We start from the raw sequence: 227,158 nt of genomic DNA, 5'->3' as shown, positions 1-227,158 counted from the left end.
GGTTCTTGATCTTTTGCTGAAATCTACACCTAAAACTGATTCTCCTTGCCTAGGCCTATCATACAGGCCAATTTCCCTCCTATCTCTGCCCCAGGCACCTCATCTAAACAGTCTGTTGTCATACAAGTTCCCAGTCCAATATAGATCAAACAGCATGAATATCATTTTCTCATGATTTCTGGGCTCTGTTAACATTACATAAAGATCCAAATATATCATTTTCCAGATTCCAAAGACAAATTTTATTTTTATCACTAGATGCTATGATACTGAATCCTACAAGAAGTCGTCTACCAATGTATTTTTTTCCGTAGCAAACTACCAATAGACTTATACATAGAAAGAATTGATAGTTTTAGAACTGATACAAAACCTAAAGCCCATCTACTCTAAAATATTTTATAAATTAGGACATTAAGCTTAGGGCAATTAAAAAGATTTGTAAAAGATCATAAAATGAGTTATTACCAAGCCAGAACTACTAGAATACACAGTAGTCCCAGATCTGTGCTTAATCCAGCTTTGTAAAATAACTAAAGAAATCAAATAAAAAATCGGCAAAATACTCAGTTATATTTATTCAATAACTATACATCCCATATTCTACAAGGTCATGTATATACATGCATACATTTATGCATATGTAGCTACATATGTATATTTATAGTGTATATTCTCAATGTAACATGCACATCAAATAAACCATATTTCCACCCAAGAATTGTTTTTTTTTTTTTTTGAGACTGAGTCTCACTCTGTTGTTGCCTGGGCTAGGGTGCCATGGCATCAGCCTAGCTCACAGCAACCTAAAAACCCCTGGGCTCAAGCAATCCTTCTGCCTCAGTCTCCCAAGTAGCTGGGACTACAGGCATGCATCACCATGCCCAGTTTATTTTTTCTAGATATATATTTTTAGTTGTCCAGCTAGTTTCTTTCTATTTTTAGTAGAGACAGGGTCTCACTCTTGCTCAGGCTGGTTTCAAACTCCTGACCTTGAGCAATCCTCTCGCCTCAGGCCTCTCAGAGTGCTAGGATTACAGGCGTGAGCCACCGTGCCCAGCCCCACCCAAGAGGTTTTTAGGGTTTTTTTAAGAGATCATTAACAGTTTCAAACATTGTTTCCAAGATAGCACTTAAAAAGCAGCACAAAAAATGACTAAAATTAAAAAAAAAAAACCACTTTGGATTTGTCAAGATAGTATTCAAATTAAAGATACAGTTCCTTCCCCATGGTGACAAAGAATATGGCAAGAATTACCTTGCCAGCAACTTAAAAGAGGTAAAATATTCCCCCTTATATCCAAGAACAAAATAAAATTGCAAGGCCATTAACTAAAAAATTAGAATATAGAACATTTTTCATTCTTCATGAACCAATAATAGTTAGCTTGCAGACCTCTCCCTACTACTTATTAGCTGTAACACCTTTACTTAACCTCTTTAGGCCTAAATGTCCTCATCTACAAAAAGCAGATAACAATCACACATACCTCATAGGATCATGGTGAAAATTTGAGTTAATATCATACAGTACTGGGAACAGTGCTCAACCTATCAAAAGCACTGTGCTAGCTATTATTTTTATTATGCTCATCACCACTACAATTATTATTTTGACAGCAAAATCAACCAGACCAAATATACCTGGTAAAGGGAGAAGGTTGATATTACATTTCTGAGCAATTTTCATCATTACATTTTCTTCTTCTCCCCGGCAACAGTAGGTCACTGTCAGTCCCAAAGTACCTAAAACAGAAGGAATATTAAGTAGTAAATCATTTTCACATAAATGACATTCCAAGTCCACCTGTCACATTATAGATTCCTCCCCTTAAAGAAAGCACTCAAGCTTTTAATTTTTTTTTTTACCAAAACGGCCAGCTCTGCCAATCCGATGCATATATGTCTCCCAGTCCAATGGTACATCCAGATTTACAACCAGATTCACCTTCTCAGCATCAATCCCACGGGAAGTCTTGAATTGAAGAAGATAGCAATTATTTGTTTGCATTAACTATAGCATGGCTACCACTATACCTTATATATTTTTTTTTTTTTTGAGACAGAGTTTCACTCTGCTGCCCGGGCTATAGAGTGCCGTGGTGTCAGCCTAGCTCACAGCAACCTCAAACTCCTGGGCTCAAGCAATCCTCCTGCCTCAGCCACCCGAGTAGCTGGAACTATAGGCATGTGCCACCATGCCCGGCTAGTTTTTCTATATATTTTTAGTTGTCTGGCTCATTTCTTTCTATTTTTAGTAGAGACAGAGTCTCACTTTTGCTCAGGCTGGTTTCGAACTCCTGACCTTGAGCGATCTACCCACCTCGGACTCCTAGAGTGCTAGGATTACAGGCGTGAGCCACGGTGCTTGGCCTATACATTATATTCTTCTAGTATAGCCAAAAGCCAAATTAAGAACAGGAGGATATTTATGAGCAGAGGAAAAGGAAATTCATTCCTAATGACTGACTGATTTTAAGAACAAAGATCAAAATATTAAAGACATTTTAAGAAAGCATTTTCCCCAGCACCAAAAAGATAATTATCTTCTGGTATTCTTGTTAGATACACCCACATAATAGATGAAATCTGTACATATGATAATAGAACATATGTCAAGATGGATTAGTCACCCAAACTGAACAGGAAATTTACCAAATCTGTGGAAATGAGGACTCTACAATGAAACTGCTTTAGTTTAGCCATAGCATCAAGACGCTGATTCTGATTCATGTTGCCTGAAAAGACCCAAAAAGAAAGTCATAAAAACAACTAAGCTAATACATATTTATCAAATCCACAAAAAGCAAAAATCATAACTCCCAGTCTTAACACTTTAAATACACCATCTAGAATTAATTCTATCCTTCTGTGCAAATCTGGGTTAAGATCTAAAGTGGGGATCTTTTAAAATATGGTTTAGGTAATGAACTTAAAATTCAAAAATCATTTTTAAATGGTGACCAGGCTATGCCTATAGATATAACATTCTATCTGCAAAGTTACATATGAAATACAACAAGCCATTCTTAGGAAAATAAAATTGCTTTAATCAACTGTTTATAAATTTGGTGTTGAAGTATGATCTACAGTCAAAATACTGGTTCATTAGAAAACAGTCTCCCCCCAGTATCTCATGATATATCATGACTAAACAAGCTCAAGCTGACAGGTTAAAAACTGAGACACAAAGAAAACTCCAAACTCCAAAAAGGATCTCACTGATCAAAAAAATTCCTATAAGTCTTTCATTCTTATTAGGCCAGTTATAATAATTTAACTTTGTGGCAAGAACTGAATCACTTTTGCCTTCCACAAGACATTCAGTCATTTGAGTTAGTTATTTTCAGTCATTTCAGTTAGTAATTCTTAGCATTTTAACAATGATTACGTAAAGAAACAAAATATTTTTCTCTTAGGACAACAAAGACAAACTTTGTTTTATAGAATTAAGTTCTTTGTGGATATAACTCAAAAAGATTCTAATAAAATTGTCTTTGCACACTAGTTTTCTAATTTTTTACTATATACCAAGTTACTCCTTAAAAATACAAGAATATTGCTCATATTCCAATGAAAAGTAAGCCTGAAATTTCCTTTACTCTGAAGATTCAGTATAACCTCACACTCATAAGACAACTCATGAAGTATTATTTCTGTCTCCTGACTTTGGAGGCTTCAAGTCAGCACACTAAACAAAGATTAAAGGAAGAGATGAAGTTACCTGAAATGCACTCAGCAGGAAAGCCTTTAGAAGAAAGGAGATCAGCCAAATGTTGTGCTCTATGAAAAATAACATAAAAGGTTATAATTTTACAATATTTCCCCATGCCTATTCTTTTATTTCACAAATTCCCCAGATGACCTTTTAAGTTACATTACCTGCTGTGCAAATTAGAAAAGACTAAAGCTTGATTAAATGGAATTCTGCTGAAGAGTTCCTGTAAATGCTGAGCCTTTTCCTCAAAAATCTTATGGGCCAAAGGGTATGAATTGACAATTTTGTAATATTGCTTCAAACCTACAAAGAAGTCAAGAGTTGTCAGTTAAACCTATCTGCTATCGCCTAATGGCAACTACAAAACAGCAATGGACAAGTAGGCAAGGGAAAGTTCCAGAAAATCACACACACACACACACAAAACCCAAGTATCCAAAATCTGTACACACCTATTAGACTTGGATCACTGGAATTCAGCCTTACAAAAGTGGGATCTCTCATGTACTTTGTCAAAGCATTAGCCAAAAATTCAGGATAAGTGGCTGATACTGCCAACATCTGTTTACTGGCAGGCAAAGAAGAATAAATCCAACTGCAAAATAGAAGAAAAATATATGGAAATTATTTGGACAGTAATCACCACCTGGAAAAGCTAAAGATAGGTACTTTGGGGCATCATTTTTATAGTTAAGTTAGTTATTTATTTTTCTTACTTAATTTGCTCCTGGAAGCTGCCTTCTTCTAAAAGCTTATCTGCTTCATCAAGAATAAAGAGACGTATACTGCCTGGGTTCAAGTAGTCAAGTTCTATAAGTTGTTTAATTCTGCCTAAATTCCAGAAAAAAAACACATTGAAATATTTATGACACATTTGTGCAAACCTCAGCCAATGTTGTTACTCTACTTATTCACAGGGTGTACTGCTCAATTTCTTGACTCAACTTTTGTTATGTATTCACACACTAAACCACAAATTAGAAATCTTGAGTTCTGATCTTGGTTAAACCCATTATTTTTCTCTCATGTTTCATCACCAGTAAGTATGAAAAATAAACACCATTCCTATCAAAAGACATGAGTGCTAAGGCACTAAATGCTAGATTCTAGGTAATTCACAACTCAAAGATTAATAGAAAACCCAAAGAATAATCCCAACCTATGACTAAGAAAGACTTCCCGAAAATCATCTCATTTCTCCTCTTCTCAGAAGCCTATCTCCTGTACATTCTCAAACATCCTTATGATTGGAGATTTCATAAATTCCACTGGTAATCCTGCCATGTGCCTATATCTCATTGGTTTAATGCTCTCCATTTCTAATCAAAATAATTATCAGTTATCAAAAACTTCTACTTATCCTCATTATTATATTAAAAGCATTAAGTTATTTAAAAGCTCCAGTTACCAACAGCCTTTGTTATCTTACCAGGAGATCCAACAGCAATATGACACTTTTTAAGTCTGGTTTTGTCTTGTGATAACGGCGTTCCTCCAATAAAGACATGACACTCTAAGCCTTCCATTTTGATTCCAATAGCTGTAATAACAGAATGTATCTGTACGGCAATCTCTCTTGTAGGAGCCAAGATCAAAATCTAAAAAATGTAAAATATACTTTTAGTGGGTCAAAGGAATAAATATATGATTGGTACATTCATTATATAATGCACTGTATTTCATTTAAAATGATGAGCTTTTATTGAAAAGGGAAAATACAGTTGTTCCTCAGTAGACTGGTTCCAAGACACCCACAGATAACAAAATCAGCAGATGCTCAAGTCCCTTACATAAAATGGCATATTTACATATAACCTATGCGCATCCTCCCATATATTTTTAGTTATAATATCTAATATAATGTAAATACTATGTAAACAGCTATATTTTTTATTTTTTTATTGTTTCATTGTTTTTCCCCCCCTAATATTTTCTATCCAGTTAGTTGAATCCTTGGATGCGGAACCTGCAGATACAGAGGGATGACTATATTCCATTCATTCATTTATTCATTCAACAAATGCTAAGAACCTACTATGTGCTAGGCAACACACTAGTTCCTAGGGAATCAATTGTTAAGAGTACAGTCTTAGGCCGGGCGCTGTGGCTCACGCCTGTAATCCTAGCTCTTGGGAGGCCGAGGCGGGCGGATTGCTCAAGGTCAGGAGTTCAAAACCAGCCTGAGCAAGAGCGAGACCCAGTCTCTACTATAAATAGAAAGAAATCAATTGGCCAACTGATATATATATAAAAAAAATTAGCCGGGCATGGTGGCACATGCCTGTAGTCCCAGCTACCAGGGAGGCTGAGGCAGAAGGATCGCTCGAGCCCAGGAGTTTGAGGTTGCTGTGAGCTAGGCTGACGCCACGGCACTCACTCTAGCCTGGGCAACAAAGCGAGACTCTGTCTCAAAAAAAAAAAAAAAAAAAAAAAAAAAGAGTACAGTCTTTGCCCTCATGGCACCTTCATTCTTAGATAAGAATATACACAAAAAAACAAAAACAAATGGCAGGTAATGAAAAGTATGATTAAAAAAACAAACAAACAAGGAAAGAAGAAAGGAGTCATTCTAAATGAGGTGATCAAGAAAGTCCCTCTAAGGAGGTAACATTTGAGCACACACCTACATGCATAGCATAGGGTAGAGCTAGCTATGCAACACCTGGAAAGGCATTTTTAAGAAGAGGAAACAGCAAATGCAAAGGCTTTAAGATGGTAACGTTCTTAGTGTATTTGAGGAGCAGCAAGAAGACCATGTGGCTGGACAGAATTAGAGGGAAAGTAAAGGAGATCAGAGATCTACCTACAGGGTCTAGATCACAAAAGGCCTTGAGAACCAGGTAAAAACTTTATAATATAACTAAATATAACTACTAGAGAAGAAGGTAAAGATATATATTCTCAACTACAAAAAGAAAACGGCTTAAAAAAAAAAAGACTAGGAGAAAATATGCCAAAACTGTTAATAGCATTTTCTCTCTAGTTAAGTGAGATTATAGATTGTTTTTTTTCTTTTTTTTTTTTTTCTTGAGAGACAGAGTCTCATTCTGTTGCCCAGGCTACAGTGCTGTGGCGTCAGCTTAGCTCACAGCAACCTCAAACTCCTGGGCTCAAGCAATCCTCCTGCCTCAGCCTCCCGAGTAGCTGGGAATACAGGCATGTGCCACCATGCCTGACTAATTTTTTCTATATATTTTTAGTTGTCCAATTAATTTCTATTTTTAGTAGAGACGGGGTCTTGCTCTTGCTCACGCTGGTTTCAAACTCCCGACCTTGAGCGATCCGCCCACCTCCTCCCACCTCCTCGGCCTCCCAGAGTGCTAGAATTATAGGTGTGAGCCGCCTCGCCCAACCCATAGATTGTTTTCTGATACTTCCTCTCTTCAATTTTTCGGACTTTTCCTAATTTTGAAAAATGAGTATTACTTTGATACATACGCAAAAGATAATGTGGATAACTCTGACATACAAAGATCTTAAATAAAAAATATGAATTTTTCCAGGGTTTTCGCATTTGATGTGCTGCCAAATTGTCAGAAGCCAAAAACTCAAATACATCTTAATCTAGCCCAGGTCCTTCAGAATTAAGAGGATTTCTTATGTGCACCATCACTCAGAATTTGGTAGATATTAGAACTCAAAACTTTCCAGATGATGAATATTGGTATCCCAGGTTAAAAACCACTGTTGGGCCGGGCGCGGTGGCTCACGCCTGTAATCCTAGCACTCTGGGAGGCCGAGGCGGGCGGATTGCTCAAGGTCAGGAGTTCGAAACCAGCCTGAGCAAGAGCGAGACCCCGTCTCTACTATAAACAGAAAGAAATTAATTGGCCAACTAATATATATAGAAAAAATTAGCCGGGCATGGTGGTGCATGCCTGTAGTCCCAGCTACTCGGGAGGCTGAGACAGAAGGATCGCTTGAGCCCAGGAGTTTGAGGTTGCTGTGAGCTAGGCTGACGCCATTGCACTCACTCTAGCCTGGGTAACAAAGTGAGACTCTGTCTCAAAAAAAAAAAAAAAAAAAAAAAAACCACTGTTGAAGATTCATCATCAGTTAGTTATACATGTGACTGAGAACTTCAAATAAAGTCTGCCATAACTACTAAATCATGAATTAGAATCCTATCTAATTCATCTTTGAATCCCCGGATGTCTGGCATATTGTTTATATGCAATATGGACTCAAAACAGATCTTTGTTGAAGAAATGATCCCCAAACCCAAATCTCCTGCTAATTTGGATAAGGCAATCTTAGAAATATTCCAAGACAACCTAAAAGACAGAAGATAAATATATCACAGAGCTTTAACACATTGACTTCTACATTAGAAAAAACTTTTTTTCCTTGGGGCCACGGTGTTTTATTACACAAATAAAATAAAAACTTTAAAAACAAAACGATCCCTTCTAATTTGTTATTTTTTAATTATTTTCTTTTTTTTTCAATAAAAATGGAACATGAAAACTTGAAAATTAGTAATATAAAAAGAAATGTGGGCCGGGCACGGTGGCTCACACTTATAATCCTAGCACTCTGGGAGGCTGAGACAGCAGGATCACTCAAGGTCAGGAGTTCAAAACTACCCTGAGCAAGAGCGAGACCCCGTCTCTACTAAAAATAGAAAGAAATTAATTGGCCAACAAAAAAGATATAGAAAAAATTAGCTGGGCATGGTGGCACATGCCTATAGTTACAGCTACTTGGGAGGCTGAGGCAGAAGGATTGCTTGAGCCCAGGAGTTTGAGGTTGCTGTAAGCTAGGCTGACGCCACAGCACTCACTCTAGCCTGGGCAACAAAGTGAGACTCTGTCTCAAAAAAAAAAAAAAAGAATTCGTCTGTATTCTCAAATAATGACAAAACTGACACACATCATAGTCTTATTCTATTTAAAGTAATAATAGAAAATTCCAAACACTAATAATGTATCGTTGGTCACTATCCACACCACCACCACTCAAATACCTCAACATCTATCTTTGCTTTTACACTTTTCATGATTTAACTCAATCACTCTCCAAATTCACTTCCACCTCTGATATCTCATCTGACCTGTGGTAAAATCCACATAACACATCTTCCTTTGGGTCCTCTGGTCCTAACTCACCTGGGTACTTAAATTTTCAAGAACAAGAGAGTCCAAAGCAATGGTGGAGAATACACAGGTTTTCCCAGTGCCAGATTTAGCCTGAACGATTAAATCTGCAAAAGAAAAAAAAAAATCACCAGCCAGTAATGGCTTAAATACCAAGAAGGAATCAGAAAACTAAAAGGGTCTCCAGAGGCACCTTCAGTTTTAGCTGATTATCAAAAACGCACGAGGCCATATCCAATAACATGCCTGGTCCCCGAACCGCTACCGTTTATCTTCTCAAACTTAGAACCACTTGTCAGTGCTGGGAAGGGCCCTAACTATCTCCAAGTTCAATAGTGCGCCTTAGCTTTACAAATGAATTACGAAGGAGTGCAGGGCCTTGCCCCAGGGCGCCAAGCCCAGCCGAGGCGGCCGACGCCGGGCTCTTCCCCAGCTACCACGCGGACCAGGCCGCCGCCGCCCCTCAGCCCCTTCCCTTGGGTCCTCCCGACCACTCCGGGGTCCCAGCCTTCACCGAGCCCGCAGCGCCCCAGTGGGATGGCCTTGAGCTGCACGGGCGAGGGCCTCTCGAAGCCGGCCGCCTTCAGCCCCTCAAGCACCGGCCGCGAGAGAAGCAGCGACTCGAAGTCTGCCGGCTCCGCCAGTAATACGTCCCCTGTGCGGGTCCGCGGGCCGCTAACGTCGTGAGCCGTCCGCAGGCTCCGCACCGGCCCAGGGGTTGGCTCTGGGGCCGAGACCTGCGCGGCCACACCTTCCGCCGGCATAGAAGTCTCCACCGCCGCTAAGGCCGCCGGGGGTTCAAACGCCGCCGCCATGGCAGCCGCGCCGTCAGGTCTCGCGGTACTTGAGAAGAGGCGGGGAGCCTGGGAGCGAGAAGAGGAAAAACTTTATTGATAGTCTTCTGCGAAGACACGAACACGCCTGGCCTGGAAGTGGAGGGGAGGGACGGAAGTCCCTCCGGAGAGAGAATCCGGAACACTAACAACAGCAAAAAAAAAATGTGGCCTGAGGAAGGTAGGAAGAGGGAGGAGAGGAAAGGTGAGGCTACCGGTGTGTCGCTGCCTGCGGCCTACAGAGGGCGCCGCGGGCCCACGGTGGGGGCGCCGCCCCACCTTCCGGCCCTCTTCAGAGAAGGTCGCCCAGCCCTGCCTGGAGCGCCGGGCCGCCGCCCTCACGACGCTCTCTTTGTGATGCGTCCAGTGCGTCACTCCCGCCTCCGCGCTCGGGCGCAGAGTTCGCGGGCAGTCCGGCTGCGCGGTCACCTCTTCCGGAGCAGTTCTCGGTCCGCACCCCGACTCGGTGCCTCCTCTGTGCTCGCAGAGAGCGCCCGGGGCATAGCAAGACCTGCGGAAGTACCATGTTGGCTGGTGTTTGTCTGTCTGCAGGATGGCTCTGTTCATCTCCGTGTCCCCAGCCCCTAGCACAGTACCCCCTGGCATACGGTGATCTCTGATAAAAGTAAATTGAGTTGGAACTTGGACCTGGACTGACAGCTGTCAAGTTCACATCTCTGTCTTAGATCTCTCTCTACCTCCTCTACATCTCCACTAATAGGTGGAGGTGCCTAATAGGCATCTTAAACTTAACATGACTTCTGTGTGTTGATCCTCCCATCATCATTTCAGGGTAGTCCACTAAGCAGTCTTTACACTTTTCTTTACAGGAGATTTCAAAGAGGTCTTTCTTAAACACCCTAAGACAGCTCCCCCATCCTGTCCGCTCCCTGGCCTTTCCCATCACTTTCTATCCATTTGTTCTGCCTTATTTTCCTTTATGATACTTAAAACTACCTGAAATTATATGTGTCTGTCATCTGTCTCCCCTAGTCTATGAGGACATGGACCTATCCTGTCTTGTTCTCTGCTGTATCACTAGCAGAAAAAAACAGAATCTAACACGTAGGAAATGCTCAATAATTATGAAATGAATGAGCTCCTATAACAAAGTCTTAGTCATAATGCCAAATTTAAATATTCTTTTCTGGAACCCACCCTTGTTCCTAATTCCAACCTAAAAATATTCTGCGTCCAATCCCAACTTTGTCCTCAGATTAGAATCCTGGTCATTGATTGTCCCCTACACCATTTACACACACGTACATGCAGTGATGGTCCAGATTCCATACGATGTAGGAGGGGCTTTGGCATCATAATCTCATGAGAAGGTAGTCCTAAAGATGCATTTTGCTTAGACATTTACAAAACACTGAGAAAATGCCAAGCGTCCATATGAAGGAAAAGAGACTGATGGGAGAGTGGGATGGAACTAAATAAAGGTCCCAGGCTTCTTCTTAGTAGCCCCACCTTGTTCACCCACCTAATCCCCAGACCACAAACCTGGAAATTATTCTTGGCTCCACGTTCTATCCTTCCCCCCTTTCTAACAATTTACTGAACGCAGATAATTTTGCTTCCAAATATTTCATCCATTCCTCTTCTTCAGTCTCCATAGCATCTGCCCTATTTTAGGTCCCTTCGTCATCCTAACTATTTTGAAAACCTGAATGATCTCCCTGCCCAGAGTTTCTTCTCTATCCCAGCTATGCACCCTGTTGGTGCTGCAGTGATCTATAAGTGGATATCTTAGGTTGTTTGGGTCTAGCTTCAGATCCTGTTCCTTTTGACATCCTTTTTATTCAGTACCCCAGGGTCCTACTTCACACTATAAATAATTCTACTCTAGCTCTTATCATGTTTTATTTACTTGTTTATGTGTCTGCCTCACATTAAATAAACTATGAGCTTCTGAAGGACAGGAATTTTGTCATCCTAGGCTCTCCAGCCCAGCACCAGGCACTTGGTGGAGCTAATAAATATTGAATGGCTGATATCTTCCTCAAAAATCTCGTACTGGGTCTCCTTGCACACAACAGTGGTTGTTGTAGCATTCACACCAGACACTGCTAAGGAACCTGCCACTCACCCCAAGAAAACCAAAAAAATTACTTTTCCAGAAAAGAACATTTATAGCTTTATAGGCATTCTATCATTGCATTTGTTGTTTGTGATGTTTTACAGAAAAAAATATTGGGGTAATATTATTGGAACTAAATCGTATTGCTCTGGCTAAGAATACAAATCAATAAAATTTTTTTCTCACTAGTTAAAAATTGTAACAATGTTGTTGACATAATTTTTAGTGCTGTAAAGATAAAACACAAAGGCAACAGATGATTTAATAAATAGGTAAGGTGTGAGAGTAACACATACAGAAATTGGCTGGATTGTGTCTGCCTCCCAGCCTTCCCCAGGATAAATCACAATGGGAGCCCTGCTTCTTTGGCAGAGCAGCCCACCTACCTCCAAAAAGACCAAACTACACCAACTTATTAATGAATGCTCCATGGCTTATAACACCTCAGTGCCTTTGTTTATGCTGTTCCATCTACCAGGAGCTGGAGGAGGGATAGAGTCTTGTGAACAGAAGAGGTGAGACTGAGACTTTGACTCACAATGCATGTTGAGATTCAAATGTTCCTGTCCAGTCATTTTGCACTGGGGGTTTCTGAGCCCAAAGGGAAGGAAAACAATGTAAATGAAGGCATGAGATTAAGGTAGTCCACCTTGAGTATGAGGATCAGTGGGATGTGGAAAGAAGAGAAGAAAACTAAGCTTTTATAGCCACTCTCCTTATTCGGTCCTCAAAGCAACAAAAGGTAGGCAATATTATTTGCATTCAATCTACAAATATATCTTTATTCATTCTTTCAACAAAAATCTTCTGAACACCTACTATAAATCAGCCAAATGCTACAAATGCTAGAGATACAAAGATGGAACAAAATAAACAGAGCCTCTGTACTCAAGGAGAAAAATGCACACCAACATGTGGCCTCATTCACTGTAAAGTATGAGGTGCTACTGAAGTCAAGGAGGCCAGCTAACACAGATGTGGGGTGCCAGGAAAGGCTTAGCAGTCAGGATTAGGTTTGATTGCAAATATGATCCCAAAATAGAAGTTTACTTCCCCAAGATAGAAGTTCATTTTGCCTTTGTGGAGAATTTGGGTAGAACTGATATAACACTCTGGTCCACAAAGTTCCCAGGTATCCAGGCTTCTATTTTGTTCCCCAAATGGTTGCTTTAGCTTCAGCCATCATGTCTGCATTCTAGCCAGTGAGAAGAAGGAACACTCAAAATAGAAAGTAGAAGACTGGCATGGTGGCCCACACCTGTAATCCCAGCACTGTGGGAGACCAAGACAGAGGGATCCCTTGAACCCACGAGTTCAAGACCAGCCTGGGAAACATAGTGATACCTCATCTCTGCAACAAATGTTTTAAAAATTAGCCATCCACGGTGGTATGCACCTGTAGTCCCAGCTACTCGGGAGGCTGAGACAGGAGGATCACTTAAGCCCAAGAGTTCAAGGCTGCAGTGAGCTAGGATCACACCACTGCACTCCAGTCTGGGTGGCAGAGCAAAACTGTGTCTCAAAAAAAGAAGAAAGCGAGACCCCGTCTCTACTATAAATAGAAAGAAATTAATTGGCCAACTGATATATATATAAAAAAAAAAAATTAGCCGGGCATGGTGGCGCATGCCTGTAGTCCCAGCTACCCGGGAGGCTGAGGCAGAAGGATCACTCGAGCCCAGGAGTTTGAGGTTGCTGTGAGCTAGGCTGACGCCACGGCACTCACTCTAGCCTGGGCAACAAAGCGAGACTCTGTCTCAAAAAAAAAAAAAAAAAAAAAAAGAAGAAGGAGAATGAAGAAGAAGAAGGAGGAGGAGGAGAAGTAAAGGTCATCATGCCAACACCAACACTCCTTTTAAGAAATGTTCTCTTGTTCTCTAAAGCTGATACACTCCTAGCTGGCATTTCATTGGCCAGAACTTAGCCATCCAATCATACCTACCTGCAAGGAAATCTGGAAAATGTAGTTATTTTTCTGGACAATCGCAAGCTAGCTAAACACTGATTGGAGAAAAGATCTATTACTATAAAAGAAGGGGGAAAGGACATTGGAGGCAACTAACGGTTTCTGCCACATCTTCTCAAGTTAGAGCTACGCTAAGATCTGAAGAATGAATAGAAGTCAGCCTGTGACAGGGGAGGAGGAGATGAGGAAAACCATAGCACATTCTAAGAGATTGGAAATGGGAGAGTGAGCTTCGATGAGGCAGGAGAGGTGAGCTATAGGCCAGGTTAGTGTCTGGACTTTATCCTAAAAGCTTTCTGTGTCTCAGATGCTAAAGAAGATGCTGCCCTCAAGCAACTCCTCAGAGGAAGAATAATCTGTCCAAAGTCACAGAGCTCATAAATGGGATTGGAACTCAGATCTATTTGACAGCAAAGCCCAGGCTCTTTCTATCCCCTGTCCTAAAAGAGTTGACAGCCCAGCTGGGGAAATGATCAAGCATGAAATATGCAAGTAGCACAAGCTGGTATAAAATCATATGCAGTACTGACATTTTTCAGGGCCTTAGTTGTTCAAAGTGTGGCTGTCACGTGGGAGAGAGTGAGAACTTCTGAGAAATCGAAGAAAAACAGCTTTTGGTATTCAGAGAGCAATAGCTTTCTTCTCTGTGCCCTCTTCATCCCCACCATGAATCAAAGTGGCTTAAAGTGTGTATGGAATTATGAGAAAAACTGCACATCCAAGATCATTCGTTACCTAATCCCCAGATTCCAGCGCTTCTGCCAAGATAGCAGCACCAGGAGACAACGCTCAAGTCCTATGAAGCAGTGGGGGCCAATATTCTGAGCTTATCCTGAAGAATGAATAAGGAGTTCATCAGGCAGTGTGGGTGGATGGAAAGCTCACCAGACAGACCAGTCTCAGAAAGATATTCTGGGCAAAGGGAACAGTTTGTGTAGAGGCGGGAAAGCATGAAAGCCCATAGTAGTTTAGGAAAGTAAAGTCCTTCAGTGTGAGCGGAAGCAAGTAAGGCAGCAATTACCAAAAAATGAGGATGCAGAGATATATTGGCCCCACATTATGGAGCACCTTGTTGCCACCATAAGGAATATAAAATGAGCATATTATGCTCTTCCAAGTGGGGGTAGTGTTATAAAGAGAAATACAGCTGGCAATGTACATTGGAGCTAGATTTTTAAAAACTGAGAAGTTTGAAACTTAACTTCCAGACCTTGGAGCGCCACCTAAGTTTGGGACCTAATTTGAGGCAGGTAATGACAAGACCCACTTTATACACTGTTTCTTATACCTAATAGCTCCTGGGACTTTAGGTGTCTGTACAGTGCTTTCCAAGCACCAGTGCTACACCTATATACCTGCTGTTTATCCAGCAAACCATGATTGAGCATGTGCATCTGAGTCCCTTTCCCTAGACTGGGGTATTTTCATTGTTATATTCCTCAGTGCATCTGCTCAGTGGACTAGCACCATCCATAAATTCAAATTGTATCAAGTTTATTAAGAAACAACACCTGCCCTTCTGGATAGAATGTATTGTTTCACGACCCTGTTCAACCCTAGTTGGCTACTTCCCAACATGGAGAATAACCATTTTACAAGTGTCCCCTGGCTTATGGGGTTACCATATCTTCAGTACTTTTTCAGACAGGAATTAGGAGAGAGGGAGAAGTAGCAAAACCTGAGCCCCTGCACTCTGCATAGCCATCACCTCCTGCCATGGGGATTTGTCTGGCTGGCTTTTGGAAAAGAACCCTGGTGATCCTCCCTCATGCTCCAGACCAGACTCCCCTCTGTCCAGGGCCCACATTGATTAATTGCCCCATTTAATGCCACTGCCTCAGTATTTAGGGAGGAAGGCAGCACATTTGCTCTTCTCGGGCACGTTTGCTCTTCTTCTTGTGAGAAAGGGGCCCAATTCATTCTTGTCCAGGCAGCATAATAAATAACCTGCCCCTTTTGGCAGGGAGTTTATTAGAGACTGATGGGACACTTAACAATAACTGGGGGCCTGTGATTTATTAGGTAGAGAGGTTCATGGCGTATCTGAAGACTGGGAACGTGGAATTTAATTGATAAAGCGGCTGTCAGCTGCAATGAGATGCACTCAATAGAATATGCATTTGAGGGATTCTCTTTGGAGCTGTCAGGAAGGGTTTTTGCTAATCATATTCAGCTCCGGTGGATAGTGGTGTCTGCTGGATATCTGAGTGAGAGACAAATGGCAGGAGAGGACTCTGAAAGGGGCCCAGGGAGGGGTGCACCTGTCAGTTGGCTGGCCCAATGGAAGAATGTGACACAAATGAGAAAATGGGAAAAGGATTTCCCTCACCCTAAGTGAGGGCTCCCATTCAAGAGGCCTTTGTCTCTCTTCTGTGGGCTGCTCAAGAGAGTAAGAGGTGCTGAGCACCCACTTCCTGGAAAGAGAGGGAAATGAAAGGGTTAAATGACAAGAAAGGAGATTTGTTCTGAAATTCAGAATTCCCTAAACCCTCAGGTTTTTGCCCCAGAGACCCCCTTTCCTTTTCCTTCAGCCACCGACATTCATACACACACACACACACACACACACCACAGTTACCTGATGCCCACACATCGACCTCTGAACTCCTGACTCAGGTGGCAGCTCCTCCTGTCACTGCTTCTGTGCCAAGAACAGAGCCCCAGGATCTCAGATGGACGGGGCCTCACTCCTTCTTGTTGTTGTTGTTACTGTCTCTTTGCTCCGGAGCCCCCAGACTCCAAATTGAGAACCTGGAAGTACATGCCAGTGATCTGGTGTGTATAGAACATGCAGCTACATAACCCCCTTCACCATCCTCCACCCTAGTTTCCTGACAATAAGGAAGATTGGTTTTATCTCTTAGGGCCATCAGTGATGGCACAGCTCTGTCCTCAGGCAGCCTGGAGCCTTTGCAAGGCATCTGTACTCACATTTTCTATTCCCCCACCCTTCGGGCTTTGTGCAGCCTTAAACAAGGCCATGTAAGGCTCGGAGAGGGGCTTTCTCAGGCCAGAGCCTGTTTTCCCTCCTTTGATCCTCCCGCATCTATTCTTAGGCCCCAGGAGATTGGTCTGCCTTCTCATTCCCTCCAGGGAGAGAAAGGGAGGGGGAGGCAATAGCCAGGGAAGAAGAAGTAATTGTCACTGTCTAATCTGAGCTTCGATGGTGACACTCAGGGACCTCTGAGCAGGGTGGATACAGCAACTGGTTTGATTAAATCAAACCTCTCCCGAAACCTTGTTAAATTAAACTGACAGGCCCCAGCAGATGAGGGAGGGCAGCAAGATCATCGCCTCGGGTGGGGGTGGGGGAGGGGTGCTGGTAAGAAGATCAGACGGAAGCAGAGCATCAGCCTGCCCTTTTTCTTATTTGCTGACTGTAGATAGGAGATGAGATTTATGGATGCGAGATGCTTAAGTGCCTGGCTGAGCACAGGCTGTGGAAACTGACGCAGAGGCAGACTGTTGCCTCCCAGTAGGCTTGGCAGATTCCCTTGGCAGGCAGGCCTCACATTTAGAACAGGGCTCTCAACAATTCAAAGGGCCTTTGCATTCTTTACCTTCACAATAGGCAGGTAGCAGTGGAATTGTTTGTCCCACTTTACAGTTAGAGAAACCAAGGCATTGAGATTACAGGGCCAATCTAGAGTGGGTCCAAGAACCTAGGTTTCCTGCCCCCTAGTCCTGGCATACACTGCCTCCAACGTTATGCCATATGGCAGAGTTTCCTAGGATTTAGTCCCTGGAGCACCATCTTTTCTTCCACCCACTAGAAATGTAAACCGCACAGCCTGCTTCATGGGCCATCAGGAAAATGCCAATTCCCAACTGGCCTAGAGCGGGCTGCCTGCAAAACACATGGCGAGCTTCCAAGGGTCCCAGGGCCATTCTAATTTCCTCATATCACTCTCCCCCATGCCCGAGCCCTTCCAAGTCATTTCCACTCTACCTAATTACAGTTCAGGGGAGGGGTAGAGGTGGGAGAGATATTGTTAGCAATACCAGCAAACAGCAATTGTAGAAGGATAACACCGATACCCTGCTGGCTTCCTCACCTGTCACCCAGTTCCTCACCTGCCAAAGCTAATTTTCCACTCACCAGTGGGTGAGAGCTCATTTCAGAGTGTCTGAGCCACACACACACTCACACATGTATATGGATACACAGTACCTTCATGGATAGAGTGATGCCTCACCCAGGACGCCCTTGTTCTCGCTTCACATGCACTCCAGTGGTGTGTGTATTGACACATCCACCCCTTTCCAATCTCTTTTTCAGTAGGGAGGACCCTGAGATGGGGACGCTGTTGTAAAGGTGGTACGCTGGTGACCAAAGCACAGCTGTTGGGCCCTGCCTCCTCCCAACCTCATTGTATCTCAGGCTGCATAGCAGCCAATGATCAGACGCTGGACAGAGGGAGCCAAGGACAGGGGAAGGAGAAGAGAGGAGGACAACTGTATGAGGAAGCTGGATGAGAGAGATGGCACACAGTGGTAAAATTTGCTTGAAGACAAACTGGAAACACCACCAGGGAGAGTACAGATGTGCCACACCAGGCATGGTATCATCGTGCCCTTTCTTTCTCTATGGTTACCATGTGGGTTTGGATCACTGCTCATGACCTGAAAAAGGTAGACAGACAGATAGGTCAGAGATGCTTAGACAAATATCACCAGTCTCCTGAACTCATCTTTGCTGTTATGATTGGCCACACCCAAACCCAACATCTCTAATCTATCTATCTGAAATCATTCAACAGGTTTCCTCTAAGTCAAGGAGTTGGATTCCTCTAGAAACACTGCCAAAGTGAGTTGGAGGGGAAGGAGGTTTTGCCTGGGGCAGTGGTCCCAGGGCCTGGATTCCTGTGTGGATTCTGCCCTTCCCAACCTGGGTGACCTAAGGCGAGTCACTTAACATGTCTGTGCTACAATTTTCTGACTTGTAAAATCACATGCTCAGGCAGCAAATGCAGACTATTAGAGTTTGTAAAACTTTAGAGATCACAGAGGAGAAAACTGAGGCCCAGAGAAGTTAAATTCTTGTCCAAAGCCACATGGTAAGGGAGTGGAATGCCTGAGAGGATTCGGGTTCTGGAGCCAGGGCCAGTTGAGGCAAGTTACTGTCTCCTCATCTTCCCGTTCTCATCTGCAGAATGGAGGAATAGCACTTACCTCCCAGGGTTTGTGAAGAATAGATGAATGCCTGACACAAGGAAAGCCTTCAATATATGTTAGGTTAGGACTATTCTTAGTAATAGAACAGAGGTTCAAGCCCACGTATCTCCTCTTCCCGTCTTTCCATAAGGCCACAATGCCCTGATTAACTATAAAGTCCTTTTTAGCTCCCAAATTCTATGATTCTATGTCAGAAAGATTAAAATGTAAGTTATTTCCAAAACCCTACAGGCAGAGACACAAAGGACTATTTGGGGGATTCATTATTCACTCTCTATTGCCTCAGTCACTTTCTGTGGATGATGATTCATGGAGAATAATCACAGCAAAGAAAACCTGTCCAGTGCCAGGGAGGAGGGAGGGCAATGAAACCCAAACTCCTTTGCATGTTCAGCTCCTATTCTCCAATATGTATCTTCATTTGTTAAGTGGTGACAGTGTTTCTTGGCCTCATTGCCTTTCCTTGCTGGGAATTTGAATTTGTCTCTTGGTATAGACTATTGCTAGTGGTAGTCACTGCCCACTCTGGCACCACCCCCAAAAACCCCAGGGAGAGGGTCCTGCCTCTCTCTGGCCAAGCAAAAGCCCTCATGGAAACAGCTGTCACCCTGGCTCCTCTCAGGGTCTCCAGGCTGAAATCTCCACTGTACTCCAAGGTGACATCTGACCAGGGATAGGGGAGTTCTCTGGCCCCTGCAAAACAACAAAGCAGGCTTAAGAGCCATGCTGGTGAGAGCAAATGTTCAGTTAGCCAAACCTGAGATGTGACCTCTTTTTCTCCTCACCCCGTGGCCTCAGGAGGAGAAGCAGGTAGCTTTTCTTTCCTTCTTGCTAACAAGTCTCTCCCTGGCAGGTTTCCAACCCCCCCTAGTCCTTGCTTACAGCTAGTGGAGATGGCCAAGTAGTATGTAATAAAATGAGCCTTTGCTCTCAGTTACAGGCCATAGTAAGGTTACAGGGAAGCCTCTAGGGAGTCAGACATTGCAGAATGTCTCCAAAAAGATCCTGGGAACAGCCACTTTCCTTCTTGGTATAGTTCACATCTACCAGCATTAGTTTGCACAAAAACCATGAGTATTTCCCTTAGTTGTGCCCTGGCATTCTTCAGGTATTCTTTGCAGTTGAAAAATATTTGCTTTTCCAGTAAATGTTTGCAAAATGGAAATATTTGCTTCCCAAGTAGCAATGAGACCTTTGCTTAGGCACCATAAGCGCCAAGCCCATAGCTGCAAATAATTCCATATAGTGATGAGTATCAACCCACAGACTAACTTGTTCATCATTTGAACTAATCTGATTTTGCACTTAAAATTCTCACTGAATTATTCAGGAGAGAACTCCTGGGAGCACTCATATATGAAGTTTACTCAAAATACCATACTGCTATTTCTTCCTCCAGCACCTTCTTTCTGTCCCCATCCAAAAAGTTTTAGCAACTGCATAACTGATAGTCTGATCTTGAAGCCCAGTGACTTTGCAAAGAAGTTAAGGTTGTGATAGTGGTGGTCTAAGTTAGCACTATGAATAAAAATGATGGCAATTCTGTGGATGTGGAGCTATCAGAACTCACTGCCTCAATAGCTTTCATCATTTAAATAATATACCTCCTGATTTCTGCAGAGTAAAATAGTAGAAAAATTGCTTTCTTGGAAACTGGGAGACCCTGTGCCGTTACTATACAGACCAACCTCTTTGGACATCAGTTGTTCCATCTATAAATGGGGAGGATGACACTCTGTTTGAAGACACCCAAATCTTACAGAGCTTTTTTTAAGAGATAGAGTCTTGCTCTGTCACCCAGGCTGAAGTGCAGTTATACAACCGTAGCTCACTGCAACCTCAGATTCCTGGGCTAAAGTGATCTTTCTACCTCAGCCTCCCAAGCAGCTGGGGCTACAGGCACCCACCACCACACGAGGCTAAATCATGGAGCTGTTGATTCCTCTACCCAATTAGAAGTAATTGGCTTTTCTTTAAAATCCAAAATTAATGTTTCTTTTGGAACCAAGAGGCATTCCCAACACATGGACCCCTTCATCCTCTCTGCAGTCCCTCCTGGTGTTAGGATTATAAGGGGCAGATGAGGCCAGTCCTTTGTCTAAGGTGGACAGATGTCACAAAAGCTAGGAGTTAATTCTTTCAAGAATAGCTGGGCCTCAGTCCAGTCCCCCCGCCCCCCACCATCCCAACGTGTTCACACACAGACACGTACACAGTCTCTGCTCAGCACCTCTGGGCCAGCAGTCAGGCAAGTCCTCTCCCTAGAGAGAAGCAGTTCCGCAGTGATATCGGAACACATTCCAACAGCACATATTTATCTCTAGGGTCAGCCTTTCCTGTTGATGCTCAGGAGGCATCAGGGGAGGGGGGAAGAGGATTGGGATAATGGTTGTTGGCAGCCACAGGGGACAAAGAATGAGGGCAATAGGGATATGGACCTCACCCTTAGGAGAGTGGTGTTATGATGAGGTTTCCAGACTGCGTGCGGCCCCGTATTTCTTTCCTCACATCAGGATGAGCTCTCTAGCTCTTCTCTTATTAGTGGAGATGTGAAGTTGGACACTGCCTTTTCCAGAGCTGGCTAGGACCTGGTGGGTGGGGATCTCCAGGTGGGGGCCAAAGACCTGGAGCCAGGAGAATGGCAGTGTTTCCATTGTTCAGTGTAGGATCTGAGCTCTCTTGGGACATAACTGGTTCTACTTCTTCCTTTGAGCTCATCCAACTGTGCCAAGACCTTCAGGCTCTGGCAATGGGACAAAGAGGGCCACCCCTCTGACTAGGCTAGGCAATCAAATCCCAAGAGTTTAACACCGTTGGACACAGTTTCCAAGAGCCACACCCTCTCCTTCAGGAAAAGTGCCTGCCACCAGCCTGGCCAATGCCCAGGTAGCTTCTGAAGACTTCATCCCCACTCTCAACAGCTTTGAGAAAGTATGTTCACAGCCAATCTCAAGACTTTTGATTTCTTTATTATTTATTTTCAAATGAGATAATCTCATCCTCCCTCCAGGCTGAGTTCAGGAGGTGGGAGGGAGGAGGCTGATCCATCTGATTCCTTTTTACCAAAAATGAATCATGTCCCCCAACCCCCATCCTCGGCCCAGGAATATTTACCCATATTTATATAACCATGGCAACAGGTTTTATTCTGTATCACTTAAACTCTTTTAAAAAAAAAGAAAAGAAAAAGACAACTCTTTCCCCATTTCTGTCTCTTCCTCTGCCCAGATGAGAGCCACCTCTTCAGAAACAGGGTGAGGGAGAGACCCTCACACACTCCTGGCCTTCTTGGGGGCAAGGGACAAGTAAGTTGCAATGGCCCAGTACCATGAAAGGACTTCAGAGTTAGACAGTAATTGTCCTCCAATGTCCTGTGGGAACTACACAGTAATAGCACCTCTCACTTGTCTGGGACCTCTCTTTTGAGCTTTGCACTGAGATTATGGTTATCGATTTTTTTTTCTTGCCTTTACTTTAAAAATGGATGGAATGTGAGCTGGCTTTGCTAACAATATATTCTTCATCTGTAAGATGGGGTAAACATTCTCCTGGGCCTGACTACTCCACAGATCATTGTCAGAAAAGAGTTTTGTAAAGAATATAAAGTGTTGGGAGGAGGGGGAAAAGGCATTTATTGAAAACTTAAAATCTGTACCCCCATAATATGCTGAAATAATTTATTAAAAAAGAATATAAAGTGTTAGACTCACATAAACTCACATGAACCATAAACAAGGGAAACAGGTCCAATAAAAGAAAAGCATTTGTGTGAGGTCATACTTGGTTGTCACCAGTATAGAAGACCTTAACACTCAGTGCTAGGTTCTTGCCAAGAGATCAGCCTGCTTCTTTTGGAGTAGTAACCATAGCTAGCTCCTGACTTTCACGTGGATTCCAGCCCATGAGGTCTCAGAGATGGAGAAAACTAGGGCTTAAACTTGACCCTAAAGACTATTTCAACCACAGATCCACAAACGTTTGGTCACAGTTTCTTACTGCCTGGCACTGTTTAGGCAGAGAGCTAACAGCGAGCAAAGCAAGGCCCTACAGACTGGGAACCCTTTTGTGGTGTTTCTCACCACTATGTAAGGGGCCTTCCGTGGACGGTCAGTGGTCGGGTCATTCTGTCCATACTAGAATATTCAACTCCAGAACTCGTTCAGCTGGGCTGGAAAGCGCGCATCCGTCTTAAGAGTGGCTCCCACTCTGAAAACCCCGCGAGTCCCAAGGAAAGGGGTCTTTCGGAAAATTTACTCTCGAAACTGTAAAGTCGGGGGCGATGCTGCTCAGACGGGCGGGGCCCCACTCCGCAGGGCTTGGCGAGAGGCTGGCCGGGTTCTGTCCCACCCGCGCCTCCCTTTTCTTTATCCATACTCTCCCGCTGCCCCAGCTTCGCCCGAACGGGACTCAGGGCCAGGCTGAAAGGTGTGGGCAAGGTCTGTGGTGATTGAGGACTTGGGGTTAAATGGAGAGTAGAGGCCGTTCAACTGGAATCTGCAAACCTTTTCCTTCTACTAAAGATTCTCCTCTCCCCTCTTGGCTGACACAGATCGGAATGACCGCAGCGTTTTCCCTTCTCGCCTTCTCTCTCGTCCTTATACTTTTTGTCCCCGCAGAAACCCCAATTCCTGCCTGGGGCAAATTTTCCCACGTTAGTTACCTTAAAAACTACACGTTGCTAATTGCTCTAATTACTCTCTGGGCCCGCGACACCGCCCGCGGCGGGCCCAGCCCAGGGGCGCGGCGTCTCCGCGCGCGGTGGCAACTGCAGCCGGAGGGCGCGGAGGCCGGCGCGGCGGGGCCCGGGCGCGGCTGGGAGGAGCTCCCCGCCCGGCCTGCGGCCCCTCCCGAGTCCGTCGGCCGCGACTCCATCCCTCAGGGCTGGCTGGAGTCCGCACAGCTCCGCGCCCGGGCCGTGCCTGTCGAATAAAATCCGAGCGTCTTCCAGTCCCCTCTCCCTTCCCCAACCTGAAAGCTCTGCGCCGAAGGCCAGAGCGCCAGTTAGGACAACTGAAGCCCGAGTCCTGCGGGGAGAAAGCTCCCTCCCCACCCCCGCCCACGCCATTGAAAGCATCCCCATCCCATTACCCCGTTTTATGTGTTCATAAACAACCACCATCTGAAGTTATCGCGTTGATGGTCACTTTCCCTGACTGTCTCCCCTCCCCTCCTCCCTTGTGAGTTGTTGAGAGCCCCTGCCTGTCTTGTCCAGGACCCCCGGACCCACAGCCTCGCCCGAGCGCACAGCCCCTCCGCTGCTTTGTGTTAAGTACGTGGACGGAACGCGCGGCTGCTCCGCTCCGCAGGTGAGGTGAGGGCTGGGAGGACCCTCCTCTAGGAGATGAGGTGGAGCCGCACTCCCAGAGTCCTCTTCGGAAAGAACAGAGCTCCTAAGGGACTTCTGGGGAGGTTGGCGGGTGTTCCTTTCCTCATCAGAGTTCGGGGAAAGTGACAGACACTATGCCTCTTGCTGAGACCGCTGCCTAGTCCCTACCGCCAAAACTAAGCGCGCCCTTTATAAGCGAACATGGGGTCCTGTGGTGTGTTGCCTGGAGTCGTGGTGCCTCCCGCCGCGCAGGCCAGGACCAGGGGTCTCCCAGCCAGCCCCGGCGCGGCTGCAGCCGGGCTCTGTGCAAACAGAGCGGCGAGGTCCGCCCGCAGCAGCCCAGCCCGGCCCCCCGGGCCGCTCTGCCCATTGGCTGAAGACATCCCCCCTCTGAATTGTGATTGGCGGGCCCGCTTTTTCCCCCGCCCCCAGCAGCGACCACGCTCCGCAAGCAGCCGGGGAAGCCGCTCTGAGCCGGGCTCCGAGCAAAGGCTTGGCGCTGCGAGCCGCGCTGAGAGCCCGCGGAGCGCGCAGTTCTCAGTGGGGACAGGGTTCCCACCCGGGACTCTCTTGTAGAGCTGAGCCTGGCAAATGGGCGCATGAAGAAGGAGAGCAGGGAAATGGACTGCTATTTGCGCCGCCTCAAACAGGAGCTGGTAAGAGCGCAGCTGGCGCCCGGGGCGGGGAGGGGTGCTTCTCCCCGACGGTTCCTGGCCCCCGCCCAGACGCGTGGAGCCGGGACTTGTGCGGGAGGAGGAAAGCCTGAGAGGAGGGAAGAGGACGCGGACCAGCAAGCAGAGGGCAGGGCCTGTCCTTATTAGGGGCCACGAGAAAACTTCGAGCAAAGATTTGTGGGGAGACCAGACCAAGTGACAGAGAGACAGAGAGCCAGACACCAAGCTGAAATGTGACACAGAAACCGAGGTAGAAAAGAGGGAACATCCAGAGGCTGACAGACACACAGACGGAGCGAGACTCCGGCGCCGCTGACACCCAGGCCTAGGGAGCCGGGTGCGGGGGCTGCGCTGGGCATCCTGGTGCGCGCGGGCAGGCGCGACGCGGGAGGAGGCTGCGCGGGCCGGGTCTCCGCCCGGGGCAGGAGGTCAGCCGGACCGCTCGCTCGAGGGGAGCTGCTGGCGCCCTGGGCCCCCAGCCTTGCCGGGCTTGGCAGAGCTGGCGCGGCTGCGGGGGCAGGCTTGGCCGGCTGTCTGCCCGGGCTTGTCTGCCAGCAGGGAGGGGGCTGGCAGCTGTAATGACGGGGGAGGGCCCTGCGCGGGAGGAGGGGTGCTGCCTGGCAGATCGCGAGCGGGAGCTGCGGAGGCCCAGCCAGATGTCAGGTCTAAGCTTGGGGAGTGCACAGGGAGCGTGCGGAGGCCCTGGGGTGCAGAGGCTGAGAGAAGTAGCTCAGTCTGGGAGGAAAAAGAAACAACAAACAAACAAAAAGCTGAAGTGAGAGGAGTGGTGTCTGCTAAAGCTATGTTAGGGAGGCCCAGGTTGAGTCTCACTGACTTCATATACCACCCGCCCCCCCCATCCCTGCCACCTGCCGCCTTTCTTATTCCTTCACCCACCAGAATTCAGGCAGTTATAATGCTCATGCACCTCATTCTCTGCTCTGCCCATTTCCCCTTCAACCAGTCTCACTCTGTCTTTGCCTCCCTCTTTGACTTTTTGTCTCTTTTAGTTTGTCCGTCTTGAACTTGACTATTCTCAGTCTCACATTTTCTCCTGTCCTCTTCTTACTTTTCAGACCCAGGGGCACCCAGGCGCACAACCGCAGTCCTGGATCCAGAAAGTGCCAGGTCATGGCTTTTCAGATCCCCTGACAGCCTTTCCCACTCGTGCCTGCAAGGCCACACTCCTGCTTTAGGGGGGACTTGGCCCTGCTAGGGGCCAGCTTGCCGGGCAGGGTGGGCGGAGCTTGAAGTGGCAGGTGTGCTCACTGATGCTTCCTGACAAAGTCGCCCTGCCACTCTTCCCTGTCATCCCACTCTAGGGCCTGCCTTCTCAGATCAGTGATCATTTCTTTAGTCCCTTCTGTGGCTCTTTTTGTGGTGACACTCAGAGGCAAAAGTTACTCAGATAAATACTTCTTCAGTGAAAGACAGAAATATCCATTGCTGCTTTTCTGAACTTATAAATGCCCCTTTCTATACTAGTTTTCACATACTTCTCAGGTCAGTTTGGATGGCTGGCCCCTGCCCACACATAAATAATTCTCATTTTTCCCATTCATGTGTCCAATACCAGAAAGAAAGGTCAAGATATTCACAGATAATGTCTGGGATCCAAGGCCCATGCTGAGAAAGTATCTAATAGAATCCTCCCCTTTGTGCTTGGAATTGGGGACCACACCACCCACCTCAGGATCTGCCTTAATAGAGGGTTTGTGGGTGTTCCTGGCATGGGCTCGAATTTTAAAATCCTACTGATTTGCATTTTTTGCAGCACTCTAGGTGGGAGGTGGTGAGGGAGGAAGACAGAGTCTGCGGATGCCAGGAGAATAAAAAAGGCAAATAAGAATCTTCACTAAGTTGAGCTCCAGATCTTGATTTGCACCCTCTCCTGCCAAGCACTTAAGCCCCCTGTGCCTGGGAGGAGGAAGGGGAGAGGCTGAAGGCCCCAAGCTCCCCATTAGCTTTCATTTGGCCCTTTGTCTGAGCAGCTTCAGCCTTTGACTCTCTTGGAGAGGAAGCCAAATGCCTGGCCTGGGTCCCAGAATGACACTCAGATGGGAGAGCTCTGCACCCCCACACCCATGGTGCCCCGCCCCTCCCCAGTGCCAGCCTGCTCAGAGATGAGACAGAGCAGAGGGACAGGCAGAGCTAGTAGAGTTTCACACATACTCTGTCACCTTGGCTCAATGCTTAGGTAGCTGGGCCAAATCACAGTGCCTCAGTATCCCCAATGGCAGCAAAGGAGGAAGTAGAGCTGAGTTAGCCCACAGTCAGCCCTTTAGCTGCCTTTCTCTAAAGACTGTAGGGATTGAATTCAGTGCAGCTTGGTTGTGGCTGAGATAGGAAAGTATTGGCTTGTTTATAGTCCAGGTCTGTAGTGGGGTTCGAAAGGCATACAGTTGGTTTATATTGTGAGCTGGGGGTGAGGGGTTTGCACTGCAGATGGTTCGTCCCAGGCAGGATCTCCCTTGCCACCCAGGAGAATTCCGTGTTGCCTGGCTCTGCCCTAAGTTGATGTGTACCCAGGAATGGCCTCATGTAATACTGGTCAAGTTCTACATTTATTTATTTCACTAAATTACCTTCATGTTGCTTTCAAGAAGCAAATGTCCTACAGACACTGTGGGAAAAGGAAACATTAGTAGGTTGTGAAATTCTTTGTTGAAGGTGTTTTGTGCTCCCCTTCTGCATCCTGGCCCTATCATTGGCCCAGAAAAATCTAGACAAGAAGAATCTATTCTGAAAACCAAAGTAGCAGAATTTCCCAATTCCCTGAAACAGAAAATTTGCATTATAACAAGTAAGTACTAGGAGAAGGCTGAGAGCTTGGGGATCCTGGCTCAATTAGGTTGATATCTAGAGCGCTGGCCCTTTCCTCCTGTCTGCAAGGGGAAGGGGATCGGGTTTCAGGGATGAAATGTGGCAGGAGAAGTAGCAGCAGCTGACACACTTCTTCATTAGGATGAGAAGGTCAGGGCTGCAACAGCCCAGCAGGGAACACATCTCTTTCCCCACTCCAACGGGCAAAGAGGGGCCCTGCCTGAATACAGGGCCTTGGGACCAGCTGTTCCTTGCACATGGCTCCCTTGTGGGCTTCCAACAAATGGGGTAGACAGAGGCACACAGAGGAAGCAGATGTAAGATGCTCACAGGGCATTCTTTGTGAGTTCAGGTCAGTGTAAAACAAATGCAATGCATACAGGCTGAGTGATCAGGGCTCATGAACTACAGCCAGGCTGAGAAGGCTTCCTGGAGGAGGGGAGGTTGGAGGAGGTCATCTCTGGGAATGTCCATCCTAGGTGAGGCATGAGGAAGCAGCAGAGGACTTCCATCAGGCTGGGGAAGGTCCTCCGAGGAAAACCTGGTATTCCCAGAAGGCATTTCTCTAGCCTCTGGTGGCCATAAGTTCAGAAGGTTGTGGCATTGGGTAAGGACCAGGACCTAAAGGCAAAATAAGAAGAAACGTAGGACATAGAGGAGATCCAGTAGGAGTAGCTTTCAGCTCTTGGGGCAAAAGGGTAAATTACCTGAGGCCGAAAAAAGGCTTTTGCAAAGAATCTCACAATGCAGTCTTCCTTGATGTTTAACGCTAGGGGCAAGGGGCCTTTGGGCCTAGACGGACAATGTGGTCAGTGGGAAGTGTTTGGAGCATAAGATTTGGGGTCAGGCCAACTTGAACTCAAATCCTATCTCTGTATAACCCTAACATATTAGCCTCTCTGTGTCTTGGTTTCCTCATCTCTAAAATCAGGTTTAAAAATACCTACTTTATACAGCTACTGTGAAGACTAAATGACAATACCAGTGCCTTCCCAACTCTATGCCCTTCATACATAACACAGCACCTGACGTGTTGTAGGTACTTGGTAAACTCTTGATAATGGATTAATTAGACTGGTTTGCATAAGTCATTCATTCACAGAGCATGTTCATTGAGTTCATACTATGTTTAAGGTATTTACCAGGCACTAGTGCTACAGTTACAAATATATACAGACACAGATCCTGCCTTCAGGGATCTCACAATTTAACAGAAGAGATAATAACATTGATTGGTGTTAGCATTGATATGCCAGACATATAATGTATTATGCCATTTAATTGTCAAAGCAACACGAAGAAGTTGTACTTTCATTATTCTCATTTTATAAATGAGAAAAATCAAGGCAGGTTAAGTGACTTGGCCAAGGTCACAGAGCTGCTAGGTAGAGGAGCTAAGTTTCAGACCAGCCAATCTGGCTGCAGAGCTTATGCTCTTAAACCAGTACATGTATGCAAACCTCTAGTACAGAAATAGAGGATTGTGCTGTTTAGGAGGCACAGGTTCAGTGCTCTGAGAAGGGAGAAATAACCTCCAACTGGGAGATCAGGGAAAGCTTCGTGTCATGGAAGGGGTAGCATTTGAGCTAGACTTTGAGGGATAAATAGGGACAGAGGAAAAACAGCATTCTAGGCAGGCAGAATGAAACAACATGAGCACAGAGGCTGAAGGAGTGAGATGTCTGCAGACCAACTTGAGTTTGGCTAGAGCATAGGTTATGTGCAGAGAAAATGTGGGTAACAGGGCTAAAAGAATTGTTGAGTGCAGACTAAGGGGGGCCTTGAATGTTATGCTAAAGACTCTGACTTTTTCTATGTTCATTGGAGAGAGGCACAGAGATGTGCCCTGGGATCTAGGAGGTGGTATGGGGTGCAGGTGGGGTGAGGGAGGAAACTGAGGCAGAAGGATGAGTTAGAAGGTTATAACAAGAGTCTAGGCAAGAGATTATGGAGGCTTGCAGCAGAAAGAAGGTCCCTTGGCTACCCAAGGAATTTGATTGACTGCGTAGAGGGGAGCTAAAGCTGGCCGGAGGGAGGAGGGCTTGCTGAGGCTAAGAGGCCAGCTCCCCGAGGAGGCAACGTTGGGCCCCCTCTCCATCTGCTGTCTGCCTCTTCTTGCCTGAGCATGTGACCCCAGTGGATGGCTGCGTTGGGAAAGTGGGCTCATCCATTTCACATCCTGCAGTCCTCCTTTCTTTACCCTCTTCCCTCCTACCGCTCTTGGCATGGTTTTCACTTTACCTTCCTGTTGCGAGTTCCAGCCAAGAGTGCGGGGCTGTGAGGTCCCTATTCACTGAGCTGGAGAATGGGCCACTTGGCAAAAGCGAGGCTTTTCCCGTTTCCGGCCCTGAGCCTCCTCCTAGCTTCCCCAGGACTGAAAGGAACAGTGTGGCATCCTGTGAGTGATTGGGGGGGGGGGGGACGTGAGGCAGGGCACGCTGCCAGGTCCACGGGCAAAGCCGGAGCCTGTGTCAAAAGATGCTGGCTGAGCTGGGAGAGGGCGTGAGATGGATGGATGGAGGGCGCAGCTGTGGGATCAGCCAGGGGCATGGGGAGGCTTGGGACGGGAGCCGAGGATGCTGGCGTCACACTTGCCATCCCCACTCCTCCCGCACCACGAAGGGCCCAGCCAGTGCGGAGGAGGAGGAGGGTGCTGTCCGTGGCCCGCTGACCCCGCATTGCCCCCTCGAGGGCTCAGGGCTGGAGGTCCAGGATGGCTGGATCTGGCTTCCCAGCCACGTCTTCCCTGTCAGCCCCAGGCATCCTTCTTCAGATGATTCAGTGAAGAGAAGCCTTCGGTGGAAAGGGAGTAAGGGAAGGACTTCGTGCTCTTCCTCTCCATGTGGTGGCAGTTGCCCTTTGCACTTCCTGCTGACTGTCCTGGTTTCTTCCCACAGCAGTCGGATGGGGCTGAGAGGTCAGGGATTATGACGACATGGAGTAAGACAGCCAGCCCGGGGGGGGGCCCAGTCCTCTCACCAATAGGCCTCGGGACCTCAGGCGATAGATCAGTGCTCCTACCCTCGGAGCTCGGGATGATGTCGCGCAATCCTCAGATGGAAACTTTTAGTTTAATGTACACATATGTATTTATAGTCACCATCTGTCTATGGCAAGCGGTAAACACTTCATACAAGCTCCATTATAAATACATTTATTTACATAGACAGTAGATTTAAATAAAGTATTAAATAGGAGACTGGGCCATATGTAGACTCGGTGAAAATCATGAAGGAGGCTGGGACTGCAGGCCAGGTCCCCAGACTAGTGTGGGGCTCCTCACAGACACCGGGAGGGCACCTGCAGCCACATGGCTCCAATACAGCAGGGACACCGGGCTGGTCTCCACCCTAGCCCCAGAGGCGAAAAGTTTGACGTGCAGAAAATGTTCGGAATGAAATCTTGGGAGGCCCAGGGGACGGGACGCTGTGGGTGGAGATGGGCTGTGGGGTGGGGTGGAGGCAACAGGGGGGATGGCAAGACCTTTCCCAGCCTTTCTCAGAAGGGACTGCTCCGACCTTCCCTGGGATATGCTTGTTAAGGGCTTCCCCTCTGAGGGTGGAGCGGGTTAGCTGCGCGTGTGAGACCCGCGGTGGGGAAGAGGGAGGGGGCTGTTAGATCCATCCCTGATCAAACTCGTCAGGACCCAGTAGACCTTCTTGTGAATTCTCCCGCTGACTCCCAGGAGCAAGTTGGGTATGGTTTGGTCCCTGTTCTGAGGAAGATCCTGAGACTCTGAGACATTAGGAGGCCAGAGAGGAACTCAGCGCTCTACTGCCTAGAAACTAGGATTTCCAGTTGTTAATTTCTAGTTGTTCATTTCAGGATTTTTCTCTCTCTGAGATGGTCCTGTCCTTTGCTCCACAGCCCGCACTGCTCTTTCCCCTCCTTTCCCTCTTTAGTTCCTGAGGCAAGGGAGGTCCTGGGATCTAAGAAGGTCCCACGCTCTAGACAAGAGAGCAGCTTGGCCTCTGGCTCTTCCTCCTCGGGTGACATCACCCCCTTGGGGTCAGTTGGGAAAGACTGTCCTGCTGCTCCCCTCTCAGCCAACACCCAGCTGATGCTCCTGCTTCCCCCTCTCCTGGCCTCCCGGTTTCCCACGACTCGGCTTCCTTCTTCCGATCTCATCCCCCTGGCAGCTGCCTTCTCGCCCTTCAGCGTCAGCACCCTGTCTGGCTGGGCCAACTGAGCTCGTGTGGGAGTGGGGGGTGGTGGATTCAGGGCCATCCCTCTCTTTCCACTCCCCTTCCCCTTCATGGACAGGGGTGGGGGAAGGGGCAGGACAAGAGATGCATTTCTCCTTGATTAGACCAGACATGATGAATGGAATCCTCTCATTACTATGTGCTAAGTTTCACCAAGAAAGAAATGTTCTGGAAGTACACAGGAAGTCTTAAATTAACAGCCAAAATTCTCCAAATGCTTCCTTTGTGCCACGCAGAGATACACATTACCTCACCTTATGTGTATCTAGCTGTATGAGGCAGGAACTATTATTATTCCCATTTTAAAGAATGGAGAAATTGAAAAACGGAGACTTTAAATAATGGGCCCAGGTCACACAGCTACTATGTGGCAGTGCTGAGATTTGAACTCTGTTCCATTTGTCTCCAGAACTGAAGTTCTTAAGCAATACAGAATATTATTTTCCATATGGGAGCAGTTTCAGCCCTTGTTTACTTAAATGGGGCCTCTGTTTTATGGGCAGCCCTGAATTCATGCATACCACACACATTCATTCTCACTGGAAAACTGTACAAAATGTCAGCATTATTTCTTACGGATTTTTCCATACTGGAAGAGATTGAATGGGGTCATTTCATTCCTCCCAATGCCTCTGACCTGGGCTGTGTTTAGCCTTCTGGGAGGAAGCCTGCCAGCTCAGACTCCTTGCCTCTTGGTGACATGAAACCTTGGGGAACGCCCTGCACCTTCCTCCCTGTGTGGTGAGTTACTGTGTGAAGGTAGCAAGCTGGGGAAGGATGCTGGGGTTGTCAGTGGTACTCAGTATATGTTTTGTGGGTATGTACCAAGTGCAAGTGCTAGCAAGGTTCTGGGGTGACATAACAATGTGCAGATCTCAGTCCCTGCCCTTAAGCGGTAGATGCTCAATGTTAATGTCAAGAGTGACTGAGCATTTAACCCCTGGAGGACATGAGCAAGTGCATGAGTAGCACACTACGGGGAAGGGCATATTAAGTATTACAGAAGAGGTTTTAGCAGGAGCATGGTGGGTACATCTAAGGGAGAAGGGCTGTGTCTGGAGTTCAAAGTTAGAATTCTGTCATGGAGGGTCTTGACTGCAGGATCAAATAGAGTCTGGGTGAAGGAGAGTCACAAGTTGAGATGATAGGTGGTGTGTGCTGGGGAGACTGATCAGCCCTCATGTGTCTGGTGGCTCGGAAGCCTTCTAGGAAGCTTCTGCACCGTTGCAGGGGATGGATGGGAAGATGCAAGGCATTTGAGGGAGGAGGAATCTCACACAGTACAGATTAAGTTGGATAGGAGCGGGGGTGGTTGAATGGAGAAGCCAAAAATGACTCTGAGGTTCCAGGTAAGGATGACAAGGAAAGTGGCACTGGGGGAGGGGAGTAAAATAGGGAAGTCAGAGGGAGAAGCAGCTTGCTAGGAAGGAACCAAGTTTGGTTTGGGGCTTAGAGTCTCCTCTGACTCTGCTCTGGGTCTTACCGGCTGCAGCTGGGTGATTCTGAAAGGAAGGGGTCAGGAGGGTAGAAGCAAAGAGGCCAGAGCGAGGGGCCGTCACCAACATGTGCAGCCACCCCACAGGCTCTGTGTCCCTTGCTGCTGCTGCTGCTGCCACTCAAATGGTGTATACTTGCCTGAGCAGTCTGGCAACCCCCAGGGCTGTGAGGGCCTAGAACCACCACTTCTCGCCCTGTCTTGAGGAAAGTGCACAACGTGTGGCCAGTCCCCACACCTCAGCAAAGGCCTCCTTGCCCACAGGACAGTCAGTCCACCACTGTCCTTTAGTGCTGCTGGCTCCTGGGGAGTCTGGCCCAGATCCCCCATCCCTGCCAGGGCCAGGGTTGGCAGGGGAGGTTTCCATCTAGAAGCCTGAGAGGTCAGCTGCCAGCCGAGCCCTGCAGAGCCTCCTCCATGCCTGCCCTTCCGATCCCTCTACCCCTCCACCCTCTGGGCTTAGCTCTGTGCATTAAGACAAGCCTGGGAGGTAAGATGACCCCGTGGTTCTCTGGAGGGCTTAAGAAACAGATGGTCCCCGCACATGAGGTTTGCTGTTGGTAACTTGATCAGGATCTGGGCAGGGAGCTGGCGGGACCAAGGCAGCTTGGGCCCGGGGACTGGGAATATTGTGAATGTTATCAGACACAGCCTCCCCTCCCCGGCCTCCAAATTCGGCTCTCACCCAAGTCAATCTCTCAACCCCTTCCAGCTGGCACATGGGATCCAGGCCTTAGACACTCACAAAGGGGCTGGGAGAACTGGCCCCCAGGATCCCCATTCTGACTTGGCCAGGCAGCACAGCAATTGGGCTGAGAAGGCAGGAAGAGTGCTGGAGCCAAGTCTGAGAGCAGCTGAGAGAGGACAGGTGTTTGGGAGGGAGAGACAGGCTGGGAAGAGCTGGGCAAGGGTTTTCAGAAAATAGGAGTTCCCTGGCCTTGTCTCCCTCCTGACCAGTCAGATGTGAACAGCAATTAAAGGAAACCCCATGCCTACCCTTTCTCTTTGGGAATCTGAGCTCCTCCTCATCTCCTAATGCCCTTTCAACCCTTCTCCACTGCCCAATAGAGATGCAGTCCCCAACCCCCAGGCTGCTTGGGTCAGTGGCCTGCTAGGAACTGGGCCACACAGCTGGAGGTGAGCAGGGGACAGCCAAGCAAAGCTTCATCTGTATTTACAACCACTCCCTATCGCATAAGTGCCCTGCATAACCTCTGCCTCCTGTCAGATCAGCAGGGGCATCAGATTCTCCTAGGAGTACAAACCCTACTGTAAACCACGCATGCGAGGGATCTAGGTTGCACACGCCCCTTATATGAATCTAATGCCTGATGATATGAGGTAGCGATGTTAGTGCTGGGGAATGGCTGCAAATACAGATTATCATTAGCAGAGAGGTTTGCACTTGAATCATCCTGAAACCACCCCTACCTCTCCCGGTCCATGGAAAAATTGTCTTCCATGAAACCAGTCCCTGGTCAAAAAGGTTGGGGATCACTGCTATAGAGGACAGAGCAGCCTTAAAACCCAGAGCTACTTCCCAGCCATCTGGAGGCAGCACAGCTTGAACAACCCTTATCTGAAATGCTTGGGACCAAGCATTTGGAGCAAGTGTTTTGGATTTCAGATGTTTTTGGATTTTGGAGTATTTGCATATATGCAATGAGATGTCTTAAGGTATAGGACCCAAGTTCAAACATGAAATTTGTTGGGGTGGGCATGGTGGCTCATGCCTGTAATCCCAGCTCTTTGGGAGGCCAAGGCAGGAGGATCACTTGAGGCCAGAAGTTCGAGACCAGCGTGGGCAACATAGACTCCATCTCTACAGAAAAATAGAAAAATTATCTGGCTGTAGTGGCACATGCCTGTAGTCCCAGCTACTCAGGAGGCTAAGGAAGGTGGATCACTTGAGCCCAGGAGTTTGAGGTTGGAGTGAGCTATGATGATACCATTGCACTCTACCCTGGGCAACAGAGCTAGAGTGTCTCTAAAAAAACCACCATGTCAGTGCTCCAAAAGTTTTTGATTTTGGAGCATTTCAAAGTTTGGATTTCCAGATTAGGGATGCTCAACCTGTATTTGGTAGTTAGGACTACAACCTTTGGAGTGAGACAGTCTTGTGTTTGAGTTCTCTGAGATGTGTGACCTTAGGTAATTTACTTTACCCTTACCACAGTTTACTCATTACTTAAAATAATTATAGCAACCTCATTTAATAAAGATTAAATAAGATGAAGTGCATAGAGTCCTCAGCACAATTCCTGCTACATAGTAAATGCTCACAAATTGTTATTGCCACCATCATCATTTCAGGGAGGCTCAGAGAAGAAGAGGGTTCAGACACAAAAAAGGACAAGGATGGTCCCTACAACTTCGTGTGCCTTCAGGATGACCTCAGCTCTACCTCTTACTGTCTAACTTTGGGCAAGTTACTTATGTGCCTAAATGCCCTCATCCATAAAATGGGAACAACAATAGTCACTACCTACCGGTAGGGTAGTTGGAGAGATTAAATATATATATATAGCTTATATGTATAGCTTAGGACAGTGCCTACCTTAGCTAGTTATTTGCCATTAGTATTATTTCCTTTATCCAGCACTGATTTGCACTGTAGTAGTCTGTTGAGAGGTTAGTGGCAAGCTGGATGGCCCTGGAAGCGTGGGTTTGGTGGGGATCTGGGTTCAGGGCTGTGAGCGTCAGCCCTCCCTGTTGCCCTCCATGGGTCACTGGCCCTGTGCTTCCTCTCTCCCCTGCAGATGTCAATGAAAGAGGTGGGCGATGGCTTACAGGATCAGATGAACTGCATGATGGGTGCGCTGCAAGAACTGAAGCTCCTACAGGTGCAGACAGCATTGGAACAGCTGGAGATCTCTGGAGGGGGGCCTGTGCCAGGCTGCCCTGAAAGTCCTGGGACACAGCCCGACCGCCCTCGATGGGAGGGCGGCAGAAGTCCTGCTAGGCCCGTGGTCAGCCCTCCTTCCAGTCAGCCTTCTCTTGGCAGCAGCAAGCTTCCGGCCCATAGGAGAGTCTGTGGGAGGGAGTTAGCCCCCCTGCCCAGGACACAGCTGCTGCACCAGAGCTGTGTCCAGCAGGGGTCGGAGCAGGTGGAACCAGATGACTGGACGGCCACATTGATGTCCCGGGGCCGGAATCGACAGCCTCTGGTATTAGGGGACAACGTTTTTGCGGACCTGGTGGGAAACTGGCTAGACCTGCCAGAACTGGAGAAAGGTGGGGAGAAAGGTGAGACTGGGGGGGCGGGCGAGCCCAAAGGAGAGAAAGGCCAGCCCCGGGAGCTGAGCCGCAGGTTTGCCCTCACAGCAAACATCTTTAGGAAGTTCTTGCGTAGCGTGCGGCCTGACCGGGACCGGCTGCTGAAGGAGAAACCAGGCTGGGTGACACCTGTGGTCCCTGAGCCCCGATCAGGACGCTCCCAGAAGGTCAAGAAGCGGAGCCATTCCAAGGGCTCTGGACATTTCCGATTCCCAGGCAGTGGGGAGCACAGACGAGGGGAAAATCCCTCCACAAATTGCCCCAAGGCCCTGGAGCCCTCACCCTCTGGCTTTGATATTAACACAGCTGTTTGGGTCTGAATCCTAGAGACAGAAAGTTGACTGACCTGAAAGGGCCAGGCCCCTGGAGAGGAGGGAGGGCAGGCAGGATGGCTTTCAAGAGCTCAAGTCCAAGTTCATTTTCCCTAGAAGGGAGGGAGAAGCCAGAGTTCTCAGCACAGGGCTGAAAGGAATGTGGTTGGGAGAGGCTGTCTCAGGGGCTGGCTGGTGGGGTGGGGAGGTAAGAGTTCCTGGAGAGAGAGAGAGAGAGAGAGAGAGAATGAATGTGTGTGTGTGTGTTGCTCACTTTGGGGCTGGAGGTGAGAGTAGGGGAGGGCAGAAGGAGAAGACCATGAAATCCCTCTGACATTCCTCCACTGCCCCCCAACACCTCAGTTGAACATTCTGTCTGGAAAAGAGCACCAGAGCCCCAGGTTCCCCAGAAAGGCCCCCAGTAAAGACCTGTCTCTGTGGCCCTAACCTTATAACTGTCTGCTTCCCCAGCAAGGCATTGCTCCAGGCACAGGGACTGAACTCCAGCCCTCCTGCGAGTTGGAGCAGCAGGGAGGCAAAACCGCACCTTTTTTTTTTTAAGTTGCCTTTGAGGTTTCAGCCCAGACCTGGACCCTGAGCGCAGAGCTGAATGAGTGCAGTGTGTAAGGAGCAGCCGGGGAAGCCCCTGGCATTCCTCACCTCCCCCCAAATGCACAGGGGAGGAAGGATATCGGTGTGGCACTGTGCACTTTTGAGAAAGCCTTTTCAGAAACATGGTCTCATGTTTCTAATGAGTGGGCACCCAGGGCGGGCGTTAGCCCATGTTCCATGTAAGGAAACAAGCCCAGATCTGCTGCCTGTCCAGGAACACCGTTGGCAGGAGGAGGTGGAACGGGGCAGGCCGGACTGCAGAGTGGAAGCCGAGCCCTGCAGTTACCTATGCTCCTCCCCCGCAGTCCTTGGAGCCCCCTCCCCAAGGCCCTGTCTCCTGCACTGAATTCCCACCCGGGGCAGGTTAACATGGAAATTCACCGGTGAGGAGACGACCAGCGCAGAAGGAATACCCACTCCTGTGTACACCCCTAGCTCCCTTCCGCGGCCCCTCCCCGCTAGGCGCTGCCCTTGGCCTCAGGTTCCCCCCTCGCCCCGCAGTCGGCCTGGGCGGAGGGGCGGAGCGGGGGGCGGCAGTTCAGCCCCAGCTTTTCTAAAGCCGCTCTGGGCACGTGGCTCGAGGAGAGCCGCCGGCGGATCTGGGCCAGCCCCGGCCCGCGCTGCGCGAGCCGCCGTCCCCGCTCCGGCAGGGAACGCCCACTGGCTGGGAAAAGACAAAGCGGGTCCCTGTGTGGCTGAGCCTGCGCGGGAGGACACGCCCTCTCCCCTCTGCCCTCCCGGCCGGGCGCCCTCCGGCATGACTGGGTGTGACAGCTGCAATTAGAGGCAAGACGCCTTCCTGCCCTCTAAGCGTTGATAGCAAATTGGAGAAGAGAAAAATAACAAGAAAGGCTCTTCCGCCTGCTTCCTGGGCCCCCAGCGGCGGAGAGGGAGGGAGTGGGCTTAGAGCTCGAGTTGGAGGTGCGCAGCGACCATTTGAGGGTGGTTAGGGTCACCCTCAAATCCACACACAGTCAAGTGGTAGGTGTTGAGTTTTTGGTGGGGAAAGCGCTCATTTTTGTTGTTTTGTGCACTTGCTATTTGCCAGGTAGTGTGCACATCTCTCTAATTTAGAACAACTCTAGAAGGCACTGTTCTCCAGATACCTCAGTGGAAATTCTTAGCACTCACCTAAACTGGCCACATGGGGCTGGCTTGCAAATGAAAGAACCAAGATTTGAACCAGGGGGTTATCTGACTCGCCAACTCCTGTCCTTTCCTCTCTACCTACCTACTGAGCTAGCTCTTTCTAGAAGAGCCAGCCCTTGCCAATCCCTCCTGTCTCTCCAGAGAACTCTGACATTTGGTCTTGGGTGAAGGGATGTTTGTTGGCTGTGGCTGCCTTTGGTTGTGGTGGTGGTGGTAATGGCGTGTGTGTGTGTGTGTGTGTGTGTGTGTGTGTGTGTGGACAATGTGCATGTGAAGATTCCACCTACTCACTGATTTGTAAGGAAGGAAATGTGTGCTGCTGGGTGGTGGAGAAGCCATGCAGACAATTATTCAAGATGACACCAGCTCCAAGTCTGGAATAATTCTATAGGAAACCAAGCCAAGAAGCCCATTCATCTGCACTCATCTATTTTGTGGACTGGTCAAAGCAGCTCAGATTGATGGAACAAAACTTTTATGAATACCTCCCGATGCTAAGGAACAGAGCAATGAAAGGGACCCAGTTGCTGACCTCCAGAGGATCCAGGAAAACAAAGAAGCAGATTTTTAACCATTGGTTAACCAGAAGAGATTCAAGGGACTAAAAACTCATTTTAACTTGGGCCAGAACAAAACAATTAGGAAGTGACGTTTGCTGCCAACGTAATTCACAGGTGCCAGGCATCTTCACTTTTGTGTTCTTAATTCCTTCTCATGACACCCTAAAAGTGGTTGCTGTTACTCTTATTAATATTTTACATGGATAGGCTCAAAGAAGTTAAGCAACTCATTCAAGGTCACAGAATGGCAGAGTTGGGATTGAAACAGTTCCAAATGACTTCCAGCCTTGTGCTTTTCATACTACCCCACAAATTGTCCATACCCACTCCAATGCCAAATCAAGAGGAACAACAAAAACCCTGTCCTCCCATATTATCCATGTCCCTACACAGACAAATGGCATGTGACTGTCAGATGGAGGAATTTTGCCAGGGTCTTGAGAGGGCTGATGTGGCCCCACCCACTATGTCATGCTTTGCTAATGAAAGGTTATGGTAATTCATTTCCCCTCCCCGCCAATCTTTACTTCCCTCCCCTCTGGACTCAATGGGAATGCCTGTGGGTAGGAGATAGTGGAAGTAAGCAGAAAGAAACTGACAGCTTAATTCTGCCTCTGGGACTCCTGTTATGGTTAATTAGGACATGTAGAGAAGCTGAAAGCCCATTTGCTGCCCTGCCTGGCATGCAGCCCCACCCCACACCTGGCCCACTTCCCTGGCAGGTACTGGGGCCACCTAACTGGCCCAGGCATCTGCTGAGGGCTCCAACTGCTTCTTTGTGGCCAGAGTGTGTCTGTAGATGATCCCCAACTATAGCAGGAACCCGTCCCTGCTGGGCATGGCTGATGAGGCCTGCCTGGTCTCCCTCCTTCCTTTCTCTTTCCAACCTTTCAGACCCAGTCCTTTACCAGGACTGGGATCTCTCTTTTCCCCCTCCTTCAGGCACCCCTCTGCACCCCATCCCTCAGGGTGATCTCTGAACCCAAACTTGCCCTGAGGAATAGAGACCTGGCTCTGCCCCCACCTCACCTTCCCCCAGGGCCTTGTGAGGGACAGTCTCCTGCATCTTTCCCAGGTCACACCAACCTTTCCTGCATGGCCTGGACAAGAGCGAGAGCACATAGCCTGTCTCTTGGGGAGCAGGGGCCTGTCTGCCTTCTCCAGAGCAGCCGTCAGTCCATCTCAGGTGACTTCCCCACCCAGCACAGTTAAGGCACTTCCGCCAGCCCATGGTGTGAGCACTACATCTGTAGTCAAGCAGACAGGATTGGAGACCCATTTCCGTCACTGTGTAAGCTTCGGCATGTTGCTTGACCTTTCTGAGCCTCACTTTTCTTATCTGTGAAATGCGGATAATGCGGGGCTGCTGTGGGGTTAAAGGACATCATGTACCTAGGGGTCAGGCACACTGCCTGGATCACAGCAGAAGCTCAGCAGACACCGGACTAGCACCCCTGCAGTGCAGGCGCTAACTATGTGACCTGAGGCAAAAGTACTAAAAAAAAGTGTTTTCTCTGAGCCTTGGTCTCTTCTGTTAACACATTTATACTGACCCTTATTACCTCACAGAGCTGTAGGGAGGATGAGAGCAGACAATAGGTATGAACACGTCTTTGTACATTATAAAAATATCACCCAGATGGGCTGTGACTTGCTGCGTGGCGAACTTGCCTGTTCCGGGAGGGATGATATATGCGTGCTGTGGGGGAGGAAGGCAGCCACACGGCTGAGCTGCAGGCTGAGCTGCAGAATCGGTGCTTGAGGCCTCTTTGCCTGAGGACCTGCTCTAGGGAGCACTCCCACCCCTGCACCCTAGCTCTCCCTCACAGTCAGCCCTAAGCACCCTCCAATTCCTGGCAAGGGGCAGAGTTGAAGGAATCAGGTCCTGCTGGTTTGAGAAGAATTAGGCCTCTGGTCTGCTCTGTGCTCCTTAAGGCCTTAGTCGCTGGAGTCTGGGCCAGGCTCCGCACCTGTCCCTTCCTCCTGCCTCCCGCCATCCTCAGGGCTCATGGCCCAAAGGTGCCGGGGCTATGCCCCTAAAATCCATTCCCTCCTGATGGGGTGGGGCATCTGTGAAGCCCCTCTCATATGAGAGGTGGTCTTGGGGCTCAGCCTGGTGCTGCCAGAGGAGGGGTGACATGCTAGAGAGGTGTAGGGTAAGACGCTTCAACTGCAGTCATCCCCTTAGTACTATTACTAGGATGCCCCTGCCTGCCTTTTGCCTCCTCTACCCAACCCTTAAAACAGCACAGTGAAATCCTCCTTCCCAAATGGCCTCAGAGGACTTACTTCCCAGCCCTCTGCCCTTCCGTCAGTGCTGACACGGCACCCTGCCCGCCACCTCTGAGCGCTAGACACACACCCCTAGGTCTGGAGCACACACACCCCACAGGATCGCAGGTAGCCTTGCCAATGCCCCTGAAACAAAGGCCACATTCTTAGTCTTGTCCCCCACTGGGGTCCTCCTTTCTGCCCGTGCCCCCACCTCCCAATGCTCCCAGAGAGTCCTTCTGTGTTCCTGGTCAGAGAGGGTGCTGAGGAGCAGCAGTGTGTCCCTAAACACAGTTTGGGGCAAGACTAATCTGACCAGGGGACAATCACAGTCACTTTATACTTTCCCCTGCATCCTGGCCAGGCCTTGGGGAGAGGAGAGGGCAGGATCATCAACTCTACTCTATACCAGGACTTGACTCTATACCAGGTTCCAGGCCACAGCTGCCCTCAGTCCCTGGCTTCTGCTCACACACTCTATTCACCCTCTATATGGCCCTCTGGGCATATCCCTAAACATGGCTGCGCCTTTCCAGGGACGTGTAGGAACCCCTGCCAAAAGCCACCTCCCCCATGCTGTACACCTCTGCCCTCTCGGGTTCCTACCTCGCCTCCCCCCACCATGACCTGGCTCTGGGCTGACCGCCTTGCCCCTCTTTGAGTCCTTTCCACTCTGAATGTGACGACTCCTAGTTTCCTTCAGTTGGCCAGGGAGAGGCGGCTCAGGCGCCCCATCTGAGGCTGCTAGCAGGTGTTGGTTTGCAGGGGAAGCTGTCCTCATCCAAGGGAAGAATCTGGCTTTGTTTTCTTGTTCCCAGCTCTGCACATTGCTTTTGCCCAGCCTGTCCCTCAGCCCCCTTCCTCACCTCCTCTTCCCGCCTGGAGGCTGTAGCTTGCAGCTTCAAGGAAATGCTGCCTGGGGTCCCAAGGACACAGAGGAGCCAGTGCAGGATCTGTCTGTGAGCCTGGTGACTTCATTGTCACTCTCTTCCTGCCTTCCCCAGGCTCTAAAGGCCCAGCCCTGCCCAACTAGACCCCAAACTGATTTGCTCAGCCTCATTTCTGGGTACTTCTCACTACCCACTTTATCCTCCAAGATGAGTGACTTTGAGTGCTCCAAGCTTGAGTTTTTTTTTTTTTTTCCATGCCACTAGGTCTTTGCATGTGCTGTTTCCAGGGGAATCTGGTTCCCCCGCTGCCTCAGGCTAACTTGCTTGTCCTTCACCAGGTGGTTTTAAAGGGCATCTCCTCTATGAAGCCCTTCTCAGAGGCCTTATCTGTGCCTCTACCCAAAACCACAGTACTTATTCTGCAAGTCACTTCAGTGCATGGTTACCTTCCCTTTCACATTGTGAGGGTGGCAACTATTCTCGTTACTCATTTCCGTATCTCTAGCACAGAGCAGAGGGCTCCCCCGATGTGACCTCCTCTCCTCAGAGTGAGCCCAGGGCTGAACCAGCCTCCTGCTTCTCCTGCTTTAGGTAGGACCAGCAGTCAAGGCCTCCTGGGTCAAGGCCCACTTTGCACTATACTCCTCAGCCCATCCCTCACAAGAGAGGGAGCTGTGGCCAAAGTCACTTTCAAGAGAGCAGGGAAAACTCTCCGTCCCCAGAGCCCCCACCCAGCTGTTATGCCGTCTCCTTTGTCCCCGGTCTGGCCTGTTGCTTTTGCTTCTTCTCCACCCTCCTTCCCAGGCCAGTTCTATTTCAGTGCAGGCCATCTAGGGAGCCTTCATTCTCACCACTCCCACCCGGTTCCCTGTCCCCATTGTCATGCTGTCATTGGGCCGCCCAGAGCTCAGGCCCTTCAGATGATCCCAGCCACTTCTTTCCCATGCCTGCACAGTCCAAAGTGGATCTCAACTTCCATTCCAGAGGAAATCTTTATCCCAGCCTCCAATGTTTTTCCTTTTCTTGCTCAATCCCTTTCTACTCACTTTCCTGACCTGGCTCATCTCCTTGTCCTTTTTGGCAACATCTGGCTCTGGACTTACCCTACTCTGGGATTTTTTCTAACTTGCTATGCTGGTGGCTCTACTGGGGACATTGAGTCTGCTAGATTCTTCTCCCCTCATTGTGACTACAGAGGGAGGGGCAGGGCAGGGCAGGGCAATGGGGAAGGAAGTTGAAAGTTGGGTATTCAGCACCCTCCCTACCTCTAGCCCCACCACTGGCCACACTCCAGACATTGTCTCCCTAGCAGGGGCTGAACCACCAGTAAGGCAGCATGTGGATAGTCATCTGTGTGGACATGGCAGGAAAGGGGGTGGGGGTGGGGTATCAGGCATTAAAAAAACAAATAAAAGCAAGAGGTTCTTCCCAGTGGGGTAAGTATAGCAAGCGAAATCCCTGCAGACTTGGCTCTCTGAGCAGCGGTGTCGAAGGGAGTGTCATCATCCCAGACATACTCCATGTCTTAGCCCAGAGCCTCCACTTGCACTCACACACCACTGGCCCGGGAAGTTACCTGTTACCACAGCCAGCACTGGGCCAGACAGATTTCAGCGGGTGTCAGAGTCCCTGATCTGAGGTTGTATCTGTTAAGTCAATTCAAATCCCAGAAAATAAGGGGTTAGACTTTGCATCGATGACTCCAAGGCTCTAAAGAATTCCAAAGCTTCTGGCCTGGGCCTCAGGACCTTGCTGGGAGTGTAGGGATGAAATACCTTTTAGCTTCTCCATTAAATGTATCCCCTCCCCAAGGAAGACAGCCAGGGCCCAGTGCCTAGTCCCACTAATCCAAGTTCAAGACTGTATGCTTAGCATCCCCTTGATCCTAGTGGCCCCTTGATCCTTCTAACTCCCCAATCTGTGCAACTGGAGAGACAGACATTAGTGACGCTAAGGGCAAGGTTGACAGGGGCTACAAAAGTGTGGCTCACGTCCTTCCTTTCACCCACAAGAGGGTTTGACAATGGGATCTTGATAGAAAGCACCTAGCAGGGGTGGTAAGGGAAAGAGCCCTCTCGCTAAGCCTTTGCAATACAATATGGTAGATTTCTAGGAAGGGCCGAAGGGGCTGCTGTCTCACGCTGTGAAGAGCAGAATGGAAAACCTGGAGGTTGAGAGGAGGGAACTAGTATATTTGCATGCTCAGTAGGTGCCAGGCACTCTGCTTAAGTCTGAGGGGAACAGAATCATATCAGGTGAAGCAGAGGAATCCAGAGCAAGAAGAGATTTTTCTCTTCCGTCCTAACATCTTTGAGTGCCAAAGTATTAATGCTGGCTCCTTTCTAAACTGAACATCTCTCTGGGAGTGATTACAACCATGGGCCCCAGAGATCATTTTCATTAGAGAAAGGAGGAAATGAAGTGAGAAATAAAGAGTGGGAGGACCATTTGAATCCACGGGGCGTAACCCTTATAATACTGTGCTTTTCATCCTAATCAGTTATGAAATTTCTCCATCCTTCCCTCACCAAGCCTCACCTGGATGATTGTTATGTCCTAGCTAGTCACCTAATTCAGTCCAGTAGCTGCACTGTTAACTTCTTGTTCCAAGGCTGGCCATGACATGGCCCCAGGACACTCCTTTAGCCCCTTCCTTCCACATTATTCAACACCAAATGACTCTTGGTAACTTCCTGATCATTTGTGCTTTCTGTACTTGCTTTTCCCTGACATCTGCCTATAATACTCTTCCTCTCTCACATGTTGAAAATCTCACCCTTTCTTAAAGGCCTAGTTCAAACTCTCCTCCTCTGAGCCATTTCAAATCTCCCATAACAGAAAGTATCTGTCCCTTCTATCTCACACTACTTTGCTTAAAACTTCTTTATGGGGCTTTTTTTTTTTATTAGTTCTTTATGAACTACCAGTTCCTGTAACTATATGCCACCCATGCTCCTATACGGGCAGCTTCTGTAGACTACGTTGGACCCATTTAGCGTACTCAGTTTTCCTCCCATTAGCACACAAACATCCACTGTTTCACCCATCTTAATAGGGCAGTCGATGCTCAATGTCTCCAATGTCTTTCTTCCCACTTTTCCCTACATCCAGACACCATCCCCCACCTTCCAGTGATAGTCCATCAAGTCACCAGTGACCTCCATGTTTTCCTCTTCATCTCCCAACCTCACGATGGAGTCCCTCAGGGACCTCTTTTCTATCCACACTCAACCTTAGTGATCCTACCTAGCTTCATGTTTTAATATATTAAATGTAAATCTCCTGTCTAGGCCTCTTCGCCTAAATTTGACTCATATCCAACTGCCTACTGTAAATCTATAGAATCTAACATACTTCTTACATTTAGTATGTTCAGAATTGAACTCCTCCCCATTCCCCTTTTAACCTGCTCTGTCACTATCTTGATTACTGGCTGAAAACCTTGACTCCTATCATACTCTACATGTATCAGTAAATCCTACTGGCTCTTTCAATATATATCTACAAAGTAGCCACTTCATGGCTACCACTGCAGTCCAAAACACAATTTCTCACTTGATTCAGTCCCGTAACTGGTCTTTCTGCTTCAGTCCTGTTTACTGTGGTTGAGTCTGATCATGTTATATCCTTTGCTGAAGTCCTTTCCATGGACCCCACACAGAATAAACACTGAAGTTCCCCATTACCCAATCCCATCACCTCTCTGTTATCTACTACTATGCTCCCTCTGCTACAGCCATATCGACCTCCCTGTGAGTGTTCTAACATGCCAGGCACAAGTCCATCTTACGGCATGTGCACAGACGATTTCCACTGCATGGAAGGCTCTTCTTTCCCCCGGGCAAGTGCATGAGCTGCTCACTTCAAATACTTCCTCAAATATCAACTCCAATGAGACATAAACCTTTAATCTATCACCACCACATTCCCTCTGCCCAGAACTCCTGCTGCTCCACACTGCTTAACTCTTCATATCTCTCTCTCTCTCTCTCACACACACACACATATTTTTACCATTTTCTAAAGATAAAAACAATACAAGGATTGCTCAAGGTCAGGAGTTCAAAACCAGCCTGAGTAAGAGCGAGACCCCGTCTCTACTATAAAAAGAAAGAAATTAATTGGCTAACTGATATATATATATATATATATATATATATATATATATATATATATATATATATATATATAAAATTAGCCGGGCATGGTGGCGCATGCCTGTAGTCCCAGCTACTCGGGAGGCTGAGGCGGAAGGATCGCTCGAGCCCAGGAGATTGAGATTGCTGTGAGCTAGCCTGATGCCACGGCACTCACTCTAGCCTGGACAACAAGCGAGACTCTGTCTCAAAAAAAAAAAAAAAAAAAAAACAATACAAGGGAAGGATCTTGGTTTGTATTGTCCATTGTTGTACACCAGCATGCAGATCAGCAGCTGGCATACAGCAAAAGCACAATAATTATTTGTTGATAGGCTTGTAAGAACCATGTCCTGTTCTGCTTTATATGTCCTATGACATTTAGCACAAAAACTTAAACATGGTGAATCTTTAAAAAAACTCATTGAAAACAATAGCTTGAAATAAGAGTCACACCACTGTTTAGAATGGGAAGGTTTATTAAGGTTTTTCCTCAAGAGGAACAGCCAATCTCTTGCTTCTTGAGAGAAGCAATTAGTGGGAAATGTATGTCACACCTTGGGCCCAGAACCACAGGAGGCCGCTTAACAAGCCCAAAGACCTTGCATCCCCCAATTCTCTTTTAAAACTCAGTTAATGTCTGCAAAACAGAATCTTTGTAGCCTTTCCAGAAAACTAGGTACCCAAAGCCTCCAGCTGTTCTCAACAAGAATATTTAAGCTAGACAGGGCAATAAATGGATTGCACATTCAACAATCTCAAGATGAAATTGCAGTAAGAAAAATCCATGATTAATGTAATGTCTGAACTACATTTTCAAGCATAACTTACATTTTTTACATTTTTGGGAACATACATGCTAAAAGCTGGGTGGTCAGACTGCCTCAAAGCTGACATTCATTTCTCTCCCCGTAAGATGGCTCTTTCCAGATCCTGGACAAGCATCCAAACCACTCTGCCCCTTTAAGTTTGAAACTGATTCAAGAGAGGCTATTTTAACACATATTTAGCACCTTAATTAAGCAAACTCAAACTAGAGAAAAGGTTATTTTCCTCCTCCAAATACCTGACAATTTCTTCACACTTTGGTTTCAACAAACATACAATTTGTAAGAGTATATTTTATGTTTTCTAACATTCTACTGTGAGTGCTTACAAAGGAAAATACCAAGGTATTCCTTATTTCTTTCTGTCCTAAAACAAAACTAAGGCACATGAACTGACAAATATATGTGTACCTATAAGGATAAGGGAGCAATATATTTTAAATTGGCCATGTCCAGAAAATGGTTTATTACTACTCATATGTAGAGAAAAAGAGTTCCAAATCTATTTTAATAAAGTTGGTAATAAAATAAAGATCAGTATTTTCCCTAAGAATTAACTTTTCCAAGTACATTATAGCTTCAAAGAAGTGGATTTTTTCACTGAGGAGTAAAAGGTGGCCATTTATGATGGCAGATCAAGGTGCCAAACACAGATTTGTCCACAGTTGTAGGGAGAAGAGAGTTACATACCAACAACCATATTTCTCCAAACATTCTTAAGAGAACTACCATGTGGCCACATTTCAGTACATTAAAGTGTTATTTATATCTTTGATGAATTTTTTGTATATCTACCCTGCCCTATTAGAGCGTAAACTCTGGAGGGACAGCCTCTATAACTCTTTGAGAAGTATGCAGTGTCTATAGAATAGGTGGCTTGAATACAGACTTCAATACTTGTAGAAGTATTAACTGATACTGAAGCTCCCTCTGGTGGAGTATAAGATCATATTTAGATTATATATTTATTGTTAATTTCTAAAACTAGATTGTTTGGGGGAATTACCAAGCCATTAAAGTCATTTGTGTTTTAGTTGAAAAAAACAAAACTATCAACTGTGGCATCAAGCCTCTTTAAATTACATGTCACTCATATAACCAAAGCCATTATACTTTAGCCATGAATACTAATATGGTATAGGTCAGTTCCTAGATATTTATCAGTTCCTAGATATTTGTCAGTTCCTAGATATTAACTGAGATTCATATAATATCCTAGAGACTTTAGATTTTTCAGCTATAAAAATACATATGATTTTCAGGCACCCTGCCCTCTGGAACCAAGATTAAGGAATTCACCTCCGGATAATATAAAAACACACCTATATTCTCATTTTCTAACAGGATACCTTTCCATCTTGCTCAGCAACCACAGATTTCCTTCAGATAGCAATGCACATCTTGGATTTCAGCTGGTTCTGCTCTGCATACCACTGTGTGCCAAAGGGTATTTTTTTTTTGATGGTTCCACCTTTAACCCAAGTGGACTGTATAAGATGTGACAAAAGAATCTAATAACAGTCATCTTTCTCCATCACATTCTAAAATAGAAGACACTGAGTTTATGCTACTAGTCAAGCACACTGAAACCTGGAGTTAGTCTTATTAATGTTCTACTTAATCTGGTAAATAACTACACAATCTATGTAACAAGGTCACATTTAGAAAATTTTACTGGTGAGATGTATTCTACAGTTTTAAGTCCAAGGAAATGTTTGTGAGGATGTTTTAAAGCAGAATGACTTTTAGAGGACTTTAAATAAAATATGCCACCCTGACCTGGACAAACTGGCCCTGATGCTTCACTTATTTTTAAAATTTGCTATATTTTTGGCCCCTCAATCCCATGCATATGCATAACTAGATCAGCAGAAGGGAAGTGTTAGGTAACTAAGTTTATTAGAAACTCAAAAAAATACAATTTCCAATTTTTCAAAACAATAACAATTTCCCAGGTTGGTTAGATAGAGCTTACATTTGATTTTTAAATTTCAATTTAGTAACTGACAGGCTGACCATGCTCCCGGAAAATTTCAGCAAGGCATGAATACTTCTTCATAACCTAGTTGCAATGAGATAGTATCTAGATCCCTGAGCAATGATTTAGACTTTCTAGGACTGGTCTGCTCCTTAATATTTGGGGACAAGGCACAGGATTTCCTAAGCTTGTTTTTTGTTTGCTTGTTTTATTTTTCCTTTTCTAGCACTTAACTGGATGACAAGCTTTTTGCTCTAACTCTCTTTACAGAATCTATATAAGTAAAATATCACCCTGGGTCCATGTCCTAATTAAGCCCTATCTTTTATAAAAATGGAAATAACTGGGAAGAAAAAGAAAAGCACCACTATATAGGAAGCTAAAATTTTAACTTAGCAATCCTTTCAATATTACTACCACCATACTATGTCATAAATAGTTAAAGCAAAAGTAATTAACACATTCCTTTTATGTGTTTTAACTTTCACTCACTTCTCTCAGAAATTCTTCAATCTCTTATAAAAGTTTGAAATTTTTCACATTTAACACTTCAACGGTGGGCTCATACCCAACAAATTAACAATGGCAAAATAATTCCCTTGATGAAATTACAAGCTGTGGAAGATTTGAAATAGTAAAAGTTAAACCCTGATACAGTATTAAACTTATGTTTTTACATATAAAAATAATACACAGTGGGATATTTTATTCAGTAAGATACAATCTTTAAGATCAAGAGAGAATATACAAAACTATTCTATGTAGTCTGATGTATTTTACTGTATAGTAGGAATAAATATATCTAGAACAGAAAGTGCTGAGGTCTGTTCCTAGAGAAATCACCAGTTTACTTAGTATAGTTTAAAGCCAAGTGTTCTGCAGATACCAGGCAGAAAGGAGCTACTGTTGCATTTAAAACAACGTGGTCATTATAAAACAAAGGCCTTAATTCTACAAACAATAACAAAAACACACAAACCAAATGAAAATGTACTAAAATTTAATCATCCATAAAAGCTGTAATTTAATCTGACAGTAAAACACAAGAAGCAATATTAGAGTTGGTTTAGTATATTATATATTTCAGCTTTGAAAGCCATAGAAATCAGTTATCCCAGTTTTTTTTCCTATAAAAGACCCATTTTTCCAAAGCATTATGCACAAACAATTTTAATTAGAATATAATGACAGATGATATTTCATAATTTTTAAATATAAAATGAAGTCAATGACTCAAAAAAGTTATCTGCTGCAATGAGTTTGAGGGGAAATTTCATAATCTATATCATTACAGATATAAAGTATAATGGTTCAACTTTTTTTAGTGCTTGACAGGGAAGAATCATGATAAAAAGGTCAATATGAAATCATTTGATTATAGTAGCAATATCTAACATTTGAAATGCATCCATGCTCTTTTGTATAATCATATTAGAGTCAAGTATATTTATTTTCACATCTGTTATAACTGCTATTGCAAAGGAGAAATACTATTGTCTTATTTTCCAAGAGATATACACAGAGCAATTTTTTTTCTCCAGGGAACTTGTGCAAACCAATATAAGATCTAAATTCTTCACATAATATATAAAACAGAAGAAGCCTCTTCAGATTTATTTTTTGAAGTCTGGAATGCTGGCACTTTCCAATTAGGCAACAGTTCTTCATTCCTGAAATCTAGAACATTGAATAGATATGGATATACATATATATACGGTTAATCTCTTATGTCAGAAGATGGTGGCAAACAAAAAGACATTCAATAATATAGAAAGAAACAATGATTTTGGCTGATCATCACTAGAGAACTAAATTATAACAAACAGCTATGGTAACAGGGCTATTTTAAATTCCCTTTAAAAATATTTAAAAAATAATCAAAGATATAAGACTGAGTTCACAGGAGGGAAGTCTATAATTGATTAGCTTAGCTATTCCTCAGTTTTCTTTTCTTTCTTTCTTTCTTTTTTTTTTTTGAGACAGAGTCTCACTCTGTTGCCTGGGCTAGAGTGCCGTGGTGTTAGCCTAGCTCACAGCAACCTCAAACTCCTGGGCTCAAGCAATCCTTCTGCCTCAGCCTTTTGAGTAACTGGGACTACAGGCATGCACCACCATGCCCAGCTAATTTTTTCTATATCTTTTTAGTTGGCCAATTAATTTCTTTCTATTTTTAGTAGAGAGGGGGGGAGTCTCCCTTTTGCTCAGGCTGGTTTTGAACTTCTGATCTTGAGCGATCTTCCTGCCTTGGCCTCCCAGAGTGCTAGGATTCCAGGCGTGAGCCACCGCGTCCAGCCCACAGTTAGTCTTAATGTCAACAGAAGAGAATTAGGTTAAATGAAGAATTACTGATGATGAATTTCTCTCAGAGATCTTTAAATATGGGATATATAAAAAAGAGATTAACATGTTTCAATGCGATTTTGCCTAAAGGCTACAGACTAGATCAGTTGCCCTGAAGGTTCATATACTCCTACTTTAGTGTTTGTAATTACTATTTAAATCTACCCTGTATCTCAGCACTTTTAAAAGTACAGGAACATGGCATTTCTAGTCTATAATCACAATAAAATGCACTGCAAAGTAGTCTGATTGCCAAGTCATCTATTATTTGGTATTATCAAACATCCAGAGATCTCAGGTGACTTATTAAGTATATTGTAAGCTGAATTACATATCAGGGTCTAAGAATTTATGTAACCAGGATGAAAGTCTTATTTTCTAGATCAAGGTCAAGATTTATCTCCTCTAAGGTAAAACTCATAATACACTGTCACACTGTTGGGTATGTATGAATGAAATTTTAAAATCACAATAGGCCAGGAGGTGGCACCTTTTTCTTTAAACAAAAGCCAAGAGAATAGGAAATTAAACTAGGGCCAGCCAAGGTAATGGTGTCAATGAGGCAGTCAACTATAAGAGTTCTCATTTTCCCTTCCTTTCCACCCTTACCTAAACACACACAAACACCAGTAGTCTTAACAATAATCACTTTCAGGGAACTGATGATTCAAAGTTATTAAACCAAGATTTCGCTAAAGGCCTAAAGTAGTGGTTCCCAACCTTTTCGGTACCAGGGACTGGATGGGATTAGAGGTGGGGGATATCACAGCTCAGGTGGCAATGCAGCCCTGTTCCTGACAGGCCTCACATGGATTGGTACTGGTCTGAGGCCTGGGGGTTGGGGACAGCAGGCCTAAAGCAACCGTTTGGTCAGAAGCTGTCTTTCCTAAATCTTACTATCAGAGACAATCCCGATACTCTTTTCTTCTTTCTGCCCACTTTTCCTTTAAAAAAGGGGGTATAATTACTCAGTTGTTACCCTGAAGGGATATTCATTCATATCTCTAAGGAAGCACAGATTAATTTAGAGCTCCGGAAGAAATAATCTACTAAACGGACCCAAGAGACTTAAATAAGAGTTAGTGTAATCATCTCTCAAGTGGGAACAGTTTACTTTCCTTTAACTGGACTGAGTTTAGTAATATTCATATAATTAACATCAAATTATGTCATAAATCCACTCCATAAAAATATTCTTTTATGGTATTATTTATGGAGTTGATGAAATGGAAACTGTTCAGGGGATTTGAATACATAATTAAAGAAAAACAAATAAATAGTCCCCATAGGGCCTGGTCTTTCACTTGATAGACAGCTTAAATGCTGCCACTAATTTCTCTCTAATGGGGCCACTTAATGAAAACTTAAGTGGTACTTAAAGTCAACTACTATTTAATACTTAGAAGGCTACAGATGAAATGTTTCTATGAAAGAAGTTGACCCATACCTGAGAAGAAACAACTACCAAACCTACAATGATATACAACTACACATCGACACCAATGGCTCAAATTAAAGGCTACCAATACCAATTTTGAGGGGGATATGGAACTCATATACAACCACTATGAAAACCTTTTTAGCTGTATCTACTAAAGTTGTCCATTTGTATAGTATAGATATGGCCATTCTATTCCTAGACATATATTCAACAGAAATGCATGCACACGTGCGCAAAGACATATATGAGAATGTGCACAGAATTATTCATACTAATTACCCAAAAGAACCCAAATGTCTACCAATAGAAGAATATATAAATATATTGCTAGTGTAGTCATACAATAAAAATGAACTACTGCTACATGCAACATGCATAATTCTCAAAAAATATTTTTGAGTGAAAGAAGTAAAATAATACTTCATGTTTTTGTTTATGTAAAGTTCAAAGACAGGCAACACTAATGTATGGTGTTAGAAATCAGGCCAGAGGTTACACTGAGGAGTGACTACTGTTGATACATATCAGAGTGTTCACTTTGAGATAATTCATCAAATGTGTCCTTATGTCTTTCTGCTTCAGAAGGACCACTGTTTCACTTCAACTCAGGATGAATTTGGGAGTCATCTAGGAAGGCATTCTGTTCATTCAGCCAGTATTATTTGAATATCCATTCTTTAGAAGGCACTGGGGCCTCAGTGGAGAGCAAAGCAGATTTGGTTCTTGCCCTCAAAGCTTTGAATCTCATGGGAAGAGGGCAAGTTATCCAATAGATAAATGTATCTACAAGTTATATATCACATTTATAAGTTATAGATACTTAGAAAGACTGCAATAGGTAAAATGGGAAGTGGTTAAAGTTTGGAAAAACTCAAAATAAGAGGACGAGAAAGGTATTTGTTCGGCCTTTACCATCTTACCTGGCTCAGAGCTGCTGCTGACTATGGGCCTAGAGCAGCAGACATGATTTCTTTTTAGGCTTCTTCTTTTCCACTGGTGTTTTTCTATTTATCTGTCTGACCAGGTCATAAAATATCTAAGTAAAAACAAGAAAAAAGTACTTATTCAACCAACTTTTGAGAACCTGTTCCACAAAACAACACTGTTAAATATCATTTTGCTCTTAGCTCTGGATTTTGCTGCTTTGTTTTACAGTCAGGTTTCTTAGAAGCCCCAACTGACTTTCTCAGTCAGGATAAAGGACTTACCTATTCATAATGAAGAAAATACACTTGCTCTTAGACATTCAATATCAAATTAAGAAAAAAAAATTGGTAGTGAAAACTTCAAATTTATAGAAAAACTGCAAAAAATAGCACCAAGAATTTCTGTGTATTCTTCCCAGATTCACCATTTAGTAACATTTTGCTACTTTTACTTTATCATTTTTTCCTCTCCTTGCACACCCACACACTCACACTCTATTTTCTTAACCCTCTGAGAGTAGTCTGCATACTACAAATGCCTTAATACGTGAGTGTGTATTTCCTAAAAACAAGCATATTCTGTTGTAGAACATTACAGTTATCACATTAAAGACAATTAAGCATTGATACATTACTTTGTATTATCTACAGCAGTGGTATTATCTACCTTTGTGGCACCAAGGACCAGTTTCACGGAAGACAGGGGGGAGTGATGGTGGGGTGGGGTGGGGTAAGCTCAGGTGGTAATGCCAGCGATGGGGAGTGGCTGTGAATACAGATGAAGCTTATGAGGCTTAGCTTGCTGTTTCGCTGGTCACCTCCTGCTATGCACCCTTTCCCCTCCAGTTTCTAAGTTTCATGGAAGACAGTTTTTTCACAAATGGGAACAGGGAGGTGGGATGCAGAGCTCTGTGGCCTAGTCCATAACAGGCCATGGACCAGTACCAGTCTGCAGTTCAGGGGTTGGGGACTGCTGATGTACAGTACAAATTCCAATTTTGTCAGTTACCCCAATATTGTTATTATAAGTCACTTTTCCCCACCAGGGACAAGTTCCATCTAGGATCATACATTGCATTTTATTTCCTGTCACTTTAGTCTTTGTAAATCTGGAGCAGTTCCTTGGCCTTTGTCTTTAAGGACATTGTCATTTCTGAAAAATAATGGCTAGCAATATTATAGAATTTCCATTTGGTTTGTCTAATGTTGTGTCATGACTGGATTAAGGTTATACATTTTTTGCTAAAATAGGACAAAATAGACACTGTCTCTCTCTCCAGGTATCACATGCAGAAGAACATGATTTTTTTTTTTTTTTTGAGACAGAGTCTCGCTTTGTTGTCCAGGCTAGAATGAGTGCCGTGGCATCAGCTTAGCTCACAGCAACCTCAAACTCCTGGGCTCAGGCAATACTGCTGCCTCAGCCTCCCGAGTAGCTGGGACTATAAGCATGCGCCACCATGCTCAGCTAATTTTTTCTATATATATTAGTTGGCCAATTAATTTCTTTCTATTTATAGTAGAGACTGGGTCTCGCTCTTGCTCAGGCTGGTTTCGAACTCCTGACCTCGAGCAATCCGCCCGCCTAAGCCTCCCAGAGTGCTAGGATTACAGGCGTGAGCCACTGCGTCTGGCCAGAACATGATTTTTGTTTGCCCCCTTTTTGGTGATGTTAATTTTGGTTAAAGTAAAAAATAGAAAAAGTCTGCTGATCCTTAAGATTTGAAGTGACAAATAATATCTGTTAATAAATTTTTTTGAATTCATTTTTGGATAAAAAGTTCAAAGTATCAAAGAAAAAAACAATAATTGCCTAAAGCAGATTATTTTATTTTAATAATTCTGATCTGTTTATAAACAGTGTCACAGTGACAGGTATGCTAAAGTGTTGAAACATGAAATAGATCAGCTGAATATGGTTCTTTGCTATGAAATGTAAACACTCATTTACTAATAACCTGGGATAAAAACAAGTATCACAGAAGCCCCTTACTGTTATTCATCTGGAATAAATAATGCTTTGCAAAAGTGGGTAAGAAATGTACTGGCTTTACAGAGCATTATAGGGACAATTGGCAAAATATGAATTTACACATGGATTGTGTCAATGTTAATTTTTCTGATTCTAATAATTGTGCTGTGGATGTGTAAAGAATGTCTTTGATATGAGGATACATATACTAAAATAGGGGTAAAGAAATGTCTTCTGAAAATGTGGCAAAATGTTAATAACTGGTGAATCTAGATGAAGGGTAAACAGAAATTTTTTACTGTTAATTTTAAAAGTAAAAGATTTTAAAATTATTAGTCTACATTTATTTTAAGATAGATGATAAACAATTATATTTCTGTAAGATGATAAACAATTATGTATTTACTTTTTTAAATGGTCCAAAGATTATAAGACTAAATTAACTGTAACAAAAAGAAAAAAAATACTGAATGATGTTATATATTCAAAACCTATAAAAGTGATTGATTATATTCTTTTCTTTCTGCCTCCTCCTCCACACTCCCATCTTCTTCAAACCATTTAACTTCCTATTATCTTATTTCTAAGAAAAGTCTGAAAACAATTTATAAACAAAATGGTAGTTTCTGTTTCATAACTCCAAAGTCCAAGATGTTTCACAACTCTGAAGCCTTTAGGAACTCAATGTGCATAAGCCACGAATGAGCTCTCATTAGTTCCCTAGGCTCAATGCACAAGTTATAATATGGAAAATAATAAAAATGTAAACTAAAACAGTAAGTTGATCAAAATTTCATGTAGTTTCTATTTCAGTTTCTTCATGCTAGCCAGCTTCCCGTTTCTGGTACTATACAGAAAGGTAACTGGTTTTTGCAGTATTATTCTAAATTATTTCTTTGGAAAACATTGCCTACCTCACAGCAGCAGATGGTTCAGTGATGAGGGCAAGTTCGAACTATAATATTTGGTTAGAAATGCTGAAAGTCCCCAGCCTAGGTTCTTCCTCATCTCTCTGAACTATAGAAAAATCTAAAGGGAACACAGAATAGAGTTTCTCAATCCCTCTCCCATTCCTAAATTGGGATGTCTTGATTCCAATTACTATTCCAGCCTCAGCAAAGAACAAATTAACCCTTAACACTGATGTGATTCTATTTATTTTTTTTTTATTTTTTTTTGAGACAGAGTCTCACTTTGTTGCCCAGGCTAGAGTGAGTGCCATGGCATCAGCCTAGCTCACAGCAACCTCAATCTCCTGGACTCAAGCAATCCTCCTGCCTCAGCCTCCCCAGTAGCTGGGACTACAGGCATGTGCCACCATGCCCGGCTAATTTTTCTTTCTATATATATTAATTTCTATTTATAGTAGAGACGGGGGTCTCGCTCTTGCTCAGGCTGGTTTCAAACTCCTGACCTCAAGCAATCCGCCTGTCTCGGCCTCCCAGAGTGTTTGGATTACAGGCGTGAGCCACTGCACCCAGCCTGATGTGATTCTAGTATAGCTATATGCTACTTTTAGAACATAGCAAAAGTAGTGTGAATAAGAGTTTAAATATATATATATCAGAGAATTAGAGGTCTTTCTAGTTAAACAGTATGTCCTTATTTGTTTTCAAATTTGAGGCTAAGAACTGATTCTTGTAAAAGTATCCCTCTATCTTCGGGCACTCAAAAATCACAAAAACATTTCCAAAACATAAGTGATCTGAGGAACAATTAATTATAAAAGGAATCCAGTAGCTGGATATCAAGCTATAAAAAGAGAAATATTAAAAGAAAATCAAATTATTATACTCAAGAATTTTGAGTATGAAGTTTGTGTATTTTCTAAAAAAGTAAAGATTCTTAAGGTGGCTAATGCATTTCATTTTGTTTTATTGTTTTTCCAGTTTTGTTTTATAAACCCTCATTGTCAAGGGTTGACTTTAACAAGACTTCTATGAAAAAGTAACTCTGCAGCACTGGAAACTGCAACCTAGAGAAGGTTTAGTAGTACACAGGTTCCCCCAAACACGTAATGCTCTGTCCTCTGGCTCTCAAAGGAAGAGATCCTATGTACCGGACCCTGGCCCAATGTAGCCCCAGAGGAGCCTGACGGAACTTGGTGGGTGGGTACCAGTGAGGGTAAGGACGGGGACAGAAAGAAATTAGATCCCTAAGGTCAACTACCTTGCAGACGGTGATTTCACACCATTGTTCCACTAGCCAAGCACATTCGCCAATCCTAATATGTTCTTTGTCAAAATCACTTTTTTAATAGTTGTTGAAGATCTCAGCAGGACTTGTTCCCTCACTTGGATGTAAACTTCTTTACAGCAGGAATATTGTCTGTCTGGTTACCAGGTGCTTAACATGGTGCCAGACAAGAGTACTCAATAAGTATTTGCCGAATAAATTAAATTTATAAATTTCTTGTTTTTATGTACTTGTCATGGTCTCATTTAAAAAAGTAAGCTTTGAGGCCAGGCGCAGTGGCTCACGCCTGTAATCCTAGCACTCTGGGAGGCTGAGGCAGGTGGATTGCTCGAGGTCAGGAGTCCAAAACCAGCCTGAGCAAGAGTGAGACCCTGTCTCTACTATAAATAGAAATTAATTGGCCAACTAATATATATATATAATTAGCCGGGCATGGTGGCACATGCCTGTAGTCCCAGCTACTCGGGAGGCTGAGGCAGAAGGATTACTTGAGCCCAGGAGTTTGAGGTTGCTGTGAGCTAGGCTGATGCCACGGCACTCACTACTATAACCTGGGCAACAAGTGAGACTCTGTCTCAAAAAAAAAAAAAAAAAAAAAAAAAAAAGTAAGCTTTGGTATTCTTTTATTTTTTATTCTCAGGATCAATTTATGGCATTCTTGATTATTTGTAAAATACAGGATTTGTAGCAAGATTCATTTTTTTCTGCCAGGTGTTTATTAATCAAGGAAGAATGACCTACAGACACAGGCCAGAGAGGAACAGTAAGCAAAAACACAGGACTCTGATAATCTAACCCATTCTTACTCTCATCTATGTTTAAAGTGATCAGAATTCTGACTGATTACCTGCAATGCTACAAATGGCAAGTACATAGGCAAGAGTATAGGAAAAGGAAGGAAAGAAGCTCCTTCTGTTTTGTTTTTTTAAAAGGCTTATGGTAGGCCGGGTGCAGTGGCTCACGCCTGTAATCCTAGCTCTCTGGGAGGCCGAGGCGGGCGGATTGCTTGAGGTTAGGAGTTTGAAACCAGCCTGAGCAAGAGCGAGACCCAGTCTCTACTATAAATAGAAAGAAATTAATTGGCCAACTAATATATATAGAAAAAAAAATTAGCCAGGCATGGTGGTGCATGCCTGTAGTCCCAGCTACTCAGGAGGCTGAGGCAGGAGGATTGCTTGAGCCCAGGAGTTTGAGGTTGCTGTGAGCTAGGCTGACGCCATGGCACTCACTCTAGCCCGGCCAACAAAGTGAGACTCTGTCTCAAAAAAAAAAAAAAAGTAAAAGGCTTATGGTAAAGTTAACAAAAGGGAACCTTTTAAGGTTTTGACTGGTGGGGATAGTTGGGAATTGCACTAATATTTTAGGGGCCCAGTATATTACTGGTCCTTTATACCTGGGCATGCAGCTTACTTGCTAAGTATTCCTGTCCAAAGCTATGTTTTCAAGATAGTGGAGTGCTTAACTCAGGGACAAAATTAAAAAAAAAAAAAAAAAGAAAAAAGAAAAGAAAGCAAGCGTCTTGTGCACCCATGGTATTAAGCCTAAAAGACTGTGTGGATTCCACATGCATGTCCATACTCACACAGATTACTCACGTTGAGTATGAAGTTTGTATGTTTTCCAAAAAAGTAAAGATTCTTAAGATGGCTAATGCATTTCATTTTATTGTTTTTCTATTTTCATTTTATAAATCCTCACATCAAGGGTTGACTTTAACAAAACTGCTATAAAAAAGTAGCTCTGCTGCACTGCAAACTGCAACCCAGAAAAGGTTTAGTAGCACACAGGTTCCTACAAACATGTAATACATTGTGCTCTGGCTCCCAAAGGAAGAAATCCTATGTACATAACAGTTTATTATAATAACTACTTCAATTTTTGTATTTTCCTACTTGACTTTACAATCTGTTTATAACACATCTAGATAGATAACTGTCATGATACAAAGGTGATATAACAGTTTTCACACACCACTTTAAGTCGTATCACTTAGCAAGCTTAGCAAGACTTTATACATATTCTTTAATTTTAACTTCATCTTTGACAATAGAGTCAATTTAAGTGTCCTCATTAAAGCCATCAAAGTAACCTTATGTAAGCTAAGATATGGTTTCTATAAATTAGTGTTTTCTATCAAGTGATAGAATCAAGAGTGCTTAAAAAATTTTTAAGAAAAAATTCTGGTTGTTAACTTAAAGAAAAGGAAACTAGGAAGGCATTTGTCTGTGCTACCCAGCAGCTGCAGGTTACCTCATTAACGTTGATCTTTGACTTTGCAGAAGATTCTAAAAAGGCACAGTTACACCACTGTCTTGCTAAATTCTGGCCCTGTTCTTTGCCAACTACTCGCTCATCTTCCAGGTCACATTTATTGCCAACCAAAATCATTGGAACCTGTGGAAAGGAAAAAACATAAAATGAGCATTCTCATTACTTAGCCTCTTTTTATGAATAAGCAATTACCTGCCACCAGCTAAAATGTATTAGGTTAGGACTGTAAGCTTTACCAAGTGCTAACAAAAAGTGTATGCATGTGTGTTGAGGGGAAGGTAGAAGGAGAGGGAAGAGATTTAAAAAATATGGAAGAGATCCTACTATTAATACATACATATGTTAAATTATTTTATGAATATAATCCTCAAATTCTCATGTGGACTACTATTAATAACTGAATTTCAATCAGAAAAATATGAAGGAAAAGGAACCTCTTGCAATACAGAAAATAAACTCATTGGACCTAACTGGTTTAAGTGCTTCATCTCACAGTAGTGGCAAAAGTAGTGGCAAGACCAACATTGTAATAGGTTCTACTTCTATATTTGACATCTACATCTGAAGACCTATTTAGGTGAGATGTTAAGGAGGATCAAACAAGGAGGATAAAAATAAAGCCACAAAGCAGCTACGTCTTCCCCTTTTCTCCATACCATAGTTACTTGGCTACATCCATCCAAAGCTCCCTACTTCCAGTAAAACAGGTAGCTAACTGTATTAATTTCCTTAGTTAAAAGGTATCCAGAGAACAAAGTCACTTATTTGAGGTGACAGACACTATAAAAAAGAATGAATTTAAGAGACATGGTGGACCTAAAATAAGCAATTATCGTGAGTTAGATTAAACATACTAGGCATTCACAACTCCATCTTTTCTAGCTAATTACATGGGATGAAAGAATTAAAATTATCAGAGCTCAATAATTTGCACATAATTGCCTATGAAAACAGAACTCTCTTGGATAAATTAGTCATGGGAAGGAAGAAAATTATTCATTATGTTGCAGTTGGTCATGAGTCATATGGTATAAAATCCCTTCTGCCTACAATATTACTCAAGGTTAAGGTTCTGAACAGATTTATATGCTCCCATTAATAATTAGAAAGAATACACAAAAACAGAAAGGTACAACTAAAATTTTATATTCTAATTTATATAACTGAAAGGAACTCTCTATAGTTCAAAACTGAGATAAATGTATACAATATACATTTTGTTTTGCAAAAAGAAAAAAAAACAACAAAAACAATGTTATTCAGCCAATGAGATAAGATTCTAAAAGAAAATTTTAAAAAATCCAGTTAATTAAAATCTTTAACATAATTCAAAGAAAAAATACATATAAGTAAAAAATAAAAATATATTATATCAATAGAATTTTACAAATAGGAACATACCTTTATGGCTCTTAATAATGTTCTTTGAATACTGTTTCTGATATAACTACCACCTTTCAGAGCTGGCATCCCACTTTTTCTATGAAGTATTCTCTGACTCCTTTTCTCTAATTGCATTTTTTAGTCACATGGCACAATAAACACTTTATCACATGTCCTCATTTTATAAACATCTCAGCATATAATTTGTAGGTTAATTTTGAAAGTTAAATTTTTTTTTTTGTTTACAAGGGCTCTTTTAGGGATGTGGTAGATATCTTTCAAATACTCTTCTGATAGTGAAAAAAGATACCTTTTTGTATGGCCACAGAGAGATGGCAGCATGTCTTATAGAGAGAAAAATACTTACATCTTCTGTGTCCTTAACCCGTAAAATCTGTTCCCTCAGGTCCTGTAAGTCGTTAAATGTGGATTGAGCTGTAATAGAATATACTAGTGCAAACCCTTGGCCATTCTTCATATACAAATCCCTCATCGCTGTAAATTGCTCCTATAATTAAAAAATATGCAATTATAAACATGTAAATTTCTTGAATGTATACTGGAACAATTTAAAACAATAATCACAAGTGAGCTACTACTTTTTTATTACATGTTGTCATGACAGAAAACATAAGACATACTACATAGTTTCTAGCAACTATGAGGTAACTAGAAAAAATGATAATGAACTGTAGAATTAGAAGGAATTCCTAACCATCTTAATTGCGTTTGTGTAATTTAGCAGAACTGCACATAATTCTTTTTTTATATACACATCCTAATTAGTCTTGATCCTAATTAATTTTATTTGCAAACTAATGACACAACCACTGCCCAAGTGAAAACAATCTGAAGTATAAACCCAACACTGAACTATAAAATTATTTCTATTTTAATTTTAGGCCCATTTCCTCTTATTTGGTCATTTGGTCCATTTCCTCTATAGTCATTACTATAGAACTACAGATATTAATATAAGAAAAAACTTATTTAAAAATGTTTTGGAATTTTATATATAGTATAAAGAAAGCACACATGGTAGAAAATTAAAAATGTATATATGTTGAGTCTTTGCTTTGGATCTTTGCATCTTTGGGTGCACAAACATAATATAAGGCCTAAATCCACAAGGTTTCTTAAGTTTTTGGTGCCTTGGGTTACTGGCTCTCCATAATCACACTACCTCTATTTGTCTATTACATCCAGTGCCAGCTGCTCCATTTTGGCTGATGCACTCCTTTTGTATTCCAGGGAGTCAGCTATGCTACCACTCAGTCATTTCCCTAGCTTTAAATCCTAGTCTTTTGGTGTGCTACAGGAATATAGCTGAGCTTTCTATGCTGCTGCCAGTGCATTTTCTGGGAAAGAAGTAAAAACTGGAGGTTTCTGAGAGCTTTCATTTATAAACTTTGTATATTCCAGGATAGCATCATTATGGTAACCAGTTATATTTTGCCACTGTTCAAATGCTTAATTATATAATAAATGAATTCACTTGCAAATATAATTTTAGTGTTACAAATACTAGCAATATAATTCCCATCTTTTTTTTTTTTTTGAGACAGAGTATTACTCTACTGCCCGGGCTAGAGTACTGTGGCATCAGCCTAGCTCACAGCAACCTCAAACTCCTAGGCTCAAGTGATCCTTCTGCCTCAGCCTCCTGAGTAGCTGGGACTACAGGCATGCACGACCATGCCCAGCTAATTTTTTCTCTATATATTTTTAGTTGTCCTGCTAATTTCTTTCTATTTTTAGTACAGACGGGGTCTTGCTCTTGCTCAGGCTGGTCTAGAACTCCTGAGCTCAAATGATCCTCCTGCCTCAGCCTCCCAGAGTGCTAAGAATACAGGCGTGAGCTACCGCGCCTGGCCATATTATCCCCATCATGTTCTCTTGAGATCATAGTCTCTGCTTCTTATTAAATAAAAAAAATAAACATATTAGGCAACCTGAGTTTTAAAAATCCAATTCAAGAATAGCCCTTACAGAACTGCCATGGCTGGTCACCTATGGAGAATGCCAACCTCCTTCTTAAGGACATTCTGCAAGATTTATCCATTCGACAAATATCAACTGAGGACCCTCTATGTGTCAGACATTGGTGAAGCACTAGGAATATACTGGTGAACATGAGAGGCAAAAATCTCTGCCCTGGAGGAGTATACATGGAGACAAACAAAATGAAAGTATGCCAGATGGTAATAAATGTTACAGAGAAAAACAAAGCAGGGGGGATAGGGAATTTCTTTTAAGGGTAGGAATAGAAAGTTATATTTTAAAAGACTGTGGTCAGGGAAGATCTCATAGGTAATACCTGAGTAAGGATCTGAAGGAGGTGAGGGAGTAACTTCTATGGTCATATGGAGAAAGACTATCCCAGACAGTGGGAACAGCAAGTACAAAGGTGCAGAGGGGAAACATGTCTAAAGTATATGAGAAGCCATAAAGAGGCCACATTCACTGAAACAGTGTTAACTAGTGAGTGAGTACAGGAAGTGGGGCCAGAGAAGAGCATGATTATCATTTGGACCTTAAAGGCAAATGTAATAAAGACATGGGCTTTTACTCTGAGCTGAATGCATAATTTAAGATGAGGAAGACATGACATGACTTATATTTAAATGGAATTACTGTGGTTATTGTATTGAGAACAGTCTGAAGGAGGTCAAGAACAGAAGCAGGGGACCAGTTTCAAAATTACTGAAATAATCCAGTGAAAGATGTCAGAGATAATTATTATTTAGATTATTATTATTTAACAATTATTTAGATCAAGACAATGTCCTAAGATTCTAGTGATGGTATTAAGTTTTGAAGGTAAACCCATAGGATTTGCTGAGAGTCTGGACACACAGAATTTAACAAAAGAGAGAGTCAAAGATGACTCCAAGGTTTTAAGCATAACCAACTAAAAGGGTACTATTTACTGAGATGGGAAAGACTCTGAACAGACCTGGTCATGGAAGGGACATCAGGAGTTCAGTCTGGACATGTTATGTTTGAGGTGCTTACTAGATACATAAACAAGATGAGATATTGAACAGGCAGTTAGATATATAGAGTCTGAAGTTGAGAAAAGAACTCAGGGATGGAGTTATAAATTTAGTATATATCAGCATACAGATTGTATTTAAAACTATCCTACTAAAAAAGAACTCCAAAGAAGTGTTGTTAGAAAAGAGAAGTCCAAGTATTAAACCCTGAGGTTATCCAACATTAAGAGGCTGGGGAGATAAAGAGGAATTAGGAAAGGTGACTTAGAAGTAACCAATGAAACAGGGCAAAAACCAGGCAAGTGTTGTTTCCTGGATTGAATAAAGGTTTTACAGTTCAGAATAGTGATTAAATCAAAAGTTGCTGAAAAATCAAGAGAGTTGAGGACATACACAAGGGAATGATTATGAATGACAGATTGTAGACTTGAAGCTATGTGCAGAAGAGGCAGAAAATATGAGGGATAATAAAAAGATGTTACAATAAACGAACTGAGACAGATAAACACGTGGTGAGTGGAGACTGAGATACTTGGAAATGAGATTAGGGAGGTAATACAGTGGAGACCAAGGAACTGACAGGCCAGGTATCACCTATGATATCCATATAGATTCTATTTGGATAGTAAAATCACCAAGAATTTTGACTGAAGCAGTGTTGGAGAGAATGAACAAAAACCTTTAAGAAGTAAGGCGTGATCTGGGACAAGATTAATGAGCATCAGCTACTTTCCAAGTTTTATGCAAGGCACTGGGGACACAGTCAAGCAAACAGGCAGTTGTAACACCATTTGCTGAGTGCTAGGATGGGACATACACATGATTTTGGAGAGCACAAAGGAAAGATCTTGGCAGTAGAGAAGAACTTCCTTATAATCTGGACGGGGGAAGAAGAAAGAATGCCTTCACACTATAGAGGTGGTGAAAAGAAATAGAACATATTTTTTTTAGCTATTGGGGTTTCTCAAAACAAAGGGAAATTTCATTGATTCAGAAGCTAGGAAAATTCAGGGTTGGGATAGTAAGATGGAGAGATATCTTGATTCAGCTGATACAAGAAATATGTAGTTCCAGTGATCCAAAGCTTCTCATTGGAATCAAGATTTATTTTCCCACCAAAAAAAAGTAGAAAAATATAGTGTAATTAGTACTATATTGGTATAATTGCTCCAGTCTGCTTACATGCTTGTTTTGAACTATGTCAAACTTTCTCATCATTTACAAAATTATAGTGAAAAAATTTGTGCTGAATTTATTCAACTTCTAATATTTAAGAATACCATCCATTTTAAAGTTGGGAATTGCCTAACGCATAAAGTCTATGTGTATAAAGAAAAAAAAGGAAAAGTAAAGCAAAAATTGCTTAATGTATATATATTTTGCATGGGAGTATAGGTATAAATCATCAGTTATTAATAAAACAAAATTAAAAAGGGAGGCTGGGTGTGGTGGTATGTGCCTGTAGTCCCAGCTACTTGAGAGGCTGAAGTAGGAGGATCGCTTGAGCCCAGGAGTATGAGACCATCCTGGAAAACAAAGCAAGACTCTGTCTCCCCAAAAAACTAAGAAAGAAATTATAAAGGTGATGGTATTAATGAATAAAAGCAAATATACAGATTCCATGCTATGTAACAGACACTGTGCTAAGTGGTTTATAATCATTATTTCATTTGATCATTGTAAGTACCCTATGATGTACTGCCATTATATTCAATTAAAGATGGGAAAAATGAGGCTCAAAATAATCTTAAAGATTTTGCCTTCCTCAGAAAGCATGTGTCTAGCCTGGTGTGGTGGCTCACGCCTGTTATCCTAGCACTCTGGGAGGCAGAGGCAGGCGGATTGCTCTAGGTCGGGAGTTCAAAACCAGCCTGAGTGAGACCCGTCTCTACTAAAAATAGAAAGAAATCAATTGACCAACTAAAAATACATATACCAAAAATTAGCCAGGCATGGTGGCGTATGCCTGTAGTCCCAGCTACTCGGGAGGCTGAGGCAGAAGGATTGCTTGAGCCCAGGAGTGGAGTTGGAGGTTACTGTGAGCTAGGCTGACGCCACGGCACTCTAGCCCGGGCAACAGAGTGAGACTCTGTCTCAAAAAACAAAACAAAACAGAGTCTCCCGCCAACAGCCTCTCCTGCCCAGCTGCAGCCTCAGACCCGGACCCGGCGCCACCATGCCCAAGTGCCCCAAGTGCGACAAGGAGGTGTACTTCGCTGAGCGGGTGACCTCTCTGGGCAAGGACTGGCATCGGCCCTGCCTGAAGTGTGAGAAATGTGGGAAGACGCTCACCTCCGGGGGTCACGCCGAGCATGAAGGCAAGCCCTATTGCAACTTTGCTACTCTGCCATGTTCGGGCCCAAAGGCTTCGGGCGGGGTGGAGCTGAGAGTCACACTTTCAAGTAAACCCAGGTTGTGGAGCCCCTGTCCCCACCTGCTGGGCCACCGTTCAGGCCGATGCTGATGCCGGGCCTCCCCCCAGACACCCAGGGCCCCCTTGTGCCCCTCATGCCTTCAATAAACGTGACCATGCGGAAGAAAAAAAAAAAACAACAAAAAGAAAACATGTGTCTATTCCCAGCCCCCTTGAAGATGTCAACGTCAAAATGCTACTGAAAGGAAAAATAACCTTTATAAAAATGAATGACTGTGTTGCCAAGAGACAAAAATCTTATTTAAACCCACAGAAATACCTATATTAACTAAAATTCTAGATTTAAAATAACTTTTTTTTTAAAGAACCGATAGCATAATCCTTACCTCAATACAGGGAGAAGAAACCCAACACCAGATTTTGCACATGAACTCAATATACAATTTGACTATGATAACTGAGCATTAAATATATCACAGTGTATTTCACACATATAGAATTTTTTTTTAAGAGACGAAGTGTGAAACACATACAGAAAATTTAAGACTTACATTCAGAGAATTTGTTCTTAACCAGAATGATTACTTTTACTCAGAAGAATTATTCACATGACAAAACCTGCTCACAAATTAAATTCTATCAAAAAAAGATAAAACATCCTTACTGTCCCTGCTGTATCCAGGATTTCGAGCATACACTGTTGGCAATCTACTTCGACTTGCTGTGGGGGTGAAAAAAGAAAAAATAAAGTAACGTCAAAATGTCATTCTGTTTTCCTCCCACCTCTTCACTCAACGTACCTATTAGTAACCACAAAGCCTTTCTCCAGCAGTTTGCTGTACTGGCTAGGAGTAAACTTGGTACCACAATAAAGAACAGGGGTCTCAAGCAGTCTATTAATACTATAGAAGCCAGGATGGTTAATGCTGAGTTTAGAGATCTTCTGACTACTGTAATGATTTTTATTTGTTCTTACTAAAAGGCAAAAGGTCATCTTTTGGAATTTAAGAAAAACTGTAATAAACAAGTATACTCATAGTTCTAATAGGAAAAAAAGTATATAAATATGTATATTTATATTATCTTCAGAGAAAACAAGGCACAAAAATATTAAGTGGCTCAAAATGTACACAAGAAGATTTTAGGGTAAAGAAAATTTTGCCACTTTACCACATTCAAACTGTTAAAATTTTACTAAAATATGCACAAAATGTAATATACAGGAAAATCTGAATTTAAGACATAAGGAAACATAGAAATGCTAAAATGCTAAAAATAAATAGCACTGAACTTATACAATCCTTACACAATCAACAGTACATAAGTCTTTAAGAAAAGCTCTGTGTAAAAGGTGAAATTTTATACATTGAATTTCATTTGCCCACTGTCTTATAAAAGAAGAGAAGGTTGGCCTGAAGAAAGTATCATCTATCAACCGTGTGGAAAACTTTTAATAAAGAAGGGACTAAGAAGCCGGGCGCGGTGGCTCACGCCTGTAATCCTAGCACTCTGGGAGGCTGAGGCGGGTGGATTGCTCGAGGTCAGGAGTTCAAAACCAGCCTGAGCAAGACCCCGTCTCTACTAAAAATAGAAAGAAATTAATTGGACAACCAAAAATATATATACAAAAAATTAGCCGGGCATGGTGGCACATGCCTGTAGTCCCAGCTACTTGGGAGGCTGAGACAGGAGGATCGCCTGAGCCCAGGAGTTTGAGGTTGCTGTGAGCTAGGCTGACGCCATGGCACTCACTCTAGCCTGGGCAACAAAGTGAGACTCTGTCTCAAAAAAAAAAAAAAAAAAAAAAAAGAAGGGACTAAGAAAAGCATTCTAGGCACAGATCTATGCAGTTAAAGGTTTAACTAGCAACTTATTTTTGGGAAATTTCAATAAAGCAATATTGTCTTCTAAAAATAAATGTGTTGATCTAAGGACTATTTTAAACTCTGCTTCTGCGTCAGATCAGAGATTGAGGAGCATCACTAGTGTTGCTATAAACTCATCACCCCATCACTATGGGACAAGTGTGGTAACCTGCAAAATCTGTAATGGTGTGTTCAATGAATATGAATTACATCTATACTTTCTCCGTGTCTCTTGAGCACAGTATTGTGTCCAATTTGAAGACAGTGAAATTGCTTTGCCAGTACTGCTTGATAAACTAAATTAATTCAACTAAAGTTAAAACACTTAAAGATAAATTCTAAAAAACATCTAAAAAAGCAATTTGTTCCTATTAAAGGCAGGTTTAATTTTTATTATTATTATTTTTTTGGCATGTCATTGGCTACTAGTCTTTTATAGCACTGTGTTTTTCCTCCTAATATACTAGAAAATAAAATCATAAAAATTTTCCACAGGCCAGGCGCAGTGGCTCATGCCTGTAATCCTAGCACTCTGGGAGGACGAGGCAGGCAGATTGCTTGAGGTCAGGAGTTCGAAACCAGCCTGAGCAAGAGCGAGACCCCGTCTCTATTATAAATAGAAAGAAATTAATTGGCCAACTAATATATATAGAAAAAAATTAGCTGGGCATGGTGGCACAGGCCTGTAGTCCCAGCTACTCGGGAGGCTGAGGCAGGAGGATCGCTTGAGCCCAGGAGTTTGAGGCTGCTGTGAGCTAGGCTGATGCCATGGCACTCACTCAAGCCTGGGCAATAAAGTGAGACTCTGTTTCAAAAAAATAAATAAATAAATGAAATAATAATAAAAAAATAAAAATTTTCCATAATCTAGTCTTACAATTAAACAGGATATTATTTATTTTTTTTTTTTTGAGACAGAGTCTCACTTTGTTGCCCAGGCTAGAGTGAGTGCCGTGGCGTCAGCTTGGCTCACAGCAACCTCAATCTCCGGGGCTCAGCGATCCTACTGCCTCAGCCTCCCGAGTAGTTGGGACTACAGGCATGCACCACCATGCCCGGCTAATTTTTTGTATATATATTTTTAGTTGGTCAATTAATTTATTTCTATTTTTGGTAGAGACGGGGTCTCGCTCAGGCTGGTTTTGAACTCCTGACCTTGAGCAATCCGCCCGCCTCGGCCTCCCAAAGTGCTAGGATTACAGGCGTGAGCCACCACGCCCGGCCTAGGATATTATTTTTTGTCAAGACTAATTATCTAATTTTTTCCCTTTTAAATAGACTTTATTTATTAAGGCAGTTTTAGGTTTACATTAAAATTGAGGGGAAGGTACAGAGTCAGAGACTCCCTGTTCCCACATGCACAATGTCCTCCCACTGTTAACATTTTGTACCAGAGTGGTACATTTGTTAGAACTAATGAACCTACAATGACATATCATTATCACTGAAGTCCATAGTTTACATCAGGGTTTGCTTTGGGTATTATACATTCAATGGGTTTTGACAAATGTATGGTATGTCTCCCATTATAGTATCACACAGGATCTAATTCTAAATTTTTGTAGTTTAAATGTGAAGTATCTTTAGTTATTATATAACTAAACGAAGTCAAAACTTTCAGTCACTGGGTAACTTCAAGCATAGAGGTTATCTTAATTTTTGTTAACAAACAGTTGAGAATATGCCTATACTGTTAACATAAATAGTACATTTTATGTAATTTATGTAAAAATATGTATATTAAATTTTAATGTAATTTTTTCTATATTAAAAAATTCCCCACCAGGAAAATATATACATTAAAGAAGAAATTACTAGTCAATAACAGAACATGAAACTCTGATACCTAAGCAGTATTCTATAAGAAACATTTTATCAAAGTGAAACTTTAAAAAATAGATGCAAAACATTCATATCATTTCTCAAAACTATTTTTAAAAAACAATTCCATGGATGATCAAGTTTTAAAGACATAAGGAACTACTTGTAAGCATGTGTATGCAAGTTTCACATTTTACCTTTCTGTAGGAATCTTCTATCGTTGGGTCATATTTTTCAACAAAAATTCCCTGAACAAACTGAACTGTCTGGAGTGAGGAAAAAAAAAAAAACAAGAGAAAAGATAAGAACTTAAAAGAAAAATCAAACTTCCATGAAAGTTATTTAACCTTACAAAGTTACAAAGAGTAAATAAAATTATGTGAAAATTCTGGGCAAACACACAAATGTAAAGTATCATTATTATTTTTCAAATATAAGTATAAATCCATAACTAAAAGTACACTTATTATGAAAGGATGTGGGCACGTTAAAAATTGTCATCAATATTGCTGCTAACAGCCAGACTCGGCAGTGTATGCCTACAGTCCCAGTTACCAGGAGGCTAAAGTAGGAGGATCACTTGAGCCCAGGAGTTTGAGGCTATAGTGAGCTATGATCTTGTCATTGCACTCCAGCCTGGGCAACAGAACCAAAAAAGTACTGCTGGTACTATACTGTTAAACAGTTACTTTATTATGTTTTAAAATACAGGGGCGAGGCTAGGCATGGTGCCTTACACCTGTAATCCCAGCACTTTGGGAGACCAACGTCGGAGGATCATTTGAGGCCAAGAGTTCAAGACCAGATTGGGCAACATAGTGGGACTTAGTCTCTACAAAAAATTTAAAAAACAGCCAGGTGTGATGATATATTCTTATAGCTGTACATTTTAAAAAAGTCTTTCTAACTGTGAGGTAAAAGAGAAGAAGGAATTTAAATTTATCGAATGCCTATTATGTCCTACACATTGAACTAGTCACTTTTAATTTATAATCACATTCACATTTCACATTCATCCCAGAAATAGCTATTTTTCCCATCTGCCACCTGAGATTCAGACACACATCTTCCTTATTCTAAAGCCTTACTCTTTCCATTGGAAAACATTGCCTACTCATCTTTTTCAGATATTCTACTTTTATTTCTAGGATATCTATCAGTACATACTAGAAACTACATATTTGTCATTCAGAAAAATGAAAAGAAGTACAGAGATAATTGTAAGATATTTCTTAGACAGCTTTAGAACAGGGTCTGTTCTAATGTTCTATTGCCTAAAACCAAGAATAAGAATGTGGACTGAGGTCATTTACACTTAAATTGCTCAGAGGAATACTTTATACACTATTTTAGCTTAAGCTAAACAGATTAACTTGAATATAGTAAACTCAAAATTTCTTTCTCCTACTAAGCTCCTATTATTTGAAGGAGGTTCAGGCTTTAATCATGCCAAAATTTTTAATCATCACTTTTATAAGGATTCAATTACCCCATTGTCTAAGAATGACACATAATTTCAATATAAAAAGCAGTCTAATATGGCTTCCTAATATGCTTTAGACTAGAGCAGAGGTTCTCAAAATGAAGTCCGGGGCAGAGGCTCCCTGAGGTCAAACTATTAATAACACTAAAATGTACCCTCCTTCTCTCATAAGTTTACAGTGGAGTTTTCCAAAGGGTATATATATTTTTTTAATAAAATTTTTTTATTATACTTATTTTAATATATATTTTTTTACACTTAGATTTGCACTCACCAAAAGGTATAGAACATGTACTATTGCAAGACATTGGATGCAAAAGCAGGCATGCTTCTATAAACCAGACATTAGTAAGACTTGCGAAAATGCAAAACAATCACATGATTCTCACTTTTCATACAAAAAGTAATCTTTCAATCCTCCTCTGAATCCTAAACTAACTCTCAATTCTCAGGGACATCTCCTTCACTCATATAGATTATAATTTTATTCCTTTGGTTTCTATACTGGATCCCCTCCTCTCTTCCTCTCCTTTATCATTATTTTCCTCTCCACTGGATTACTGCCTCCAGCATACAAACATGCTCTACTATCTCCAATCCTAAAACAAAACCCCAAACCCCTGTAACTCCATGATCCCTTCAGCTTCTGCACCCTCTTTTCTGTTCCCTCCCATAATCAGTCTTCCTAAACTGTCTATATTTCATTTCCTCAGCAATTATTTACTCTTCACTCTCTTCTCCCTGATATGGTTATTGCACCATTACCTGACTGAAGCTGCTTCTTTAATCACTTCCAACTACCTCCATGTTCCCAAATCATCTCTTTCCTTTTTGTTACTTGACTTCTGAGCAGTCAAGTAAGGATACATTATTTTATGCTAGACCCTCCAATCCTACCTACTCTCTAGGTAGGTACTCAGGTTGAGAGGTACTCAGAGCTTAGTTCTGGGCTCTGCTCTTCACTTCTCTCTCTAGTCTCTCCCTAGACAACTTCATTCAGCCCTATGGATTTTTTAGAAAAAATTATCCTGCTTATTTTTGAAAAGGTAACTCATGGACATAGGACCAAATTCAAAAGGCACAAAAGGCTATGCAGAGGTAACTAAGCTTACCTACCAACCTTGTTCCTATCTACCCAATCCTACTCCCAAGGAAGCAAATGATGTTATTCATATCTTATTTAATCTGGCAGAGGTAGTCTTTGTATTTTATAGGCATTTCCCCTTGAACACACACCTTTTTTAAAAAAATAAAACACAAATGATAGTCTATGTTGTTTAGTACTTTTTTTCTCTCTAAAGAATACATTTTTTTTTTTTTTATTTTTTATTTATTTTTTTTTTTTGAGACAGAGTCTCGCTTTGTTGTCCAGGCTAGAGTGAGTGCCGTGGCGTCAGCCTAGCTCACAGCAACCTCAAACTCCTGGGCTCGAGCGATCCTTCTGCCTCAGCCTCCCGAGTAGCTGGGACTACAGGCATGCGCCACCATGCCCGGCTAATTTTTTATATATATATTAGTTGGCCAATTAATTTCTTTCTATTTATAGTAGAGACGGGGTCTCGCTCTTGCTCAGGCTGGTTTTGAACTCCTGACCTTGAGCAATCCGCCCGCCTCGGCCTCCCAAGAGCTAGGATTACAGGCATGAGCCACAGCGCCCGGCCTAAAGAATACATTTTGAATAGCATTACATAACAGTTTATGTATAGCTGTTGCATTCTTTTTTTTTTTTTTGAGACAGAGTCTCGGTTTGTTGTCCAGGCTAGAGTGAGTGCCGTGGCGTCAGCCTAGCTCACATCAACCTCAAACTCCTGGGCTCAAGCGATCCTTCTGCCTCAGCCTCCCGAGTAGCTGGGACTACAGGCATGCGCCACCATGCCCGGCTAATTTTTTATATATATATCAGTTGGCCAATTAATTTCTTTCTATTTATAGTAGAGACGGGGTCTCGCTCTTGCTCAGGCTGGTTTTGAACTCCTGACCTTGAGCAATCCGCCCGCCTCGGCCTCCCAAGAGCTAGGATTACAGGCGTGAGCCACCGCACCCGGCCTGTTGCATTCTTTTTAATGGCTGTACAGCAGTCTACTCTGAATATGTATTAAAATTTACTTAACTAGCCCCTTTATGGTAGGCATTTAGGTTGTCTCTGTTGCAATGAATATCCTTTACCATGTCATTTTGCACATGTGAACTTATGTGTAGGATAAATTGTCAGAGAGGGAACTGCTGAACTAAAAGATAAATGCAGCCAGCCATTTGTTAAATGCAGCCTCCTCACTTTGGGAGGCTGAGGTGGAAGGATTGTTTGAGGCCAGAAGTTTGAGACCAGCCTGGGCAACACAGCAAGACTTTATCTCTATAAAAATAATAAAAAAGATATAATTAAAAAAAAAATTAGCCAGGCATGGTGGCATGCACCTGTAGTCCCAGCTACTCAGGAGGCTGAGGTGGGAGGATCGCTTGAGCCTGGGAGTTTGAAGTTGCAGCGAGCTATGATGATGCCACTGCACTCTACTATAGCCCTGGTGATAAGGCAAGACTTTGTCTAAAAAAAGAAAAAAGAAAAAAAAAAAAAAAGGAAAAAAACCCAAAGTTACATATAACTAAAATGACAGATATGCTCAAACATTTTCCAGAGGTACTAATTTACACTCCTAACAGTAATGTAATTCTCATGAAAATAAATATCATCAATAGGTTGATGGCACCAATATCACATCACAAGCCTCTCTTTTAAATTTGTATCTTAAAGATCCATTTGTTTATTGGACATATTTACTTGAACATCTCAAAAACATAAAATTTGACATGACTCTTTGAGTTTTTACTCTCACTGCTCATTCTCCAATGTTTCCCTTCTCTTTTTATCCAGCCATAAAATTAGTAGGTTTCTAATAAGAAACTTGGGAGTCTTTCTTGACAGCTCCTTCTGTTAGTCCTCATATCAATCCAGCACTAAATTATGTTTGTCCTATCACCTATTCAATCCTCAAGCATCTACCTGTCTTTTCTTCACTGCCATGGCTCTAACCCAATCTTTCATAAACAATAATCTGGTGTACTGCATTAATTCCCAATTTGTCTCTTACATCCACTCTGCCTCTCTTCTAAATTACTCTGTATTTTTCTTTCAGGGTATTTCTCTCACAATTATAATCCGGTAGTTCTCTGTTTCACTGTATACTTATCACTTTTCCTCCTCTATAATGTGAGCTCTATGAGAGATTGTGACTGTTTTTGTTCACCGTTGTGATCCTAGAGTCTGACAGTATAGAAGCTCAATAATTATTTACTGAATTAATACAGCATGTATACAAAAATAACCTTCTTTCCTGGTAAGTGTAGGGTGGAGGCAGGGGAGGAACTATCACATTAGAATCTGTAATAATCAGTTTCCCCTACTGGAATGTAAATTCCTTAAAAATAAGAACAATCTTATTCCTCTTTGAATCATGAGCATTGGTGCTTGACATGTGAGGCCAATAAATATCTGGTAAATGAAAGAATAAATAAGTCAGCATTATAAAACTACACGTCTGTGGTTACTAAATGATTTCCTGTCCTTTGTGGGTCAGACACTAGTTATATAAAAATAATGCCACCTTTTTCCTTTAGTGACTAGAAGTCTGAAAGCAAGCAAATGTCAAAGTTCGTCTTGCATTATACTAATTAGATGTAGTTAGGTGGCTAACTTACCAGAGCAGACTTCCCAACACCTCCTGAACCAAGGACCACTAGCTTGTACTCGCGCATGATGTGGACAGTTTAAATACTGATAATCTGAAAACAAAAAATAAAAATCAAAGATTAACAAATAAGCTAAGAACATACCAAGAATGAACAAGTATTAAGCCAAATATGAGATTTTGTTTGGTTTCGTTTTGTTTTCCCTGTAAGACTATCAAGGGCACAACAGAGGCTACACAGCAAAAACCACATAGATGTTTAACAAGTTTATAAAACTATTGCCAGACATTTTAATTCACTGAAGATCATCTTTGAGTAGGCAATTATTACCCTATCCATGTTACTTTTAAGAATGTTTGATCTGAAAGCAAGATGACTAAAACTAATAGTTATCTTGGAATTATTACCATGAACCCAATTCTTGGCAAAGCTTTCATTAAACAATCTATATACATTTTCCGAAATGTTCACTCATGAACTTTAATATAACGTACATCCCATTTTCCGAAATGTTCACTCATGAACTTTAATATAACGTACATCCCATTTTATTTGCTTAAAATATCCTACAGTAATTCTATACTATTTTGTTCATTGTTGTATTACAGGTGAATCATGTAAAATGTCACCTTGAAAATTATTAGTATGCAAACAGGTCAGAAGAAACTGTTAAACTCTATAGGCAGGTAAAATATTCTATAAGGCCCAAAATGCTAGAGAAAATAAAAGGAATAAACTTTATTTTTTATCTCCATGGTATCTTAAAAGGCAAAAAGGCAGGACATAATTTCCAATGGCCATGATGGAGAAATTAGGAATAGACTTTTCATCTCGCAGTAATAACTAGAACATCGAACAAAAAATATGAAACTGTTTTTAGACATTGGACAATAAACAGTACAGGACTATAATTTCTGAGATTTACAAAAGAAATAAAGTGAAACCTAGCTTCCCTGGTTTTCTGCCTAGAGGCACTTTTCAGACTGTGGTGCAGGGAAGAAATAAGCAGAGCTTAGAAGTATACCAGAGAAGTGAGAGTTATGCACTGAAAGTTCCAGAATCTGCACAGGGATCCACTTCAGTCTGTGGCCAAACAAGAATGCTGGGCACAGAGATTGAAACTCCACGAGGTAAGGCAAAGAAAAAATGGAGATCTATATGTGGAACAATTCCCAGGGTTCACATGGTTCTGACTAGAAAAATCTTCCTTCTTGAAAAGCCAGGAATTCACTAGAAACCTAAGAAGATTTATACTTCAGCAGCAGGGATAAATAAGCCCTAGAGTAAATGATACTATAGATCAGGCGTCCTCAAACTACGGCCTGCAGGCCACATGCAGGCCGCCTAGCACATTTATCCAGCCCTCTGGGTGTTTTTGCCTCGCTGCCTGTCCTGCTTAGAAGCCGACACGTCCCGGCCCACAGTGCGCACTCTCCAATGGTATCAGGGACAGTGAACTGGCCCCCTGTTTAAAAAGTTTGAGGACCTCTGCAGATGATTCCTAACAAAGCTTACAACAAGCCTCAAAAACATGGAATTGATGTACAAATAACTCAAACTGCCTGTCAGAATAAAGTCCAAAATTCTTTTTAAAAATAAGAAAAAAAATTTCACCAATCAACAACATAAAATTAACAATGTCTAGCATCCAATCAAAAATTAATAGACACATGAAGAAGAAAGGAAATATGACCTGAAACCAGGGTGAAATAAGTCAACTGAAACAGAAGTGAGTTGATCCAATTAGTCAATGAGGACCCTAAAACTTCAATTATAAATATGCTCAAGGATTTCAAAGAAAACATAATGAAGAGAGAAATGGTAGACCTAAGAAAGAGAACCAAAAAAGAACTTCTAGTATTCAAAAACACTATCTGTAATGGAAATATCATTGGATAAGATTAACAATGTATTAATTACTACAGAAGGATAATTCAGAGGATCTGAAGACACAGCAATTGAAAGCACCCAAAGCTAAACATAGTTAAATAAGGTGATGAGAATAAGGGAAAGTGGTGGGAGGAAGAGAGGAGAAAAGGAAGAAAAAAAGCAAGGTGGAGGGGTATGGGGTGGGTAGAATAAGAAAGAAAAGAAGAAAGAATAGGACTACAGGACAATATCAAACTATCAAGTAGTCTAATATATGTATAACTGGAAGGGGGGCAGTGGTAGTATTTAAAGTAATAATGACAAAATATTTTCCAAATTTGATAAAAACTATATAACCACAGATCCAAGAAATTCAATGAGCCACCTCCTCAAGGAGTATAAACCAAAGAAAACCAAAGCAAAGCACATAATCAAAGTCCTAAAAAGCTGTCCAAAAGAAAAATCTTACAAGAAGCCAGAGGAAAAGAAGTTTAGATAGAAATATAGTTAGGAACAGTTAATATGGAGACTTCAGAAGTTATGCAAGACAGTAGAAAATGGAACTTTAAAATGCTTAAAGAAAAAAAAAAGGTCAACCTAGAATACTAAATACAATGAATATACCATTCATAAATTAGAATAAAGATATTTTTCTAATCACAATTTTAGAAATTGCTGGGGTGGGGGGAATAAGTTCACCAGCATACACTCAAAATGGTGAATAAGAATAAATCTATAACCATCAAATTGGTGTTAACTGATCAACACTTAAGTGCATATACAGTAATAATATTCATCGGATGTCGGGCAGATGGGAGCAGTGGGGAGAGGTTGGGTATATACAAATGTATTGGTGTGGTACGCATCATTTGGAGGATGGACACGCTTGAAGCTCTGACTTGGGTGGGTCAAGGGCAATATACATAACCTGAACATTTATACCCCCATAATATGATGAAATAAAAAAAATTAAAAAAAGAAATCTAAAACTTTTTCTTTTACCACTTAAAGCAAAAATAACATCATACGATTTACAGCACATGTATAAGTAAAATATATTGCAACGATAGCAGAAGAAAAGGAGAGAAATGTAAGCATACAGAAGGTTCTTAGATTATATTTTAAGTAATACAATATTATTTGAAAGTGAATTGCCATATGTTAAAGATGTTTATTGTAAGTCCTAGAGCAACCACTAAATAAAAAGAAGGTATAACTAATAATCCAAAAGTTGAGATAAAATGAAATATTAAAAAACCCTAAATCTCAGCTCATCCAAAAGAAAGCATGAAAAATGCAAACAAGCAAGCAAAATGGAGCAAGTAAAAGATGGGACAAATACAAAACAAATAACAGGATGGTAGAAATAAAAGGAAATCATATCATTACATTAAATGTAAACTGTCTAAACATTTCAACTCAAAAGCAAGAACAAAAAAAGCAAGATCTAACTGTTGCTTCAAGAAACAAACTTTAAATAAGGACACAGAAAAGTGAGTATAACATCTATTGGTAATAAAGTCACAGTTGCTAATATTACTATTGTGGTTTATTGGTTGCATTCAAAATGGAAGGAAATACTAAATTTCATTCAGATGTTAGTGGAAAAAAGGATATATATTTTTCCCCCCATACTAGTGCTGGGAGCCCTGGATTAAGACTCCCTACCTATGGCCAGGTGCGGTGGCTCACGCCTGTAATCCCAGCACTTTGGGAGGCCAAGGTGGGAGGATGCTTTGAGGCCAGGAGTTTGAGTCCAGCCTGGGCAATATAGCAAGACCCTATCTCTACAAAGAATAATAATAAAAAAAATTAGCCAGGTGTGGGGGCATGTGCCTGTAGTCCTAGCTACTTGGGAGACTGAGGTGGGAGGATCACTTGAGCTCAGGAGTTGGTGGTTACAAGTGAGCTATGATTAATGCCACTGAGACAGAGCATGACCCTGACTAAAAAAAAAAAAAAAATCTTTATTTTAAGCAGTTAGCATTTTAGGTTTCTGCATCTACTGATGCCATATGGCTTTTCTTTTTATTCTATCAATATGTCTACTTTCACCACTTCTATTCAATATTGTACTAAGCTAGGCACAGTAGGTTCTATCTAGCCTATGTAAAGGGAAGAAGTAAAACTGTCTTTATTCACAGATGACATAATCCTGTATGTAGAAAATCCTAAGGAATATACGAAAAAGCTACCAGACTAATAAGTGAATTTAGCAAGGTTGCAGGATAAAAGGTTGACAGAAATAAAGCAATGGATCTCATGTTCCATACAACGTTTTGGTCAATGGTGGATGGTGTGCACAATGGTGGTCTATCATAAGATTATAATACTGTATTTTTATGGTACCTATTATATGTTTAGATACACATATATTTACCATTACGTTAAAATGGCCCACATAATTCAGTGCAGTAACATGTTGTACAGGTTTGTGGCCTAGAAGCAATAGGCTGCTGTATGATACATAGCCCAGGTGTAGTAGGCTATACCATCTAGGTTTCTGTAAATACACTCTATATTACAGTACAAAGACATAATTGCTAATGACACATTTCTCAGAACGTATCCTTGTTGTTAAGTGATGTGTGACTACATTTCTATATATAGGCAAAGAGCTGAAAAATGAGATGTAAAAAATAATACCACTTACAGCATCCAATAAGAAATAAACTACTTATAGATGAATTTAACAAAGTAAGTGCAAGTTTTATATATTGATACAAAATATGGCTGAGAGAAATTAAAAACTTAATAGATATGGTGTATTATATTAAGATTTGCTCATATTGTTAAGTTGTAAATTCTCTTCATGTTTATCTGTAGACTAAATGCAATCTCAATCAGAAGGTTTTTTTATAGAAACTGACAAAATAACCTTAATATTTATATGAAAGTACAAATAATTCAGAGTAGCTAACATGGTTTTGGAAAAGAACAACAAAGTCTTGTAATATCTGATTTCAAGACTTACTCTAAAACTGCAGTAATACTTATATAGTCTGATATTGGCATAAAAACAAAAATATAGATCAGTGGAACTGAATTAAGTCCAGAAGTAGAACCACATATATATGTTCATTCATTTTTTATAAAGGTACTGTGGTACCCATCTTCCAAGATGGTTCCCAAGGAATGATTCTGGCCTTCTGGTATTCATACCTTGTATAGCTTCTTCTCATTATTCATACCCTTTTGTAGTTCCCTGCCATGCTGAATCAAGACTGGTTGTGTGACCAATAGCATATGGCACAAGTGACAATATGTGACTTCCAAGTCTAGCTCCTAAAAGGCACTGCAGGTTGTGCCCTTGTCTCTTGGACCATTTGCTCTGAGAGAAACCAGTCACCATGTGGACACTTAGCCTTTCAGAGAGGCCCACCTGAAGAAAAACAGAGGCCTCCTACCAACAGCTAGCACCAACTTGTAATTATGTTAGTAAGCCACCTTGCAGTTTTAGTCAAGTCTTAGTATAAATGACTGTAGCCTCATGAGAGATCATGAGCCAGAACCTTCTAACCAAGCCACTCCCAAATCCCTGATCCACAGAAACTGTGAAAGGCAATAAATGGTTATTGTTGTCTCAAGCCAGTAAGATTTGGATTAATCTGTGACATAGGAATAGATAATACATGGGCAAAAGTATTCAGTATATAAAATATAATGTTTTCAATAAGTGAAGTTGGAATAAGTTGGGGGGGGTGGATAAACTTCAACTTTTATCTATGTTCATGATAGCCCAAATCTTTTATTTTTTTGAGACAGAGTCTCACTCTGTTGCCTGGGCTAGAGTGCCATGGCATCAGCCTAGCTCACAGCAACCTCAAACTCCTGGGCTAATGCCATCCTGCTGCCTCAGCCTCCCGAGTAGCTGGGACTACAGGCATGAGCCACCATGCCCGGCTAAATTTTTCTCTATATATTTCTAGTTGGCCAATTAATTTCTTTCTATTTATAGTAGAGACAGGGTCTCACTCTTGCTCGGCCTGGTCTTGAACTCCTGACCTTGAGCGATCCTCCCACCTCGGCCTCCCAGAGTTCTAGGATTACAGAAGTGAGCCACGGCGCTCGGCCATGATAGCCCAAATCTAGAAACCACCCATGTATCCATCAAGAGGGAGATAGATAAATTATGATATATCCAATTAATGGAATATTATTAAGTAATTAAAAGGAATAAACTACTGATAGATGCAACATGGATAAATATCAAAAACAGGTTCAGAAAAATAAGACACAAAGAGTAAATACTGTATAGTTCCACTGATAAAAAAATCTGGAAAAGACAAAACTGAGCCATAGTGACAGGAAGTTGCTTGAGGCCAGTGGTGGTGGCACAGGGGTGGTAACTACAAAGGAGCCCAAGGATTCTATTTGGGGTGATGAAAATGATCTGTATCTTGTGATGGTAGTTGCATAGGTATACTTATCAAAACGTACCTTTAAAATAGGTATGTTTTATGACATGTAAATTATAGCTTAATAGAGTTAATTTAAGATAATTCAATGTGAGGGAAAAGGAAATTTCTCAGAATCCCAGTTATATACATAGTAAGGATAAATTACTATGCAACAGACAAAATGGCAAGTGTGATTGTTGTTCTGAATCAAGTATTTACAAAGTATCTCCTAGGTACCAGTTATGTATTAGGTGTCAGTGAAACAAAATGAAAAGTATGTTTCCCATCCTCAATAAGCTTCTTATTAAACAAAGATGAAATAAATAACTACAATATAATGTGAATAAAGTTAGTACAGAGACAAAATTAAAGGACTGGAGAGGGATGGAGGAACACAGCCCAGGATAGTTCTTCAATTTTGACTAACTCTTACGAAGAGCTAAATAAAAAATGTGTGGAATATTCCAGGTATAAGAAGGACTTTCTGAGCAGAGGAAACAGCTGAAGCAAATACACTAAGGCATTAAGTACAAAAAATTCCGGGAACACCACATAGCTAGGTGTGGCTAGAGGACAGGGTTTACAAAAGAAAGTATGGCAGACGAAGCTGGTATGGAGATTGGTTATGGTAAGGCATCTGCCATGTTTGAGTTTACATTTTATCTAGCAAACTATAGGGAGAAAACAGTGATTTTTAAAAAATTAATATGGTTAGGCTTATATTCTGGAAAAATAACTGCTAACAATATATGAAATGGACTGAAGAAAGGACAGATAGAGGCAGGGAGAACAGTGAGGAAGCTACTGCAATAGTTCAGCTGGGGGATGACATGGACATGTACAGCAGCACTAGGGCTGAAGAGACAGTGCTTTTCTGAACATAAAACTGGCAGGACTCCATAACTGATACGAGGTTATTATAAGATGAATGAAGAAGAGTCAAGGATAACTTCTAGGTATTTAGCTTGAGCAAGTAACTGGCAGGCAGCCTACCTCCAATTAAGACAGGAAATACAAAAGATGTTTTAAAAAGAAAGATATTACTTTCTTGCAAAAATTAAGTGTGAGATTCCTATGGGAAAAGCAGGTAGAGATATTTGATAGATATTTAAAAATCCAAGTTTGGAGGCTCAATACAAACCAATGGACTAGAGGTATAGACTCAGGAGTCACTGTTATAATATAAAAAATGATAGCAGTTCAAACCACAGCAGTGGAGGAGATCAACTAAGGACTAAGTTTACTCTGAAAGGAGAAGAAAGCTAAGAACAGAGCCCTGAAAAACAACCACATTTTACTACGCAGATATTTAAAAGAAGGGAAAAAGTTAGGTGGGAGAGGTTTGTGCTGGACACTAGGCATCCTATACCTCTATGTATTAGGTGGCTCCCTATTTTCATGAAAAAACAATACTGACAGTTAAACACAAGAGCATATGTCTCATGCTGACAGATCCCCATATCCTTAACTCCCTTTCCAGGCCTCTTAGTCTGGGGATTGCTGTCATTAATAAGAGGTGACTTCACCATCTCTCTAATCCAAAAATGTATATCTTTCAAGAGGGAATCCTAATATAGCAAGGATCATGTATATTCCCCAAATGCTTCCAGCTTTTCTAGGGCAATAGAAATTAGGAAAGAACTCAGAGATGGTCAAATTATTTTGGGTATTCTGCAACAACAAAATATTTGGCCCCTGTTCCTCAAGTGGTAAGACATTCAAGTTCCAAAACCATTTTTCACATATGATATGTGTAAAAAATTATTTTCTTTACACCTAACAAATGTCATGGGTTATGAATGCATATACCCAGGTATACTTGCAAATACAATAATCAAATAGTTGATACAAGAAAACATACACAAATTCCCAATAAGAATAATGTGAGTTAATATTTTCTTTCTAAAGGGAGTTAGTTCTAACTCATTACTGCCAAGTTAGAAAACCACTATGTTCTTCCAAGCAAATCCTATGCCTTTTTATGGAAATCTCTTGTGCCCTGCACTCCCAACACAGCACCAGAAAATTTCTTACTCTGGTTAAGATTCCCTGACAAATACGGAGGACAGGAATAAACATTACACTATGTTTAAATTTTAAATCAACCTTAAGTCCATAACATTATGGTCCAAGTTATAATAATTTTTTCATTCTTCCTTCAGCAAAACCATTTCTAACTTTTACAAAATAACATAAACTTGATTGTCTTTGTGATACAAATCAATCCCAAATTTGTTGTTTCTGCATTTTTTAAATATATAAACTAATAAATTATAAGCCAAAAGTTTCTCCTGCACAACTGAACCTATAAAACAAAATTCATTAAAGAAAATTTAGCTGTGATGAGAAACTCTGGAGAAAAATTTTTTACATTAAGGAACACTAAAAGTAGTTTCTTAATATGTTGTTGTTTATCATTAAATACTTACAGATATAATGAACATTTTAAAATTGACAATAGACCACAACATGCTGGGGGATGGGGAGTAAATATAGAAATCATGATAAGATATAACTTCCTAAAAAAAAAAGAACAATGCTCTTTAGAGTACATCATAATGAAAACTCAACTTTTGGCAATATGAAATCACATAAATATTATCTCATTGAAAGAATTATCTACTTTGATACATTCTCCTTTTGTTCTTTCCAACCCTCTCAAGCCTGGTACTTCAGGGGAAGAATGTATATAGAGAGAAACTGATCAGACATAACACATTTGTAAGTGAATTTTATAAATTAGTCTTCACACTCTAAAACCAGGCAAATCCAGCCCAACAGCACTTGCTACTCCTTCCCACAGTGAAAGTATATAAGTGCCTATAAACAGAAAAGGCTAAGAGGGATTCTTAAAAAGAGCAAGACAGTCACAGATTTGAGGAAAATAATTTGACAGAGGCAATAAATTCAACAAACTGAAGAACAAAAACCAAAGAAAACAGTTAAACAGACCTATAGAAGACAGTAAAATAAATGTAATATCCTTAAAGAAACTCTTGAAGTTATCATGTCTATTTAAAAGACATATTGGAGACTTAGAAAATCAAAATATGACCATCAAAATAAGATTTCAGTAGATGGGCCAAAGAAGGAAAAAAAGATGATTTTGTTGGAAGAACAAATTAGTGAACCAATATACAACCCAGAGAGTACAGAACAAAAGAACAGAGAGAGAATGAATGAAAGAAAGAGGTAGGAAGGACAGATCTAAAAGTTCTTCCAAGCTAGCTATGTGACAGGAAGTCTAGAAGGAGAACAGAGGAACCAAAGTAATAAAAAAACATTTCCATAGGTAAACTAAGAAAGTTAGGAATAATCAGATTCAAAACGCCCAATGAATGCCAAACATACGGGGAAGGAAAAAATAAAACAAGAATCATACTTGGACAACTGAACATATTATAGCTGAAATTTCAAACCACTAAAAATGAAGACAAAATCCTAAAAAGCTTCTAGAAAGTAAAAACATATTTCCCTCATCTTGATTATGGGTGGGTTTAGTAACAAATAAAATACAGTCAAAGACATGTTGTCTAACTTCTGAAGCTAGTGCCAGAGCTTCCTCTTGGATCTTTATCGTTGGGGATTCACACCTATGGAGCCTTGAGCTGTCAGGCTGCCCCAATGCCAACACTTTGGAGAGCCCATGGTGACAGACAGGGTTGCCTGAAGAGCCCCAGCTGTTTGAGTCTTCCTACATTTGTGGGTAAAGGCGGCTTCAAGATTATTCCAGACAGCTAACATCTTACAGCAACATCATCAGAGGCAATATAAGTAACCTTAACACTTGTACCCCCATAATACGCTCAAATAAAAAAAAAAATAATAATTAAAAAAAAAAAAGACCATGTGAGGAACTAACTAGGAAGAGGGACATCACGAAGAACATGACCATGTTGATGCCCTGATATTGTACTTCTAGCCTCTAGAACTATGAGAAATATGTTTTGGGTTTTAAGCCACCCTGTCTGTGGTGCAGATGGTTCCTAATTCACAATGGTTCCACTTATGATTTTTCAACTTTACAATGATGTAAAAGCAATATGTATTCAGAAACCATACTCAGGACAGTTTTAACAAAGTACATGAGTAGCACCTAAGTGGACACATAGGTGCTACAGTAATAGGGTATTGGGGAGGTGGGAGGGGGGAGGGGGCGAGTATATACATACATAATGAGTGAGATGTGCACCATCTGGGGGATGGTCATGATGGAGACTCAGACTTTTGGGGGGAGGGGGGAAAATGGGCATTTATTGAAACCTTAAAATCTGTACCCCCATAATATGCCAAAATAAAAAAAAAATTAAAAAAAAAACAAAGTACATGAGATATTCAATACTTTATTATAAAATAGGCTTTGTGTTAGATGATTTTGCCCAACAGTAGGATACTGTAAATATTCCGTGCATGTTTAAAGTAGGCTAGGCTAATTCAGCAGTTTGGGTGTTTTAAATGCATTTTCAACTTATGATATTTTCAACCCACAGTAAGATGTAACCCCATCATAAGTCAAGGAGCATATGTATTTGTTGGAACAGCCTGAGTTGACTAAGACACCTGGCAACCACAAAGCCTCAAGGTGTCCATGGATGGAACTCATAAGATTCTTGAATATGAAGGAAAAAAACAACACCTTTATTTTTACTATCCTATAACTAAAATTTACCATTTCTTTCATTTAGAAATGTGAGCAAACCACAGTAGTGATATGTCACCAACAGAAACCATGGCTGTTTTTATATCATCCTACATTTGCTGTAGATATCTTACATATAATTTACACTCATCAGTACTTTGAAATTATGGCAGTTACTAGACTATCTCTATATCTTATTTTTATTAAGTTATTATATCACAATTCATTATTAAAAATGTTATCACTGTAAAAAAATTTTTTTTTTTTTTTTGAGACAGAGTCTCACTTTTGTTGCCCTGGCTAGAGTGAGTGCTGTGGCGTCAGTCTAGCTCACAGCAACCTCAATGTCCTGGGCTCAAGCGATCCTCCTGCCTCAGCCTCCCAAGTAGCTGGGACTACAGGCATGTACCACCATGCCTGGCTAATTTTTTTTTGTATATATATTTTTAGTTGGTCAATTAATTTCTTTCTATTTTTAGTAGAGACGGGGTCTCACTCAGGCTGGTTTTGAACTCCCGACCTCGAGCAATCCGCCCGCCTCGGCCTCCCAGAGTGCTAGGATTACAGGCTTGAGCCACCGCGCCCGGCCTGTAAAAAATTTTTATTAACTTTCATTAACATATTCTATAGGAAAAATAAAAATTTAAATATAAAGCAAAATATATAAAGCAAAAATTGACAGAACTAAGGGAAAACTAGGTAAATGTACAATCATGATTAGATTTTAATCTAATCTCTACCTTCTCAGTGCCATGACATGTTCCTTCTCTCTCTTTCTTTCTATCTCCTCTCTTTCTCAGGCAAGTAAATAAACTTTACTTCTGGATATCCTAAACCCTGTGTGAGAAATCTTTGCCCACGTATGAATTTCACACCGTTTCAGTAAGAATATACAGAAGATCTGACCAGATAATGAATCAACTTCAGACATATATAGAACACCACACCCAACAACTGCAAATTACACATTCTTTTCAAATGTGCATGGATCATTTACTAGAACAGATCATGCTGGGCCATAAATCAAGTCCCAACAAATTTCAAAACACTGAAATCAGAGTGTATTTTCTAACCATAACGCAAATGAACAAGAAATCAGTACAAAAATATAACTACAATCTCCCCAAATATTTGTAAATTAAGCAATGCAGCTCTAAATAACACATGGGTCAAGGAAAATATCAAGATGGAAATTAAACAATTTGAACTAAATGATAATTAAACCAAATAATTTAGTTTATTTATAGAACTATAGATTATAGTTTATTTATCAAACTAAATGATAATTAAAATATAACCTGTCAAAATTACTGGAGTTGATACTCCAACAAAAACCAGAAAATGATGTAAGAAAGAAAAAGGCACAAAAACAGAAAATCATGGAAAACAATTAAATTAGTAAAAGTTATAGTTAGAAATCTAATCGTAAGAAAAGTCTATGCTGACAAATATAGGACTCAGAAAATAGTACACTTAACTTACATGTAGCAAACCTTACACGAATAGCTGGTTTTGTCTTTTGTTTTAAATATTGAAGTCAGTGTCTAACAAAACAATGCCTGAAATATGGTAATTATTTTTTCTGTGGCAATCCACTCTTAAAACATCTCTCCAGATGGTCATCTAACCCTCTGAACTAACCTCACAAAACAGTCCATTTAATTTCAGGTAATCTAATTGTTAGAAAGTTCTTTACACTGCTCTGTTTCTTTGTAGTGGCCACTTTTACCAGGTTTCAGTTAGGCCCATTAATGTAAACAAAATGAAGAGAATTCCTCTGCCATTCTCTACTCTTTCAAATATTTGAGCATAGTTTCAAATTATATTACCAGTCTGGACTCTTCTGCAAAAGCTTCAGTTCTATCTTGCTCTCTTAAAAGCAATGCATACTTGAATAGCACTATTAGGAGGTATTACTAAAAGGCCTATAATAAAAAAGAGTAATCACTATATCTTAGTTTACAACAGCTACTTTAAACTTCCAACTGCTTCTTTATTTCTCTTCTCATGTTTCTAAATAAGATTTATACTGCTATCTCTTCATTCTTGCTTTTAGATATTGCTATTACAGTAGATGAGAATAATACTACACTTCCTTTTTTTTTTTTTTTGAGACAGAGTCTCACTTTGTTGCCCAGGCTAGAGTGAGTGCCGTGGCGTCAGCCTAGCTCACAGCAACCTCAAACTCCTGGGCTCAAGCGATCCTACTGCCTCAGCCTCCCGAGTAGCTGGGACTACAGGCATGCGCCACCATGCCCGGCTAATTTTTTCTGTATATGTATTAGTTGACCAATTAATTTCTTTCTATTTATAGTAGAGATGGGGTCTCGCTCTTGCTCAGGCTGGTTTTGAACTCCTGACCTCGAGCAATCCACCCGCCTCGGCCTCCCAGAGTGCTAGGATTACAGGCGTGAGCCACAGCGCCCGGCCTACACTTCCTTTTATAATTTGTGTTTATTCTGGAATTATCAACATAATTTTCCATCCAGTTAAACTTGTCCGATAATCTATCAGTTTCATTCCCTTTTTTCCCCACTTCCTCCAAAATCCTTCTTGGATCTTGCTGTACTCTTTACCAGTTGCTCTCTAGGTCTGCTAATGATTGTCAATCAAGGACTTTCTTATGTATTGGTTTAGAACAGTGAGCTTCAACTGCATATTCACAAAGTGCTACTACTGTTTGCTACCAGCTCTACAGAAAATCAGGAGCTTGCCCAGGTAACTCTACGTCTTAGCTAGGCACAATGTTTAGTGTAGCTGAAGAGTGTGAACACGTAATACAAGGTGACAATATATTTTTTTAATAGAAAGAAAAGAAACACTAAACTAGAGGTCATTCTCAGTATTGTGCCATAACTCTTTGGTAAAGGATCAAAAACTTACTAGTAATATATTTTTTTTAAGAGACAAAATCTGGCTCTGTTGCCCAGACTGGAGCAGTGGTGTGACCATAGCTCACTGCAGCCTGAACTTCTGGGCTCAAGTGATCCTCTTGCCTCAGCCTTCTGAATTGCTAGGATTACAGGCGTGAGCCACCACACCCAATTAGTAACACATTTTTAAAAAACACTTTTAAAAGTACAAGGTTTTCACAATTTCTCAGGTTCATGCATTTCCTGCATGTCTACCCTATATATTAAAAAGGAACACCTATTCTGTTTTAAAGAAATTCATTCAACTATATTCCCAAATAAACCTTTACCAAAATCTTCATTAAAATATGATTGAAATAGTTATTTCATTCACTGTATCCTTGAAATTCTCCAAATATTCAAGTAAAGGATTAAAATATCTAATTCAACTATTTTGCTTACTTAAGAGTAAAACAAAAATTTAACAAGTGGTCGTGAAAGGCTTGATACACTATTATGACAACAGATGTAATAATCATTCGAAATTATTCTCTGAACAAAAATGTGTTTGTATGTACATTTTCTCTTTTATAAAAATCTGTTGCATCTTGCTCACGCCTATAATCCTAGCACTCTGGGAGGCCGAGGTGGGTGGATTGCTCAAGGTCAGGAGTTTGAAACCAGCATGAGCAAGAGTGGGACCCCGTCTCTACTAAAAATAGAAAGAATTGACCAACTAAAAATATATATGCAAAAAAATTAGCTGGGCATGGTGGTGCATGCCTGTAGTCCCAGCTACAGGAGGCTAAGGCAGTAGGATCACTTGAGCCCAGGAGATTGAGGTTGCTGTTAGCTAGGCTGATGCCACGGCACTCACTCTAGCCTTAGCAACAAAGTGAGACTGTCTCAAAAAAAAAAAAAAAAAAAAATCGGTTGCATCTTTAGTTATGCCTCCTTTTTCACTCTTATTGTTTATGGCTTCTTTCTTTTGGTCAATTTAAAAAAGTTTATTAATTTTATTAGTCTTTTTCTAAAAACCAACTTTGGCTTTGTTGATATTTCATTGTACTCCTCTTATGTATTTCCCTAATATCTGTTTTTACATTTATTTTCTTCCTTTCTTTAGTTTATTTTCATCTTTTTCTAACTTAAATTAGATACTTGGCTCATTAACTTTGCCTTTTTTCATTTCTAATTAGTATCTCAGATCTTCCATTAGGGATCACTTTCCTTCTACCTAAAGTATATCTTTTGGAATTTTTCTTAGTGATGTTCAAAGGGTGGTGGAGGGGGAAAAAACTACCAGTTTTTATTTGTCTGAAAACTTAAGTTTTATTCCTGAAATATATTTTAGCTTTAATAGTTATTTACAGTACAGTATAGTTACTATTCTATTGTCTTCTGATTACTATTTTCCTTTCAATATGTCAGCTGTTAGCATAATTGCAGATCTTTCTTTTGAAAGTAGTCTGTCTTCTCCATCTGGCTATTTCTGAAATTTCTGATCATCTGCAAATTTAACTATTAAGTCTTCAGTTTTAGATTTCTATTTATTCTGCTTGGGATTTATTTGACTTCATGAATTTGTGTCTTTTTGCAGTTTTGGAAATTCTCAATCATAATCTTAAATATTATCTCTACTTGTCTTTTCTTCACATCTGGAATTCTGGTTAGACAACTATTAAGACCCTATCATGCTCTTCTTATATTAGGATGTAGACTAGGCTGTTCTAAAAAGAGACCTACAGTGGCTTAAACAAAATGCAAGGTTATTTTCCTCTCATATAGCAGTGAGAAGGGATAGCTAAGGGCTTGTTTGACTGCTTACCAGTCTGAGAGCCAAGCTCTTACACTTTGTTGCTCTGTCATCCTCAGAGTATTGCCATCTTCTACACAGCTAAAAATATTAATAGCTTACCACCATGTCTACACTCCAGTTCATGGGAAGGAAGAAACAGAAAGAAGAGGGCATTACCTCTTTTCTCTTATAGGCATGACCTAGAAGCTGTACACATTTCCACTTGCATCCCAAATTGCAAAGCCGTCACACAGTCAAATCTATCAGGAAGGCAGTGAAATGGGAACTTTAGCTGGGCAACAAAACATCCAACCAACACATCCATTACTTATTAGAAGGAGAAAGTTATCAAGAAAACTAGCAATGTCTGCCACAATTTTCTTTTCTTCTCTTACATGTTTCCCATCCTTGTGTTTTTATTTTGGATAACTTAGTTTTCAGATAATCTTTCAGTTCACTAATTCTCTAGTATAATCTATTATTAAACCAGTACACTGACTTCTAAGATTTTTTTTTTTATTTCTAAAAGTCCCCTCTTGCCCCCCAAAAAGTGGTGTGACCATAGCTGGTGTGACCAGATATTTGTAACTTTTCATACTCTCTTTCTCTTTCTCATAAGCAGTACAGTGAAATGGTTAAAAGCTTGAATTTAGGATCCATACTGCCTGTCTAGGATCCTAGCTCTACTACTAACCAAACTTGGTCAAGTCCCTTCCCTATTCTGTGCTTCAATTCCTTAATCTGTAAAATGGGAACAATGATAGTTCCTATATCACAGAGTTGTTGTGAGAATTTAGTATGTATAAAGTTTTAGAATAGTTTGAGCTTCTAAGGAAGTGCTACAAAATGTTAGCTATCATAATCCCATTGTTCTTGTTTTTTTTTTTTTTGAGACAGAGTCTCACTTTGTTGCCCGGGCTAGAGTGAGTGCCATGGCGTCAGCGTAGCTCACAGCAACCTCAAACTCCTGGGCTCAAGTGATCCTCCTGCCGCAGCCTCCTGAGTAGCTGGGACTACAGGCATGCACCACCATGCCCGGCTAATTTTTTCTATGTATATTAGTTGGCCAATTAATTTCTTTTTTATTTATAGTAGAGACGGGGTCTCGCTCTTGCTCAGAGCTGGTTTCGAACTCCTGACCTTGAGCGATCCTCCCGCCTCGGCCTCCCAGAGTGCTAGGATTACAGGCGTGAGCCACCGAGCCCGGCCTGTTCTTGTATTTTTAATCCTTCTTTATTTTGCTGAACATCCTGATTTTGGGTTTTTTTTGAGACAGAGTCTCGCTCTGTTGCCCGGGCTAGAGTGCCATGGCATCAGCCTAGCTCACAGCAACCTCAAACTCCTGGGCTCAAGCAATCCTCTGCCTCAGCCTCCTGAGTAGCTGGGACTACAGGCATGCACCACCATGCCCAGCTAATTTTTTCTATATATATTAGTTGGCCAATTAACTTCTTTCTATTTATAGTAGAGACGGGATCTCGCTCTTGCTCAGGCTGGTTTCGAACTCCTGACCTTGAGCAATCCGCCCGCCTCGGCCTCTCAGAGGTTAGGCTTACAGGCGTGAGCCACCGTGCCCAGCTGGTGAACATTCTGATTTTAAATTCTGTGTCTAATAATTCTAAAATATGAAGGAGGTCCAATTAATTCTGCTGCCTGTTTTTTTGGCTGGTCCTTGTTTTTAGTACCTTTTTTCTTTCTGAGTTGTATAATTTTTCACTATAAAATACATTTGCTTCTGACAAGTGCCTGTGGCTACTACTGGCCAGAATTACTTTAAACCATATTGGAAGTGTAAGGTATTTCTGGGCTAATCCAAAAAGTGTGACTTAGATATGCAAACCCAACATAAAGGCTAGGTTGTAACCATACAGTGTCAGAGAGTAACACCTCCCAAGCTTGTACCACCACTTTAACTCAGTGCCATAATTTGAGACAGTCAATTTTCCTGTACCCGGCAGGGGTGTGGAAGGGGTGAGATAGAATTAATAACTGGTGCTGAGATATAAGGACAAGAGCAGATATTAGCTGAGTAGAGAAGGAAGAAAAAGGCATTTCAGGCAAAGGGAATAGCTTGTGCAAAAGCCCTATGGCAGAAGACAGCATTATCAGGTTTAAGGAACTAAAAGATGGCCAGTTCCTTATGTGGCTGGCATAGAGAATAAAAACAGGGGTCTGGGGCAAGATGAAATAGATAGGGGCCTAATCATTAAAAGCTTTGAGGACTTGTTTTGGAGTTTAATCTTTACCTTAAGCACAAAAGGAAACCATTTAATTGTCTATGGAGAGTGGTAACCATGATAAGATTTATATCTTGAAAGATCACTCTGGCTGCACTATAGAGGAACTCAAGTGAGCAACAATACTAGTTAACTAGTTAAGAGGCTGTTTCAGTAGTCCTAGGAGAACAATAATGGCTACTTAGACTAGTCATAGTAGTAGAAAAGAAAATAAACCCTGACCCCTTTGAGTCAAAACCTTATACAATCTCAAAGCATTGAGTATCTTTCCTAATACTGATCACAGTTGCAAATCAATGTTTATTTTTTATCTGTGTGATTGTTTGATGAAATTAGACTATGAGAGAAATGTGGGCAGGATGGTTTGTTAACCTAGAACATTAAAACTGCCATATAGTATACTTTAAATAAATATATGTTAAATAAACTAATGAATGAATAATGCCCCAATGGGTCAATATTAACTGATGATTTATAGGAGACTGACACATATTTAAAAAAAAATCCTCAAATATACACATACTCATACTTTATGGCTTTGTGTAATTAATTCATATAAGCTAAAGTAGTTTAGATTATGGATTTAATAAACTACAACTATTATTCTGAGAAAAAAAGCCTAATGTCATACAAATTATTTGCCACAAATAATAATCTCAGAATTACTGTTAACAATTGAATTTACATTCTATTTCTAGAATATCTGTAATGTGATCTGAGTTCTTACATTCAATTACGACTATGCTGTTATAAATAAGGAGCTTTTTATTAATTCTTTATCAACAAAAGTCTCAAGACAGATTGTTTTAATAGTTAATTCCAGATTTAGGTATAGAAACTAATAAATACATGCACACGTTGCATGGCTGAGTGTTGCCATGTAGAATCATACAAATAATCCCTAAATGACAATATTTGCAGTTATCAGTACCAAATAATATAAATACCTAATTTGAGAAAAAATTCATTGTTCTTATTTTTTTTCTGAAAGACAACTAGGAAAGAGAACATTTTTGTGAAACAACTCAAATATAATAGCTTTGTTCCCCCATTATGTATTTTCATAAGGCAAATGAGTTAACAATAAAAAATAACACGGTTTTGAAGACTCCAAACAAAAAGAAATCATATCATTTACTTTATGTTTTGTCAATGCATTTAAAAAATATTCTCCCTTTATTGATGGCATTAGTTTAATAATTCAAACTGTCAGTGATCAAGGCGACAGGTGACATAACTATACCATCAGATTCAGCCATGTTCTCTCTTCCTAGAAACAGGTATTTTAGAAATAAATAAAAGGAAACAAACAAAAGTGCTTTCAAGACAAAACTTGAAGCCTACTAAAATTGTTACTTTAAATCAGATTAAATCTCCAAAGTAAAACATATGCTTCATACTTAAATAATTTAAAAGAAAGAGATGATCTCCTTTCCTATATATCAAAGACTCACTGACTGTAACTTTTCCTCCTAAATGCTGAATACTGGGAATGCCTCAAACAGAAAAAGGAAGAATATCACAACAACCAAAAATATCCTGTACTCTGTCCCTTTGGGAACGACATGTGTTCTCTGATCCATGAGCTGTCAAAAATCAGTGAATACTCTGGTATCTTGTTTTAGCAATATAGTAAATCATCAAAAGTGCATCACCAGTAAACGTCTGACTAATGAAAATGGAAATGAAAAGGGGACCGATTTTTACACGTATTACCATCTATTTAGTAAAATGAACATTGTTCAGTAACTATTATCATCATAGGCAAAGAAAACATTTGTAAACCATGCAGAAAAATTTTATGTGCGTGGCTAATACTTTATAGGATGACCAAAAGACATTTTTTAAGAGATATACTTGACCAGCTGTACTAAATTATGCTAAGTATAGCAAAGTATATCAATTATGGAATCTTGATAGATACATTTCCATAAATAGAGGTATTTACTCTAACTTTTAGTCCCTTAACCGTACTGCCACATAAACTATGTATATTTCATAATCTTAAAATTAAGACTAACACAAAAGCAAACCAAAGCTAATGAAAAAGAATTTAGAATAAATCCTAAAGCAAAAATGGATAACTGTCATTAAGTTTCTGTTATTTTTGATTTTTAAAGACTATGTCACTTCTATCCAGCAGGAAGAGAAAATAAAACCATGTGACCAAAAGCAACTAAATTTGATATAGCATTCTGTCATTCACAAAGCTTTTTCTTTTTATTTTTTTAGGTAATCAAAATTAAAACTATCATTATCCCCATTATAAAGATGTGAAACCGGGCCGGGCGCGGTGGCTCACGCCTGTAATCCTAGCTCTCTGGGAGGCCGAGGCGGGAGGATTGCTCGAGGTCAGGAGTTCGAAACCAACCTGAGCAAGAGCGAGACCCCGTCTCTACTATAAATAGAAAGAAATTAATTGGCCAACTAATATATATAGAAAAAATTAGCCGGGCATGGTGGCACATGCCTGTAGTCCCAGCCACTTGGGAGGCTGAGGCAGAAGGATTGCTTGAGCCTAGGAGTTTGAGGTTGCTGTGAGCTAGGCTGATGCCATGGCACTCATTCTAGCCTAGGCAACAAAGCGAGACTCTGTCTCAAAAAAAAAAAAAAAAAAAAAAAAGATGTGAAACCATACAAGGTTCAACTTGGGTTAAATGATTTATATGTCAAGTAACTAGGAGGCTGTATTCAAACCTATGTTTCCAGGTTTTAAATGCCATTCTCTTTTCAATATATCATGCTTTGTCATATAATAACAACAACAATACAACAATAATAGCAAACATTTATTGAGTGCTTACCATGTGCCAGGAACTGCTGCAAGAAATTCTCACAATAAGCTTAGGTGGCAGGTATTAGTAATATGCCCAAAGTCACATTTCTAGGAAGAAAAGCCATGATTCAAACTCAGGCAGCCTGGTTCCAGAATTCACAATCTAACTAACATGTTAACTTGTCTCTATTCATACATTTACATAAAGTTGTATAAACATAGAATACCGTTGAAAGGAAATTAAGGAATGAAAGGACATGAAAGGAAATGATTTTTCCACTGTGTACCTTGTACATACTTCTTGAAGGTCTAGAAGAGGAAAGGAGTGTGAGTGTGAGTAGAGGGAGTAGTATAGACATGGAATTCCAAGAAAAAAGCTACAAACTCAAGAGAATTTTGAAGAATCTAATGGAACAACTATTTTTTTTTTTTTTTAAAAAGGAGTCTAGATAGCCTGACCATTTATTGTGAAAAGTCACAGAAGGGAAGGAGTTAGTATGTGGTTTTAAATAGCAAGCTACAAAAGTCCCTCTACAATATCCTAAGAATTTAAAACTTTACTATCAGAGGTATAACGCCACCTAAGGTTTTCGAGCAGGGGTTAGGGGCGGTGGTGGTGGGGGACCTACCTCTATGGGCACTGTATAGGCTGGAACAGAGGCATAAGAAACTGGAGCAGCGGCCGGGCGTGGTGGCTCATGCCTGTAATCCCAGCACTCTGGGAGGCCGAGGCGGGCGGATTGCTCGAGGTCAGGAGTTTGAAACCAGCCTGAGCAAGAGCAAGACCCCGTCTCTACTATAAATAGAAAGAAATTAATTGGCCAACTAATATATATAGAAAAAATTAGCCGGGCATGGTGGCGCATGCCTGTAGTCCCAGCTACTCAGGAGGCTGAGGCAGCAGGATTGCCTGAGCCCAGGAGTTTGAGGTTGCTGTGAGCTAGGCTGATGCCTCGGCACTCACTCTAGCCCGGGCAACAAAGTGAGACTCTGTCTCAAAAAAAAAACAAGAAAAGAAACTGGAGCAGGGAGTTGGGAGGAAACAAACATTTTTTTTTAAGTGCCTGTTACAATGTCTCTTAATCTTTAGCAATCCTTCAAGGCAAACATTATTATCTTCTTCTCAAAATGTAGATAAAGATGCTATTCCTAGTGCCCAGAATAGGACTGAATAAAAGAAAGAAATGGCTGAACTTGGATTCAAAGCTAGATTTTTGTCTAACACTACTGCCTACGGACTTTTCCACTATATTCAGTAGTTCAATAATCCAGACAACTTTTTACAATCTGATGAGAATGAGACTGGGCCTTTAGATAGAGGGTTAATCTTAAAGTAAGGGACACAGTTCAGCAACATTGTTGTGAGCACTAAATGAGATAATGCATGTATGGCACTTAGTAATATGGCACTTGGCAGACTGCCTGGCAAATATTGTCTATTAAAAAAAAAACTACTACTATCACTACTTTACTATTGTAACTACAGTATTATTGGTATTTTGAGAATAATTTTGGAAAAGTAATGTAAGATAAGAATGGATAGCACTGTCAGGTTAGGAACCTCAAATCAGGAAGCAGCATGATCAAATTTACTGATTCTTAATAGAAGGATCCACAGTTCTTTGAAAAGCATATCACACATTGGGGGAGATGAAGGAGCTGTTAGAGATTAAAGAATCCAAATTAATGATTCCTGACCAAAAGGAAAGAGCCTTCTGCAGGAATATCTGGGTCCCACACTAGGCTCTATTAAGTTGCATTAGCCTAGGTAAGTCATTTACTCTTATTAATATCCATTTTCCTTATTAACAAAACAAAGCTAGACTAAGACACCTAACTGGTTTCTGATAATTAAACAATACAACACAAGTACAGAAATTAAATGGTTTTTTCCCTCTCAAACTAAATCAAAAAGAGAAGATCAATGTTTCAGTTGATAAAAACATGGCCACATTAGAAAACTACTATTAGGATCTCAGTTTACTAACCTGTTTGCTTTAAGAGTTTCAAAGTTACTTTAGCATGGCCAGAGTACTGTTCATTTTCTTTTCTTTAAGTACTACAGTTCTATACAAGTTCCTGTTCCCAGAAGTTATTGGCTTTGTGAAGAGAAGTAACACTAGACATAGACACCTTTGTCTTGAAAATATCCTGTTAAAGAACAATCATAGTACTAATCAATTTATTAATTTTTTGAGATGAGAAAAGATTGGGAAAAACAGTAAGAAAATGAGTTAAAGCCTTATATTCATGAAACATGAATTGATTTGAATAGGTTTTAGAAATGGCCATTAAAAAAGAAAAATGAACCTGGAATCTTTGATTTTATGTGGAATGCTAAGAAATATACAAAAGATATGTGACTATTTGACATATAGGATTTCTAGGATTTATTTTGAAGAAAAATTATATTGGGTAAGCCATTTTACTTTCTCATAATGGAACCCAAAGGAGATCCTATAAATTAAATTGGAAATCTTAATCTGGCAATCAGGAATTATGAATTACTGACCACAGATGTATATAAATGGATATCTTCAAAGAATCAAACAGTTCCAAAGATTCTTTTTGTATGGCCATCAAACCTAGTAAGACTAAATAAGCTGCAATCAGTTTATGCCTGGGTCTCTGCAATGGCCTCTTATCTGATCTCACATCCAATCTTTCCCTGCTTAAATCTACCCTTTACAAGGAAGCTAGAAAGTTCTTTACAAAATGACAAATTTCATCACATTAGTGACCTCCTCCTCAATTCCTTCACTTCAGATACTTCAGTGATTTCCCATTACCCTTAAAGATAAAGACCAAAAATGTTAACATGGCATACAAAGGTCTGCATAGTTTGGTCCCTAACTCTCACTCCAGCTCATCTCATAACATTCTCCCTCTCGTTCTCAATGCTCCAGCCAACTGGCTTTCTTTTCATTTTCTCCAATGTGCCATGCTTTCTCCTGCCAAAGAGAGAAGTGAGTTGGTCAAGTGTTTCAGAGAAAAACAAAGCAGGGAAGGGGAATAGGGAGTACAAAGGGCATGTAGGTTTGAGCAAATAGCTAAAGGTGATAGGAAGTTAGAGAACAGTTATGCAGACATTTGATGGAAGTAGAAAAATCTTGATACTCCTGGTGACTTCTATAAGGAACAAGGAGGGCACTGAAGCTGGAAGGCAATGAGGGTGTGATTAGTAGTAAATAAGGTAAGAGGTGAAACAGAGAGCTAAATACAGGCTTTTAGACCTTGGTAAAGACTTTGGCTTTTACTTAGTATGACAGGGGAAGCCACTGGACAGTTTTGAGCTGAGTTTCCACTGAAATTTTAAAAAGATCTCTCTGGCTATGAAAGAGGTTAAGGACTAAGGCAGGAAGAACAACTGGAAGGCAACTGAAATAATCCAAGAGATTGGAACATAGACCAAAGCAGTAGCAGAGGAGGTAGTAAGAATTAGCTTCCAGATACATTTTGAAGACAGGGCTAAACAGCCAGAGGCACTGGGAGTAAAAAGACTATTAAAAAAATAAACAGAGGACAGACACCAAACCACAGACCCAGGAAATCCAGAGAACACCAAGCAGGATAAAATACCAACATATCTACACCTAGCCATATATTCAAACTGCAGAAAATCAAAGAGAAAATGTTGAAATAAGTCAGTAGGGAAAAAACCATGTTACCTATAGAGGAACAAGGAAAAGAATTATAATAGGCTCTCTTCAGAAACTAGGCAAGCAAGATGAGAGTGGAGTGAAATATTTAAAGTGTTTTAAGATCCAGCATAATTACCCTTCAAAATACAGACTTTCTCAGACAAACAAAAATCAAGGGGCTGGGTGTTGTGGCTCACACCCCTAATCCTAGCACTCTGGGAGGCCAAGGTGGGAGGATTGTTTGAACTCAGGAGTTCGAGACCAGGCTGAGCAAGAGTGAGACCCCATCTTCCACTAAAAAATAGAAATAAATTAGCTGGAAAACTAAAAAATAACACATATAAAAAATTACGGCCGGGCGCTGTGGCTCACGCCTGTAATCCTAGCTCTTGGGAGGCCGAGGCAGGCGGATTGCTCAAGGTCAGGAGTTCAAAACCAGCCTGAGCAAGAGCGAGACCCCGTCTCTACTATAAATAGAAAGAAATTAATTGGCCAACTGATATATATATATATAAAAATTAGCCGGGCATGGTGGCGCATGCCTGTAGTCCCAGCTACTCGGGAGGCTGAGGCAGGAGGATCGCTTGAGCCCAGGAGTTTGAGGTTGCTGTGAGCTAGGCTGACGCCACGGCACTCACTCTAGCCTGGACAACAAAGTGAGACTCTGTCTCAAAAAAAAAAAAAATAAAAAATTAGCCAGACATGGTGGCGCATGCCTGTAGTCCCAGCCACTCAGAAGGCTGAGGCAGTAGGATTGCTTGAGCCCAGGAGTTTGAGGTTGCTGTGAGCTAGGTGGATGCCACGGCACTCTAGCCCAGGCAACAGAGTGAGACTTTGTCTCAAAAAAAAAAAAAAAAAAAAAAAAAATCAAGGGAATTTGTTGCTAGAACTTCCTTGCAAGAAATATGAAAAGTTCTTTAGAAAGAAGGAAAATGACTTAGGTCAGAAACTTTACTTTTCTTGTCATTCACTGATCAAACAGATAACGGTTTGTTCAAAATAGTAACAACAATGTATTAGGTGATTATAGGTTGTAGGTAAGTGAAATAAATGATAGCAATGTTATAAGGCAGCAGTCCCCAAACTTTCTGGCATCACGGACCAGTTTCATGGAAGACAATTTTTCCAAGGACCCGGGGGAAGATGGGGCAGAGCTCAGGCAGCGATGCCAGCATTGGGAAGGGGAATGGCTGTAAATACAGATGACAGATGAAGCTCGGCTCGCTTGCTCACCTCCTGCTGTACACCACCAACCCCCTTCCTAAGTTTCAGGGAAGACAATTTTTCCTATGACTTGGGGGAGGGGGCATTGGAGCTCTGTGGCCCAGACCCTAATAGGCCACAGACCAGTACTGGTCCACGCTCTGTGGCTTGGGGACCACAGTTATAAGGGAATCGTGTAAGGAATTGGAAATATTCTGTTATAAGGTACTTGTACTACTTATGAAGTTATATAAAAGTGGACTTGGACTGGTTATAAATGTATACTGTAAATTCAAGGGCAAGCACTACAGAAAGTAAAAAAAAAAAAGAATTATAATCAATATGGTAACAGAGGAGAAAAAATAAAAACATGAAATGCTCCATTTAAACCAGAAGGCAGAAAAAGAGAAGATTAAAAAAAGAAACAAGGGCAATGAATAGAAAACAGTAAACAATATGGTAGATATTAATCCAACAGCAATTCAAAGAGAGAGTCAGAATGGGTTAAAATAATAGGAACCAACTATACATTTTCTATAAGAAATCCACTTCAGATATAAATAAGTACCCTCCCCATCCAAGATTTCACTTTTTACAGTTTCAGTTATCCACAACCATGGTCTGAAAATATTACGGTAGAGAGAGAAATCACATTCCCATAATGTTTATTATAGTATATTGTTATAGCTATTCTATCTTATTACTGTTGTTGTCAATCTCTTACTATGCCTAATTTATAAATTAAAGTTTATCATAGGTATGCATGTATAGGAAAAACCATAGTATACAAGAGCTGTCTGGAAAGTATCTAGCCATTGTTAATGTCATTTTTCATATTACATGACTGGATACTTTCCAGGCAGCCCTTGTATACAGGGCTCAGCACTATCTGTGGTTTCTGGCATCCACTGGGGTCTTGAAACATATCTCCCATGGGCAAGAAGGGATTAGTGTACACAAACAGATTAAAAGTAAAGGCATGAAGAAAGATAAATCATACTAGCACTAATCAAAAGAAAGCTGGAATAATTATACTAATTTTAGACAAAGTAGACTTAAGAGTATGGGAAATAAGGTATATGAGGGTCATTGCATAACAATAAAAGGGTCAATCTCCAAGAAGACACGTGATTCTTAATGTATATGCAACTAACAACAGAGTGTCAAAATATGTGAGGCAAAAACTGATAGAACTGCAAGGAGAGACAGATGAACCCATTATTACAGCTATAGACTTCAACACCCCGCTGTCAGTAATTAACAGGCAAAAAATCAGTAAGGTTGTAGTTGAACTAAATAGCACCATCATTCAACTGTATCTAATTAATAATTACAGAATACAGTCATGCATGGCATAATGCTGTTTTGGCCAACAATGGACCACATATTCGACTGTAGTCCCCTAAGATTATAAAGGAGCTGAAAAATTCCTACCGTCTAGTGACATCTTGATGATCCTGACGCTGTGCAGGTCTAAAGTGTAAGTTTGTGTTTTCTTTTTTAAAAAAGTTAAAAAGTAAAAAAAAATTTTTAAAACAGAGAAAAGCTTACAGAATAAGGATATAAATAAAGTATTTTTGCATAGCTGTACAATGTATTTGTGTTTTAAGCTACAAAAGTCAAAAAACTTTAAAGTTTATAAAGTAAAAAGAGTTACAATAAGCTAAGGTTAACTTATTAATGAAGAAATTTTTTTTTTCAAATTTAGTGTAGTTCAAGTATACAGTGTTTATAAGTCTGCATATTTTACCATAATAATAAAAAAACCCAATGTGATTCACCACATTAACCTCCCCTGCAAAAAAAAGAGGTAGAGCCGCCATCAGAGGAGGAAAGAAAGCAACCAGTGAAGTAGGTGGAAAACCATGTGTCTGATTTCTTGGAAAAAAGAGAAGAAAATATTTCAAAGAAGGGTAAAGTGATCAACTGTCAAGTGCTGCTGATAAGTAAAGTATGATGACACTGAGAACTGACCACTGGAGGTCACTGGAGACTTGATAAAATAATTTCAGTGGTATAACCCCAAGGACAAAAGCCTGACTGGTTCAGGAAATATTGAGAAGTAAGAAATTGGACATAGCATTATAGATAATTTTTTTTGAGGCATTTGCTTGAAGGAGGAATAGGGAAATGGGGTGGTCACCACTACAAGAGAAAGAGGAATTTGTGTTCAAAAGGGGTTTTGTTAATTTTATTTTTATATTATAGTAGGTAGAAACTCAGTAAATCAAACATTTAAGAGCTACTCAGTAAAATATCTGTCCAGAAAGAACTGCTCTCAAGACTAGGTTCTCTGCTTGACACTAGAGGTTATTGTGTTGTAATTCTGAATCTTGTCACCCTCCCCCCAACACTACCTCATCATCCTATTCTGAGGTCACTGGAGTTTTTCATAACTATTTAACAAATAATATTGTAATAAATGTACAATAATTTAACTATCCCTCTTGCTGGGCATGTCCAAATGTTCTCTGTTATTATAGAATATGCCGCAATGAATCTTTGTATATACATTTTTATCCACAGTTATCATTTTTTCTTTGGGTTATATTCTCAGATGGACATTACTAGATCCAAAGTCAAAAATATTTTTAAGGCTCTTCACGCAGATGGTTTCACCAATTTACATTCCCATCAGGAATCAGCGTGGGCCCCATTTTATCATATCTCTAACTGCGAAGAGTTTCAATTTAAATGTTCTTATTTTGTTAACTGTATTATCAAAACTTTATTATTCTAAGTTTCTTTGATTAACTGATGAGGTTAAACAGTCTTTCAAATATTTATCAGTCACGTGTTTCTTTTGTGAATTGCCAATTCTTACTCATTTGTCTTCAAAAAAAGCTGTTTTTCCTATCAGGCAGTCTGCTCTACTTAATAATAACCTTTCTGATTGATTATTCAAAGTACAACCCCCCCCCATTGCTGGCTTTCAGTTGTTTATCATACTCAACTTAATTTTTGCTAAATTAATTTTATTAAATCTATGTCTCCCTTTGTTATTTTCCCTTCAAAGTTTACAATTTTGGTTTATAACTGCTAAGGATTGGGCATCACTAGATTCAAGCAAAAGAATACGTTTAAGAATGAGGGTTCTGTTGTAAGGAAGTTAGAAAGTCTCTTTTGCTATTAATACCTGGTCTATGACCTATTGTACATTTAAATGAAAGCTTATAAGGCTAATAATTTTATGTCAAGTAAATAAGTATATAACAAAATCTGGTAAAGGCAACTAGATAAATTAGCAAATAAGACGTGGATTCAGAACACCTGTGTTCAAGTGCTGGCTCTAACAGTTATTAGCTGGAAGACTTTGGACTTCTTAACCTTTCAATTCTCATGATCCATAAATAATAGTAACAGTTTTTTTTTTAACACTTACTAAGGACTTACTATGTGTCAAGCATGGTTCTAACAATTTTACTTTAAGTCAACTTATTTAAAACAACTCTATTATAATCACTTTACACAAGAGGTAAAATAACTCAACAAAACTCACACACAATCAAATCAAATGGATTAAAGACTTAAATCTAGGACCTGAAACTATGAAATTATTAAAAGAAAACATAGGGGAAATGCTTTAGGACATTGGTCTGGGCAAGGGCTTCCAGAGTAATACTCCCAAAACAGGCAACCGAAGCAAAATCAGACAAATGGGATCACACCAAACTAAAAAGCTTCTGCACAGCAAAGGAAACAATCAACGAAGTGAAGAGACAACCCACAGAACGGGAGAAAATATTTGTTAAACCACACATCTGACAAGGGATTAATAACCAATATACGTAAGGAGCTCCAACAACCGAATAGGAAAAAGTCAAATAATCTGATTAAAAAATGGGCAAAGGATCTGAACAGACATTTCTCAAAAGACATACAAATGGCCAACAGGTATATGAAAAATGCTCAGCATTATTAGTCATCAGAGAAATGCAAATCAAAAGTACAATGAGATTATCGCCTCACTCCAGTTAAAATGTTTTTTATCAAAAATTCAGGCAATAACAAATGTTGGTGAAGATGTGGAGAAAGGGGAACCCTCATACACTGTTGGTGGGACTGTAAATTAGGGCAACTACTATAGAGAACAGCATGGAAGTTCCTCAAAAAACTAAAAATAGAACTACCATATGACCCAGCAACCCTACTGCTAGGTACATATCCAAAAGAAGGTAGTAAAGTATATTGAAAAGACATCTGCACTACCATGTTTACTGCAACACTATTAACAATAGCTAAGATTTGGAATCAACCTAAGTGTCCATCGACAGATGAATGGATAAAGAAATTGTGGTACATATATACAATGGAATGTTATATTCCACAAAAAGACTGAAATCCTGCCATTTGCAACAACACGAATAAAACCAGAGAACATTTTGTTAAGTGAAATAAGGCAAGCACAGAAAGACAAATCTCACATGTTCTCACTCATATGTGGGAGCTAAATATTAAAAACAAATGATCTTATGGAGACAGAAAGTAGAATGATAGTTACTCGCTTGGGAAGCGTAGCAGGGAAGGGGGGATAAAGTGGAGATGGTTAATGAGTGCAAAAATTTAATTAGAATGACCAATATTTGATAGCACAACAAAGTGATTATAATCAATAAGTTAGGGTATAATTTAAAATAACCAAAAGAGTGCAATTGGAACGTTCCTAACGCAAAGAAATGATAATTGCCAGAGATGAAGGATACTTCAATTGCCCTGATTTATTAACTCACATTGTATACCTGTCTCAAAACGTCAAATGTACCCTATAAATATACATAAATATTATGTACTCATAATAAGTAAAAATCAATTTTAAAAACTGCAGTAACAAGAATTAAAAAAAACAAAAAACACCCCCACACAACTAGTAAATAGCAGAGCCAGGACTTGAACTTATGTATTCTGTCTCCAGCGCCCCCATCCTCGCTCCTAATCACTCTATTATATGGTCTTTAAAATGGGAATGATACCATCATCTACCTCAGGTGTGGTGAAAGAATTAAATAAGATGATATACATGAAATAACTTAATAAAGTGGCAAGTATAAGGAACAGTATTAAGGATTTGTTTTAAATAACAAAACCTGATGGACACTTTGTATGATTTAAAATAGACTGAAGAATAATAAAAAGATGGGAGCAAATTCCTCAAAGCTTATGCTGTGAACTGAAAGCCTTATAAAATCCTGTTAAAAGTAAAATGGCAGAGAGCCCCTTAGGTTGTTGCTTTCTGGCTAGAATAAAAACATTCTTTCCTCAGGTTAGAAGAATATACAATTTATTCAATGAAAATAATAGTGCAGGCTAGGTGCAGTGGCATGCGCCTGTAGTCCCAGCTACTCAGGAGGCTGAGGTGGGAGGATCATTTGTGCACAGCAGTTCGAGGCTGCAGTGATAGCGCTATGATTGTGCCACTGCACTCAAGCCTGGGCAACAGAGAGAGACCCTGTCTCAAAAAAAAAAAAAAAAAAAAAAAAAAGAATGAACAAATGAATAAGAAAAAAAAAAATAATAGTGCAAAGTGTAATCCTTAGCAGGCCAAATTAGTTAATATGCCAGTTTAGAAGCCCCATGAAAACAAGAGACACTTGTCTTTCTTCTTCTTATATCTTGCCACTTCTGTCAAACAATAATATCTTGGTTACCCTTTCCTAGGACCTATAATGTTATAACTGCTTCCTTTAACAATCCAAATCTTCTCTTCCCTTTGAGGTGCATTTGAAGCCCCACCTTCAGAGTCATATCCATTAATTCATGCCTATAATTTTCTCTTGTTTCCCTGACCTCTCATTACTTTTTTTTTTTTTAACTCATCTCTGTTTCCATTTTCTTTTGTTGAGATATAATTCACATACCATAAAATTCACCATTTTAAAGTATATTCTTCAGTGGTTTCTAAAACTATATTGACAAGAATGTATAACAATCACCACTATTTAATTTCAGAATATTTTTGTCACCTTAAAAAAATCCCGCATCCATTAGCAGTCACTGCCCATTTCCCTCTCCTCACAGCTTCAAGCAACCATTAATCTACTTTCTGTCTCTACAGATTCACCTTTTCTGCACATTTCACATGGATGGAATCATGATATGTAGCCTTTTGTGTCTAGCTTCTTTTATTTAATAGTACAATATTTTCAAGGTTAATTTGTGTTGCAGTATGTGTCAGTACTTCATTACATTTTTGTGGCTGAATAATATTCCACTATATGGACATGCTATTTTGTTTCTCCACTCATCAGCTGAGCGACATTTACGTTGTTGCCACTTTTTATGTTGTTTCCACTTTTTGTTTATTGTTATGAAAATTTGTGTACAAGTTTTTATGTAAATATATGTTTCCAATTCTCTTGGGTATATAACTAGAACTGCTGGGTCATATGGTAATTCTATGTTTAACTTTCTGTGGAACTGTCAAACTGTTTTCCATAGCAGCTGTACCATTTTATATTCCCATCAGCAATGCATGAGAGTTCCAATCTCTCCACATCCTGCCAACACTTATTATCTTTTAAAAAAAATAATTATTATAGACATCTAGTAGGTGTGAAGTGGTTTCTCACTGTGGTTTGATTTATATTTCCCTAAGGTTTCTGGTTACATTTTATTTTATGTGATATATATTCCTCTAATTAATAACAGCAATTATTTTCTTTTTTTTTAAATTTATTATTATTTTTTTAGAGACAGGGTCTCACTTTCTTGCCAATACTGGAATGCAAAGGCATGGTCATAGCTCACTGCAGCCTCAAACTTCTGGGATTAAGTGATCCTCCTGTCTCAGCCTCCTGAGTAGCTAGGACTACAGGCACACACCATGTCCTACTAATTTTTTTAATTTTTTGTAGAGATTGGGGTCTTGCTATGTTGCCCAGACTAGTCTCAAACTCCTGGCCTCAAGTAATCCTCCTGCCTGGGCCTCCCAAAGCAAACATCTCTATAAAGGGCCAAGTAATAATTTATGCTTTGTGAACCACACATGATTTATGTTGACTTGTTTTATGTTTTTTTTTCAAAAAACAACCCTTTAAAAAGCAAAAGCTATACTTAGTTTGAGGACCACACAAAACAGGCCTTGAACCGTAGTTTGGTCTAATTGTTTCATAATTAGCCTTGCCTTCTCTATTAATGTCAACTTTGCTGAAAGCAGGGTAAGGACTATTTGTAGTCCCTCACAGAGATTTGCACAGGGCCCATGAATACAAGAACAGAAATTCTAAAAATACTTGAACTAAACTTCTTGCACAAAGAATGTCCTCAATTAAATATACACACACACACACATATCCATATCCATCCCTACAGGCATTACACAAAAGAAAGTATACTAATTTTAAAAATGATTACTACAAGTACAAAGTCATTTTTCTTTTTGAAATTGTACAGCTTAAGAATTTTGTAAGAACCAGAGAAAGAATCTTTCATGTTACCCTGTGAATCAAAAGTATAATCATAACTTATTAGAATAACTTTCTAGCATCAGATGTATTTGGAGGACATACTTCTGAATCAAATATTTCTAAATCCCAAAGCTACAAATAATTTAAAATTATAGTAATACAGTGTGGCAGAACTTGCTATCTGTTCCTCTTATTTGATATATACCCAAAACAAAGAAATAAAAAGGTAGGAGCACAGAGGATTTTTAGGGTATGAAACTACTTTATATGAAATTGTAATGTGGATACATGTCATTATACATTTGTCCAAACCCATAGAATGTACAGCATTAAGAATGAACATAATGTAAACTGTAGACTCTAAGTGATAATGTGTCAATGTATGTTTATCAGTAACAGCTTGTTGGGGAATTGAGAATAGAGGGGGCTGTGCATGTTGGGGGGTGCAGGAGTATATGGGAAACCTTGGTACCTTCCGCTCAATTTTGCTGTGAATCAAACTGCTCTAAAAAGAATTAAGTCTATTGTAAAAAAAAAAAAAAAAAAAAAAAAAAAAAAAGGTATATTTCTGACATTCTGACAAATGTGAAAAAAATAGCAATTTCAACAATCTGAATTTTATATTCTGGAAATTATAAAGTAGATCATATAGAAGAAGTGATTCTACACAGAAACTCTTTGATGTAGTAGAATGAAAACTAATGTAAGATAGCAAACATAACTATTTATTTCTGGGGAAGTAAATTAATTTCTTTGAAACCCATATTTCTCATCTTCAAAAGTAGGAGTGATACCAACTGTCCTATCTTTTTTCACAGAATTGTGAAGATCAAATGAGACAAAGTTTGTAAAGAGCACCCTACAAATATTATTCATATATAGTGTTAGAAGAATTATAAACCCAATCCAAGTTTTCACTATTAAAATAAGTATAAACGAGAAATCTCTGGGTCTTCATAGTTACAACAAGTATTTTTCCTATAGTCCTAATGACATCAATGAACAGTGTGGTGATTCTTTGAGCCTTACCACCAGAGGAATGGAAATCAGCCCAAATTGGTCTCATACTCTGAATGGCATAAAGGTTAACCAAGTGCATAAAAGCATTCAGACCGGTTCCCCAGGTCTTAGGAATCTAAGAAAACGTTCGTTCTTGTGCACCTTTAGCTTATCCCAGCTAAAAGGAATAATGTATTAAATATTCCTTTAAATACTAACCTGCTATTAAAAATTCTATGGAAATCAAACAGTAACCTCAAAAATTAAGTCAGAATCAGTAGTAAAGTTCTGATCATCAACAGCAAAAGAAAGGAATAATAAAGCAATAATGTCTAATATTCCATGCTGAGTACCTTATATGGACTATAATGTTTGATTTTCATGACCACAGGTAGGGATACTATTAATATTATTATCATTCATAATTTATAGCTAAAGCAAATGAGTCTAAGAAAAGCATCTTATCCAAAGGACACAGATGCTCATCTGTGTAGCTGGGATCAGAATTCAGGCAACAAGACCCCAGTGTTCATACTCTTAAACTCTACGCTGTCTTTCCTATATACTGGCTAAATTGTGTGTTCATCAGATTTCATTTTCCATAGTAAAAGCAAAACAAAAACAAAACCCAAGAAAAAGGCAAAATTGCCAGATGTGTGCTTCTATTTCATTTTCTTTCTATATCCAACTACTGGGGAACTGATGAAAACTAGTTAATAACCAGAAGACCACTGACAGAAGGCCAATGACAAATATGGTGATGGATGAAGGGTTGAGATAATACTTCTTATATGTACTCATTCTAATAACCACTTCTACCTAAATTTTTAAAGTTCAAAATAAGCCTTGTTTCTTTGTTCACAGTGTCTGAATTCTTTTAAGTAAGCACAATCCAATGACTTTTAAGTCTGCAGTCATTGTGGTTGGAAATGTGCTACAGTACTTGCTGCAGAGTAGAAGTACATTAAATATTTGAAATATTGTTTATTGGTAGAAACAGAACTGGAAAATATGTGGAATCATCCAGCTCTGCCCACTTTCCATCGTTATAACCAACTACTCCTACCTCCACTTTCCCATCTCCCATGATTATTTATGTATACATCAATGCAAGGTCTGGTAAATAATGAGGGACTGTTTGCAGAAACCAATATATTACAACAGTCTCCTTGAAAATGCAATTCTGATCAAAGCTTTACAATACTTTATTACTTTGAGTATAACATTTCTGCAGGAAAAATTTTTGACTGGAAAAGAAAATAAATTCTGGAAAATATCTGCTTGATAATAGTATCTAATTCTATTTTATAAAAGTTATGTCAGAATTGTATGTAACTTTCTTTTATCTAAAGAATTGTATAGGGATATAGAAAACAAAACCTTGCATATGACATCAATATGTTGAAGGGCAGCGACCAAGGGTCACAAACATGCAAACATTTAAGGATATTAAAAGAGCAATAAAATAAATAACATTTAATAAAAGAAATAATTAAAATTATAAAAATAAAATGTGGGAGTATGCGAGCAATCCTTAAAATGTTAAAATTTCCATGAAAAAACTCTCAACTAAAAAGAAGAGATATTACAGTTTAACAGTGATTTTGTTATAATACACCTGAAATAATGATTATAGAGGAATTTCTATGTAGAATTAATAGTGATAAACATCATCTATACCAGCTATTTTCACCAAAGAGTAGAATTCTCAATATAGTATGAACCTGAAAGACTGATAATGTTATCTGTAACATTCATATTGATAAGGAGAAATTTCTCATTATCTTGACCTATCTTAACTCTTCAGCATGTATGAAAGTATCAGCATGACAGCATATACAATCAATGAAATTTGAAAAATGCTACATATAAATGAATTTTGAAATGACTACCTCTTAATGTTACACTTAAATCTAATACTTTGGACTCACATAATTCTCAAGAGTCTTCAAAAATGAGTTACTACAATCTTTTGTTGTTACTATTTAACACCTTACCAATATAAATAACATCACTTTAGTTAAAAGATACCAACCAATAAAAAAATAAGTGCTAAAATTCTCTACAAGAGTAAAGACAGCTTGCTTTAGGGCCTAGATTTGGACTAAGAATGTTATTGGAAAAATGTATTTGCAGTCAAATCAAAAACTACCCGAACACAGGAGACACCTTAAGTATTACTAAAAGCCTTGAGGTTCCGGGTTCAAAAGAAGGAACAATTAAATATTATGATCCATTTTCTAAAAGGTATAATCCTAACATGTATTAGATCTAGAGCCCTGATTCTAACAATGTGTTACACTGACAAGAAACAGATAATTGAAATATCAGATTGAAGTATCAATCTGTAAGGCATACTGAGCACAACAAACATCAAGCCTTACCTCAATATCTAGTTAGAGAAAAAGCAGTATTTTAATGGTCTCTAATATAATGACAAATATCTATTATATTTATCTACTAAGGATATGAGACAGTGAGAAACAAAGGAAAATATAACCAATTACCCAAATTTAATACGAAAAAGATTATAATTCCTTTTCTCAAAGTATTAGTTTGATTAATGCTACCTTTGGGTAACAAAAACTTGGAAAAAGCCAAATTTAATTAGTTCTATACTGAGATGGATGCATTCCACTTTGATGGATGCTTTCATTTTTTATTCCCTCTGTCTGCATTTGCTGAAATTTTATTTACAAATTGTATATCAAGTTAAAAAAAAAAAGAAAAGGAAAACTGACAGAATTTAAAAAGATAGAAAGACACATACTCTCTTTCCAAATAAGAACAGAATATTACAGTTCTGTCAGGGATCCCCTATTACACAGGCAGAGGTATACTAGTAGATATAAACATACTAAAATTAAAATACCTGACAAATTCATGTTATTTTATGAGAGAAAAGAGAAAGCACAGAAAAAAATATGGCCATTTACTAGGGGTTCTGTCAAAACTGGGATGGTGGAACATATAAAAGGAAATGGAGGTTTACTTTTACAAGAATTCCTTACTGCCTTCTGCCATACAAAAAGGGAGCAAAAGAACTATGCAGTGCAAATGACTCATGAAAAATGCTCCTGGTCATTAAGAATTACTGGTAATTGTCTAAACTATTTTCCTTTTTTTTAGCACCTGACCTGATATAAACATGTATGCATGGATAATTTGAGGAAAGATCCCATCGCACAGGTTTTCCACCTCAATGAAACTTCAAACGCTTTCAGGCCTTCATCTTCTCCCAGCCTATCATCTCCTGTCTTTTCCTCTTAAACCTGGACCCCAAGGGTGATCATCAGTGTAGTTTAGGAGTTAAAAGCACAGACTTTGGAACCCAAAAGCCCAGCTCTGCCACTTACTAGCTCTATAATCCTAGGCAAGTGTTTTAAACTCTCTGTGCCTCGGTTTCATCATGGGGATAACAGTGCCTACCTCACAAGGTTATATTGAGTAAATGAATTAGTAACTATACAGCATATGTATTAATATATATGTGCCCACCAGAGTAGGGGCCCGGCTCTATAAAAGTGTTAATTATAACATCACCATCTTTATCTGAGTAAGTCTTTGCTCAGACATCTATATTCCTTGTGTTCCTGTTGTCTCACCATCAAATCAGCCAATAAAACATCAACTCTGAATGAATCTTAAAATTTCTCTTCATTGTTAGAGAAAATATCATTATGTAACAGATATGCTACTGGTCTAAAAATTCCTGGTCTAAAATCTCACCTGTGTATATCAATCCCTTGACCAATTTTTGCTCCACTTCTCTCCTTCCCTCCCCTCTTGATAAATCTTCAAGTCCAGTTACTATCATCTTTTTCCCTCAAATCCTACTCAAAGTATAAGGCTGTCCCTCCTCACATTTAAGGTCAATACTTCTACTTGCCTTCTGTATTTCTCCCTGCAATTCCTAGCAAGCTAAAAATGTACAACCCATACTTGACTCTGCTCCCCAAATATTACACCATTGATAGCCAAGCTGATTCTGTGAATTATGTCTCCTAAATATTTCTTTAGATTGTTTATTCTTTTTATTCCTATGTCCACTGTGTTAAGATGCTCATCATCTCTTAACTGAATTCCTCCAAAGGAAATCAAAGAGATTAAGGAGAATGAGGAGAGTGCAAATTATCTACAGCTGAGGGAGATGTAATATTTTGATTATTCTTCAGCCTCCACTCCTTAAATCCATCCTCCAATATAAGCCGAAATGATTCACTTAAAATGCACACTTTAACTATTGTGGTTCCTCTGCCTAAATACCTTAAATAATTTATACCACCTTCTCCCTATGAGTTCTTAACCTTTCAGATTAAAAGACTAGATCCTCTGCTGACCAATCATGGATGTATTTTAGGGGATATAAGAACCCCTTGAAATGCTTTGCAAAACAAAACAAAACAAGCCTTTTTAAAAGCACAGACAGAGTTTTCTAGAGAGAGAAGGTGGCCCAAAATTTGGTCCAAAAATTTCAAATTTTCAAAGGGGTCTATTGACCCCCACCTCCAATTCATTATTCTAGAGGATAAGGCCCAAGCTCATTATCAGGGCTTATAGTCTTCTACATATTCTGTCCCTGATCCATGTCAGTTTTACCAGCTGTCCTTCTATGTGGGCAGATATTAAGAGTTGGTAAAGTGGACATCTGTTATTCTTCTTGCTTTTGGTAACAGTATCCTGACTTTCTGTTGGCAAACAATCTTTATCTCCCTGAATGCAGTTTGGGTGGGAATGTCAATCAAGGTGTCTCACCCTCTACTGGGTAAGCAAGACATATGACCCAAACTCAAGGTAGACCAATGAAGCTGAGTTTCCCATGTAGCTAAATCTTGAGTGGAATGATGTGAGGATGGCAAATGGCTAGAGCTAATTCATTAAAACTGTAGCACACTAAAGACACTGTTCCTTATGACTACCTAAGTCCTACCCCTGCAAACTGTCCTAGTTCTTCTCAGAGCTCCCCAAGGCCTACTTGCTCATTTTTTTACTTAAATCCTGTTATTCAACATCCTTCAAGTAACATTTTTTCTGCTTAAATTAACCGTTTTAGCCATTTGTTCATCCTTTTATCGGACAAATATTTATTGAACTCTGTGATGGCTGTGTCAACTGGGCTAGGCTACAGTACACAGTTATTCAAACAAACAAGAATCTAGGTATTTCTGTGAAGGTATTATGCAGATGTGGTTAATATCTACAATCAGTTGACTTTAAGGAAAGGAGATTATCCTAAATAATGTGGGTAGGCCTCATTCAATGAATTGAAAGGCCTTAAAACCAAAACTGAGGTTTCCCTGAAGATATTCTGTGCAAGACTGCTCCAGTTGGAGAGTTTGCAGCTTGTAGACTGGCCCTGTAGATTTTGGACTTGCCAGCCACCCACAATCCTGCAAGCCAATTCTTAGAAATAAATCTATTTATATAATATGTGTGTGTGTATGTATTTGTCTTACCAGTTCTGTAGGTATCTGTCCATTTCCCTGACTAATACAAACACCTACTATATACTGGTGCTAAGGATAAGCATGGGTTGTCATCTGTTTGCAGCTGTGAGTCTGAGACAAACGACTCTGCTTCATATGCATTCGAAAACAGTTAAATTCAATTTTGCACCAAAGGATAAAATCTCTAGTGAATAAAACAACACAGTGGTGTTGTTTGCAAAGAACCCTAAATATAGTTATTTATGTCACTGTTGAGGAAAGAGTCAACTGTTTCACATGTGTTAACAAACAGTTTAAGTTCCAAGCTGTAAGTAGAATTTTTAAATTCTAAACTTGAGGCCAGAAAAATAATTTTCTAGATTACTCCAAAGTATAGGGAAATTAAAGAATGAAGGCATGTTCAAGAAAGAAAAGGTGTCTAAAATGGTTGTTAGAATGTGCAGGCTCCTTTACTCTACTTAGGGGTCAATAAACTATGGCCCACAGGTCAAATCTAGTCCACTGCCTATTTTTGTGCAGCCTATGAACTAAGTATGGCTTTTATATTATTAAATATTCTAAAAAAGTCAAAAAAGGAAAATAATACTTTGTGACATGTGAAAATAATTTGGAATTTAACTTTCAGAGTCCATAAATAAAGTGGGCACAGCCATGCTCATTTGTTTACACATGGTCTATGGCTGCTTTCACTCTACAACAGCAGAGTTAAATATTTCAAGAGACCACACGACTCTAAAAACCTAAAATATTTATTATCTGGCCCACTACAGAAAAAGTTTGCCAACCCTTGCTCTAGTTTATCAGAGGAAGTATTAACTTCAGGAGAAATGGGCAAGAAAAGGGTAAGAAATGTTAGAAAAGAGGATATAAGAAAAGGAATAATAAATTAACAGAAACTTATTTATTGCATACTTACCATGTACAAAGTACTATTCGAGTACTTTACATATATTAATATTTTTAATCCTGACAACATTCCTATGGGGTGGGGACTATCATCCCCACTTTATAGATGAGGTAGAAAGCCTAACACTAATTTATCCAAGCTTAACAGACATAAATTACAGAACCAGGATTACATCCCAGGCAATTTGGCTCCAGCATCAGTGTGGCTAACCACAATTCCATAATGTCTTATCAGTCACCTTTTTGTCTATCTAATCTGCACTGCACAAATGATGTTGATTTTCCTTAGCATTTAGGTATTACGAACTCTGTAGATGAACTAATACTGGAATAAATCAGAAGTCTGTGGCAGTACATTTCGTAGAGAATTTGAGGGATTACAAAGACCTATGTATGCATATATATCTTTCTTCTTGAAGGCAGGAAAATGGGGGGGGGGAGGAGATGGCCCTTGAATTAAACCATTGCCTTCCCTCAAACTATGCTTGAACTCAGAAGCTCATGCAAGCTTTTATATTCAGGCTAATATAAAGCATGTTCTCCTCCCACATGCCTTGCATCATTATGACCAATTAATTAAGAATCTGGATGGTGAAGTCAGAATGTGGATATTTCTCAAAGCCCCCCAGTTTAGTGTACAGCCAAGCCATGGTTGAGACCCACCACACTATACTCCTCTCCTTTCAAGGAGAAGAGTGGTAATGAAAAGAAAAGGAGTGAGGGGAGAAGCAGAGGTAAAGATGGGGGAAACTTGACAAAATTTAACTTTGAAGAATCGAATTTTTATTTACTAGCATTTTAGCAGGTCTAAAAACAAAACCAATTATTTCTATACATGCATACAAATACATTTATACAGGAAATGTATATAAAGATACATAGAAAACTGATAACCATTATTTTTGTTTCATTTGTATTTTTTTTTTTTGAGACAGAGTCTCACTTTGTTGCCCAGGCTAGAGTGAGTGCCATGGCGTCAGCCTAGCTCACAGCAACCTCAATCTCCGGGGCTCAGCGATCCTACTGCCTCAGCCTCCCAAGTAGATGGGACTACAGGCATGCGCCACCATGCCCAGCTCATTTTTTGTATATATATTTTTAGTTGGTCAATTAATTTATTTCTATTTTTGGTAGAGACGGGGTCTCGCTCAGGCTGGTTTCGAACTCCTGACCTTGAGCAATCCACCCGCCTCGGCCTCCCAAAGTGCTAGGATTACAGGCGTGAGCCACCACGCCCGGCTGTATTTTTTTTTTATTTGTACTTTTTTTGCATTATTTATTCCCTTGACAATTTATTATTTAATAAAAATAATGAATTTCTAAAAAATAATGTGACTAAAAGGATGTCAAGGATTACTAGTACTTTGAATAGAAAAATAATTATTAAAAGGGCCAGTAAAAATTACATGATGCTTTCCTGAAGGGCAGCTTACTTTTAGAGCACAAAACATAAAAATAAAATCTCCCAACCAACTTCTACATACAGTGGAGATGTATATTCTAACAAACCTATTAAAGAAACCTTGCTACCAAGTGGGCTGTACTACCAATTAAAGTCTTATTGGTACTAATTTATCACAATACTTAGTGAGGGGGGAAATATTTTAGATAATGAGAAGAAAATGAAAATATCTAAAACAAACATCACATACATTCTAATTTTTGTAATCATTTATAATAATCTCACATAATATTTAGTTTAAATCAAATATCTTCCTTTAAAAAAATCAAATATCCTCCTTATATGGAATATTCATTTAAATGAATCTAAAGTTTTTGTATGGCAATATTAGTCTTCAGAAAACAAAGTAGGTAATGAGAGTAGGTAAGGCTGTATCTAAGCAATCACATAGGCTTGGCCAAAGGTCTAAAGTCATATTGAGTTAATGCTCAAGCATGGGTGACTCTCCATTTGTTTGCATCTATGATTCTGAGATAAAGGACTCCACTTCATGTACATTCACAAAGCATTTAAGTTTTGCACCAAAGAATAAAATTTCCAATCTGGTCAAATGGTAAATCTCAACAGACAAAATCACTGTTGAGATGTTAATGTTTATAAGCATACCATGTGTGAAAAACAAAATAAAACAAAACAAAACACATGAAGGAAAACAGATAGTTTTTCACTTTGATAGATGAAGACCCATAATCCAAAGCAAGGTAAACCTTTGCAATGAGCCTAACTTAGCTGTGGTGACAGCTCAACTCCAAGATAGGCTAGTCTTGGAAAACTGTCCTGTCTTAATTGCCTGGGTACTGACTACCATTTATTATATTTATTATGATTAGTGTTTATCCCAGTAGTGAACACAGTACTCTTGGGAGAGATTTTTTCACTACAAAGGTAAACTAACTCTTCTAGAACAATACAAGCATTTGAAAATCTCACTTGAGAGTATGCTCCAAGAAAGAAAGTTAGCTCACAGATAGTATCACAGTTACGAATAGTACTGAATCAACATTTAAGGATTTTAATAATGGTATGAGCAGCTAAATTTAAAAGACAGTCTCCGAAAGAAATTATTGCTTTTCATTATAAAAGACTAAAAACATTTCCACTTTAAAAACCAAAGCATAATTTTTTAAATTCTTTTGTAATGTTTACTGATTTCTCATAAAGAAATCTGCTTGAATCCAGCAAAAACTAGATTAAGAAACTATAAAAATTAAATGCTGAATCACAAAAGTGTTACTTAATATAACAATTATTGTGATATATTTTAAACTTTATTAGACTCTAAATGTCAGAAAAATATATGAATAACTCTAAAGATAATACATAAACATAGCAACTCTATAAAAATAAGCAGAAATAGCATAGTATGAGACAACTAAAATAAGTACATTCCCAGAAATGTAAAAGAGAGAGCATGTTTCCTTTAAAAAGAATAAAAGATAGCAAAGAGAGTACAAGTCCAATATATTTCAATCAATAACCAAAGACTAAAAGACATATTTGACAGAAATGTAGCTCCAAGAATTCCCAGAAAGCTCACAGCTCAATAGATTGTTTGTTCACTGTGCAACTTAACAGGTGCTTTTAGAGTTCTGAATTACTGCCAGGCACTAAAAGTTCTCAAAATATGTATTATTCTATTTTAAAATATATATACTTGTCTTATAAAAAAAAACCTAGACAAAATTAAATTGTGAGGTGTAATCTGAAAAATATAAAGGTACACTGGTCTACTTATTAGAACATTTTATATTTCCAGATATGAAAGTATAACACTATAAAGCTATAGTAATTAAAATCTGGTACCAATGCCAGATTAGGTAAATAAAGGAATAAAAAAACAGAAAACATAAAAAATGACATGAGCATATAAGATACTGCCAATTCTTAAATGACCCAGCAATTCTACCACAAATGGGAATTTATGACACAGAAAACAAACAAGCAAAGATGTATGCAAAAACCAAAACAAAATAGAAAACAAAAGATCCTTCAATAGAAGAATGTACAATGCACAAATTACTCCACATCATACAGCTTAAAAGAAAGAGGCCGGGCAAGGTGGCTCACGCCTGTAATCCTAGAACTCTGGGAGGCCAAGGCGGGCAGATTGCTTGAGGTCAGGAGTTCGAAACCAGCCTGAGCAAGAGCGAGACCCTGTCTCTACTATAAATAGAAAGAAATTAATTGGCCAATTAATATATATAGAAAAAAATTAGCCGGGCATGGTGGCGCATGCCTGTAGTCCCAGCTACTTGGGAGGCTGAGGCAGGAGGATTGCTTGAGCCCAGGAGATTGAGGTTGCTGTGAGCTAGGCTGATACCATGGCACTCACTCTAGCCTGGGCAACAAAGCAACACTCTCAAAAAAAAAAAAGAAAAAAAGAAAGAGACAGAATTCTTTCATAGTGGTGTAAAGTGAGGACCAAAGTCCCTTAGGCAAAATACATTCGGCAAAAAAGCAATTGGCTACAGTTAAGGGACAATGAATTCTTCTTTTTAAAAAGACAGATATAGGCCGGTGCGGTGGCTCATGCCTGTAATCCTAGCACTCTGGGAGGCCAAGGCAGGGTGATGGCTCAAGGTCAGGAGTTCTACACCAGCCTGAGCAAGAGCAGACCTCGTCTTTACTAAAAATAGAAAGAAATTAATTGGACAACTAAAAATATATAGAAAAAATTAGCCGGGCATGGTGGCACATGCCTGTAGTCTCAGCTACTTGGGAGGCTGAGGTGGAAGGATTGCTTGAGGCCAGGACTTTGAGGTTGCTGTGAGCTTGGCTGACACCATGGCACTCTACCCCAGGCAACAGAGTGAGACTATCTCAAAAAATAAATAAAAAGATAGATATAGCTATATGTAATTTTTACACAAATATACAGCTTTTTATATTAGAGTATACAGGAAAAAGTTGGACAAATATTCACTTTAATAGTGGCTGTCCTTGGGGAAAGGGATTTTCACTTTCTAAGTTATGTATACCAAAAAATATTAACATGTATAGAATAACTCTACTTCTTAGAATTTAACCTAAGGAAATAATTAAGGCTGCATAGAAAAATTCTACTACAATGATATTCATAGCAAAGCTTTTATAAAAATTGAAAACTACAGAAAATCATTTAAGTAAATGATGGCAAATTCACATAATGGAATATTATATATCCATATTATTTATCCATTAGACATGATATTGTTAAAATACATACATAATTTGTCATGAAAAATTCACAATGTATTAAGATAAAAGAGAAGAGGAAATAATTATGTATCTGATTTCATTTTCGTTAAAGAAAAAACATATATGCATTGACCACCACTGAGAAAGATGTACACCAAAATGTTAACACACTGAGAAAATTAAGGGTGATTTTTTTTTATCTTATTGCATGCATTTTCAACAGGGCCAATAATGCCCCAATGGGGTGAAAACTGGCTCTCAAGGGATCAAAAAATAAATCTTAGTCTTTTAGTGTATAAAGCACAGATACACATACAATACATAAGCAAATACACAGTTATATCTGTGACATTAAAATTTCTTGAGGGAGACACTTAGTAAAAAGATATCTAAAAAGACTGGGGGATGATGATAATGATAAAAAGATTGAGAAACAATGCTTCATTGGTACTTTCTCACTTTTTTCTATAATGAACTTGGTATTGCTTGGGTTTGATGTCAGAAATCTATGTACATTTACTTAATTAAAAAGGTAAAATGGAACATACAATGGAAAGATAAGGCCATCAATTTTCATTACTAAATATGAAATGTATTCCTTTATTCCTAAGGCTTTGAAAATATCATACTAAAAATGACAATATAGAGAGAAATAAATTGAAAAAGTATTGCATCAGAATCATCTAGGGATCACCTAGAGGAGTAAAATACAGCTTCCTAGGTCTTATCCCAGACCTATACAATCAATATTTCTGTGGGTGGGGTCATAGAGTATGCATTATAAACCACAGGAGTAGCTTTCATTAAATGAGGCACATTTATATCATCATATCACTCCATGGAAATATGAAATCCAGATAGATAAATATATTTTAATTTGGTCTAAGAAATTCTTAAGACAATGTACTGAAGTGATAAACATAAAAATAATCGAAGAGCCAGGAAATCTAGGAATTCCCACTAAACTCCTCCCTTTCCTTTAATGAACTGGAAGATTCAAATGTCTTCATAAACTAACAAATACCATCTATTATTCATCATCTTTACTGTATACAAGATATTGTGAATATAAAAGAAATAGGCAACATTCATAAGTTGCCACTAAAATTAATTTACTTTTTATTGTAGTGTTGTAAAAAAGGAAGAGTTTATCTAAATCTGCAAAAACCAGCATTAGCCATTGGCTTTCTCTGGGCACAATTAGTCACAAAGAAATATAGTTTTTAATCCTATGATGAAGATGAAAATTTAAAAAGTAGAAAACAAAAGTCACTGTTGGGTAATAAAAACTGAGATACTATCAGCGATACTCAATTCTGTAGCCAACAGATTTGTTTGGCACATCAGCCTTGAAATATGCAGGATTCAAAATTTTGTCTATATTAGATTACAAATTTCCCATGTTAAACACTTTAAGTCTAAAACTCTAAGTCATGAATGCTAAAGACTTATTGTGTACATAAATAATTAAACCACTTACATGAATACCTAATAGACCCACTTAAATACACAGGTTTGTGTGGGGAAGACACAAGGTTGATCAAAATAGGGGATATGAAGCGTAAGATACTATACCAGTTCCTAGTGATCTTTTACTCCAGTTCATAGAGACATCAGTGCCAACTTTTTGGTAACAGCAGTAATAATATTTAAGTGCTTTCTGTATGTCAGGCATACTTATTTTATCCTCAAACAAGCCTAAGAAATAGATATTGTTCTTTTTTCATTTTACATACGAGAAAACCACGAAATAAAAAGGTTATGGAACAGCTGGCAGGCACCACATACAGATGTTTGCCAAGTGTTTTGTCTGCTGACCACAAATACATTATCAAATGACCAAATATTCAAAATGAGATTTAGCATACCATTTATATAAATAAGTTTAAATTCTATAATTAAACACTTTTCCATTAAACAATATATACATGAATGTAACTAAGGCACACCTAAGAAGACTAAAAAAGGTTTCCAAGGCATGGTATCAATAGTCTAAGACTTTTCCCATTCAGAGGTGGGAAGCCTGCAGCTTTTTGATATCAAGATTCATCTTTTTTAAGCACCAAAGGAGGCAAGAAAGCTTCATCTTTCTCTGCTGCACCCCTTTTAATAAAAGGATCTGTTCTACAAAATTTGGATTCAGTCAAAAGGCCTCACTTAAGGACTTAGAAGGCCACATTTTGCCTTATGGTCGCAGGTTCCCCACCCATGTAGCAACTCACTTTTGCTTGTTTTAAAGCACAAACTTTTATCATGACATATAATTCCATTTCAGAAATTCTATTTAATTCATTTGTAAAGCCTTTAAACTCATTTTATCTCCTAAGAATCCTCATCTTTAAAAGTTTCCTTAAATTTAACTTCATACTCTATAATGAATTCATTTTAGAATTTTCATTTTCTGGTTATAAAATATATGGACAATACATAATGAGTACGACGTGCACCATCTGGGGGATGGATGTGCTTGAAGCTCTGACTCCAGGGGGGCAGGGGGAGGATGGCAACACACGTAACCTAAACATATGTACCCCCATAATATGCTGAAATTAAAACAAAAAGAGAGAGAGAAAAAAATATGTGGACAATGTATAAAGTTCATAAAATAAAAGGTTTAAAGGGGAAAATAAAAAGCACCTGCAATCCCACATCTTGGAGATAACAATTTATATTCTTTGGTGTATTTCTTTTTAGCCCATATTCCACACATGAATACATATTTTGTAAAAATAAGCACCAAAATCATAATATGTAAACAGTGGTCATTTGTTTTTTTCCCTTAACAATAGAGCACTTTTTAAAAATAGTGCAGACAAATGCAATTTTATGACTGATTTTCTAAAAAAAACTTTGACTCATAGGACTAAAAAAAATAGTTTATTATATTGTGAAAATTAACCACAAGAGTGGGAGGGGATAGGTGGTCCTTCACATAAAGAGCCCTTCTCTTTTGCAAGTATTTGAATGTTCTAAAAAACAATTTTTAAATTTTACTGATTAGACAGGCATTTTCTTTTCACTACTAAAAACTTCACATGTCCATCTCCAATATATCAGCACAAACACATGGTTATATAAGTGTTATGGTTGCAAAAGATCAAAACTGTGACAATTCACTGTGAAACACAAGCTCAGCCCAGTACACTTGAAACTAAGCAGAATCAGCTAAGAGAACCACAAAGCAATGATTCTTTATATCCAGTTATCTAAAGCCTATTATTGCTTACACACACATGTAAGCAGATGGCACTGAGTGGTGACACGATCTCAAGCTTGTGCTGTTGATGACAGTAGTACAAGTCTAAAACATAATGGGAATAACAGAATGACTACATCATCTAAAACCCTCCTACTCATGGTTTCAACTGCAGATTTTGGTTGGTTCTTGAATTATGCTTCTGTCATATTCCAATGTAAAAATTATAACATTTGAGTGAAATATTAGCCAGATATTACTAAAGGGTTATTTAAAAATCAAAGGGATATTTTACAACTGAAGTTTGTCCTAAATGTGATATTCAGTATTCAAAAGGCACAGAAACAACTTTAAAAAGCATATTTGACCAATTTTGAGTTACTAAAGTCCAAGACTTATCATTTGAATGTAAACGAATCACCACCAAAATAACCTAATATATGAAAATCTAAACATACAAATAAAGCTGGGTCTGATTATAAGATTCTCCTTCCCAAATCAATTGCCCATGGGTTTTCTTAAATTAATCTGATATCCTTAAATAATTAAATTTATAAAAGTTCCACCCACATCCATTTTTAGATATATATGGCCTGGTGTAGTGGCTCACATCTGTAATCTCAGCACTTTGGGAGGCCTAAGCAGGAGCACTGCTTAAGCCAAGGAGTTTGAGACCAGCCTTGGCAACATTGCAAGACTACTCTACAAAAATATTTTTTTTTATTTGAGACAGAGTCTCACTCTGTTGCCCAGGCTAGAGTGCCGTGGCATCAGCCTAGTTCACAGCAACCTCCAACTCCTGGGCTCAAGCGATCCTCCTGCCTCAGCCTCCCAAGTAGCTGGGACTACAGGCATGTGCCACCATGCCCGGCTAATTTTTTCTATTTTTTAGTAGAGGTGGGGTCTCGCTCTTGCTCAGGCTGGTCTCGAACTCCTGAGCTCAAACAATCCTACCGCTTCGACCTCCCAGAGTGCTAGGATTACAGGCGTGAGCCACCGTGCCCAGCCACTCTACAAAAATTTTAAAAATCACTCTGATTTTTTAAATGTCTATAGTCCCAGCTACTGGGGAGGCTGAGTCAGGAGGACAGCATGAGCCCAGGAGTTCAAGGTTATAGTGAGCTATGAATGGGCCACTGCACACTCCAGCTCTGGGCAACAAAGATCTTGTCTCAAAAAACAAAACTCTTATTAAGATATTAATTTGCAGAATTAGAAACTTTATAAACATGGGATTTAGAGATCTCATAGTCGTATTCTGTGTCAGTACAGATATTAGTTGAATAAAAAAACCTTTCGCATTATACTTATTTCTTTAGACCCTACTAACCATTAAATGCTCCAGATTTATAAATTCATATTTTTGAACAAACCACACATGGTGACATACTAATAGAAGACAGAAACAAAAATATGCCCACCTATACACACACCCCACTGTGATAGTCAGACATTAGGTAGATAACTAATGTTGGCTACATAAACTTTTTTTCTTTTTGAGACATAAACTTTTTTCCTTTTTGAGGTCTCTCTGTGTTGCCACAGCTAGAGTACAGTGATGTCATCACAGCTCACTGCAACCTCAAACTCCTGGGCTCAAGTGATCCTCCTGCCTCAGCCTAGCTGGCACTACAGGCACATGCTACCACCCCCAGCTAATTTATTCTATTTTTTTTTTTTTATAGAGATGGGAGTCTTGCTCTGGCTCAGGCTAGTCTCAAACTCCTGGTCTCAGGCAATCCTCATACCTTGGCCTCCCAAAGTGCTAGGATTATAGGCGTGAGCCACTAGCTTGGCCTACATAAACATTTTGACTACAGTTATTCAATCACCTCACTTCAGAATATTATAGTAAATTGCTAAATGGTTATAAAAATAATTAAGAGACACAAACAGATCCAAAAGATGATATCAACTGTGCTTATGAGGGTCTGTAAAGCAGATATTTTTTTAAAAGCTGAAAACTTTAAGTTAACAAAACCTAAGATAAAATTACACTAAGTGTCTGGTCTTTATTTCCCTCCTCAGAATTTTTACTGTGTGATTTATTACAAGCAATTTAAACATCACTGGGGAAGGGTGTTACAGAAAAAAAAGATAGGTGAAGTCAATTATTTCTGAAGAAATCCTAGACATCTAGGAGAAAAACAGTGTGACCCACAAAAAAAGGATTACAGGGGCAGAGGAAGTCTTCTGTCGTTTACTTTTTTTTTTTTATTTCGGCATATTATGGGGGTACAGATTTTAAGATTTCAATAAATGCCCATTTCCCCCCTGTCGTTTACTTTTATTCATTCACTTATTCATTCATGCATGCATGTAAGCAAGAAACAAATATTTACTGATCAACTATTTGCTGCTTTGTACTGCAGAAGTAAAGAAGGGACTTGTTGCATGCTCCTCTATAATTAGAGCTGTGTGAATTTTCATAAATAATGTAATTACTTTGAGTTTCATCACCTGTAAAATTGGACAATAACCAATATCTACTTCATAGATTTGCTGTGCAGGTTAAATGGGATGAAAGGGGTCTACCTTCAAAAAAAATATATTAGTAGCCCTCTTCCCTGTAGGTCTCCCTAGAGATTAGGACATTTATCAGTGGTTCCCAACCTTTCTATGAAAAATCTCTCTTATTCTCCAAGGATTCTATGTCTTTAAAGATTTTTATCTACCAACTGCACTGACATTTTATTAGCCAGATAAGTAAAAGCTAATCAGAACTCTCACACTATCAGACATAAAAACTAATGAAACTTTGGCCAGGTGTGGTGGCTCATGCCTATAATCCTAGCACTCTGGGAGGCCAAGGCAGGATGATCACTTGAGCTCAGGAGTTTGAGATCAGCCTGCACAGGAGTGAGATCACATTTCTACTAAAAAGAGAAAAAATGAGCTGGGCCTGGTGGCAGGCACCTATAGTCCCAGCTACTTGAGAGGCTGAAGCAGCAGGATCTCTGGAGCCCAGGAGTTTGAGGTTGCTATGAGCTAGGCTGACGCCACAGCACTTTAGCCCCAGCAACAGAGCGAGAATCTGTCTCAAAAAAATAAATAAATAAAAAATAATGAAACTGAATGCTAGGTTCTTGAGAGGCAAGCACAATATTTTATTTCATTAACAACTTGCAAGTCACCACAATGTATAGCAATGATTTGAGGTAATTAGCCTCAAAGACTTGAGTCAATATAATTATTGGTTATACTGGTTGAGAAAAGATGCATAATATTTTACCTATATAAATCTATTTAGGGCAAATACACAATTTTCATAAGACTTTTTACAATATTAAAAATAATTCCTATATCTGCAGACTCATAGGAAATACATAATTTATGGATCATACATTAGTGATTTTAATGTCTACAAAAACTGGTTACCCTACAGATTCATTTCAAGTCAATAAAATTAGTAACACATCTTCAGATTTGAACATTACATATATTTATCGATAAAGAGAAGTAATGATATTCAGTGCTTCCCTTTACATTTATAAGAACAAAATCCAAACCCTTTACCATGGACATATGTGATTTGCTCCCTACTAACCTCATCTACTAGTCTCTTCCTAGCTTTGTGGTAACAAGTGTTTGTTATTCTTCAAACATGACTACCTACTTCCCACTTTAGGGTCTTTGCACCAACTGGGCCCTCTGACTGGTTCCTTCTTCTTGCAGGTGTGTAGTGTTTTGTCATTCAGGTCTCACATTAAATATCACCACCTCAGGGAGATTTTCCTCAACACTCCATAGCTCTATCATTTTATCTTGTTATAGTTTTTCCATGGCATTTGGGTCCTCTGAAAGGATTTTATTTACTTGTTTGTTTACTGTTTCTCTGTACTACCACCAACCCTTCACTGGTATAAAACGCTCCATGACAGCCCATCTTATTCACTGCTAAATCTCTGGTTCCTAGAATAGTACCAGACACCCAATTATCACTCAATAAATATTTGCTGGATGACTAACCAAACTGTTTAATATTATTTTTGGAGAATGACTTATTTCTTAGTCAAGAACTTATACTTAGCATTCAAAATTGCTGATTCAAAAGGAATAAGAAAAAAAAACTTTCCATAAATAATAAAAATGTACATAATATTCTATTCAATCAGTGGGTTTCATTTTCTTTATTTTAAGCCTTTGGAAAGAAGGATATAAAAGTCTCTTCATGTTTCAGACTCTTCCTATGGCACATCATGTAAAAACTTGAATGAACTATCTTATAATATTATACCATGAACTGCTAGCTACTTATCTAACAATTTATTCTAGCGAAGATGTAAGCAGGTTTCTAAGAATGTAAGACATACAGAAAGGCCATCATAGCGACAGTGCCTGCCAGAATGGCCCAAATCAGGGAATATGCTGTTCTCTCAGTTATTGTTTGAGGGTGCTAGTAGGGGCACAGAAAGATAGCAATCAGTACTAGGAGAATGATTGTAGCTCTGATTTCTGTTGACAAATAGGCAGAAATGTCCTCAAACCTATCCAAAATAGACTCAAGGGAAGCTTACAATTTGTGACATTAAATCATTATTTTGAATAGTAAATGAACTCATCATTCAGTTGACCAGATGTGGGCTTTTGTAGTTTTGCAAAAGAAAAACACAGTATTTGTAAAAGAGTAACACACACAATCTCCAACTCTATTTGCTACATTTGTTTATTAATTTAAAAATATTTTCAAGGATACTTTAGAAGGGAAGAGATCTGAATAAAAATAACTAAGGACTTTATTTCTGAATTTAGATAATATTTGAAAACTAAAAAATGCTAAAATCTTGGAAGTATCACAGCCTAAATTTTTAAAAAATTGGGAGTTGCATCTTTTCTCAACTGAAAGATAGTGAGCAGATAATTCATAGCTCATATGAGTTTACTGATCAGTCAAAAAGAAATACTATTAATATCAATCTTTTTGCTACCTGGCTTGTATAATATTCAGCCAAGCAGAAAGTACAAGTAGAGACACAGAATGACTAAAAATGGCATCTACAAACTCATTTTTTTAAAATTAGGAAATTAAGGGGTAAGAAAAAGAACAAGAATACTAAAAGTAATATTTTTTCTAAAGATCACATATTCAATATCCTATTTTTTGTTGCTCAATATTTCACTGCCTTTAATATTCGAAGCTGCTTAACAAACAAGAAGTCTATATTTCACTTCTTATCACTTCTGCTCATATAACTGGTATTTTTAAAGTCTAGCAGTAATCATGAATGTTATAAAAACCACATACAGAAGAATTTCACCTTACAGTTAAGAGTTTTAAGATAATACCTCCAGAAATACAAAGTTTAAAGTAAGGATTCCCTGTGTTAACCAAGAACTCAAAATGCTAACTAAATAAAATTTCTGCAGGAGAGTGTACATACGTTTAAAAAAAAAGGCATAAACATATGATTTTCATTGATGAAATGACAAGAATCTTTAATCCTTTCAATTAAAAAAAAAGGTAGTAACAACCAAAATGTACTGAGTCCTATCTTCTCCCAAAGGTTGCCTATGTGCATGTGGTCTAGATGGTAAACTCAGATTGTTTCTTTTAAATTAAATTTCCAAATTGGTTACACAGATCTTTACAAGGATGACTCCCAGCAACTGCCCCAAATCTTTCCCTCTTGTTTTCCATCAGACCTTCAGATTCTGCCTTACCTGTGTTATTAATCCATCCTCACTGTCTTCAGTCTCTTCCTCAATTCATTCTGTACTACACTATAACCAAATTCCTCTTACTTTTGATGAACACTCTTATCAAGTCATTGTCCTCATACCAAAACTTCCTGTGATCTTTAATAAAGTTTATACCAAGCATTCAATAACTTACAGTGTCTAGCCCCAATCAATATGTATGGTTTCATCTCCATTATTTTCTAACTATACAAAAGCCTCGGTTCTGTCAAACCAATCTCCTGTCATCCACCTACACCCAGCTACTTTTTATCTTGGCACATGCCATTTCTGCCACAAAGAACATCCACCATTCCCCTCCCTCTGCCATTGCTCACCACAGCCCATTTGCATCTCTGTATTTATTCATGTAAACAAGGACACAAAAATGAGATATTTCCTTCCCTCTAGGAGACCAGAAGAAAAAATAAATTTAACAAAAACAGATTTTATTAAATACCTACTGTGGGCCAAGCTCCCTTACACATTATTTCTAATCCTGTCAACAATCCTTTGAAGTAGGTATTATCATTCTCCTTTTAAAGATAAGAAAGCTAAGGTAGAAACATCAAATCATATATGTATTTAGTAAATTGCCTCAAATCATGTACTTAGTAAGTGGCAAAGCAAGTATGTGAACCCAGACTGCCCAATTCCAGAGTCATTGCTCTAAACATTAACAGTTACTCAATTTTTTTAAAAGTCAGAACCATGTGACTACCCACCTTATCTATCTGAAATAATTAGTTTCACATTATATTTCTACTTATTGCATACTATATAACATGCTTTCTCACGCTTGTAGTTTTAGTAAAAGAAGAACATTGAAATTCTATCTCTCAAAAAAAAGAATAATGCTCAAATTGCAACTTCGATCCAATATCTTTTGTCACAAAGATTACTTTTACCGAAAATATTTTTAAAGACACTCTTTCCAATCAACTTTTTGGAAGACACTGCAAATTACTAGTCATATACTATGAAGGTTTTACAGATTATTAATAATATGAGGAGTTTGTGATTACCACCCCAAAAATGTAACAGATATCTATCAAATTGGCAAAGATTATAAAAACTGACCTACTCAATGCCATTGAAGGTGCAGTGAGACACACACTCTTATACACAGGGTAATCACCCTCTGATCCAGTTATCCCACTTCTGGGAATCTATCCTATAGGAAGAAAAAAAAAACAGAGATGCAATCAAAGATAAATGTACAAAAATGTTTGCCCCAGTGTTATTTAAGATAGTCATATTATAAAGAATCAACCTTAAAGTCCCACACCAGGAGACCAACATCCCATTCCGGGAAAAGAGGTAAGATAGAAACAGTATATATAAAGGTATAATTCCAATTTTTGTAAAAAATTTAAAAATTTGTACATGCAAGGAAAGAATTGGAAAAATATATATTAAAATGTTAGCAATAATCTCTTGATGATGGGATCATAGACAGTTTTCAATTTCTTCTTTATACTTATGTTCTTTTCAAAATTTTTCACAATGTAACATGAAATACTTTAAAACAGAAAAAAAAATGTTTAAGCAGTCATAGTCACTGAAAGTGATCCGGAACCTAACAAGGACATATTAGTTGGAATAGGAACTATATTTCCTAGTGCAAAGAAAACCTCAGATTTGTTTCCACCTCTACTGTGTTCGTGTTTACTTTCTGATTGTGTAAAGGATGTCATCCAAAACTCAGTAATACCTCTATTTACAAAAGTACAAGGCCCACTATCTAAAAGTCAGCCAATGTGCCAAAAGCAAGCATCGCAGTTAAGTGGACTGAAAACTATATACATCTATTCAGAATAATAAATGTCTAATTAATCCTAACTCAAAACATGCAAAATGGAAAAAACAGAAAATCTATTCTCATTTTGTGAACTAACTAAATATTCTATTGTTGCCTTACAAGCACATCATAATTAGGTCTGGAGTGGGAAGGAACTTAAAAATAAAACTGGCAAGCTACCAACATTCATTAAAAATGCACATTGGTGCATTTTATCTATTTGTACATTTGTGTCCTAGCTGATAGTTAACTTTAGAGTCACAGGATGACTTTAATCAGTGTAGAAAAAATATTAACAAGCTGTTCTACAAAAAAAGTCCCACAGAATTAAAATTGCTAGCTAAACAAGGAAACAACTTCCCTACAATGTGACTAAGTATATACGTGTGTATGCGCATGCAAAAGAATAATTTACCAAAAAATATGTCTTGGACTGAAATAAAATATGCAGTAAAGCAAATAGTTTTTATTTTACTATGTTTTAAACAACTGGGAAACTGATTTGCTCTAATACTAAGGAGCTATTAGAAAATAAGACCACAGAAATAACTGTTCAACAACTAAAGGGGAACTTAAAATAGTCACATTAACTTTACTTAGAATATGAATATCATTTTACCTTTATTCTATCATGAAAATGCATTTATTTACAAAACATATGTAAGGCTCTAGCAAACAAATTACTAGACTATAAGTTCCTTTTTTTTTTTTTTTGAGACAGTCTCACTCTGTTGCCCAGGCTAGAGTGAGTGCCGTCAGCCTAGCTCACAGCAACCTCAAACTCCTGGTCTCAAGGGATCCTCCTGCCTCAGCCTCCCAAGTAGCTGGGACTACAGGCATGTACCACCATGCTCGGCTATTTTTTCTATATATTTTTAGTTGTCCAATTAATTTCTTTCTATTTATGGTAGAGATGGGGTCTCGCTCTTGCTCAGGCTGGTTTCGAACTCCTGACCTTGAGCGACCCTCCTGCCTGGGCCTCTCAGAGTGCTAGGATTACAGGCGTGAGCCACTGCGCCCGGCCTAGACTATAAATTCCTTAAAGCAGCATCAAAGAGCCTAATTTTGGGTCACTCAGAACATCTGTTCCAAGATTGAATCTGAAATCTATTAATGAAATTATGCAACATTTCCACAAGCATACAATGGGATTTAAAGGGCAGTTTCAAAGCCATCAATAGATTTGGGACAGATGTAAACTACATAAAATTCAAAGATTAGTGTTGACTTTTGAATTCTACAATAATTAACTTCGTGGTTCTTACTTAATGTTTTATAATATAGCCAACTTATGTAGAACAGAATGATCCTATTTATAAATGAATTTTAAAATACAGTGAATAAATTTACTCTCCAAATTACACGTGACATAACTGAAATGTACAGTCTGCAATAAGAGATTTCCTACTGCTAACTTAGAGTCATGCAATCTGCATTTGGGATTTGTCCAAATAGTTGCATCCAGTTCTTCACACCTCTCTTTATAAGTTTTTCTTTGATAGCTAAACCACAGTCTATCATGAGCAAAATTATTTTGTATATCCAGAATAAGTGGGTAATATCATAGAATGACAAAAAAACATGAATAACACAGGTGTATATACTTGTGAGTTTAACATAGGGTGTTTCAAGTTTTAATTAATCCAAGAGTATCTTTTATCAAGGTATTTGTAGTTCAGTATATTCCTGTTCTTTTGAAATGTGGCCTAATTTAAATATATTCTGAGACCAATCATAGGATTATACATTTAATTTTAAATTGGGTTAACTTTAACACTCCACACATTGACCCACTCTCTACCAATGTGAAGTAAACAGGCTAGAGATAGGAAACACTGAGAAAACTGGAGTGATTTATAAAGAATTTTTTTCAGACTTATATAGCCTAAATAAGTCATTAGTGTTTTTAAAAAAGCCATTAACTTGTCTATGATTGAAATTTATTTCATAAAACATATTAATCTTCCATGTATACATATATCATGCACTTCTGAAAATTATATTAAAAGGATTATTTTTAGGCCACTTATAAAAGCTGACTATTTCCTGTTTCAACTCTACCTTAATAATCACACACAATTTCCTTTTTTTATTGGGGGGGGGTGTATGTGCATGCTTGTACCTTCTACCTCTAAACGGCCTATTTTCAAGCGGAAATGAGAGCATGGCACAGTTCTCTGTTGAGCTGCTTTGTTGATCAGAACATCATGATAATGAACAAAGCTAAGCTTATAGGTTCAATACTCATCTGGATCATTTAACTTTAAAACAAACTGCCCTCTCAACCAGTCATCTCAAAATTGTGTGCCAAGGGGACTGGAAGAGTGTGAATCATTCAGTGCAAACCCACACTATTATAATAAAAAAAATCAAAATGTAAACGGACCAATATTATCTTTGTATATGAAAGACTGAAAAACACATTAAAACTATCACTTGTAATCCCAAATTTCATTAACACAAAAAAGGGGAAAAAGAAGAAAAAAAATGGATGATTCATCTGTCTTGGTAACATACAAAAGCCTAAATATTTTTTTTTTTTTTTTTTTTTTTTTTGAGACAGAGTCTCGCTTTGTTGCCCAGGCTAGAGTGAGTGCCGTGGCGTCAGCCTAGCTCACAGCAACCTCAAACTCCTGGGCTCGAGTGATCCTTCTGCCTCAGCCTCCCGGGTAGCTGGGACTACAGGCATGCGCCACCATGCCCGGCTAATTTTTTATATATATATCAGTTGACCAATTAATTTCTTTCTATTTATAGTAGAGACGGGGTCTCACTCTTGCTCAGGCTGGTTTTGAACTCCTGACCTTGAGCAATCCGCCCGCCTCGGCCTCCCAAGAGCTAGGATTACAGGCGTGAGCCACAGCGCCCGGCCAGCCTAAATATTTTTGTTTAATGCTAAACATTTTTTACAAGATGTGAATTTGGCATTAAGTCACGCAAAAACTATGTGATATCAGAATGAGCAAAAAATACTTGGAGATATGCCATAACTCTTTTACAACTAATTAATTGTAATCAATTAATTATTATAATTGATTCCTTTAATTGGAAAGGAAACATTAGGGGGAAGTAAGCTTAGGTTCACAATTTCAAATGCACCACAATATTAAAAGATAAATGCTTTATATGAGTTATTTTTATTGAATATCTAAAATAAGACAATTTTAGAACTGGTAGCTTAGAAGTTATCTGAGGTTCAATGAACATTTACTGTGTCCTTAGCACATATCAGACACAGAGCTATGTGCTTTCAGGTGACTCAATTAGTTCTACCTGCTCCTTTTTATAGATTTTGAAGCTCCCTGCTTATGCCAAATCAAGCCTTCTAGGTTTCAGAACCAGAAATGCTGAACAAAGCCCTCACAGTGGTATAATTTTCTATCAAAGCAGACTGGTATCATCCTCCCCTAAACTAAATAAAGTTTCAAAGATGCAATGCCGACCTTATTTAACAAAAACAATAGTCTCTGTTTTCTGAATAACTATGAAGAATTTCAACAACTTGAAAATTCAACTATGAGAGTCTTCAACTAAGTACCTGTTGCATAATTTATTGCAAAGAACAAAACATGGGACTCTTAGCTATAGATTCTAAAATCATACAAAACAGAAATTAAGTAAATTACAAGATGCCATTAAAAATTCCTTTGTAATGCTGGTAGTTTTCATGTGTGAAAAAAAAAAATTCCTTTGTAAAAAATAAACAACAGTGATTACCCATATAAAAAATTGGCTGCCTACCTGAAATACCTATTTTATATAAAGGATCATCAACCATATACCAACAAAGTTCATAAGTAACAGTAAACATTGGCTAGATCTGGAGTTATTTAACTATTACATATTACCACAGACTGTAAAACTCCTTGAGGGCAGAAACCCTGCCTAATTCATCACTGTATCCAATAATTAGCACCCTGTTGTTAAATGTTGGAGAGAGGTGAGCTAACATATGAACTCTAAATGTAAGCTATTGAAAAATTCAACCTAACAATCTAAAAGATTTCTTTTTATGGCTGAAATTATGTTTTAAGTACTAAATAATAATACCTAATGCAAATGACATTAACATGAAATTTATGCTCAACAACTGTGGCTGCCAAAACTAGTATAACCTACTCTTTTGAGGCAATTCAGATATACACCAGAAGACAAGTATATTCATACACTTTTTTTTTTTTTTAAGAATTCATACACTTTGATCCAGTAGTCCTTCTGGAAATGAATCCTAAGGAAATATTCCAAAAGAAAGAAAATGTTGCATACGCATGTGTTCACTTTATTATTTTAATAAAGAAGGGTAATCTGTTATTGAGTTAGAGAAAAAAAAAATAAAGGAGGGAAAAAAGAAACTACTATACGTCCAATAGCAGAAGGGTAGATAGACTATTTTGTAATCACTGAAAAAGGCTAGAAATGAAGACTATTAATCTCCTAATTGGTCTTCCTGCTTCCACTCTTGCCCCTCTCCACCCCAAGTTGATTTCCACACAGCAGCCAAAATCATGCTCACAAACTTAAGTCAGAACAAGTCGCTTTTCTACTCAAAACCTTCCAGTGGTTTTTCATCTCATCCAAAGTAAAATCCAAAGTTCTTACCAGCGTCTACAAGCCTTACAGTGGCCCCAGATACTTTTCTAACCTCAAGACCTCTCTCACTTTCCCTCTTGCTTACTGTCCTCCAACCACACTGGCCTCCTAGCTGTTCTCAAAAAGCCCAAGTACACTCAGGTGTCTGCACTTGCAGTCCTCTCTGCCTGTAACCTTCTTCCCCAAAGACAGTACGCATCCCTAACTTCCTGTAGGTCCCCGCTCCAGTCTCAGGTCTTCCCTGACTACCCTGCCACTTTTTCTCTTTCTATCCCCACCCTAGTCTTTTGGATATCTCTTATCACCTGACATATTCTATATTTGGTTATGGCCTGTCTCTCCTGATTAGAATACAAGCTCTATGATAGCAAGGACTTTGTTTTATTCACATAGTAGGCATTCAGTAAGTGCTTGCTGAATCAATATTGAATGCTGATATGATAATTATTAAGTACATGAAAAACCTTTTATATGAATAAGCTTGAAAAGGAAAAATGGACAGTCTGATTTGTGAACATTTTCAAATGCTGATCATATTACTAAAAAGTAGTTTGTAAAATAAAAAACCCTAAGTCGGTTGTGATTATGATTTTAAGCAGCCAAAAGTTACTAGAAAAATCTTGTTCTCAAAGACCCAAAGTTTAGTCTTTAAATGTATATACTGTCATTCCTGAGCCTATACAAAGAATGAACAAAGACTTTTGAACAGTTTTAATATGAAACTCAGGGATTCCAATTCACTTGTAAGACAGGTGTCTTTGGTTGGCTTCAGAGGGTCCCTAAAACTGAATGCAAAATTTTGTGCATAAATATCTATTAACTTTTTTTTCTGGAGAGAGTTCATATATTTCATCATATTTTCAAAGGTGTTAGTGGCCTAAAAATGGTTAAGAACTACCATTTTATATATTGGAAGTGAAATGTAATATTCTAATTTAAGGTTTCTCTCAAAAAGAAGATATACAATATCTAGACATCTTTATAATCATTAAATTCATTAAATAGTGAACATGTATGATCCTCAAAACCTTATACCTACTTGTATGGGAAACAGAACATAATTCAAAATACCAAGGAAATAAGATTCATTGAAACACCACACTAAAAAATATCAAACAATATAAACATAATTCCAAGCCTAAATATGTTATAGGGAAGCATAGCACAGACAGAAAGAAGTCTAGGGGCTTAATTTAGCACTTATTATGTCTAAGTATCACAGAAACCAATTACATCAAAAGAAAAGAAAAACTACCCATACACATATCCACTCCCACACATTCTGACAGGAAACCCAAAGAAAGTTTCCAAATCCTGTTTCCAGCAGCATCTCTTTTGAGACTGCCTGTCAGCAAGCTTTTGAAGGTAGGAGCCCCAAGTTTTAAGAGCTGATACTTTATTCTTAATGTAATAAAAACATCAAGAATCATCATCTGCCACCCAAGAAGCAGAAAACAGTGTTTACCTGTAAGGCTGTGGCCCATTAATCTTTTGCCTTGTTATTCCATTTCATTTTTTATTCCCTCCTCCCTTCAAAGTGGTGACAAAATTTTCCCTCCCAAAAAGGAATACATTACTCCTCAATGCTAGTTCTTTTTCCAAGAGGTCAAAGGTCCCCTAAACTCTGGTTCTCAGCCCTATGAGGAGATCCCATTTTTCAGATACAAATGTCTTCCTCTCATCTTCTCCCCAGAGCAATACATTACACAATTCAACTGAAGACACCGTCCTTAACTTCCTGAGGGGGAAAGTGACACTTCTACCAACCCTAGTTTGAGGGAAAAGGCGAATCACACAGTGACCTCCTCCCTAACAAAACTGAGGGAAGCAGCAGAGACCCAAGAAAAGCAACAGCCGAAAAGGCGAACACATGGCATGTTACAGAAGAGCTGGGGTAAAGAGGGCGGGAAAGGGGCTGGAAAGTGGAGTAGGATGTAAAGATGTCAGCCCTACCCACTGGGGGAATAAAGGGAGAAAAGGGAGACCGTGAACTCTGACAGAAGTGAACATGCAGAGGGCAACGCTCCAGTCTACACCCGTACCTCTCTAGCAGGGGACAGAGGACAGGAAATTCACCTAAGCCTCCAATTTCCTCCTCGTGTGCCCCCAAAACGGAGAGCTGGGTTTGAAGGAAGCTCTGACCCCAGTCTGGGGACATGCAAGAGGAGGAGAAAGGCAGAGACGTCCAATCTTCCACATCTCTCAGGCAGTGAGGGGCGAGGGCACTGTGTCCGGGGAGATGGCGAAGGAAACGGGCTTGTGCTATGACACCTCGGGGAGTAGGAGGGTGGGGGACACAATGTCCTCTTTCTCTCCCACAGCCGGCCCGGGCCCCTCCCGACTGCCTCCCGCAGGCCCAGCCACAGTCAACCGGCTCGGTCCGCGGGCGTGGTTGGCTCTGGCCCTGGAGGCGGCCGGGCCTTCCTAAGCCCCGGCCCCTCCCGCCGGCCAGGCCCCCGGGCCGCCGCCCCGGACACCGAGGGAACGCGGAGGAGGAAGGGGGAGCCAGGGGACTGACCAGCGACACGAGCCGCCTCAGCCCCGGCTCGGCCGACCCGCGCCCCCTGCTCCCTCTGGGGCCGGCTGGGGCTCTCCGCCCCTCACTCACCCCCTGGGTCCGGCGCCTCCTCCACCTCCTCCTCCTCCTCCTCCCTCCTCTCGGCCGTGGCTCCTGCTCCGGCTCTGCGCGGCGACGGCAGCAGCGGCGGCCTCGGGAGCGGCGGCGGCGCCTCCAGAACGCGCACGCACGCAGCACGCAGGCCCCGCCCCCTAGTTCCACCCCGCCTCTCCGAGTCGGCGTCGGCGAGGCCTCGGCCCCGCCTTCGCCGTGGAGTTGGGGAGTTCGCTTAAAGGAGCCGCGTAGGAAGGGGTGGGGCGAGCCGAGAACTACTGGGGAAGGAACGGGAAGTTTCGGCTTTGCAGAGGGCGGAATAGGGGGTGTGTAAGGCCAGAAATGGAATGAGGAGGGGTCCAAAGATTCAGGAGGAATAGAATTTGGAGGGAACGCAACCATTGGACAAGTACTAATTGAGCACCTACTAGGTAGCAGGCACTGTACTAGGTGCAGGGGATAAAGCCATAGAGACAAGCAAAGGCCTTCATGGAGTTTGCATTCTAGTGGGGTGGGAGAGGGAGACAGACCACAAACAAGTGACAAAAGTTGCAGATAATGGTAACGTGTGGAGAAAAATAAAGCAGGGGATAGGATGACTCTATAGCTGGTTAGATGTTACTTTTCAAAGAAGACCTTTGAGCGCATACATGCATGATATGAAGGAATAAGCCTAGCAAACACCGGGGCAGGCTAGAAACTGCATTTCCAGGCAGAGAGAAAATCAGGCTGGGGGTTGGGGGGGCATGCACCTACCTTGTTTCTGGAACATCGAAAGGCCAGCTAGTATGGCTGAGCATAGTCAGTTAGCCAGAGAGCAATGTATAGTAGTTAGAGAGGTGAGAGGTCGGCAAGTGGCCAGATCCTGTGGAGCCTGAGCCATTATAAGAACAACTGGAAGCAAAGGGAGGAGGGTGAGCCAAGGAATGACCACATCAGATACATTTTTAAAAATTAGTCTTGCTGATGTGTGTCAAATAAACAACAGGGAAGCACAGATGTCAGGAGGGAGACACAGTTAAGAAGGCTGTTCATAATGCTTAAGTTGGGGCTCTAAAAAAAAAAAAAAAAAAAAAAGAAGGCTGTTCATAATAGCTTGGACTAACTAGGATGGCAGCCACTTACAGGATGAGAAGAGAGCTATTATATTTTATTTTTTAAAGACACATTTTGATTAGAATCCATTTGGATTTGGGGGACAGTGTGTGAAGGAACAAAAAGATTATGGATGGTTCTTAATTTCAGGGCTTGATGACTAGGTTAAGTTGGTGCCATTCAATGAGATGGAGAAGCAAATCTAGGGTGGGGGAAACCAAGAATTCTGTTTTGGATGTGTTATGTTTAAGATGTCTGTTATACATTCAAGTGGAGATGTGGAGTAAACAATTGGATATGTGAGTCTAGAGATCTAAATTTGGGATTCATCACCATATAGATGCTTTTTAAGCCTTAGGTCTACTTAGCTCACTTAGGGAGTGGGAGTAGCTGGAGGAGAGGACCACACTTGGAGGTTAAGTATAAGAGAAAAGGAGTTACCAGTCAGGTAGGAGAAACACCAAGAGAGGGGTGGAGTGTTGAAAGAGAATTGTTTCAGGAAGGAAGGCATGATCAGTCTTATCAGATACTATTGAAATAAAAAGAGGACTGAGACTTTGAACACTGGATTTTGCCTGATCAAAGTTGCTGATGACTTTCATGAAAACAGTTTCAGTGGAGTCATAGGGGAGAAAGTCTGATAAGGATGTGTTAAGAGAATGGGAGGTGAAGAAGACAAATGATTTATACCAAGTCTATACAGCTCTTGAGGAGCTTTGCTTTAAAGAGCAACTGAGAAATGGGCAGTAGCCAGAGGGTACTTGGGATCAAAGGAGGATATTATAAGATGGAAAATGCTTCCTCACATTGGTATCTTGGAATGACCCTTTAGAGATGTAAAGTTGATGATGCAGAAGACAGGAGGAGAAAACTGGAGAAAGATTATCCCCAAGTAAATGAGAAGCATTGGGACCTAGCACAGAAGTGAAGGGGTTGGCCTTGAATAGGAGCAAGGACAGTGTGTTCACACACTATTTTTGGAGAGAAAGTAGAGGGTATGGGTGCAGATGCAGGTAGATCAAGCAGTACATTTGCTGGTGGCATGCTCAGGCCCCTGCAAAGCACAAGGGGAAGGTGGGGGGCCGAAATTCAGGCCTTGTTTTCCCCACCAAGCTGTGTGCCCTGGTGGGGCCACATCAGTCTAGAGCAGGCGTCCTCAAACTACGGCCCTTGGGCCACATGTGGGCGGCCTAGCACATTTATCCAGCCCTCCGGGTGTTTTTGCCACTGCTGCCTGTCCTGCTTAGCAGCTGACTTGTCCGGAGCCCACAGTGGGCACTCTCCAATGGTCTCAGGGACAGTGAACTGGCCCCCTGTTTAAAATGTTTCAGGACCCCTGGTCTAGAGGAAGGGGTACTTTTCTAATTGATCCACCTCTAGGGGTGGTGCTTTTTAGCAGTCCAACATACAACACGCTGTATCTATGCACGTTTCCCCAATTCGCCCTGAGGACTTACTGGGATGGATGAGGTAAGATCTGGTCTGTGTGCTTTCCTTTACTCTGTGCAGTGCACAAGCCGTGAGTGGGCAGAGGCTGTTGGCTATTTAAGGAGATAGAAGAAGGTGAGAAATAATATCCTAGAAGAGTGGAAGAGTGACTAGAGAAGTGTAGTGTGGACAACACTGAGGGCCCTCTGGAGTTGAAACCACTCAGCAAGGTTGAGTGAGTCCCCTCCAGCTACACTCCAGTGCCTGGGAGTTGGAGAATTGTATTTGACGGATGAAAGTCCACCAGAGGAGTAGGAGTGTTACGCCAGGGAGTGACTATGGTGGTAGACCTTGAAGAAATCTAGGTTGGAAGGAGAGAGATCAAGGAAAAACGTGGTGAGATGATGGTTTGGTGGTCCCTGAGGGAAGGAATAGCTGGAGAGGAAGCAATCAAGTAAATGAGGGCAAGGGGATTTTCCAAGGATTGAGCATGGGGAAGGGTGAGTGAGGTGGTTCCGGGAGAGGAAGTACACAGTGTCTGTGAGAAAAAAGGGTTTAGGCTGGCAACCAGGAACTAAGGAAACAGCAAAGCCCTGGGGCAGGCCTCGGCACAGTGTATGTGAGCCATTGGCCCAGTGAGGTCAAAGGAGCTGGATTGCCCACCTGTCCGTCTTCAGAGAGCCACACAAATGGTGGGGGGGGACCTGAGTGCAGGAGGGGATAAACAAATTAGGTCCTGCTGGGGCTCTGTTACAAACTTTGATAGAGCTCAGTGGGTGCTTTGCTTTTCCCACCCTTTCCTTTTGCCATGGACACCCAGGCATTTGTGTAGGCATTTTATTTTGCCAAAAACTAAATTGACACCTTTCTTCCTAAACCCAGCTCTTCCTCCTCCTGGATTCCCTTTTTCTGCCCATGACACTACCTTTCTCAGTCAGCTGCCAAGCCTCAGTATCCTGTAATCCTTCTTCTTCATCTATGCCCAATTAGTCCCCAGAGTGTAGCGAGCTGAGCCAATAGAATGTTCCCCCATGATGGAAATGATCTTTTTCTGCACAGTGCAATACAGTAGTCACATGAGGCTATTGAGCACTTGCAATGTGGCTAATGGGACTGAGGAACTGAATTTTAAATCTTACTTCATTTTAATTAAATTTAGATTTAAATACCCGCACATGGCTATTGTATTAGACTGCACAGGTATAGATACTGTACTTCCTACACAATGGCTCTTCCATCTGCCCTTACCTCTCTATCTCCAACCAGAAGTGGTGAACCTGTGGCCTTGGGGCCACATGTGGCCCTCCAGGTCCCCAAATGCAGCCCCTTGACCGAATCCAAACTTCATTAAACTTTATTAAAACTTTATTAAAAGGATTTGTTCTATAAAATTTGGATTCAGTCAAAAGGCCACACTCAAGGATCCAGAAGGCCACATGTGGCCCCAAAGCCCGAGGTTCCCCACTCCTGCTGGGCAGGCAGCCCTTCAATCCATCTTGTGTTCTTGCCAGACTATCTTCCTAAAGCAGTGACCAGATCATGACTTCACTTTGTTTTTAATTAATTAATTAATTAACTAACATTCATTTTGGACCGCCTTGTTTTAAAAATGATGACTAGTTCTCCATCAAATTAAATACAAACTACTCAATCTACCACTCTCCATCCTACTTTTCCAGACTTACCTTTCAGTACACTTTTACATATATGTTGAACTACTTGCTGTAATTCCTACCAATTTTTTACAAAAAAGCCAACTCATTAAATTGTCTCTCTGCCTGCAATAAATGCCTCCCATTCCCTTCACCAAAACTAAAACCTGTTGAAATCGTTGTAAGTTTGGCTCACATTGCAGCTCCTAACTGGAGCCCTCCTCTAAAGTCCTATGGTTTCCATTTGTACCTCATCTGTGGCACTTATACGCTGCCTTGTAGTATATTTGTGCATTCATTTTATTCCCATTACTAAATATTGCTCCTTGCAGGTCACTGAGTTTTAATTATGTTAGTGCCCCTTGCAGTGTAAGTCTTGCACCTTATAAAATGATGTACTCCTAAAATAGCCACTGAATTGAGCTAAACACTTTCTTGAAGTCTGTAGAACACTTATTCCCCTGTCTAACTCTAATATTAATAGTAACATCACTAATCCTCAAAGAGAAAGTCTTTATACCCTTTAAGAAACTTTTCTAGCATGAATATCACAGTTTTGAAGAGAAACAGATTAATTATATTTGTTTTTCATGTTACTGTTGGCTGAGAATCTCTTCCAAATGCTTCCCAAATTTAGGATACTCACACTACTCAGTTATAGTTTGCAATCCTAGAGAATGTGGGTATTCGTAGAACTGGCAGGACCAGCATAGCTACTGCTAGGATCAATTTATGGAAAAGGCCTTTAAGAAGCATTCAGATTGTGACACAATCTATAAAAAGAGGCTTCCATCTAATAAATGTTTAGAAAATGTATTTTTAGACCTTGAACTGTTAGAAACCTGTAACCCAAGAGTAGAATTTTATATGCTATGCAATGCCTAATGTACCTTTCCTGTTGGAGCAGTGAATTTTAAAGATTGGAAGAGCAAGTATAATATATTTTAAAAATGTACTTCACGCATATAGGACCTTATGCACATTTATTCAACAAACCTTAACTGAGGCTTGCTACTTGGCAAGCACTTATGCTTGTTGCTGAGGATACAAAGTTGGAAAGTTACGGTCTCTTCCTTTAAAATTATTTCACAGTATCTAATTTAATCCTACCTATATCATCAAAGTGGTGTTATTAATCTCATTTTGCAGAGGAAAAACTTGCTCAGAAGGACTACATGAATTACACAAAAGCACAGAGCTATCATAATAATCGGCAAGGCCTCAAACTGGTACTTAAATCTTTGAGTATCGGAACGTTGGTTGAATTAGAACATAAATTCCTTGAAGGCAGGTACTTGATCTGTTTTGTTCATTACTATATTCTCAGAGCCTAGAAAAGTACCAGGAATATAGTAGGTTCTCAATAAATATTTAAAGAATAAATATCCACCAGTGTGTGTGTGTGTGTGTATGTGTGTGTGTGTGTGTGTGTGTGTCTGTGTGTGTGTATACAAAGAGAGAGAAAAAGAGGGAGAGAATATAAGCCAGACATCTAATTCATTAGTTATTTGTATGTTTTAATTAACAGTGTACCAAGCTGATCTTATCTATATTAGTGCTACTCAAAATGTTCCATGGACTGGTGCTGGTCCATGAATTGTTTATTACCAGTTGACCATGAGATGGGTACAGAAAATGAGAGTAAGCTTCTTTTTTATTTTTACTTTGTTATTTATTTATTTGTTTTATAGCACAGGTAACTCAGTTGTATGTGGAGAGTAAGCTTTTGGAATCTTTTTTGGCAACTTGACTTTGCCATGATATAAGCAAGTGATCAGTGGACTTGTCTAATTGAGCCAGGGCATAGACCAGTTGCCCAACTCCTGTGGTTGAGTCACATGTGGTAGAAGCTGTATGCTAGTCATACAGCATCTAATAGAATCCTACCATTTTGGCCATTTACCGCCCACCTTCTCCTCCTCCTGGATATTCTTTACTATTTAACAAAGAGAACACTTCATGCCTTTGAAGTGAAAGACTTGACAACAGATTTGAAATTTTTTTAAAAAGTCTGCTTCTTTGCCACAGAAGCTCTACTGATCTTATGATGTAGGGCAGTGTCCCCAACCTTTTTGGCACCAGGGACAGGTTTTGTGAAAGACAATTTTTCCATGGACAAGGGAGTGGAGGGCATGTTTTGAGATGATTCAAGTGCATTCCATTTATTGTGCACTTTATTTCTATTATTATTACATTGTAATATGTAATGAAATAACTATACAACTCACCATAATGCAGAATCAGTGGGAGCCCTGAGCTTGTTTTCCTGCAAGTAGAGTCTAGCTTACTTGTCACTTTGCCACTCATTGATAGGGTTTTGATATGAATCTGCAAGCAATTGATTTATTATGGTCTCTGTGCAGTCAAACCTCTCTGCTGATGATAATCTGTATTATTTACAGCAGGTTCCCAGCACTAGCATCACCGCCTCAGCTCCACCTCAGATCATCAGGCATTAGATTCTCATAAGGAGTGTGCAACCTAGATCCCTTGCATGTGCAGTTCACAGTAGGTTTTGTGCTCCTATGAGAATCTAATGCTGCTGCTGATCTGACAGGAGGTGGAGTTCAGGCCACTCACCTCCTGCTGTGTGGCCTGGGCCCTAACAGGTACCTGTCCTCGGCCCAGGGATTGGGGACCACAGATGTAGGGGCATTGTTGTGTACTAATGAAGTATATGACTGATGTGAGATTACATAGGTTTAAGTGCAGGTTCTGCCACTTACTAACTGTGTGGTCTTGGGCAAATTGTTTACCCTCTTGCAGCCTCAGTGTTCTTATCTGTAATATGGTACTAGAAACAGAAATAGAATTACAAGAAATAGAATTTCTTGGGGCTTTGGTAAAAACTAAGAGAGATAATGCATATAGAGTACTCTTTATAGACACTGGCACATATGACAAAATGTTATTTTTATGTTATAATAAATATTATCTATTACTATCATTTCATTCTGGGTTCATAAAAATTCATGCTATTTGAAAGATTTTAAAAATCTTGACTATAGAGATAATTCTATAAATATCCAGGCTTGAAAATAGACAGTTACTTTTCAGTTATTCATATTATTAAATGATGATAAAAATTAGCTAGTTCCAAAGTCCTTTTTATTTGTTTCTTAATGCATTGTGTGATCTGAGGGACAAAATATTTGACTTCTAGGTGACTATTGAAAGCAATTTCTATTTCTTTTTTCTTTTTTTTTTTTTTGAGACAGAGGCCAGCTCTGTTGCCCAAGCTAGAGTGCCATGGCATCAGCCCAGCTCACAGCAACCTCAAAAAAAACGCTCAAGCGATCCTCCTGCCTCAGCCTCCCCAGTAGCTGGGATTACAGGCATGTACCACCATGCCCAGCTAATTTTTTCTATATATTTTTAGGTGTCCAGCTAATTTCTCTCTATTTTTAGTAGAGATGGGATCTTGCTCTTGCTCAGGCTGGTCTCAAACTCCTGAGCTCAAACGATCTGCCTGCCTGGGCCTCCCAGAGTGCTAGGATTACAGGTGTGAGCCACCAGGCCTGACCCAGGCTACCTGAGTGGTGAAAAAAGATAGCCAGGTAGGTGCACACTGTGCATTGCATGAAAGCTCCATCAGAGTGGAGCGTACCCACGGATAATCAAGAGTTGTTTGGTGGTGTATATGTTGCCTATTTACATGTTTTTTTTTGTTTGTTTGTTTGTTTGTTTTTTTATTTACATGTTTTATACAATAGATTTTTATATGCAGGGTGCCTTTCTGCCAAGCTCTAGTCTGCTCATTCTTTTCCATTTCCATTTTCCATTTCCATTCTTTTCCATTTCTGTGAACACTGTCGCCTAGAAGTAAGCAGCTATTCAGCCAAGCAGCTCTGCAACTTTTGGAAAGAGTTAAGGATTCCTGTGGCAAGGAAGTTGGATAATGATGAGCACCGGGCAAGACACAACTGGCCACTGGAGAGAAAGCCCATTGTAGGCAGGAGGCCAGAATGTGCCAACAGTAAGCAAAGTCTTTTCTTATCGGAAGAGAAGAGAAGAGAAGTGCATTTAACTGCACTATCAGGGAGAAGACTGGCGGCAGACCAACTCAGCCTTCTCTAAATGGAGGGAAAAAGAAATCCAAGAGAGTTTTCCCTGGCTTTGTGGATATGAGTTAACGTCATTTGTTCTGTAACAAAACTCAAGCATATGTAAACTGCAAATTAAGCAACCCCAACATATGGATATCTGAATTTATAGGAGGCAGAATAGTGTGGTTAGAGTTGCTAGATTTAGCAAACAAAAATACAGGATGCCCAGTTAAATTTGAATTTCAGATAAACAACAAATACATTTTTAGTATAAATATGTTCCATGCAATATTTAGGATTTGTTTATCTGAAAGTCAAAGTAACTGCATTTTAACTGTAAATGTGGTTAAACATGTAGGCTCTAGAGTCACACAGTGTGAGTTCAAATTCTGATCCTGCCACTTACCAGTTGTGTGACGTTGGGCAAATTACTTAATCTTTCTGAGCTTTAGTTGCCCTATTTGTAAAATTAGGGCAACGTTTACCTCATAGGGTTGTTGTGAAGATTAAATAATATATTTAAAAATTTATGATGTAAGTGCCCCATAGTAAGTGCTCAAAAAATATTAGCTGCTTTTACAGGCTATGTAAATGGTTATTCACTAACAAATTACTTTTTTAAAATTGACATTATGATTCCAAGTACCTTTTAAAAAAATCTAAGTGGAGTTTTTTTTTTTGTCAATTTTCATAGTACTTTCAATTTAGTTTACAACAAACTGAACTAATGATTTTTAGACACGCTATGTATGGTATAAAGGAACACACAGCTAACATATTAACTATTTCATCAGGTTTCTATTCATTCCCTCGATGTCTGATGCTTGAACCCAATTTGAAGATATTCTAAGCTCCAAGTTTCCAGTGAGAAATTTGGGTGAACTTTCACAAAATATTCCTTGAGTATTTACTGGATGAAAGTCAGGAGCCAATGACAACTCTAGAATGCTGTTCTGTTAGCAAGTGGTTTTGTTCTGTGGTGTTTATTGTAACAAGATTTCTGTACTCTGTAGATTATTTAAGAACTAATTTGTACAGAGAGTTCCACTTGTTGGATATAGAGTTCTGTTAGCACAAAGTTAAAAATCAGACAAAAAGAATAATTGGGGGAGTGTATATTCAGGGTAACTAGAATCTATTACATGGGTTAAAAATAAAAGAAATAAAGAAAGAACAGTGGGCTTGGAATAAAAAATCTGGTTTTCCCACTCAGTACAAGCCACCTAATACCTCTGAATATTGTCTTCCTTATTTATAAATGAGAACACTAATATTACCTTAGAGAGCAAGAATTAAGTTAATGAGATTATATATGTATATATATATATATATATATATACACACACATATATACTGCATTAAGCTAAATGAAATGATACAGTATGGGTACAAAGTAAGCACTCAATAAATTCTTGTTAATGTGAATCTTTTATATTCATTAGAAGGAAGACCATACACCAGAGAAGCTATACAGAAAGATTAAAGCCTGGGGTTTATGCTACTTTATATGGCTGAGCTAAAACTCCTTATTCTGTCTTCATCTGCTTCTGGATGAGAACCAGTAACTTCCAAACAATGATACAACCTAAGGGGAATTCAAGGAAGAATTTCATCTTCCCCATCTTCAGTGCCTTGTGTGTGAGTGTGAGTGTGTGTGTGTATTGGGATAGGAGAAAGGCCAGAAAAGGAGTTGGATATCTCCTTTTCTTTTCCGTAACGAGCTAAGCCAGATACCGAACTTTGCACATAAAAAATATTAGTTCAAGTCCAAAAAGTGGAAAACACATTTCCAGTAAATTTACGATATTAATTTTGAGCTGAAGGAGCAAATTCAAAATTCAAACCAGATTCAGAAATTATGACTTCAGTTTTTCCAGAGTTTCTACTGATTAGGATTGCTATAGATTAACCAGAGATAGAACATATGAGGTGCAAAAAATATGAGAGAAAAATAGAATTCATGAGAATACTTAAATTCAGAGAATGAAATGTCCTGTGTTAGCATTTGCTGCTAATAAATGAGACTCAAGCTAAGGAGTATAGAATTTTCTAATGAGGAGAGAGGGGGTAAGTCTTGGGGTTTTTTTTTTGAGACAGAGTCTCACTTTGTTGCCCAGGCTAGAGTGAGTGCCTTGGCGTCAGCCTAGCTCACAGCAACCTCAAACTCCTGGGCTCAAGCGATCCTTCTGCCTCGGCCTCCTGAGTAGCTGGGACTACAGGCATGTGCCACCATGCCCGGCTAATTTTTTCTATATATATTAGTTGGCCAATTAATTTCTTTCTATTTCTAGTAGAGATAGGTCTCGCTCTTGCTCAGGCTGGTTTCGAACTCCTGACCTTGAGCAATCCGCCCACCTTGGCCTCCCAGAGTGCTAGGATTACAGGCGTGAGCCACCATGCCCGGCCAGTCTTGGGGTTTTGCCAAGGGAATTACTCAGGGTGACAGTCATTTTTGGCTGAAAGGTCATAAGGAGTGTACAGTTTTTCAGAGCAGTACAGGGATGATGGTAAGATAGGGGAGCAGAGCTGGTGGTGGTAGAATGAATTGGAAGACTATTTTGAAAGTCAGTTAATCCACCTTTATATATTGAATATCAACCATGTGCTCAATAGCTGAATACATTCAGGGGATACACAAAGCAGAGCCCAGCACCCAGCACACCTAATTTAGGAAAAGCCTAGGTGAAGACAGGAAAAAAAAGTTAGAAGGAAGCCTCTATAAATAGAGGGTTAAAAATCTTGAATGACTAACACTTGAGTAAAAAAAAATAGTAAAGGCTGAAGTCTAAAACAGAGAATACAAATCGAATTTGCTACCAAAGAGAAGGGCTCTTGACAGAAAAAAAAAATGTCAGATATGCAGGGACCTGACTGAAGGTCTCACTTGGGTTTTGAGCCTGGCAAACAACCTAAGGGGAAGCATTTCTCAAGTCCTTCCCTTGCCTCCTGCAACCAGGGTACATGGTGTGAAGGAAGAAAAGCCAAGGCTTGTGCGTCTCTAGACAGACACCTGAGATGGCTCATCTTCCTGCTGGGAGTTAGAGGGGTTCTCACCGCCCCTCTGCTCACCCCTGGAGCTGTGATTGCCAAAATGGACAGATCATCACAATTTCAGCCTATGCAAGCACCTCACTAATGCTCATTTGTGGACTTTAATTAGTTCTGGAACCAATTTGTGATCTTACAATCAGCGCAGGTTTATCACTAAAAGAAAGCACTGTAAAGCTGGTGTAGGAGGTCAGCTCAGCAGAACCCAGCAGCGAGACAGTCATATGAAAATGAATTCAAATGAATTCTTGTGGGCATTGTAAGGCCTCACTGTTCTATAATACCATTAAGCAGAAAAAATGTTAGGTGTTGGATTTCCTGATGACGCAGCTCATGTACAATACCTGTCCTGCAAACTACACTGGAGTATCCTTTTGTTCTCTCTTTAGATTTCACAGCTTCCTCCACTCTGCCTAAAAAGGAGAACTCACATCTTCAAGCTGTTACAATAAAACTATTGGCAGCCTGTAAAGTGAGAACAGAGCTTTGCCTTAATTTATTGCACCACGCAGATTTATTACACATCAGGGTAATAATAACAACACTGTGACTTGCCGCTGATAATCTCCCCCATTACTCCAGTAGGAGTAGGGTAGAAGGAACCTGGAGGGCCCACAGACTCCCTGTACAGAGCTAACGGTGCTGGGCACGCTCTTGGCGCAGTGCCACGAGATGATGTACTCGGTACTACTGGGCCGTGCAGTGCCAAGATGTAATGCAGAGCTGGTGAAGCAATGTAGTATTTGGATAGAAAATTTGCCAGGTCTATGAGAGGGGTGTTTCTACAGTTGCTCACTGCCAGGAGAATGAGCATTCCCCAGCTACCTTCTTCTCATCAAAGGCTGCACAAGCTGAAATATGATGAGAACCCAGTTTTAGAAACTTAGAGGTGAGGGAGTCCCTTAGGGGGCATTTTACCTGTCTTTAGGCAGCATGATATTTGGAAAGAATCTGGAACTGTAAAAGTTAAGTCTATTCAGAGAGCGTGTCTGAGAAACAATTAACAAAATTCAGGGTTAAAGATAATCGCCCTTCAGGCCGAGGGTCTCCTCCCCGGCCAGCCAGGCTTCTGTGCTGCTTCTCTGCCTCTTCACGTGGCTTCCCAGCCCGTGGGGTGCCTGATCAATCTTGACTGCTTCCAGGGAAACTGCTCAGAGGCGCCGGGGCACTCAGCTTGCCCATGGTGACGACAGTGACATCCCCACGGAGGACAGCATCCATCAGAAGTGCCCTCCTGCTGCTCAGCTTGCTTTGGAAGCCTCTCATTAGAGTTTCTAATTTTTAAGATAATGGGAACTTAATGGGGATTATTTTGAGTTTCTCTTACCAGCCAACACATTCGTATCTGAGGTCCTGCTGCCCCCAGCTGCACTGCCTGAACAAACTGCATTCTCAGCAAGTGAAAGCTTTGACCCAGGAAGAGGCTGACATGACTTCAGAAAAGAACAGGTCCGATCCTGTTACCCGATTTTCTTTCCTCTTAGGTCAAGACTTTGGCCTGTAACAGCATTTGGATTTATGGTCATATCGGTAACCCCTTCTTTGGACCCTCCAATTTTTAGAAAGAAACATCTTTAACAAATCAGTAAGGAACTAATTGATGAATTCTAAGCATCTGAGGAGCTCAGGCTACTGCTGCTCCTCTCATAGCATGCTTGATCAAAACAAAGAATTCAGTCTGCCCGCAATCGATCACCTGGTTGGACTTAAGGCAGAGAATCAGCAGTACCAAGACCAAAATGATTGGAATCCTAACCCCTCGGAGGAATCAAATGACCTTGATAAATATTTTTTGAGACCATTAGGCCCTGGGAATCCAAAGACACTGTCCCTGTCCTCTACAAAAGCCTTAGTTTTCTTCTCAATAAACATTTGTAAGTTTGTTTGGTTTTGTATTGGCAAGTGGCAGTCTGTGGGGTAAATTGGCTCTTGGGGATTTTTATCTTGCCAACGTGATTGGCAAGCCACAAAAATGTGAAAACTATCATCCTTAGTACACCAACTGTGCCCAGCACCTCACAGGATGGGTCTCCCCTTGCTCTATTGGCTGTTGGCTAACAGCACTGCTCAGACAAATTCTGAATCTTGGAAACTGCTTCAGTCCTGTAGTCAGAATTGCTGGTCGGCAAGAAACCATGTCGGTCTTCTGAGTTCAGTGGAGAATTATCACTGCTAACTTGAACTTCTGGCAACGGACCTTCATTTCACAAGTGACGACAAAGCAATATAACAGTAGGGAATACAGGGAGGCAGAGTGGTGGCTGAGTTGCAGAAATGGGAATAAACATGGTCCCAAGGTGCTCTCAGAGAGTCAATGGGCCCCATGCTCGAAAGCACATTGCCGATCACTTTTGATGGATGACCCACAACTGGTTTTAATTAAGTGATTGTTTTTAGAATAAATTTATAAGAAAGGGAATTCACCTTCCAGCCATTTTGCAGGATGGTTGTCAATAGGTTGGCCCAAAAGGAAGAACAAGGAAAAGGGCACTAAAGAAGAAAAATGAAAATACAAGGTGGGAAGTGGGTAGAAAGTATAGCATTGTAGACAAATATCAAAACAAAATTGTCGGGGATGGAGACCTGTTTTAACTTAATTATTTTGACGATGATAGTGACATTTTTGTTTTTCAGGGCACGAGCAAGGCTGTGGACACCTTGCCACTGGGAATTAAGTTCAAGTGAAACCAAAGTGTAATTAGGGACTTCCCCGACCAAGAATTTGGAGCATGGCAGTGAGGGGAAACACTGAGAAGGTGAGAAGGAGGCAGAGGCTTTAGTCCTGTAAGAAACACTCCCCCGGTGTCAGGGCATGCCTGTATCACTGACAGCATTCGGGAGTGCACACAGTGTGCAGAAACTTGGCTCATCAGCCCTCCCGATGTTGACATAAGGGCAGCCTCACAGCGGAGCGCTACGCAAGCTCATTTGCTGCCTTCATCAGTCTGTAGGTGCTGACTGTGCTTGTACAGTCACCGCCACAGCCACAGGGCCTCTTCTCGTTTAGCCACTTCCTCCTGCTCACATAGCTCCTCTCATCAGGGAAGCTAAGGCCCACTAGAGCCTGTTTTACATCTTTTACATCAGAGGTTTGGGACAGCATATTGCAAATGATATTTGCAAACTTTTCCTTTTGTCCTCTTCAAGTTTGAGCAGAGAGGCAAAGAATAAGTGGTCCAGGAGCAAAGAAAAGTCTACATTTCTAAAAGGAATCTGGAATGAAGCTCATCTGAAAATGCATCTGGTGGCAAAAAAAACAAACAAACAAAAAAAACTTTTCAGGGTTCAAGTTGAGCAAGATCTCACAGAGTTGCAATCCTACAAATTTTATTTGTTTTGTTAAAAAGAGAAGGAAGTTTTTTAACAAAAGCTAGATAGTAACCCCTTAGTTGGCGTGGTGTGAAAAAGAATCTAAAAGATGTTAACTTTTCTTTAATTGCAATCCTGAGCATTTTGATGGAGAGAAGCCAGTTTTATATTCTAACATAACTGTTCATGTCCCAAACTTGGAGGGAGAGAGAAGAAAGTATTTTACAAAGGAAAAAAAATAAAATATTTGTTACCTAAAATTTTCTACCTTGACAAAAATGAAAGTTCAAATTATAAGCTAAAGGAACACTTGGTTGAATCATCATCACTGCACCCCAGAACACCCTACTGAATGCCTTAGCTCTGCCTAATTTTAGCACATTTCATCTCAGAGTACATGGTAAATACTAATTAATTTTCACAGCATTCTGAAGCTGGTCAAGTCATTCAAACTGATGGAGATGACAGGTTGAGCAGTAGGTAGCAATTTTCCTTCATTGTCACTATACTTCCCACATTCTGGGAAACTGAGGCCTGGAAGGACAGAGGCAAAATGTTGGCTTCAAGGTTCTGGACCAAATAGTGGTGTTCCAGGAACCAAATGGTGAGCACTCATGTCACCTCTGGGAAGTGGTTTTTTGATTCAGCAGTGGTACTTTCCAGTGTCAGCACTTGTACGTGTCAGCAGATGAGACTCCCATCCGAGGGGCCCCAGCCCCTCAGCCTCTGCTTCGTCTCAGGGAAGCCATCTGGCAGTTGAAGAGAATGGGGTGGGTGGGAAAGCAGAGTGAGGCCCCAGTGGGTTTGGTGGTTGGCTGCTTGAATGGAAATCTAAGAGGAGAAGAAGAAGGGCTCTATGATGGTGAATTAATATCACAAGAGGTAGCTGGATCGGATGGAGCTGGCAGCTGGCAGGACTTACCTCCTCCCTTGATAATGGAGCATCACAGTGCCATGGCCAAGCCTGGCCACGTGCTTCACTTGCCCTGCCCCTCTGGGTGTCAGATACGTCCCTTAGACTCTGGAAAGGGGCATATTGGCATGGATTTTCCTGAGGCCTTATTTGTTTCCACTTTTAATAAACAGGACACTTATTCCTAGGTTGGTAGAAATGATCTTAGAGTAGCTAAGACATTCAGGATCAGTTGGACTTTGCTCATTTTTCTAAGTGCTGGAAGAGAAGGATGGACAAGGGTCACTAGGTAGAAAGGGCTAGACTAAGAGGCATTTGTTTCCTTCCCTCTTCGTCATGATCTCTTGCCTCAGAATAGTGGGAGAAAGATAAACTGACACATCATTTGACGAATGTCCCTTCCCACAAAGTAGTCCAACTCTGTGTCTCAACAGGAAAAGGGGAAACAGGAAGAGGAAGTGACATTTATTGAGTGCCAACTCCACACTGGCCACTTATATAAATAACTGAACTTAATTATTCCCCACAAGACCCTACTATGTAGGTGTTATTATCCTCATTTTAAAAGATAATTCGATTAGGCTATCGCAATTAGGAAGCCATGAAGCCAAAATTTAAAACACAGGGCTTCCTGATGCCAAAGTCCACTTTCCCTCTTGTTATCATGTTGAAGTGCTCATTTTGAATGAAGACTGACTTGATCCTGAACTCAGCCTATAGGAGGAAAGGGATGCCCTCTTATTCAGCATGGTTGTTAGAATGTCCTCAATGACATAAAGGGTCAGGATGCCAAGGTTGTTTCAAAACCCTGTTTGATCTGATTAACTGAATGAATATATTTCTTTCTAGGGTGTGGGGTGCAGGTCTTGGCAAAGGGTGATGGACCCGTCATGGGAGATACTCTATGACTTGTTTGTGGAAAATTCAATTAGAGTAGACTTGTCCGTAAATTTCAGAATACCATAAACTAAAGGGCCCTTCAAAATCATATTACTGGCCAGGCGCGGTGGCTCACGCCTGTAATCCTAGCTCTCTGGGAGGCCGAGGCGGGCGGATTGCTCAAGGTCAGGAGTTCAAAACCAGCCTGAGTGAGACCCCGTCTCTACCATAAAAATAGAAAGAAATTAATTGGCCAACTAATATATATAATATAAAAATCAGCCGGGCATGGTGGCTCGTGCCTGTAGTCCCAGCTACTCGGGAGGCTAAGGCGGATCGCTAAGGAGGATCCTTGAAGGAGGATCGCTTGAACCCAGGAGTTTGAGGTTGCTGTGAGCTAGGCTGACACCACGGCACTCACTCTAGCCTGGGCAAGAAAGCGAGACTCTGTCTCAAAAAAAAAAAATCATATTACTCTTACCTTTGTTATAAAAATAATAATAACCAAATTTATGGAAGGCTTATTATGTGCCAGGCACTGTTCTTTTGGCTTTATATGTGTTATTATTAATAAATCCTCCAAAAATCCTATGAGGAAGGTATTATTAATTTCTCCATTTTACAGATGAAAATACAGATGAAAGGCACAGAAAGGTTAAGAAATGTATCTGAGGTTACACAGGAAGGAAGTGGCAAAACTGGGATTTGAACTTTCAAACCTAAGCACCTATCAACTACACTTTCTGCTGCCTGTCATTAGGGGAGATTATACATAGATAGGAAAGGTCATTTCTGTACTTGGAGGTTGTTTCTCTATTGGGAGAAGGAGATGATTCTTTTCCCATTTTCCATTTCTAGAGTAACAGTAACATTCTGCCACATAAAACACTAAGTCCCTTCACCAAATACATTGTAACCTGCTAGATGAGTGTGCTCATAGTAACTCCTTAGTCCTGCTTAGTCATTACAGAGCTTTGTTCCTGTCTTTCCTGCTCTTCAGCTGGTCTTCGGCATCTTTCTCTCGTGGTGGGAGTGAGCAGTGATTGTAAACTAGGATCTCCTTTCTCAGCAGTGGGTTACCTGTGGTCATTGTCCTGGACACCCAGCCATTAGAGAGCAGCTGAAATTCTGCTCCTTGGACACAAAAGACCCCACTGTCATCATAGGCCTCGCCAGAGAGAGGCAAGTGGTTTACGCAGACTGAACATTGTTGCTGAGGTTAATGAACACATTCCTGTATTGTCTGTAGATAAGTATGTGGACTTCCCTGGGGAAAGACCAGGCCCTCAAAGAAAGGTCTTGGGGGGAGGGGTCTCCCATCCTCTGCCGTTACAGAGAGGGGAGTGAGCGAGACCGCAGTAGCCTCAGCTTTGGGTTTTGACTGCTGAAACTCACATCTGCCTATCCCTCATGTGTAAACCAGGGTTGCAAAATTACTCACTCCACTCAGATGTGTAAAGCAAATGTAGTTTCTTTTCTCTCTAAATCACTCTAATCTCTCTTATGAGCCCTCACCTGCTGGGTAGCAAGAGAGAAAAAACTAATTTTAGCTCAGTAGATTTTAAAACGGTCTGATGCAATTATTTAAACAGTTTCTTTAGGCTTAACTCTGTGTCTCTGGGATAAAGCACAGTCTTTCAGATTTCTCGCTTCTTTGCTCGCTTTTCCCTAAGCAGTACGCATGGTTCTGAGGCCAGATCCCCTGGCCCCATCACCTCACTGCATGGTGGTATGGGGCCACCTACCCAGCAGTGTCCTAAAAGGGATCTCAAGGGGATTGGGGAAAGAACTCTGTTGCCGTTGATGTCCTCTAATTTATTACATTCTTCAGGCAGAAATCTGGAGAGGGGGCTGGGGGCAGTGGCTCTTGCCTATAATCCTAATGCTTTGGAAGGCTGAGGTGTGAGGATTGCTTGAGGCCAGGAGTTTGAGACCAGCCTGGGCAACATAGTGAGACACCCCCTCCTGTCTCTACAAAAAAATAGAAAAATTAGCCAGGCATGATGGTGCATGCTTGTAGTCCCAGCTACTCTGGAGGCAGAGACAGGAAGATCACTTTAGCCCAGGAGTTTGAGGTTTTAGTAAGCTATGATGATGCCACTGCACTCCAGCGTGGGCAACAGAGTAAGACTCTGTCTCAAGGAAAGAAAAGAAAAAAGCAAAGAAACCTGGACAGGGGAGGCTGGGAGAGGACAAAGGGCCTTCCCTCCCTACCTGGCAGGTGGCTGCCCCTGAGTCTCCTTCTGGCATCCGCTGGAAGCGAAGGCTGCCAGCCTCTGTTGCAGGCAGAGAATATCCTCTTTACACTAAGGGGGAGACTCTAAAGTCATAGTGTTGACTCTCGAACTTCTAAAGATTGTGGAATATCCAGTTTGTTTTTCAAGCTGTTGTAACTAACAGTCTTGACCTGCTAAGGTATTAGGCCTCCAGGTGAGGCCTCTGGAATGAGAACTGAAAGAAGAGAGATTTAGAGAGGAATTGAAATACTTTGTGTGACATTGTGGAAGATATATTTGGTTGTCAACTCTATTTCCTGACATATAACTCCTTAAACCCTTAGAATCTCCAAAGTGATGTCTTTTTGTGTGCTCATGATTGACTGGTGGCTGGCAGCCCCTAGGTAGCTTCAGAATGGGGCTGGTCACAGGAAAAACCAAGGCAGGATTAGAGGGTTGGGACTTTCAGCCCCACCCCCAAGCTCGGAGGTGGGGAGTTGGGGGGAAGGGCCTGGTGGTTAAGTTGATCACTAATGGCCAATGGCTTAATCAATCATGCCTGCATAATGAAGCCTCCATAAAAACCCCAAAGGACTGGGTTTGGGGAACTTCCTGATAGCTGAGCTTGTGGCAGTTCCTGGAGGCTGGTACACCCAGGGAGGGCATGGACATTCCACACCCCTTCCTCCATACCTCGCCCTATACATCTCTGCTTCTGTATCCTTTGTAATATCCTTTATGGTAAACCAGTAAACGTAAGTTAAGTGTTTCCTTGAGTTCTGTGAGCTGCTCTAGCAAATTAACCAAATCCAAGGAGGGGATTGTGTGAACTCCAACTTGAAGCAGCTTGGTCAGAAATTCTGGGCACCTGGACTTGTGACTGGTGGGAAGGGGGTAGTTATCTTGTGAGACTGAGCCCTCAACCTGTGGGATCTGATGTTATCTCCAGGTAGATAGTATCAGAATTAAATTGGACACCCAGCTAGTGTCTGCTGCAGAACTGATTGCTTGCTTGGCATGTGGGGAGAAATCCCTTCACATTTAGACATAGAAGGCTTCTGTGACGATTGCTGTGCGGTGTTAGAACAGAGGAAAAACAGTTTGAGTTTTTCCACTTTCATGCTGTGTTTGCTGAACATTGCCCCCATTATATCAACGCAGTCTTGGGATGATTGAAGGGGAGGGGTAATGGAATGTGCTTAGAAGCACTCCTCAAAGGAGAGGCAGGATTGTGTAGTCCTTAAATGCATGCACTCTGGATCCAGACTGGGCTCTGGTATTTCCTTGTGATTTGGACAACTTTACTTCTATGTAAATCAGTTTCCTCATCCTTAAAATGGCATAATAACAGTATCTACGAGGGCTATCTGGGAAGTATCCAGCCATGTAATATGAAAAATTATGTTAACGATGGCTAAATACTTTCTGGACAGCCTTTATACTTCATAGGGTGGCTACAAAGTTTAAATTTGTTAATATATATTAAAAATTTAGACTTTTGCCTGTCTCATAGTAAGCACTCAACAATTATTAGCTATTTAGATTCCAAATATAAGCTGTGGAAACAGAAAAACAACAAACATTAGATTTTCAACCTTAGCAATTTCTTATGCATGGTATAAGAGAAAGAACATGGATTTTCAAAATAGACTAAGTGGTATAATCTTGAGCAGGTTATATGACCACTGTGAGCCTTGGTCTGAAAAAGCGAAGGTAATAATATCATAGGATAGTTGTGAGAATTAAGTGAAATAAGGGTGTGAAACACTTACCAAAGAGTGGCACCTAACTGAACAATGTTTCTTACTCTTTCTCCTTTTTCTCCTTATGTCAGTGGCATGCTGCCTTTTTTTTTTTTTTTTTTTTTTTTTTTTGAGACAGAGTCTCGCTTTGTTGTCCAGGCTAGAGTGAGTGCCGTGGCGTCAGTAGCTGGGACTACAGGCATGCGCCACCATGCCCGGCTAATTTTTTATATATATATATCAGTTGGCCAATTAATTTCTTTCTATTTATAGTAGAGACGGGGTCTCGCTCTTGCTCAGGCTGGTTTTGAACTCCTGACCTTGAGCAATCCGCCCGCCTCGGCCTCCCAAGAGCTAGGATTACAGGCGTGAGCCACCGCGCCCGGCCCATGCTGCCTTTTAATTATTGACTGTTATGTTCTCAACCAGGAATCCTAATCTTTCATAATCCCCAAATTCGTTAGCACATTGGAGAAGGTCAATAAAGATTCATTGACAGATTCAAATTAGCCTCCAAATCTGAGGCTCAAGCCCCTGAACTTCTCCCCTGTCAGGTGTTGCTAGTCAGATGATAGTTCCTGCCCGCTCCACCAACTTCAGTTATTCTAGCTATATATTTCTCCTTTGTCTTTATGAAAATTACTCTGTGGTCTGTTGAAAGCAGTTGTGTCTGCTTTATTCACGTTGCTCAACCCACACTTGGAGAGAAATGTGTTTGCATAAATACTAGCAGATGAATTTTTAAAATATCACTTTTTTCCCTCCTGGCACTCTGTGAGAGAAATGAGCAAATATAAACAGAAGAGTATCACACTAGAAATATAGCAGATGGGCTTCTGCTGGGATCCGGACTTTCTTGGAGCTTACACATTTGGGAGATGTAGGATTATGACAAAATCCACTTGTAATGTGCATGCTTTTTATTTCTTGGGAACAATATTAATTGCTTAAAGACTGGGTTTAACGCACACGTTCAGTGCCAATTTTCCCTTTGGGAAACAGGCAATATTCTGTAAATATTCTCTGTAGGAGAGATTGTCTTCTTAAGCCTAGCATAAATCCAGTTTGATTGAGGAATCGAGGAGAAGAGAGAAAAAGGTTTTTCTTCATCCCATACTACAAGGGCAGTGGAAAAAAGGAAACTCTACTCCTCATTTCAGATGACTTCATGCTTATGACCAAGAGTTTATTATGGATCACTTATGCCATGTGGTTACAATGAAAATATGCCATCTATGAACCAGGAAATGGGCCTTCACCAGACATCAGATTTGTGATGCCTTGGTCTTGGAGCTCCCAGCCTCCAGCACTATGCTGTTGATTGAGTACTTGGCTATGAAAAATACTCGTACGTCCTCTGAACCATCAGCTTAAGCAAGCTATGCTGACACCGAATGAGAGTTTTCAGCCTTTTTTGCCAAGAAGACACCTCCAATGCCAAAAAATTCTCTTTGCAACTTCAAATCATCCTCCCATGGCATCAGTGTGTGAGTGCCTATTTGTGAGAACGGAGAAGGGAGCTCTATAGTCAGAGGGGAAAACGTCAAGGCAGGTGATTGCACTATTCCAGAAAAATTAATTTTCTGGAGAAGTATCTCAAGTGTTTATTGCATGTGAGTTTGTGGTCTGTATTCACAAGATTCTTTCAAGATAACAAAAATTTAACAATGAAAGGACTTTATTATGGATATTAAAAAATGGCCTCTGGTTAAATACACTCCCTGCCCTATCTCGGTTCGGGCCACATCAATTCAGACTGCACATCCTGAGAAACACATCTACATGCGGGGAATTGACCATAAGCCACCCTTAATGCCAGCCCACATCTTTGGCCCAGATATTACTTCCATTCATTCATCCAACAAACTTTATTGAGCATCTATGCTATAGACTGAATGTTCCCCCCAATTCACATGTTGAAAGCTAATCCCCAGTGTGATGATACTTGGAAACAAGGCCTTTAGGAGCTGAGTAGGTCATGAGGGCAGAACCTTTATGAATGGGGTTGATGATCTTATAAAAGAGACCACAGAGAGCTCCTTCATCCCTGCAGCCAAGTGAGGACACAGTGCAAGGCACCATCTATGAACCAGCATGTCTTGATCTTGGACTTTCCAGCCTCCAGAACTGTGGGAGACAAATTTCTGATGCTTAGAAGTGACCCAAGCTATGGCATTCTGTTATAACAGTTTGAATGGACTAAGATAATCTATAGACCAAGCACTGTACAAACAGTGGGAATATAGCAATGCAAAGGACGGACATGGCCCCTGACATTATAAAACTTAAGTATAGTGGGAAAACAGACATTTATGTTATAATTCAGTCATTCATTAAAAAGTGCAGTAAAAGCAATAGTTTTCATTTTTGTCAACTATAATGTGTCCCCAGAACTGGCCCTGGAGAAAATGGGAGGCACAGCTGTCTTGTGGCCCCCTTGTTGTCAGAGCTTCTGTGGGGTCTTTAGGAACTCCATGGGAGAGTTCTTCATCTGTAGTTGACCCAGATGGCTCCCAGTCTTTGTGGATTGCTTTTAACCAGCCCCTCAAAGGAATGATATGAATGATCCTGCCAACCCATAATGGTGACTCCTGGATTTCAGAGAAGCCCTCCCTTTAATGAATAAGTATTAACTCATTTTTTTATTGCAAAGTTTAACAAGGAAGGCAGCATGATGTGGCTGACTTTAAAGTCAGCCCTGGGTTCTAATCTTGGCTCATACATTTATTAGCCAAATGTGAGTTATTTTCCTTTTCTACTGTTTAATTGTCACATATGCAAAATGGGGAAAAGAACATTTAACTCTGGATTGTTGAGATTCTTAAATGAAATAATCACTAAGAAGTACTTAGTACGGAGCACATTCTCTTCTATTATGCTCAGGAACTGTATTCTACATAATACAGGACTTGCCTTTCAAAGAAAGCATTTACATGAAATATTTAATGATAATCATAAAACTATGAGCTATTTGGCAAGTGATACATTATACCCACAGCTGATTCTGCCCATCCTGACTCAGGCCTAATCTCTCTGCTTCTTCTGCCCTAACTCTGTTTCTCGAAACACATTTCTCCAGCAGATACCCAACCAGGGAAGTCCACAAGAAAGACGTCAGAATACTCCAATAAGAAATCAGAATAAGAAACATTATGAGACTTTATGTTTAAAAATGAGCTTCTCAGGCCGGGCGCGGTGGCTCACGCCTGTAATCCTAGCACTCTGGGAGGCCCAGGCGGGAGGATCACTCAAGGTCAGGAGTTTGAAACCAGCCTGAGCAAGAGCGAGACCCCGTCTCTACTATAAATAGAAAGAAATTAATTGGCCAATTAAAAACATATAGAAAAAATTAGCTGGGCATGGTGGCGCATGCCTGTAGTCCCAGCTACTCGGGAGGCTGAGGCAGGGGGATTGCTTGAGCCCAGGAGTTTGAGGTTGCTCTGAGCTAGGCTGATGCCATGGCACTCTAGCCTGGGCGACAGAGTGAAACTCTGTCTCAAAAAAAAAAAAAAAAAAAAAATGAGCTTCTCAGTTTTGCTGTCCTTGTCCTTTGTTTTACTGTTCTTTTCACTCATTGAAAATATTATCCCTTTTCTCCAGGATGCTTACAAATGTTGACCTGGAGATGGAACTCACATTTGACAGGGCAATACATAGCTACTTGGCTATGACGCTGCCTCAGGCAATTCCTCTGTCCTTCAAGACCCCTGTGCCAGAAACCCACAAGTCAGAGCTCAACAGGGGCTAGATTCCCCCAAAAGGTCTGTGTTGGCAGCTCCCTCTGATTGTCCTGCAGGTTCCTCTTGCAGGCGGGCAGGTCACTGGTCCAGAGACTGGTAGGATTTGCCACATGGCGAGTTGTGGGGCTGATGCAAAAATCTCCAAATTTTGTACATTAATTAAATAAAGACATAGTTTTAAAAGCTGGGAACAAATTTAAAATTGAAAACACAGAGAGATGATTAAATTAACTCTGGATTATTAGGCAGCCATTAATAATTATGGCTGTGTAATTTTCCATATGATAACAGGGAAAAACTGTAAGATACATTTAGCAAAAAGCAGCATACACATTTCTATACATGCAGAATGAGTGGGACTGTGTTAAGAGAATAAATCTGGCCGGGCGCGGTGGCTCACGCCTGTAATCCTAGCTCTCTGGGAGGCCGAGGCGGGCGGATTGCTCGAGGTCGGGAGTTCGAAACCAGCCTGAGCAAGAGCGAGACCCCGTCTCTACTATAAATAGAAAGAAACTAATTGGCCAACTAATATATATAGAAAAAATGAGCCGGGCATGGTGGCTCATGCCTGTAGTCCCAGCTACTTGGGAGGCTGAGACAGAAGGATCGCTTGAGCCCAGGAGTTTGAGGTTGCTGTGAGCTAGGCTGACGCCACGGCACTCACTCTAGCCTAGGCAACAAAGCGAGACTCTGTCTCAAAAAAAAAAAAAAAAAAAAAGAGAATAAATCTATCCCTATGAAAGAACTGGAAGAAAACACACTAAAGTGTTAATGGTTGAGGGTTGGAACTACGGTTATTATTTTTTGTTTTTACTTTCATTTTTGTAACAATCTAATGTATTGTTTATAGCAAAAGGCATTTTGAAATGAAGACTTCTGAGGCCAAGAATATGCTTTCCTGAGATGATGCTCATGAATCATTTCCAAATAAGATTTTCAGTTATTTAGCCAAGCAGAAGTCAAGTGACTACAGGCAGCACTTTTTTTTTTTTTTTTTTTTTTTGAGACAGAGTCTTGCTTTGTTGCCTAGGCTAGAATGAGTGCCGTGGCATCAGCCTAGCTCACAGCAACCTCAAACTCCTGGGCTCAAGCAATCCTTCTGCCTCAGCCTCCCAAGTGGCTGGGACTACAGGCATGCGCCACCATGCCTGGCTAATTTTTTCTATATGTATTAGTTGGCCAATTAATTTCTTTCTATTTATAGTAGAGACGGGGTCTCGCTCTTGCTCAGGCTAGTTTTGAACTCCTGACCTCGAGCTATCCACCCACCTCAGCCTCCCAGAGTGCTAGGATTACAGGCGTGAGCCACCGCTCCCGGCCTACAGGCAGCACTTTTAAGGAACTGAATAGGTTCAGAAATTTCAAGTACTTTATCAGGTCTTGGGTCTGGTCTTTCTTTACAGGGGCCATAGGTGTTTTCTTTCTAGCTACCAGAGCTGTGTTCACTTTAAATCTTCCCACTTCCTCTTGAGATCAAGCTTTGCTTTTTCCAAGTCATGGCATCTGGTTTTAAACTTATGCGGGATAGGGGTGGGAGAGCAGCAGGAGATAAAACTAAGGCGGGCACCGGCCCCCACTGCAGGGTCAAGTGAAGCAGAACGTGGCTGGAGGCTTAAAAATCCAAATCAACTTGTTTTGTTTTCCTCTGTTTGTAAGCTAGTCCCTGAACTTCCTGGTTTTGACCTAAAAGAGAACCAGACAACTTGTGACCAAATCCTGTTGTCCTCATGATCTGAGACAGCTTATCTCAGGGGATCCTTTATAATTATTTTTTCAAAAGAGTCTCCTGGCGGTCCTATCACAGTAACAGTCCTGGATGCATCTTAGCCCTTGTTCCTTGCACACATGGTTTTTCTTTCTGGCCTCTTGTTCTTGTTGTGACAGTTTAAAAATCTTAGAGAAGGACTGTGGGCTGGCCAGAGAGAGCCCCATGAAGTCAGACCATTAGGCATGTTCTAAGGCCTGTCCCACTCCTTTTTTACTTAGAAAAGCAAAAACAGTAGGAGTCATGTCCTAAGCTACCAGGACAAATGCCCAGTGGCTTCTCAGCAAAGCGAGTCCTGATGGGACAGCACCCCAGGATCTCAGCAGAGCCCCAGCCTCTTATGTGTTCATCATGGTCATGTCCAGAGCTGCCTGGAGCCTTGGCTGTGAGGTGGCCACCCAGCTCCACCATTATATTTCAAGATAAGGTTTTGGGGAAATGACGCATTTTTAAAAATCCCAACAAACAAAAAAGTGAAAAGAAGAAATTTAAATTCTGCCCTGACTCTTGTCATCACCCACATACCATGTAACCAGAAAGGGAATGGCCCTGGAGCATTATTACTGCAGGTCCCTGATTAGCAGGTTTGCAGTAACTTGTACAAAGAATTCTAAGCCCTAGGACTCAGAACCTGTAAACAAAAGAGGACAGCAGGTGACTTGTACAGCTGAGTTTTACTAGACAGCCCAGTGTGAACAGTTCCTGGGGGGCCTGAGCTTAGCCTGAGTCAGCCAGGGTGTGACAAGCCACAGCGCTGATCTCACCTTTGCAAGCCACCCAAGTTCCCCGCCCCTCCGCCCACTCAGCTGCTGTCAGCCACCTCTGCCAACTTGCTCATTTTGTTTCTATTCTCTCTCTCTCTTTCTCTCTCTCTCTCTCTCTCTGGGCAGCCACCTCCTCTGCTGTTTACCGCCTGCTGATTATCAGGGTTCTGCTGTGGAAGGGTGGTGACTCATTTGTTACTTAGGTATTTTGGGTTCATTACTCTTCAGCCACTATACTGAGAAGAACCACGCAGAGCCAAAACAGAAGAGAGGAAATGGGGGCGTGCAGATGGGAGGGAGTGGGCAGAGATCCAAGAGCTGCTATGGAAAGTTCAGCGGAGGTGCTGTTGTCAAAACTAGGACTCGGAGAACAGGGCTATTCCAAAAGCAACAACGGGAAGGAAATTGTGCTTTGATTAAAACTTCATTGAGAGGCCTGGACACACCCCCCCAGAGTTCTCCCAGAAGAGAGATGGTGTGTGTACAGGAATCCAAAAGAATAGTCATTGCTCTTTGGGGATATTTATGAGCAACCACACCCAGGCTGTGTTGACTCAGCCAAAGCAAGGTGGAAGGGTACAGTTATAGGACAGTCAAGCATGGCCTACAGAACACAATCGAAATTATTTGCCCTAAACTTCAGTCTCCTGCTCCCCAATGTATGCCTTTGGGTCACCTGTCTAGATTGCATTGTGGACAGTATTTGGTGTGGAGTGGCTGCTGTCCTGAGTGGACAGACACTACTTATGTTGGTTGGCTAGAAGATTTGTGAATATGTGTTTGAGAAGCTTTCAGAATGTTAATAGTTACAAACTAATTTTCCTTAAATTGTTCTCTCCAAGAATGTGCAGTACGTGATGCTTGTGCTTGCATACTAAGCCTGCCTTGTTCTAGTTCCAATCTCTTTAGCAAGAGCATTGAATTGCTGTTTGCGACATTTGCCATCCATTCCTAGTTTGGGGCTAGCAAGGTTAGCTTGCCAGGAGTATTCATTCTTTTCTAATTATGCATTCTTTAAACTAACAAATATTCTCAAATGCCTGTTATTGGAGCCAGCCCTCCAGGTCCAGAGCTGGAGCATGGGATAGATCCCAGGATTCTGATGAGCAATTCCAGAATGGGATTTTGAACTCCGAATTTTGATTTCTGAGAGAAAAACTGATGAGAACGATTCATGATAAATCTCATGATAATATATTGACTTTGGGCTGATAATTCCTTCTTATGTAGCATGGTGTAGGATGTATTCTACATATATCCTGTGTGCAAGCCATTTTACTGGAAACTATGAGAAATACAAAAAAAGTATGTGATGAAAGCCTGTAGTAGGATGATGGAACAGGTCCCTGATGGCATCATGCCACCATCTCAGCCCAGACAATGACAAATCAGTGTCACATAGGTCACATCTCTGATCAATCAAAAAGTACTTTAATAACATCATATATTCAGGAATTTGAAAACACTTCTAAATAACTTTATGAATAAATCATGATTGATGAGTCCAAGAACAATCACAACTAAAATCGGATAATATAGAGAGCTAAATAATAAATAAAATATATTTTAAAACTTGTCCAGAGAAATTTACAAAAGCTTTCAACTATATATTTAGAAAAGAAGAAAGACTAGAAATTAATGAGCCATGTGTATAACTCAAGACACAGGACAATGGAATAATAGCATACATACAATAAAGTAAAAGGAAGAAAATAATAAAAGAGCAGAAATTAGTAAAATTTAAAATGAAGATATAATAGAAAGGATCAAAAAACCCAAAAAGCTGGTACTTTGAAAAGACTAATACAACTGACAGGATTGAAAAGGGAAAGTCACTGCATATATAATATATTTATTTTAAAATGTAAGAGAATGTTATAAACGTTACACCCTAAATTTGAAAGCATGAAATGGCAAGTTCCCTACAAAAGTAAAACTTACCAAACTGACTCAAGAAGAAATAGAAAATCTAATTAGAGAGCTATACATATTTTTAAAAAGTTAAATTAGTAGTTTAAAATCTACCGGCCGGGCATGGTGGTGGGCATGGTGGTGCATCCCTGTAGTCCCAGCTACTCGGGAGGCTGAGGCAGTAGATCGCTTGAGCCCAGGAGATTGAGGTTGCTGTGAGCAAGGCTTATGCCACGGCACTCACTCTAGCCTGGGCACAAAGTGAGTCTCTGTCTCAAAAGATAAAAAAATAAAAAAAAATCTACCTATAAAAGCAAAACAAAACACACCAGGGCAAGAGGGTTTATAAGCAAGTTAAGCCAAAGACATTTATTCCAGAGAATAGACAAAGAGGAAATGACCACAACTTATTTTATGATGCTTTCAGAATTTTGATACCAAAACCAGACAAGGATAGATGGGAAAAGAAAATTATAGACCAATCTCTCATAAATGCAGGTATAAAAATCCTAAACAAAAGGATAGAAAATTAAATCCAGCAAGACATTAGAATTAATATTTATAATCTGGTCCTATCTCAGAATATAATATTAGAACATTAGAAAATGTATTAATAAAGCTTACTACACTTATACAGTAAAGGACAAAAAATTAAATAATCATTTCAATGGATGCAGAGAAAACATTTTATAAAATTTAATTCAGAGTAAACATTCTTAGCTAATTTATTGTAGAATGAACTTCCTTAACTTGATAAAGGGTATTCATCCTGAATTTATAGCAAACAATATACTTAGTGCATATACTTAATGGTCAAATGTTTGTTGGAAGTATTCCTTTAAAGTCAGGAATAAGACAAGAATGTCTATCATCACTACTTCTATTAAACTTAGTAGTAATGGAGGATGGCTTTGGCTATTCTGGGTCTTCTCTGGTTCCATATAAATTTCAGGATTTTTTTCTATTTCCATGAAGGAAGTCGTTGGTATTTTGATAGGGATTGCATTGAATCTGTAGATTGCTTTGGGTGGTATGGACATTTTAACAATATTGATTATTCTAATCCATGAGCATGAAATATCTTTCCATTTGTTTGTATCATATTTAATTTCTTTCGTCAATGTTTTGTAGTTTTCCTTATAGATATCTTTCACTTCTTTGGTTAAGTTTAGTCCTAGGTATTAGTTTAGTAAGTATAAAATGTCCGATTTCCTTAAGTACTAAGTTTGACAGTTGGTATCTCTGACATTTTACCTTGCTTTATGTTTATTGTGAAGGTACATCCTCATTCTTTCAAATGCATGGTTTGGCTTGTGATTGTCTTTCAGTTTTTTAAAGCAATTTTGGTGAAACCATGGATAAGTCAAAAATGTGTGTTATTTTCGAATATGAGTTCCATTATGGAACCAATGCAACGCAGACAGCTCGAAATATCAACAAAGTGTTTGGGAAGGGTGTGGCTAATGAATGCATAGTATGTCAATGGTTTGAGAAGTTCTGTTCTGGTGATTTTAATCTTGAAAATGAGCCACGCAGGAGACCTGAGACCAAGGTGAATAATGATGAGCTGAAAGCTATAGTGGAAGTGAATCCATCTTAACCTACACATGAATTAGCAGCAAGGGTTGACATTACTATTCTAACAATATTGGACCATTTGAGACAAATGGGCAAGGTAAAGAAGCTGGATAGATGGGTACCACATGAATTAAATGAGTGTCAGAAGAGAAGTCAACTTGAAGCTTGCCTTTCTTTGCTGTCATGACATAAGGCGAACCATTTCTACACTGTATTGTTACGTGTGATGAAAACTGGATGCTTTTTGACAACAGTGTTGGGCACAATGCTTGGATAAAGATCAAGTACTGAAACACAGTTCAAAACTGTGTTTCACCTAATAAAGCTAATGGTGTCTGTTTGGTGGTCCAGTGTTGGTATTATCCACTACAGCTTCAAGAAACCTGGTCAATCGATTATAGTGGATGTCTACTGCAACCAATTGGACAAAATGATGAGGATGCTTGTGATTAAGAAGCCAAGATTGGTCAATAGAGACAGGCCAATCCTCTTGCAATACAATGCTCGACCATAAGTTGTGCAAACAATGCTGCTCAAACTACAGAGGCTGAACTTGGAAACTCCCTATCATCCACCATATTTACTAAACCTTGCACCAACTTGACTACCACTTCTTCCAGGCTTTGGACCACTTATTTCAAGGAAAAATATTCAATTTTCAACAAGCTATGAAAAACACCTTTTGCCATTTCATCACTACTCACTCTCCAGGCTTCTTCACTGCTGGCATAAACTAGCTATCATTAAGATGGCAAAACTGTGTTGATAGTTTAGGTGCATTTGTTTAATTATACTATTTCTTGCTTGAGATATAATAAACTACGCTTTTGATTCAAAATCAGATATTTCATATTTAATGACCTAATATTAATATTTTATTTCATTTGTATAAATGGAATTACTTTCTTGGTTTCTTTTTCAGATTATTTACTGTTGGTGTATAGAAATGCTACTGATATTTGTGTGTTGATTTTGTATCCCACAGCCATAAGATAAAGAGAAATCAAATGTGTAAGGATTTGAAAGTAAGAAACAAACTATTGTATTCACATTTCTATGTAGATAATCAATGTGATTATCTACCTAGAAAATTCAAGGCCATCTACAACTGTTAAAGTGAGAGAGTTCAGGGAAATTCCTAGAAACAAGAGTAAAACACAAAAATGAGCTGTATACTGATATAGGAGAAACAAAATATTAGAAACTATAATAAGCAAGTTTCCTATTTAGCAAAAATAAAACCCCATAATATAAATAAGAATAAACCTAACCGAAGGTGTGTAAGACAGTTGTAAAGATGACTATGAAACCATAGTGAAAGAGATAAAATACATAAACAACCACTGAGAGGTACTATATTTTGTTAAAGGAAGACTTAGTGAAGGTGTTAATTCTTCTCAAGGTAATTTATAATTCTAATCAAAGCAATTCTAATCAAAATCCCCAAGTGTTTTCTGTTGTTGTTTTATTTTATTTTGATTTTTTTGAGTGGCACTTGATAAGCCTAGTCTACGTTCAGAAGATAGACCAAAAGATCAAAAATAGGCAACACAATTCTGAAGAAAAATAAGGTTGGGAGAAGTTGTGCTGCATCATTTCAAGTTAGTATAAAACAACAGGAATTAAGGTAGTATCAGGTTGGCCAAGGGGTAGGCAAATAGACCAACTGGACAGAGAGAGTCTAGAAACTGCTCCAAACATGGATGGGAATTTGTTCTATCACAAGTGCTTGATGTTGCAAATCAATGAGGAAGGGATATGTTAGTCAAGGTGTGGTGCTAAGATAATTGGTTTCCACAGAGAAAAATATTACACAGCTACTACATACCATGTAGAAAATTCTAGGTGGATTAGTCTCTTAAATGTCAAAGAAAAACTTTAAAATTTTCAGAAGAAAATCTGGGAGAATATTTTCATTTCCTTGTAAAAGGAAATGCTTTTTAAATAATTTGAGCCTGGAAGCAAGCAATCCTCCTGCCTCAGCCTCCTAGAGTGCTGGGATTACAATATTTCATTATATAAAAATTACAACTTTTTTACAACGAAAAGATTCAAAATGAGAAGTTAAGCTAGCAGCTAGCAATGTATATTTACAATGTCTAGAACCAAAAATATTAGACAGGGTCTTGCTTTTTTTGAGACAGGGTCTTGTTCTGTCTCCCGGGCTAAAGTGCAGTGGCATCATCATAGCTCATTGCAGCCTCAAACTCCTGGCTCAGTGATCCTCCTGCCTCAGCCTCCCAAGTAGCTGTGACTACAGGCACATGCCACCATGCCCGGCTAATTTTTTTCCATTTTCAGTAGTGTAGGTGTATAGCTCTTGCTCAGGCTCCTCTCAAACTCCTGGCCTCAAGTGATCCTCCCGCCTCTGCCCCCCAAAGTGCTGAGATCACTGGTGTGAACCACTGTGCCTGATCAAGATTAGGGTTTTGTGTAAAATATTCCCATAAATTATTGAGAACAAGACAACAGGGGGAAAACGGGCAAAAGATATGATTAAGGATTTCACAAGGAGGAATACTAAAATTGGTGTATAAACATAAGGAAAAATGGTAGAGTGTATTAGTAATCAGATATATGCAAATTAAAACAACCACCTATCATTTTATACCTATCAGATCGGTAAAACTAAGAAAAAATATCTGAGTGTTGGTGAGGATGTGGGAGCTTGTATGTATACAGTTTATTGTTTGTATCCTCCTACGACCACCACTACTAGAATGCAAGTTCCACAAGAATGGAAGGGACTTTCTTTTATTAATACACAGGCCTAATCTCCAGTGCCTAGAATAGTGCCTGGCACTGAGGGAGGTGTGGGCAAGAACTGGTAAAGTTGAAGATGCAGTGTTAAATGGAATCGAACACTCCATTATTATAATCAGAATATGATTCTCAGGAAGATACCCTAGAAGAACTCTTTCTCATGTGCACAAGAAACCATGTCTGAGTACCTTTACTGTATCAAAACAGTAACAAATTGGAAGTAGAAGAAATGAATAGATTGTGGAATAGTCATACAATGGGACAGTATATACCAGTTGAAATGAATGAGTTAGTACTAAGATATCAATAAGAATTAAGTATTTCATTATTTGCTGTACTTGAAATATGTTTGCTTGGAAGAGCTATATACTGTCTTTAAGAGTCAGAAAGTATTAGATAAACAAAGAACTTCAATATATTAATAAATGGAACATGATATTCATAGTAATTTTTGCTGTACAAAAGTTAAAAAGTAAAACTGGATATGATAAAAGGTATAAAATGAAACTTGGGATAAAATCTTGAGAAGTTTAAATACCTAGTTAAGGTGTTCAGTGAGAAAACCTCAACTGCCTAAGGTGTACTATGGTGTCTGGATTTGTGTTTCAAGTACTTCAGCTCCCCTTGAATTTATTTTATTGGGAGTTCACATTAAGATATTTTCCTAATAAATTAGTTTTTTTTCCACTTAAAAAATTAGAATATCGGCCGGGCGCGGTGGCTCACGCCTGTAATCCTAGCTCTCTGGGAGGCCGAGGTGGGTGGATTGCTCAAGGTCAGGAGTTCAAAACCAGCCTGAGCAAGAGCGAGACCCCGTCTCTACTATAAATAGAAAGAAATTAATTGGCCAACTGATATATATATAAAAAATTAGCCGGGCATGGTGGCACATGCCTGTAGTCCCAGCTACTCGGGAGGCTGAGGCAGAAGGATCACTCGAGCCCAGGAGTTTGAGGTTGCTGTGAGCCAGGCTGTCGCCACGGCACTCACTCTAGCCTGGACAACAAAGCGAGACTCTGTCTCAAAAAAAAAAAAAAAAAAATCAATTAGAATATCATTAAGAAAACAGAATGTTAGTAATAACCGTGCTGACACATTTAAGGGGATGAGAAAGATATAAGTAAACATAGATATCTAATTATAATAAAGTGCTTTTCCCACAATTCTTTCACTGTTATTACTATTACTGAGTTGATCCACAATTTTTACTCTCTCTTAATTATAAAACACTGTTTATTTACTTGACCTTATTTTTAGACTTAAAACTCAGCAATTCATTCATTTTATTCTAATATTTATAACATCTTGAGCCAAAAAATACAGTCTTTGCTTTTGTGGAGTGTTATTTTCTAGGGCAGACAAATAAATAAATCGGTAATGACAACAGAGGCGACAGAGGCATGCACTGGTTGCTCTTGTAGAACAGAGAGAGGCACTCAATCGGGTTGAGGGAGTGAAGGAAGGCTTCACAGGGGAAGAGATGTTTGAGAAGGATGTCCAGCAGTGAGTTAGCTGGACCGAGACGAGAGGGTAGGAGAGTAACCTGGGAGGAAGCTCAGGGGCATGAAACATGTGCATTTGGTCAAACATGATGAGAAAAATAAGTGTGAGGTACACGCTAGAAAGGGCCTAAATATGTAGGCAGGAGGCAATCATGGAGGACCTTATGTGTTAAGGTGTTTTAATTTTGCCCCGAAAGCTTCTGAGGGAGCAGTCGAAGTATTTTAAGCAGAGGAAGAAAAGAAGCCTGGCCCCTCTCCCACCCTGCTCCCTCTCTCTGCATGTGACACTCCTGCTTCCCCTTCCCCTTCTGCCTTGGCTGGAAGCTCCCCGAAGCCGTCACTGGAAGCAGATGCTGGCCCAAAGCTTCTTGTACAGCCTGCAGAACCATGGGCCAAATAAAACTCTGTTCTTTACAAATTACCCAGCCTTGGGGATTTCCTTTATAGCAGCCATCCTCAAACTATGGTCCGCAGGCCACATGCGACCTGCTGAGGACATTTATCCCTCCCGTCGGGTGATTTTGCTGCCGCTGCCTGTCCTGCTTAGCAGCCGACTTGTCCGGGCCCATAGTGCACATGTGTGGAATGTGCGGTCTGAGGGACAGTGAACTGGCCCCCTGTTTAAAAAGTTTGAGGACTCATGCTTTATAGTAATGCAAAACGACTAACATAGACACGTTATCATCAACGTGGAGGCAAGTTTCAGTTTGACATATAGATTTGAGGCCGTGGGTCGTATGTGGAAGCTGAAGTGGTGTTTGTGATTGAGACCATCAAAGAAAGCTCAGAAGTAGACCGGAGAGAGCAAAAGGCTGAAGCAACTTCTTCTGTCTGATCAAAAAATAAAACAGAGAAAGACATGAAAAAAGAGGAGAGAAGGATGTCACAAAAACCAAAAGGGAAGGAGTGTCAAGGAGATAGTATTTCATAGTATTAAATACCAGAGAGAGGTCAAGTAAGATAAGGATGGGCCATATGGAGGTAATTAGTGACCTTAGAGGACAGTTTAATTGGCAGGGTTAGCATGTTTGCCAGAGTGCAGTGGACTTTTAAGTGAATGGCAGGTGAAAGTGGAGACGATAATAATAGGTAGACTTAAAAAACTTGGCTTTGAAGGAGAGAGAAACGGCAAGCTAGAAGAGTGGGCGAGTGGGAGTTGATTTGAAAGAGAGTAGAGATGTGAATATTTAGATATTGTTAGGAAAGATCAAGTAGAGGCAAAGCTTGGAGTAGAGGAGACAGAGGGGTTAAGAAACAGAGTGAGAGTTTCCGGAGGCATAGGCAGGAGCCACATGGAGGGGTTAGCCTTGGACTGAGAAAAATGTTTCCCTGAGAGAGGAGAAAGAGGAAAAGGTAGAATCAGAGTTTTTAGGTTTGGGCAAGAAAGGTTAGGGGGTTCCAACCTCCTGGCTTTACTTTTCTCATAAAGTAAGAAAGTAGGACGATTTGCAGAATGTGAAGCTGAAGGTATTGAGGGTTTGAGGGAAAAAGGGAATGGGTAAGAGAGCGGTTGTGGAAAATGGCACAAGGACCAGGCCAGCAGCAGCTTGAGAGTCACCTAAAGTTGGAGCAAATGGATCTGTGTGATGGCTTCTAGCTTCCTGAGTGTAGAAGTGAGGAAGGCAGGAATGTGCAAGGATATATATGCAAATATGCAGTCACTATGCAGGGATGGAACATCATAGAATGGTTGCAAAACAAGGACGAGGAGGAAGAGGGCTGAGAATAGGCTGCCAGAGATGATAAGAGGTCAAGGCCACTGGTGTCGAGGAGTCAAGGAAATGTAAGATCTTCTGTTATATTGCGTCTTTTGCACGGACCTTGGAGTACCATAGTGTGACAAAGGCACAGGAGGGAGATGGGGAGAAAAAGGAATGTGAACCAGATGCCAAAGTCCTCAGTGAGGGTTGACACACTCATGATTCCAGCCAGCTCTGGTGATGCAAGACTGCAGGACAGTTTGCCATCAAATAAGAAACAAACTCAAAAAAGGCAGTGAGGTACCTTTTCAGCATTCCCAATTAGCTACTCATTTGTTGTACATTCATCCTTTCATCTATCTTTTCATCCACCCTTTCATTTAATCCTTCGAAAACCTACAAATGTTGAGTGAATGCTTACTATATGCCAGACTTCTCTCACTGGAGGTGAATAAGGCATCGAAATTTATCAGTTCCAAAGCACACATTTATGTCCCCACCTTCCTCCTCCCTTGTTTTAAACATCTCTGGAGTCAGTTGGGATATTGCTTACACTGATGTCAGTTAGACTGCAGTCATGATATAGCTGCCCTGGTCTGCCCAGGCTGAAACTTAGTCATAGCTGTTCATGTTGTCATGACTTCAACTGAGTTAAGTACATTGTTGGTAATAACATGTTGAGTTGAGTTGCTGTTTAAATTACAAAAAATTACACTATGATTTGGCATTGAAATGCAAAGTTACTGTATTTGCAGAAGGCATGGGAATAGTAGGACTTGAATCTGATATTAGATGAAGCAAACATTCGTCATCAGAGAAATGATTGCAATTCCATATATTATCGTGAAAAAACAAGAAGCAAGTGTTTTATGGGACCTGAGAAAGAAAGATACCCACAGATAAATAAAACTGTGCTATGTTTTGTTACTGGGATATATACAAAACAACTGCCTAAGATAAGCCAACCAACGCGATTGAGGGCAGGAGGAATTGTCCCGTATTTCATAGCACGAGAGGTTGGTGTCATTGATTCCTGGGTCACAGGCGTATAATTAAGGCATTGTGTCATACTTTAGTTGGCAGGATTTTTTCTTAGTGGTACATAAAATTACGATGTGTCTTATAATTAAATGTGACTTAGAGTGAATGATATATGATAACTCATGTTCTAGAACTATCTAAACATTTTCTTTTAGAGAAACACAGAATCTCAGAACTGCAAAATCCGACTCTCTTCTTTAGCAGATGAGGAAAGTTGAGTCCCAAGAGGTGGGTGGCTGACCCAGGATTACACCCCATAGTATGTTAGAAACAGAGGAAATTTATTTATTGTAGAGGAAATCGTCTTGCCTTGTGGCAAAAGGAGTAAGAAAAGATAAAGTTACATAATGGCTTGATGGCCCAGACTGCCATTAAAAACCCTATAATTGCTTGCCCCCCATTGGAAGGACGATAAACAGCTTTAATAACTACTAATCTCTGACAACGTGCTTCTGATTTATGCCCATCATCTGTATCTATTTAATCTCCTTAGTCACTGGTCTTGCTGGCTTTATAGTTTAAATAGTTCATAGAGCACAGTCCATGTGCCTTTTTATTTTTCCTATGACATTTTGAAGACACCCAAGATATTTTTAAAATAGATATAGATAGTAATTTATTACTTTATGTGATTTATTTCCAATATCTAAAAAACGAGGTTGCCTCACTGTTAGTCCTCCCCTGGAGCTAGGATAGTTAAGGAACGCAGGTGTCCAAACTTGAAAGGGGAGGATTAAACCAGGAACAGCGGTGAAATCCATTCTGCCCAATTAAAAAAACCACCATGGAGTAACGAGAGGGAGACTTATCTCTTCCGACCCTATTCCTTGTGGCCTAGGCTATCACAGAAGCAACCATTTTGTTTATCATCCCTGGCTTCTAACATTAGTTAGAAAATATAGTAGAGGCTGTGAAAATAAAGATGAAAGATACTTAATTTTCTAGTTTTGCAGTGGAAAGCTGCAGACTCTTGCAGTGAGATTTTTTGTGGCCAGCAGTTGGAGTTCATCCTCATAGGTTCAGTATTTTAACAGAATAAGACTCAAATTAGTGTGTGTTTCCCCTTGGTTATAACAACTGCTACTTTTTTTGCTCTTACTGAATAATGGCATTCTGGTCTCCAGCCACACCAGTTATAAATTATTCTGTATTTATAAATGAATTGCTCTAGAGCCATTAGAAGGATGTGAAAGACACTATGAGAGATCCTATTCCTCTCTGCAGCTCCTTTTATCTATGGTATGAATGTGGTGTCCCCCCCAAATTCATATGTTGGAACCTAATACCCAATGTGTTAGCATTAGGAGGTGGGGCCTTTGGGAAGTGATTAAGTCATAAGGACTCCACTTTCGTGAATGGGATTAAGTGCCCTTATAAAAGAGGCTTGAGGGAGCTGCCTTGTGAGGACACACAGAAGGCATTGCCTCTTGTGAGCAACTGGCCCTTACCAGATGCTGAGTCTGCTGGCACCAGGAACTTGGACTGCCCAGCCTCCAGAACTGTGAGCAGTAAGTTTCTGTTGTTCATAAATTACCCAGTCTAAAGTATTTTGTTATAGCAGCCCAAACAAAGAAAGTCAGGGAGATTTGACCTTCTCTCGAAGTAAAATCAATCCACAGTACATCTTTCCAATCATTTTTCTTTTTCTTTTGTTTTCTTTCTTTCTTTTTTTTGGAGACAGGATCTTGCTCTTGCCTGAGTTAGAGTATATCATCATATCTCACTGTAACCTTAAACTCCTGGTTCAAGTGATTCTCCTGCCTTATCCTCCCAAGTAGCTGGGGCTACAGGTATGTGCACAATGTCCAGATAATTTTATTTTTTATTTTGTTTATATTTATTTATTTATGGAAGAGACAGGGGTCCCACCATTTTACTTAGGGTGGTCTTGAACTCTTGGCCTCAAGTGACCCTCCTGCCTGAGCCTCCCTAAGTGCTAGGATTATAGGTGTGAGCAACTGCACCTGGCTTCCAATCATTTTCTATGCATGATTTTCACAGTTACAATATCAATTATATATACAGTTGTGTTTTGCTTATTAAACATTATTATGTAATCATTTCCTTATGTTACTAATACTCTTCTTGAGTATAACTTTTAATAGCTGCATATATCACTGTTAATGTACCATGATTTTTTTACCTATTGTCCTGTGATTGTAAATTTCATTTAATTTTTTTTTTTTACTATTTTTTGTTTAGGTTTTTGCTATTGCAAATAATGCTGTTGAACATCTTTACGCATTAATTTTTTTGTGTGTGTGAAATGGGATTCACATAAAAGTTGTGAAAATATGACTGGGTATTTTTTTTAATGACTGAAGTAGAAATTAGTGAATTAGTGACCTGAAAGTTGTAAATTTTGCTTAAATTGACTGCATTTTTTAAAAGGGTTTTTTTTTTTTTTTTTTTTTTTTTGTAAGCATGAGCATTTATTTATCATCACCAGGAGTAGACTCCTTTTGCAGAGAATAATTGGGCAAATGTCCTGAGGCCTGGTACATAGCCTGCCTTTTTGCATGTTTCCAGGGCAGGGAAAGACTTTGGGGATGAAGCAGAGCAGGACAGTTTAGGGGTTTCATGGTGATCTGTGCCTGGCAACCTCTGCAGTGACGAGAAAATATAGGAATCTCTGCAAAATGCTTTGTACAAATCAGTCTTTCCTGCCATCCAGTTAAATGATATCTTCCACGAAGGTGGAGTGGCCTCCAGAACACCATGCACCCTTCATCCTCTTGTAGTTATCACAGGACAGTATGGCTGTAGGAGCCAGGAACGTAGAACAGCCAGGTGCAGGCCAGGAGTCCAGGCTCTGGCCTGGGTGGGAGTAATCCCCCAGCTTGGCACCCAGGAGCTTCAAAGGACAATTTGATCCAAAAGCTCTTGGGTCACGCTTTCTAACACAGCTGTTAGAACACACACCCTGTAAACAGGAAATGCCTTGGGAAGTACAACTGAGTACTTCTTATTTTTATTTTTCAACAAATGATCAAAAAGCCTGAGCAGAGGGTGACATTTATCTGGCATTACAGTTAACAAGCTAGAGCTGCTCCCTGACAGTCCTGGTTTTATGCTCTGGGCAATTGTGTGCCCACTGCTCCTTAACAGGAGCTTGAATATCCCAAATTAATCTAGAACTCATTTTGCCTTGTAAAATGAGTGTCTGGGTCAGGGAGTTGTACGTTACATAGCTCATTTTTGCTGTCATAGAACAGAAAAAGATTTGCTAAACTCTAAACCAATGTTTAGGCACCTCTGGACTTGGAATATGGATAATTTAGCACTGGACAAAAGAAAAAACATGTAAAACAGAGTATAGGGGAGGCTTCAGTTATTTGAGGAGCATCAGGAAAGGCTAAAACGAAGAGCTGCTGACTTCTGGGAAAGACTTAGCTGCATGGTGGCCACTGTATTCCTCTACCCGTTGTGGTCTACCCCCGACCCAGTCCCTGCCACATACTATTTATTTCAGTCATGCAGCCTCAGGGCCTTTGCATGTGGTCCACAACATCCAGAATGCCCCATTCCTCTCTTTTCCCCTCTTTGTTTGGCACATTCCTACTTATCCTTCAAGGCTGAGATGTCACTTGATTTGGTTATTGCATGAAGGTAGCATAGTACAGTGGAAAGAACTTAGACTCGAGAGTGAGACATAACCAGCTACAAATCTTGGTTCCATTTCTCACTAGATGGATGACCTTGGACTAGTTAACTTGACTTCTGTGAGTCTGTTTCTTCCACAGTTAATAAAGCTAATACCTCATTCACTGGCATGTGGTGAATATTAAGTCACACAACTAAATAAAGTGCTTATATAAAGCAGACAGTCAATGAATATCAATTCCCTTTTTCTAGTCCCATCTTCCAAGGCTTCCCTGAATTCTCTAGGCAGCATCATTTTATTCAAAATTTAGTGTATGAGCCTGTGTCTTATCTCTGAGTCTGTGATACCTATATAGTATTCAAATTCTTCATGCCATGCTTAAGTTATGAGGTTTCCAGATGGAAAGAGGATGGAATCCACTTATTGAATTTTTAACTCATTAATTTATTCAACAAATATTTATTGAATGGCATCAGATGGCAGCTAATCCTATCATTTGTGTTCTTGATCTGTTTTTTCTTCTTTTAGAACAGGGTGTCTTGACTTCAACACTATTGGCACTTGAGCCAGAAAATTCTTTGTTGTGGGGGCTGTCCTGTGCACTATAAGACATTTAGCAACGTCTCTGGCCACTACCCCCTAGATGCTGTATCCTTTATAATAAACTAACAAGCATGTTTCCCTGAGTTCTGTGCACCATCCTAGCAAATTAAACCCAAAGAGGGGCTCGAGGGAACTCCAGTTTGTAGCTACTTGGTCAGAAATACAGGTGGCCCAGTCTTGCAATTGGTGTCTGAAGTGGGGACATTCCTGTGGAACTGAACTCTCAATCTGTGGGATCTGACACTATCTCCAGGTAGATAGCATCAGAGTGAATTGAAGTATAGGATATCCAGTTGGTGTCTGCTGCAGAATTGCTTGGTGTGGGGGTGAAAACTCCGTAGACATCTGGTCACACAAGTATTCTGTGTTGAGTGAGTAGAGAGTAAAAAAAGTTTTGTTTTTGTTTTTGTTTTCCATTTATATCCTGTTATTCTTTCTGGAAGATACTCCAGAACATTAAGAGTTGTGTACAGTTTATAAGTCATTTTTTTCTTGTGTTCTCTAAAATTGTTTTCCATTGAAAATGAACTATTTTTGCAACTAGAGAAAAAGATTTCATTAAAACACTCTTATACATATACCTGACCATGCCACTCACCTCCATTGTCTGTTCATTGCCCTCCTGGTCAAGTCCAAGTCTCCAAGTATGCTTTACAGAATCCTCCGTGAGTTGACCTTGATCTAGCTGTGTAACCTTATATCTTGCTCTACCACCTCCCCCATACATCCCACACTTTGGCAACGCCAAACCTCTCCAGATCTTTGACAACCATGCTGTTGCCTGTTTCTGCACAGGATTCTCTCTCCGCTTGGTGACCCATGCCTTCCACTCCTCCCCTTCCATCCAGTACCCATAGATAAGACACACACTCCGGGATAGCTGGCAATCCTTATTTCTCAAATTGCACTTCAAATACATCCTCTCTTAACCCTTTTCTTATTGAAGCCTCCAAACTAAAAGTAAACATGCTCTGCTTTATCATTCCTTGTGTAAGGGCATCTAGGACACTTGATTGTATTTATTTGTTGACTTATCTTGTCTCCCTCTAAGAGACTATGGACTCCTTAACGGCAAGGACTGTGTCTTTTATTTGGCATACAAGAGATGCTCAATTAAGTTTATCTAACAGAGAAGGGCTGGAGTAGACTTCAGGATGGGAGGAGGGGAGGGAAATAGGCCCACAGCTCCTACTGCCTTTTTGGGGTCTGACATTGTATCATGAAAGTGAGTGTCATTAAGTGGGGTAAAGAAAGAAAAAACAATAGTAATAAAAGCCAAGCACTTTATATGATTATCATTTAATCCTTGATTTCTTAGAAATAAATATTATTATTTTTTAAATATGGGAAATTGAGAGGGGTTAAGTGGCTCGCCCAGATTAAAGCAGCTGCCAAACTTCCAAAGTCCAAACTTCTAATCTAAACTCAATAACGTATTTGATCCTAAAGTTTGAGTGAAGCCCTCAAAATATCTATTCAGGGAGAAATTACCAGCAGGGATCATCTTGAGCACTTAACATGCAAGAAACCTAGGTTCCTGCAAAAGAATACCTGGATGTCAGCTGATTAATTCAAGTTTTCAGGGTCTGGAATTTTTGCAATTCCTTCTTGATCCATCCTCCAACTCCAGAAAAACACTGAAAACATAAGGTACCTGGAGTTCTTGAATCCATATCTGATTGCCCCATGGAACTTCCTGGGTCTCAGTGTACAAGGTAAATCTGACCTGTATATGGTTGAGTACCTGGAAGGGACCTCTTCTTGGAGCATTAGTAATAGCCCTAGTGATACAGATTTGGGGGCTCTAATAAAGATGTTCATCTTAAGTAACCCGAAGTTGAGTCTATTTTCCTTTTCCATGCTCCCTTTCCCTGAAGCTCTGGCTGCAGGCGCACATGGAGGCCTACCTACCTCCTGGTAGCTTCCTTAATGACTTTAGAGTCTGAGATCAGGTGGCCTCCGAGCTGGCACCAACACCCATTATACTCTCCAAAGATAAGCAAACCAAACATTAGCTAGCTGGAGCAAACTGTGCCATAAACACACCCACACCTTCCTCCCGCGCTCTCCCCCTCTAAAGGAGCAGCAAAATGCCACCTCTGTCCATATTTGGGTAGGGAAATAAGGAACTAGATACAGCCTTGCTTGAACCATTTAAGATTGCTTGAACTCAGTGAGGTTCTCTTGCAGACAATGTTTTCTTCATTTTCCTCTACCAACTCAAGTGCCTTCCTTTCTTCCTTCAGAAATTCTCCAAATAACTTTACCTGCTTGAACACCTTAACTGGAGGGCCCCGAATTATGTACATACTTACATGATACTGCAATCTCTAGTCATTATATACATGGATATAGGATCCAGTTTATCGAGTATTTTCTAGCCACTTGATGTATGTGGTTTTGTGTCTTGTGTATCCAATTAACTTATAACCCCCTCTTGGAACTAGCAACCTATTTCTTCAGTGTTGCCTGGTGTGATCCTCTGACCTGCAGCATCAGAATCAGCTGGGAGCTTGGCAGAAATGCAGACTCTCAGGCCCCACCCTAGACCCACTGAATCAGAATTTGCATTTTCACAAGATCCCTAGGTGATACACTTTAAAGTTTGAGGTGCTCTGGGCTAGAACATTATTTAATCAGACATAAACTCTTTGTGATCCCAGTGTGGTGCATGGTATGCAGGGCCTGTTCAGTTTTCTGTCTCTCAAGGTCCTCAGGTGTAATTAATAATTCTTAATTCTAATGATTCTCTTTTGCATGTTTTTTGTATATATTGTATGGTTTTTTTCAGTGCCCCGCTCAGATCTTTCTTTCTGTTTTTTTTAGAAACAGGATCTCGCTCTGTCACCCAGGCTGGAGTGCAGTGACACAATGGTAGCTCACTGTAGTCTCGAACTCCCAGTCTCAAGAGATCCTTCTGCCTCAGTCTCCCAATTAGCTGGGACTACAGGCATGCACCACCATGCTGGACTAATTTTTTGTTTTTGGAGAGATGGGGTCTTACTTTGCCAGGCTGGTCTTGAACTCCTTGGCTCAAGCAATCTTCCTGCCTCAGCCTCCCAAAGTAGCTAGGATTACAGGCATGAGCAACTGCATCTGGCTTCAGATATTTTTACAATATCTGTAGCAATAGTAATAAGAACAAGAAATATTAACTGAGCATTCATATGTTAGGTGATTTAAGTGTATTATTTCTTTTAATCAACCTTTATTTGTTGGGTAAGGCTGCCATAAAAAAAATACCCCAGATTGGATGGCTTAAACAACAGCAATTTATTTTCCCATAATTCTGGAGGCTAAAAGTCCAAGATTAAGGTGTTGGTAGGTTTGGTTTCTTCTGAGGCCTCTCTCCTTGGCTTGTGGATGGCCACCTTCTTGCTGTGTCCTTAGATAGTCTTTCCTCTGAGTGCACATGTGTCCAGAGTCTCCATGTATACAAATTTCCAATTCTTATGAGGATACTTTGGAGGTACTGGAGGTTAGACCTCAACATTTGAATTTGGAGGGGACACAATTCAGCCCATGACAATGATAAAGTGGCTTATTATTGTCATCCCCACTTGAAGATGGAGAAACAGAAGCTTAAAGAAGTTCAGTAACTTGATTAGTGTCATATAGCTAGTAATGATGGAGCCAGAGCTGGAATTCATTTGTTTACTCATTTATTTCACAAATATTTATTGGATTCCCATTATGTGCCATGCATTGTGGTCAGTGATAAAGAAATCATGATTCCCGCTCTCTTAAAACTTACATTTTTTTTATTACTTCATATTATGGGGGTACAGATGTTGTTAGGGTTACATATCTTGCCCCTGCCCCCCCCATGCCAGAGCCTCTAGTGTGTCTAGCCTCCAGGTGGTGCGCACCGAACCCACTGTGTAAGTACATACCCCTTCCCTCCTCCCCCCTGCCCCCTGCCCACTTCCTGATTACAGATTTTTTTTTCAGACATTTTGGTTACAATGTACATTTTTGTGGATTTTTATTTTGGAGTCCATATGCTTACCCTCTCTACTATAGAGATTCATTTTTGTGTAGCCACACATCATTATTTATTGCTAAATTCAAGAGAACAGTATATTAGAATCACTCACTTTCCAAATAAAACCAGGCTCTGAATCTGGCTTCAGAGCCAGAAACCCATCTAGGGCTATATTTGCTTCAGGTCAGTCTCAGCTATTTCCTATGGTGACCAATTCATCCCAGTTTGCCTGGAACTTTCCTAGTCTTAGCACGAAAGTTCTGTGCTCCAGGAACCTCTTCAGTCCCAGAAAAACTGTAATAGTTGGTCACCCTCCTATTTCCTAGCTTGGGCCTTGATAGGATAGAAGATGAGGAAGGAGCAGACATCGCATAAATAGAGCCTGACTTCAGACTCAGGGTGGTTTGATATGCTGGTGCAACTTTAGCTTCACCCAGGCCTCTCTCTATTGCTGAAGTAGAGGTAATCTGGCTCAGTCTGTTGCCTCAAAAAGTGGGGAGTGAATCAGGGAACAAATAGAACGCCTCAAGCCTTGTCTATTCTCAACATAAGCATGCACACTGGAAATGAACAGGATGATCTCTTGGGCTACCTCAACCTGAGGATCCAGGGATTCCTGAGTTCCAAATATCCAACCATCATTCAGTAGGTAATCTCGGTTTCAGTGAACAACATGTGAGAGACTCTAATGTGGGAAGCTGTGGGGCAGCCCAGGCAGTCCTCTCTGCATTTATCATCTTGGAGAGCAGAGAGCTGAGTGCTTTTTAATGCAAGAGCCCTTGGAACGTGGTGAAAGGAGCATTTGAAAGGCAGCCAAATCCTAGTGCATAATTGATTCCTGCAGCATAGCCCTGCTGACCTGCTTTGACACTTTCCTGGTGCTGATGCATCTTTCTAAGGCCCGCTGTGTCTTTGCAGCCCACTCAGAAGCAGCTTCTGGCAAGTTCCTGCATATGGAAATGGGGGGTTTCTCAGCCACAGAGGTGCCAAGGGCACTGTATTCCAGCCTCTGCCTTTTGTCATTCCATTAGCTCACAAGACTTCATGAGAGGGTCAGGGAATAAAGACTACTCAAGGAGCCTCATGATTGGCTAAATCAATGGAAGCTTCCAAATAAGAAATTTAGCCTTTTTTGAAAAAAAAAAAATCCAAGTGTATGCCATTTTATCTATTTATTCACCAGATTCAAGGTTATGTATAGAATTGGGGCTATATGTTCTCTGGCAGAACGGCCTGTCACAAAATTAAGGGTCTCCCATAATCTTTCTGATTTCAGAGAAAGGAGATTTCTTAGCCATTTTCTTAGTCCCTCATCATGCTTCTTGTGCTTCAAGCTAGTCAAGGAATTAACTGATACGTGTTTAGTTAACATGTGTGTGGAATTGTGGTATAATAAAAGTATATTTGGTCTTAGTCCCCTGTTCGTGATGAAGAGTTCCTAAAACCCTTTGAATTTCCTGGGTGATAGCAGTGCCTTTTTTTTTTTTTTTTTTTGAGACAGAGTCTCACTTTGTTGCCCAGGCTAGAGTGAGTGCCATGGCGTCAGCCTAGCTCACAGCAACCTCAAACTCCTGGGCTCAAGCAATCCTACTGCCTCAGCCTCCCGAGTAGCTGGGACTACAGGCATGCGCCACCATGCTCGGCTAATTTTTTCCTATATAATTTTAGTTGGCCAATTAATTTCTTTCTATTTATAGTAGAGACGGGGTCTCTCTCTTGCTCAGAGCTGATTTTGAACTCCTGACCTCGAGAAATCCGCCCGCCTCAGCCTCCCAGAGTGCTAGGATTATAGGCATGAGCCACCGTACCTGGCCATGCAGTGCCTTTTATTATTCCAAGGAATCCCTTCAACAACACCAGAATCTACGCTAATGAAGTGACTCAGGTCGGAGCCCCTAGATATCTTTAGAATGGGGGCTGTCACCAGAAAGACTAAACTTTCAGTCCCAACTCCTGACCTGGCTAGGGGAGGAGGGATGGCTGAAGACATGTAATATTAATAAAAACTCTTGAACAGTAGGACTCTGGGAGGTTCTGGGCTGGTGAACACACTGATGTCCTGGGAGGACAACCAGAGAGAGCACAGAAACTCTGCAAGCCCTGCCGGTACCTTGCCTTGTGCATCTCTTGCATTGCCTATTACTAAATTGCATCTTGTTTTTCTCAGAGATGAAATCTTGCTATGTTGCCCAGGCTGGACTCAAACTCCTGGGCTTAAGCAATCCTCTCACCGCAGCCTCTCAAGTGGCTGGAACTACAGGTGTAAGCCACCACGCCTCGCAGTTGTATCTTTTTAAATAAACCTGTAAATGTAAGCAAAGTGCTTTCCTGAATTCTGTGAGTCATTCTAGCAAATGACTGAACTTGAGGGGGAGTCATGGGAACCCTTGTATTTGCAGTCAGGTGGCAGTGCTGGTAGCCTGGGCACCTGAAGCGGGAGAAGTCTTGGAGATGGAGCCCTTAACCTGTGGGGCCTATGCCAGCTCGACTAGTTAGTGTCAGCATTGAATTGAAGTGTTGGACACTGCTATGCTTTGTTTGTCTCCACCAAAACTCTTGTTGAAATATGGTCCCTGTTGGGCCATTTTGGGAGGTGGGGCCTCGCGGGAGGTATTTGAGTCAAGCTGGAGGATCCCTCATGAAGGGCTTCGTACCATCCTTGCAGTAGTGAGTGCATTCTTGCTCTGGTGAGACTGGATTAGTTACTATGAGAGTGGGTTGTTACAAAGCCAGGATACTTTCTCAGGTTTCCTTCTCTTCACATATATGCACTTCCCCTATGACCTTCTCTGCTCTGTTGTGACATAGCATAAAAGTCTTTGCCAGAAGCCAAGGCCATAACCTTGAACTTCATAGTCTGCAGAACCATGAACTAAATAAACCTCTTTTCTTTATAAATTACCCAACCTGAGGTACTCTTCTACGGCAATACAAAATGGACTAAGGCAGACACCCCGTTGGTGTTGGAGAATTGTAGTATCAGTGTGGAAAACCTTCACACATTTGGAGTCAGAAAATATCACTCAGCGACGAACATACTAAGTGCCAAGGGGGAGACACAAGAGTAATAGACAGTCACTTACAGAGTGACCTCATTTAATCTTAATTACCTCCTGTCTCCAAACATAGTCACATTGGGAGTTAGGGCTTCAACAGATGAATTTGGTGGGGTTGGGGAGGGGGGCCACACACAATTCTGTCCATAAAAGGGCTGTCATTTTACTCTGGGAGAATCTCAAGCTAGTAGTCAGCAGTTCATCTTGGCAGTGATGAAACTTTTAGCAAGAACTAGGTTTGCCATTTAAGGACCTTCTAGTTTTAGAAAACAAAGTTCCCACCTTCATGGGACACAGAATGTTACCCCAAACCTGTTTTCTGCATAGTGTTTAAGTAATTCACACATCTTACACAACCCCCCGGTGTCACATCCCTCAGGAAGACACCCAGACCACCCTTCCCTGCAGGTGAGTTGAGTGCCCCTCCTCTCTGCACTCGTAATACTGTGTGAATAAATCTTCTCCTTGCGTTCGTGATGTGGTTCTACAATGGAGTTCATCTACCTTCTCCTCTGAATGGTGGACTTCTTGAGGGCAGGGCCTACATCTGGTCTCATTCACGTTTATATCCCCGTACCCTGCTCAGTGCCCATATCCCATTAGATATTTGATACATGTTTGATGGATGAAAAAACTGGCCCCCTAAAACTACTGATACTGAGGCAGATATACCATGAGCTGATGAAGAATGAAGTTTAGTGCCAGGGCCTCCCATTTGCATGAGGATCTACTTAGTTATTTTGAATCCATAATTTAGTGTTCTTTCCCTTAAAGAGACTCTCCCCCTAACAACAAAAAAATCCCATCCAAAAACTGATATAAATATTTTTTTCTATATATATTAGTTTGCCAATTAATTTCTTTCTATTTATAGTAGAGACAGGGTCTAACTCTTGCTCAGGCTGATTTCGAACTCCTGACCTCAAGCAAACCACCCGCCTCGGCCTCTCAGGATTATAGGCGTGCTAGGATTATAGGCGTGAGTCACCAGCCTGATATAAATTTTAGGCTCTACAAAATCTGGGCAAGCCCCTGGGTTGCTCAGATAGGGTGTGGCTCTCTGTTATAGTTAATATTTCTTCCCTGCTTGCCACTGAAGCAGAGGGAAGCACCTCTAATACATTCAACTGTACCTGAGCCTATGTATGAGAGACAGAATCTTATCTCGCAGCCATCCTTTGATCGAAGTAAATGAAAATGCTGGAGCTGTGCCTGGCACCATGGAATACACCAACTTCCAAAAATCACACTAGTTAAAGGCAAACAAGATGCCCAAGTAGGATTCCAGGAGTTTTTTCCCCACCAAATATTACTCATGGTCTTTACAGAGAGGGGAAGTATGGCCACCTAGGTCAGCCCTCACACCTGTGTCCCTTTAGTTTAGTGGCTCAGTCGTTTGCCTGGACATTCAGTTTGGAGGGCAGTAGTCAGTTGCTCCTCAGAGCCTGCAGCGTTAGGGACTGAACTTTAAGTCCCCCCTCGCCCTCATTCCTCATACTTTTCGAATGACAAGTCTAGCCAACCTGACCTCTCACAACGTCACACCTGAGCCAAGTCTCTCTGCCCCTCCACTCTCACTGCCTTGGACTCTCGCCTCACTTTGCAACCAGCACTAATTGGTCTTGCTCCTTCTACTCTCGCCTCTCTTCCATTCAAGTTCCACATGATGGCCAGAGTGACCTTTTCAATACTCCCTGCTGCTCAGGAGGCTTCCATGTTTGAATCCCCCAGTAGCTCCCTTTTATGCTCGAGGTAAAGCTCAAATTCTGCCGTATATACCAGTATTATCCCAGGTCCTGGGACCTGGCTGCTCCTCCCCTTTCCCTCCTCATCTCCCTCGCTCCTCACTGGCACCTCAAGGGTCATATTGCGTCACTTGTAATTCCTCGAAGGTGCCATGTTCTCTCTACTCTCTAGACTTTGGCACATGGAGGCTCCTCTGCCTAGAGGTTGCTTCTACTTCCCGGCTCATCTCTTCCACTTTTAGTTTAGATTAGTGCTGGCCAATAGAAATAGTGTATGAGCCATATATTTATTTATTTATTTATTTTTTTTTTTTTTTGAGACAGAGTCTCGCTTTCTTGCCTAGGCTAGAGTGAGTGCCGTGGCGTCAGCTTAGCTCACAGCAACCTCAAACTCCTGGGCTCGAGTGATCCTTCTGCCTCAGCCTCCCGGGTAGCTGGGACTACAGGCATGCACCACCATGCCCGGCTAATTTTTTATATATATATCAGTTGGCCAATTAATTTCTTTCTATTTATAGTAGAGACGGGGTCTCGCTCAGGCTGGTTTTGAACTCCTGACCTTGAGCAATCCGCCCGCCTCGGCCTCCCAAGAGCTAGGATTACAGGCGTGAGCCACAGCGCCCGGCCTCATATATTTATTTAATTGTAAATTTTCTAGTAGCCACATTTTGAAATTTTCTTTTAAATTTTTTCCATCTTTTTAGAGATGATGTCTCATCACGTTGCCCAGGCTAGTCTTGAACTCCTGGCCTCAAGTGATCCTCCTGGCTCAGCCTCCTGAGTGTCTGGGGCCACAGGCATGAGCCACAGTGCCCAGCTTCTGGTAGCCACATTTTAAAAAGTAAAAAAGCACATGAACCCTACAAAACAACAATAACATATGATGCAATGGCAAAAGTGGACGTAGTCCTACCAAAACTGTTAAGGTTGTATGTAATGGAAAAATATTTCACACTGCTTCAGTTTTGTATTTAAGTTAATTAACATTAAAAATTTGGTTCCTCAGTCATACTAGGCACATTTCATATCCTTAATAACTGCATTGGACTAACGGCCACCTTGTTGATTAGCACAGGTTTAGACTTCACTTTCTCTGACGTCCCCCATCAGCATCAGGTCCTCTCTGTTATGTTAATATTACTACAGCATTCTGTGCTTAATTCTATCACAGTGCTCATTGCACTGGGATATGGGTACCTATTACTTGCCTTTGTTCTTCATTAGACTATGAGCTTCTTGACTGTGAAGACTTTGGATTAGTCATCTCTGTACCCAGCAATTCTGGCCTAAGATAATGGCTCGGTTGGTTTGAATGAGGTTGAATACCTGAACAGCAGTAATCTTTGATGGGCCTATGAGGCCTTACAAAATCGTGTTCCTCACTTGCTCAGCCTGACCTCATTTACTACCACGCTCCCCTTTGTTCACCCTGCTCCAGCCACCCCTGGCCTCCTTACTATTCCTTGAATAACCTGAGTATGAACTCACCTCGAGCCTTTGCACTGTGTTTTCTGTGCCTAGAAAGCCCTTCCCTTGAGGGCCAATTGGCTTTGCTTGCTCCCATATTGTATTTAGGTGCCTCATTAAAGTTGCTTTCCCTGCTCAGCCTCCCAAAATAGACCTCATTCCATTCGTCGTTTTCTTACTCCTTAACTCTACTTTTCATTACAGTGCCCATCACCATTTGGCATGTCATTTATTTAGTCAATTTGGCTCTTCCTGCTACAAGTTTCATGACAGCAAGCACTTTTTCTGTGATGCTCAGTGATGTATCCTCCCAACTTAGAATAGTCTCTGGCACCTAATGGTGGCTCAATAAATATTTGTTGACTGCAGGCAAGTTAGACTATCTATAATCACAGGGGAGCTTAGGGAAAGAGAAAAGACTATAAAAATACCCAAAAGCAGAGTTCCAGAAATTTCTCTCATGTCAAGTTTCACAATGTCCAAATGGCCTGAGAAATCACCCAACGGACCAGCTTTTCCTTGGTGTACGGAGTAAAAGTTGCTGCAGGAGAAAAAGGATCGTCATGAGTTTTAGGAGCTTGAGGCTTCATGAATATATCCAATTCTCTGCCCCCAAAACTGGGGGTGGGGGTGGGGGTTCTGATTCTCTAAAGGCAGAAGGGTTGGTGGGTGGAATGTGGCTGTTGGGAGCTTCCATGGCAGTTGGTAAAGCCCTCCAGCTGGACTGATGGAAGGGACTCCAGCTGGACCCATTGACTAGAAGGCCAGGTAGGAAAGCTCCAGGGAAAGTAGCCAGACTGGACATTGGGCTGCCTGAGTCCTGTGTGGCAGTGAGTCACAGCAGAAAATGTAGGAGCTAGAAGGAGCTGGGTCTCAGTCTCTACTCTGACCACTTTGGAACATCACTCAGCGATGTGTGGCAAGCTACTTAATGAATGCTTTGCCTTCACTTGTAAAATAGAGATAATTTGTATCTCACAGGTTTGTTGTGAGGATGATGTGACATGATATATGTCAAATGCCATACAGCTCACGCCTGTAATCCTAGCACTTTGGGAAGTTGAGGTGGGAGGATCATTTGAGACCAGGAGTTTGAGACCAGCCTGGGAAACATAGTGAGACCCCATTTCTACAAAAAATAGAAAAATTAACTGGGCTTGATGGTGTGAGCCTGTAGTCCCAGCTACTCAGGGAGCTGAGGCAGGAAGATTACTTGAGCCTAGGAATTTGAGGTTGCAGTGAACTATGAGGATGCCACTGTACTCTAGCCCAGGCAACAGAGCAAGACTCTGTCTCAAAAAATAGTTTATATATATATGTGTGTGTGTTTGTGTGTGTGTGTGTAAGAGAGGAAATGCTCTGTGAACTGGATAGTGTTTGACAAATACAAGTTATTAGCTCTAGAAGCATTTTCCCATGAGTTCTCTTGTCTGCTCACCCTATACCTTCACTCTGTGAATTTTTTGATTGTATAAAACTCAGGACTCTTGTAAACTTTTAGTTTGTTGTAAAACTGAGGCTCATTACTCCTGAATGTCCCTCAGGGTTCAGAAAAACAAATCTCAATCTGGCCTTGGATAACCATCATAATTTGTGACTTAAGGAGTCACATCTTAGCATTTCAAGGAATACTGTTTTCCAATTGTTTCATATGTGAATGTCTTAACTCCCCAGATAGACTGTAAGCTACTTGTTGTAAAGGGCACATTCAGCCGGGCGTGGTGGCTCACGCCTGTAATCCTAGCACTTTGGGAGGCCGAGGCGGGCAGATTGCTCAAGGTCAGGAGTTCGAAACCAGCCTGAGCGAGACCCCGTCTCTACCAAAACAAGAAATAAATTAATTGACCAACTAAAAATATATATACAAAAAATTAGCCGGGCATGGTGGCGCATGCCTGTAGTCCCAGCTACTCGGGAGGCTGAGGCAGTAGGATCGCTGAGCCCCGGAGATTGAGGTTGCTGTGAGCCAGGCTGACGCCACGGCACTCACTCTAGCCTGGGCAACAAAGTGAGACTCTGTCTCAAAAAAAAAAAAAAAAAAGAGCACATTCAGTATTAGGCTTAAAGTTTACCTTGCTATGTACTAGCTGTATAAGACTTTGGATAGGCTACTTAATCTCTTTAAGTCTTACTCTTCTCATCCATGATATTGACATCATAATAATACTTTGCAAAAGGTTGTTGTGAGCATTAAAAGAGATAAAGCATCAAAAATTCTTAGCCCAGTACCTGGTACATAGTAAGAGACTAATAAATATACCTTCTTAACAATAGTTGCCAACACAAGCCTAGACACTTATTAGCATTGGACTCTCCAAAAACGCTTGATTGAATGAAAACTGGAAGTAAAGCAAAGAAATCAGAGTAATTCAAGGCCAATCTTGGCTTTAGTCTCCCAGACTATCAAGAGGAACTGAAAGGTTTATGGCTTCCTGACCCAGGCAGAGACTTAAATAGCAATATAAAGGCAGTTTATTTTCTTGTGTTGACAATTGATAAATCTCATTTTAAATATGGCAGTGGGTTTAGGTAGAGGAAGGAAATATTTTCACTTTTAGTCCTGAAATGTTGAGGGATGGTTGTAGGACACAGGCATAGGGCAGCATGACACATTTCCTAGGACATTTCCCAATTTCAATTCATCTGCCCTATTTTCAGACCACATATTTTAATTTTTGTTCAGAAAATCTGATGAACACAAAAGTAGGTATATGATTGTACATTATCAAAAATGATTAGCATTATATTTATTTGGTTATTTGTTTAATTTATCTACACACTGTTAATAGGTTTTTTTTTTTTTGAGACAGAGTCTCGCTTAGTTGTCCAGGCTAGAGTGAGTGCCGTGGCATCAGCCTAGCTCACAGCAACCTCAAACTCCTGGGCTCGAGCAATCCTCCTGCCTCAGCCTCCCGAGTAGCTGGGACTACAGGCATGCGCCACCATGCCCAGCTAATTTTTTCTATATATATTAGTTGGCAAATTAATTTGTTTCTATTTATAGTAGAGACAGGGTCTCGCTCTTGCTCAGGCTGGTTTTGAACTCCTGACCTTGAGCAATCCGCCTGCCTCGGCCTCCCAGAGAGCTAGGATTACAGGCGTGAGCCACCGCGTCCGGCCTGTTAATAGGTTTTAAACTTGGATTGAAAAGTCCAGGCCACATGTGAGTGGCCCTGAACTAGGGCTGTAGCCATAGGAAGGGACACAAAGGATCAATTTCAGGCACATTTCTGATAGACTTGACCCAGCTTGAGAACCCTTTCCAAATTACATGTATACACACATGCACACACACATGAGAGAAAGACTCTATTAATAGGGACTTCCATAAATGAGAAGGAGAAATCACAAAAAACTCAATGGTAATGAGCAGTAAGAGAGAATAGTAATGGCCTATGATTGAATAAAATTCTGTGACCATCTGCTGTCTTTGACCTGACCATGTGGCCTTGAGGTAGAGCATATAACCTCTGTCCCTCCCTCCTTCCCCCAAAACACACAATCTGCTCCTTTGTCAGATAGGAAATTAATTACAGCAGCCTGCCAGGCACCAGATCATCTATCTAAAATTAATGATGGGGTAGGGAGGAGCTTTGAAGATGGAAAGTCCTATTATTTTCTCCCTTAGGGTGTGGTCCTCTTTCAAGTCAGCCTTGTTCATAGGACACAAGGCCAAGCTCAGCCTAGTATGGGATGGGTATTCAGAGGGTGACGGTACTCTTTCACCTGGTGTCTGGGCCAGCCAGCTTTTACAAGGGAACACAGAGGTAGAGCTGATTGGGCCACATGTCCTCAGGCAGGAGAGAGAGGCCTGGCAAGGGTTTGGGAGGATGGAGGGAAGTTGGCTAGACACATCTTCCTTGGTCTCCAAGGCCATCTGCAAGTATTTGTTAGGTAATGTGTGCTGGCTATCAAGGACTTCTTTCATTATGTTCTGTACAATTCATTTATTCATTTACTCAATGAATATTTATTGAGAACCTACCCTAGGCCCCAGGAATATGGCAACAATAAATAAAACCAGCACCATCTACCTCTGCCCTCATTCTCTTTGTTAGTTCAGCTCTAAGGATGGTATAATAAGGTTGGGCTTGGGTAGGAGTAGGGTGGGGTACTCTTTGATGATTCTCATGTCTTTGTGTTGAGAGAATGCTAGACTATTTTGTCAGCCTCACCACTAAATTGTAATCTCTGAATTTCCAACGCCTTGCACATAAAAAATGCTCAGTAAAAGAGTCTTGAACTAAAAAAACTGACTGCTATGAGAGGTAATTTTTTAAATAGTTTTTCTTTTCAGAGGAACCATAAATGATTTATGAGAGGCAATTTTTAATTTCATGTTTGATGTCTCAAGAATCTATGATCTTGAAGTGTGGGATTTGACAAGTGCCAAATTCCATTGTTCAGAGTTGCAGAAATAGGGTTGTAATCCTAGCACTCTGGGAGGCCAAGGAGGGAGGATTGTTTGAGCTCAGGACCGTGAAACCAGCCTGAGCAAGAGTGAGACCCTATCTCTACTAAAAATAGAAAAATTATCTGGGCACGGTGGTGCGCACCTGTAGTCCCAGCTACTCGAGAGGCTGAGGCAGGAGGATCGCTTGAGCCCAGGAGTTGGAGGTTGCAGTGAACTATGATGATGCTGCAGCACTCCACCCAGGGCACTCCGGCTCAAAAAAAAAAAAAAAAAAAAAAAAGGGCAGGGAAGGAGTTGCAGAAACACAAGGCATAAAGACATACTTGAGAGTAGATTTATGCTGTATCTTGGATTTCACAGCACCAGGTGACCCAGCACTCAGTCTCTCCCAGCAGTAAGATTTGAAGCCATCTTGTAAGCAAGACCCATTTTATGGCCTTTAGCCAAGTAAAGGAGGGAACATTTTAAATCCAGCTGTCATTGTATTTCTCCAAGACTAGGAAGGCAATGATAGCAAATGGAATGCGGATGTTTAAAGTATTAATAATAATCTTTTTATATCTGTATAATGCTTATACTTTTCTAAGATTTTCTTTATGTCATCGAATCCATCTGATTTTATCACATGATAGATAGGATAGATATTATGATCTCCTCTCTAAAATAAGGAAAAGGAGGCAAGGTGAGAATAAATGATTTACCTAAAGACACACAGCTGGTTCCTGGGAGAGTGGGAGGGAACTCAAATCTCTTGGTAGCCAGTATTATGCTTATTTCCACGTTTGGTTATGGAGGCTTTGAGATCCATGAGGACAAAGATGTTGTTTAGATCACTGCTGAGTCTTTTTTTTTTTTTTTTTTTTGTGACAGAGTCTCCACTCTGTCACCTGGGCCAGAGTGCTGTGGTGTCAGCCTAGCTCACAGCAACCTCAAACACCTGGGCTCAAGCAATCCTACTGCCTCAGCCTCCCGAGTAGCTGGTATTACAGGAGTGCACTACCATGTCCCGCTAATTTTTCTATTAGTAGAGAAACAGGGTCGTGCTCTTGATCAGGCTGGCCTTGAACTCCTGACCTTAAGCAATCCTCCCACCTTGGCCTCCCAGAGTGCTAGGATTATAGGCATGAGCCACCGTGCCCAGCCTACTGCTGAATCTTACATGCCTAATAGTAGGTGCTCAATAAACATTAGTTTAATGTATGAATAAATCATTTCTTTCCTTGTAATTCTTTGGATCTCTTTTAATTGCTATGTTCCTAACTTCTTAAGTTAGTTGGTTAACTCATTGATTTTTGCATCATTTTCTTGATAATATGGGCAATTAAGACTGTCCATTTCCCTCAAATACTGGTTTAGTTACATCCTATGAATTTTGATATGTATTTTCATTATTATTATTTATCACTCAGGTCTAAATATTTTCAAATTCAAAATTTCAAATATACATTTTTAGAAAATTATCTTTAAAAAATTGATGTGTATTGTAATTGCATTGGGTTCAGAGAACTTCATTTGTGTGAAACCGATTATTTCAAATATGTTAGGACATAATTTGTGACCTAGTTATGTCCAATTTTTGTAAAAGTATACTCTTCACTTGCTGGTAGTACATTATATATATATATATATATATATATATATATATATAAAATCAGTTTTATCAAGCTTATGGTGTTGTTTAAATAATCCCCTATTGGTATTTTAGTCAGCAGTTCAATCAGTTACTAAAAGAGGTATGTTAGAATCTGTCACAATGATGGTAGATTTGGCAATTTTTTTGTCATTCTGTTATTTTTTTTTTTTTTTTTTGAGACAGAGTCTCGCTTTCTTGCCTAGGTTAGAGTGAGTGCCATGGCGTCAGCCTAGCTCACAGCAACCTCAAACTCCTGGGCTTAAGCAATCCTACTGCCTCAGCCTCCCGAGTTGCTGGGACTACAGGCACGAGCCACCATGCCCAGCTAATTTTTATATATATATATATATATATATATATATATATATATATATATATATATATGTTGGGCAATTAATTTCTTTCTATTTTTTATAGTAGAGACAGGGTCTGGCTCAGGCTGGTTTTGAACTCCTGACCTTGAGCAATCCGCCCGCCTCGGCCTCCCAGAGAGCTAGGATTACAAGCGTGAGCCACCGCGCCCGGCCCATTCTGTTATTTTTTACTTTATATGTTAATAGTTTGAAGCTGTGTTATTAGGTACATAAGAGTTTAGTAGTTTATATCTTCCTTTTCAATGGAAACATTGATTATATAATAACCATTTATTTTAGTAACATTTTTGTTTGATATTATTAGTAATATAGCTATGTAAGCTTTCTTTCAGTTAGTAAACTGCCATTCTTTAAATTTCAACATTGCTTTGTCTCTATGTTCTAAGTATTTATCCTGTAAACAACAAATTAAGTGAATTTTTAAAAATTCCTTTTAAAGCCCTTCAAAAAAATTTCTTCCATATTGACTTTCAATCCAAAGAGCTTGGTCTATTTATTATAATTACCGTTACATTTAGATGCATTTTTACTATTAATATCTTAATTTGAACTTTCTATTTCTTCTGCTTTTTCTGTTTCCTTATTTCCATTCCTTTCTTGCTTTCTTTTGGATTAGAATTTTACCTCCTTATTCCATATTCCTCCTTTATTAGATGTTTATTATTAGATGATTAGATGATTAGATGATTTATTAGATGATTATTATTATAATGGGTACCCTAGAAATCCTAATAAACGTAATTTAATTACGGCAGACTGAAGCTATTTGTTTCTCTTTATTTCTAACTAATACAAGGAAGCTTAGAATGCTGTTACTCAGATCAATCTCTCCAACTCATATGCTATTATTGTTTACTTTCCTATTGGTTTTAGTTTTTATTCCATAAATTAGTTATTTTTATTATGGTCAATTGTTTTTTTTAGATTTACCTACATATTTGTTAGACTATTTGCTCATTGTTCCTTCTGGAATCTCAAACCTTTTTTCTTATACCATTCTACTTCTCAAAGTATATTCTTTAGAAGTTCATTTGATGTTAGTAAAGTTCCAGTTTTTAATTATCTGAAATTTTCCTATTTTTCTCTTTATTTTTGTAAGATTTTTAAAATAAATTATGCATTTTTAGATAGACATTTCTCATGTCAATCTCTTAGGGAAATTATGCTTCTCTACTTTGTCTTCCATTGTGGTGTTGAGAAATTAGTTGTCAGTCCAAATATCATTCTGCAGTGTGGGGGGTGATATCTCATTGTGGTTTTGATTTGCATTTCCTGATTGATTAGTGATGTTGAGCATCTTTTTATGTGCTTATTGAGCCTTTGTATATCTTCTTTGGAGAAATATCTACTCAAGTCCCTTGCCTGTTTTTAGAAATTGAGTTTATTGTTGTTGTTGCTGTTGAGTTGCAGGAGTTCCTTGTATATTCCAGATATCAATTCCTTATCAGGTAGATGATTTGCAAACATTTTCTCCCATTCTGTGTGTTGCTTTTTCAATTAGTTGATAGTGTCCTTTGATGCACAAATGTTTTAAATCTTGATGTTGTCTAACTTATCTATTTTTACTTTTGTTGTTTGTGTTTTTAGGGTCCATATCCAAGAAATCATTGCCAAATCCAATGCCATGAAGCTTTCTTTCTCTTTATGTTTTCTTCTAAGAGTTTTATAGTTTTACATTTTATGCTGAGGTCTTTAATCTATTTTAAGTTAATTTTCCTATATGGTGTATGTGAGGGTATAACTTCATTCTTTTATATGTGATTATTCAGTTTTCCCAACACCATTTATTAAAAAGACCAATATCTCTTTGAATATTGCCTCTCTTCCATCCTATCTAACCTCTCTTCTGAAAAGTCAAATAGAAGTATACGTAACTCTCTCTCTTCATTCTCCATGTTTCTTAACCTTTCTTAGTTTCCATTCATTATTTATCTAGGCTGAATTCTATAAAATTTCTTCAGCTCTGTTTTTCAATTGACTAATTCTTCTTCTGGTCACTCTACTGTAATTTAACCTGTCTATTGAGTTTTAAATTCAATTATTACATTTTTTTTGTTTATAGATATATTTAGGTTTTTCACCCAAATGCAGCCTGTTATTCTTTTCTCATATTTTTAATTAATTGTCTTACTTTTAAACATATTCTACATACTTATGTACTCGCCATCAAATTGGTACTGACTGATGAAAACTATGGTGCTCAAATGGCGATAGTACTCATCAGGGATGGGGGGGAGACCCACATCCTAGGGGTGTGGTGAGCATTGTGGGGGGGAAGGGAATGCCTCTAACCATTCTTAGGGAGAGGCAAAGATATACAAGGTAACTAAAATGCCAAAAAAAGAAAAAAGAAAAGAAAAAATTTTTTTTATCAGGTGGTGGGCAGGTGGGAGGGGAGAGGAGGGGAAGAGTGTATACTTACATAATGGGAGTGGTGCGCACCACCTAGGGGTTGGACACATTTGAAGCTTTGGCACGGTAGGGGGGAGGGGTGGCAGGGGCAATATATGTAACCCTAACGATATCTGTACCCCCATAATATAATGAAGTAAAAGAAAAAAAATAAATTTTAAAATATTTGTAGATATAACAAAATACCATAGAATAAAAAAAAATAAATAAAAAAATAAAAAAAAATATTTGTAGATAAAAAAAATATTCTGTAGCCATTAATATCTACATTTAAAATCTTTCATCTTGCTCACTCTTGAGAAGAAAAAAAAAAAAAAAAAAAAAAAAAAAAAAAAAAATCTTGGCGGGTCATTTTTCCTTACATATTGTTTCTGTTTTGTTTTTTCATATGTATTTTGTGATTTTTATTCTGAGCTAACATTCTTTGGAACTTTGTGGGAATTCTTAGACCCCTGAGTGGAGAGAATTTGTGTTTGCTCTGCCAGGGGCTTGGGGACTACCAACCTATGACCACTTTGAACAAAATTTTCTAATTTGGGTTTTTTGGAACATGAAGGAAATGTAAATTTAAGCTCCAACCTTGTTTGAAGTCTCACATGCGATTGATTCTCAAGGAGACTTTTGAACCCTGTACCATGTGCCAAGACCAATATATAAATTATTTTTTTTTTCACTATATTCCTTTGAGGGGTATATGTCTCTTTTAACTATTCACTGAGCATATAATCTTTTGCAATCCTGGATAAATGTTTGGGTCTCCAGTCTTACTTTTGAACCTGTGTGGATGTGAGACTTCCTGTCTTGTCTCCAAGTGGCCATTAGAACAAATGCTGTAGATTACTGAGGACCAGCAAATATTCTAGAACAGCTACCAGCTTTAGTGTTTACCCTCCTCTTTAGATTTGTGCCATCGTTTCATCTTTTACCTTTGACTGTTTCCTTTATTTACTTTCCATACAGAAGATGTTTGTTTAATTTTATCTGGCAGTTTTAAGAGCTTTATAAGAAAGGTTTTTTTGGATGTGAAATCCTCTATTATACTACACACCTCCATAGGTTCTTATAGTTCTAAATTCTGTGATGTTTCTAACTTGATTTTTGGTGTTATGTTTTATGTGTATTAATTTAATTCTCATAAGTCTGTCAGATCTATATTATCATTATTCCCATTTTAAAGATTCCCATTTAAAGAAACTGAGGCATAGAAAAAACGTATATGCCCAAGGTCACACAGCCAATAAGAGGTGGGTGTCTGAATCTGGGAACTCTGGCTTCAGTGTGCACTTCAATGAATCATATTCAGTTTATGCCTTGTGCCCAGCACTCTTCCTTCTTGCTTAAAATCAAAATGGGGAGGCAATGCATACTCATATGGAACCATTAGAAAACATAGTATAATATATACTCAAACTCTGTGTATGTGTTCATTTTTTTTTTTTTTTATTGAGACAGAATCTCGCTTTGTTGCCCAGGCTAGAGTGAGTGCTGTGGCATCAGCCTAGCTCACAGCAACCTCAAACTCCTGGGCTCAAGTGATCCTATTGCCTCAGCCTCCCGAATAGCTGGGACTACAGGCATGTGCCACCATGCCAGGCTAATTTTTTCTATATATATTAGTTGGCCAATTAATTTCTTTCTATTTATAGTAGAGACGGGGGTCTCGCTCTTGCTCAGGCTGGTTTCAAACTCCTGACCTCGAGCGATCCACCTGCCTGGACCTCCCAGAGTGCTAGGATTACAGGCGTGAGCCTCGGCGCCCGGCCTGTGTATGTGTTCTTAAGTACTACAGATGTTTGCAGAAAGAGTGATTAATGGGGATGGTTTTTTGTTGTTGGTTTTTGTTTGTTTGTTTATTTGTTTTTTGCTAGTTTGGGACTTGAAATAGGTCTTAAGAAATGGATTTGCATTGGCCAAGTATGAAAAAAAGGGAAAAGGAAAGGAATTCCAAAAAGGGAGTGGGTTTAATATGAGCCCAATGTCAGAGGTAGAAATGAGCATGATATTGTATGTATGAAAATTCTGGGCCGTGAAGCAGAAGGTCTTCTTTAAGAAAAAAATAGGCATTCATGGGGATAGGTAGGGAGGAGCCTGGAAGCCAGATAAAGAAATTAGGGTTAAGAAACATATCTTTGTAACAGCATACTGGAAGGAAGCTGTCAAAAAGTGAAAGATCTGAGAGCTTACTCTGCCTGTGAGCTAAAAAGAAGATATGAGACTCCTGAGTCAGAGACAAAGGACTCCATTACTCATGGCACAGCAGGCAACATGGGTGTGAGTTTCACATCCATTTCCCTTGCTCCTCAAGTCTCACAGAGGCGATGAAGAGTGAATGCTGTGTGTGCCATGCATTTTTGCCAGAGCCGAGGAACCCCAAGCCTAGGAAAGTTAAATATTTTATGGTGGGATGCAAGCATACCTGCCTGACCTTTGCCCTGGAGGAAGACATTTTTATCATAATACACAATAAACAAACCTGTTCTCTCCTCTAAAGGAAGATGGTCCAAATATAAGGTTATCTGGGCATGTGCTTACAAGTTGGGAAGAAACATGAGGAACTCATGAAAAATTGTTTTCCAACAGAAGTTATCTGAGAAATAGCAATCTGAATATTTGGGATTTCACGTAAGCTCCACAAGAGTAGAAATCTTATCTGTTGTTAGTTTTGTTCACTGTAATAGTCCTAATGATGAGTATATAATCTCAATAAATTTAGTTTCAATAAATATTTGCTGAATGAATTTAGTGCCTAAAAATTTTCAACTGTTTATTGTGTGCTAGGCCCAGTACTAATCACTTGACAAGTGTTAACTCATTTAATTCTCATAACAATAGGTACCTTTATTATCCTGTTTTACAGATGGTAAAACTGAGGCATAGAAAGTTTTAATTAACTTGCTTTGGGTCATATATATAGGAAGTGGTGGAGCTGGTATTCAAATACCAATATATAATTCGAGAACATATCGATTTAACTAGTATGATGATGCCTAGTGGTGGTAATGATTAATAAAGGTGGTTTTTAGAGGAATAATTGGCTAGATTTGGTGATTTTCTGGATATAGTAGATGATAAAAAAGGAATGAGTTTTGATCTTTGTGAAAATCATTGAGTAAGCTACTCCAAAAGTCAATGCCACCATGAAAACAACTAAAAATCTATCAAAAACTATTAGAATCAACTTTTTCAGGGCTCTGGAAACTAACCAAATGCTTACAGCAACTATCCAAATGCATACACATGAGGTATATCCATATAATGGAATGTTATTCAGCTATGAAAAGGAACGAAGCACTGATACATGCTACAACAAGGATGAACCTTGAAAACATTATGCTAAATGACAGAAGTTAAACACAAAAGGCTGCATATTCTTTCATTCCATTTATAGAAATGTCCAAAATAGTAAAACCCATAGAGACAGATTGTAGATTAGTAGTGCCAGGATGAGGGGAGGAGGAAATTGAGAAGTATGGGGTTTATTTTTAGAAATATGGAAATATGCTTAAGTAAATAGTGGTGATAGTTTTACAACATTTTAATATACTAAAAATGACTGAATTGCACACTTTAAAATTGGTAAAATGATGAATTTTGTATTATGTGGATTTGATCTCAATTTTTTAAAATAGGAATAGATCAAAGATGAGTGAATCTATTTTAGGTTTCATGACTGAGTAATTTGAAGAATTGTATCTCATTGATAGAGATGAATAAGTTAGGAAAAGGCATCTGATATTTTAGGACAATTGCAAATTTGACTTTAAACATATTAGCTTCAAATTGAAGATTCTATATCTGGTTGGAAATTATGACCTCTCATCTCTGCTGTGTGTGTGTGTGTGTGTGTTCTTGCCAGCTCTTGTTTTTTAGGCATTTGATTAAAGGTGTCAATGTGTGATAATTTGTGTAACTGTTTTTTGCCACTGCATACTATGTGATACTAGTGGCTCTTTTACCATTGGACACAGGGCCATTAACACTTTTAAATCTGGTAACACCAGAGAAGAAAGTCCAGATAACCCAGAATCTATTCAGAGAATTCATTCTTAAAGTTCTGTACCTCTGGAATCTTATTTGGTACCAAATTCTCTACCAGGGTTTGATCAGAGAAGCAAAACCACTAGAAATTTGACTTTACACAGTTGTGAGATGTGTTTACAGTCCTTGTGAGGCTGTTGTCTTTGTGTCTCCTGTTGAAGCATGATGTTTGCAGCAGGCAGTCAGGAAGGGGAGATGGATGTAAAGGGGGGAAGAGGAGCAGCAACAAGCTGGAACCCACGAAAATATGTGGAACCTGTGTCAGTCTCTCACTGCCTCCAACTTTGAAGATGTGGGTGTCTACAAGAGGAGATGGCAGGCTGGGTGCGGTGGCTCACGCCTGTAATCCTAGCACTCTGGGAGGCTGAGGCGGGCGGATTGCTCAAGGTCAGGAGTTCAAAACCAGCCTGAGCAAGAGTGAGACCCCGTCTCTACTATAAATAGAAAGAAATTAATTGGCTAACTAATATATATAGAAAAAATTAGCCGGGCATGGTGGTGCATGCCTGTAGTCCCAGCTACTCGGGAGGCTGAGGCAGGAGGATTGCTTGAGCCCAGGAGTTTGAGGTTGCTGTGAGCTAGGCTGACGCCATGGCACTCACTCTAGCCTGGACAACAATGCAAGACTCTGTCTCAAAAAAAAAAAAGAGGAGATGGCACACTTTGTCTTGTAGCTAAATACTTGCCTGGCTCAGGCGTCACAAAAGCTAAAGGAAGATCCACGAGGAGGTGGAACAACTAGCTGCAGGACGGGCTGCTGCCCCATGCCAACGAGACGAGTCAGCAGATAAGTGACAGTGTGCGTGTGCTGCACCAGTGCCTAGTCCTCTTGCAGCGACCTCTTGCACAACGAAACATTATGGCTGCTGCCTCACGTCCACCCTCCGGAGCTCTTGCAAAACGTCTCTTACCATCCGCTCTAACCAGAATCACACAAGGAAGAAAGCTCTGGGAAATAGTCACTTTTAGCCATATTAACAAATTACAAAGCACCACAATCACATTACCAATGATTAATTTTTAATTAAATTATTTAACATTTTAATTACAGTATTTTAAATTTCTAATCAAATTATTAATTTTCTGTTTCTCTTCGTATCTGGTCTCAAGTAATGGTGCACCATTCACTCAGTTTCTAAAGCCCTACCTGGATTTCTTCCTCTCCATGCTCATCATTAGTCACCAAATCTTGCACTTTAGATTCTCAATGTATTTCTAATATGTCCATTCTACTTTCACAGGGAGCTAGCTAGTTCAGGCTTTTATTGTCTTTTGCTCTATTGCTCCATACTATTTTCCATAGTGGATACACTAATTTACATTCCTACCAACAGTATACAAGTGTTACCCTTTCTCCACATCCTCACCAGCATTTATTACTGCCTGACTTTTTTATAAAATCCATTTTAACTGGGGTGAGATGATATCTCATTGTAGTTTTTTTTTTAATTTCAGAATATTATGGGGATACAAACACTTAGTTACATATATTGACTTTGCACTGTCCAAGTCAGAGCTACAAGCATGTACATCCCCAGACAGTGCACCACATCCATTAGGGGTAGATTTACCCATCCCTTCCTCCCCCCTCCCACCTGCCTAACACCTGATGAATGTTACTTCCATATGTGCAAATAAATGTTGATCAATTAGTGCTGATTTAATGGGGAGTACATGTGGTGCTTGTTTTTCCATTCTTGTGATACTTTACTTCAAAGAATGGGCTCTAGCTCCATCCTAGTTAATATAAGAAGTTAGATCACCGTTGTTTTTTATGGCTGAGTAGTACTTCATGGTATACATATACCACATTTTATTAATCCACTCATGTATTGATAGGCACTTGGGTTGTTTCCACATATTTGCAATTGTGAATTGTGCTGCTATAACATTCAAGTGCAGATATCTTTTTTATAGAATGTATTTTTTTTCCTTTGGGTAGATGCCCAGTAATGGGATTACTGTATCAAATGGTAGTTCTACTTTTAGCTCTTTGAGGTATCTCCATATTACTTTCCACAGAGGTTGTACTAGTTTTCAAACCCACCATCAGTGTATGAGTGTTCTTATCTCTCCACATCCACGCCAACATTTATTGTTTTGGGACTTTTTGATAAAAACCATTCTCACTGGAGTTAAGTGATATCTCATTGTGGTTTTTATTTGCATTTCCCTGATGATTAGAAATGTTGAGCAATTTTTCATATGTTTGTTGGCCATTAGTCTGTCTTCTTTCGAAAAGGCAATCACCACATCACATAGTTATTAGGCTGGCCAAACTAAACACAAAAGAAAATAAAGTCTAGAACCCAGATTGCATACTGGTTTAAGCGTAAAACAAAACAATAAGAGTCTACTCAACAGGATGAACAGAAATCCACCCCATATATCAATTCTCTCAATAAATGTGACTGGCTTGCATTGCTCACTGAAGAGACATAGGCTGTCTGAATGGATAAAAAAAAAATACAAGCTGTCTCCAGGAAATGCATCTAACCTGCAAGGACTAATTCAGATTCAAGATGAAGGAATGGAAAACAATATACAGGGCAAATGGAAACCAAAAGAAAGCTGGTATAGCTATTCTTATATCAGATAACATAAACTTTAAAACAACAAAAGTAAATAAAGACAAAGACAGTCATTATATAGCGGTGGAGGGAAAAATTCAACAAGAAGACTTAAGAATCCTAAATATTTATATATCCAAATAGGAGTGCCCAGATACATAAATCAAATCCTGCTTGACCTAAACAAAATGATAAATAGCAAAGCCATAATAGCTGGGGACTTCAACACCCCAATGACAGAACTGGACAGATCTTCCAAACAGAAAATAAACAAAGAAACAATGGATTTAAATAGAACTCTAGAACAAATGAGCCTAGCAGACATCTACAGAATATTCTACCCAAATAACACTGAATATGTGTTCTCCTTGTCAGCTCATGGAACTTTCTCTAAAATTGATCACATCCTAAGTTACAAAACAGATCTCAACAAATTTAAAAAAAATACCATGTAACTTCTCAGACCACAGTGGAATAAAATTAGAAATCAATTCCAACAGAAACACTCATCTCTACCCAAAGTCATGGAAATTAAACAATCTATTGCTAAATGATTGTTGGGTCAAGGAGGAGATTCAGATGGAAGCCTCATAATAGTTTTGATTTGCATTTCTCTGATGACTAATGATGTTGAACATTTTTTCATATACCTGTTGGTCATTCACATGTCTTCTTTTGAGAAAAGTGTATTCAGATCCTTTGCCCGTGTTTTAATCAGATTATTTGATTTTTTCCTATTGAATTGTTGGAGCTCCTTATATATTCTGCTTATTAATCCCTTGTCAGATGGGTAGTTTAAAAATATTTTCTCCTATTCTGTGAGTTGTCTCTTTACTTTGTTGATTGTTTCCTTTCCTGTGCAGAAGCTTTTTAGCTTGATGTGATCCCATTTGTCGAATTTTGCTTTGGTTGCTATGAGTTTCTATTCTTAATTTTTTGAGGAACCTCCATTCTGTTTTCAATAGCAGCTGCACCATTTTACATGCCCACAAACAAGCGCATAGGGTTCTAATTTCTCTACATCCTTACCAACACTTATTATTTTAATATTTCCTGGGGGGTTCTTTTTTTTGATAATAGGCATTCTAATGGTTGTGAGTTGTATCTCATTGTGGCTTTATTTGCATTTTCCTGATGATTAATGATGTCCAGCATCTTGTCATGTGTTTATTGGCCATTTGTATGTATTCTTTGAAGAAATGACTATTCATGTCCTTTGCTCATTTCCTAATTGGAATTTTGTCATTGTTGTTGAGTTGTAGGAATTCTTTATAAATTCTGCATATTAACCCCTTAGCAGTCATATGATTTCCAAACCCATTCCATGGATTGTCTTTTTATTTTATTGATAGTGTCCTTTAATGTACAAATGTTTTAAATTTTGATGTGTTCCTTTTATCTATTTTCCCTTTTGCCTGTGGTTTTGGTGTCATAGCCAAGAAATCATTGCCAAATCCAATGCCATGAAGCTTTCCCCTATATTTTCTTCAAAGAGTCTTATAGTTTTAGCTCTTATGTTTAGGTATTATTTTAAGTTAACTTTTTTTTTTTTTTTTTTTTTTTTTTTTTTGAGACAGAGTCTCGCTTTGTTGCCCGGGCTAGAGTGAGTGCCGTGGCGTCAGCCTAGCTCACAGCAACCTCAAACTCCTGGGCTCGAGTGATCCTTCTGCCTCAGCCTCCCAGGTAGCTGGGACTACAGGCATGCGCCACCATGCCCGGCTAATTTTTATATATATATATATCAGTTGGCCAATTAATTTCTATTTATAGTAGAGACGGGGTCTCGCTCAGGCTGGTTTTGAACTCCTGACCTTGAGCAATCCGCCCGCCTCGGCCTCCCAAGAGCTAGGATTACAGGCGTGAGCCACAGCGCCCGGCCTTTAAGTTAACTTTTTATATGATGTAAGGGTCTAACTTTATTTTTTTGCATATGGCTATCCAATTTCCTAATACCATTTGTAAGAAAACTGTCTTTTCTTCATTGAATGGCCTTGGTGTCCTTGTTGATAATCATTTTATGTGGTGGTTTATTTCTGGGCTCTCTATTCTATCCCATTGGCCTATATGCCTGTCCTTGTGCTGGTACTACATTGTTTTGATTACACTGTTTTGTAGTAAGTTTTAAAATTGTGAAATCTTTAACTTTTTAATTCTTTTTCAAGATTTTTTGGCTATTTGGGGTTGTAGTTCCTAGATTTTTTAAACAATAAAATGAATATTAATTTCATTGTTTAAAAAATTAAAAGGAACATTTAATAGAATGTGACCTACCCAAACAACTCCCTACATAAACAAAGCAAAACTTTTTATAGAGTCCCCATTGTGTACGGAATAAAGTCCAAATTCTTAAGCAGGTCATTCAAGGTTTTTCGCATCCTGTCTTCTATAGATTTATTCTCCCTTGCCTTACCCTTGTCTTCACCCTCTATCTTGCACTTTTCTAACTTCTTAACTAATGCCTAACTACTCTGCTGTACTTCTTATTATAGCTCATTCTTTTTATATTGCTGTGCCATTGTTTATATTGTTCTCTCTGCCAAGAACACCCTGCCCACTTTTTTGGGATTGACTACTCCTAGTTCTTCCTTTAGGAATGAGGCTATATGTCATTTTCTCCTCTCTTCCCCCAAGGTTGTGTTAAGATCCTCTCTTTTGAGTTCCAGTGGTCCCAGTCTGTGCTATTTGGTTAAGACATTATATGATATAGCAATTGCCTATAAGCTCTTCAAGATCAAGTACTAGATCTTCTTCTTTAATTTCTAGTGGCTAAATAGAATTTTTGGCACAGAGATAACATTTGTTAAAATAAATTTACCAGAACTGAAAGGAATTTGGTGTTCCCAAGGTAAGGGCCTGCTGCTAAAGGTGGGTTATCACTGACATTGGCAAAGGGAAATTCAAGTAGGAGAGATCCTCTAGTATTGGCCCTGGGGATCAGGCTCAGTGGGGTATAGACTACATGAACCCTTGCAGAGGAATATATGTATCACGTGAATTCCACGGAGTAGACTTTGAAAATTCCTCTGTTACCAGGTGACTGCATAGGGCATCTATTTTTAAAAAGTATGTAAAGTTCATTTCATTCCAAAGGCCACTGGGCAAAAACCCAATTCTTCTGTGGTGTAGTAGTCCTTTCCTGGAGCAATGCCAGAGGCCTTTTGGATTTTTTTTTCTTCTATAGATAGGCTCTCGCTTTGTCACCCAGGCTGGAGTACAGTGGCATGATCATTGTTCACTGTAACCTCGAACTCCTGGACTCAAGTGATCCTCCCACCTTAGCCTCCCCAGTAGCTAGTATTACAGGTGCATGCCACTATGCCCAGCCAATTTAAAAATTTTTCATAGAGATGGGGTCTTGCTATGTTGCCCAGACTGGTCTAGAACTCCTGGCCTTAAGGGATCCTCCTCTCAAAGGGCTGGGATTACAGGTATGAGCCATCCAGCCTGTCCACTGTGAACCTTTTTTATTCTTCTGTGCATTTAAATGAAAAAAGTTGCTTTAAAAATGAATAAAGTTGCTTTATGCAACTTTAATTCTTTCATTCTTGAGAATGTTTCTCCAAATGCCTTTCAATAACTGTAGATGTGATTGTTTTGTCAACAATATGGTTCTAAACTGAAAGGGGACCTAGTGGGCTTAGTTCTTGGGACATCAAAGCTGAAAAAATGCATTTAGTACAACATGGGTAGCAGTAGGTGCCCACCACGAAGGGATAGCCTTGGGGAGCAGGCTGATCAGCAGCCACGACAGGAGACAGACGTCCTCACCGGGAACCTCCTCCTTACCCTCTGTCCAGAGCCACGAGTCACCCACAGATGTGTGGCGTTTCTAAACAGTAAGCTTGTAATGGAAAACCCTCACAATTTCTGTAGACACTGAAGAGAGTGAGTGATACACTTCTCAACTCAAATCCCCCTGCATATGGAAAATTCGAGAACAAGGAGCTGCTCAAATCCACTTGGTGTTCCGCACAGGATCGCGTCCATCATATGTCCTTGATAAATGTTTGAGATGAGATCCAGTTCCAGAATAACAAATTGTGTTCTTCAGCAAAATTGATGCAGTTTTCTGCATATCGTAAGAAGTGTTTTTTTCAGGACTCATATTATCCACAACATTATCCTGATGTGCTCAATTGTTTGATCCAACCATTCTTTTAAAAATTGTGAAAATGGCTTGTGAGCTAACAAATAGCAAACAAATGGTCTGAAATCTCAAATGCTCAGGTATTTAAGAAAAGTATTTAAAGAGAAAAGTAAGAGAGCTATTCTGGTGGCAAGGGCTATTCTGGTAGTTAGGCACAGGGGGAAATCCCTCGAATAAATGAACAGTATAATAAGTACAGTGGTCCAACAATAACAAAAAAAAATCACATCTGTTTTCATCCTGGTTACCATAGCCCCTGTGTGTCTCGTGTTGCTAATTATATTGTTTTAATTTTCCTTAAAATTTATTAATTCTAGATTAGATATGTTTTTCTTGGGCTTGGTAGTAAGATTGTTTCCCTTGGAAACATAATATTTTTATGCCTTAGCAATTACAAGTGAGTTCAGACTACCTGCTTTCTAATTTTTTTATATTTGTTATTTTTTAGTCTTTGATATCCTTTTTTTAAAAATTTCAGCATATTATGGGGGTACAAATATTGAGGTTACTGTGTGTCAAAAAGAGAAAGCTCCCCTTTAAAGAGGACCTCTTTGGCGTCCTTTCTGATGCCCTACGACACTTGTCCTAAGACAACTTTTAAAGGACTACATGGGCTTTTTTAGCCTCTTTGGATTCCTTTTCCCAAAAAGGGAAGTTCCCCCTTTAAAGAAAATAATGCTTTATGAGCACATTTTTGTGTCATAATTGCTGTGTATGCACCTGCCTGCATCACTGAATGATGCTCTGACGTCAGTCGGATTACCTTCTGGTGCCCAACAAGTCTTCCCCGAACACCTGCGGAGAACTCAGTGCTGTGCTCGGAACCATAAATTAATCAAGGGCAAGACATTCATTGAGCACCAACACTCTGCTGGACGTTGGGACACAAAATACAAAGGACAGTTCCTTGTGTTCGAAAACTCAGAATCCAGGTGAGGAGACAGTCTGTGGACAGATAGGCATGCAGCAGTTTGAGTGGTCTTGTATTAGAGAAGGCTCTGATGTTGGGGAAGAGGAGCTTTTCAGAAAGTAGGTGACGCGTGACACTAGGCCTGGAGGGTTAAGTGTAATTTCACCAGTTAAAGAAGAGTAAGGTGAGAATACTGGGGAAAGAAGTTTGGGTAGATGAGGTGGTTGCAGGAAAATCTTGAAAATCAAGGAGAAGAATTTGAAGCAGAATCGGTAAATAATAGGAAGCAGTCAACTGTAGGCTTAGGAGCGGAAGGATGGCCTGACCTGCGAGTTGTCGAAGGACTTGTTGGAGACAGAGAGGTGGCCTGGAGGCAACCACGTAGTAGTCAGCCCAGCGCCAGTCAGTGGTAGGGGATAATGCCTGGGGCTGGGGAGTGAATGAAGGAGTGGAGAGGAAAGGAAGGGACCACAGCAGGAAGGGACGGCGCTTAGCAAAGGGAAGGAGACGTTTGCTTGCCTCTTGAGAGAATGATTGAATATTTGAATGGATAATGAATAGGACTTGACGTATTGAAGAGAGATGAACAAGAAACATGACCATGACTCTAAATATTTGAACGTAAGTGACAAAAAAGAATGGTTTATTATTTCAAGGATTGGGGAGTATGAGAGATGAAGAGGATTCAGAGAAAAACAAATTAACCAGTCACTATAAACCCCTGCCAGGTAATAGTTTTGCCTCCTTTTCCTGAGCGCAGGACTTAGCAGGCAGCAGTTTATCAGTGCTGTTAGTAGGAAGTTAATACTGAAAGTAAATAGGGGAAACCAGGTCGTGGCTTTCAGGCTGTCTGCTGTCCTTTGACGCCTTACTGTTCTATGACATCTCATACTTTTAGCCTCTCTGGCCTCAGTTTCCCCACCTGAAAAATGCAGCAGTTGAACTGTAGCTAATATCCTTCTAGTGTTATCAGTGACTGTTCTTTTGCTTGATTTCTTCTCCTTAAAAAACAACTTAAAAAATAACCCCCAACTCTTTAGGTCTGTCGCTCCCCACCCCGATGCGAGCACAGGGAACGAATGTATGAGAGAATCTAAAGGACTTGTGAACTGAAGGGCTATTTCTCACTGGTTTGGAGGATGCCGTTGCCATAAATGGAAGTGGTATTGGGAGTGTTGTTTCTGCCATGCCTCCTGGACTTAAATGGAACTAAATTCTCTCACAAAGATGGAGAGGAGAGGAGAGAAGAGGAGGGGGTGCCTGGGCTGGGAGCTGGCCGCTAGACTGTGCACTGGAGGTCCAAGTTCAAATATGCTTGCAGGAAAGCTTCAGTTCAGTTTTCTCTCCTCACACAATGAAGCTGTTGTGTGTCCAGCAGCTGGGAAAAGCCTGCGGGATTTCTGGGGCTCAGTGGCCAGCGTCGTCTTGATTCCCTTTGGATTCTCCTCTCTTGGAGGCACACCCCACAGGGCACATACATTTCTACGTTGGTATGGAGGAGGAATACCAGTCAGTCATTGTTGTACACTCTAGGAAGCAGGCAGTACATCCTGAACAGAAGTTATCAGCCCTCATTAGCACATGTGTTCGGTGAGGACCTGAGCAGTGTGTGAATAATGGCTTTCAGAAAGACAAGGAGCAATGAAACACTTTACCCTCACTTTAAACATTTGCTCTGCCTATGTTGACCATTTTAGGTGGGTAAGTTCTTGGATGGCTGGGTCCTTTTGCTGTGTTAGTTTAATTTTGTAAACTATCCCTACAGGAATGTGTTGAATAAATGCCCATCTGATTTCAAAAGTCCAGAGGGATTTCTGTGCCTGCTTCTTGCAGGATCTAATCAGATGGTCCCTGAAATGGCTCTGACCCTCTCTTTGGGAACAGTTTCTAGAGTGATAGTTTTGCTTGTTTGTTTGTTTGTTTTGCTTTGCTTTGTTTTTTTTTTTTTTTGCACTAAGCCTCTGTGTGATAGTTTTTCTTTGATTTCTCTTTAAATAAAATGACACATAAGGAAGTTGGGGCAAAAGGAAGCTGGGGTTTAGAGGTGGGGGTGGGTGGATGCATTGAGATACAATGATAATAGTTGACATTTATTCAGTGCTTACTCTGCTCCAGGCACTGTTAGAGAGGTACTATATGAATTTAATTCATTTAATCCTCAATGTGACTCTATAAAATAGATATTATCTTCATCACCTTAAAATGGGGAAACTGAGGCACAAAGCCATTAAGTTATGAAGCTGATAGGTCATTGAGCCAGGCTCCTAACTCTGGTACTTACAGCCAGACGCTATACTGCTTTCCTGTGAGCAGGGTGTTCCCCTAACCTTCATGCCTCTTGGTTTTAGTTGTGTTTTAGTTCTGAATGCAGTTCTCAACTATTCATTGACTTTACACTCTGACTCCCACACATAAGATGAGGAGAAAGTAATGGGAGAGTAGATAGGGGCTGGAGAGTAAGGGAAGAAGTCATGGCATCAAGTCCACACTCACACACACATGCACCCATGCACACATATGCACACATACATGCACACATGCATTCACATACAGTCATGCATGCACACACATGATCTTACACAAAAACACCCACAATCGGGTTCCATGAGTTTATGTTCACATCATTCATGTGCTCGCAGAGGCTCCTTTTCTGCCAGGTTATACATAGATCTTCCCTGAGGGATCAGTTCTTCCCACTCCAGGTCATGGGAAGGGGCAGGAAGGAGATGACTTGCTTTCCAAGGGCCTGCCAGAAAACCATGTTTGGAGAGGAACACATAAAAATCGATCAATAAGAATAGCAACTGTAAAGGCCAAACCTCTATGAGTGAGACAATGCAATCATCAGTCTCAGATCATAGAAGAAAATCAGTCTTGTCCTTTAGGAGCTCAGCATTGGCAAAAACAAACACAAATTCTGACGTGCCTACAACCCAGGACCCCAAGATTGCCATCTTGGAACATATTGTATGATATTCTGTCATGTACTCTAAGGTTTTTTGTGCCCTGGATTTAAAAACAACTCCAACTTCTACAACCATACAATTGAATTGTTGTGTTGTCATTACAATGAATGAGATTGTATTAGTATTATAAGATACCCATGCTACATTTATTAGGTGATGTAAGATTGTAGAACTGTATGCACAGTATGATCTCAATTGTGTAACAAAGATAGAAATGCATGAATAATAACAATAATAAAATACATAATAATAACTATACAGCACTTATTATAATAACTATAAGGCACTATTCTACATGCTTTACATTTATTAACTTATTAATCCTCAAAATAACTCTATGAAGTGAATACTAATATTATCTCCAATTTATATGAAAAAAATCAAAATATGGAGAGGTTAAGTAACTAGCTCAAGTTCACACAACTAGTAAATGGGAAAGTCAGAATTCAAAAATTCAAACTCAGGCATCTTGGCTCCAGAGTGTCTATTATTAACCAATATTCTATACTATAAATGGTTTATAAGCATAGAAAAATTCTAGCAAATATAAAGCAAACTCCTAGCAGTGGTTAGTTAAAAGGTGTGGCAATGGCAGGTGGGATGGAGGTCAGAAAGGGATACTTTATTATTATAATACATACTTTTATAATTTTTGGAATTATTCTTTTCTTTTTCTGAGACAAGCTCTCACTCTGTCACCCTGGCTAGAGTACAGTAGTGTGATCTTAGCTCACTGCAACTTCAAACTCCTGGGCTAAAGCAATTCTCCTGCCTCAGCCTCCCAAATAGCTGGGACTATCGGCATGTACCACCATGTTCCACAAATTTTTCTATTTTTTGTAGAGACAGGGTCTCGCTCTTGCTCAAACTGGTCTTGAACTCCTGGCCTCAATCCATCCTCTTGCCTTGGCTTCCCAAAGTGCTAAAATTACAGGCATGAGCCACCAGGCAAGCCTTGGAGTTATTCTTAAACTATTTTATTACTTGTTTACAGTTTCTTTTCTTTTTTTTTTTTTTTTTTTGAGACAGAGTCTCACTCTGTTACCTGGGCTAGAGGGCTGTGGCATCAGCCTAGCTCACAGCAACCTCAAACTGCTGGGCTCAAGCAATCCTCCTGCCTCAGCCTCCTGAGTAGCTGGGACTACAGGCATGCGCCACCATGCCTGGCTAATTTTTACTATATATTTTTAGTTGGTCAATTAATTTTTTTCTATTTTTAGTAGAGACGGGGTCTTGCTCTTGCTCAGGCTGGTTTCGAACTCCTGACCTTGAGCGATCCACCCACCTCGGCCTCCCAGAGTTCTAGGATTACAGGCATGAGCCACCACACCCGGCCTTGTTTACAATTTTAAAATCTATTAAGGGATACAGACAACCCTTGGGTCTTTGGTAGCTTAGTCAAAGGAAGAGCTCCAACATATTTTGTTTCCAGGAGGAGAGCATGAGAACTGGGTTGGGTTTACAAGTGGAAAGGGAAGAGTAGGACATGACCTAAAGAGAAGAGGGAGAAAGAGGACTGAGGAGCCAGTAGAGGCAGCCAGGGAGGCAAAAAGGTTAAAATCTGCAAATCAACATGTGGTGAGGAATTTGGATTTTTAACACTGTCAGCTTTAATGACCCATGCTTGAATATAAAGTCTCCAAGGAGGGGAAAAAAACCTGTGTTCTCCATGTACAGAAATGAAGTATTTTCAAAAGTTAACCAGTAATTGTCCTTTTGGGGGATGGGCAGAGGGTCCTGGGGAGAATGCCAGTCATAACACACCTTGGCTCCATCCTGAGAACCAAGTATTCTGGTTTGGAGGGACGTTTGCTCTTTTAAAACAGGAGTGGGCTCCTTGTTTCTGAAAAGGACAAAGGCAGATCGATCCTCCCCCATGGATAAACAGGGTCACCCACAACCACACTGGCATGCCAGGAGCAGCAATCAGGTTTCAGCGGTTAGGACACCTTACTGGCCTGGTGACAGGCCTCTGTAAGGTGGGCCCATTCCAATAGGTCCCAGTAACTCTTTTGCCAGGTCTGCCATCGTCTCACCCACTTTCACCCTTGAACTAAAGCTATTTTCTTTCATGTCAGGGCCTTCCTGGTCCAGGCAGCGGGCAGACGGTGCTCAGCCCCGATCAGTGTGCTGCAGTGACCTTCACCCCTGCCAACGTCTCACAGGGGCCACCGTTAAAACAGGGACTGAGACTCTGGGAAGGACTGTCAGCTAGGTCCAAGAACAGCCATCCTCACTGAGAATGCTTCTGACAATTTTAATTTTCTGGAGTACAAATGAGATTTTCTTAGCTTTTCTTAGGCTTGGATGGACTTCGTTTTAGAGCATGGCATGTGTTCATTCTGATAAGTATGAAGAGCTGCCACCTTCATATCGCCTTCCTGTGGCCACTGATTCTTCCCCAAACTGCTATCACAACAGTGATTATAGCTGTGTTTGCTGAGTAAATATTATGTGTCAGGAATCACATTGACTACTATTCACAATAAAATACTGCAATAGGGAATATCTCATCATTTTTTAAATGGATGAAACTGAGAATCAGAGAAATTAAGAATTCTTCAGGGCTGTTCATTTATAGCAGAGTTGGGATATGAACCCAGGTCTGTTCAACTCCAATGCTGGAAAATTTATACATTATGCTAGATTGCCCTTTCAAATTTAAGTATGAACTATTTTTTAATCAAGTAGCTCCCTAATAAATAATTAGCCAGAGCTGTGGCATAAACACATAGTTGTATCGTATCTTATATCTAATGACTCATATTCTTATCTACCTTAGCAGGTATGAATGGCACTTGCATACATATCTTTGGAAGCTACATATTCTCAGCTACTAAAATACCATGAGGTCCTAAAGGAGGGTTACTGTATCTCCAAAGTTCCTTATTTATGCCTAAGATATAACTCTATCACTCATAAGGATTTGCTTTGATTGTGTTTGGAGATCTGTAGAATAAGCCAAGTAGATTCATCCCTCTCTCCCATTCCAAGGCCAATGGCTGGCTCTTTGAGCTCATCTCTGCTCATGGTGAAGGCAGGGTGCTACTCTCCCAGTGCTTTTGGCTAAGGTCTCCGAGGAAGAATCATTGATTGTCAGTCAGGGCTGATTGGCATCTGAGAATTGCTTTTCTGATGATCGTATCTCCTCATGGTGAAGTTGATCTGTGCAGCTGGAATGTGTTAGGGCTGGGCTCAATTTCTCATTGTCTCTTGTACATGATCTTAATAATTATTTGTGCTACTTGAATTCAAGCTCAATCTTTATATAAATTACTGAGTCTCTTAAAAGACAAGTTAGGAGAATTCTATAATGAGGTGATTTTCTGTTTTCTTTTTTTTTTTTTTTTTTGAGACAGAGTCTTGCTCTTTCGCCTTGGGTAGAGTGCAGTGGTGTTATCATAGCTCACTATAACCTCACACTCTTAGGCTGAAGCGATACTCCTACCTCAGCCTACGGAGTAATCACCACACCTGGCTAATTTTTTTTAAAGCTTTATTTTAACTTTTTATCTTAATACTTAAACTCTTTTTTTTTTTTTTTTTTGAGACAGAGTCTCACTCTGTTGCCTAGGCTAGAGTGCCGTGGCATCAGCGTAGTTCACAGCAACCTCAAATTCCTGGGCTTAAGGGATCCTCCCGCCTCAGCCTCCTGAGTATCTGGGACTTACAGGTATGCTCCATGATGCCCAGCTATTTTTCCTATTTTTAGTAGAGACGGGGTCTTGCTCTTGCTCAGGCTGGTCTCTAACTCCTTAGCTTAAGCAATTCTCCCACCTTGGCCTCCCAGAGTGCTATTTATAGGACTATAGGTGATTTTCTAAAGCTGGTTAGACCTTTGCAAGACCATACTCTGCAATGGATGGAATTTTTATACTCATGGAAATGTGTCTTTGAAAGACAGTGTTTTCCACTTTTTTCCTCACACAATCTACATTAAAAATGCATTTTAGACTTTTACTTCTGGCAAAGATGAAGTAAGAGAACCATATTTGCTTTCCTGCCTGAAACAAGTAATAAACTGAACAAATCTATGAAACGATAATATCTGACACTAATTTTATCAGGCACTTCCTTTTATCAGGAAAGTGATCCCTGAGAGAGGAAAAACAGGTGGAATCTTACAATTATCCTGGCTTACTTCTGGAAGAGTTTCCCATTGCGCTGCAGGTAGAGCCTGGTGGCTGAGGAAATGGACATGGCAGTCCAGGGAAGCCAAGATGGCTGGAGATTGCAGAACAGAGTACTGAATAGGAGAGAGCTGTACCAGTGAGAGAGAGAAAACTCTGGAGATCTGAAGAGAGTCTCTCTGAAGTCTTCAGCTGAGTGCTGCTCATCACATGCATGTGAGGAAACTACCCTAAGCCAGGAGAAGAACCACTCAAAATAAGCAGAGTGGAAAAATTCATACTTTTGACAAATATTATCAAGATGTCAGTTGTTCCCAACTATATCTATAGGTTAACATAATCCCAAACGAAAATCCCAGCAAATTATTTTCTGGAAATGAACAAACTGATTCCAAAGTTTATATGGAAAGAAAAAAGGCCCAAAATAGCCAACGCAATATTAAGAAAGAAGAACAAAGTCAGAGAACTGAAATTACCTGACTTCAAGATTTATTATAAAGCTAAAGTAATCAAGACAGTATGGCATTGACAAAAAACCAGACAAATAGATCAATAGAACAGAGTAGAGAGCCCAGAAATAGACAGATATAAATATGGTCAACTGATTTTTGCAAGGAGCAAAGGCAATACAATGGTGAGTAAAAAGGGGTGAATAGATGTAGCATAGAGGATTTTTAGGGCAGTGAAACTGTTCTGTATGTTACCATAATGGTGGATACATGTCATTATGCAAAATCCAGTGAATAAGCAACACCAAGAGTGAATCTTAGTGTAAAGTATGGACTTTGAGTGGTAATGATGGGTGAATGTAGGGTTTTTGTGTGTGTGTGTGTGTGTGACAGAGTTTCGCTTTGTTGCCCAGGCTAGAGTGAGTGCTGTGGCATCAGCCTAGCTCACAGCAACCTCCAACTCCTGAGCTCAAGCAATCCTTCTGCCTCAGCCTCCCGAGTAGCTGGGACTATAGGCACGTGCCACCATGCCCGGCTAATTTTTTTCTATATATATTAGTTGGCCAATTAATTTCTTTCTACTTATAGTAGAGACAGGGTCTCGCTCTTGCTCAGGCTGGTTTCAAACGCCTGACCTTGAGCAATCCGCCCGCCTCGGCCTCCCAGAGTGCTAAGATTACAGGTGTGAGCCACCTTGCCGGCCCAATGTAGGTTCTTTCATAGAAACAAAGGTACCACTCTGGTGGGGGAAGTTAATAGTGAGAGAGGTTGCGCATGTGTAGGGGTAGGGGGTGTATGGGTACTCTCTGTACTTTTCACTCAGTTTTGCTATGAATATGAGACTACTCTAAAAAGTAAAGTACATTTTAAAAATTCTTAAAAATACTCAATTCAAAAGAAGGCATAAAAAGAGGAAAAGGGGAACCAAGAACAGATAGAACAAATAGAAAGCAAATGGCAAAATGGTAGTTTTAAACCCAATCATAACAACTACAGTAAATGTTAATTAAAAGGTAGAGATCATCAGATTAGATAAAAAGTAAAAATCAATTATATGTTGCCTCCAAAGAAATCCATTTTAAATATAAAGTCACAAATAGGATAAAAATTACAAGATGAAAAATAATACACCATGATAACATTTATCAAAAGAAAGCTGGAGAGGCTCTATTAAAGTAGATTTCAGAGCAAATAACATTACCAGGGATAAAGAGGGTCATTTCAAAGTGACAAAAGGGTCAGTTCATCAAAGGACATAGTAATTCTGAATATTTATGCACCTAATAATATAGCTTCAAAATACATGAAAAAAGCCCGTTAGAACTGCAAGAAGAAACAGATAAATCCACAATTATAGTTGAAATTATAGTTAATTTTACTCTTTCAATAGTTATTAGAACCAGTGGATGGAAAATCAGCAAGGGTATAGAAAACCCTTGAATAAACTGAATAACACCATCAATTAACTGGGCCTAACTGACATTTATAGAACTATCCATACAACAACAATAGAATACATATTCTTTTCAAGTGCACATAGAACATTTACCAATTTAATATGAAACAAATTCAATAAATGTAAAAAGATTTAAATAATACAAACTGTTCTCTTATCACATGGAATTAAATTAGAAATCAATAATAGTAAGATATCAGGAAATCCACAAATATTTAGAAACTAACACATTTTCAAGTAATCCATTAGTCAAAGAAGAACTCAAAAGGGAAATCAGAAAGCATTTGGAAATAAATAAGAGTAAAAATATAATACAAAATTTGTAGAACACAGCTAAAACAGTGCTTAGAGGGAAAGTAATAGCACTTATATTAGAAAAGAAAGGTCTAAAATCAATTGCCTCAATTTTCACTGTAAGAAACTAGAAAAAGTAGAGTAAATGAAACCCAATGAAAATAAGAAAGAAAAATAAAGATAACAGCAGAAATCGATGAAACAGGTAAGAGAAAAATAATAGAGAAAATCAGTGAAACAAAAGCGGGTTCTTTGAAAATATCAATAAAATTGACAAACCTCAAGTCTGATTGATCAAGCAAAAAAAAAAAAAGACTAAATTAACATTATCAACAATTAAAGAGGGGACATCACTATAGGTCCTACACATGCTAAAAGGATAATAAGTATACAAGACCCATAAAGCTTAAAATAAAAAAATTAAAAAAGGATAAGTGAATATTATTTATACTTTTATTCCAATAAATTCCAATTTCGATAAAATAGAAAAAAAATTAAAAACACAAACTGTGAAAGCTAAATAAGTTGAATTTATAATGACAAATTTTCCCATACAGAAAATTCCAGGCCCAGATGGCTTTACTGGTGAATTTTATCAAACATTTAAGGATGAAATATTATCAGTTCCACAAAAACTCTTCCAGTAAATTGAAGAAATTTTTCAATTCATTCTATGAAACTAGCATTGCTTTGATACTGAAATCAGACACACATTACAGGAGAAAAAATTATAGACCAATATCTTTCATTAAATAAATGGGGAAAAAACCTTAAAATTTTAGCAGATCAGGCTGGGCGCGGTGGCTCACGCCTATAATCCTAGTACTCTGGGAGGCTGAGGTGGGTGGATCACTCAAGGTCAGGAGTTGGAAACCAGCCTGAGCAAGAAAGAGCAAGACCCTATCTCTACTAAATATAGAAAAGAATTAATTGGCCAACTAAATATATATAGAAAAAAATTAGCCGGGCATGGTGGCACACATCTGTAGCTACTGGGGAGGCTGAGGCAAAAGGATTGCTCAAGCCCAGGAGTTTGAGGTTGCTGTGAGCTAGGCTGACACCACGGAACTCTAGCTTGGGCCACAGAGAGAGACTCGGTCTCAAAATAAATAAATAAATAAATAAATAAATAAAATAAAAAAGAAAAAATAATTTAGCAGATCAAGTCTTGAATGGATAACACAAGTGTCCAAGTGGGATTTATCTCAGAAATGGGACATTGATTTATCATTCAAAATCCAATGCACAATTCATATATTAACAGTTCAAAATAATAAAAACCAAGGCATTATATCAATAGATGCAGGGAAAAAAACTTTGACAAAATCCAATATCTCTGATATAAACTCTTAGTAAACTCAGAATAGAAGGAAACTTTTTCAATCAGATATAAAGCATCTATGAAAAACCTACAACAAACATCACACTTAATATTGGAAGACTGAATGCTTTCCCCCTAAGATCAGGAACAAGAGAAGCATAGCCATTCTGACCATTTCTATTTAACATTGTACTAAAGGTTCTAGCAAATGGAATAAGGCAAGAAAAAGAAATAAAAGACATGCTCATTGAAAAAGGAGAAGTAAACCATTTTTTTTTGCAGATGACATGGTTGTTTATGTAAAAAATCTTATATAATTTCAATATATAAAAATTAATTATATTTATTCTAGTAATGAATGATCAGAAATTGAAATTTAAAAACAATACCATTTGCAATAGCAACAAACAATACTTGTGGATAAATTTAATAAAAGAAATATAAAAGCTGAACACTGAAACCCACAAAGCACTTCTGAGAGAAATTAATGAAATTCAAATAAAATGGAGACATATAATGTGTTCATAGATTATAGGATCATGTGTTGTTGAGTTGAAACTTCTCTTCCAAACTGATCTATCAAATTCCCAAAAGGCTTTTTTTGAAGAAATTGCAAAGCCGATTTTAAAATATATGTGAAAATTCAAAAGATCTAGAATAGCCAAAACAACTTTGAAAAAGAACTATCAAATTGGAGTACTAACACTACCTGACTTCAAGACTTATTATAAAACTACAGCAATCAAGATGATGTGGTGTTGGTGTAAAGATAGACAAATAGATTGATGTAACAGAATACAGAGCAAAAATAGAAATAAACCCATATATATATATACTGTTAATTTATTTCCAATGAAGGTGCCAATGCAACTAAATGGGTAATGGACAATCTTTATAACAAATGCTGAAACAATTGAATAGCCACATGCAATAAAATGAACCTCAATTCTTAACCTTGAAATGAACTATAGACTTGAATATAAGGCTAAAACTATAAAATTTCTAGGGGAAAACACAGGATAAAGTCTTAGTAGCCTTGGATTTGGCAAAGATTTCTTTTTTTTTTTTTTGAGACAGAGTCTCACTTTGTTGCCCAGGCTAGAGTGAGTGCTGTGGCATCAGCCTAGCTCACAGCAACCTCAAACTCCTGGGCTCAAGTAATCCTGCTGCCTCAGCCTCCTGAGTAGCTGGGACTACAGGCATGTGCCACCATGTCCGGCTAATTTTTTCTATATATATTAGTTGGCCAATTAATTTCTTTCTATTTATAGTAGAGACGGGGTCTTGCTCTTGCTCAGGCTGGTTTCAAACTCCTGACCTTGAGCCACCCGCCTCGGCCTCCCAGAGTGCTAGGATTACAGGCGTGAGCTACTGTGCCCGGCCTGGCAAAGATTTCTTAAATATAACACAAAAATCACAAACTATACAGCAAAAATAAATAATCAAAATGAAATCTTTTGTCCTTCAAAAGACAAAAGGCACTGTTAAGAAAATAAAAAGGTTAGCCACAGACTGGGAAGAAATATTTGCAAATCATATATTTGACAAGGGACTTGTTTCTAAAATATATAAAGAATGAACTCTAACAACTTCATTACAAAGATGGAAAATCCGATTTAAAAAATGGGTGAAATATTTAATAGTCACTTCATGAAGGATGATACACAAGTATCAAATAAGCACATGAAAAGACACTCAGCCTCACTGGTCATTGGGTATATGTAAATTAAAATGAGATACCATTACATAAACTACTACAATGGCTAAGATGCAAGCAACTGATCATTCCAGGCATTGGCGAATATAGAGATACTGGAACTCTCATTCATTACTGGTGGGAATGTATACTCATTTTACAATAAAATTTGACAGTTTCTTGAGAAGTTAAACATACATCCACCATACGAGGCAGTCATTCCATAACCAGGTATTTACCCCAAAAAACATATGTCCTCATAAAGCCTTGTTCATAAATGTTTATGGCAACTGTATTTGTTAACCCCAAACTGAAAACAATCCAGATGTGCATCAACAGGTGAATGCCTAAGAAAATTGTGATATGCATCCAATAGAATCCTACTCAGCAATAACAATGAAAGAACACTACTGATGCTTACAACAACATGAATGAATCACAAAATTATGCTGAGTGAAAGAAACCAGATGAAAAAGAATACATGCTTACTGTATGACCCCATTTATATAAGTTTTTAGCATGTGCAAGCTAACCTATAGTGACAGAGAGCAGATGTGTAGTTAGGGGATGTCATGGGGAGGAGCTGGGATGGGGAGGGAAGGGAGACAGGATTGCAAAGGGGCACGAGGAGACTGTGGAGAGCAATGGCCATGTTTATTGTCTTGGTTGTGGTAATGGTTTCACAGGTTTATGCATATGCCAAAATTTATCAGATTGTGCACTTTAAATATATGCACTTTACTGCATGTTTATTGTACTCCAATAAAGGTATAAAACAAAAGGCACTCATTTCAGATTGCTACTCACCAGTGCTTCAACATATAACTGAAACAGAAATACCCCTGCTATGTATAATGTGCCATGTACAACTGACATATCCATTTCATTCCATTCTGTTTAATTGAAATTATAATGTAGTCGCAATCCACTAAATTGATTTCACCATTCACTGTGGGTTGATACCTGTAGTTTGAAAAACACTGTTTTAAGATATATTTGAAAAATGAGTAGCTTACATCCAAAAGAGTTTCTTAGTTACATTGGCAAGTCTCTCTGAGACAATTTCTATGTGTTTACCATGAAATTTCAAGTCCCCTACTGTTCATATGGTTGAGAAATTATACAGCTATAAAGTAAAAATCCTAATCCTTCAAATTCTTGCATTGGAGACGGAGATATACTCTCACCCTTTTGCCCCCATTTTCTTACTGACTTGTTCAGGAGATGGTTGATTTTATAATCCTATAATGAAAATTTTCCTGTGATGACTCTAGTCTGGAGGAACACTATGGGGAACACAATTGAGCTGACTGCACAATTACTGAGATTGTCGGGGCCTTTAGACTTTACTGACATGGGTAGCAGCTGCTATTGGCTGTCATTTCCTCCAAAAAGGAAAGCAAGCTGGCTCTGGCAGTGAACCCACTCTTTCTAATAATTTATTAGTTTCCTGAAGAATTTACTTTTAGTTGTTGTCTGAAGATCATATGAAAAGCAATTCCTATTTGCTAATGCACAGTACATTAACAGGGGTAACTGTGTGTGTATACAACAGGGCCCGACAAAGAAGAGAAAAAGGCATGAAGCTAGAGGAGGGAAATATAGAACAAAAGAATAATGAAAGCAACCTGGACTTGGGGTAGTTTCAATTCTGATATGAATGAGTCTTCTTACATGCAACTTGATATTTAAGTGCCTGGTGCTCTCTTTGCAATTACACATCTCTTCATGTCATGGAATGTATTGTCATTTGCAAATTCAGTTCATTTTATAAACATAAAGAATTTAATAAATTAATCCGGAACCAAAAGGAGATGAAACTCAGGCTCAAGTCTGAGCTGTGATTCCAGCCTCAGCTCTTTTTAAACAGAGGCTGAAGATAAGCAACTGGAAGAGCTGCCATTATTTCCCAAGACCATTGTCTTCCCAGAGGTTCCAGAAGAACCGGTGGAGTAGATGCTCAAACCAAGCCCCATGGCACACTCAGGGGACATAGGATTGTAAATGAGAAATTAAATTCCTAAGCTTGGCAGGGTGGTCTAGGTTACAGTTGATTTATTAATAGCTCCCAAAATCTTATATCCATTATTAGTTTGTGCTCTCATAAGTAGCCAAAGGTTGTAAGTTCTGAATTTGAACAGTTTGTGGGGAGGGGAATCAGAATGTTTTAATGCCATTACTTCTGGGCAAATAGATTTTGGTATCAAGTTCACACCTTCCTTATTTAGGAACCAGGAGAGAGCATGGCATGGTGATAAATACTTGAGCTTTGGTGTTAGCCAAGCCTTGGTGCAGATTCTTTCTTCTCCGCCTGCCAGCCTTGTGACCTTGGAAAAATCGCTTAACCTCTGAACTTTAGACTTCTTATTGAGAACAGTGGTTCTCAACTGGGAGTGATTTTTGTCCCCCTGGGGAACATTTAGTAATGTCTAGAGACATTTTTGATTGTCATGACTTGGGTGGGGAAATTGCTACTGGCATCTAGTGGGTAGAAGCCATGGATGCTGCTAAACATCATATAGTGCACAGACAGCCCCCACAACAAAGAATTATCCAGTCCAAAATATCAATAGAGCCGAGGTTGAGAAGCCCTGGTTTAGAGATAATGTATGGAAAGTGATAGAGATAATGTATGCAAAGTGTCTGGCATGAAACAGGTAGATGCTGAATCAATGGAAGCTATCATCATTACCAAGTGATGGATTCAGTGTGGCTGATTGCAAACCAGATTCAGAGGAAGCAAGGACCATCCATATCTGTCTTAGGTTCAGAAAAAGTCCCTAACAGTGGCACCTGCAGTCCACCAAACAGTTAACACAGATATGGCGAAAAGGTTAAAAATGAGGGGTCTGGACTCACCCTGCCTGGGTCCAAATCCTGGCTCTACTGCTCACTACATATGTAGTCTTGGGCAAGTCGCTGAGGTTCAGTATAAACTTGGTACAGTAATGATACTTGCCTCATAGGAATGTGTTAAGACACACACAGGACCAGTCTGCATAGCAAGTACTCAGCTAATATTTGCTGCTATTACAGGGGAAGTAGTTATGGAGCTAATACTGAGAGGGACACTGGTTTTAATAAGACTCTTGAAGTTTTTGATATGGAGCATGAAGGGGAACACAAACCAAACAGAAATAGATAATCCATGCAGCAATAGAAAGTACTTCAACCCACTGAGGATCCACTATGAGTTCTTGGGCAAAGTGGCAGGTGTTTATAAATATCATTTCATTGAACCCCTCACAACTTTTTGAGGTAGCTTTTATTAACCTATCTCAGTCCCACTTAACTGATGCAGAAATAGACTCAGAAAAATTAAAGTAACTGCCCAAATTCACACAGCCATTAAGTGGCAGAGCTGGGGTTTTGAATACTAGTGTGATTCCAGCATCTATTTTTGTGGGCTGAAATTCAGAAATGCTCTATTTGGGGAAAATTCCCAGAATACAAAACATTTAACTAGTTTGAGTTTTCTATGTTTAGGGAAATAAAGAAAAAAGCCAAGCCCCTGTGTCTAGTACCTTGGCTGGACCAAATGGCCTGAGAGAGAAGGGCGATCTGGAAAGCAGGCGATCTGGAAAGCAGGCAATCTGACAGAGGATGAAACTGACAGAAGCAGTCCTTGCTTTTTTCCAGTAACAACTGCTAAATCTGGAGAAGTCACCCTGCATTGCTATAGCAGCCTAAAGTCACTCAGGAAGAGCATTTCTTGGTAATGTCGGAGGCCTGGTAGCCTAAGGGCAGGGATGTGGGCTTGTTAGGTTACTCAGTGTGGGTACTTTTCACCACGAGAAGAGATTTTCTAGAGGGTTTCCGAGACATCCTTCCTCCCAGTAAATGTATCATGAGGCTACTGTTGTATGTGTGCCCACGTGAGTTTACACTCCTGTGCGTGAGAGGAAGGGGGAAAGAGAGAAAGGGGGGGGGAGAGAGAGAGAGAGAGAAGAGAGAGAGAGT

At 40.1% G+C, this 227,158-nt stretch overlaps 3 protein-coding genes and 1 pseudogene across 7 annotated transcripts in view; 2 read left to right on the top strand and 2 right to left on the bottom strand.

Annotated features, from left to right (window-relative positions):
- Nucleotides 1-10,009, bottom strand: part of DDX20 (DEAD-box helicase 20) — a 12,708-nt gene extending 2,699 nt beyond the window's left edge. Inside the window, exons 1-11 of the mRNA XM_012778509.2 lie at nt 9,863-10,009; nt 9,329-9,677; nt 8,827-8,921; nt 5,148-5,316; nt 4,435-4,549; nt 4,171-4,313; nt 3,883-4,021; nt 3,725-3,783; nt 2,656-2,738; nt 1,870-1,975; nt 1,645-1,746 (exon numbers count right to left, since the gene is read on the bottom strand). Coding sequence (XP_012633963.2) covers nt 1,645-1,746; nt 1,870-1,975; nt 2,656-2,738; nt 3,725-3,783; nt 3,883-4,021; nt 4,171-4,313; nt 4,435-4,549; nt 5,148-5,316; nt 8,827-8,921; nt 9,329-9,629 — 1,312 coding nt within the window. The 5' untranslated portion in view covers nt 9,630-9,677; nt 9,863-10,009. The remainder of the gene's footprint in view (nt 1-1,644; nt 1,747-1,869; nt 1,976-2,655; nt 2,739-3,724; nt 3,784-3,882; nt 4,022-4,170; nt 4,314-4,434; nt 4,550-5,147; nt 5,317-8,826; nt 8,922-9,328; nt 9,678-9,862) is intronic.
- A 14,037-nt stretch (nt 10,010-24,046) lies between these two features.
- INKA2 (inka box actin regulator 2) lies at nt 24,047-40,949 on the top strand. 2 transcript variants are annotated; one of them, XM_012778512.3, is made up of 2 exons: nt 24,047-24,174; nt 36,151-40,949. In XM_012778512.3, exon 2 carries the CDS (start codon nt 36,151-36,153, stop codon nt 36,985-36,987), a length of 837 nt encoding a protein of 278 aa, XP_012633966.2. In that variant the 5' UTR covers nt 24,047-24,174; the 3' UTR covers nt 36,988-40,949. The 2 variants fall into 2 exon arrangements, with proteins under 2 accessions (XP_012633966.2, XP_012633964.2); XM_012778510.2 differs by lacking the exon at nt 24,047-24,174 and adding an exon at nt 24,642-24,850.
- A 6,108-nt stretch (nt 40,950-47,057) lies between these two features.
- Nucleotides 47,058-138,974, bottom strand: RAP1A (RAP1A, member of RAS oncogene family). 4 transcript variants are annotated; one of them, XM_012778519.3, is made up of 9 exons: nt 138,834-138,974; nt 130,915-131,008; nt 76,163-76,246; nt 71,184-71,252; nt 67,965-68,021; nt 62,298-62,438; nt 60,527-60,670; nt 54,103-54,218; nt 47,058-51,078 (listed from the first exon to the last, which is right to left on the bottom strand). In XM_012778519.3, exons 3-8 carry the CDS (start codon nt 76,217-76,219, stop codon nt 54,132-54,134), a joined length of 555 nt encoding a protein of 184 aa, XP_012633973.2. In that variant the 5' UTR covers nt 76,220-76,246; nt 130,915-131,008; nt 138,834-138,974; the 3' UTR covers nt 47,058-51,078; nt 54,103-54,131. The 4 variants fall into 4 exon arrangements, with proteins under 4 accessions (XP_012633973.2, XP_012633970.1, XP_012633972.1 ...); XM_012778516.3 differs by having other exon boundaries at nt 130,919-131,008; XM_012778518.3 differs by lacking the exon at nt 130,915-131,008.
- Nucleotides 67,075-67,450, top strand: LOC105878771 (cysteine-rich protein 1 pseudogene; annotated as a pseudogene).
- Nucleotides 138,975-227,158: the final 88,184 nt, after the last annotated feature.

Source organism: Microcebus murinus, chromosome 2 (genome assembly GCF_040939455.1).
Source record: "Microcebus murinus isolate Inina chromosome 2, M.murinus_Inina_mat1.0, whole genome shotgun sequence".
In the NCBI taxonomy this organism is placed as follows: Eukaryota; Metazoa; Chordata; class Mammalia; order Primates; family Cheirogaleidae; genus Microcebus; species Microcebus murinus.
This window is presented reverse-complemented; position numbering and strand designations above follow the sequence as displayed.

Excerpts from the sequence above, each read along its gene's own strand:
- RAP1A (XM_012778519.3), bottom strand. The coding sequence starts at position 76,219 with ATGCGCGAGTACAAGCTAGTGGTCCTTGGTTCAGGAGGTGTTGGGAAG. Across the intron at positions 62,439-67,964 it reads TCCTGGATACAGCAGGGACA|GAGCAATTTACAGCGATGAG; the intron begins GTAAGGATGTTT and ends TTTTAATTATAG. Across the intron at positions 60,671-62,297 it reads GGGTTAAGGACACAGAAGAT|GTTCCAATGATTTTGGTTGG; the intron begins GTAAGTATTTTT and ends TCCTTTCCACAG.
- INKA2 (XM_012778510.2), top strand. The coding sequence starts at position 24,794 with ATGAAGAAGGAGAGCAGGGAAATGGACTGCTATTTGCGCCGCCTCAAA. Across the intron at positions 24,851-36,150 it reads GCCGCCTCAAACAGGAGCTG|ATGTCAATGAAAGAGGTGGG; the intron begins GTAAGAGCGCAG and ends TCTCCCCTGCAG.